The following is a 288,358-nucleotide window of genomic DNA, read 5'->3' as shown; positions in this document are numbered from 1 at the left end:
ATACGGTATTCAGAATCGCCGTTTTCAGCGATCTGAATACATTAAAGTATAAAGAGTACCTGTCACCACCTATTACTGTCACAAGGGATGTTTACATACATGTTTACATGTTTACATAAAAAAAACAATTTATTCATTTTCAAATAAATAAAAAAAAAAATAAATAAAAAATTTTAAAGCGCCCGCCGTCCCCGCGAGCTCGCAAAGCAAAGAGAGCGCATACGGAAGTCGCGCCCGCATATGTAAACGGTGTTCAAATCACACATGTGAGGTATCGCCGCGATCGGCAGAGCGAGAGCAATAATTCTAGCACTAGACCTCCTCTGTAACGCTAACCTGGTAACCGTAAAAAAAATTAAAGCGTCGCCTATTGAGATTTTTAGGTACTGTACTTTGTCGTCAATCCACAAGTGCGTGCAATTATAAAGTATGACATGTTTGGTATCTATTTACTTGGCGTAACATTATCTTTCACATTACGCAAAAAAATTCGGCTAATTTTACTGTTTTGTTTTTTTTAAATTCATGAAATTGTCCCTTTTCCCAAAAAGTTGCGTTTAAAACACCGCTGCGCAAATACCGTGTGACATTAAAAATATTGCAACAATCGCTGTTTTTTATTCTCTAGAGTCTCTGCTAAAAGAATATACATAATGTTTGGGGGTTCCAAGTAATTTTCTAGCAAAAAATATGGATTTTAACTTGTAAACACCAAATGCCAAAAATAGGCTTAGTCATGAAAGGGATAAAGTAGTTAAAGTGACAACTGTATTAAATAAAATCAAATTGTATTTACTTTCTTAATTTAAAAAAAAAAAAATAAAAAAATGTGGCAAAAGATTACAACTTCAAATAAACTCATCGTACTTCTTACTAAATAGCTTGGGGTGTCTACTTTCCAAAAAAATGTGTCATGGTGGAGGTGGTGGTTGTACTGTCCCAGAATTTTAGAACCTCAATAAACGAGACGGACGGTCAGAACATCAGGGTTGTTACTTTTTCGTAAATATTTTCACCATAATCTGTAGACTCTATAACTCTCACACAGAAGACATAATATACACTGATTTATTTATTTTTTAATAAATAAATGCAGCAGAATACATTTTGGCTACATTTATGAAGAAAGACTTATTTGTAAAGTTTATGAGCAGAAAAGAAAGAAAACAGAAATGTTCTGTATTTTTCCATTTATACCGTATAGTAAAGAAATAAAAAAATAAAAAAACACACAATGGCAAATAGATACCACCAAAAGAAAGCTCTGTATTCAGAAAGAAAATCATATAAAATTAATTTGTGAACAGTGTTACATGACATGAGTAATTGTCAATCAAAATCAGAAGACTGAAAATTTAAAGCCGGCCCAGACTTGCTGTCCGAGGAAATATGTTCATTTTTTTTAATGCTGTTAACCACTTTCAGCCCCCGGACCATTTTACTGGCTTAAGACCAGACCACTTTTTGCGATTCGGCGCTGCGTCGCTTTAACTGACAATTGCGCGGTCGTGCGACGTGGCCGGAGGCATCGGATTGCGAATCGGTGCTCCCGATCGAGCGGGAGCACCGGTAACAGCGGCGGGAGGCGGCGGGAGGGGGGACTTCCCCTCCCGCTCCTCCGGCATAACAGCTGAGCGGCTCCCAAACAAAATTGACGTCCTTTTTTTCCCACAAATAGAGCTTTCTTTTGGTGGTATTTGATCCCCCTCTGCGTTTTTTTTTTGCGCTATAAACAAAAATAGAGCAACAATTTTTAAAAAAACGCATTGTTTTTTATTTTTTGTTTTAATAAATATCCCCCAAACATATATAAAAAAACATTTTTTTCCCTCAGTTTAGGCCGATACGTATTCTTCTACATATTTTTGGTAAAAAAAATCACAATAAGCGATTACTGATTGGTTTGCACAAAAGTTATAGCGTTTACAAAATAGGGGATAGTTTTATGGCATTTTTATTAATAATTTTTTTTTTTTACTAGTAATGGCGGCGATCAGCGATTTTTATTGTGACTGCGACATTGCGGCGGACACATCGGATATTTTTGACACATTTTTGGGATCATTGTCATTTATACAGCAATCAGTGCTATATAAATGCAGTGATTCCTGTGTAAATGACACTGGCAGTGAAGGGGTTAACCAGTGGGTGGCAGTTTAGGGATTAAGTGTTCCTAGGGGCGTGTTACTAACTGTGGGGGGGCTTGGCTTTCTGTTAGTGAACACTGATCTCTGCTCCAATCAAGTGGAGCAGAGATCAGAGTCACTTGTTGCTAGGCAGAACAGGGGGAGATGCTGTTTACAACGGCATCTCTCCGTTCAGCCGCCCTGTGAGACGACCACGGGTATCCCCGCGGCGATCGAGTCCGCGGGACCCACGACCGGACTTACGGGGGGCCCACCGTCGGCGCGCACGCAATGGCAGGGGGCAGCATATAGAAATGGACGTACATGTATGCCAATATGCCTGCCTGTGCCATTCTGCCAACGTACATCGGGGTGCGCCGGTCGGGAAGTGAATACAATCAGCAATGTTTGCTAGAAAATGACTTAGAACCCCCAAACAGTAGACTTTTTCTGAAATCAGAGGCCCTGGATAATAAAATGGTGGCTGTTGCAATTTTTTTAAGCCACAAAATATTTGTGATGCTGTTCATCAAACGCAGATTTTCAGGAAACAAAAAAAAAATACAGTAAAATTTATGTTAGCGCATATAAACACAATACCATACTCACATGTTAAAAATAGAGGGAGATTAGATAAGAGATCTAGAGATTATGTTGCGGCTTTGAAATAAATAACTGGAAAATATATTTTTTTTCCCAATAAGAACCCAGGAAATAAAAATATATGTATCTAAATTTCCTATCATATGTACCAGTTGCCGACCACCTGAAGTCCATATACTGCGGGTGGGTGACAGCTACAAGCTAAGTGACCCTGTAAGCCCTTGTACACACGGTCGGACATTCCCGACGGAAAATGTCCGATCGGACCGCGTTGTCCGATAATCCGACGGTGTGTGGGGCTCCATCTGACTTTTTTTCCATCGGAATGTCCGACCGACAAAGTTTGAGAGCTGGATATAAAATTTTACGACAACGCGATCCGATCGGACTTTGTCTGATCGTTTGTAGAGAATTCCGTACACGCGGTCGGAAATTCTGATGGAAAAGGTCCGATCGGATTATATTGTCAGAAAAAACCGATCGTGTGTGGGCTCTATTGGACTTTTTCCATCGGAAACTCCGCCGGAAAAAATTTGAGAGCAGGATCTCAAATTTTCCGACAACAAAATCCGATCTGACCTTTTCCGATCATTTGTAGAGAATTTCCGATCGGACAAAGTGCCGCGCGTGCTCAGATCACATTACGAGACCAAAGCTATTGGCTACTAGCCCGAACGTAGTCCCGTCGTAGTGAACTAACGTCATCACGTCCCGAACGATTGTATTTGCCGACAACTTTGTCCGACCGTGTGTATATGCAACACCAGTTTCGGACAAATCCGACAGATTATGTGGTCAGAATGTCCGACCGTGTGTACGGGGGGCTATCACCTGCGTACTGGTGTGCCCCCCCCCCGCCCTGGGATGTGCATTGCACCACTACAGTGACCGCTGTGTCCGCAAGACGCAACCTATTTCAGCTGTCAGTAACCATTCACTTTATCATTGTGTCAGAAAAGCTGTAAGGAATTAATTCCATTCATAACAGCTGTGATTGTCCCACAGCTATCACATGGTACCTGGGCCAGTCACAGCACCCTGTACCAGGCGATAGCTGTGGGCCAATCACAGCACACAATAGTTACAAATGTAACACAGTCATGACAGTGCAAAACATTGGTGCTACATTGATCATCAAAAAAGTCGATCCCTGGTCAAACCTCCTCCCCCCAAGAGTAGTACGGCATCACGGAACCACTCTGATGCAATAATGTAAAAAAAAATGGTTTAAAATGTTAAAAAAAAATTGAATACGTGTTTTTAAAAAATAGTTTATTTTTAACATACTGTCACCAGTCAGTGTCCCTAATCATGGCCACATCGGTCATAAGATGAGGCCGTATTGTGCTGGTGACAGGAATTAAAAAAATAAAAAAAAATTGAAAAAAACAAACTATTCAATTTCTTAACCACTTGCCGACCAGCCGCCGCAGTGGAACTGTGACAGAATGGCACGGCTGGGCGAAGCGGCCTTACCTTATGTCGCTTTACCCTGTGGCCACTAGGGGCACGCGTGCACTGCTCCCCCTCAGATCCGATGCGAGTGCCCGGCGATCGCGATAACCGCCAGGCTCCCGCGGTCGCTTGTGACACGGCGAGAACCGGGATCTCTGTATGTAAAGACAGAGATCCCGGGTCTCTGAGGGGAGAGGAGACAGATTGTCTGTTCATACAAGGTATGAAGAGCGATCTGTCATCTCTCATCGACAGTCCCCTCCCCCTTTAGTAAGAGCACACACTAGGGAACACATTAACCCCTTAGTCGCCCCCTAGAGGTTAACCCCTTCACTGCCAGTGACATTTTTATAGTAATCAATTCATTTTTTATTGCACTGATCGCTGTTACTATCAGAATATTGGCATTAAAAAGGGATCAACTCCAGAGATAAAAGGATAATTCTCCCCTCTACAAGACTCTGGTCCGGCCGCACCTGGAGTATACTGTCCAGTTCTGGGCACCAGTCCTCAGGAAGGATGTACTGGAAATGGAGCGACTACAAAGAAGGGCAACAAAGCTAATAAAGGGTCTGGAGGATATTAGTTATGAGGAAAGGTTGTGAGCTCTGAACTTATTCTCTCTGGAGAAGAGACGCCTGAGAGGGGATATGATTTCATTATATAAATACAGGACTGGTGACCCCACAATATATAAATACCGGACTGGTGACCCCTCAATATATAAATACCAGACTGGTGACCCCACAATATACAAATACTGGGCTGGTGACCCCACAATATGTAAATACCGGACTGGTGACCCCACAATATACAAATACCGGACTGGTGACCCCACAATATATAAATACCGAACTGGTGACCCCACAATATACAAATACCGGACTGGTGACCCCACAATATATAAATACGGGACTGGTGACCCCACAATATATAAATACCGGACTGGTGAACCCACAATATATAAATACGGGACTGGTGACCCCACAATATATAAATACCGAACTGGTGACCCCACAATATACAAATACCATACTAGTGACCCCACAATATATAAATACCGGACTGGTGACCCCACAATATATAAATACTGGACTGGTGACCCCACAATATATAAATACTGGACTGGTGACCCCACAATATATAAATACTGGACTGGTGACCCCACAATATACAAATACCGGACTGGTGACCCTACAATATATAAATACTGGACTGGTGACCCCACAATATATAAATACTGGACTGGTGACCCCACAATATACAAATACTGGACTGGTGACCCCACAATATATAAATACTGGACTGGTGACCCCACAATATATAAATACTGGACTGGTGACCCAACAATATACAAATACCGGACTGGTGACCCTACAATATATAAATACTGGACTGGTGACCCCACAATATATATATACCGGACTGGTGACCCCACAATATACAAATACTGGGCTGGTGACCCCACAATATGTAAATACCGGACTGGTGACCCCACAATATACAAATACCGGACTGGTGACCCCACAATATATAAATACCGAACTGGTGACCCCACAATATACAAATACCATACTAGTGACCCCACAATATATAAATACCGGACTGGTGACCCCACAATATATAAATACTGGACTGGTGACCCCACAATATATAAATACCGAACTGGTGACCCCACAATATACAAATACCATACTAGTGACCCCACAATATATAAATACCGGACTGGTGACCCCACAATATATAAATACTGGACTGGTGACCCCACAATATATAAATACTGGACTGGTGACCCCACAATATATAAATACTGGACTGGTGACCCCACAATATATAAATACTGGACTGGTGACCCCACAATATATAAATACCGGACTGGTGACCCCACAATATATAAATACGGGACTGGTGACCCCACAATATATAAATACCGAACTGGTGACCCCACAATATACAAATACCATACTAGTGACCCCACAATATATAAATACCGGACTGGTGACCCCACAATATATAAATACTGGACTGGTGACCCCACAATATATAAATACTGGACTGGTGACCCCACAATATATAAATACTGGACTGGTGACCCCACAATATACAAATACCGGACTGGTGACCCTACAATATATAAATACCGGACTGGTGACCCTACAATATATAGATACCGAACTGGTGACCCCCCAATATATAAATACCGGACTGGTGACCCCACAATATACAAATACCATACTGGTGACCCCACAATATATAAATACCGGACTGGTGACCCCACAATATATAAATACTGGACTGGTGACCCCACAATATATAAATACTGGACTGGTGACCCCACAATATACAAATACCGGACTGGTGACCCTACAATATATAAATACTGGACTGGTGACCCCACAATATATAAATACTGGACTGGTGACCCCACAATATACAAATACTGGACTGGTGACCCCACAATATATAAATACTGGACTGGTGACCCCACAATATATAAATACTGGACTGGTGACCCAACAATATACAAATACCGGACTGGTGACCCTACAATATATAAATACTGGACTGGTGACCCCACAATATATAAATACCGGACTGGTGACCCCACAATATACAAATACCAGACTGGTGACCCCACAATATATAAATACCGGACTGGTGACCCCACAATATATAAATACCAGACTGGTGACCCCACAATATATAAATACCGGACTGGTGACTCCACAATATATAAATACCGGACTGGTGACCGCACAATATATAAATACTGGACTGGTGACTCCACAATATATAAATACCAGACTGGTGACTCCACAATATATAAATACTGGACTGGTGACCCCACAATATATAAATACTGGACTGGTGACCCCACAATATACAAATACCGGACTGGTGACCCTACAATATATAAATACTGGACTGGGGACCCCACAATATACAAATACAAGACGGGTGACCCCACAATATATAAATACCAGACTGGTGACCCCACAATATATAAATACCAGACTGGTGACCCCACAATATATAAATACCGGACTGGTGACTCCACAATATATAAATACCGGACTGGTGACCACACAATGTATAAATACTGGACTGGTGACCCCACAATATATAAATACCGGACTGGTGACTCCACAATATATAAATACCGGACTGGTGACCGCACAATGTATAAATACCGGACTGATGACCCCACAATATATAAATACTGGACTGGTGACCCCACAATATATAAATACTGGACTGGTGACTCCACAATATATAAATACTGGACTGGTGACCCCACAATATACAAATACCAGACTGGTGACCCCACAATATGGAGAAAACATTTTAGAGGAATAAAGTATAACAAGACTCGTGGTCACTCATTAAAATTTGAAGAAAAGAGGTTTAACCTTAAACTAAATAGAGGGTTCTTTACTGTAAGAGCGGCAAGGATGTGGAATTCCCTTCCACAGGCGGTGGTCTCAGCGGGGGGGCCTCGATAGTTTCAAGAAAGTATTAGATAATCACCTGAACAACCGCAACATACAGGATATACAATGTAACACTGACATACAATCACACAAATGGGTTGGACTTGATGGACTTGTGTCTTTTTTCAACCTCATCTATTATGTAACTAAAAAAGAGAAAATGTTGCCCGGGGGCTTTAGAGGAGGTCGGCACCACTAAGCCAATAAAAGTAACAAGAGTAAGTGCCGTATATATTTTTATTCAGTAAAAGTATTCCATGCATTATTGTCATCAGTGAAAGCCACTTAATACAAGGTACATATAACTGTGTATAATAAAATGAGTAGTAATAGTAGTAATGGTACATTTGTGTATGAACAATCACATAACATAACATACAAACATCAGGTGTACCCGACATGTTTCGGGGGTCCCAGCTCGCTCTTCAGGGGTAGATGTGTATGAATTGTACCTAAGGTGAAAGGATACAGTTTGGTATATGGCATGATACTGGTATTTTAAGGCAGAGGGCAAGAGGGGCCTAATAAGTGGAGGCCCCATAATCACCGCTACACATAGCCGAGCCAACGGGTGTGAAGCCTCCAGACAGCGGCAGCAGGTGTCCCACCAGGGAGCTGAGGAGGCGGAGCCAGAAGAAACCCCACACAGGGCAGATTGGAGGGAAAGCATCGCATGGATGGAAAATGTGTATCTCTATTGGTCTCATTGATTGTGGCTTGCATGTGGATTTTCTGAACATAAGTGGAGAGTTAATAACCAGGAGTTGAAAACAGGAGTTAAGACAGGAGTCTCTAACCTCTATCCTACCTCCATCCTCCCCTCCATTTTAAAGATCCCACTGCAAGGGGCAACCAGACAGCTTTCCAGAAATGTCAGGCTGACAGCAAGCCAGATTCACCGGATCAGAGTGTTTTAAGGGGACAACCGCAGCCAGGTAAGCTCGCACCTCCACTCCCCCCCCCCCCCCCCAGTGATTGTTCCAGGGACTCTGTCCGACCGCCTACGGGGATCAGGAAGGAATTTTTGCCCCACTGGTGCATTTGGCTGCTACTGTCAGGGTTTTTTTTGCCTTCCTCTGGAACAACCATAGGTTAGCATACCCCTACCTCCGGCCTCCTTTCCATTTTTTACGCTATCCTAGGACGACTATTCCAGATCACAGCCAGACTTCTTTTCTGAGCGGAGACCTTCACCTTAAGTAAAGGTAGCTGGAACAGCCAGCAACCGAATACAACAACTCCTTCCGCATCCATATAGGCATCCCCTGATCAACTTGCGCGCTAATAGCCTCAAGCACGGCGGCAAGTCTGATACCTAGCCCCACCTTAGGATCAATACCCTGATCAGGATCATCATCTTAGGCCCATAGTACCATCAACAGCATCCACAAACCATGTGCTACTTCAAATACTCAGCTGAAGTTCTGCACAGACTAAGGAACATCAACACCACATTGCCATCTTCCATACAAAAAATACTTCAAAGAGAACAACTATTAAAAACCGGACGACAAGCAGCTCCCAACCACAGGAAGACATCTACTCGACCACTACAATTAGATTGCGCCTTGATTAACGCCAGGTCTGCAGTCAAACATAGACTGGAAGTACACAACTTCATCATCGAGAACAATGTAGACTGCCTCTTCATCACCGAAAGCTGGTTAACCTCTGACTGCAACACCATCCTCACCAAATTGGTGCCGGAAAACTACAGGATCATAACCGAACACCGGATAGGGAAAAAAGGAGGAGGCCTAGCAGTGATCTTTAAAGCTCACCTGGATCTCACTAAACCATCATCTCAGAACCCAGTGCCTTTTATGGAAACCCTGACGCTACATTTTCAACCAACACCCCATGACACCACTCATATTCTACTGTGCTACAGACCACCGGGACCAAAGTCCAATCTTCTTTCACCCCTCACGGAATCCTTTGCAATGCACACCCTAAAATTCAAAAATTTCCTGGCACTCGGAGATTTCAACGTTTGGGCAAACGAGCCTAAAGACCCCATCGCGACTGCCTGCATCAATCAACTAGAAGAACTGGGTCTACAGCAACTGATAAAGACTCCCACACATGGGTCAGGACACACCCTGGACCTCATTTTCAAACAGAACATCGACGTCAACATACTCGACAACATAACTCTGCCATGGACGGATCACCACGCCATCAAATTCAAAATCGCTACCAACATCACCAACGCAAAACGGAAACCTGTAACAACGCACTGGACCAGATCGCATAAAAAAACTGTACTCTGAAGCCTTCAAAACCACTCTGTCCAAAAAATATCTACAATAACCTTAAACCACTCTACGGAGGAAACACTCAACTCCCTGAACAAGGCATTACTGCAATCAGCAGACTCGGTAGCACCAAAACGCAGGGCTCTCATCTGGAAGAAAAATGCTGGATGGTTTAATAGCTCCCTCTCCGTACTAAAGCAAGAACGCAGAAGAGCGGAAAGAACATGGAGAAGAAATCCCACCGAGGAAAACCTATTTAACTACAAAGGTCTGACAGAGAATTATCGGAAAGCAATCTTCAAAGCCAAAAAGGACCACTTCTCATATACAATCTCAATGGCCGCAAACCAACCACGGGAACTGTTTAAACTGGTTAATCAATCAATGAATCCGGTGTGCCTAGAACCCCCAGAAAGCGAATCCCAGGATTACTGTGACAAACTGTCGGATTTTTTCATCGATAAAGTCAAAACCATCAGGGAAACAATTTGTCAGAAGAAAACATCCAACCTCAGCCAGCAAATACATAAAGAGGATGTCCGCACCAACATACCGCAACCGCCAAAATTTTCACTATCCCCAATTACCGTAGACACAGCAAAAAACATCATTAATAAACTGCGTGACAGTACCTCACCTATTGATATCATCCCCACAAAACTACTGAAAGAATGCTCCGACATCGTGGCTCCAACCATAACCCACCTCATAAACCGATCATTCCACGAAGGGATTGTTCCCAGCATCCTCAAACAAGGCATCGTCAAACCTCTACTCAAGAAACCAAACCTGGACCCTCAGGATCCAAACAACCGTAGGCCAATTACAAGCCTCAACACCATTTCTAAGATCATGGAGAAAGCTGTAGTACATCAGCTACAACTTCACCTGGATACTCACAAACTCCTGGACCCGCTGCAATCAGGCTTCCGCCCGGGTCATGGAACAGAAACAGCTCTCCTCAAGATTTGGGATGACGCCCTCGAAGCGGCAGATGATGGAGAGCCGTGTCTCCTCGTACTGCTAGACCTAAGTGCAGCGTTTGATACAGTAGATCACAATACTCTACTCGTCCGCCTCACAGAAGTAGCCGGAGTCCAAGACATAGATCTCCAATGGTTCGCGTCCTTCCTAGGAAATCGGTCACAGACAGTGAAACTAGGAAAATTCCTCTCCGAAACTCGGGCAGTCACCTGCGGAGTCCCTCAAGGCTCTCCGTTGTCACCCGTTCTCTTCAACATTTACATTCGCCCACTCCTTCAAATCATCAGATGCTCAGATCTCTGCTTCCACTCTTACGCTGACGACACGCAACTTTATTTCCGGATCAATGGAAAAAAAGATCACCAACAACAACTTGAAAACTGCCTCAAATCAATAGAGGACTGGATGACCACCAACTCCCTCCAGCTGAACCAATCAAAGACAGAGCTTCTTATCTTACACCAAAATCATAAGCCCGCAACCAAAACCTCCTGGTCTCCACCAACCGTCTTTGGGCAGACTATCTCCCCAAAGACCAAAGCGAAAAGTCTCGGGGTTATTTTAGACGCACAAATGTCAATGGATGCGCAAATAGGAGCAGTAGTCAGTCGATCTCACCATCTGCTGCGCATGCTTCGCAGACTCATCCCTTTTATCCCAAAGAATGACAAAGCAGTGGTAGTTGGAACAATCATTAATCCATGACTGGACTACGCAAACTCGCTTTACATAGGATTACCACAATATCAACTTGCGCGATTACAACTGATCCAAAACACGGCGGCAAGGCTGATAACAGGAAAAAAACCCTGGGAATCCATTTCTCCTTCACTGAGGAGCTTACATTGGCTAACCGTAAAAAATCGGATCACGTTCAAGACCCTTTGCCTCACCCACAAATGCGTGCATAGAGAAGCTCCGCAATACCTAATGGAGAAAATAAATCATTACACACCAAACCGCAGCCTTCGATCAGCCAACAAAAACCTCCTCCTCGTGCCCAAAGCCCGGTATAAATCCAAGGGGGATCGGAGATTCGCTGTCCAAGGGCCTCGGCTATGGAATGCTCTACCAATCAACATCCGCCTGGAAGAAAATCACCTGGCTTTTAGGAAAAAACTCAAGACCTTCCTCTTTTAGCAGATGATCAAAGCTCGCCACAGCGCCTAGAGGCGATTCAGTTCGCATTGTGCGCTATACAAGTATTTCATTCATTCATTGTGTCCATGGTAAGTATTGACTGTAAACATAAAAGGTGTATGCCAGATAGTCTGGAGGAGTAGATCATTTAGAATGTAAGCTCTACGAGCCGGGCCCTCCTGTACCTTTTGTATTGTACTGTAATTGTGTTGTCCCCCCCTTATACATTGTAAAGCGCTGCGTAAACCTTTGGCGCTATATAAATCGTGTATAATAATGATAATAATAATAGTAGGTAAAATACAAGAGTAATAACATAGACAAATCTATGTGTAATATATAAGACTAGAGCCATGAATGGCATGGACAAAGGACTATAGAAAAAATGTGTATATATACCGCGCTAAACTAAAAACCTACAAAAAAAATAAAAAAATCTAAAAATAAAAAAGCAGCTGCTAGAGGTGCGATACATACAATAGGAACAGGAAAAACATATGTAGCAGCGCTAAAAAAAATAAGTGAATAAATATTGAGTGCTAATTGAAAAATTGACAATTGATCACTCCATATAGAAACTGATTATAGTGACATAATATCATAAAAATATAAAAGTCTATAGAGGTAAATCCATTAAAAAAAATAGTGATTATAAATAAATAAATAAATAAAAGTCTTGAATGTAAACTCAGAAGAGGAATTGATGACAAATCCTCCGTGTTTGCTGGAGTCTGGACCCTAATGCCGCGTACACACGAGTGGACTTTTCGAGGGACTAGGTCCGACGGTCTTCTCTGCGGAGTTCCGACGGACTTTCCGAATGAACGGACTTGGCCAAAAACAATCACACCAAAGTCCGACGGATTCGAATGTGATGATGTACGACCGGACATAGAATAAGGAAGTTCATAGCCAGTAGCCAATAGCTGCCCTAGCGTCGGTTTTTGTCCGTCGGACCAGCAACGGATTTCTCGGTCCGGTGGAGTTCCGGTGGAAACATTTAATACATGTTCTATTTCTAAAGTCTGCCATATTTTTGGCAAGCAAAGGTCCGATGGAGCCCCCACACACGATCGAATTGTCCGACGGACTCGTTCCATCGGACCTTTGCTGTCAAAAAGTCCGGTCGTGTGTACGCGGCATAAGAAGTACCTATCTGATTCCGAGACTGAGCTCCGTGGTTGGCATCCATTGGTTACCTTCCTTTGACATGCTTTTTGTGCTTGCGATTTGGTAAGACTCCAATTCTTAAGGTGGTCGCATGTGGTGGTGGATCTCATTTGGAATCACTGTGTGCCTTTTTGTGTGCATTTTTTTTTTTTTTTTGAAGGGAAGAATTTGTCATCAATTCCTCTTCTGAGTTTACATTCACCAAAGGCATTTATTTATTTATTTATTTATAATCACAATTTTTTGCATGGATTTACTTCTATAGACATATATATATATATATATATATATATATATATATATATATATATATAATTTTTTTTCTAAATATTCTGTTTTTTTTTTTTTCCATTAATGTAATAAAAAATAAGTAGCAGTGTGCCAAATGGCAAAAAGAAAATGGCCTTGTCATGAAGGGTGTAAAACCTTCCGGAGATAAGGTAAGTTAAGCCCTATCAGTCCCGAAAAAGTGATGATGTATGCATTTGGGTAGACTACAAATTCTAAACATATAATGTGCAGAACTGAGACATTGCCAAAAATATTAAAGGGGTTTAGGGAGAGAAAAGCTCCGGGACTAACATGGTTCATGACAGATTGGGCAAAATCAACAACGACATACATGGTGCAAGTTATACTTAACATCACACAATGTTTCCAGGGTCAAAAAATTGTTCTTCACTAGGGATGAGCTCGGTGTTCGACTCGAACATCGGCTGTTCACCCTTTGGCAAAGCCAGAACTCTTTGGGCCGTCCGCGCCAAATTCGTGTGGCGCTCACGACCCACAATGCACTGTGCCATCGCAGTGGATTGCTGGCTCATGATTGGCCAAGCATGCACTGTGACCCGCATGCTTGGCCAATCACAGCGCCAGCAGCGAGGAGAGCCATAATTGGCCACAGGCACAATTCTAGCTCAGTAGGTTCAGTACATGCACCACAGTATATAAGGGTGCCAGCACAGCGGCCTTGTGTAGTGTGTTCCGGCGTGCAGGGAGAGAAGGGTAGGCAGGGACAGTGTGTTCTTTTCTTGTGCATCTGCAGGAGTTAGTGGGTGTTGTGTGCCTCCAGCACAGCACAGTATACACCTGTATCTACCCTTTATTGCTATTGTTCTCTAATAGAGCCATCTGCAGGAGTTAGTGGGTGTTGTGTGCCTCCAGCACAGCACAGTATACACCTGTATCTACCCTTTATTGCTATTGTTCTCTAATAGAGCCATCTGCAGGAGTTAAAGTGGGTGTTGTGTGCCTCCAGCACAGTATACACCTGTATCTACCCTTTATTGCTGTTGTTCTCTAATAGAGCCATCTGCAGGAGTTAGTGGGTGTTGTGTGCCTCCAGCACAGCACAGTATACACCTGTATCTACCCTTTATTGCTATTGTTCTCTAATAGAGCCATCTGCAGGAGTTAAAGTGGGTGTTGTGTGCCTCCAGCACAGTATACACCTGTATCTACCCTTTATTGCTGGTGTTCTCTAATAGAGCCATCTGCAGGAGTTAGTGGGTGTTGTGTGCCTCCAGCACAGTATACACCTGAAGATACCCCTTATTTCTGGTGTTGTCTGTTGCATATATTGCATATTAGCCTTTAAAATTAGCACTTTTGATTTTGAACGCTCGAGTCCCATAGACTTTAATAGGGTTCTAAAGTTCGTACGAATTTTCAGTCCGTTCGAAGGTTCTGGTGCAAACCGAACCGGGAGGTGTTCGGCTCATCCCTATTCTTCACAAACAAAATCTACCAAAAAAAAAGAAGGTCTATTCAGTCAATAAAGAGAACCCCAATCAGATGAATTTCAGTCCCCTAGTAGAAGTTGTAGGAATATGACCACATACTCAGCCCTTTGTAAGTTCAGATCTCTTGTAGCTGCACTGTATGATCAGTCTATGCAGATGACCCAATAAATGGACAGACAAACTAGATAAGCAAATCCAATCTTTACCTGATGAAATCTCTTAGCCCTTGTACACACGGTCGGAGATTCCGACGGAATGTGTCCTATCGGACCGGTTTGTCGGATAATCAGACTGTGTGTGGTTTGCATCAGGATGTTTCCGTCGGACCCAATTTTCCAACTTGTTGGAAATATTTTCCGACAAACTGGTCCGATCGGACATACAGTGGTGTGAAAAAGTGTTTGCCCCCTTCCTCATTTCCTGTTCCTTTGCATGTTTGTCACACTTAAGTGTTTCGGAACATCAAACCAATTTAAACAATAGTCAAGGACAACACAAGTAAACACAAAATGCAATTTGTAAATGAAGGTGTTTATTGTTAAAGGTGAAAAAAAATCCAAACCATCATGGCCCTGTGTGAAAAAGTGATTGCCCCCTAAACCTAATAACTGGTTGGGCCACCCTTAGCAGCAACAACTGCAACCAAGCGTTTGCGATAATGTGCAATGAGGCTTTTATAGCATCCTGGAGGAATTTTGGCCCACTCATCTTTGCAGAATTGTCCTAATTCAGTTACATAAGAGGGTTTTCGAGCATGAACGGCCTTTTTAAGGTCATACCACAACATCTCAATAGGATTCAGGTCAGGACTTTGGCTAGGCCACTCCAAAGTCTTCATTTTGTTTTTCTTCAGCCATTCGGTGGTGGACTTGCTGGTGTGTTTAGGATCATTGTCCTGCTGCAGAACCCAAGTTCGTTTCAGCTTGAGTACACGAACAGATGGTCGGACATTCTCCTTCAGGATCTCTTGGTAGACAGCAGAATTCATAGTTCCTTTTATCACGGCAAGTCTTCCAGGTCCTGAAGCAGCAAAACAGCCCCAGACCATCACACTACCACCACCATATTTTACTGTTGGTATAATGTTCTTTTTATGAAATGCAGTGTTCCTTCTACGCCAGATATACTTGGACACACACCTTCCAAAGAGTTCCACTTTTGTCTCATCGGTCCACAGAATGTCGTCCCAAAAGTCTTGGGGATCATCAAGATGTGTTGTGGAGAAATTGAGACGAGCTTTGATGTTCTTTTTGCTCAGCAGTGGTTTTCTCCTTGGAACTCTGCCATGCAGGCCATTTTTGCCCAGTCTTTTCCTGATGGTGGAGGCATGAACGCTGACCTTAACTGAGGCAAGTGAGGCCTGCAGTTCCTTGGACGTTGCTGTGGGGTCTTTTGTGACCTCTTGGATGAGTCGTCGCTGCGCTCTTGGGGTAATTTTGGGCGGCCGGCCACTCCTGGGAAGGTTCACCACTGTTCCATGTCTTCGCCATTTGTGGATAATGGCTCTCACTGTGGTTCGCTGGATTCCCAAAGCTTTGGAAATGGCTTTATAACCCTTTCCAGACTGATAGATCTCAATTACTTTCTTTCTCAATTGTTCCTGAATTTCTTTGGGTCTTGGCATGATGTGTAGCTTTTAAGGATCTTCTGGTGGACCTTACTGTGTCAAGCAGCTCCTATTTAAGTGATGCCTTGATTGTGAACAGGTGTGGCAATAATCAGGCCTGGGTGTGGCTAGAGAAATTGAACTCAGGTGTGGACAACCACAGTTATAGTATGTTTTAACAAGGGGGGCAATCACTTTTTCACACAGGGCCATGATGGTTTGGATTTTTTTTCACCTTTAATAATAAACACCTTCATTTACAAATTGCATTTTGTGTTTACTTGTGTTGTCCTTGACTATTGTTTAAATTGGTTTGATGTTCCGAAACACTTTAGTGTGACAAACATGCAAAGGAACAGGAAATGAGGAAGGGGGCAAACACTTTTTCACACCACTGTACTCCGATCATGTGTAGAGAATTTTGATCGGACAAAGTGCCACGCATGCTCAGATCAAATTCCTACATCAAAGCTATTGGCTACTAGCCTGAACGTAGTCCCATCGTAACGAAATTACGTCATAACGTTCTGAAAGATCGGATTTTTCGACAACTTAGTCCGAACGTGTGTATGCAACAACAAGATCCGACAGACAAAATCAGACGGATTTGGTAGTCGAAATCTCCGACCGTGTGTACAGGGGCTTATACTTTCAGCAGAACTGAATAAAACGCAAGTAGCCAGTTGGGATAAGGTTGTCATGTTGAATGTCTCCCGTAAAACAGCATTCTCATGGAATGGAGACTTTCTCGTGGAATTGCTTTCTCATGGAATGGAGACTTCTGCATGCCTTGTGTCCCTGTCTGTATAGATGTCATCCATTAAGAGGAAGTGGAACACGGAATGGAGGCATTGATCATGGGAAGGGATGAGGGAAATGTACAAGATGGGCTTAGCTGGAGCCCCCATGATTGACTGATATAGCAATTGTCAGCAGAACCTGGGAAGGACTCTCCCACTGAGGCTTCAGAGGCTTGGCAAGATGCCGCTTGATTTTTTCCCAGTCCCCCTGTACTGAGGCAGTGTTGGTCATGTATTAGCTCAGGATCAGGTAATGAAGAAAAACACTTGGGAACACATCTCAGTTACTGAATCATGCAAATGCATTACATGTTCAGACAAAGACCCATAACAAGGGTACAGATAAGAATCATAAGGAAACAGTCCATTGTTGCCTGCCCAAAATATTGCCAAAATGTAGAATATTCAAGGACTTTCTAGAATGTGCCCAACTGACATAAATACTGAAGTGTCCATCCATAACATTCCTGTTTGCTCACTTATTTTATTTTATTTTTTCAAAATAGCAATGTACTTTTTCACTAGCGTATGAGATGACATGAGGGGTGCAACTGAGACACCCTGAAATCTTTCATTAAAGCTTAGCTCCTACCCCTATAATATCCCCCTTCTTCCAGACTTTCCTTACTGCAGCTGAAGCTTATGAATCCTCTGGTGATAGATTAGCCCGGAGTGACCTGTAAAAGCATTGCCACATTCAGAACACTGATATGGCTTCTCTCTGGTGTGGACCCTTGTGTGTTGGAAAAGGGCATCCCTCCCTATAAAAGCTTTATCACATTCAGAACACTGATATCGTTTCTCTCCAGTGTGAACCCTCTGGTGTGTGATAAGCTCTTTCTTTGTTGTAAAAGCTTTGTCACATTCAGAACACTGATATGGCTTCTCTCCGGTGTGACCTCTCTGGTGTATGATAAGCTCTCTCTTTGTTTTAAAAGCTTTGTCACATTCAGAACACTGGTATGGCTTCTCTTCAGTGTGAATCTTCTGGTGTCTGATAAGATTTGATTTCTGTGTAAAAGATTTGTTACATTCAGAACACTGATAGGGCTTCTCTCCAGTGTGAATCTTCTGGTGTCTGATAAGATTTGGCTTAGATGTAAAAGCTTTGTCACATTCAGAACACTGGTATGGCTTCTCTTCAGTGTGAATCTTCTGGTGTCTGATAAGATTTGATTTCTGTGTAAAAGATTTGTTACATTCAGAACACTGATATGGCTTCTCTCCAGTGTGACCTCTCTGGTGTATGATAAGCTCTCTCTTTGTTTTAAAAGCTTTGTCACATTCAGAACACTGGTATGGCTTCTCTCCAGTGTGAATCTTCTGGTGTGAGATAAGGTCATCTTTCTGTGTAAAAGCTTTGCCACATTCAGAACACCGATAGGGCTTCTCTCCAGTGTGAACCTTCTGGTGTGAGATAAGGTTATCTTTCTGTGTAAAAGCTTTGTCACATTCAGAACACTGATATGGCTTCTCTCCAGTGTGAATCTTCTGATGTTTGATAAGATTTGGCTTAGATGTAAAAGCCTTGTCACATTCAGAACACTGATATGGCTTCTCTCCGGTGTGACCGCTCTGGTGTATGATAAGCTCTCTCTTTGTTTTAAAAGCTTTGTCACATTCAGAACACTGGTATGGCTTCTCTCCAGTGTGAATCTTCTGGTGTGTGATAAGATTTGATTTCTGTGTAAAAGCTTTGCCACATTCAGAACACTGATAGGGCTTCAATCCAGTGTGAACATTCTGGTGTGAGATAAGGTTATCTTTCTGTTTAAAAGCTTTGCCACATTCAGAACACTGGTATGGCTTCTCTCCAGTGTGAATCTTCTGGTGTGCGATAAGATTTGACTTACATGCAAAAGCTTTGCCACATTCATAACACTGATAGGGCTTCTCTCCAGTGTGAATCATCTGGTGTGTGATAAGGATATATTTATGTATAAAAACTTTGTCACATTCTGAACATTGATACGGCCTCTTTCCAGTGTGAATCATCTTGTGTTTTTTAAGATTACTCTCCTGTGTAAAAGTTTTGCCACATTCAGAGCACTGGTATGGCTTCTCTCCAGTGTGGACCCTCTGGTGTGCGATGAGCTTGTCCTTGTTTGAAAAAGCTTTGTCACATTCAGAACACTCATATGACTTCTTTCCAGTGTGAATCTTCTGGTGTATGACAAGATTTGACTTAGATGTAAAAGCCTTGTCACATTGAGAACATTGATACGGCTTCTCTCCAGTGTGAACCTTCTGGTGTGTGATATGATTTGCCTCCATTGTAAAACCTTTATTATATTCCAAACAAGAAATATCTTCTGAAATGACTCCTCTTATGTATACACGGGTTGGACTTAATTGTAAAGTCATTGTCACTTCCAGAACACTGAAATTACGTCTTTCCTGTTGTCCTCGGAGGATGGATCAATCTTGATGAGGCTCCAAAACACCTACAACATTTAGAACACTGATATGGCTTGAATCCTACGTGAATCCTCCACTCAACGGCAAAACATACTTTCCGTCACTTAGGACACTCATATGGCTCGTTTCTCATCTGGCTTAGTCATATTTTTTAAGACAAGCATGTCCAAAAACTTGAGCCATCAATCCACCTAAACAGAAAAAAATAAAATAAAAAGTCAGAATTCTATACAAAGTGTTAAATAAAAAGTTACCTTCTTTTTTTACATTCATTATTAAATATATGTTATATATAGAAGGAATATGTACAATATTACACATGTTTAAATATTTGTACTCTATTTTATTGAGGACACTCTGTTATTCCCATTGGCTGGTAAAATTGACAATTTATTACAATTTCCTGCAGGAAATTCTCATTCTTTGTTCTCATTTAGAGCATTGTGCTGCATAGTGATTGGGGGAGGGGGGGGGGGATGTGCTTGGAAATGACTTGTGGGCACGTTTCACAAATCTGAAAACCCAAGCATTGCAGATGTAAATGGAAACCCCATTGAAGTCATTAATGCCCCGTACACATGACCAGACTTTTCAACATCAAATGTCTGACGAAATGATTCCGGCAGACTATTCGAACGTGTGTGGGCTGCAGCGGACTTTTGATTTGCAAAAGTCTGACAGACCTTAGAAATGGAACATGTTTCAAATTTTTCTGACAGAACTCTGCCGGACCCAGTTCCTACTGAGAAATCTGCTCGTGTGTGTGCTAGTCTGACGGACTAAAACCGACGCTAGGTCAGCTATTGGCTACTGGCTATGAACTTCCTTATTCTAGTCCAGTCGTACGTCATCACGTTCGAATCCGTCGGACTTTGGTGTGTTTGTGTGTGGCCAAGTCCATTCATTCGGAAAGTCTGTCAGAACTCTGTCAGAACTGAACTCTGTCAGACCTAAGTCCGGTCGTGTGTACGCGGCATAAGAGGAAAATTTAATACCCAAGTTACACTCACCAGTAACATCTTTCCAGAAGTCTTTCAAGACAACATCTGAGAGAGGAGACTCGTCCTCCAATTCTCAGGAAACACTGCATCTCCCAATCTTTTAAAAGGTCTGTCTCCATATAGCCCTTCAATTCGTTCAGAGTACCTTAGGCCCAGTGTTGGGACAAGCAGCCCCATCAGGAGGACCTGATTGGAAAGGTCCATGCAGCCCCATCAGGAGGACCTGATCGGAAAGGTCCATGCAGCCCCATCAGGAGGACCTGATCGGAAAGGTCCATGCAGCCCCGTCAGGAGGACCTGATCGGAAAGGTCCATGCAGCCCCATCAGGAGGACCTGATCGGAAGGTCCATGCAGCCCCATCAGGAGGACCTGATCGGAAGGTCCATGCAGCCCTATCAGGAGGACCTGATTGGAAGGTCCATGCAGCCCTATGGAAAGGCTGATGTAAAATGGACTGTTTACACCTGTCTGATACTTCAGGGCAAAGATCCTTACAGATGGGAAGAATACTCTTGCTTGGACCATGTTTAGGATCAGGCCTAAATACCTTAGACTTTGAGCTGGTCTCAAGGCTGACTTTTCGGTATTTATGATCCAACTTAAGCTTTTCAAATACCGCACTGTGTATCTTATGCTCCGTTCTAGAGCCAGTACTGAGTGATCTCTGAGCAGAAGGTCGTCCAGATTAGAGATGGCTTTGCGGTTCACCCGAATGTTGCACGTTCGTGGACTTCCTTCGCTGTTTGCGGCGGCCATATTTGTTTACATTGTGAAGAACTTTGACCCATGACACATCCATCATGGGGTACAGGACAGCCAATTGAGGCATTTCAGCATATGGACAATTAGACATTCCCCCTACCTTATAAATAGACCTGATCTGGCGGCCATTTTAAATTCTGTCTTTTGTCAGTGTAGGGAGAGGTTGTTGTGTGGAGCAGGGAGAGACTGTAGTGACACAAATCGCTAGCGATTAGGTCCACAAAAGTCCTTTTAAGGACTGGTATAGGTGTACAGTATATAAGGTTCTGGTGCACTGCTACTGACTGCTGTGCTGCTGATTGCTGAGTGCACTGCTGACTGATTCTACAGCTGTCTTTTGTTAGTGTAGGGGCAGGACGCTGTGTGGAGTAGGGACAGTCAGTTTAATCACTAGCTATTACTATTAGGTCCACAAAGGTCCTTTTAAGGACTGGTATAAGTGTACAGTATATAGGGTTGTACACGTATAATATACTTTCTTTCAAATATAGAAAGTATATTATGGTGCACTGCTGACTACTGTGCTGCTGAGTGCTGCCCGATTCTGCAGCTGTCTTTTATCAGTGTAGGGACTGAGGGACAGTTTGGTGTTCTGATCAGGGACAGTCTGCAAATCACTTGCTACTAGGTCCACAAGGGTCCTTTTATAGGTGTACAGTATATAGGCTTGCACATCTATAATATACTTTCTTTCAAATATAGAAATCATATTATAGTGCACTGCATGCAGTGCTGCTGACCGATTCTGCAGCTGCCGTTTCTCTCAGTGTAGAGAGGGACAGTGTGGTTTTTGGAGCAGGGACAGTCTGCAATTCACTAGCTACTATTAGGTCCACAAAGGTCCTTTTAAGGACTGGTATAGGTGTACTATCTGGTGTGCAGTATATAGGGGTGTAATACACGTATAAAATACTTGCACATATAGAAAGCATAGTATAGTGCATTTCCACTGTGCAGCATTGTGACTGCTGAGTGGTTCTGCAGCGATACTACAAAGAGTGACAAACGCAAAAAAAAAAAGGATTATAACTGGTGTGATAGACCAGTGGCCCCCAAAAACGACAGATTGAAGCGGGGTATTATATACCTTCTTCCACATACATACTGCACTTCTCTAGAGACTTTTGTCACAGGGTCATTTAAAAAATGACAGGCAGAGGAAGAGGCAAGCCCTTCCGCAGGGGTGGCAGGGGTAGGGCAGGAGCAACAGACTTGAGCCAAAGTGGATAATTCCAGAAGGTGCGTGCGATTACGTCAAATGACGCTCCAGACTTGGTTGAGTAGCTCATTCAGCCTTACTCTTCTGCACCCTCCTCATCCTCTCGATCTGCACCCTCTTCTTCACTTTCTGCTGTGTGCACCCCCAAAGACAATACCACCAACACCACCACCACCATATACCTTCCGCTTGAGTCACAGGAATTATTTTACGATCCATCACAAGACATGGCCGATGAGCAGCCACTCTTGGTATTGGAACAGGAAGAGGAGGTAGCAACAACCGCCACTCAGCAGTCTGACGACAGTACCCAGATCAGCCCAGGGAGGAAGTTGGTCCCCGGTGTTGCTGCCTACTCCGAGATCTCGAATTATAGCGGTGGGGAAGGTGATGTCGATGATGTGTCTAGTGATGTCACGTGGGTGCCCACAAGAGAGGAAGAGGAGGGGAGTTCAGAGGGAGATATGGACTAGCAGATAGAGAAGAGAAGCAGGCAGAACTTAGATTGCACAGGAGGGACAAAGCAGACTGCTAATGTATCAGTGTCAGGTCACCTTGAGGCCAGGTGACAGATGCACACCGTAGGGATCAGGAGTGCACCGCAAGGTTGTGGACCCTACGGCTGACTGCTGCGGACGAGGGTCATGGTGATAAGGAAGGCAGGGCTGCCAGAACACCAAGACGGATCCCACCGGGGTTAGAGCGTAAGATTCCCTGGGGTGCGGAGTCTAAGAGCCAGCAGGTGTTCACCAGCGCCTCTAGTGGTGAGGATGGACTTGGCTGCAACTGGCTCCAGGTCACGACCCCCAGGGTCCCCCAGCTCGCACCCACAGTAGGCAACAGGAGGATAGGGATAGTGAGGGACAAAGCCAAGGTCGGGCCACAAGCAGACAGGAATTGTCAGGGACACGCCAAAGTCGGTAACGGAACAACAGAAGAGCATACAGCAGGTAACAGGAAGCTGAACACACAAAGGTTGATCAGCAGGGTTGGCCTGCAGTGCACAGGTTAATATAGAGTTCTCTGATAGGAGCTAGGGTGGAGTCATACCAGAGGATGGATTACAAAAGCAGTCAGGTGAAGGTCAGCTGGTCTCTAGAGATGAACACATGGAAACAGGTAAGCAGACAAACTCTATTGCAAAACCATGACAATCAGGAGCGAGGCATCAACCATGTACGGTCACATCTGGCGGGCCCAGGACGCCGGCACATGGCTCTGCAGTGTGGGCTTTAATGTGCCCGCTGCTGACAATAGTGTTGCCATCTGCAGCCTTTGCAGTCAACGCATAAGTCGCGGTAAGCCCAACACTCACCTAGGGACGACCGCCTTAAGAAGGCACATGCTCCAGCAGAAACGTGCAGTTAACGATTACCTGTACGAACTCTGAACAGGTTCTGGGGGGCTTGTTTTTTTTTCACCGCGCCAGTGGCTGCTCATTCACGACGCATGCAGACTTCTGCAGCCATTTTATTAGATCACCAAACTGGTCAGTCAAAGCCATGGCGTCATCAGTGACATGGTACTTTATGCCTTCTTTATGGAGCGTGCATTGCGTTGTGTCATTAATCAAGCCATGGAGGAGCAGGAAGATGAGGAAGTCGCAATGCTGGATGAATTCCCAGGGGGGGCTACTCTCAGACAAATCAACAACATGAGTCAGAGGAGGATGGTGCCAGTGCGGATGAGGAGGAGCAAGAAGAGCATGCTTTAAACCAGGGATATGCAATTAGCGGACCTCCAGCTGTTGTAAAACTACAACTCCCATCATTCCTCTGCCTCCGGGTGTCATGCTTGTGGCTGTCAGTGTCTTGCTATGCCTCATGGGACTTGTAGTTCTGAAACAGCTGGAGGTCCACTAATTGCATATGCCTGCTTTAAACCTTTCTGGGATCCCTGTTGTTGTGCGTGGATGGGGAGAGGAGAACGAGGAGGACGACATTATCCTGGATGATGAGCAGGAGCCTGACCACCACACCGCTTCCAGTTTAGTGCAAATGGGGGCCTTCATGCTCCAGTGTTTTAACAGGGACCCCTTATAAAAAGCATAAAGGTCAAGTACCAGTTCTGGGTAGCAACGTACTTAAACCCCTGGTACAAACACAAAATGGCGGAAATGTTACCACCATCACAGAAGGCTGTCAGAATGGAGCACTTCCAGGCCTTGCTTCGAGAAATGCTGCATTCTGCTTTTGTGTGCGCTGGCAGAGGAATTCCCACTCCAAGAGAAAGAGTTGCGGGTACCAATCCAACAGCGCCTGCAAGAAGAGGGACGCTCTGAGGAGTGATGAACCGCTGGACTACTGGGTGGGCAGGCTTGACCTCTGGCCAGAGCTTGCCCAATTTTCAATGTAACTGTTGGCTTGCCCCTCATCCAGTGTCCTGTCCGAAAGGAAGTTCAGTGCAGCAGGGGGATCATGATTGATAAGCGTACTCGCCTAGCTCACAACAGTGTTGATTACCTGACATTTATAAATATGAATGAGGCATGGATCTCGGAGGAATTCAACACATGTGACCAGTAGACAATGTATATGCATAACTCTATAAACAATGTATTTAAATTGAGCACACTGACCTTTTTTCTACCTTTGGCTCACTTCCTTCTACAAAAAAAGCACACCGTACTATATGCGCGTACCCTCCTGTTTAAAGCGGTTGAGCGGTTTCATATTTTTGGGTTCCGCAGCGAGTTGCTGGTATCAATGCTGCTGTCAGTGCTCTCTATCTCGGTGCTGGTGTCAGTGCTCTTTATCACGGTGCTGGTGTGTTGTCAGTGCTCTATCTCAGTGCTGGTATGGTCTCAGTGCTCTCTATCTCAGTGCTAGTGTCAGTGCTCTCTATCACGGTGCTGGTGTGGTGTCAGTGCTCTATCTCAGTGCTAGTGTCAGTGCTCTCTATCACGGTACTGGTGTGCTGTCAGTGATCTCTATCTCGGTGCTGGTGTGGTGCCAGTGCTCTCTTTCTCTATCTCGGTGCTGGTGTGGTCTCGGTGCTCTCTATCTCGGTGCTGGTGTGGTCTCAGTGCCCTCTATCTTGGTGCTGGTGTGGTCTCAGTGCCCTCTATCTCGGTGCTGGTGTGGTCTCAGTGCCCTCTATCTCGGTGCTGGTGTGGTCTCAGTGCCCTCTATCTCGGTGCTGGTGTGGTCTCAGTGCCCTCTATCTCGGTGCTGGTGTAGTCTCAGTGCCCTCTATCTCGGTGCTGGTGTGGTCTCAGTGCCCTCTATCTCAGTGCTGGTGTGGTCTCAGTGCTTGCTATCTCGGTGCTAGTGTGGTCTCAGTGCTCGCTATCACAGTGCTGGTGTCAGTGCTCTCTATCACGGTACTGGTGTGGTGTCAGTGATCTCTATCTCGGTGCTGGTGTGGTCTCAGTGCTCTCTATCACAGTGCTGGTGTCAGTGCTCTCTATCACAGTGCTGGTGTCAGTGCTCTCTATCTCGATGCTGGTGTGGTATCAGTGCCCTCTATCTCGGTGCTGATGTGGTCTCGGTGCCCTCTCTCTCTGTGCTGGTGTGGTCTCAGTGCCCTCTATCTCGGTGCTGGTGTGGTCTCAGTGCTCTCTCTCTATCTCGATGCTGGTGTGGTCTCAGTGCCCTCTATCTCGGTGCTGGTGTGGTCTCAGTGCCCTCTATCTCGGTGCTGGTGTGGTCTCAGTGCTCTCTCTCTATCTCGATGCTGGTGTGGTCTCAGTGCCCTCTATCTCGGTGCTGGTGTGGTCTCGGTGCCCTCTCTCTCTGTGCTGGTGTGGTCTCAGTGCCCTCTATCTCGGTGCTGGTGTGGTCTCAGTGCTCTCCCTCTATCTCGATGCTGGTGTGTTCTCAGTGCCCTCTATCTCAGTGCTGGTGTGGTCTCAGTGCTCTCTATCACGGTGCTGGTGTCAGTGCTCTCTATCACGGTGCTGGTGTCAGTGCTCTCCATCACGGTGCTGGTGTCAGTGCTCTCCATCACGGTACTGGTGTCAGTGCTCTCCATCACGGTGCTGGTGTCAGTGCTCTCCATCATGGTGCTGGTGTCAGTGCTCTCCATCATGGTGCTGGTGTCAGTGCTCTCCATCACGGTGCTGGTGTCAGTGCTCTCCATCATGGTGCTGGTGTCAGTGCTCTCCATCACGGTGCTGGTGTCAGTGCTCTCCATCACGGTGCTGGTGTCAGTGCTCAGTCTCTATCGCGGTGCTGGTTTCAGACAGTGAGGGAGATAGCAGCGGAGAAGCCAATCAGCAGGCAGTGTCAGCACCATGGCTGAGGATCAGCACTGGACTTGCACCGCCGGACCACCGCAGTGGAGCCCTGCATAGGTGGGGGTAAGGGCCGGGCAGAGGGAGGGGCTCAAGCACAGGTTGGCACACTGGGACACTGGCACAGGACTGCGCTGCCCTGACTGTGGCACTGATCATCTCCTGCAACCCCCTTCATAGCCTGGCCTGACCTTGCCTCTCCTCCATGGCCTTCATGAGCTCCTGAATTGTCAAAATTTCACAGATAAAAAAGAATGCTTGTCGTTGTCGATCCCAGATTCACTTCATACTTTTGTTATGTCAGTGTCCATGTGGTGGGACTATGTGTGCACAGCTAGTAAGTATTTTGTGGCTGAAAATATGACCTGGAGGTTTTTAAGGTTCGTCTGCCATTAAAGTCAATGGGGTTCACCGCAAACTTTGCGGTTCGTGAACTTTTCGCCGCGTTCACGGTTCGCGTTTGCGAAACGTCCCATCGGAAGTTCGTCCATCACTAGCCCAGATACCCAAGCACCAGGATCCCTTGGGCCCTTAAAGACCCAGTACTGGTGCTAGGACCTTTGTGAACACCCAGGGAGCAGTAACAAGCCCGAAGGGTAGAGCCACAAACTGAACTGGTCCAAAATCGGCCTTGTGTCCCCCGTTTGGTTTCTGAACCATAAACAGGTTTGAGTAAAACCCGGTGCCCCTTTCAAATACAGGAACCTCTACAATCACTTCTTGATGCACTAGATAATGTAGTGCCTGAAGCAATAAGTTTCTTTTTGAAGGATCTTTGAAACCTCTGAGGGGGAAACCCCCCGCAACTCCATCTTGTAACTGCGAGATATAATTGAGGTGACCCACTCGTCTGGAAACATTTGGACAAAAAACAATTCCAAAGTGCAGCAGTTTTCCCTCCCATCCGATGGAGTGGGGGCGTCCCCTCATATGGAGGGCTTGGTGGTGGTTTTGGAAGAATTTTGGATCCAGGAATTTTTCGGGCCCTGGCCTTGTGGCTTGCCCCTGGCCCTAGTGCCCTGTTGGCGGCGGAACCACCCTGACACTGAGACATTTAAGGAAGCAGTCCCTGGGTTTTTAACCACTTGCTGCCCGCCCTATAGGCAATTGACGGCTGCAAAGTGGTTTCATAATCCTGACCGGACGTCATATGACATGATCAGGATTTTGAGCCGCTGCGTGCCCCCGGGGGCACGCATCGCGCTGATCATTGTTGCGGGGTGTCAGTCTGACACCCTGCAACTACGATCTCGGTAAAGAGTCTCCAACGGAGACTCTTTACCACGTGATCAGCCGTGTCCAATCACGGCTGATCACAGTGTAAATAGGAAAATCCGGTGATCAGCTTTTCCTCACTCGCGTCTGTCAGACATGAGTAGAGGAGAGCCGATTGGCTGCTCCTCTGACAGGGGGGATCTGTGCTGATTGATTATCAGCGCAGCCCCCCCCCCCCCCCCAGGATGCCCACACTGGACCGCCAGGGACGCCACCAGACCACCAGGGATGCCCAGCACAAGGTAATCCTCCCTAGACCACCAGGGAATGCAAGTCAGTGCCCACAATAGATGCCAATCAGTGCCCATAATGGATGCCAATCAGTGCCCACAATGGGCATCACTGATTGGCATGCATTATTGTTTGGGACTCATTGGCATCCATTAGTACAGTATAACATAATACAATGCCGCCTATCAGTGCCCACCTGTGCTGCCTATCAGTACCCATCCGTGCCACCTATCAGTGCCCATCCATGCCCATCTGTGCCGCCTATCCATGCCCATCTGTACCGCCCATCCATGCCAATCCGTGCCAGCTATAAGTGCCAATTTGTGCCACCTATCAGTGCCCATCCATGTCGCCCATCAGTGCCACCCATCAGTGCCGCCTATCAGTGCCACATATCAGTGTCCATCAATGCCACCTCATCAGTGCCACTTCATTGGTGCCCATCAGTGCCGCCTTATCAGTGCCCATCAGTGTAGCCCCATCGGTGCCCATCAGTGAAGGAGAAAACGTACTTATTTACAAAGTTTTGAAACTGAAACAAAAAAAAAACATATATTTTTTTCAAAATTTTCGGTATTTTTTTTATTTGTTTAGCAAAAAATAAAAACCGTAGAGGTGATCAAATACCACCAAAAAAAAGCTCTATTTGTGGGAAACAAATGATAAAAATTTCATTCGGGTACAGTGTAGCATGACCGCGCAATTGTCATTCAAAGTGCGACAGTGCAGAAAGCTCTAAATTGGTCTGGGCAGGAAGGTGTTTAAGTGCCCCCCGGTATTGAGGTGGTTAAACAAGGGACGTCTGGTGCTTTTCTTCACAGGAAGTAGAGAACTCTTCTCTCCGGAAATCCTTTGGATATATTTGTCCAAGTGATCACCGAATAAACATTCCCCATGAAACGGGAAACCTGCCAATAACTTGTTACAAGGAAGCTTGGCTGACCAGTTCTTAAGCCATAAAAGTCTGCAAATATGTGCAGACAAAAGAGCCAGACGAGAAACCTGCTGTATTGAATCCTTTAAAGCATCAACACCAAAACAAAGCACTGGAGGAATATCTGTCCTACTTTCAGACAGATCATCCTCCTGGTTGGGCCTATCAGGCCATTTGACCAGACCCTTTACGGCCCGGCAAATACCAATTGCTGCAACAGCTGGCCTAATATCTGAACTTGCCAAAGAAAAGAAAGTCTTTAATAATAACTCCAATTTCTTGTCAACGGGGTCTTTCAAGCCCTGTGCGTTATCTACCATACAAGTTAAGTTCTTGTTTAACCACTTGAGATCCGCGCTATAGTCAAATGACGGCTACAGCGCGGATCTCCTTTTCCGGGACTACGTCTATTGACGTCGTCCCGTGCACCAGCAGCCTGAGCGCCCCCTGAGGGGCGCGCGCGGCGCGCTCTGTGATCGGCGAGTCTACGAGACTCGCCTGATCACCGATCCGTGCAAGGGGTCGATCCCGACCCCCTTATCACGTGATCAGCTGTCAGCCAATGACAGTTGATCATGTGATATAACGGAGCCGCTAAGCGGCTATTATTCCTCCTCGCGCTGACAGCGCGAGGAGAAAAAAAAAGGCGATCACCGGCGGCCGTGATCGGGGCTGCCAGCCCTGCTAGTGCCCACCTGCCCCCTGCCAGTGCCCACCTGCCCCCTGCAAGTGCCACATTAAAAAAGTGCCACCCAGCAGTGCCCACAGTGCCACCCAGCAGTACCCACAATCTGCCTTAACAAAGGTGCTGCACCCCAGTGCCACATATCCGTGCCCATCAGTGTCACCTATCAGTGCCCAGCACTGCCACCTATCAGAGCCACCTATCAGTGCCCATCTGTCCCATCTATCAGTGCCCATCTGTGCCACCTATCCGTGCCACCCATCCGTGCCCTCTTATGTGCCCATCTTTGCCCATCAGTGCCGCCTTAACTATGCCCATCAGTGCCCACCAGTGCAGCCCATCAGTGCCCACCAGTGCAGCCCATCAGTGCCCACCAGTGCAGCCCATCAGTGCCCACCAGTGCAGCCCATCAGTGCAGCCCATCAGTGCCCACCAGTGCAGCCCATCAGTGCAGCCTATCAGTGCCGCCTCATCAGCGCACTTCAATGAAGGATAAAAATGACCCGTTTGCAAAATTTTATAACAAACTATTAAACATGATTTTTTTTTTTGCACCTTTTTTTTGTTTGTTTAGCAAAAATAAAACTCCCAGCTGTGATTAAATACCACCAAAAGAAAGCTCTATTTGTGGGAAGAAAATGATAAAAATGTCATTTGGGTACAGTGTTGTATGACCGCGCAATTGTCATTCAAAGTGCATCAGCGCTGAAAGCTGAAAATTGGTCTGGGACTGAGGGGGGTTTAAGTGCCCAGTAAGCAAGTGGTTAAGGAAGAGACTGCTGCATCTACGGCTGACATGCTCCATTTTTTAATGAACTTTTCATCCATGGGATATAAAAGGGAAAACCTCCAATCCAATCGGGGTACAGCACCTGTTCCAACAGGGGATGTAGAGGGGAAGTCTGTGTGACCTGAAGAGGCCTCAGAGATCCCAAAGAGGACCAGGGGGGCTCCGTCACCTCTGCAAGAGGCAACTTAAAGGCAGAATGAACCATTTTGGTCAGGGTCTGGATAAGAAGCCTCTGTGACTGAGAGGCAGACATCGACTGGATATCTTCTTGTCCAGATTGCTCGGAAGAAGACTCATCTGCCGGGCACTCCACCGAATCCTGAGCTTTAAGCTCTTCCATATCCTCAACCCATTCCTGCTCCAGACTAGGAAACTCCGGGGAGGGGGATCTGTCAAGCTTCCTGCCACCCTGTAGGATGGAGGCAATTATGCCGGAAATCCTGTGCTCTAACCTGGCTAGGGCTGAGGACAGTTTGTCCTTAGTGATAAAGGGTGAAGCAGCTGAGTTGACTGTATGCACAATACCAGATAGGCGCAGCGGCTCAGATTGCCTGGAAGCCTCTGGTCCTTCAGGGACTACAACACTAGGGATATGACTAGGTTCATGAGCAACTACTGATGATATAGGTGTGCCCTTCCCTGTGGTGTTAGTCCCACTCCTCTTTTTGGAAGACATTTAACAGCCACAAACAAAGAGTACTTGGGTGTAGTATTAAAACACCTCAGAAGGGAGACCCTTTTAATAGGGCTCACCAAGCCCCTGTGTAACAATCCTGCTAGGCACCTTTAGCCTGCCAAGCAATACCAGGTGACTCACATGACCCGGGTAAGGAAAAATGAACCACTGCAAGTGTCTATTCAGAGCCTGCTTTGTGTCCAACAGCTGCCTTCTGGAAGCACCACATGTGCTGGAACCTTCTGTGCATGCACGCGTACGCATGTGTGTGGTCCTAGCGAATGGGTGTGACTGTATTTGCCTACAACGCAAATCTTTGTGCACCCAGAAAAAGGCTACTGTGCATCATGGCCGCCAAACAACAAACAGCTGAGCACAGCGACACACTTACAAACGTGCACCATGGTGAACCAAGGCAAAATGGCTTGTGCATCATACAGGTAAGAAACAGCCAGACACAAGCAAAAAAGATACACTTTGCAAACACCCACAGCTAGCCCAGAATTCCCCCGTATGGACACCGCAATCACTGGGACACCCCACAATAATAAAATAAAGGGGTTTCACTTATCCGTCCAGGTGCAGGGCCACTTAGACACTAAGGGCCCAATCTTCACCCTTCACGGCAAGTTTCAACTGGGTTATATCTGTTTGAGTTGGTGTACAGGCGAAGACCATGGGGGTTGCTTGACCTGGTTAAAAAGACCTGGGAAAGTGAACTCTATATAAGACGGTGGTGGAGCATATCACCCAAGGGAGGGAAAGAATTGCTAAGGTGATGCCTCTGGTAAAGGAACATTTACAGAAGGCACAAGAGGTAGAGAGAAGGGCGTACAAACTTAGAGAGTTCCAGGTTTAGGACCAGGTAGCTGTGCTCATACCCACATTGAAAAGTAAGTTCCGGGCCATTCAAGGTGGTAGAAAAGGTCAGTGAATTCAATTATAAATTATACCAACCTGGGAAGAGAGAGCCATGCCAAATCTACCACACGAACCTATTGAATCCCTGGAAAGAATGAGAGTAGGTAGCTTTTTTCAGGGCCGTTAGGTCTTACCAGGGTGATCACACATGACATAGTCCCAGAGACAAATGTGAAGGTCCGAGTAAAACCCTATCACATTCTCGAGGCACACAGGAAAGCTGTATCCGTGTCCCTTCCAATGACATTGTTATCTTCACCACAGACCAGGAGTCCCATCTTCAATTCTGGCCCAGTCTCATCACAAACAAACAGGTCCCTTCATTCATGGACCATCAATTTGTCCGCCAACCTTGACACTATTGCTGCACCACTGACTGACTTGACAAAAGAGTAAGAAGTCAAGTTGTGGTCTAGTGGAAAGACAAGGCTGAATCCAGTGCTGGTCTCTCCAGACTTCTCTCCAGAGGAGGACCACCTGACAAAAAAATATTAAAAGTCAGCAGCTACAAATACTGCAGCCGCTGACTTTTAATAAATGGACACTCACCTGTTCCGGGGTCCAGCGATGCCGGCAGCAGATAACGAGCAATCGCTCATCTCTCGGCTGCCCCCGCCGCCATCCTCTGTCAGGGAATCGGGAAGTGAAGCGTTGCGGCTTCACTGCCCCGTTCCCTACTGCGCGAGTCACACTGAACGTCTTGTCTGGTCCCCATTGTGTCCTGGGGACTGTGTGTTTTCCAGAACACAACGGGGGGGGGAGGGATCATCTGCGGCTAGCTTCGGCTAGCTATTCCTGGAAGTGGGTGTAGATACCTGAATTATACAGGTATCTGCACCCCCCTCCCCCCGAAAGGTGCCAACTCTGGCACCGGAGGGGGGGAGAGTTCAGATGAGCGGAACTTCCACTTGAGGTTGGAGGTCCGCTTTAAGAAATTATTGTCCAAATGGATGCCTCCATTCCGACAACCAAATCCGACGGATTTTGTCCAAAAATGTTGCATACACACAGTCGGACAAAGTTGTCAGAAAATCCGATCGTACTTAACGTGATGACGTTATTTCGTTAGGACGGGACTACGTTCAGACTAGTAACCAATAGCGTTGGTCTAGGAATTTGATCTGAGCATGCATGGCACTTTGTCTGATCGGAATTCTCTACACACATTCGGACAAGGTCCGATCGGATCATGTTGTTGGAAAATTTTATAGCCCAGCTGGAAAACTTGGAGCCCACACACGGTCGGATTATCCGACAACCCGGATCGGACATTGTCCATCGGAATGTCTGACCGTGTGTACGCGGCCTTAGAAGCCGTTCTGTCTCAAGAGGTTAATAGGGAGGAACACCCCATAGTCTTCCTCAGTAGAAAGTTGCCACTGAGAGAAATGACACCATAGTGGAGTAGTAGTGCCTGGAAATGACGTGGGCTTTAGATTCCCTATGATAATTTCTCCTTGGCAGGAGGTTTCTTCTGGTTTCTTCTTCAGGTGTCGGACCATGTCCCACTGGCCTGAATGAGAAAGAATATGCTCGGTTAACCACTTAGAGACCGGCTTGCGCTGATATACGTCGGCAGAATGGCACGGCTGGGCAAAGTAACGTACCTGTACATCACTTTAAATTTCCCGCCATGCGCGCATGCCTGCTGCGAGCTCCGTGACCATGTCGGTGTTCTGGCAGATAGTGTCCTGCCATCATATAGTGTCCGCCCCGTACTGCGCATGCGCAGTACGGGGCAGAAGAAGCTTCGGAAAATCTCCGAAGCTGAACGGCGCCTGCGCCGTGAGTGGAGGTGGTAGCCCCACCATTCAAGCAGATATAAGGTTGTGAAAATGAGAGGGCCCCTCGCGGGCGAGCTTCGCTCACCACGCTTCGGGCTCGGCTCTTTTATATTCCTACTCTATGTCCACTTGGATGGTGCGGCTAGAACCTGGACTCACGGCGCAGGCGCCATTCATCCTCAGTTATTTTCGGAATCTGTGTTGCTGTGTACTGCGCATGCGCAGTACACAGCGGACACTATCGGATGGGGGACCTTATATGATAGGACACCGGCAGGACCCGCGGACTCGATGTCCGCCGGGTGCCTGCGATCATGTCACGGTGCTGAAAAACGGGGAAATGCCAGTGTAAACGCAGCATCGCCCCGTTCCGCCCAGTGACAGAACACGGATCGTCTGCTCCCTCTCATCGGGAAGTGGTTAACCCCCTCCCTGCCAGTGTCATTTTTACAGTAATCAATGCAAATGTATAGCATTGATCGCTGTATTAATGCCAATGGTCGCCAAAAATGTGTCAAAAATGTCCGATGTGTCCGCCATAATGTCGCAGTCGTGATAAAAATCGCAGATCGCGCCATTACTAGTAAAAAAAAAAAATGAGAAAAATGCCATAAAACTATCCCCTATATTGTAGGCGCTATAACATTTGCGCAAACCAATCAATAGAGGCTTATTGATTTTTTTTGCCAAAAATATGTAGAAAAATACGGATCATCCTAAACTGAGGGAAAAAATGTTTTTTTATATATTTTTTGGGATATTTATTATAGCAAAATTTAAAAATAAATTGCTTTTTTTCAAAATTGTCGCTCTTTTTTTGTTTATAGCCCAAAAATAAAAACCGCAGAGGCGATCCAATATCACCAAAAGAAAGCTCTATTTGTGGGAAAAAAAGGACGTCAATTTTGTTTGGGTACAACGTCGCACGACCGCGCAATTGTCAGTCAAAGCGACGCAGTACCGAATCGCAAAAAGTGGCACGGTCATTTGGCAGCCAAATGGTCCGGGGCTGAAGTGGATAAAGGGAGACAGAAGAGATGGTTTTTTTCTTGAAATAAATATTAAATTATATTATCTGAGCTATAATAGCCAGATATATTTTATAGTGGCTGGATGGTATGCAAGCAGCTTGTTTAACCACTTGCCAACCCCCCCCCCCGTTAACTGACGGCGGCACAATGCCACTCTTGCGCGAATCGCCATAGCTGTAGGGCACGGGCGTGCGCCCGCTGTGTGATGTAGGAGCCCGTTTGTGTGGCCGGCGGCCACGATTGTTCTGGAGAAGGACAGAACAGGGATCTGTCAATGTAAACAGACAGATCACCGCTCTGTCAAGGGTGAGGAGGGCGATCTGTTGTTCCTAATGCTTAGGAACAACAATCTAGCAGTCCCACCCCCCCCCCCACAGTTATAACCAATCCCTAGGACACACATTTAACCCCCTTGATCACCCCCTAGTGTTAAACCATTCCCTTCCAATGACATTTATACAGTAATCAATGGCTATTTATAGCACTGATCGCTGTATAAATGTCTATGGTCCCAAAATAGTGTCAAAAGTATCCGATTTGTTCGTATCAATGTCTCAGTCCTGATAAAAATTGCAGATCGCCGACACTACTAATAAAAAAATAAAAAAAATTATAATAAAAATGCCATAAATCTATCCCCTATTTTGTAGACGCTATAACTTTTGCACAAACCAATCAATATACCCTAATGCCCTGTTGTCAGGCCACCTTGAGGCGAGGTGACAGATGCACACTGTAGGGATCAGGAGTGCACCGCAAGGTTGTGGACCCTACGGCTGACTGCTGCGGGCGGGGGTCAAGGTGATAGGAAGGCAGGGCCGCCAGAACACCAAGATGGATCCCACCGGGGTTAGAGCGTAAGATTCCCTGGGGCGCGAAGTCTAAGAGCCAGCAGGTGTTCACCAGCGCCTCTAGTGGTGAGGATGGACTTGGCTGCAACTGGCTCCAGGTCGCGACCCCCAGGTTGCCCCAGCTCACACCCACAGTAGGCAACAGGAGGATAGGGAGGGTGAGGGACAAAGCCAAGGTCGGGGCCACAAGCAGACAGGAATAGTCAGGGACACGCCAAAAGGTCAGGATCACAGGCAAACAGGGATAGTCAAGGACAGGCCAAAGTCGGTAACGGAAAAACAGAAGAGCACACGGCAGGTAACAGGAAGCTAACACACAAAGGTTGATCAGCAGGGTTGGCTTGCAGTGCACAGGTTAATATAGAGTTCTCTGATAGGAGCTAGGGTGGAGCCATACCAGAGGATGGATTACAAAAGCAGTCAGGTGAGGGTCGGCTGGTCTCTAGAGATGAACACATGGAGACAGGTAAGCAGACCAACTCTATTGCATAAGCATGACACCTGTACACACGGTCGGACTTTCCGACGGAAAATATGCGATCGGATAGTGTTGCCGGAAAAAAATCCGATGGTGTGTGGGCTCCATCCTTTTCCGTTGGAATTTCCAACACACAAAGTTTGAGAGCTGGATGTAAAAATTTGCCAACAACAAAATCCGATTGTTTAAATTCCGATCGTGTGTCGACAATTCCGACGGAGAAAGTGCCACGCACGCGCAGAATAAAATGACGAGACGAAAGCGATTGGCTACTGGCCCATTTATAGTCCGGTCGTACGTGATTTACGTCACCGCGTTCAGAACGATCGGATTTTCCGACAACTCTGTGCGACCGTGTGTATGTAAGACAAGTTTAGACCAAAATCCAACAGAAAAAATCAGACGGATTTAGTCGTTGGAAAGTCCGACCCGTGTGTACAGGGCATTATTGCATTTTTTTTTTTACCAAAAATTTGTAAAAGAATACGCATCGGCCTAAACTGAGGAAAATAAAAAATGTATATATTTTTGGGGATATTTATTATAGCAAAAAGTTAAAAAATAATGTGTTTTTTGTCAAAATTGTCGCTATTTATTTGTTTATAGTGCAAAAAATAAAAACCGTAGAGGTGATCAAATACCACCAAAAGAAATCTCCAATTGTGGGGGGGGAGAAATGATGTAAATTTTGTTTGGGCGCAGCGTCACACGACCGCGCAATTGTCAGTTAAAGTGACACAGAGCTGTATCGCAAAAATTGGCCCTGTCGGGAAGGGGGGTAAATTCTTCCGGGGCTGAAGTGGTTAAACCACAAATAAAGAGGGAGAGATGAGGCCGGTTTTATCTGGAAATAAACATTGCAGTGAATTATCTGAAAGACAATAGGCAGAAATGTGTTATAGGCGGGATAAGGCTGGACAGTATTTAAGCTAGTTGTTTAGGTCACAACCTAAGAGGGAGAGATGAGGAAGTTTTATATTGGAATACAAGTGAGAATGTATTATCTAACAGACAATAGTCACAAATATTTATTAATGGCAGGATGTACAGGAGAGGAGTGTAGGGGGTATGAGAGTGGGCGGTATGTATAGAAGAGGAGTGCGGAGGGTATGACAGTGGACAGTATGTACAGGAAAAGAGTGTGGGGGGGGGTATGACAGTGGGCGGTATGTACAAAAGAGAAGTGTGGAGGTTATGAAAGTGGGCGGTATGTACAGGAGAGGAGGGTAGGGGGCATGACATTGGGCAGTATGTACAGAAGAGGAGTGTAGGGGGTATGACAGTGGGCAATATGTACAGGAGAGGAGTGTGAAGGGTATGATAGTGGGCGGTATGTACAGGAGAGGAGTGTAGGGGGTATGACAGTGGGCGGTATGTACAGGAAAGGAGTGTAGGGGGTATGACAGTGGGCGGTATGTACAGGAGAGCAGTGTGGAGGGTATGACAGTGGGCACTATGTACAGGAGAGGAGTGTGGGGGGTATGACAGTGGGCAGTATGTACAGGAGAGGAGTGTGGGGGGTATGACAGTGGGTGGTATGTACAGGAGAGGAGTGTGGAGGGTATGACAGTGGACAGTATGTACAGGAGAAGAGTGTGGGGGGTATGACAGTGGGCGGTATGTACAGGAGAGGAGTGTGGAGGGTATGACAGTGGGCAGTATGTACAGGGGAGGAGTGTGGGGGTATGACAGTGGACAATATGTACAGGAGAGGAGTGTGGGGGGTATGACAGTGGGCGGTATGTAAAGGAGAGGAGTGTAGGGGGTATGACAGGGGGCGGTATGTACATGAGAGGAGTGTGGATGGTATGACTGTGGGCAGTATGTACAGGGGAGGAATGTGGGGGTATGACAGTGGACAATATATACAGGAGAGGAGTGTGGGGGGTATGATAGTGGGTGGTATGTACATGAGAGGAGTGTGGAGGGTATGACAGTGGGCCGTATGTACAGGAGAGGAGTGTGGAGGGTATGACAGTGGACAGTATGTACAGAAGAGGAGTGTGGGGGGTATGACAGTGGGCAGTATGTACAGGAGAGGAGTGTGGGGGGTATGACAGTGGGCAGTATGTACAAAAGAGAAGTGTGGAGGGTACGACAGTGGGCAGTATGTACAGGAGAGGAGTGTGGAAGATAAGACAGTGGGTGGTATGTACAGGAGAGGAGTGTGGACTGTATGACAGTGGACAGTATGTACAGGAGGGGAGCATGGAGGGTATGACAGTGGGCGGTATGTAAAGGAGAGGAGTGTGGGGGGTATGACAGGGGGCAGTATGTACATGAGAGGAGTGTGGATGGTATGACTGTGGGCAGTATGTACAGGGGAGGAGTGTGGGGGTATGACAGTGGACAATATGTACAGGAGAGGAGTGTGGGGGGTATGATAGTGGGTGGTATGTACATGAGAGGAGTGTGGAGGGTATGACAGTGGGCCGTATGTACAGGAGAGGAGTGTGGAGGGTATGACAGTGGACAGTATGTACAGAAGAGGAGTGTGGGGGGTATGACAGTGGGCAGTATGTACAGGAGAGGAGTGTGGGGGGTATGACAGTGGGCGGTATGTACAAAAGAGAAGTGTGGAGGGTACGACAGTGGGCAGTATGTACAGGAGAGGAGTGTGGAGGGTATGACAGTGGGTGGTATGTACAGGAGAGGAGTGTGGAGGGTATGACAGTGGGTGGTATGTACAGGAGAGGAGTGTGGAGGGTATGACAGTGGGCAGTATGTACAGGAGAGGAGTGTGGAAGATAAGACAGTGGGTGGTATGTACAGGAGAGGAGTGTGGACTGTATGACAGTGGACAGTATGTACAGGAGAGGAGCATGGAGGGTATGACAGTGGGCAGTATGTACAGGAGAGGAGTGTGGAGGGTATGACAGTGGGCAGTATGTACAGGAGAGGAGTGTGGAGGGTATGACAGTGGGCAGTATGTACAGGGGAGGAGTGTGGGGGGTATGACAGTCGGCGGTATGTACAGCAGAGGAGCATGGAGGGTATGACAGTGGGCAGTATGTACAGGGGGAGGAGCGTGGGGGTATGACAGTGGGCAGTATGTACAGGTGAGGAGTGTGGAGGTGTCAGAAACCATGAATCACACTGAGGCAGAAGTGTTAGACTTGTTTAATAATAATGATAAAAAGGTAAACAGAGTAAACAGTCAAAACACAGCCAGAGTTCAGTAACCGGAAAGGATAGTCAGACAAGCTAAAACGTCAGGGAGCCAGAAATGAGAGTAATAGAACAGCAAGCAGGATCTGGAGCCAGAAGGAATGTCAGCCAAGCAAGTCTTTAACAGCCCTGACAGTACTCCCTCCTCAATGACCCCTCCCTCTCGGAGGGCCACCAGGCTTGAGGGGAATCTTTCTATGGAATTTACGGAGGAGGACAGGGGCATGTACATCCGAGGATGAGACCCAAGAGCGTTCCTCCGGACTGTACCCTTTGCAAAGCACCAGGTACTTTCTGCACCCACAGAACCTAATTGAGTCAACAGTGGACTGTACGTCATACTCCTCATAGTTCTCACCTGTACAGGGTGAGGACGAGGCACTGAGGTGGTAAAGCGGTTGCAGACCAAAGGTTTTAATAAGGAGACATGAAATACATTCAAGATATGCATATTAGAAGGAAGGTCTAATGCGTAATCCTCTGGGTTAATCCTGCGAAGAATACGGAAAGGCCCAATACTGAGTTGCGAACTTCAGAGAGGGAATGCGAAGTCGGAGGTTGCGAGATGACAGCCAGACCCTGTCCCCAACCTGGTGGGAAGGTGCAGGCAGGCGTCTGCGGTCAGCGTGGAGTCTGTTCCTATCATTAGCATGTCGCAAAGCCTCCTGGACTTGTGCCCAAGTGGAATGAAGACCATAGAGATGCTCTTCTAACGCAGGAGTCAGGCAACATTGAAGGTTGGAATCCATAGTTCGCCATAAATAGGGGCAATAGGGAGGCAGAATTCAAGGCACTGTTGTGAGCAAACTCTGCCCATGGTAAGAGGTCTGACCAGTTGTCATGATGGTCAGAAATATAGCAATGTAGGCATTGCTGCAAGGACTGATTGGCTCGTTCTGTGGCCCCATTAGACTGCGGGTGATACGCTGAGGAGAAAGCAAGCTGAATTCCCAACTTTGCACAAAAGGCTCGCCAGAACCATGACACAAACTGACTAACCCTGTCCAAGACAATCACCTTGGGTAGCCCATGTAAGCGAAAGAACTCCCAAGCAAAAATGGAAGCCAGATCCTTAGAAGTGGGCAACTTCTTAAGTGGAATACAACATTTTTGAGAACCGGTCAACCACCATAAGGAAAACTGTGTCGCCTTGGGAGTTGGGTAACTCCACAATGAAATCTATAGACAGATGGGTCCAGGGCCTCTATTCATTGGGTATGGGTTGTAGGAGGCCCACTGGAAGGTGTCGTGGAGTCTTACTATGAGCACACACACGGAACATGCAGCTACGAAGTTACGGTTACATCAGCACTTAGACTAGGCCACCAGAATTGTTGGCCCAAAAGAGTTAATTCTTTCCAGGATGGCCAGCAGCCTTGGGAGAATGGTAAGTCTGGAGCACGGCAGTACAGAGACTCTCTGGGACAAAGCAGCGGTCACAAGGTTTCTCAGGAGGAACATGGACCTGAGCAGCAAGCATTTTGTCACCCAAAGAAGAAGTGAGACTGGAGAGAACCGTAGCCAGAAAATGATCAGGAGGAAGCACAGGAACCGGAACCGACTGACTCCATCTTGGAAGTGGAGGAAAATTGTTGTGACAAGGAGTCAGCCCTTACATTGTTAGTACCTAGAAAGAATGAGACAATGTAATTGAAACTAGACAAGAAAAGAGCCCGGTATGCCCTTCTGGGAGAGAGGCGCTTAGCCTCAGACAAGAATGTGAGATTCTTATGGTCAGTAAGAATAAGAACGGGCACAGTGGTACCTTCCAGGAGATGTCTCCATTCTTTCAGGACTAAAATGATCGCTAACTGCTCTCTGTCACCAATCTCATAATTGCACTCCGCAGGTGACAATTTCTTGGAAAAGTAGCCATAAGGATGCATAGCGCTCTCAGAGGTAGGACGTTAAGACAGAAGAGCGCCAACTCCAGTCTCAGAAGCATCAACTTCTAGGATGAAGGGTAACGTAGGATCAGGATGTGCCAACACAGGAGCAGAAACAAAGGCAGCCTTGAGAGTCTCAAAGGCCTTAATAGACTCCGGAGACCAACTCCGTGGGTTACCGTCCTTTCTGGTCATATTAGTCAGGGGCTTGACAAGAGATGAGAAGTTACAAATAAACTTCCGATAATAGTTGGCAAAGCCAAGAAATCGCTGCAGAAGACATAAACCCACGGGTCAGGGCCACCGTAGGACTGCTGAAAGTTTCTCTGGGTCCATCGAAAAACCAGCAGTGGAAATGACGAAGCCCAGGAATGTAACCTGTTCACGATGGAACTTGCACTTCTCCAGTTTACAAAAGAGATTTTTCTCTCTTAGTTTCTGAAGCACACAACAGACATCTGTGTTTGTGGCTCTCCAGGGACTTGGAAAATATGAGGATATCGTTGAGATAAACCACCACACATAACTGCAACAAATCTTGGAGGACATCATTAATAAATTCCTGGAAAACTGCCAGGGCGTTACAAGGGCCAAAAGGCATTACCAGGTACTCATAATGGCCTGTTCTGGTATTAAATGCAGTTTTCCATTCGTCGCCCTCCTTAATCCTCACAAGATTGTATGCCCCTCTCAAATCAAGCTTGTGAAAACTATTGTTTTCTTGAGGCGGTCAAACAACTCTGTAATCAACAGAATCAGATAGTGAAAATTGATTGAGACCCCTATAATCAATACAAGGCCTCAGTTCATCACTCCTCTTCTTGACAAAGAAGAAACCAGCACCAGTAGGAGATGAGGATTTGCAGATGAAACCTCGAGAAAGTGCATCTGCAACATATTTGTCAGGTCACCTGAGACCAGGTGACAGACGCACTCCGTAGGAGTCGGAAGTGCACCGTTAGGTAGTGGACCTTAGGACTGACTGCTGCGGATTGCACCCAGGGAGATTCAGGACACAGGTCTACTGGTTCACTAACACAGATCCCAATGGGAGCTGGAGCATAGATTCCCCAGGGCGCGGAATCTAGGAGCCAGCGGGTGTTCGTCAGAGCCTCCAGTGTTGAGGATGGACTTTGCTGCAGTCTGGCTCCAGGTCGCGACCCCTAGGGTCTCACAGCTCATGCTCACAGTAGACTACAGGAGAAGGAAGTCTTTTTTCCAGGGCCCTCTCCTGAAAGCGAATATCGATCTGGTTACACAAGGTGATGACACTGTTCAGATCAGCAGGAAGGGATCTTCCTGCTAATTCATCCTTCACTCTATCAGAGAGGCCATGTAAAATGGTTGCAACTAGGGCCTCATTATTCCAGCTCAATTCAGCTGTGAGGATACGGAACTAAAGAGCATACTGTCCCACAGAAGCAGACTCTTGACGGAGATGTAAAAGAGTGCTAGCCGCTGAGGAGACATGACTCGGTTCCTCGAAGATATTCCGAAAAAGTTACAAGAAATCAGACAGGCTAAAAACCACTGGATCATTCAGTTCCCAGAGAGGAGCAGCCCAAGCTAGTGCCTCGCCGGACAGGAGGGATATAATATATGCTACTTTCGCCCGATCGGACAGGAAGTTTTGGGGCTGAAGTTCAAAATGAATTGTGCACTGGCTAAGGAACCCCTTGCAAGCCTTGGAGTCCCTAGAGAAATGGGCCGGAGCTGGTAGTTGTAATGAATGTGTGGCTGCGACTGATGCGATAGGTGCCGCAACAGATAGCGGTGGAGGTTGTTGAACCAGGGGTCCTAATGAGGCCTGAACCTGTTCAAAACGGGATGCCAAATTCTGAAGGAATCGCTTCATCTGAGTCTGATGTGATTCTTGGGTCTCAAGTCTGCGAACTAAGCCCTGCAATGGATCATCTGCGGATAGCGGCACATCAGCTGGGTCCATGGCTGAGACCAGGTGACAGATGCACTCGGTAGGAGTCGGAAGTGCACCGCTAGGTAGTAGACCCTAGGACTAACTGCTGCGGATTGTACCCAGGGTGATTCAGGACACAGGTCTACAGGATCACTAACATAGATCCCAATGGGAGCTGGAGCATAGATTCCCCAGGGCGCGAAGTCTAAGAGCCAGCGGGTGTTCGCCAGAGCCTCCAGTCGTGAGGATAGACTCCGCTGCAGTCTGGCTCCAGGTCACGACCCCTAGGGTCTCACAGCTCATGGACAACGGAACAGTCTCATGAGTCACATGGTCAGGCTGTAGAGGTCTCCCGTCAAGAGCCTCAATGGCAAGTGGAGTTTCACGCAGCTGCAGCGGAATCGTACTCTTCGATACAAAGGCAGCATCAATGAACAGGCCTGCAGCCCCAGAGTCGATTAGAGCCTGTATCTCAACAGACGACTCAGCCCAAGAAAGGGTAACCGAAACCAGGGGCTTATCTTTATCGATAACTGAGAATGAAACAACTCCACCTAAGGTCTGTCCATGACAGGACCTCAAGGTTCGGGCGACCCTTGGATTGGGTAAGACAAGACTTCAAAGAGTGACCTGCCTGGCTACATTAAAGGCACAATCTCTCCCTCCTCCTAAAGGCTCTCTCATCTGCAGAGAGACGCGTGAAGCCCAGGTGCATGGGTTCATCTTCACTGACCAACTCGGTACCGGGAGGCATGGGAGGTGAAGGAGGCATGGGTGGTGAGGGAGGCATGGGAGGTGAGGGAGGCATGGGTGGGACTGCAAAGTTTGCAGACAAATGTATAGGAGGCTTCCGCAAACTCAGACTCAGAGAAAAGTCTTTCTCTGAGTCTGGAGTCAATGAGGATGGCAAACGTGATCAACCTCTCCAGCTCAGTGGGTATATCTTGGGCTGCTATCTCATCCTTGATGGAATCCGAGAGACCATGAGAAAAAGCAGCCAGGAGGGCCTCATTGTTCCAAGCAACCTCTGCTGCCAACAGTTCTCGTTCTCTGATGGACATGAGGCACTTGGCAGCAGAAGCAGAGAGCGCGGGAACGTCAAATACCCTTTTAAAAGAAGCCACAAACTCTGGATAACTCAAGACAACAGGTTTTTGCGTCTCCCATAGAGGGTTTTCCCAGGCCAAGGCTCTCTCAAGCCCCATAGACACTATCAGATTATCTGCTGAGATTTTCCTTCAGATTTACCAAAACCATGTAGTAGAAGGGCCTGCCTGATTGCATACACATTGAAACTCCTAAGGGTTGTCCTCATATTATATGGTTTTGGTAAATCTGAAGGAAAAACTCAGCAGATAATCTGATAGTGTGTATGGGGCTTTAGAAAGCAAAGATATCACAAGACCTACTTTGCATATGTCCATGGGAAACGCCTGGGGCAGCATCTCAAAGTATATCTCAACCTGTTTGAGAAACCCTCTGCATTGGACTGGATCACCCCCAAATCGCTGGGGAAGCGGAACGGAACCAGGCATACCTCTAAGCCCTTGTACACACGGGTCGGACATTCTGACAACCAAATCCATTGGATTTTGTCCAACGGATTGTGTCGGAAACTGTTGCATACACACGGTCAGACAAAGTTGTCAGAAAATCCGATTGTACATAACATGATGACGTTATGTCATTAGGACGGGACTACGTTCAGGTTAGTAGCCAACAGCTTTGGTCTAGGAATTTGATCTGAGCATGCGTGGCACTTTGTCCGTCGGAGTAGGCTACACATGATCGGAGTATGTCCGATCGGAGCATTTTGTAGGAAAATTTTATGGACAAGTTGGAAAACTTGGTCCGTCGGATACTCCGACGGAAACAGTCTGATGGAGACCACACACAGTTGGATTATTCGACAAAACGGTCTCATAGGACACATTCCGTCGGAATCTCTGACAAGGGCTTATAGAGGTAACAGTCGAGGAGGGTGCCTGCACAGAGACTGGCACAACAGCAGGGATGGCCTGTGACTCAGGTTGTGTCAGGTGGCCAAAGTGGGAGATTCCAGGTGAGCTGTGCGACTCAGGAGCGTTTGTAACGCCATGACAGCATCTTCTGAATTCATGATCTTCGCCTACTGTCAGAAACCATGAATCAGACTGAGACAGAAGTACAGTTAAATCTCACTTGTTTAATAATAAGGATAAAAAGGTAAACAGAGTAAACAAAGATAAAACATAGCCAGAGTTCAGGAACCGGAATGGATAGTCAGACAAGCCAAAACATCAGGGAGCCAGAGGTGAGCGTAGTAGAACATCAAGCAGGATCTGGAGCCAGAAGGAATGTCAGCCAAGCAAGTCTTTAATAGGAACACAGGAGAGTGTCTCTAAAGATGTGACCAAGGTAAAGGCAGAGATAATCTGGGCTGGATGGCTTAAGTAGGCAGGACTGATGGGCAGAATATAATCAACAGGTGAGTCACTGGGGAGAGAAAGTAGCTGGCAATAAGCCGACAGCTGAGCGGCCAGCTCAGAGAAGGAAGGGCTGAGTCCAGCCCTGACATGAGGGTATGACAGTGGTATGTACAGGAGAGAAGTGTGGAGGATATGACAGTGGGAGGTATATACAGGAGAGGAGCGTGGAGGATATGACAGTGGGAGGTATGTACAGGAGAGGAGCGTGGAAGGTATAACATTGGGCAGTATGTACAGGAGAGGAGTGTGGAGGGTATGACAGTAAGTACAGGAGAGGAGCGTGGAGGGTATGACAGTGGGCAGTATGTACAGGAGAGGAATGTGAAAGTTATGACAGTGGGCAGTATGTACAGGAGAGAAGTGTGGAGGACATGACAGTGGGAAGTATGTAGAGGAGAGGAGTGTGGAGGGTATGACAGTGGGCGGTATGTACAGGAGAGGAGTGTGGGGGGTATGACAGTGGGCGGTATGTACAGGAGAGGAGTGTGGAGGTTATGAAAGTGGGCAGTATATACAGAAGAGGAATGTAAAGGGTATGACAGGGGGCAGTATGTACAACAGAGGAGTGTGGGGGGTATGACAGTGGGCAGTATGTACAGGAGAAGAGTGTGGGGGGTATGAAAGTAGGCAGTATGTACAGGAGAGAAGTGTGGAGGGTATGACAGTGGGCAGTATGTACAGGAGAGGAGTGTGGGGGGGTATGACAGTGGGCAGTATGTACAGGAGGGGAATGTGAAGGATATCACAGTGGGCAGTATGTACAGCAGAGGAGTGTGGAGGGTAGGACAGTGGGCAGTATGTACAGAAGGGGAATGTGAAGGATATCACAGTGGGCAGTATGTACAGCAGAGGAGTGTGGAGGGTAGGACAGTGGGCAGTATGTACAGGAGAGGAGTGTGGGGGGGTATGACAGTGGGCAGTATGTACATAAGGGGAATGTGAAGGGTATGACAGTGGGCAGTATGTACAGGAGAGGAGTGTGGGGGGTATGACAGTGGGCGGTATGTACAGGAGAGGAGTGTTGGGGGTATGAAAGTGGGCAGTATGTACAGCAGAGGAGTGTGGAGGTATGACAGTGGGCAGTATGTACAGGAGAGGTGTGTAGAGGGTATGACAGTGGGCAGTATGTACAGGAGAGGAGTGTGGAGGGTATGACAGTGGGCAGTATGTACAGAAGGGGAATGTGAAGGGTATGACAGTGGGCAGTATGCACAGGAGAGGAGTGTTGGGGGGGGTATGACAGTGGGCAGTATGTATAGGAGAAGAGTGTGGGGGGTATGAAAGTGGGCAGTATGTACAGAAGGGGAATGTGAAGGGTAGGACAGTGGACAGTATGTACAGGAGAGGAGTGTGTGGGGGGGGGGGTATGACAGTGGGCAGTATGTACAGGAGTAGAGTGTTGGGGGTATGAAAGTGGGCAGTATGTACAGGAGAGGAGTGTGGGGGGGGGGGTATGACAGTGGGCAGTATGTACAGGAGTAGAGTGTTGGGGGTAAGAAAGTGGGCAGTATGTACAGCAGAGGAGTGTGGAGGGTATGACAGTGGGCAGTATGTACAGGAGAGGTGTGTAGAGGGTATGACAGTGGGCAGTATGTACAGGAGAGGAGTGTGGAGGGTATGACAGTGGGCAGTATGTACAGAAGGGGAATGTGAAGGGTATGACAGTGGGCAGTATGTACAGGAGAGGAGTGTGGAGGGTATGACAGTGGGCAGTATGTACAGAAGAGGAATGTGAAGGGTATGACAGTGGGCAGTATGTACAGGAGAGGAGTGTGGGGGTTATGACAGTGGGCAGTATGTACAGGAGAGGAGTGTGGAGAGTATGACAGTGGGCGGTATGTACAGGAGAGGAGTGTGGAGGGTATGACAGTGGGCGGTATGTACAGGAGAGGAGTGTGGAGGGTATGACAGTGGGCAGTATGTACAGGAGAGGAGTGTGGAGGGTATGACAGTGGACAGTATGTACAGGAGAGGAGTATGGAGGGTATGACAGTAGGCAGTATGTACAGAAGAGGAATGTGAAGAGTATGACAGTGGGCAGTAAGTACAGAAGAAGAGTGTGGGGGGTATGAAAGTGGGCAGTATGTACAGCAGAGGAGTGTGGAGGGTATGACAGTGGGCAGTATGTACAGGAGAGGAGTGTGGGGGGGGTATGACAGTGGGCAGTATGTACAGAAGAGGAGTGTGGGGGGGGGGTATCACAGTGGGCAGTATGTACAGAAGAGGAATGTGAAGGGTATGACAGGGGGCAGTATGTACAGGAGAGGAGTGTGGGTGGGTATGTCAGTGGGCAGTATGTACAGGAGAAGAGTGTGGGGGGTATGAAAGAGGGCAGTATGTACAGGAGAGGAGTGTGGAGAGTATGACAGTGGGCAGTATGTAGAGGAGAGGAGTGTGGAGCGTATGCCAGTGGGCAGTATGTACAGGAGAGGAGTATGGAGGGTATGCCAGTGGGCAGTATGTACAGGAGAGGAGTATGGAGGGTATGACAGTGGGCAGTATGTACAGGAGAGGAGTGTGGGGGGTATGACAGTGGGCAGTATGTACAGAAGAGGAATGTGAAGGGTATGACAGGGGGCAGTATGGACAGGAGAGGAGTGTGGAGGGTATGACAGTGGGCGGTATGTAGAGGAGAGGAATGTGGGGGGTATGACAGCGGGTGGTATGTAGAGAAGAGGAGTGTGGAGGGTATGACAGTGAGCGGTATGTACAGGAGAGGAGTGTGGAGGGTATGACAGTGGGCAGTATGTACAGGAGAGGAGTGTGGAGGGTATGACAGTGGGCAGTATGTACAGAAGGGGAATTTGAAGGGTATGACAGGGGGCAGTATGGACAGGAGAGGAGTATGGATAGTATGACAGTGGGCAGTACGTACAGGAGAGGAGTATGGAGGGTATGACAGTGGGCAGTATGTATAGGAGAGGAGTGTGGGGGTATGACAGTGGGCAGTATATACAGAAGAGGAATGTGAAGGGTATGACAGGGGGCAGTATGTACAGGAGAGGAGTGTGGAGGGTATGACAGTGGGCGGTATGTAGAGGAGAGGAGTGTGGAGGGTATGACAGTGCGTGGTATGTACAGGAGAGGAGTGTGGAGGGTATGACAGTGGGCGGTATGTAGAGGAGAGGAGTGTGGAGGGTATGACAGTGGGCGGTATGTACAGGAGAGGAGTGTGGAGAGTATGACAGTGGGCAGTATGTAGAGGAGAGGAGTGTGGAGGGTATGCCAGTGGGCAGTATGTACAGGAGAGGAGTATGGAGGGTATGCCAGTGGGCAGTATGTACAGGAGAGGAGTATGGAGGGTATGACAGTGGGCAGTATGTACAGGAGAGGAGTGTGGGGGGTATGACAGTGGGCAGTATGTACAGAAGGGGAATTTGAAGGGTATGTCAGTGGGCAGTATGTACAGAAGGGGAATTTGAAGGGTATGACAGGGGGCAGTATGGACAGGAGAGGAGTATGGATAGTATGACAGTGGGCAGTACGTACAGGAGAGGAGTATGGAGGGTATGACAGTGGGCAGTATGTACAGGAGAGGAGTGTGGAGGGTATGACAGTGGGCAGTATGTAGAGGAGAGGAGTGTGGAGGGTATTTTGGTGGTCAGTATGTAGAGGAGAGGAGTGTGGGGGGTATTTTGGTGGTCAGTATGTAGAGGAGAGGAGTGTGGAGGGTATTTTGGTGGTCAGTATGTAGAGGAGAGGAGTGTGGAGGGTATTTTGGTGGTCAGTATGTAGAGGAGAGGAGTGTGGGGGGTATTTTGGTGGTCAGTATGTAGAGGAGAGGAGTGTGGAGGGTATTTTGGTGGTCAGTATGTAGAGGAGAGGAGTGTGGAGGGTAGTTTGGTGGTCAGTACGTATAGGAGAGGAAATCAACATTGAGATATAAAATCTGAAATCACAAATCAGCAAGAATAGCTCAATCAATATTTAGGCCTCTTTCACGCGATCGGACCCCCCCCCCTCCATTGTCCTCTATGGGGAAGAGAATGTCAGTGGATATGTATCTGGTGACACCCGCCTGACGTCCGATCCGACAAAATCCTCTGAATACAGACGGATGGCGCTACGCTCCCTATCCGTCCAGCGGGTCGGATGAGAATGAACAGTCTGTCTGTTGTCATTCGATCTCCCCATAGAGGAGAGAGGGACACTGACAGGTCTCTGCACAGGGATCGCAGACCAACCGGACATCCGACTGCTCAGCTGGGAACAAACGGAGCGATTTCCCCCGCTGAGCGACAAAGAGGACCTCCCCCCGTGTGAGGGGACCTGAGAGAGTGCGGTGACCCTCTTTACCAAGACAGAGGCCGAGTGTGGGAAAACAATCTATATATATATATACAGGGCTTTTTTCGGCTGGAATTTGGTGGATCTCAGCTCTACCACCTCTGGCTCGGGCCCTCTGCTCCATCCTCACCACTATCACTTGTAAACACACAAGTCCATCTTCTGAGAAGTGGGGGTGGGGGGGTATTGCATGCAGAGGTCGGAGCTGATAATGGGTGAATGTTAGATGTGGATGGGAGATGTAGAGATAGGCAAATGCGGAAGGAAAAACTCTGCGCTCTGTAGGCAGCATCCCCACCCCCCCTCCCCGAACACTGCGCTCTGTATGTAATGCACTCCTTTAAGATCCTCCCACTATTTAATGCACTTTGGAGGGTGTAGGGGTTGGTCTTTTGAGTGGTTTGTGTTAGAGTTCCTGTACCTATTTTCTGAGAAAAAAAGCTATATATATATATATACACACACACACAGTATCTCACAAAAGTAAGTACACCCCTCAGTGACATTTCTTCTCTCTTTTCATGTGACAACACTGAAGAAATGACACTTGTCTACAATGTAAAGTAGTGAGTGTACAGCTTGTATAACAGTGTAAATTTCCTGTCCCCTCAAAATAACTCAACACACAGCCATTAATGTCTAAACCGCTGGCAACAAAAGTCAGTACATCCCTAAGTAAAAATCTCCAAATTGGGACCAATTAGCCATTTTCCCTCCCCCGGAGTCATGTGACTCATTAGTGTTACAAGGTCTCAGGTGTGAATGGGGAGCAGGTGTGTTAAATTTGGCGTTATCGCTCTCACTCTCTCATACTGGTCACTGGAAGTACAACATGGCACCTCATGGCAAAGGCTATAAGAAGATTGCCGAGACCCTGAAACTGATCCGCAGCACGGTGGCCAAGACCATACAGCGGTATAACAGGACAGGTTCCCCTCAGAACAGGCCTCGCCATGGTCCAAAGAAGTTGAGGTCACATGCTCAGCGTCATATCCAGAGGTTGTCTTTGGGAAATAGACGTATGAGTGCTGCCAGCATTGCTGCAGAGGTTGTAGGGGTGGAGGGTCAGCCTGTCAGTGCTCAGACCATACGCCGCACACTGCATCAAATTGGTCTGCATGGCTGTCATCACAGAAGGAAGCCTCTTCTAAAGATGATGCACAAGAAAGACCACAAACAGTTTGCTGAAGACAAGCAGACTAAGGAGATGGATTACTGGAACCATGTCCTGTGCTCTGATGAGACCAAGATAAAGGTATTTGGTGTCAGATGGTGTCAGGCGTGTGTGGGGGCAACCAGGTGAGGAGGACAAAGACAAGTGTGTCTTGTCTATAGTCAGGCATGGTGGTGGGGGTGTCATGGTCTGGGGCTGCATGAGTGCTGCTGGCACTGGGGGGGCTACAGATCATTGAGGGGACCATGAATGCCAACATGTACTGTGACATACTGAAGCAGAGCATGATCCCCTCCCTTCAGAGACTGGGCCGCAGGGCAGTATTCCAACATGATAACCACCCCAAACACACCTCCAACACCACCACTGCCTTGCTAAAGAAGCTGAGGGTAAAGGTGATGGACTGGCCAAACATGTCTCCAGACCTAAACCCTATTGATCGTCTGTGGGGGATCCTCAGAGGGAAGGTGGAGGAGCGCAAAGATCTCCAACATCCACCAGCTCTGTGATGTCATCATGGGGGAGGGGAAGAGGACTCCAGTGGTGACCTGTGAAGCTCTGGTGACCTCCATGCCCAAGAAGGTGAAGGCAGTGCTGGAAAATAATGGCGGCCACACAAAATATTGACGCTTTGGGGCCCAATTTGGACAATTTTCACTCAGGGGTGTACTGACTTTTGTTGCCAGAGGTTTAGACATTAATGGCTGTGTGTTGAGTTATTTTGAGGGGACAGGAAATTTACACTGTTATACAAGCTGTACACTCACTACTTTACATTGTAGACAAGTGTCATTTCTTCAGTGTTGTCACATGAAAAGAGAGAACAAAAGATTTACACAGATTAGACTTGAGGGGTGTACTTACTTTTGTGAGATACACATATATATATATATATATATATATATATATATATATACATATACAGATGATTGGTATGTCTATAGCAGGGACAGGAGCCCTGTACTATGAATAGGACATCCACACGACTTACCTGTGTGGTCTGACGTGGAGAAAATCTGATGCTGGTGGCCGTGTGTTTAAGATGGAGACGGAGAAGCTGTTCAACCTTCTGGAATCAGATCTAAAATGTCCGAAAACAGGGAAAAAAAAATAAAACCAGGAAGTGATGATTGGTACATTCTTAGATTGGAATTTCCTGTTATTGCCTCATTGGGAGGATCACTAAAATAACGGAACAGATTAATACAGAGGGTGCAGTACGTAGAGCGGACACTGGGTGGTGCCGGCCCAAATAGCTGAAAAAGTATAAAACAACTCGGAGAAAAGTTGAAAAAAAAAAAAGCAGAAAAACAAAAAAGGCAAATGAAGAAAAGATCACAATAACAGGGCAAAGCACGTTCTCAGTTGGGAATCCATGCTGCCCGTATTTCGTTTTTGGGAAATGAACAAAACAGCAGAACAATATTGACAAAATAATAGAATGCAAATAATTGTATTTAATATAATTATTACTATTACTATTATTAGTACCATAAAAAATAAGAAAATTATCTGGACTGTGAGCCGAGGCAGCTGATGGGGGGGGGGGGGGGGGGGGAATAGCAAAGTTTGGCATTGATAAGCACTGCATGCGATCAGTACATGCCACTAGTGAAGTGAGACTACATAACACATAACTGAGATGACTGGAAGAGACTGGCTCCTTTCCATAGATCTGAAGGATACGTACTTCCACATACCTATAGCCCACATGGGTCTTCAAGCTATGGCCCTCCAGTTGTTCAGGAACTACAATTCCCATCATGCCGAGTCATGTCTGTGAATATCAGAGTTTTACAATGCCTCATGGGATGTGTAGTTTGGCAACAGCCGGAGGCCCGTAGTTTGGGGATCCCAACTATAGCCCAACACTTTTAAGAGTTTTTTGAAATTTGTGGTAGGACAACTCCATTATTAAAGAGTTTGCCTGCCTAGCTAATGTCCAGTGGTTGGCTGAGATGGAGTCGTCAGGAAAACTGAAAATTTTATATCAAATACTTACTGCAATTTTCCTTTCCCGACAAGCTCTGTGTCCCCACAAACTCTACCCGGGTGCGGGACTCTAGGTACATAACACTGGCCTGGAGGAGGGAGTCAAATTCATGAGTTAGGTCCTGATAGGTGGAGGTATGGGGCTGGGCATGTCCAGTGGTAGGCCGCCATGGAGCTCGTCAGGGAAGGAAAATTGTGGTAAGTATTTGATATTCAATTTTTGGTTTTCAGGTATTATTTATGCCAAAGCACTGTAACCCAACACAGATATCCTGGATCCTGGTCAAAAATTGTCAATTTTACACAATTGTCACACATCTGTGGAGAAATTGGGCCTTGGGTGTTGGTGATGCCCAAACACCGTAGCCCAACACAATTCTTCCTCCAGAGCACAGGGTGGACCCTTTCCAAAAAACAATTACAGCCTTTGCAACAGTTCCACAGCTGCAGAACAATTTGTAATGACATATTAAATTTTCTGTTGCAAATAACATCATCTATGACTCTATTTTTTAAGGTAATAGTAGCAGGCCTACAGCGGTGAGAGGTAGACCGGAGAGCTAGGAGTAAAGCTTTGTAAGCCAAAACACATTAGAGTTTTCCTGCATTCTGCACCATTTGACCCTAAAGATTTAGTAAGGACTTCAGCTTTGACTATTTCGAGTACCAAGTAAATGGGGCTGATAGGACCCCAGGTGGGAGACGTGATGAGAGTAGCCATGGGGGGGGGGTAGAGCTAAGCTCATTTGTTTGGAAGGAAACCCCCCTAAAAACAGGCAGGACTTTTAGGGCTCAAAAAGTGTACAGACACAGGCTGGACAAAATGTAAATTCAAAGTGTTTTTTGTTATCAAAAGTTAAAAAGTATTGATAAAAAAAATATGGTGCATTCAACAATGTTACATAGAATTAATGGTCAGTGGCCACAAAGCAGAAAGTAGCACCAATCAATCAATGTACAATGGTAAAATATGTGTATAAACCAAACACCAACATGTTTCGGAGTCCTATATGCTCCTTCTTCAGGGGAGGTTTAAACTGTCTTGGTAAATAATGTGCCTGAGAGTGGATATACAGCGTACAGCCAACCAGAATATAAAAACAATATTACAGGATCCAGTGAAGTGGGTAAAGGGTGCAGCAGTCGCGACCACAACTGGGCCCCTGTGATGCAGGTGGCCCATGCAGCCCCCTCTACGTATGGCCGGCAGCAGCATAGGCAGCTAGGGGTACCAGTGCACCATGCACACGGGTGGCTGGAGGTGGAGGGTGAATAGCAGAGCTCCATGCTCGACTATCGCACTGGCTGCTCTTTAGTTGTGCATTCCCCGCATGACCTGTGTCCTCGGCCGGCTCCTCAGAGTACCTCTCTCCTGCTCCATGCATTGCCGCTCAGTCCGATGTCTGTTCTCCCCATGAGGTCATTTTCTGGACGTTTCCATTGTCCTGGTGTTCCAGGGCCTTCAAAAGTGTAATAGGTGGTTGAGAAATGAAATGTGTAATTTATGCTCCTAGAATGCCTGAAGGTGCTCCTTCAATGTTGGGCCTCTGTATGTGGTCAGGCTGTGTAAAAGTCTCACAGATGTGGTATCGTTATACTCAGGAGTAGGAGAATGTATTTTGGGGTGTTATTTTTGCTATGTAAATGCTATGCGTTGGAAATATCTTATAAACGGACAACTTTGTGTAAAAAAAAAAACTGCGTTTTCATTTTTTTTCCACATTTTCTAAAAAATTCTGGAAAAAAATGAACCATTGAAAAGACTCATTATGCCTCATAGATTATACATAGGGGTGTTAGCTTTCCAAAATGGGGTGATTTTCTGGACGTTTCCATTGTCCTGGTGTTACAGGGCCTTCAAAACTGTAATAGGTGGTTGAGAAATGAGCTGTGTAGTTTATGCTCCTAGAACGCCTGAAGGTGCTCCTTCAATGTTGGTCCTCTGTATGTGGCCAGGCTGTGCGAAAGTCCCACACATGTGGTATCATTATACTCAGGAGGAGTAGCAGAATGTATTCTGGGGTGTTACTTGTGGTATGCACATTCCGTGTAAGAGAAATAAGCTATTACAATGACAATTTTGTGAAAAAATAAAAAAATAAAAAATAAAATCTTAATTTTGCAAAGAATTGTGGGAAAAAATGACAACTTCAAATAACTCCCCATGCCTCTTACTAAATACCTTGGAATGTCTACTTTCCAAAAAGGGGTCATTTGGGGGGTATTTGTACTTTCCTGGCTTGTTCGGGTCACAAGAAGTGAGATCGGCCACCAGTACATCATTTTTTTATGATTTGCAGCACAGCTTGTAGACTCTCTAACTTTCACACAGATCACATAATATGCAATCATTTGGGTTATTTTTAGCAAAGATATGTAGCAGTATAAATTGTGACCAAAATTTATGAAGAAAAATTAATAATTTGCAAAATTTTATCACAGAAACAAAGAAAAAGACATTTTTTTTTTCAAAATTTTCGGTCTTTTTTCATTTATAGCGCAGAAAATAAAATAAACCCAGAGGTGATCAAATATCACCAAATGAAAGCTCTATTTGTATGAAGAAAAGGACAAAAAAAATCATTTGGGTACAGTGTTACATGACTGAGTAATTGTCATTCAAAGTGTGAGAGCATCGAAAGCTGAAAATTGGTCTGGGCAGGAGGGGGGTTTAAGTGTCCAGTAAGCAAGTGGTTAAAGGATGAAGATCTTCATCAATGGACACTTTTCTTCTAAACAATGAGAAGTCATCGTGTCATTACAGGAAGATTGAGTCTCTGAGCTACAATAAAATGGAGGACAGACCCTCCCCCTCTCTGATCTACAAGAAAATGGAGGACACCCCCCTCCCCCTCCCCTCACGTGATGCTGCAGTCAGAGACAGATAAGAAGTTCAAGGAGAAAACGCCAGAGAGTTCGGGTAATATGAGGGACCGTGGAGGGGAGAACAGGGAGGGGGGCACTGAGATGAGGAAAAGGAACTGGGGGGGGGGGGCAATCTGGGGTCACTATGGGGGAGGGGCAGTACAGGAAATCAGATGTTGGCGACCTTTTCATACAGAACATCCCGAGAGAGAAACATTACACTCCATCCAATCACCCCTCCCCCATCCTATCACATCACCCTTCCCCTCCCCTCCCCCATCCCATCACCCCTCCCCTCCCCCATCCTATCACATCACCCCTCCCCTCCCCCATCCCCCCTCCCCTCCTCTCCCCCATCCCATCACCCCTCCCCCATCCTATCACATCACTCCTCTCTCTGGTACTGCAAATGTTCTATCCTAGAATATTAGAAAAGAAAGACTGTCTGCCCTCTGTTAGATCACCTACCTCTCCCCCTACTCACAGGTCACCTCCCCCCCACTCACAGGTCACCTACCTCTCCCCCCACTCACAGGTCACCCACCTTTCCCCCACTCACAGGTCACCCACCTCTCCCCCCACTCACAGGTCACCCACCTCTCCTCCACTCACAGGTCACCCACCTCTCCCCCCACTCACAGGTCACCCACCTCTCCCCCACCTCTCCTCCACTCACAGGTCACCCACCTCTCCCCCTACTCACAGGTCACCTACCTCTCCCCCTACTCACAGGTCACCCACCTCTCCCCCACTCACAGGTCACCCACCTCTCCCCCTACTCACAGGTCACCCACCTCTCCCCCACTCTCAGGTCACCTACCTCTCCCCCCACTCTCAGCTCACCTACCTCTCCCCCCACTATCAGCTCACCTACCTCTCTCCCACTCTCAGCTCACCTACCTCTCCCCCCACTCTCAGCTCACCTACCTCTCCCCCCAATCTCAGCTCACCTACCTCTCCCCCCACTCTCAGGTCACCTACCTCTCCCCCCACTCTCAGGTCACCTACCTCTCCCCCCACTCTCAGGTCACCTACCTCTCCCCCACTCTCAGCTCACCTACCTCCCCCCCACTCTCAGGTCACCCACCCCCGCCATGGTAAGCTCTCAGGTCAGCTGTACACAGAGGAGATGAAGGAACATCGGGTCTCTGATCTCCTCTGTGAGGAATAAAGTCGGAAGCGGGGGGATTTCCTCTCCTTCATGTTTCCACTATTAATTATTATTATTATTATTATTGTGTCCCCCAAAATCATGGTGATTTGTTTTTTTCTTTTTTTTTTTTCCCGTGACTTGAAGTCACGCCCGTGTATTCTTGGTCTATAGACCTCAAGTCACATGAAAGTTTGACCAAAGTAGTGCAGGGACTGCTTAGAAGTCACACAGATATGAACGGTTGTCATTGGAAATCACGGGGTACACGTGTCATGTGACTTTCCAGTCTCAGATCGCATGAAAAGTCGCACTGGTGGAACCCGAACCTCAGTGATGTCGGTACAGCCGGGGAACCATCTCATCAATCACTATCTGATCTTCATTATCTGCTGTGAGGGGGAGGGGAGACGTGAAGATGACCTGTCACTGCCCAAACCTTCCATGAGAAGTATTGTTCACCCCTTGTGAGGGCAATAAATATATTCCTAAATGTCTAACTCCCCCTCCCCCTTTGACAGATTTAATGTCCGTTCATTTTATTGGGTTTCAAATTTGGCATCCCAATTTCTTTAAAGTTCCAGAAGCTCAGTTCCACCCGAACCCGGGAAAGCTCCCCTCATCACTAAGAGCAACAACCCGATCAGTGTGTGGGGGGTAAATCATCCAATCCACAAATTCCTTTCCCGATCCCATAGAGGAGGAAGACAGAGAGAGATTTCTACTTCATCATCTCTCCTTCTGGATCCACACCTTCCATACGGGGGAACCGCGGGGGAGGGGCTTCATACCGATCTGCCACTATTAGGGAGGCCACCTCATCCCTTCCAACCTGAAGACACACCTATATATATATATATATATATATATATATATATATATAGTAGTCGGGTTCTGGGGGCTGATTGGGGTGGGAATTAAACTCACTCGGTGCCTTAAATGATCCTCAGAACCCGAGTGATTGATATGTGTTGGGATGAGGTGACCCCCCAAGTCACTCACTATGGAGCTTCTCTCCGGAACCTCATTTCCGCTTCTACCTTCATTGTTCCATTTCTTCATTCACACAACTACATTGAATGGTGTGTGTTCCTCTCCAGTCACCAATCACACCCCCCCACCAATCACACCTCCCCCACCAATCACACCCCCCCCACCAATCACACCTCCCCCACAAATCACACCCCCCCACCAATCGCACCAATCCCACAAATCACACCTCCCCCACCAATCACACCCCCCCACCAATCACACCTCCCCCATCAATCACACCCCCCCCACCAATCACTTTTCTTATTTATTTATCTTATTTATTTTATAACTTTGCTGTTTTGGTTGTTCCTCAACAGTTCTGTATGGAGAGCATGGATTCCCAGTTGGGAATGCAATTTTCCTTTTCGTCTTTTCACATTTCTTTTCGTGTCACTTCCTGTCCCGGAAATTCATTTCCTGATTTCAGCCATTTTAGAGCTGATTAAAACAGTTTCTCAGTCTCCATCCTGAACACACGGCCACCATAGAGACTGCATGGACCTTTCTCCATATCAGACCACACAGGTAAGTCATGTGGATGTCCTATTCATAGTACAGGGCTCCTGTCCCTGCTATAGACATACCAATCATCTGTGACCGGCTCCTCCTCCTTGTGATGAATGATACATGTGTATGCTCCTCTCCTATACATACTGCCCACTGTCATACCTTCCACACTCCTCTCCTGTACATACCTCCCACTGTCATACCCTCCACACTCCTCTCCTCTACATACCGCCCACTGTCATACCCTCCACACTCCACTCCTCTACATACCGCCCACTGTCATACCTCCCACACTCCTCACAAAGTTTTTTTTAGAGCTTGGCTATAAAATTTTCCGACCAACGTGATAAGGTCCGATCATGTGTAGAGAATTCCGATCGGACAAAGTGCCACGCATGCTCAGATCAAATTCCTAGACCAAAGCTATTGACTACTAAGCCTGGACTTAGTCCCGTCGTAACGAAATAACGTCATCACGTTCCGTACGTTCGGATTGTCTGACCTGTGTGTGTGCAACACAAGTTTCGGACAAAATCGGAGGGATTTTGTTGTGGGAATGTCCGGCCCGTGTGTACGGGGGCTTAGATGCCACACTAGTAGATGACCGGAGACCCGGGGCTTTCCACATCTCATTGTTCGGCATTCCTTCCTTTCACATACATCTGCTATATGAGTCCCAAGCATGCCGAGACCATCATGGCCTCCCTAATAATATCCCTTTGCATTACATAACAGAATATCTTCCTAAATGCTTGTAGCTCCTCAAATCCCGGGGCCCATAGTTGGTAGACAAGTCCCCTCCAAAGGTTCTGTCCCCAGTGAGTCTGTCACTAAACCTATTTACAACTATTAAGGGTCACATCTGCCCCTGTCTGTCCTTTCTTTCAACATTCTCTTGCTACTAATTACTATTATGTACTTTCATTGAAGGGGTATTGTATGCCCCTCCCCCTCCCCCCAACTCTATCAGCCCCACTCCAATTGTGGAAGCTAAAGTGGTTCTAAAGCGAAAACAATTTTTTTCAAATCGCCTTTCAGGACAACCCCGGAGAGAGTGTAGCTCCACCTTCTTATCAGGAAACACACGCCCACTTTAAAAACACCTCCTCTTCCTCCATGGCTTCAGTTATTGTGGCCTTCCGACACTGGAAAACAAAGCACAGAAAGCACAACACCATGGTAGAACTTAATACATTTACTAAGCATAACCTAGGGAGGGAAGTAACGGTTGTCCTGAAAGGCTCTTAGAAATACCGTCACCGGTAAGTCTAACTAAGGCCGCGTACACACGGGCGGACTGTCTGTCCAACTTAGTCCGCTGAACAGTGTTTCAGCGGACAGTCCGCTCGTGTGTGGGCTTCAGCGGACAATCTGATGAACAAAGTCTTGGTTTTGTCCGTCCAAACTTGGTTTCAGCAGACAGTCCGCTCGTGTGTAGGCAAGTTGGACGGACTAAGTATGGCGCATGCTCAGAAAGGATTTACAAAGCCGAAGGTTGCATTGCAGTGTATTGGACGTCGTTTTTCTAGTCCCGTCGTACGTGCTGTACACGTCATTGCGCACGCTTTTAGCGGACTGTCTGCTCATCGTGTGTGGTCAAGTCCGTTCATGCAAATTTTGAACGGACTGTCTGTCGGATTGTCTGACGAACTTAGTTGGGCAGACAATCCGCCCGTGTGTACGCGGCCTTAGTCTTTCTCAAATGGCCTTTCAGGACAACCCCGGAGAGGATAACCGAGAAACTTACCCTAGGGCGGGACTACTGCCTGCAGTACCTTCCTGCCGAAGGCCTGATCTGCTGCAGACAGTAGATCTAACCGGTAAGGCCGCGTACACACGGGCGGACTGTTCGCCCAACCCTGTCCGCTGAACAGTGTTTGGGCGGACAGTCCGCTCGTGTGTGGGCTTTCAGCGGACAGTTTCAGCGGACAGTTGGACGGACAAAGTCTTTCGAAATTCAGAAAAACTGTCCGCTGAAACTGTGTTTGAGCGAACAGTCCACCCGTGTGTGGGTCTGTCCGCTGTACTTTCGAAATGAGCGGACTGTTCCCGCTCGGAAAGTCCGCCCATTTCGAGCGCGTGTACAGGTAGGCGGGGCCCGCGAAGGAGACGTCGCGGGCTCCGCCGCCTGGAATGGGCTTAAAGGGGAACCCCAACGCCGAAAAAAATCGGCGTGGGGGTTCCCCCAAAGTCCACACCAGACCCTTGTCCGAGCACGCTACCCGGCCGGCCAGGAAAGGGGGGCGAGCGAGCGCGCCCCCCCTCCTGAGCCGTACCAGGCCGCGTGCCCTCAACATGGGGGGGTGCCTTGGGGAAGGGGGGGCCACGCGGCCCCCCCACCCCAAAGCACCTTGTCCCCATGTTGATGAGGACAAGGGCCTCTTCCCGACAACCCTGGCCGTTGGTTGTCGGGGTCTGCGGGCGGGGGGCTTATCGGAATCCGGGAGCCCCCTTTAAGAAGGGGGCCCCCGGATACCGGCCCCCCACCCTATGTGAATGAGTATGGGGTACAATGTACCCCTACCCATTCACCTGTGAAATAAAGTACAAAAAAAAAACACAACACATGGAAAAAGTATTTTATTGCACAGCTCCGGGGGTCTTCCGTCTTCGGGGGTCTTCTCGCCGGACTCCTCCGCTATGTGTGTGTAGCTCTTTTGCTAGCGGAGGAGTCCGGCTTTCTTCCTCCCCGCCGCCGGCCTCTTCTCCCGACTTCGGGGGTCTTGTCCCCCTCTTCGGTTCTTCTGCCGGGCCACCGCGCCTTCTTGTAGCTCTTTTACAGGCGGTGGCCCGGTCTTCTGTCGCCGCTGTCGTCTACCCAGCGTACTTTTAGAAGCTTTCTCCCCCTTGCGTGATCCAGAAAAAAATCACAAAAAGGGCGTTTGATTTTCTAAAATCTTTAGTCATTTTCAGAAACTGTAATAGACACCTTCTCACATCCAATGTGTGAAAAACTTCCTCTCCTGCATTTGCTGGGCTTGCAGAGAATGTAGGTAACACTATTTCCTGCGATCGATGGAAAGCTGAGGATACTTTCGGTAGGAATGCTGGATCCGTCCTCAGTACCACCCAGTCCTGATAAACTCTAAAGGCCCGTACACACGGTCGGACTTTTTGACAACAAACATGCAAATTAGCTGTTTTGGAGCAACATCCGACTGTGTGTACGCTCCATCGGACAAACTTTTTCTGTTTTCATCGGACTTTTGTTGGCTCTGCGAACGGACAAACTTTTTGACAACAGAAGTCCGATGGAGCAAAGTCCTACCGTGTGTACGCAAAAGCATCGGACTTTTGTACAAGGTACAAACACGCATGCTCAGAACCATTGCAAACGATCAGACTACAATACAGAAGTTGACCAAAGGTGGCGCTGGAGTCATTGAACGTCCTCTTTTGAAGCGGCGTCAGTACGTTGTGACGTCATTACGTTCGTGTTTGTTGTCAAAAAGTCCGACCGTGTGTATGCAATACAAACTTGTGGACAACACACTTTGTACAAAAGTCCACGGAAAAGTTTGTACAAGTCCGACCGTGTGTATGGGGCTTTAGGAAGGGTTCTGTAATAGCTAGAGCTTGGAGCTCGCTGACTCTCCTGGCCGAGGTGATGGCCACCAAAAAGATTGGTTTTTAAAACCACCTTCTGTAAAGAAGCTTCCTGTAAGGGTTCAAACGGTGCTCCCGAGAGACCCTGTAAAACTGTAGACAAATCCCAACTAGGAAAGTCTTTAAGGGCTATTGGTCTACTTCGAGCAAGAGCCCTAAAAAAATCTAGAAATTAAAGTTTCTTTAGATAAAGTATTTTCAAAGAAAACTGATAAGGCAGCCACCTGAGTCTTCAGGGTACTGGCTGCAAGACCCTTCTCCATTCCTTCATGGAGAAACTCCAAGATGGACACCGTGCTCTTGACCTTGAGCTCTCTAGAACTTTTTCCAGACTTTCATGTAAATTGCCTGTGTAACTGCCTTCCTGCTAGACAGCAGGGTCTTCACTACTTTATCTGAGAGACCTTTGGCTTTTAAGAGGTCCTCCTCAGAAACCAGGCGGTTAGCTGTAGAAGTTCCACCTCTGGATGATTTACTGTCCCCTGGGATAACAAATCTTTTCTGAGTGGTAACCTCCATGGGGGCTTCGAGGCTAGGTTTCGAAGACCCGCAAACCAAGGCCTTTTTGGCCAAAAAGGAGTGACTAGTATTAAGTCCGTCCCTTCTTCCCTGAATTTCCTCAGCACTAGTGGAATTAGAGGAAAGGGGGGAAAGGCGTAGCACAGCTGATAATGCCAGGGGTGGGCAAATGCATCCAACCCTATTGCTGCATCTCCTCGGTGAAGAGAAAAGAATCTGTCCACCTTTGAGTTCTGCTGGCTGGCAAAAAGGTCTACCTGTGGAACCCCCCAAGCCTCGGAGATCATCAGGAACACCTCCTGATTCAGGCTCCATTCTGCCTCTAGCAATTTGCGCCTGCTTAGGAGGTCCGCAAACAAATTCTGAGAGCCCTTCAGATGCACTGCCGATAGTGAGGCTGTGTTCTGCTCTGCCCAGGCTAACAACGGATTGGCCAACTCCATCAAGCTCCTGCTCCTGGTTCCCCCTTGCTTCATAATGTAGGTAACCGCTGTTGTGTTGTCTGACAACACCTGGACATGGTGACCTCTCAAATTCTGCTGAAAGGCCACCCAACCCAGAAAGATCGCTTTCAACTCCCTCCAGTTGGAGGATCTTTGAGCTTCCTGCTTTGACCAGACCCCCTGAGATGTCTGACCATCCAGGTGGGCCCCCCAGCCCCAGGCACTTGCGTCTGTGGTAAGACGCTTGTCCACAGGAAAGGTCCACACCAGGCCCCTTGAGAGATTTGCCTGGTCTCTCCACCACCAAAGAGCCCCTTTCGTCCTTGACAAAATTTTTATCTGCTTTTCCAAAGGATCCTGATAGGACCAGCTTGACAGAACCTCCCTCTGAAGGGGTCTGGAATAGAACCTGGCCCACTGAACAGCCAGGATTGCTGCCGTAAGCAGGCCCAGAACTGCCATAGCCGTCCTGACTGAGACTGCCTGGTTGCTCTGTATCCGCTGTACAGCTAGCTGCAACTTTTCCTGTTTTTCCAGCGGCAGGAAAACTTTCTGGAGAATCGAGTTTAACGTATACCCCAGAAATTTAATTTCCTGTGAGGGGGTCAGGTTCGACTTCTCTAGATTTAGAAGCCACCCCAGGCCCTCGAGGTGAGACTGGGCCCTCTGGAGATTGACTAGGACCTGCTCCCTGGAGTCCGCAAAAAAACAAAAGGTCGTCCAGATAAGGGATGACTGGCATCGCCTTCAACTTCAGGGGCTCCAAAGCCTCTGCCATAATCTTTGTAAAGACCCTGGGAGAGGACGAGAGTCCGAATGGCAGAGCCCTGAATTGGAGGTGCCATACCGAACTCCCCACCTTCAATGCCAGGAGCAGGAACTGCTGCGATGCCTGATGAATGAGTATATGAAGGTAGGCATTCCTTAGATCCAGGGATGCCATGAAGCATTCTGGGGTCAACAACTTTGTGATGGAGAAAATTGTATCCATCCTGAAATGTTTGTACTGAATGAACCTGTTCAGGACTTTCAGATTCAGGATTAAACGGTACTTCCCTGAGGGTTTTTTCACCAGAAAAATATGGGAGTAAAAACCCCTGCCCTGCTGGTTTACTGGGACTTGAATCAGAACCTCTTGCTGTATCAGCCCCTGTAATAAAAGCTTCATTGCAGAGGCCTTCTCCTGATCCCTTGGCAATGTTGTCACATAAAACCTGCTCGGGGGTGGTTCTGAAAATTCCAACCTGTACCCCTGATCGACAACACTCTTCACGAACAGATTTGGAGACAGCCTGTCCCATTGTTCGCGAAAAGCTGACAGTCTCCCCCCCACTGGGGAGATATTGTCACTTGCTCTTGGGGGACTGCTCTGGCGGAGATCTAAAGAGGACTCCACCCTTGCCTTTGCCCTTCTGCGAACCCCATCTGCTCTTGCGCTCCTGGTCTTTTTTATGGGACTGCTGAAAAGCACGAAAATTCTTTTTGGCAACCTGCTTTTTCTTAGCTGGAAAAGCCTTCTTTTTATCGGCTGTCCTATCCAGCACAGACTCTAAATCGGGTCCAAAGAGCAAGTCACCCGAGATGGGCAAACCACACAGTTTGACCTTAGAGGTCCCCAGACCATGTTTTCAGCCAAACTGCTCTCCTGGCTGAATTTACAAGAGCCGAAGACCTGGCGGCCAGTTTAACCGATTCTGCTGATGCATCCGCCATATATTTGACTGCATTCAGGATCAGTGGAAAGGACTCTAAGAGATCCTTGCGGGGTGTCCCCGCTTCAATATGGCTCTTCAGCTTCTCTACCCAACATTCCAGGTTCCTGGCCACTACCGTAGCTGCCATAGCTGGCTTTAGACTGACTGACGCAGCATCCCAAGCCTTCTTAACCACTACAATACCGGGCACTTTCACCCCCTTCCTTCCCAGCCCAATTTTCAGCTTTCAGCGCTCTAGCACTTTCAGTGACAATTGCGCGGTCGTGCTACACTGTACCCAAATGAAATTGTTATCATTTTGTTCGCACAAATAGAGCTTTATTTTGGTGTTATTTATTCCCGACTCCGTTTTTTTTTTTTTTTTGCGATATAAGTGCAAAAAAAGCGGAAATTTGGAAAAAAAAACAATATTTTCTTTTTTCTATTTGAAAAGAAATCCAATAAAATCAAATTTTGTCATAAATTTAAGCCAAAATGTATTCTGCTACATGTTTTTGGTAAAAAAAATTCCATTAAGTGTATAATAATTGGTTTGTGTGATCACGGACATATGTACGCAAATGATCATGTACATATGTGTGCAGGTGATCATGTACATATGTGTGCAGATAATCATTGGGACATGTGATTTTAGTGGGACATGTTTTTATTATTAGGGACATGTATGTTTTGGGGACATATGTGGGGACTGTGTTTGTACTGTGTGGTGTGTTGTGTGTTTACACTACACTGATGATCAGTGAGTAAAAAGCTGTAAAAAGCAGCCCATACTCACTGATCATCAGCCGGCTGCAGCGTTCTGCTCTCCTCTCCTCAGCGGTGACTTCCGTGTGAGGAGAGGAGAGCCGATTGCCTAGCAACTGGCTGTTTGTTTACATCACATGACGGCCGTGATTGGACACGGCCGTCATGTGATCAGGAGGGCCAATCACAGAGCCCTCCTGCCGATCTGAGATGTGCCGTGTCCGGGTGACACGAGCACATCGGGATCGCGTCGCTGCGCGGGCACGCGATCCCGCTACTCCTAAAGGACGTTCCTGAACGTCCTATCAGGAGTAGACGGCTCCCACCCAGCCGTATATATGCATTGGCCGGGTGGGAAGTGGTTAAGGATGGAGTCAGCTTTTTTGTCCATTGGGTCTTTAAGGATCCCCATATCCTCAAAGGCTAGATCCGATCGTCTGGATACCTGCGAGAAAGCTGCATCGACTCTGGGTTTTTTGTTCCAAACCTCTGAGTCTTTATCTTCGAAGGGAAACCTTCTCTTGAGAGCTTTAGAGAAGAAAGGAGCCTTTTCTGGGTCCTTCCACTCCTTTCTCACCGAATCTGAGAGGACCCTGTGGACTGGAAAAATTCTGTTTTGTTTCGTCCAACCCCTGGTACATTTTGTCATGAATTGACAGCTGTACTTTTTCTTCTTGAATTTCTAGAGTAGTGTAGATTGCTTTGAGAATGTCATCTACTTCCTCTAGTGATAGCTTGTATTTAGAGCCCCTGCTATCTTCTTCCTCTTCCTCCTCTTCAGAATCCCTGAAGGAGATGAGAGTACTACCCTCTTAGTCTCCAGAATCCTCGGTATCCACCTGTCTGGATGACGACGCCCTGGGGCTGGGCGGTAAGTTCTGAGGCTCGGTCTGTGCGGGAGGGTTTTGTATCAGGATGGACCTGACTGAACTCAAGGCGTTTGTCAGCTCTTTAACCGAAGAAAACAAATCCTTATATTGCTGGGATGTTTCCTCTTCCACCAACTCTCTGATACAATTTCTGCACATTGCCTTCTGCCACGAATCTCTGAGGGGGGTCTTGCAAGAAGGACATTTTCTCTGACCTGGTCTAGATTTTCCTAGTGATTTTTCCTGAAACGACATGCAGGTTTAACTCACTAAAAGCTCTCAACAACCAGTTGCTTAACACCAAGCCAGTGCAGAGACCCACCACCAAACAGACCACTAGTGAGACCCCAGAACTAGGCTGCAAAGGGTCAGAGCGAAGTCACCTCTGACCTGCAGCGACAGGCCCCCAAGAGGGGGGAACAGACAAAGACATAGCCCAACAGTGAAGCAGAGGGTGCCACTGCACCTTACATACCTGGGCTGGACCGGTGCTTAGGCCGCCTGTCTCCGCCATAGCTGGCTTACATTCCTCCATCACTGAGTAGCTATACACAAACAGCTCCGTCATTCTTTTAAATTTTCCCGGCCGCCGCATCATCAGGGCCGGCCGGAAGCGGAAGCACGCGGTCACCTGACCCGCCCCATGATCCCTGCGTTCCAGGCGCTTGAACCACGGCGCCACGTCCCCTCAGAGCGCCCGCGCATCACCGTAAACGACGCTGTCGCCGCCCGCCCGGGAAAATGTAGCCACGCTGCTGACCTGCAGCGACCTCCGCCAGCGACAGAGCCCTCCCTGCGCTAATCCAGCGGACACTGGGCATCCGACGCCAGCACTCCGAGGGTCCTTATTCCCGTGAGATGGCAAGACCAGGAGCTCCAGGAGTCCTCCCCCACTGGAGATGCTGCTGGGGGTCAAAAAGAAACAAACAACCAGTACATGAGGTAAGCCTTACTCCCCTACAGAGAGTGTAGCTCTCCCCTGGTTCAGGCACATGCTTCCTCCATGGAGGAAACACAATAACTGAAGCCATGGAGGAAGAGGAGGTGTTTTTAAAGTGGGCATGTGTTTCCTAATGACAAGGTGGAGCTACACTCTCTCCGGGGTTGTCCTGAAAGGCGATTTGAGAAAATTGTTTTAGCTTTAGAACCACTTTAGCTTCCAGAATTGGAGTGGGGCTGATAGAGTTGGGGGGAGGGGGGGCATACAATACCCCTTCAATGAAAGTACATAATAGTAATTAGTAGCAAGAGAATGTTGAAAGAAAGGACAGACAGGGGCAGATGTGACCCTTAATAGTTGTAAATAGGTTTAGTGACAGACTCACTGGGGACAGAACCTTTGGAGGGGACTTGTCTACCAACTATGGGCCCCGGAATTTGAGGAGCTACAAGCATTTAGGAAGATATTCTGTTATGTAATGCAAAGGGATATTATTAGGGAGGCCATGATGGTCTCGGCATGCTTGGGACTCATATAGCAGATGTATGTGAAAGGAAGGAATGCCGAACAATGAGATGTGGAAAGCCCCGGGTCTCCGGTCATCTACTAGTGTGGCATCTAAGCCCCCGTACACACGGGTCGGACATTCCCACAACAAAAGCCCTCTGATTTTGTCCGAAACTTGTGTTGCACACACACAGGTCGGACAATCCGAACGTACGGAACGTGATGACGTTATTTCGTTACGACGGGACCATGTCCAGGCTTAGTAGCCAATAGCTTTGGTCTAGGAATTTGATCTGAGCATGCGTGGCACTTTGTCCGATCGGAATTCTCTACACAAGATCGGACCCTATCACGTTGTCGGAAAATTTTATAGCCAAGCTCTAAAAAAACTTTGTGAAGAGTGTGGAGGGTATGACAGTGGGCGGTATGTAGAGGAGAGGAGTGTGGAGAGTATGACAGTGGGCGGCATGTAGAGGAGAGGAGTGTGGAGGGTATGACAGTGGGCGGCATGTAGAGGAGAGGAGTGTGGAGGGTATGACAGTGGGCGGCATGTACAGGAGAGGAGTGTGGGGGGGTATGACAGTGGGCGATATTTACAGGAGAGGAGTGTGGGGGGGTATGACAGTGGGCGGTATGTACAGGAGAGGAGTGTGGGAGGTATGACAGTGGGCGGTATGTAGAGGAGAGGAGTGTGGAGGGTATGAGAGTGGGCGGTATGTACAGGAGAGGAGTGTGGGGGGGTATGACAGTGGGCGGTATGTACAGGAGAGGAGTGTGGAGGGTATGACAGTGGGCGGTATGTACAGGAGAGGAGTGTGGGGGGGTATGACAGTGGGCGGTATGTACAGGAGAGGAGCATACACATGTATCATTCATCACAAGGAGGAGGAGCCGGTCACAGATGATTGATATGTCTATAGCAGGGACAGGAGCCCTGTACTATGAATAGGACATCCACATGACTTACCTGTGTGGTCTGACGTGGAAGAGATCCTGTGCTGTCTCTATGGTGACCGTGTGTTCAGGATGGAGACTGAGAAACTGTTTTAATCAGCTCTAAAATGGCTGAAATCAGGAAATGAATTTCTGGGACAGGAAGTGACACGGGACAGGAAGTGACACGGGACAGATGACCACAGAGGGTGCAGTATGGAGAGCAGACACTAGATGGTGTTGCTCCAAATAGCTAGAAAGCATAAACACAGAATAAGAAAAAGCAATAGGCTGAAAAATAAAAAAAGGAAAAAAGACAACAAGAAATGTGAGAAGACGAAAAGTAAAAAGGAAAAAGTGCATTCCCAACTGGGAATCCATGCTCTCCATACAGAACTGTTGAGGAACAACCAAAACAGCAAAGTTATAAAATAAATAAGATAAATAAATAAGAGAAGTGATTGGTGGGGGAGGTGTGATTGGTGTGATTGGTGGGGGGGGGGGGGTGATTGGTGTGATTGATGGGGGAGGTGTGATTGGTGGGGGGGTGTAATTGGTGTGATTGGTGGGGGAGGTGTGATTGGTGGGGGAGATGTGATTGGTGGGATTGGTGGGGGAGGTGTGATTGGTGGGGGAGGTGTGATTGGTGTGATTGATGGGGGAGGTGTGATTGGTGGGGGAGGTGTGATTGGTGGGGGGTGTGATTGGTGGGGGAGGTGTGATTGGTGGGGAGGTGTGATTGGTGGGGAGGTGTGATTGGTGGGGGGTGTGATTGGTGGGGGAGGTGTGATTTGTGAGATTGGTGTGATTGGTGGGGGGGTGTGATTGGTGGGGGAGGTGTGATTTGTGGGATTGGTGGGGGAGGTGTGATTTGTGGGGGAGGTGTGATTTGTGGGATTGGTGTGATTGGTGGGGGGTGTGATTGGTGGGGGGGTGTGATTGGTGACTGGAGAGGAACACACACCATACAATGTAGTTGTGTGAATGAAGAAATGGAACAATGAAGGTAGAAGCGGAAATGAGGTTCCGGAGAGAAGCTCCATAGTGAGTGACTTGGGGGGTCACCTCATCCCAACACATATCAATCACTCGGGTTCTGAGGATCATTTAAGGCACCGAGTGAGTTTAATTCCCACCCCAATCAGCCCCCAGAACCCGTCTACTATATATATATATATATATACTGTATATAGGTGTCTTCAGGTTGGAAGGGATGAGGTGGCCTCCCTAATAGTGGCAGATCGGTATAAAGCCCCTCCCCCGCGGTTCCCCCGTATGGAAGGTGTGGATCCAGAAGGAGAGATGATGAAGTAGAAATCTCTCTGTCTTCCTCCTCTATGGGATCAGGAAAGGAATTTGTGGATTGGATGATTTACCCCCCCACACATTGATCGGGTTGTTGCTCTTAGTGATGAGGGGAGCTTTCCCGGGTTCGGGTGGAACTGAGCTTTTGGAACTTTAAAGAAATCGGGATGCCAAATTTGAAACCCAATAAAATCAACGGACGTTAAATCTGTCAAAGGGGGAGGGGGAGTTAGACATTTAGGAATATATTTATTGCCCTCACAAGGGGTGAACAATACTTCTCATGGAAGGTTTGGGCAGTGACAGGTCATCTTCACGTCTCCCCTCCCCCTCACAGCAGATAATGAAGATCAGATAGTGATTGATGAGATGGTTCCCCCGGCTGTACCGACATCACTGAGGTTCGGGTTCCACCAGTGCGACTTTTCATGCGATCTGAGACTGGAAAGTCACATGACACGTGTACCCCGTGATTTCCAATGACAACCGTTCATATCTGTGCAACTTCTAAGCAGTCCCTGCACTACTTTGGTCCCACTTTCATGTGACTTGAGGTCTATAGACCAAGAATACACGGGCGTGGCTTCAAGTCGCGGTAAAAAAAACAAATCACCATGATTTTGGGGACGCAATAATAATAATAATAATAATAATAATAATAATAATAATAGTGGAAACATGAAGGAGAGGAAATCCGATCAGAGACCCGATGTTCCTTCATCTCCTCTGTGTACAGCTGACCTGAGAGCTTACCATGGCGGGGGTAGGTGACCTGAGAGTGGGGGAGAGGTAGGTGAGCTGAGAGTGGGGGGAGGTGTAGGTGAGCTGAGAGTGGGGGGAGAGGTAGGTGAGCTGAGAGTGGGGGGAGAGGTAGGTGAGCTGAGAGTGAGGGAGAGGTGGGTGACCTGTGAGTAAGGGGAGAGGTAGGTGACCTGTGAGTAAGGGGGAGAGGTAGGTGACCTGTGAGTGGGGGAGAGGTAGGTGACCTGTGAGTGGGGGAGAGGTAGGTGACCTGTGAGTAAGGGGGAGAGGTAGGTGACCTGTGAGTGGGGGAGAGGTAGGTGACCTGTGAGTGGGGGAGAGGTAGGTGACCTGTGAGTGGGGGAGAGGTGGGTGACCTGTGAGTAGGGGGAGAGGTAGGTGACCTGTGAGTAAGGGGGAGAGGTAGGTGACCTGTGAGTAAGGGGGAGAGGTAGGTGACCTGTGAGTAAGGGGGAGAGGTAGGTGACCTGTGAGTAAGGGGGAGAGGTAGGTGACCTGTGAGTGGGGGAGAGGTAGGTGACCTGTGAGTAAGGGGGAGAGGTGGGTGACCTGTGAGTGGGGGAGAGGTGGGTGACCTGTGAGTGGGGGAGAGGTGGGTGACCTGTGAGTGGGGGAGAGGTGGGTGACCTGTGAGTGGGGAAGAGGTGGGTGACCTGTGAGTGGGGGAGAGGTGGGTGACCTGTGAGTGGGGGAGAGGTGGGTGACCTGTGAGTAGGGGGAGAGGTGGGTGACCTGTGAGTGGGGGGAGAGGTGGGTGACCTGTGAGTAAGGGGAGAGGTGGGTGACCTGTGAGTAAGGGGGAGAGGTGGGTGACCTGTGAGTGGGGGAGAGGTGGGTGACCTGTGAGTAGGGGGAGAGGTGGGTGACCTGTGAGTGGGGGGAGAGGTGGGTGACCTGTGAGTGGGGGAGAGGTGGGTGACCTGTGAGTGGGGGAGAGGTGGGTGACCTGTGAGTGGGGGAGAGGTGGGTGACCTGTGAGTGGGGGAGAGGTGGGTGACCTGTGAGTAGGGGGAGAGGTGGGTGACCTGTGAGTAGGGGGAGAGGTGGGTGACCTGTGAGTGGGGGGAGAGGTGGGTGACCTGTGAGTAGGGGGAGAGGTGGGTGACCTGTGAGTGGGGGGGAGAGGTGGGTGACCTGTGAGTGGGGGAGAGGTGGGTGACCTGTGAGTGGGGGAGAGGTGGGTGACCTGTGAGTAGGGGGAGAGGTGGGTGACCTGTGAGTGGGGGAAGAGGTGGGTGACCTGTGAGTAGGGGGAGAGGTGGGTGACCTGTGAGTGGGGGGGAGAGGTGGGTGACCTGTGAGTGGGGGGGAGAGGTGGGTGACCTGTGAGTGGGGGGGAGAGGTGGGTGACCTGTGAGTGGGGGAGAGGTGGGTGACCTGTGAGTGGGGGAGAGGTGGGTGACCTGTGAGTGGGGGGGAGAGGTGGGTGACCTGTGAGTGGGGGAGAGGTGGGTGACCTGTGAGTAGGGGGAGAGGTGGGTGACCTGTGAGTGGGGGGGAGAGGTGGGTGACCTGTGAGTGGGGGAGAGGTGGGTGACCTGTGAGTGGGGGAGAGGTGACCTGTGAGTGGGGGAGAGGTGGGTGACCTGTGAGTGGGGGAGAGGTGGGTGACCTGTGAGTGGGGGAGAGGTGGGTGACCTGTGAGTAGGGGGAGAGGTGGGTGACCTGTGAGTGGGGGGGGAGAGGTGGGTGACCTGTGAGTGGGGGAGAGGTGGGTGACCTGTGAGTGGGGGAGAGGTGACCTGTGAGTGGGGGAGAGGTGGGTGACCTGTGAGTGGGGGAGAGGTGGGTGACCTGTGAGTGGGGGAGAGGTGGGTGACCTGTGAGTAGGGGGAGAGGTGGGTGACCTGTGAGTGGGGGGGAGGTGGGTGACCTGTGAGTGGGGGGGAGAGGTGGGTGACCTGTGAGTGGGGGAGAGGTGGGTGACCTGTGAGTGGGGGAGAGGTGACCTGTGAGTAGGGGGAGAGGTAGGTGACCTGTGAGTGGGGGAGAGGTGGGTGACCTGTGAGTGGGGGAGAGGTGACCTGTGAGTGGGGGAGAGGTGGGTGACCTGTGAGTGGGGGAGAGGTGGGTGACCTGTGAGTGGGGGAGAGGTGGGTGACCTGTGAGTAGGGGGAGAGGTGGGTGACCTGTGAGTGGGGGGGAGAGGTGGGTGACCTGTGAGTGGGGGAGAGGTGGGTGACCTGTGAGTGGGGGAGAGGTGACCTGTGAGTGGGGGAGAGGTGGGTGACCTGTGAGTGGGGGAGAGGTGGGTGACCTGTGAGTGGGGGAGAGGTGGGTGACCTGTGAGTAGGGGGAGAGGTGGGTGACCTGTGAGTGGGGGGGAGGTGGGTGACCTGTGAGTGGGGGGGAGAGGTGGGTGACCTGTGAGTGGGGGAGAGGTGGGTGACCTGTGAGTGGGGGGGAGAGGTGGGTGACCTGTGAGTGGGGGAGAGGTGGGTGACCTGTGAGTGGGGGGGAGGTGACCTGTGAGTGGGGGAGAGGTGGGTGACCTGTGAGTGGGGGGAGAGGTAGGTGATCTAACAGAGGGCAGACAGTCTTTCTTTTCTAATATTATAGGATAGAACATTTGCAGTACCAGAGAGAGGGGTGATGTGATAGGATGGGGGGGGGAGGGGTGATGTGATAGGATGGGGGAGGGGTGATGTGATAGGATGGGGGGGAGGGGTGATGTGATAGGATGGGGGGGAGGGGTGATGTGATAGGATGGGGGGGAGGGGTGATGTGATAGGATGGGGGGAGGGGTGATGTGATAGGATGGGGGAGGAGAGGGGTGACTGGATGTAGTGTAATGTTTCTCTCTCGGGATGTTCTGTATGAAAAGGACGCCAACATCTGATTTCCTGTACTGCCCCTCCCCCATAGTGACCCCAGATTGCCCCCCCCAGTTCCTTTTTCTCATCTCAGTGCCCCCATCCCCCCTGTTCTCCCCTCCACGGTCCCCCATATTACCCGATCTCTCTGGCGTTTTCTCCTTGAACTTCTTATCTGTCTCTGACTGCAGCATCACGTGAGGGGAGGGGGAGGGGGGTGTCCTCCATTTTCTTGTAGATCAGAGAGGGGGAGGGTCTGTCCTCCATTTTCTTATAGCTCAGAGAGGGGGAGGGGTGTCCTCCATTTTCTTGTAGATCAGAGAGGGGGAGGGTCTGTCCTCCATTTTCTTGTAGCTCAGAGACTCAATCTTCCTGTAATGACACGATGACTTCTCATTGTTTAGAAGAAAAGTGTCCATTGATGAAGATCTTCCTCCTTTAAGCACTTGCCTACTGGACACCTAAACCCCCCTCCTGCCCAGACCAATTTTCAGCTTTCGATGCTCTCACACTTTGAATGACAATTACTCAGTCATGTAACACTGTACCCAAATGAATTTTTTGTCCTTTTCTTCATACAAATAGAGCTTTCTTTTGGTGGTATTTGATCACCTCTGGGGTTTTTATTATTTTCTGCACTATAAATGAAAAAAGACCGAAAATTTAGAAAAAAAAAGGGAGTCCCGCAGCTAGCATCCACTAGGGGGAGGTAGGCGCAGGGACGGCATGACATGTGCTGGACTGCACAGTCGCCGTTTTTAGGGGAGGTGTGGCCGCTTTAAGAACATGGGGTGGGCGGAGCCGGGGGGCGGAGCCACGGCGGCCATCTCGTGCCAGCAAGGGGCAGTGATAGCAGTTGCAGAGCGGAGGAGGAAGGAATCCCCACCCACCCTCCCTGGTTTTTTGGTACGGGGTTTTGGTCTCGGGTGCTTGTTCTTTATTGGGCGGTTCAGGGGTCTTTAGATGAAGAAGTGAGGTACAGGTAAAAAGGCCTGTTGTACCCATCCATGGGATGGGAGTGGTTGTAGGTACTTCCAGGTTACGAGGGTTTAACCTGGAAGGGTTTAAAACGGGTAGGTCACTGCTACAGTTGGTTATTGCCTCAGAGACAGGGGTTGCCGTCTGGAGGTCAAAAGGTTACAGTTGAAGTTATAGGCAGTGACCAATTTGATGTTGGGATGCTACGTACCCATGACCCCTTGGAAAGGCTGGGAAAGTTATTTTCGTATTTAATGTTGGTATTTATTAAAGATTATATTTTGGTTAATAATAAAAAGTTTAGGCCTGATGGCCATTTACTCCAAAATCTGTCCAGTCATTTTTTAAGAGGGACAAGGTTGGGAGGGGGCGGGAAGCCGGGTTTAAGGTTACGAGGTATATAGATACAACACTGGGTTGAGTCCTACAAATGTCATGCCCTTTTCTTTGTTTCTGTGATAAAATTTAGCAAATTAGCAATTTTTCTTCATAAATTTTGGTCACAATTTATACTGCTACATATCTTTGCTAAAAATAACCCAAATTATTGCATATTATGTGATCTGCGTTAAATTTAGAGAGTCTGCAAGCTGTGGTGCAAATCCTAAAACAATTATCACATCTGATGAGACCCGAACAAGCCAGGAAAGTACAAATGACCCCTTTTTGGAAAGTAGACATTCCAAGGTATTTAGTAAGAGGCATGGGGAGTTATTTGAAGTTGTGATTTTTTCCCACAATTCTTTGCAAAATTAAGATTTTATTTTTATTTTTTTTTTATTTTTTCACAAAATTGTCATTGTAATAGCTTATTTCTCTTACGCGGAATGTGCATACCACAAGTAACACCCCAGAATGCATTCTCCTACTCCTCCTGAGTATAATGATACCACATGTGTGGGACTTTTACACAGCCTGACCACATACAGAGGACCAACATTGAAGGAGCACCTTCAGGCATTCTAGGAGCATAAATTACACATTTCATTTCTCAACCACCTATTACAGTTTTGAAGGCCCTGGAACACCAGGACAATGGAAATGTCCAGAAAATGACCCCATTTTGGGAAGCTAACACCCCTATGTATAATCTATGAGGCATAATGAGTCTTTTGAATGGTTTATTTTTTTCCATAAGTTTTTGTAAAATGTGGAAAAAAAATGAAAACGCATTTTTTTGTTACACAAAGTTGTCCGTTTATAAGATATTTCCAACACATAGCGTTTACATAGCAAAAATAACACCCCAAAATACATTCTACTACTCCTCCTGAGTATGGCAATACCACATGTGTGAGACTTTTACACAGCCTGGCCACATACAGAGGCCCAAAATGCAAGGAACACCGTCGGCATTCCAGGGACACATAGCCTGCACATACCAAGAATTACACCCCAAAATACATTATGCAGAGCAAAGGGTAAACAAAAGATTATTTGTGGTTTTAGAAGCGCAGTTGTCCACAGGAGGATATCACTGGTCCAGGCAGCAGGCAGGGACTTGGTCAGCAACAGCGAACACAGTTTTTCAGGCAGCAGGCAGGGATACTGTCCATATACAGTCCAGGGTCAGTGCAGAGATATTGTCAGCAGTGCCAAAAATATTGGTCCTGGTAGTAGGCAGGTCCTTGTGGTGTGGTCAGTGCGGCATGACGACAGTAAGTCCTACAGGCAGCAGACAGAAGTAAAGCCTCGTTCAGGACAGAATGGGGATAAGGGTAGAGGCTTCTCCCACCCAAATCTCTTTGAAGCCTCCGAGTCTCCAGACCCTAATCTAGGAATGAGAAAACAAAGAAAATTGTTTTCTTCATCCAGAAAAACTATACTGGAGCCCCTCACATATGTGAGACCCCTGTGTTGAATCCCACTAGTCCAGTTGCAGAATACAAGATCAGTCCAAGAAGGCAGGCAAATATCGTGGTCAAACAGTCCAAGGTCAATTCCAGATCAGGCAGAGGTATGTACAGATTCGTTAGGCAGAAGCGTGGTCGAATAACAGTCCAGGGTCAGTTCCAGAGCAGGCAGTGGCATCAGGGGTGTGAAGGGGTATAGAACATAGGGGACAATATGCACATATAGGAACAAGTATACCAAGTCAAACACAACTGTCTAGATCAGGGGTCTCAAACTGGTGGCACTCCAGCTGTTGTGAAACTACAAGTCCCATGAGGCATTGCAAGGCTGACAGTTACAAGCATTGCTCCCACAGGCAGAGGCATGATGGGACTTGTAGTTTCACAACAGCTGGAGGGCCGCCAATTTGAGACCCCTGGTCTAGACAAAGGAGCCCTCTATATGAATGACTATGCTAAGCCTCAGACTTCATTGCTGAGGTCCCCCTTTCTATGGGAAGCAAGTGAAGTCCTTGTAGAGCAGCTCTCTGAGTAGGGATGGCCGACCGGTTCGCCCGGCGGATGTTTTGCGGCGAATTTCGGCTGTTCGCAGTCCGCCCGATCGGCGGACTATTGCCGCCGTTCGCCCGGCGGACTTCCGTGTTTACTGTGTAAAAGAACTTTGACCTATGATGACACATCCATCATGGGGTACAGGACAGCCAATTGAGACATTACAGCACATGGACACTTGGACATTCCCCCTAACTTATAAATATACCCGATCCGGTGGCCATTTTACATTCTTTCTTCTGTCACTATAGGGAGAGGTTGCTGTGTGGAGCAGGGAGAGATTGCAGTGACCCAAATCACTAGCTATTTGGTCCACAAAAGTTCTTTTCAGGACTGGTATAGGTGTTAGGTGTAGTTCAGGATAGGCAGTGCTGTGCTAGTGATTGTTGCAGCAGCCTGAGTCTCTTTTGTCAGTGTAGAGAGAGGGACAGGACGGTGTGTGCTGCAGGGACAGTCAGTTTAATCATTAGCTGTTACTATTAGGTCCACAAAAGTGCTATTCAAGTTATTGTTGCAGCAGCCTGTGTTTTGTCAGTTTAAATAGGGACAGGCAGGAAGCAGTGTGTGAGGCAGTGAGGGACAGTCAGTTTAATCAGTAGCTGTTACTATTAGGTCCACAAAGGTTCTTTTCAGGACTGGTATCAGTGGTATGGTAATAGGCTTGTACACGTATAATATTCTTTCTTCCAAATATAGAAAAAATATTATACTTGACTGCTGCCCTTCTGCTGCAGTAGTCCTTTATCAGTATAGGGACTGAGGTACAGTCTGCTAATCATTCACAACCTACTAGTTCCACAAAGGTCCTTATAAGGACTGGAAAGGTATAGGGTACTACAGTACATAGGGTTGAGTGAGGTACAATCTGCTATTCCTTAAGGACTGGTATAGGTCCACAATATATAGGGTTGAGGTGCACTACTGCTGACTGCTGCCCTTCTGCTGCAGCAGTCCTTTATCAGTATAGGGACTGAGGTACAGTCTGCTAATCATTCACAACCTACTAGTTCCACAAAGGTCCTTATAAGGACTGGAAAGGTATAGGGTACTACAGTACATAGGGTTGAGTGAGGTACAATCTGCTATTCCTTAAGGACTGGTATAGGTCCACAATATATAGGGTTGAGGTGCACTACTGCTGACTACTGCCCTATACTGCAGCATTCCTTTATGAGTATAGGGATTGAGGTACAGTCTGCTAATCACAACCTACTAGTTCCACAAAGGTCCTTATAAGAACTGGTAAGGGTTAGTGTACTACAGTATATAGGGTTGAGTGAGGTACAGTCTGCTAATCACAACCTAAAAAGCATACCGTAGCCTGACCTGACTGGAAGATGGACGCTTAATTCCTGCGCTCCTGCTACCTCACGAAAAGCTATCTGAATACCGGAGGTTAACACCACTCTTCACTCCTTATCTGATGGGGACTGCCTCGAGAAACTCCTCGACATCGCGTTCCCGTTCTCCCCGAGGGAACTCGCGCTCCTTTACCAACACTATACCGGATATGTTTCGAGCGAACAGGGGGAACATGGCGACGCCTCACCAAGGCCTCAGGCGAGAGCACACATCTCCTCATCGCAACGCGCCAATGTCTCCCTTCTCTACGCCGAGAGGAGGAACAGATAATTCACAGCCCGCCGTACTGTCCTCACAACCACAGCTCAATATAAATGACCTGAGAACCATTGCTGCAGACATCAAGGACACCCTCTCGGCAGCCATTTCGGAGCTCCGCCTGGACATTCGCTCCTTGACTGATAGGGTGATGGTGGTGGAAGATGCTGTCTCTATACAAGCCGCCCAACTTAAGAAAACGACACATCATGTGGACACACATACTTTACAACTTCGATCGGTCCATATCCGCATGGAAGACCTTGACAACAGGGGGAGACGCCACAATTTAAGGGTGCGAGGTCTCCCGAAAACGATTGAAGGAGAGCACACTTTAACCGCTGTGACCAGCATCTTTAATAATTTACTGAGCAGACCGCCACATACCCCCATTGCGATGGATAGAATCCATCGCGCATTAAAACCCAAAGGTAGAGCCACAGACCCTCCGAGGGATATCGTATGCTGTCTACAGGATTTCAAACTGAAGGAAGACATCCTCAAACATGCCAGGGATACGCCACAAATTACTCATGGTGGTTCTACAATCCAAATATTCCAGGATCTATCCAGCATCACGCTGCAACACCGGAGGGATCTGAAACCTCTACTAGATGTGCTTCGCGCAAACAGTATTGTCTACAAATGGAAATTCCCATTCTGCCTTTCAGCCTCCGCTCAGGGGCGCACTGCAAATTTGAGAGTCCCAGAAGATTTACCTCACTTCTGCAATAGCCTTAACATCCCTTTGGTTGATGTTCCGAATTGGTTTGCAGATTTCAGACGTTCTGCAGTACAAAAGAATACTCCATCGGCCGAACCAATGGATACTCAATCTGGCACTTATCGGCGGCGCAGATCCCCGTCAGCCACGAGTGCTCGCAGCCCACCTAGAGGCCCTTACCGCGCTCATAGCCCGACTTCCACACCAAACGCTCGGAGAGCTTGAAGGGATCGCTGAATGCGATAACAGGTTCCTGTCAACTCCCTGCTCCGCCATGATTGACCCACGAAGTTCTTAAACAGTTCTTAAACAGTTTATTCATTGTTATTCATTGTTTTTCATGCTTAATTTTTGGCACGTTTTCTGTTACATACCCCCTTATTATGCTAGATATTTAGCATTTCTACCGTACCCATCTACATCGGCAAGACTATCATACGGAGTAATGGTGACTGTATGACTATCCATGCTACTTATTTCTCCCTCAGTGCTCCATCTCTACCCCTGTTATTCAGTTTCACTCTGCATGGTAGCGAACTTAGTATGACTGTTACTACAATCCCCATAATTCCCTGCAACGAGATGACCGGCTCATAATGGATGACAACAGCACCCGTACTTCCTGCTTTCTACCATCCTTGCTAGTCGAGTTCTGAGTCCGCTTAATCCCTCGTTTGTACCTTGGATTCACGTCCTCACTCCATCCCGCAATGTCTTCGGTGCATCTACTGACTTAAAAAGCCGATCCCAATGCCTCAAAACCGCAAGTACTGGTTTCTCTCCTATTCATTCCTCTTGTACACTATGATACTTGTCGTTCTCAAGGTTACTGGTTGATGACTGACTGGCACCCCGTATCCTTCAAGAAGATATTTACGATTGCTGGTCTCATTTAGACTTTGTGACCCTCTCACTTACAGTCAACTTCTACAGGTCTAGTCTGCAACTACTGGACATGGCTATAACGTGCTGCCTATGTTGTTTTCTTGGTTACTAAGATGGAACACCTGTTATGAGTTCTTTCAATATACCACATTCCGAGGTCATAGACTATTTCTCTACCCTGTATGTCTCAGTGGTAAATATGTATGGTAAATATGTATCGCTTATCATTATTGATACCTGTTAGATGCCTCTTTCTCTCTTAAGTTACCGTTAAGTTTGGCATGTTCCTAATTCCTAATGGGTGGCGTTAGTAAAACCCCTATTTAGGCCTTTTGTTTTTTTTTTAACCATAGATTTTTATTGAGTTTCATAGTACACGGTACAAAGTATGCAACAGGTAGTGCAACATGTCAGTTATACATAGTGAGAACAACAGCAGAACAGAAAGAAAGATGAAGGAAAGGGGGAAAAAAAAAAAAGAGAGGAGCTCAGGGTATACACAGTATCATACACATGCAGGCTTCATATGGCATAGTAGGAGACGTCTTCAGTGGGAGGTCGAACCCGTCACCCCATCTGGGAACTAACTGTGACGGGTTCTTGAGGGCGCCATAGGAAGGGGTCCAACTTTGGCCCCAGATGATGATGCCTAGTGCTCCATCTCACAAATGTATATGTCCAATAGCGTAGGCTAGCGAATGAAGGCGGGAAGACCTTCTGTTACAGGTGTAGCACAAGACATATAGCTTAACTCAGAGTTGTAATAGATAACTTTAACAAGAAACAACGTGTTAATTGGGAGAGCAACACAGGTACACAGGGTAAGAGCTTCAGGTACTGACGGGGTAAGGAGGTTAGGTAAGTAATAGGTCTGTCATAGGAGGTTTGCATTTAGGGTGTTGAAGCCAAAGGTCCCAGTTGCTTCTGAATTCAGGAATAAGGAGGTGGCCTTTGGCATGCATGAGTTCCATCAGGCAGTGGTTGTTTAAAAGTGCGATTATTTCCACACCGGAAGGGGCTAGAGGGGATTTCCAGTTTTTGGCGATGGCTAGACGCGTGGCGATAAGAACATGGGCGAGAATGTGTCGAGTGGGTTGAGGCCAGTCTTCCAATTCGAGACCAAATAGTACTAGTTGCGGTGTCAGTGGTACAGGAATTTTTAAAATGGACATAAGGAGTTTGGATAGCATGGACCATAGTGGGGTTAGGATTGGGCAGTCCCACCATATGTGGAGTGGAGTACCTAAGGATCCACAGTTTCTCCAGCACAGATTGCTCGCAGTTGGATATATATATGGGCCAGTTTGATTGGTGTGAGGTACCAATTATGGTATATTTTTTGGACTGTTTCCCAATGCAGTAGGCATTTGGAGAATTTCATGGGTGCTCGAAGCGAGCGGAACCATTGCTGGGGGGTGTAGGTGCGATGTAGTAAGTGTTCCCATTTTAACATTGTGGGGGATTTGAGAGGTGGAGAGAATTCAGTGAGGAGTTTGTAGCAAATCGAGATCCCTCGTTGGTGGGGTGAGGTGAGATTGAAGAAGGTCAGTATGTGCCAAGTAGTTAGGTTGTTTGACCATTGTACTTTAGAGAGAATTGATCGTATTCTTAGGTATTTGAAGAAGTCCTTATGGCTTATGTGAAAGTTGGCGTGAAGAGTGTGGAACGGTTTGAGTTTGGAATTCTGGTACAGGTGTCCGAGATTGAGGACCCCTAAGGTTGTCCATGCGGAGAGATCGATATCAGGAGTGAGGAAGGCCTTTTGTTTTTTTATTGTTTTACACTGGGTGTCACATCCCAGAAGGCCTCACATTGATGCGCCGCATTACCCTGAAGTTCCTTGCGGTAGATTTAGGCACCTTTGTAGTCTCTCTAACAGCGGCAAATCCTCATAATTCCCCTTCTAATTGTTATACAATGTTTTCTTCCTTTTTTCACAGGTACTGATGTGAGGTAGCATAGTAGCGTTACATCTCCCCTTTCTCTCTATCTTTTTCTCCTATCCATCTCTCTGGTTCAGCTGGTGCCGACCCCCACTCAGTGTGTGTTCACTGTAGGTCCTGCCGGTTTAGGGAGGATCTACGGTCCCCACACTGTACACCTACCGATCCTTATTTTTTCGAGACAGGGGACACCCCTAATCCTACTGTCTCATCGGTTTGGTACTCCCCTCCCCCCCCCTTTTTTTTTTTTTTTTTTTTTTTTTTAGAAGTACTTTCAGCTCAGCACTTCCACATTATCTCCCCCTCACCCTGATTAGGCTAACATGAATTCCAATTCGTCTCATTCACTGCACCCGGACACCTCTTCCCACCTTCAGCTCAAACTCTACTCCATTAACATTCAAGGTCTCAATACGCCCGAAAAGCGTACAAAATTCCTATCAGCAATACATCACCCCAAAGCTCAGATCGTTCTTGTTCAGGAAACTCATTTTAGGGCGGATAACATCCCAAAACTATACAGCAAACATTTTCCCACGGTTTTTCACGCACCTAACCATGATGCCAAATCCAAGGGAGTTTCTATTCTAATTTCCAGACACTGTCCAATTAAGGTTGATGACGTTCTGAAAGACAAACAGGGCAGGTTCCTGTTTCTAAAAGGTACGCTACACAACAAACCCATAACTCTGGCAAATATTTACGCACCTAATGCACATCAAGTCACTTTCATTCGCAACACCTTCCAACACCTAACCCTATTTACAGCTGGTGCCCTCATTGTAGGTGGAGACCTTAATGTTGCCCTTAACCCCTTTCTTGACTCCTCTTCTGGCACCACCTCTATAGCATATAAAACATTACGTGCGATAAAACTACAATTCCACGACCTCCTACTTCATGATACTTGGCGAACGCTACATTCCAACGTAAAAGATTTTACCTTTTTTTCTCCCCCCCACAACAAATATTCAAGATTGGACTATTTCTTTCTCTCCCAAAACGAATTATCATTTCTGACTAAAGCCACCATTGAACCAAAAATCATTTCAGATCATAACCCAATATCCATGACCCTGAATATCCCGAATATTACAGCGTATACATGTATTTGGCGTCTCGATAATTCCTTACTCACAGATTCTGATATAGTCCAATCTATCTCCAAAAATCTTTCCAATTACTTCCTAGAAAATTCCGGAGGAGAATCCACTCCAACTACAATATGGGCTGCCCACAAATGCGTCCTTAGAGGGGATTTCATGTCCTTGTCAACCTCACGAAACAAACTTAGAAAAGCTCACATCGAAGCTCTAACTAAACGCATTCACAATTTGGAAAAAAAACACAAAGCCTCTCTGGCTGCTACCGTACTAACAGAATTGACCAACGCACGAGAAGAACTTCTGACAGTGCTCCATAAAAAAATGAAACGGAATTTCACCCTCTCCCAGAGGATCTTCTATGAGCACAGTAATAAGTCAGGAAAGCTATTAGCTAGAGCCCTCCAGGCTAAAAAGGCAATACACACTATACACGAGCTCAGAAGTGATACGGGTGAAAAAATTTCCAAAACGGAGGACATAATGGACAAATTCGTCCATTATTTCTCAGAACTGTATCACCTCCCCTCCCCCCAACAACCTAACTCCTTGATAGATCGTGAGACTTCTATTCGCACATTCTTGCAACAATACGCTCCCACCCCTCTCACAAGTGAAGAGTCCGAAGCCTTGAACGCCCCAATCACTGTTGCTGAAACTATACATGCCCTGAAACAAATGAAGCCCGGAAAGAGCCCCGGACCCGACGGCTTCCCTCTAAGCTACTATAAGACTTTCCAAGATCTCTTACTCCCTCATTTGGTCAATACCTTCAACCACCTCTCTAAAACCGACGATTTACCAAAAGAATTTTTAGAAGCCCATATCACCCTTATCCCTAAACCTAATAAAGACCCCTTGTTAGTAACTAACTACCGCCCCATCTCCCTACTTAACGTGGATCTCAAAATATACGCCAACATTTTAGCCAATCGTATCCTGCCCCACCTCCCTCAATTAATTGACCTGGATCAAGTTGTTTTTTTTTTTTTTTTTAAATAAAATTTTATTGAAAAAAGGCATAGAACAAATAGTACAAAATACAAAGACGAAAATTTTTCTCATTGAAATAGAAAGATCGAGTGAAAACAGTCATTCAGCCTAGGGTTTGGTAGTAACTAGGCATTGTGTGCATAGCTTAAGGGAAGACTTACCATTCTCCCCAAAGAAGGGAGAATGGGAAGCTTCAACTGGATGGATCTGGAGGTCAGAAGGTAACCTGGTATGTTTACAAAGGCGAACTACAGGGTAAAATAAAGTATATAATGAATATGAAATAAAATAAATATGAAATAAAATAACCGTGGGGGGGGGGAGCGGGAAGGGGGGGGAGTGGTCAGTAGCAGGTGCAGTTCATTGCATAATGGGGGGGGGGGGGAGAGGTGCTGCACAGATCCCGGCTGTCCATAAAAGGTGATGAGTCCCCGTGTGGTGGGAGAGAGAGTCAGGAGCACAGAGACCCGCTTGGTACGGTTTCAGGTTGCAGCGATTATCGCCGTTGGCGCGTGTCCCTTATGGACGAAGGAGTGGTCCTCAAGGTGGGCTCGTTCCTGTGGGGTGAGTCTAGATGCCATATACAAGCCCCATCTGTTGTGAAAGCGTAGTTTGGCTTTGGCGTGAAGAAGGCTAGTATTCAATTTGTCCCGAAAGAGGAGGTGCATAAGTTCTCTGTCTACTTGTGGAACAGAGGGTTTAGTCGTGGTTGTCCAGTTGGCTAGGATGGTTCTCCTAGCGAGTAACAGGCAGAGCAAGGCCCACTCCTTGCCCAGAGGTGTGGGGGTAGCCGACCAGGGGAGTAGTTTGGGGTCCCAATACCCAAAGATAAGGAGTAGCGGGTCCTTGGGGAGTTTCAGGAGTGTTATCTTGAAGATAAAAGCCAAAATTCCATCCCAGAATGAGGAGATGACCAGGCAAGACCAATAGCGGTGGGTAAGGGAGGGTCTAGGATGCTGGCATAGAGGGCACAAAGAAGCAGCGGATTGACACGAAGGTGAGGAAGGTAGAAAAAGGTATGTGCGCTCGATGTGCAATTTTTAATTGGGTTTCCCTCCAAGTTTCATTCGGGACCAAATTGTAGACTGATTGGAGTCCGTGTAGGATCTTATCCACAATATCGGTACTTGGGAAATCTTTGGCCCAGTTAGAGACCGAGGATGATTCCAGAGAAGGTGTAGTATTCAGTAGTAGAGGTTTGTAAATATCAGAGATGCGATAAGAGTCTTTGTGGAGAAGTAATTAGATGAAAGAGGATTGGAATCTTGTATGTTCCGCTCTGCAAGTTTTCTGCAAGAAGCTGAGGCATTGGCCATGGTGGAAGGCGGATGAATCCGGCAAGGAGAACTTGACAGCTAGTCGGCGGAAGGGAAGTGCTCGACCAGAGTCCGGGTCACATAAGGAGAAGAAGGTGTCGAGGCCCTGTTGACGCCAAGTTTCATAGGGTTGGCGGTCCAGCCCCGAGGTAAAGTTCGGGTTACCTTGTATTGGGAGATGTCTAGAAAGGAAGGGAGACAGCTTAAGGCTCTTCCGTGTTTCTCTCCAGGCAATAGCCGTGTCTCTCAGTAAAAGGTTGTGTTGCAAAGACGGATCTAATTGTTTCCATTTGCAGTGGAGAAGAGCAGCTAGGGAGTAAGGATGGGTCATTGCAGCTTCCAGTGGGTAATTAGAGCAGCGGGATTTTTGGGATATCCAGTCTAGACCTACCCTCAAAAGACATGCTAGGTTATACTTTCTAAGATTGGGAAGGTTAATACCCCCTTCGCTCCTGGGAAGGTGAAGTTTAGAGAAGGCTATGCGGGGTCTCTTGCCTCGCCACAGGAATTTAGAGATTGCTGAGTTTAAAAGTTTTGTATCCTTATGTCTAAGGAGTAAAGGTATCGTCTGAAGGGGATACAGGAGGCGTGCAAAGCTGACCATTTTTACCAGGTGGCACCTTCCCAAGAGCGAAAGAGGCAGATCCATCCAGTTGTCTAATTCCTGTATAAGTTTGGCAAAGAGGGGGGGGTAGTTCAGGTGGTAGAGAGACGAGGGGAGCCTCCCTATCTTAATGCCCAAGTATGTGATATGAGTTCTAGCTACTTTGAAAATGGAGTGGTTTGCCCATGTCGGAGGTGGAAGGGATCCCAAGGGGAGTATTTCGCTCTTGGAGTAGTTAATACGCAGTCCCTAGCACTGTCTGAAACGGTCAAATAAGGATTTAATCGTGGGCATGTCTGTTGAAGGGTTGGCGGAGAATATCAAGACGTCGTCAGCAAAGAGGGAGGTTCTTAATTCGTGCGACCCGATTTCGATCCCGTGTAGCGGAGCTTTATATGTCAGGTATCTGGATAGCGGCTCCAAGGCCAGATTAAAGAGGAGTGGGGACAGGGGGCAGCCTTGTCTGGTTCCCTTATGTAGCCGGAACTCATCCGAGAGGAGGCCAGCGGCCACCAGTCTGGCTGCAGGGGAGGTGTACATGGAGCTGATCAGGTGTAGAAATGGTCCGGTGAAGCCCATATCCCCCAGTACCATGGAAAGCCATTCAAAATTGACATTGTCAAAAGCCTTTTCGGCATCTAGAGTAATAATAACTAGATCGCTGGTGGGGTTACATCTGGCATGTTCTAGTGCCATTATCACCTTCCTGATATTAATAGTTGCCGTTCTGCCCTTGACAAAACCTGACTGGGCAGAGTGGATCAGGGAGGGGATGATGTCAGCCAGCCTATTAGCTACTATTTTGGAAAGAATTTTGACGTCAAGATTTAGAAACGAGATAGGTCTATATGACCCAGGCTCTTGTGGGTCTTTCCCCTTTTTTTCTAACAACTTAATAATTGCTTGGTTACCGGACGGGAGATAGGGGCCACCAGACAATATATGTTGGTAGACATCGGCCAGGGTCGGAGTTAGAAGTGCGTTTAAGGATTTATAGAACTCGCCTGATAGGCCATCCGGGCCTGGGGCTTTGGAGGAAGCTAGCTTACGAATCGTATCGGATATCTCCGAGGGGGAAATGGGAGCGTTTAACGAATCAAGTTGAGAGGGAGATACTCGGGTCAATTGTACTTCGTCAAGGAAGTCGCGAGCAGTGGGTCGGTCAATAGGGTCCGCCGCATAGAGGGTGGAATAAAAGCGGAGCATCGCCGCATTGATGCCCTTCTGAGTGGTCGTGACTGTGCCATCGGGGTCGCGTAGCGACGATATGACCGTGGGGCGGTAGGTTCCCTTGCATAGTCTGGCAAGCAGCTTGCCAGCCTTATTGCCAAATTTGTGTAGAGTGGCGTCGAAGTGAGCTCGTTTAGTGGTTTCCAAGGTTTCGGCCCAAGTGTCAAAAGACTGCTTGGCTGTATGCCAGGCCTCACGATTTTCGGGGGAGTTTAAGGCATAGAGTGCTCGCTGGGCCTGATGTAGTCTGGAACTGGAGGCTTTGTATTGAGACAGGGCGTGTTTCTTGAACAAGGAGGCATAAGAGATAATGCGTCCCCTAAGGAACGCCTTACCTGCGTCCCAGAACAAGTGTGGGTTGTCAGCATGTACTGCGTTCGTCTGTGAATAGGATGCCCATTCTTTCGTCATATAAGCTTAAAAGTCTGCGTTGTGTTGCAAATAGGAGGGGAAACGCCATATTTTGGGATTAGGGTGTATGTGGGGGGTCTCTAGAGTCACTGAGATCGGAGCATGATCTGATATGGCTATGTCATGAATTTCCGCTGTCGGAAGGAAGGGGATTAAGTCATTAGAGCTAAAAAAATAGTCAATCCTAGAAAAGACATTGTGGGGATAAGAGTAAAAGGAAAATTTTCGGTCGGTCGGGTGGTGGAGTCGCCAAATGTCATGCAGGTGAAGGGATTCCATAGTCATTGCCAGGCTCGTGGGAATGGTAGCAGTCGAACAAAGTACGGGGCGCAATGATGAGGATTTGTCATCTACTGGGTGGGCAACAGAATTGAAGTCGCCCCCCACCAGATGCGGGAGGTGGGGGAAGCGCAGAAGCCAACTAGTCAATGCGCTGAAAAAAGGTTTTGTGGGGCTATTGGGGGCATAGACGTTTGTAATAGCAAGTTCCTTGGTCCTTATGAGGGCCCTAATCGTGAGGAGTCTGCCCTGTTGGTCTGTGTCCGTAGATAGGATCTTACAAGGAAGATTCTTATTGATAAGAATAAGAACCCCTGCTTTCCGGCCCACAGCCTCAGAACCTACCACCTCACCCACCCAGAGCTTCCTCATCCGAACAAAGTCCGATGAGGAGAGATGGGTTTCTTGTAGCAACGCTACGTCTGTTTTGAGTCTCTTGAGGTGTCGCAGTATCTTCAGACGTTTGTTGGGGGAACGAAGCCCTTTAACGTTCCACGAGATTACTTGTAGCATGGTGGAGCGTTAAGCGCAGTAACAGTGGGGATTAATAGTACCATGTGGTAGGGAGGACCCGGGACATGTAACAACAGGAGCTTTGCTCCAGATAGGGCCAGGGTGGCCCCTGGTAAGGTAGCAGCAAGGGAGAGTAAATTGGGGATAAGTGCAGCTGTGGGAATAAGTAGAAGGAAGAGGTGGGGAAGGGAGCGGTAAATGTGCCAGGCATAGTAACCCAGAAAGTAAAAACAACTCACTGTGAACTTCACTTTTTTCCGCATGGGGGTCACTGTGTAGACCAGCTCCCAGAACCAGGCCTCCGAGCTGACATAGAAATGGCTGCCCTAGAAAGAAGGAGCATGGCACGCCGTCAACCCAGGCAAGGATCAGAACGAAGTGAGATGGTCTGCACAGAAGAATCCACAGGGGGAACAAGTGGGTATAGCCTGAAAAAAAAAACTCAAACATTGAGGAAAATAGTTATAATAGAACAATAATAGAACAACCAGAAGCCGATGGCGTATGGGGCATGGTAAAAGACATAAGTTCAGTCAATGCAGCACACGGGGCCAGTCACGGCCCTGGTCAAATATTACCTGAGAAGCGCATGCATAGCGCAAGTGGCCCAGGAGGAGATTAATTCAAAACAGAAGCCACTTCTACCATGAGAAAGCGGGTGGTAGGCAAAGCTTCGTCCCTGGAAGGGAGGGAAGACAAAAAAGGTCACAAGGTCCTGGGGTTCATCAACGTGGGTTCAGAGCGTGAGGAGCTGGACCTGAGGCCCTAAAGCGCTTGGGGGAATCCTTCCGTGGGCTCCTCTGGTCAAGAGCCCTATTAACTGGGGCCGCTTTGGGAGCCGGGCTGAGTGGAGGGCCCGATCGTAGCGACTTCAGAAAACGCGATGCATCGTCTGGGTCTTGAAAAGAGAGCTGTTCTCCGTTGGGTGCTTTGATCCGTAGGATTGCCGGAAATGCCAGAGTAAATTTCATCTGCCGTTGGAATAGTTCCGTGCAGACATGTTGAAAGGCCTTCCGTTTCTTGGAAACATCCACTGAATAGTCAGCAAAGATCAGGATTTTGACCCCGTCAATCTGAAGTGATCTGGACTGGCGATACTGCTGCAAAATGGAGGCTTTGTCTGAATAATTCAGGTATTTGGCAATGATCGGGCGCGGGGATTTGCGATCCGAGTTGGGCGCCCCCACACGATGTGCTCGTTCCACGACGAAGGGTCCCCCCAGACCCAGAGCCTCCGGGATGCGGCTTGCACACAGGTCTGACAGAGCGGATTGATGAAGCGACTCGGGGATACCTACAAAACGCAGGTTGCTCCTCCTGGACCTATTCTCGAGGTCATCAAGCTTTTCCAAAATATATTTGTTAGTTCTGTCCTGAGCTTGTTCCAGGGACTGCGTTTGGTATAATTCTTCCTCTAGAGTAGAGATGCGATTTTCAGCCTCATTGAGTCTGGATGCATGTTCCCCGAGTTGGGCTTGAAATTTATGCATGCCTTGGGTGACAGCTTTCTCAACAGAGGCAGCTATCATAGGGGAGAGGAGAGCAGCAACAGCTTGTGCCAGAAGCTCTGTCTGTGGATCCTGCAGCGGTGGGGATGGCAGAGAATGCAGCATGGCCACAGGCGCCACAGGCCCAGGTACGTGTGTGGAGGTTGGAGATTGTAGGGAAGAGGGTGCCTTGGAGGTTGTTTGGCCTTGTGCTGGGTCTCCTACCTCCATGGCTGGTGCTGTCTCCTCCGGATAGGCCGCGCAGGCCGGAGCGGTGACCGGAGCAGTGTAGGCCGAAGCCGGGGCCTCAATTTGCGGTGCGTCCTGCTGCGCGGTGGCGGCCGCATACGAACGCGGCCCGGTTTTTTCCACGAACCGGTCCATCCTGGAGCTGGTAGCGTGGGGAAGTCAGCTGGCCGGTGGAGCGGGCGAAATCGCCGGATTTGAAGCCGATTTAGAGGCCGGTCTGCGGGAGCTGTGAGAGGGGACAGCTACTCCATGCGGCGCCAGAACCGGAAGTCCATCAAGTTGGTTTTGTCCCTGGTAGGGAGGCGAGGGACAATACCACAAAAGCGATAAATATCCATCACTGGCTCACCACCACGGCCACTCCTGGCTTTATGCCAGGCATGTCCAAAGTCCGGCCCGCGGGCCAATCGCGGCCCGTGGCCCGGTTTTGAACGGCCCGCCTGGTTATTTGGACATACATATCTTTTGTGGCCCCCGAAGATCTCCCAGCGCCGGGGCCACAAAAGATATATATGCTTCGGAAGGTACAGGGAGGACAGGACCGAGAGCCGTACACAGGAGAATTTCCTGTTTACAGACGGCCTCTGTAATAGGAAGTCCGTCTCCGGCACTGCCATTGGACGACTGTTCTGTCCATCAAAGGAGGGGGGACTTTCTATTAAAGAGGCCACCGTGTAAACAGGAGATTCTCCTTTGGCGCTCGTCACTACATTCCTGGCAATGGTGCTGCGTTCCTGGCAATGGTGCTGCGTTACTGGCAATGATGAGGCATTCCTGGCAATGATGCTGCGTTCCTGGCAATGGTGCTGCTTTACTGGCAATGGTGAAGCATTCCTGGCAATGGTGCTGCGTTCCTGGCAATGGTGAGGCATTCTTGGCAATGCTGCGTTCCTGGCAATGGTGAGGAATTCCTGGCAATGGTGCTGCGTTCCTGGCAATGGTGAGACATTCCTGGCAATGGTGCTGCGTTCCTGGCAATGGTGCTGCTTTACTGCCAATGATGAGGCATTCCTGGCAATGGTGCTGCATTCCTGGCAATGGTGAGGCATTCTTGGCAATGCTGCATTCCTGGCAATGGTGAGGCATTCCTGGCAATGGTGCTGCATTCCTGGCAATGGTGCTGCGTTCCTGGCAATGGTGAGGCTTTCCTGGCAATGGTGAGGCATTCCTGGCAATGGTGAGGCATTCCTGGCAATGGTGCTGCATTCCTGGCAATGGTGAGGCCACATTCATGGCAATGGTGGGTCTGCAGATATGCACTGATTAAGCTGCATTGGTGGGCACTGACCATTATTTTGCTTCACAGTTCTTTATTTATGTTATACGCCAATTAATACAGTATGTACAAATACGCCCGAGCTCATCTCTTCCCACACACAGCCACAAAGACAAGAGAATTCTTGTTGGGCCGTGTATTAGAGCTCGAACTAACACACTTAGGCCAAATTTTAACGGTTCAAAGAATGTCAGGCAAAATGGTCGGCCCTCGCGCATGTTCACTTCATCAAATCCGGCCCTCTTTGAAAAAAGTTTGGACACCCCTGCTTTATGCTATTCCTTGACGCGGAGAAGGCGTTTGACAGGGTGGCTTGGGACTACATGGAGGAAACCCTTCGGACAATAGGAATCTCACCACAATTACTGCGGATGATAATGGTCCTCTATTCGTCCCCCACGGCTAAAATCAAAATCAATGGTCGCCTGTCGAACGCCTTCTCCATCCTCAACGGTACTCGCCAGGGATGCCCCCTCTCACCTCTAATTTTTATACTCACGATGGAACCTTTACTCCGTAAACTCAGGGACAATCCGGACATAAAAGGAGTGCCAATTAAACATAAAACGTATAAAATAGCAGCATATGCTGATGACATCCTGCTCTTCCTGTCGGACCCCATCACCTCAATTCCCAACTTATTAAACGATTTTAATCTTTTCCAAACCCTCTCCAACTTGAAAATTAACTTCAATAAATCAAAGGCTCTCAACATTTCCCTACCGCCCTCATTAGTAAATCAATGTACTCTCAACTTCCCCTTTGGATGGGAAAGGGATTCCATTACCTACCTGGGCATACAAATTCCCTCCACCTTGCATTCCCTTTATACTAAAAATTTTCAGCCACTCCTTCATTCTATCCAAACTGATTTACAGAAATGGAAACTCGGTCCCTTCTCCTGGTTTGGTAGAATGGCCATTTTAAAAATGAACATTTTGCCAAGGATACTTTATATACTTCAGGCTATCCCTATTAATTTGCCGCCTTCCTTTTTTCGTTCATACAACAAATTGAGTAGACTTTTTATCTGGAAATCCGGGAACCCTAGAATCAGCTGGCAAAAACTTACGTTTCCCAAAAACTTTGGAGGCCTCGGAGTCCCAGATATACAAAAATATTATCTTGCTTGCCACTTAAACAGAATTCTAGACTGGCACTCCCATACACTTCACAAAGATTGGGTTGGATTGGAGCAAACTTTCTCTTGCCTCCCTTTAGAAAATCTACCTTGGATACATAAATCCCACATTCCACGCGAGCTTTCCACTCACCCCTTTATACAAGCTTCACTCCTGCGGTTTCACCAAGCATGCTCACATCTAAAGCTGGTTCCCACATATGGCCCATTGACCCCACTGAGTCAAAACCCTGAATTTCCACCTGGTCTTCCTCTTCGTCCACCACATACTACACCCTCTGGCCCTAAGCCAAGAGCCTCTAACTTCTTCCACAAGGGCGTACTCCTATCCCATCAACTTATGGTCTCCGCTTTCCCAGAATACCAAATCAGATTCTTCAAATATTTGCAGTTGAGACATTTCTTCCAGAATTCGAAACTTGGTGCTCAATGGCATAGAGATCTTACACCCTTTGAATCCTTATGTGCTAGTACTGAACCTCAAAGACATGTTATATCCACAGTCTATACGCTCCTTTTCTCATCCCATGAGATCAAAACGGACAAAATTGTCCAACAATGGGAATCCGACTTGCACCTAGATCTCTCACCGGCGGATTGGGAATTAATATTTCACAATATACACAAGGGTTCTGTAAACGTCTCAACTCAGGAAAACCAATACAAACTTTATACTAAATGGTATAGAACTCCTGACAAAATTCATAAATTCGCCTCAGCGGTTCCCCCGACATGCTGGAGATGCAATAATGCTTTGGGCACTTTGCTCCATATTTGGTGGGAATGCCCCCTACTGCAAATGTTTTGGATTGAAATACACAGATTGATCTCTCAAATTACCACCTATTCCCCTGACTTGACCCCCGCCCAATTCCTACTACATTACAGTCTTACTACAACCCGGAGCTACACCAAATCCCTGACCATTCACCTCATTAACGCAGCCAACTTATGCATCCCGGTGCTATGGAGATCTACGTCTCCCCCTACCATAACAGATTGGATAAAAAGGGTAGACAAAATTTCGGAAATGGAAGAACTTATTCATCAGGCCAAAGATACCCCGAACATTTACGGGCACACTTGGGCTGTTTGGAAACACTTCAGATCTTCTGGGCTACCTGGACAAACCCACTCTACCCCAACACACAACCCCCTTCCTGATAACCGCACTCTGTCTATCCCGTAACTCCAAGGATCATTTGACTTTTCTCCCCCCCCCCCTTCTTCTCTCCCCTCCAGAGAACAGCTGTTCTACATAATTATTGCCTCGAAAATAATGCTCTATCAACGGCAGTTAGGTGTTGACTATCACTCTTTTAGGAATCCCTACTCGGTCCCGTCACCGGTCACAGTCAGATCCCAGCAGGGGTGACCGGAGATGATGTTCTGCACAATAGACTTAACGCTGTTCAGCCTATAACTTTATTATTTTGTCTTTCTTTCTTGCTTGTTTTTTTTTTTTTTTTTTTTTTTAGTTTCTACTATATACTGGTGTGCTATTTTCTTTTTAAATCTAACAATGATACCTGACCCACTTTTATCTTCCCTCATATTTGGAGGGCATAACCGTTTGTCTATTTACTTGGCCTATGTAAAACTGCAACAGAATCTATTTTATTTTATTTTATTTTATTTTATTTTATTCTATTATATTTTGTCTTACTTTATTTACTTCTATATCTCTACATTATATTCAATCAGTTTTTCATATGCATTGTATGTATAACGGTCAATTATATTTCTGTACTACATGCAAGACTTGTCATATACCGTGTAACCAATGTTTGTAGACACTTGGTAAGACTTGAATAAATTTTTTTTGGAAAAAATAAATAAAAAAAATAAATAAATAAAAAAAATAAAAATAAAAATGAAAAGCACACCGTACTATATGCCCGTACCCTCCTGTGTGAAGAGGTTGAGCAGTGTCATATTTTTGGGGCCCAGTAGCAAGTTGCTAGTATCAGTGCTGCTGTTAGTGCACTCTATCACGGTGCAGGTGTCAGTGCTGTATATCACGGTGCTGGTGCTGGTGATCATCTCCTGCACCCTCTTCTTTACCTACCCTGACCTTCCCTCGCCTCCATTGTCCATTTGAGTCCTGAATTGTCAGAATTTCACATATAAAAAAAGAATGCTTGTAGTTGTCGATCCCAGATTCACCTCATACATGTGTTATGTCATTGGCCATGTGGTGGGACTATGTGTGCACAGCTAGTAATTATTTTGTGGCTGCAAATATGACCTGTAGGTTTGTAAAGTTCACCATCCCTGTGCTGTGCTGACTTCATCCTGGAGCTGTACCTCTGCTGTGCATATTATGAGGGGCTCCCACCATCCCTGTGCTATGCTCATTATGAGGGGCTCCCACCATCCCTGTGCTGTGCTGATTTCCTCCTGGGGCTGCTTATTATGAGGGGCTCCCACCATCCCTGTGCTGTGCTGACTTCCTCCTGGGGCTGTTTATTATGAGGGGCTCCCACCATCCCTGTGCTGTGCTGACTTCCTCTTGGGGCTGCTTATTATGAGGGGCTCACACCATCCCTGTGCTGTGCTGACTTCCTCCTGGGGCTGCTTATTATGAGGGGCTCCCACCATCCCTGTGCTGTGCTGACTTCCTCCTGGGGCTGTACCTCTGCTGTGCATATTATGAGGGGCTCCCACCATCCCTGTGCTGTGCTGACTTCCTCCTGGGGCTGCTTATTATGAGGGGCTCCCACCATCCCTGTGCTATGCTCATTGTGAGGGGCTCCCACCATCCCTGTGCTATGCTGACTTCCTCTTGGGGCTGCTTACGGTGCAGGTGTCAGTGCTGTATATCACGGTGCTGGTGTCAGTGCTGTGTATCACGGTGCTGGTGTCAGTGCTTTATGTCACGCTGCTGATGTCAGTGCTCTCTATCACGGTGCTGGTGTCAGATCACTCTATCACGGTGCAGGTGTCATTGCTGTATGTCATACTGCTGATGTCAGTGCTGTATATCACGGTGCTGGTGTCAGTGCTGTATATCACGGTGCTGGTGTCAGTGCTTTATGTCACGCTGCTGATGTCAGTGCTCTCTATCACGGTGCTGCTGTCAGATGACTCTATCACGGTTCCGGTGTCATTGCTGTATGTCACGCTGCTGGTGATCATCTCCTGCACCCTCTTCTTTGCCTACCCTGACCTTCCCTCTCCTCCATTGCCTTCATGCGCTCCTGAGTCCTGAATTGTCACAATTTCACATATAAAAAAAGAATGCTTGTAGTTGTCGATCCCAGATTCACCTCATACATGTGTTATGTCATTGGCCATGTGGTGGGACTATGTTTGCACAGCTAGTAATTATTTTGTGGCTGCAAATTTGACCTGTAGGTTTGCCAAGTTCGCCCCCCATTGAAGTCAATGGGGCCCGCCGCGAACGTTACGGTTCGCGAACTATCGGCCGCGTTCGTCGTCTGCGTTCGCGAAACGTCCCATCGGAAGTTCGTCCATCACTATCTCTGAGGAGGCAGTCTTCTATAGTGGTGCACATACTGTAAGTAGTCCCAATAAAGTCTGCATGCAGTGAATAAGGCTGCTAGTTACATCACCAGTCCTTATGTGCTAAGTCTCTGCTGGCAGCAATAGACCAATGGCAGCAATGCCCTCTCACCAGTCCCGGAAATACACTTCTGGATCAGCCTGGAGTGACTCGGGTCCTCAGCACACAGGAGAACAGCGCTCTGGGTTCTGTCTAAGGCTGCAGGCTTGTAGCAGGGTAGTGTGCTGAGGAACAGCGATGTTCATATACTCACACTGATTCTCCTCCCGGCCAAACAGGAAGCAGATCCGGAGACCTGTTTCCAGATTGCCCGAAAGGAGAAACTGAACAGTTTGGTTTGCTGCATGAAGGCCACACCAGGCAGGGAGGATTCTTTTGAGCAGAAACTTTTTGGAGTATAATATTTTCCATCTGACATCCGCTACCGCTCCGAACCCACTCCCTGGGAATGGACTTCCAACCTGTATCTGGCTATTAGAACCATCCAGGAGGGATTACCAAATACTCGTGGTTGCTCCAGAGGCTGGGGACTGTCTCATTGCTTGTGAGGTTATCTCTGTGTATATCCTGTGGGCAGTGGCGTAACTAGAACCTTCAGGGCCCCGATGCAAGAAACCATGAAGGGCCCCCCTGAACCCCAGCCAGGGCCCTTCCCTCCGAGTCCGGCGGTGGAACTCCAGGGCGTGGTCACAAGTATGACCTTTGTGAGCCCTGTAGTTCCACCACTGGCATCAGTAGTTTTTTTTATTATTTATCTTTTTTATTTTTAGGTGCCCCATTGGGGGAATGTCCCTAGGCAGGATGGGGTCCCCAGAAGAGATGAGGTCCCTTTTCTCCAGGGCAGATGAAGTTACTGCCCCCAGGTGAGAAGGGGTCCCTGTCCCCACATGAGAAGGGGCCCCTGTCCCCAGGGGGAGATGGAGGGGGTATGTAATGGTGTGTGGGGGGATGGGGTCCTCTCACTCACCATGACCAAGCTGCAGGCTGCGCACTCATCCATGTTGGCCTGGGCTCCATCCAGTGTGCTGGACGGGCGATCAGCATATCTCCCAGAAAGACCTTTCATCATCTGTGTATGACGGGGGAGGAGGGGGGCTGGCAGACAAGCCCGCAGTGTCCTCCGGGGGGCTCTCATAGGGCTGCACTGCATCTGTGTGCTTAAAGTTTGTTTACCCGGGAGAAGTATGCAGTGCAGTGTGGGCCGGACTCGGGGGGGGGGGGGGGGGTGCGGGACTCTGGCTGGGGAGAACAGACATCGGACTGAGCGGCAATGCATGGAGCAGGAGAGGGGTACTCTGAGGATCCGGCCGAAGACACAGGTCAGGCGGGGAATGCACAACTAAAGAGCAGCCAGTGTGATAGTCGAGCATGGAGCTCTGCTAGTCACCCTCCACCTCCAGCCACCCGTGTGCACGGTGCACTGGTACCCCTAGCTGCCTATGTTGCTGCAGGCCATATGTAGAGGGGGCTGCATCGGCCCCCTGCACCACAGGGCCCGGTTGCGGTCGCGACTGCTGCACCCCCTATAGTTACGCCCATGCCTGAGCTGGGGGGGGGATTTTTTGCACTCCCTTTACCCACTTCACTGGATCCTGTAATATTGTTTTTATATTCTGGTTGGCTGTACGCTGTATATCCACTCTCAGGCACATTATTTACCAAGACTGTTTAAACCTCCCCTGAAGAAGGAGCATATAGGACTCCGAAACATGTTGGTGTTTGGTTTATACACATATTTTACCATTGTACATTGATTGATTGGTGCTACTTTCTGCTTTGTGGCCACTGACCATTAATCCTATGTAACATTGTTGAATGCACCATATTTTTTTTATCAATACTTTTTAACTTTTGATAACAAAAAACACTTTGAATTTACATTTTGTCCAGCCTGCGTCTGTACACTTTTTGAGCCCTAAAAGTCCTGCCTGTTTCTAGGGGGGTTTCCTTCCAAACAAATGAGCTTAGCTCTACCCCCCCATGGCTACTCTTATCACATCTCCCACCTGGGGTCCTATCAGCCCCATTCACTTGGTATTCGAAATTTTTAAAGCTGAAGTCCTTACTAAATCTTTAGGGTCAAATGGTGCAGAATGCAGCAAAACTCTAATGTGTTTTGGCTTACAAAGCTTTACTCATAGCTCTCCGGTCTACCTCTCACCACTGTAGGCCTGCTACTATTACCTTAAAAAATAGAGTCATAGATGATGTTATTTGCAACAGCAAATGTAATATGGCATTACAAATTGTTCTGCAGCTGTGGAACTGTTGCAAAGGCTGTAATTGTTTTTTGGAAAGGGTCCACCCTGTGCTCTGGATGAAGAATTGTGTTGGGTTACGGTGTTTGGGCATCACCAACACCCAAGGCCCAATTTCTCCACAGATGTGTGACAATTGTGTAAAATTGACAATTTTTGACCAGGATCCAGGATATCTGTGTTGGGTTACAGTGCTTTGGCATTAATAATACCTGAAAACCAAAAATTGAATATCAAATACTTACCACAATTTTCCTTCCCTGACGAGCTCCATGGCGGCCTACCACTGGACATGCCCAGCCCCATACCTCCACCTATCAGGACCTAACTCATGAATTTGACTCCCTCCTCCAGGCCAGTGTTATGTACCTAGAGTCCCGCACCCGGGTAGAGTTTGTGGGGACACGGAGCTTGTCGGGAAAATGGAAAATTGCAGTAAGTATTTGATATAAAATTTTCAGTTTTCCTGACGACTCCATCTCAGCCTACCACTGGACATTAGCTAGGCAGGCAAACTCATTAATAATGGAGTTGTCCTACCACAAATTTCAAAAAACTTTTAAAAGTGTTGGGCTATAGTTGGGATCCTCAAACTACGGCCCTCAGGCTGTTGCCAAACTACACATCCCATGAGGCATTGTAAAACTCTGACATTCACAGACATGACTCGGCATGATGGGAATTGTAGTTCCTGAACAACTGGAGGGCCATAGCTTGAAGACCCATGTGGACTATAGGTATGTGGAAGTACGTATCCTTCAGATCTATGGAAAGGAGCCAGTTTCTTCCAGTCATCTCAGTTATGTGTTATGTAGTCTCACTTCCCTAGTGGCAATGTACTGATCGCATGCAGTGCTTATCAATGCCAAATTTTGCTATCCCCCCCCCCCATCAGCTGCCTCGGGAAAAACAGTCCACATATTTTTCTTATTTTTTATGGTACTAAATAATTATATTAAATACAATTATTTGCATTCTATTATTTTGTCAACATTGTTCTGCTGTTTTGTTCATTTCCCAACAGCAAAATATGGACAGCATGGATTCCCATCTGAGAACGTGCTTTGCCCTGTTATTGTGATCTTTTCTTCGTTTGCCTTTTTTGTTTTTCTGTTTTTTTTTTTTTTAGTTTTTTTCACCTTTTCTTCGCATTGTTTTATACTTTTTCAGCTATTTGGGCCGGCACCATCTAGTGTCCGCTCTCCGTACTGCACCCCTCTGTATTAATCTGTTCCGTTATTTTAGTGATCCTCCCAATGAGGCAATAACAGGAAATTCCAATCTAAGAATGTACAAATCATCACTTCCTGGATTTTTTTTTTTTCCCTGTTTTCGGATTTTAGAGACGATTCCAGAAGGTTGAACAGCTTCTCCGTCTCCATCTTAAACACACGGCCACCAGCATCGGATTTTCTCCACATCAGACCACACAGGTAAGTCATGTGGATGTCCTACTCATAGTACAGGGCTCCTGTCCCTGCTATAGACATACCAATCATCTGTATATGTGTATATATATATATATATATATATATATATATATATATAATCTCACAAAAGTAAGTACACCCCTCAAGTCACATCTGTGTAACATGATAACCACCACTGCCTTGCTAAAGAAGCTGAGGGTAAAGGTGATGGACTGGCCACGCATGTCTTCAGACCTAAACCCTATTGATCATCTGTGGGGGATCCTCAGACGGAAGGTGGAGGAGGGGAAGGTCTCCAACATCCACCAACTCCGTGATGTCATCATGGGGGAGGGGAAGAGGACTCCAGTGCCATCCTGTGGAGCTCTGGTGACCTCCATGCCCAAGAGGGTGAAGGCAGTGCTGGAAAATAATGGCAGCCGCACAAAATATTGACACTTTGGGCCCAATCTGGAGATTTTCAATTAGGGGTGTACTGACTTTTGTTGCCAGCGGTTTAGACATTAATGGCTGTGTGTTGAGTTATTTTGAGGGGACAGGAAATTTACACTGTTATACAAGCTGTACACTCACTACTTTACATTGTAGACAAGTGTCATTTCTTCAGTGTTGTCACATGAAAAGAGAGGAGAAAAGATTTACACAAATGTGACTTGAGGGGTGTACTTTTGTGAGATTGTGTGTGTGTGTGTGTGTGTGTGTGTGTGTGTGTGTACATATATATATGGCTTTTTTTCTCAGAAAATAGGTACAGGAACTCTAACACAAACCACTCAAAAGACCAACCCCTACACCCTCCAAAGTGCATTAAATAGTGGGAGGACTTGGATAGGAAGCAAAATTTTGAACTGACCTGGGAGCCTTGGGCTCACTATGTGGGGATCTCTCTGGTTCCTGGGATCCCCTCAGTACAAACACTAAATTAGAGTGACCACTGGGAATGCTTTGACTCCTTCCTCCTTTTTCTACTTTGCTCTTTCATCTTTCCTTTTCTTTACCTGTCTCTTCGGAGGGCTATCCTCCACTTCTCTCAGGGATACTGATTAACCATAACAACAATCCTCCTTGGTCGGGTGCAGTTATGACAAGGGGAGGGTTGGCACCCTCAGCCTTGATGGGAGGAGCCTGGTTCTCGTGCAGCGTGATCCCAATTGGGGCGCGGGGACAGGTTCTCCCCTGTTACCCATTCCAGGTTTAGTTCTTCCGGGGCATTCGAGCATCTCTAACCTCAGTTTAAGATGCCTTAACTGCAACTTTAGGTAGACCCCCTTGAGGTCCCCTCCACAACTTGGGGGTACGCTCGCCTGCCTAGACCTGATTATGCTTCATTATTTTTCCGATACTAGTCCTCCTCAACAGGTTTAGAAGATTGACTTTACTGGTATATGGCTCTTCGAATTCTCTTTGTTGTTACTCTAGCTTGATTTGCTTTATTTGATGTTTCAGTATCTCTGTATTTTTCCACTTTTGAACAAAATAAAATATTTTGAAAGTAAATAGTGGGAGGATCTTAAAGGAGTGCATTACATACAGAGCGCAGTGTTTGGGGAGGGGGGGTGGGGATGCTGCCTACAGAGCGCAGAGTTTTTCCTTCCGCATTTGCCTATCTCTACATCTCCCATCCACATCTAACATTCACCCATTATCAGCTCCGACCTCTGCATGCAATACCCCCCCCCCCACCCCCACTTCTCAGAAGACGGACTTGTGTGTTTACAAGTGATAGTGGTGAGGATGGAGCAGAGGGCCCGAGCCACAGGTGGTAGAGCTGAGATCCACCAAATTCCAGCCGAAAAAAGGCCTGTGTATATGTATATGTATATGTATAAGCCACAGGTGGTAGAGCTGAGATCCACCAAATTCCAGCCGAAAAAAGGCCTGTGTATATGTATATGTATATGTATAAGCCACAGGTGGTAGAGCTGAGATCCACCAAATTCCAGCCGAAAAAAGGCCTGTGTATATGTATATGTATATGTATATGTATATATATATATATATATATATAATATATTGTTTTCCAACACTCGGCCTCTGTCTGTCACCTTGGTAAAGAGTATGGATGAGCTTCGTGTTCGCCCGTTAGGCGAATACCGAATGTTATGGGCCGTTCGCGCCAAATTCGCGTGGCGCTCACGGCCCACAATGCACTGCGCCATCGCAGTGCATTGCTGGCTCATGATTGGCAAAGCATGCACTGCATGCACCCCGCATGCTTGGCCAATCACAGCGCCGGCAGCGAGGAGAGCCATGATTGGCCACAGGCAGGATGCCTGTGGCCAATCATAGCTCAGGCTGTGTAGTACACGCCCCACACTATATAAGGCCGCCAGCGCGGCGGCCTTGTGTAGTGTGTTGGCGTCTGTAGGAGTTAGTGGGTGTTCTGTGTACCTTCAACACAGTATACACCGATCGTTATCGGACGATTTTGCGTTCTTGCTCTTCTGTAGTGGTTGCAGTCTGTGTGCCCTGACCGCAGTATACACCATTATATCCACCTATATAGCTAGCTATATTGTTCTTTTTTAATAGAGCTTGCAGTCACTTGTAGGAGATTGTGCGTGCTGTCTGCATGCCCTGAACCCAGTATACACCGTTATATACACCTATATAGCTCTTGTCTAATTGAGCCATCTGCCATCTGCAGGAGTTAGTGGGTGTTGTGTGCCTCCAGCACAATATACACTACCCAATTGCTGGTTTTCCCATCTCCCTTCAGGCCATTACCATGTCTGGAAGGCCAACAAGGAGAGGCAGACAGACGCGAGCCGATAAAAGAGGGCAAGCAGGCTGTTCGTGGATGCGGTGCATAGTCATCATCAGCACGTGGCCATGGGACACGCTTGTCCTTCTTTTCGGCAGCTGGATATGTTGAGCCGCAACATACCGAAGACTTGGTAGAGTGGATGACCAAGCCCTCTTCATCCTCCTCATCCTCTCCCACCCAGGCTCAGGGTACTAGCAAAGCAGCTGCCAACGCATCGTCTTCCCTCCTCTCAAAGTCATCATCAGTGACTCCTTCCCTAAACCCACCACATCCTCCTCTTTGAGCACAGTGTTTGGTACAAGCTTCAGGAGGATGCCCAGTGTTTTGTAGGCTCTGATGATGATACTCAGCTAGAGGAAGGCAGTAGCGTGAGCGCAGAGAGAGGGGATGCTCAAGAAGGACAGCAATCTGGCAGTCATGTTCCACAAGCTGCAGCATACTGCCAGGTTTACTCCAGCGATGAAGAGGGAGGGGATGATGAGGGCACTGACTCCACGTGGGTGCCTGGTAGGAGAGAGGAGGAGGAGGAGGCACATGTCCAACGAGGCAGCATGCCCTCATTGGACAGCTTAGGGGCAGCACACTGACTGAATTACACGGCAGAGCTCCGCCTGTGCAGGGCGCTGCCTCTGCACATTATTCTAAAAGTTCTTTGGTGTGGGCCTTTTTTGAGACGAGTGCATCAGATCGCACTGCTGCTATTTGCAACATATGTCTCAAGCGTATCTTGCGTGGCCAAAACATCAGCCGCTTGGGTACCACATGCTTGACCAGACATATGTTGACCTGCCATGCAGCTCGTTGGCAAGCGTACCTCAAAGATCCACACCAAAGAACAAAGCGGACCTCTCCTTGCTCCTCATCAGCTGGCATCTCCAACCCCACTAGACCTTCAGTCCTCTCTGAAACCTGCTCTGAGAGGAATGAAGGTGTAGAATTAGGTGTGTCACAGCCAAGTGCTTGCAGACACTCTGCTAGCAGTACACCCACGTCCGATTATAGCAGACAAATGTCCCTGCCCCAGCCGCTGGACCATCGGAAGAAGTTCACTCCCAGCCATCCACATGCCCAGCGGTTGAATGCTAGCTTGGCTAAATTGCTAGCACTTCAACTGCTGCCTTTTCAGTTGGTAGACTCGGCCCCCTTCCGTGAGTTTGTACAATGTGCGGTTCCTCAGTGGCAGGTCCCCAAACGCCACTTTTTCTCACGGAAGGTGATTCCGGCTCTCTACCGGCATGTGGAAGGCAATGTCCTTGCCTCGCTGGACAGGGCGGTCAGCGGTAAGGTGCATATTACTGCTGACTCATGGTCCAGCAAGCATGAACAGGGATGTTACCTGTCTTTCACGGCCCATTGGGTCTCTCTTCTGGCAGCTGGGAAGGATGCAGGACAAGGTGCAGTAGTGTTGGAGGTTGTTCCGCCACCACGCCTCCAAAATGCTACTATTGGTTGTGACACACCTCTCTCCTCCACCCCCTCCTCTTCTTCTTCCTCCATGGCCTCTTCCAGTGCTCTGTCCTCAGAACCAGCAGTGCTCCGTAGGCGTTCCAGGGGCTACGCAAGTACGCAGGCAATACAATGCCATGCCGTGCTTGCACTGGTTTGTTTGGGGGACAGGAGCCACACTGGGGCGGATGTTTTGTCAGCTCTGCAGGGGCAGGCCGAGAGGTGGTTGACGCCACGCCAGCTTAAGCCAGGAATGGTGGTTTGCGACAATGGCACCAACCTCCTCTCCGCCCTCCGACAGGGACAACTGACCCATGTGCCCTGTGTGGCTCATGTCCTTAACCTGGTGATGCAGCGGTTCTTGGGCAGGTACCCGGGCTTACAGCATGTCCTGAAGCAGGCCAGGAAAGTCTGTGTGCATTTCCACAGATCATTTAATGCCTGTGCTCGGCTGGCTGAGCTCCAAAAGGAGTTGAACCTGCCCAAGAACCGCCTTATATGTGACATGCCCACCAGGTGGAACTCAAAGTTGGCCATGCTGCAGCGGCTGCACACGCAGCAGAGGGCCATCAATGAGTACCTGTGCGACTACGGCACTAGGACAGGTTCAGGGGAGCTCAGTTTTTTCTCACCACGCCAGTGGGGCATGATCAGGGATGCATGCACTGTCCTGTCACCGTTTGAGGAGGCCACAAGGATGGTGAGCAGTGACAGTGCATGCATCAGTGACACTGTACCTCTTGTCCACCTCTTGGAGCATACGCTGTGTGGAATAATGGACAGGGCACCTCAGGCAGAACAGAGGCAGGAAGAGGAGGACTTCCTTGCCTCTCAAGGCCCCCTTTATCCAGACAGTGTTCCTGCTGTGCCACCCATCACACGGGAAGAGGATGAGGAGGAGGAAGAGGAGGAGGAGGATGATTGTGTCAGCATGGAGGTTGAGGCTGGCACTCAGCATCATCAGCAGCATCAGCAGTCTTGTAGGAATGATTTACAGTCCCAAGAAACCCTGTGGACTTGTACGTGGCTGGGAGGAGGTGGCTGCGGATCATGTTGTCCTTAGTGACCCAGAGGACTCTGGACCGAATGCCTCAGCTAACCTACGCTGCATGGCCTCCCTGATCATGCAAAGCCTGCGGAAGGATCCTCGTATTATTTGGATCAAGGAGAGGCACCATTACTGGCTGGCCACTCTCCTTGATCCACGGTACAAGGGTAAGGTTGCCGACCTTATCTTGCCATCGCAGAGGGAGCAGAGGATGAGACATCTCCGGGAGGCCTTGCAGAAAGGTCTGTGCAACGCGTTCCCAGAGACTGGGAGGTTACAAACTTCTGGTCCTGGACAACGTGTTGCTGAGGTATTGGTCAGAAGGAGCGGTGGAGAAGGTGGCCGTCTGACCGATGCGTTCAGACATTTTTTTAGTCTGCAGCCCCAAGGTATGATCGGTTCCAGCAACCATCGCCAGCGTCTGATTTACATGGTGCAGGAATACCTAGGGGCAACGTCAGACTTGGACACCTTTCCCACCGAAAATCCTCTGGCTTACTGGGTCTTGAGGATGGATCACTGGCCAGAGCTTGCACAGTATGCAATTGAGCTACTGGCCTGTCCTGCATCCAGCGTTCTTTCGGAACGCACCTTCAGTGTTGCTGGTGGCTTTGTTACCGATCACAGGGTGCGCCTGTTCACCGACTCAGTTGATCGACTGACTTGGATCACCCACAGCTACCAAGCACCTGAAGCTGATGTAACCGAATAATATTTTTTTGAAATGTCACATCCCTTCAAGACTGCCTATGCTGATGCTGAGTGACTGTCCTGTTATGTTGATTGTCTATCCTCTTCCTCCTCCGCTGATATCTTGGAAGAACATTTTTGGTTCTGGGTGATGCCACCAGCCCAATTTTTCAGCCCCTGTTTAACAGGGGCGTTTAATTACAATTCTTGATATAATATTTCACAGCAGGGCCCGTTCCTGTGCCCACCCAGAGTAACTGTGAGGACTTATAGTGTTGTGGCACCAGCACCACAACCACCAAAGATACATTTTTCTACCACTGTTCAACAAAGGCATGTAATTACAATTCTTGATATAATCGTTCACAGCAGGGCGCTCCAGCGCCCACCAAGAGTCACTTTGAGGGCTTACAATGTTGTGGCTAGGGATGAGCTTCGTGTTCGAGTCGAACATACATTCGACTCGAACATCGGCTGTTCTCCCGTTCGGCGAATTCCGAACATTTTGGTCCGTTCACGCCAAATTCGTGTGGCGCTCACGGCCCACAATGCACTGCGATGGCGCAGTGCATTGCTGGCTCATGATTGGCCAAGCATGCACTGTGACCCCGCATGCTTGGCCAATCGCAGCGCCAGCAGCGAGGAGAGCCATGATTGGCCACAGGCAGGATGCCTGTGGCCAATCATAGCTCAGGCTGTGTAGTGCACGCCCCACACTAAATAAGGCCGCCAGCGCGGTGGCCTTGTGTAGTGTGTTGGCGTCTGAAGCAGTGGGTGTTCTGTGTACCTTCAACACAGTATACACCGATCGTTTGTGGCCGATTTTCGATCTTGCTTTTGTGTAGTGGTTGTTGTCTGCGTACCCTGACCGCAGTATACACCGCGATATTCACCTCACCTATATAGCTAGTGATCTATCTTTTATAATAGAGCTTGCAGACAGTAGTGTTAGGAGCTTGTGCGTGCTGTCTGCGTGCTCTGTACCCAGTACATACCGCTATATCCACCTACATAGCTCTTCTCTATTTGAGCCCACTTGCCATCTGCAGGAGTTATTGGAAGTTGTGTGTGCCTCCAGCACAGCACAGTATATATCTGTATATACCCCTTTATCTCTGGTGTTCTATAATAAAGGCATCTGCAGGAGTTAGTGGGTGTTGTGTGCCTCTAGCACAATATACACTACCCAACTGCTTTTTTACCCAACTCCCTTCAGGCCATTACCATGTCTGGAAGGCCAGCAAGGAGAGGCAGACAGGCGCGAGCCGATAAAAGAGGGCAAGCAGGCTCTGTGTCTAGAGACAACAGTGCTGGTCGTGGACGCGGTGCATCGTCATCAGCACGTGGCCATGGGACACGCTTGTCCTTCTTTTCGGCAGCTGGACATGTTGAGCCGCAACATGCCAACGACTTGGTAGAGTGGATGACCAAGCCCTCTTCATCCTCCTCATCCTCTCTCACCTAGTCTCAGGGTACTTCCCTCCTCTAAATGTCATCATCAGTGACTCCTTCCCTAGACCCACCACGTCCTCCTGAGGAGTCTCCTGAACTCTTTGAGCACAGTGTTGGGTACATGCTCCAGGAGGATGCCCAGTGTTTTGTAGCCTCTGATGATGACACTCAGCTAGAGGAAGGCAGTAGCGTGAATGCAGAGAGAGGGGATGCTCAAGAAGGACAGCAATCTGGCAGTCATGTTCCACAAGCTGCAGCATACTGCCAGGATTGCTACAGCGATGAAGAGGGAGGGGATGATGAGGGCACTGACTCCACATGGGTGCCTGGTAGGAGAGAGAAAAAGGAGGAGGAGGTACATGTCCAACGAGGCAGGATGCCCTCCGGGGGCCAGCTTAGGGGCAGCACACTGACTGAATCACACCGCAGAGCTCCGCCTGTGCAGGGCGCTGCCTCGGCACGTTATGCTAAAAGTTCTTTGGTGTGGGCCTTTTTTGAGACGAGTGCATCAGATCGCACCGCTGCTATTTGCAACATATGTCTCAAGCGTATCTTGCATGGCAAAAACATCAGCCGCTTGGGCACCACATGCTTGACCAGACATATGTTGACCTGCCATGCAGCTCGTTGGCAAGCGTACCTCAAAGACCCACACCAAAGAACAAAGCGGCCCTCTCCTTGCTCCTCATCAGCTGGCATCTCCAACCCCACTAGACCTTCAGTCCTCTCTGAAACCTGCTCTGAGAGGAATGAAGGTGTAGAATTAGGTGTGTCACAGCCAAGTGCTTGCAGACACTCTGCTAGCAGTACACCCACGTCCGATTATAGCAGGCAAATGTCCCTGCCCCAGCTGGTGGACCGGCGGAAGAAGTTCACTCCCAGCCATCCACATGCCCAGCGGTTGAATGCTAGCTTGGCTAAATTGCTAGCATTTCAACTGCTGCCTTTTCAGTTGGTAGACTCGGCCACCTTCCGTGAGTTTGTACAATGTGCGGTTCCTCAGTGGCAGGTCCCCAAATGCCACTTTTTCTCACGGAAGGCGATTCCGGCTCTCTACCGGCATGTGGAAGGCAATGTCCTTGCCTCGCTGGACAGGGCGGTCAGCGGTAAGGTGCATATTACCGCTGACTCATGGTCCAGCAGGCATGGACAGGGACGTTACCTGTCTTTCACGGCCCATTGGGTCACTCTTCTGGCAGCTGGGAAGGATGCAGGACAAGGTGCAGTAGTGTTGGAGGTTGTTCCGCCACCACGCCTCCAAAATGCTACTATTGGTTGTGACACACCTCTCTTCTCCACCCCCTCCTCTTCTTCTTCCTCCATGGGCTCTTCCAGTGCTCTGTCCTCAGAACTAGCGGTGCTCTGTAGGCGTTGCAGGGGCTACGCAAGTACGCAGGCAAAACTATGCCATGCCGTGTTTGCGCTGGTTTGTTTGGGGGACAGGAGCCACACTGGGGCGGATGTATTGTCAGCTCTGCAGGGGCAGGCCGAGAGGTGATTGACGCCATGCCAGCTTAAGCCAGGAATGGTGGTTTGCGACAATGGCACAACCTCCTCTCCGCCCTCCGACAGGGACAACTGACCCATGTGCCCTGTGTAGCTCACGTCCTTAACCTGGTGGTGCAGCGGTTCCTGGGCTTACAGGATGTCCTGAAGCAGGCCAGGAAAGTCTGTGTGCATTTCCGCCGATCATTTAATGCCTGTGCTCAGCTGACTGAGCTCCAAAAAGGAGTTGAACCTGCCCAAGAACCGCCTTATATGTGACATGCTCACCAGGTGGAACTCAACGTTGGCCATGCTGCAGCGGCTGCACACGCAGCAGAGGGCCATCAATGAGTACCTGTGCGACTACGGCACCAGGACAGGGTCAGGGGAGCTCGGATTTTTCTCACCACGCCAGTGGGGCATGATCAGGGATGCATGCACTGTCCTGTCACCGTTTGATGAGGCCACAAGGATGGTGAGCAGTGACAGTGCATGCATCAGTGACACTGTACCTCTTGTCCACCTCTTGGAGCATACACTGCGTGGAATAATGGACAGGGCACTTGAGGCAGAACAGAGGCAGGAAGAGGAGGACTTCCTTGCCTCTCAAGGCCCCCTTTATCCAGACAGTGTTCCTGCTGTGCCACCCATCACACAGGAAGAGGATAAGGAGGAGGAAGAGGAGGAGGAGGAGGAGGATGATTGTGTCAGCATGGAGGTGGAGGCTGGCACTCAGCATCAGCAGCAGCAGTCTTGTAGGGATGATTTACAGTCCCAAGAAACACGTGGACTTGTACGTGGCTGGGAGGAGGTAGCTGCGGATCATGTTGTCCTTAGTGACCCAAAGGACTCCGGACTAAATGCCTCAGCTAACCTATGCTGCATGGCCTCCCTGATCCTGCAAAGCCTGCGGAAGGATCCTCGTATTCTTCGGATCAAGGAGAGGGACCATTACTGGCTGGACACTCTCCTTGATCCACGGTACAAGGGTAAGGTTGCCGACCTTATCTTGCCATCGCAGAGGGAGCAGAGGATGAGACATCTCCGGGAGGCCTTGCAGAAAGGTCTGTGCAACGCGTTCCCAGAGACTGGGAGGTTACAAACTCCTGGTCCTGGACAACGTGTTGCTGAGGCATCGGTCAGAAGGAGCGGTGGAGAAGGTGGCCGTCTGACTGATGCTTTCAGATAATTTTTTAGTCCGCAGCCCCAAGGTATGATCGGTTCCAGCAACCATTGCCAGCGTCTAATTTACATGGTGCAGGAATACCTAGGGGCAAGGTCAGACTTGGACACCTTTCCCACTGAAAATCCTCTGGCTTACTGGGTCTTGAGGATGGATCACTGGCCAGAGCTTGCACAGTATGTAATTGAGCTACTGGCCTGTCCTGCATCCAGCGTTCTTTCGGAACGCACCTTGAGTGCTGCTGGTGGCTTTGTTACCGATCACAGGGTGCGCCTGTCCACCGACTCGGTTAATCGACTGACCTTCATAAAGATGAATCATTCTTGGATCACCCACAGCTACCAAGCACCTGAAGCTGATGTAACCGAATAATTTTTTTTGAAATATCACATCCCTTCAAGACTGCCTATGCTGATGCTGAGTGACTGTCCTGTTATGTTGATTGTCTATCCTCTTCCTCCTCCGATGATATGTTGGAAGAACATTTCTGTTTCTGGTTGATGCCATCAGCCCAATTTTTCTGCCCCTGTTTAACAGGGGCGTTTAATTACAATTTTTGATGCAATGCTTTGCAGCAGGGCTAATTCCTGCAATAAAACTAGAGTATATGGGAGAGGTTGCAGTGTCGTGGCACCAGCACCAGTGCCTAAGGCCGCGTACACACGGGCGGATTGTCTGTCCAACTTAGTCCGCTGAACAGTGTTTCAGCGGACAATCCGCTCGTGTGTGGGCTTCAGCGGACTTTTTCAGCGGACTGTCTGACGAACAAAGTCTTACGGAATTTCCGAAATTTTGTCCGTCCAAACTTGGTTTCAGCGGACAGTCCGCTCGTGTGTAGGCAAGTTGGACGGACTAAGTATGGTGCATGCTCAGAACGGATTTACACGGCCGAAGGTTGCATTGCAGTGTATAGGACGTCGTTTTTCTAGTCCCGTCGTACGTGCTGTACACGTCATCGCGCACGTTTTCAGCGGACTGTCTGCTCATCGTGAGTGGTCAAGTCCGTTCATGCAAATTTTGAATGGACTGTCTGTCGGATTGTCTGACGAACTTAGTTGGCCAGACAATCCGCCCGTGTGTACGCGGCCTAAGGCCCAATTTTTCTGCCCCTGTTTAACAGGGGCGTTTAAGTACAATTTTTGATGCAATGCTTTGCAGCAGGGCTAATTCCTGCAATAAAACTAGAGTATATGGGAGAGGTTGCAGTGTTGTGGCACCAGCACCAGTGCCTAAAGCCCAATTTTTCTGCCCCTGTTTAACAGGGGCGTTTAAGTACAATTTTTGATGCAATGCTTTTCAGCAGGGCTAATTCCTGCAATAAAACTAGAGTATATGGGAGAGGTTGCAGTGTGATGGCACCAGTGCCTAAGGCCCAATTTTTCTGCCCCTGTTTAACAGGGACATGTAATTACAATTCTTGATATAATATTTCACAGGAGAGCCCGTTCCTGTGCCCACCCAGAGTAACTGTGAGGACTTATAGTGTTGTAGCACCAGCACCACAACCACCAAAGGTCAATTTTTCTACCACTGTTCAACAATGACATGTAATTACAATTCTTGATATAATCGTTCACAGCAGGGCGCTCCAGCGCCCACTAAGAGTCACTTTGAGGGCTTACAATGTTGTGGCAAAACCAACACCTTGTTCCGCCATTTCTGCAGAGCATATAGGGCAGGCTCCTACTTTCAAACATCCAACTTACAAACATCTCCTACTTGCAAACGGAAGGAGACAACAGCAAGTGAGATGAAAAAAGATGGACGACAAAACAAATTATACAGGGGTGATAACCCTTCCCTATGTTTTCCAAAAAGCTTAAAAATAGTTTTTTTGACTGGAGCTACACTTTAAAAATGTACCAGTTGAAAATGACAAACAGATTCAACTTAACACAACAAACCTACACAGTCCCTGTCTTGTTTGCACCACCTGTATACTGCTGTTCTGAGTATATAGGGCCTGGGGGCCACACGCATTTCCTTTTTTTAATATGGTTACGGGCTTCCCCTTAATATGCGTACAAGACCCAAAGGGGCTGGTAATGGGCAGGGAGGGCTACCCATGCCATTTTTCTGAATGATTTTCAACCATATTGCAGGAACCAGATATAACATTAAAACCGCAAGCAGTTTTAAATGACGTTATTTCCGTTAAATGTCATTTTGTGCAGGGACTGTTCTAAACACGGGAAACACATGGCACTTCACAGGCATACCACAGACACCCCCCAGGCACCATATTTACAGGAATATTTCCCTTTTTTTTCACTTTAATCGTCATTAACCACTTAAGGACCACCGCATGTCAATGTACGTCGGCACAATGGCACCGACAGGCACAAGCACGTACATGTACGTGCTTGCCTTCCAGTGGGTGTGGGGGTCCGATCGGACCCCCTCCCGCTGGCTGTGGCGGTCCGTTGCGCTTCAGGAGTGATCCGGGATGAGGGGATGGCCATTGGTTTCTGTCCATCCCCTCTCGATCGCTCCTGGCGAATGAGAAGCTTCCCCAGCCTGTGTAGTGTAAACACAGGCAGGGAGGAAGTGATGTCATTCTCCTCGGGGCGGTCTTTTTGACCGGACTGCGAGGAGAACAGAGAAACTAAGTGCACCAACACTACACTGACATGTAGGTACACATAGGCACACAAATCACCCCCCCCCCGATTGCCCCCGGTCCCACCCACCCCCCCCTCCCAATCACAGTGTCGCTGATTGCAGTGGTCATTTATTTACTGATCACTGCATTTAGTGTCAGTTGTGACAGTAAAAACTGTCAGGGCAGTTAGTATTAGGTCCAGGGTAGCCCCCTACCCCCCAATAAAGGTTTAACCCCCTGGAGTTAACCCTTTCACCCCCTTTTGCCAGTGTCATTAAGCAATCATTTTTCTGATCGCTGCATTAGTGTCACTTGTGCCGCTAGGTAGCTATTTAATTTTTTAGGTTCACTGCCAGGTTCTTATAGCGTTAGGTACCCCCATATACTACCCAATAAAGATTTTAACCCCCTGATTGCCCCTAGAGTTAACCCTTTCACTAGCGATCACCATATAAGTGCCACTGGTGACGCTGGTTAGCCAGTTAGTTATTTAGGTTCCCCGTCAGGTTTTATATATAGCGCCAGGGACCCCCATATACTACCTAATAAAAATTTGAACCCCCTGATTGCCCCTAGTTAACCCTTTCACCAGTGATCACCGTATAAGTGTTACGGGTGACTCTGGTTAGTTTTTTTTTAACAAAGATTTTTATTTATGTTTCAAAACAAAAGAAAAATAGAAAACAGACATGCGTGAGCAGAGTACATACATATTTTGAGTAGACAGATAATCAAATTGCATCACATAAAGAGTACAGACAGTTCTTAACAGTGTGTAGAGTCACTAATCATTGCAGTATAGAATACAGAACCTCCCCAAGACCTCCCCCCGCATTACAAAAAACCACAGAAAATAACAAAAAAGGGATCCACCCCCCCACCCCCCACTCCCCCTAGCCTAAGCAATGGTCAAATGCTTCGCCTCAACCCATGCTGCCCAAATCTTTCCAAATTTCCCAGGGCAGTTCCTGCCCAGATACGTGAGTTTGTAAAGCGGCAAAGCCGCGTTCACCAGGGACTGCCACAATTGTTTAGTAGGAGGGAGAGGTTGATTCCATTGCAATAGTATTGCTTTCCTCGCGTAGAGTGTAGTGTAGAAAATAAACAGTTTCTTCCCCCAGCATATTTCCAAAAAATCACAGATACCCAGTAGGAGAGGTAGCGGGCTAAGTGGGATCATAAGCTCCCCCACAGCATTAATGTCGGCCAGGACTCCCTTCCAAAATCCCACTACCCCAGGGCAGGACCACACCATGTGAAAAAAATCAGCATCGTCTTCGTTGCATCTAGGGCAGGTAGTCAATCGGTCAGGGTAAATTCTTGCCAGGCGTGCCGGCGAAAAGTATACCCGGTGGAGGAACTTCAATTGTATAAACCTGTCCCTTGCAGAAATCGCCAGGGTCAGGTATTGCTGTATACCCTCCTCCCAGTCCTCCTCAGTAAGCTCACTGTGCCAGAGCTCAAACAAATGGGAGATCCTAGTCTCGTCCTGTACAGTCAGCGCGGTATATATTGTGGACAGTGTGCGCGTCCCTCCCCCCGCAGACCCAAGCGCCTCCTCCACTGCAGACACCCCCAGAGTCACTCTAGATGGGAATTGAGACCGGAAGGCGTGTCGCAACTGCAGAAATCTGAAAAACATATGATTCGGGAGGTCTCTGGCCTGTTTAATAGCATCAAAAGAAAGTAGCTGCCCCTGAGATACTATGTCCCCTAGTGTTGTAACTCCATGCCTGGCCCAAACAATCGGATCAGGGATGGACTGAAAATGGGGCAAGCGGGGGTTCCCCCAGAGGGGAGTCCCCGGGGCCCACACCCCTGCGCCCACCAACTTTCTGTTCACCAGTTCCCATATCTTAAGAGTCGTGCGCATCGGAAGAGTTATCCCGGGGTTGGATCGGGGTCCCCTATGGATCAGGTTCCTGAGTTCCGCATAAGAGCCCAACAACGCCGCCTCCAACGAGGATGCAGGGTTGACTGGGCCCTCGGAGAGCCACCACCTAATAGTCACCAGGACTGCCGCCCAGTAATACTTCAGGAAACAGGGCAGTGCCAAGCCGCCACGCACAAGGGGCCGCTGGAGGGTTGTTCTAGCTATTCTAGGGGGCCTACCATTCCAAACGAAGGACGAGATAATGCCATCCAGTTTCTTAAAGAATCTAAGTGGGATGTGGACCGGGGTCTGGCAGAAGAGGTAGGTAAACCTAGGAAGAACCGACATTTTAATTAAATTGACCCGAAAGCGGTAAGGACCTCCACACAGTACACCTCTGGGCCAGCTGGGTGACCACCGGACTTAGGTTAAGGGTAATAAATTGTTTCAAGTCTCTGTGTATTTCCACTCCCAGATATTTAAATTGAGAAACCCTCTGCAGTTGCCCATCCACCCGGGAAACACCCGCACCATCATGTAGTGGAAATAAAATCGATTTCGCCCAATTTATTCGTATACCCGAGAACTGTCCAAACCGGTCGATATGCGACAATGCCGCCTGTAGGGAGGCTCCGTCATCCCTGAGATACAACAAGGTATCATCAGCGTATAACGAAACCTTTTCCTGCAAAGGACCCCGGACAATACCCCGAACCTCAGGAGAGGAGCGGAGGAGAGCCGCCATAGGTTCAATTGCCAGTGCAAAAAGCCCCGGGGACAGGGGGCACCCCTGCCTGGTTCCCCTGTGGAGGGGAAAGAGCGGGGAGAGGACCGTGCCCGTGCGCACCCTAGCTGTGGGGGCCCTGTACATTGCCCTGACCCAGGAGATAAAGGCTGGACCGAATCCCAACCTACAGAGGACTGCCCACAAATAGTCCCACTCCACGGAGTCGAAAGCCTTCTCCGCGTCTAGGGAGGCCACAACCTCCTCCCCGCCTTCTGCATCCCCCGAGGCCAAGACAGTGAAAAGCCTGCGAATATTAATATCTGTCCCCTTCCCCGGCATAAAGCCAGACTGATCCTCATGGATCAAGGTAAGTATAACCTCATTCAGTCGCCTGGCAAGGATTTTGGTCAGCACTTTCGCGTCCGAGTTGAGCAGGGAGATAGGTCGGTATGACGAGCACAGCTGGGGGTCCTTCCCAGGCTTGGGGATCACCACTATAATGGCTTGTGCCATAGATGGAGGGAGATCTCCCTCCCGGAGGGATGCGGTAAGCATGTCGTGCATTCTAACTGTCACCTCCTCCAGGTAGTGTTTATAGTATTCCGGGGGTATCCCATCCTCCCCAGGGGTCTTCCCCGGCTGCATGGACCCCAATGCGAGTCGGACCTCCGCCAGAGTGATCGGGGAGTCTAGGCCATCTCTGGCCTCAGAGGTAAGGGTAGGGAGTGCCACCCCCTCTAAAAAAGCACTTAACTCCTGCGTTGAGTACCGCACCCTAGATGAGTAAAGGGTGGAGTAAAACTCTGCAAAGCAAGCGTTAATGGCAAGGGGATCCGTCACCAATGTCCCAGCACTATTCTGTATTCGAGGGATAGTGGAGATTGGGGCCTGCTCCCTAGAGATCCAGGCCAACAACCTCCCCGTCTTTTCGCCCTGTTCAAAAATCCTCTGCGTCTGAGCCAGGTGACGTTTGTTTGTCTTAGCCACCCTAAGCAGCACCACCTCTCGGTACGCTACTTTCATATCCTGAGCCGTGAGCGGGTTAGCCGTGAGGGTGAATCGGGTCTCCAGGTCTTGGGCCCTGGCTTCTGCCTCCTCTACCGTGATCCTATCATTCCTACGCTCCCGACCAATGGAAGAAAGGTAACACCCCCTCATATAGGCCTTGAAGGCATCCCAGACCATCCCCCCAGAAGCCGTGCCTACGTTTGAGGCCCAGAATCCCCAGATCTCACCGCCCATCTCAAAAGCAATAGTGGGATGTTCAATCCAGTACCTTGACAATCGCAAGAGTCTATCCCGCTGAGGGGTAGAGGTCTGCAATGTACACAGCAGTGAGGAGTGGTCAGAGATGCCCAGAGGAAGTAACTCTATTCCAAGAACCCTGGGAAGCATGGGGGCACCAGCGTAAACAAGGTCAATACGGGAGAGTGTGTTGTGGGAGGAGGAGTGGCACGTAAACCGGCGATCTGATGGGTGTTTCCACCTCCAGACATCCTCCAGCCCAAACACCTGTGCCCAGCGAGAAACTGGAGAGTCTGTGGCCCGGTCAGGCGTCAACCTATCCAGGGAAGGATTAGGAGGAATATTAAAGTCCCCTGCTATAACCACATTGTCAGTATGAAATTGGGCGATCAGGGCAGTCAATTTATGTAGTAAAGACAGATCCGCAGGAGGAGGCATATAGAGACCCACCAGCACCATCTCTATCATATCTATTGTGGCGTGCACCAGCACGTATCTCCCGTCCTTATCTGTAACAATATCAAGAGGCTCAAAATTCAGGGACTTATGGACCAAGACGCTAACCCCCCGGGCATAGCCGGAATATGTGGCATGATAGTGGTATCCCACCCAGGGCCTCTTCAAGCCCATAATCCTTCCCCCCACTAGATGTGTCTCCTGGAGAATACAAATATGCGGAGCATATTTTTTCATGTAGTCAAAAACAAGAGAGCGTTTAATCCTCTGGTTAAGCCCCCTAACGTTCCAGGAGAGGATCTTCAGCGGAGCCATAACCTGGAAGGGCAGGGGGGACCAACGGATATGACCGCCCGACCAGGGTCAAGGCACAAATATCTCATCTTAAGCAATGCAATGATATACACTGTACATTCGTTATAGTAGCGTTGTCCACAACAGAAAACATATAAGCATGTAACAAAAAAACAACAAAAAAACTGAAAAAAACAGAACTCCCCTCCCTTCCCACCCCACACCCCAGAAAAACAGCCCCAGGGTGTTTGAGAACCCAAACCAAACGTAATTAAACCCATTTAAAGGAGAGATCTCCCGTGGGGGCGGTGCGTATCAACCAGCACACCTAGGACAGAGTCTCCTGCGCAGAGTAAACAGACTCCAGCGCAGCCGCTTCCTGGAGGCAAAAACAAGTTAAAGGGGAACAAGCAATAGTATAGGTGACGCCTCAGATTGAAGTACAAAGTTCTCTTGGAGTGTTCCAAGGGCCCATTCTTAGTTGCAACTCGTCCAGCATGAAGGAGACAAAAACCAAATAAAAAAAAAATAAAAAATTTGGAAGAAAAAAGAAAAAGGTTAAGTGGATGAAACAAAATCGGGGGGAAGAACAAAAAAAAGGGGGGGGGGTACAGCTCCGAGATCCAGGGCCGTCGGAGTATCGGGGTCCAGCATCCCCGGTACAGTATGTCCACGTCCAGAGGTAATCATGCAAACCCCCTCAGGCATAAGCTAGGGGAGAAATAAGGCCATAAGGCCCGTAAAACAGTAATATAGACCCCCCCCAGGAAGCATCAGAACATCAGAACAGCTCCTCACCCCCTTCCCAAAACTACTAATGGGAAGGAGGGGGGCACTCCAACCGGAGCTCCAAGTTCAGAGACGGAGGGACAGAGTTGGGGGGGGGGAACTGATCCGCTTACCGCTGGGCAAAGCTGGTGATGCGTGTGGACCTCAGTCAGGTAATCTCCATCCAGGATTATCCTTGCCGGGGAAGGGAATCGATCCACTTGGAGGCCTCACTCGGGGAGGTAAAGAAACGAACGGATTCTCCATCAAGCACTCTGAGTTTCGCGGGGAACATCATGTTGTACTTGAGACCTTTGGTGCGCAGCTGGGCCTTGACTTGGTCGAATGTCCTGCGTTGCCTCTGCGTCTCCACGGAATAATCAGGAAAGAGCATTAATTTAGCATTTTCAAAGCGCAGGTCGCCCACCTTCCTCGCCTCCCGGAGAACCAGATCTCTATCTCGAAAGTTCAAAAGGCGGAAAATAAACGTGCGCGGCGGGGCTCCCGGCGGGCCACGAACCGACGGCATTCTATGCGCTCGTTCCACGACAAAGTGAGGAGAGAACACAGCGAGCGGGAGAAGTGTGCGTAGCAGACATTCGGTAAAGGCTTCGGTGTCACGGCCCTCCGACCCCTCCGGCAGGCCCACCAACCGCAGGTTGTTCCTCCTATTCCTGTTCTCCTGGTCCTCTGCCCTGGATTCCAGTGCCCTCACCCTCACCTGTAGGGTGCGGAGGGAGGCATCATGGTCGCGGGTAACATCTTCCACGTCTCCAACCCTCCGCTCCGCCTCGGTAAGCCGCTCCCGGTGCTTATCCATATCCCGCCGGATAAGCCCCATGTCGAGCTGTATCTGCTCTATCTTAGTGGTTAGTGTAGTCTGGCAGCCTGTAATTGCTTGCATAAGAGCCTGAAATTGTTCAGCACCCAGCGGTGGCATGTCCGCTTGGTCTGTCTGAGACGCCATGTTGGTGTAGGCCTGCCCGCGTGCCGCGCGGGTCTGTAGCGGGGTTCCCGGTGCTGTGTGCTTCTTCCTATGGGAACCGGAGCTGCCCCTGCGCATCCCCGAACCTCACCACAGCTTCGCCGGCCCAACAGGATAGGTATATGTCCCTAAATGCCGGATAAATAGCCTGCCAGGTGCGGAGCTCTCTTCCAACACGTCCTAGCTGGTTGCCATCTTGGCCACGCCCCGACTCTGGTTAGTTAGTTTGCTTTTCATAGCATCAGGGCACCCACCATTTATTACCCAATAAAGGTTTAACCCCCTGATCACCCGGCGGGTGATATCAATTAGGTTTTAGGGTCAGGGTCTGTGTCGCCCCAGGCAGCGCTAGGCTAGTGCCAGTACCGCTAACACCCACGCGCAAAGCATACACCTCCCGTAGTGGTATAGAATCTGAACAGATCAATATCTGATTAGATCAGATCTATACTAGCGTCCCCAGCAGTTTAGGGTTCCAAAAAAAACGCATTGTTAGTGGGATCAGCCCAGATACCTGCTAGCACCTGCGTTTTGCCCCTCCGCCCAGCCCACCCAAGTGCAGTATCGATCGATCACTGTCACTTACAAAACACTAAACACATAACTGCAGCGATCGCAGAGTCAGAGTCAGGCCTGATCTCTGCCATCGCTAACAGTTTTTTTTGGTAGCGTTTTATATTTAAATCCTGAAGGTGGTGCTTGGTTTTCGGGGTCCCGTACGCGGCTAGGCTCCCAAAAATTCCCCCACATGTGGTATCCCTGTACTCGGGATAAGCAGCAGAATTTATTTTGTGAAAAAAAAAAAAAAAATGTAATATTCCTGCAACTTGTGGCAAAATATAAAATATTTCATGGACTCAACATGCCTCTCAGTAAATAGCTTGGGGTGTCTACTTTCCAAAATGGGGTCATTTGGGGGGGTTTTGTGTTATTTTGCACCCTCAGAAACCCTGAAGGCAATGATTGGTTTTCGGGGTGCCGTACGCGGCTAGACTCCCAAAAAGTCCCACATATGTGGTATCCCCGTATTCAGGAGAAGCAGCAGAATATATTTTGGGGTGCAATTCCATATATAACTATTTCATGTGTGAGTAATATATCATTTAGTGACAACTTTTTGTAAACTTTTTTTTTTTTTGTCATTATTCAATCACTTGGGACAAAAAAAAATATTCAATGGGCTCAACATGCACCTCAACAATTTCCTTGGGGTGTCTACTTTCCAAAATGGGGTCATTTGGGGGGGGGTTGTGTTATTTTGGCATTTTATGGCCTTCAAAACTGTGATAGGTAGTGAGGAGTGAAATCAAAAATGTGCACCCTTATGCCGCGTACACACGATCAAACAATCGGGTGGAAAAGTCCGGCAAACTGAAGTCTGCCAGACAATCCCCCCGTGTGTAGCCTCCGGTGTACTTTTTTGACCCGAAAGTACGGCGGACTTAGAATGTAGTTTTACACTCCAATCTTCCCGCCGGACTCGCATTTCGGCAGACAATCCGGCCGTGTGTATGCCAGTCCCCCGTACTTTTGAAATGAGCGGACTTTTCCCGCCCGGAGAAAAGCCCGCGAAGGAGACGTTGCTGGCCCTGCCACCTGGTATGGACTTAGAGGGGAACCCCAACGCCGAAAAAAATTGGCGTGGGGGTCCCCCCAAAGTCCACAACAGACCCTTGTCCGAGCACGCTACCCGGCCGGCCAGGAAAGGAGGGGCGAGTGAGCGCCCCCCCTCCTAAAGCCGTACCAGGTCGCGTGCCCTTAACATGGGGGGTGCCTTGGGGAAGGGGGGACCGGGCGGCCCCCCACCCCAAAGCACCGTGTCCCCATGTTGATGAGGACAAGGGCCTCTTCCCAACAACCCTGGCCGTTGGTTGTCGGGGTCTGCGGGCGGGGGGCTTACCGGAATCTGGGAGCCCCCTTTAATAAGGGGGACCCCAGATACCGGCCCCCCATCCTATGTGAATGAGTATGGGGTACAATGTACCCCTACCCATTCACCTGTAAAATAAAAGTACAAAAAAAACACAACACACAAGATAAAATAATGTATTGCACAGCTCCGGGAGTCTTCCGTCTTCGGGGGGTCTTCTCGCCGGACTCCTCCGCTATCTTCTTGTAGCTCTTTTGCTAGCGGAGGAGCCCGGCTTTCTTCCTCGCCGCCGGCCTCTTCTTCCGACTTCGGGAGTCTTGTCCCCCTCTTCGGTTCTTCAGCCGGGCCAACGCCCCTTCTTCTAGCTCTTTTACAGGCGGTGGCCCGGTCTTCTGTCGCCACAAGAAGAAAGCGGAGGAGTGCGGCGAGAAGACCCCCGAAGACGGAAGACCCCCGGAGCTGTGCAATAAACTATTTTATCTCGTGTGTTGCGTTTTTTTTGTACTTTTATTTTACAGGTGAATGGGTAGGGGTACATTGTACCCCATACTCATTCACGAAGGGTGGGGGGCCGGTATCCGGGGCCCCCTTATTAAAGGGGGCTCCCAGATTCCAGTAAGCCCCCCGCCCGCAGACCCTGACAACCAACGGCCAGGGTTGTCGGGAAGAGGCCTTTGTCCTCATCAACATGGGGACAAGGTGCTTTGGGGTGGGGGGCCTGGTACGGCTCAGGAGGGGGGGGCGCTTGCTCGTCCCCCCCTTTCCTGGCCGGCCGGGTAGCGTGCTCGGACAAGGGTCTAATGTGGACCTAGGGGGACCCCACGCCAATTTTTTTCAGCGTTGGGGATCCCCTTTAAGTACATACCAGGTGGCGGGGCCAGCGATGTCTCCTTTGCGGGCCCCGCCTACCTGGAGACAAGCTCGAAATGAGCGGACTTTCCTCCGCGTGTGTGGGCGAGTCCGTTCATTTCAAAAGTAGGGCGGATAGTACGGCGGACTTAGTACGCCGTATTAGTCCTCTGAAAAAGTGCCGTGTGTGGGCAAGTAGCCCGTTCGGAAAGTCCAAAGCCGCGTACACACGCAGCCGTCTGTCCGATGTACTTAGTCTGGTGGACTTCCCGCCAGACTGTCCGTCGGACTTTCCGAACGGGCTACTTGCCCACACACGGCACTTTTTCAGCGGACTAATACGGCGTACTAAGTCCGCCGTACTATCCGCCATACTTTTGAAATGAACGGACTCGCCCACACGCGGAGGAAAGTCCGCTCATTTTGAGCGGGTCTCCAGGTAGGCGGGGCCTGCAAAGGAGACGTCGCTGGCCTCGCCGCCTGGTATGGACTTAAAGGGGAACCTCAACGCCGATAAAAAACGGCGTGGGGGTCCCCCCAAAGTCCACGACAGACCCTTGTCCGAGCACGCTAAACGGCTGGCCAGGAAAGGGGGGCGAGCGAGCGCCCCCCTCCTGAGCCGTACCAGGCCTCAACATGGGGGGTGCCTTGGGGAAGGGGGGTCCTTGATGAGGACAAGGGCCTCTTCCCGACAACCCTGGCCATTGGTTGTCGGGGTTTGCGGGCGGGGGGCTTATCGGACTCCAGGAGCCCCCTTTAATAAGGGGGCCCCCGGACACCGGCCCCCCAACCTATGTGAATGAGTATGGGGTACAATGTACCCCTACCCATTCACCTGTAAAATAAAGTACAAAAAAAACACAACACACAAGATAAAATAATTTATTGCACAGCTCCGGGGGTCTTCCGTCTTCGGGGGTCTTCTTGCCGGACTCCTCCGCTATCTTCTTGTAGCTCTTTTTTTTTTTTTTTTTACCACCTCAGCGAATCACCAAGAGAGACTTCAATCAACTTTACGTTCATCACTGTCTCTTATTATTAATCTTCACATCATTGTGGCAATATCTTTTATTTGCATCTTTTTTTTTTTCTTTTTCCTTTTCCCTTCATTAAAAAGTTTTAATTCAAATTTATTTTGTTTATTAATTAGGAATATTTTATGCCCCTGCCCCCTTATAATTATTTTCTCCCACACCCTACCCATCCCACCCGCCTACTCCCGTAGTGTGTCAGTAACTTTCCTCTTCCATATTTCTTCTATAAAAAGGTCTTTATGGTCTTAATTGTGCTTTGTAACTCCATTCTCTTTTGAATTCTGTCCAACCTCTCCATTTTTTAACAAATACTGCCCTTTCACCTTCGTCTCCAATCCTTAAACTTTCCATATTAAATGTTTCCTCCACGGCATCTACCCACTCCTATATCGTTGGGCAATCTGCGTCTTGCCATTTCTTGGGAATCATTTTTTTCGCCGCATTTAGGAGATGGGGGATGATTGTATCTTGATATTGTTTAACCCCTCCCTCTGTACCATGGAAAAGTACCATCCAGGGATCCACCTTCATCTTTGTTTTAGTTATTTCTTCTACCCTTTGTAAGATCTCCCCCCAGTATATCTTAATTTTGGGGCATTCCCACCACAAGTGTGTTAAGCCCCGTACACACGAGCGGACTTTTCAACATCCAAAGTCCGACGGACTGATTCCGTCAGACTATTCGATCGTGTGTGGGCTGCAATGGACTTTTGATTCGCAAAAGTCTGACGGACTTTAGAAAATGGAACATGCTTCAAATTTTTCCGACGGAACACCGCCGGACCCAGTTCCTACCGAAAAATTTGCTCGTGTGTATGCTATTCCGACTGACTAAAACCGACGCTAGGGCAGCTATTGGCTACTGGCTATGAACTTCCTTATTCGAGTCCAGTCGTACGTCATCACGTTCGAATCCGTCGGAGTTTGGTGTGATTGTGTGTGGCCAAGTCCGCTCAGTCGAAAAGTCCGTCAGAACTCTGTCGGAACTCCGGCAGAACTCCGGCAGAACTCCTTCGGAAGTCTGTCGGACATAAGTCCTCTCGTGTGTACGGGGCTTTATTGTTCCTAATGTTTTATATCCCCGCCAACACTCGGCCGATCTTCCCACTTGATATTTAACAGTTTTATCTGGGGTGTTATACCATCGACATAAAAGTTTGTAATTCATCTCGGCGGTTTTATTATCTATTGCCGAACTGTGTGTTAGTTTCAATATTTTATTTATAGTTCCTTTATCTTTTTGTGCTCCTAATTCTTTTTCCCATTTTTTTTATATATGGCGGCCCCTCCAGCTGACTGACAGATACCAATAGCTCATATATCTTTGAAATTGTACCTTTAGCCTTATCAGAAATACAGAGCTGCTCCACCCCAGTCAGCTCATCTTCGGATCTGACAGGCTGAGGCAGCCCCTCTATGAAGTGAGCCAGCTGGAGATAACGCCATCTATCAATCCACGTCAATCCCTTGTGCACTAAATCTTCTAGTGAGATAAGTTTCCCTTTATTCATAATATCTTTTATTTGTAATTTTTCCTTTTTTATCCGATTCCCACCAATTTCCCTTTTACCGGGGGGGGGGGGGGGGGAATACTCATTATCTTTCAACTCTGTCAAAGGTGAATTATAGTGTCCGTTTAATCTTTTATACACCTCATCCCATGTTTTAAGTACAATCAGTGTCAACACATTAGTGTCCGGGTCTAATACCCTAAATTTTGGGGGGTTCCAAACTATCTTACTAAGTTGTGCCTTACTATATGTGCATTCTAAACTTACCCACCTTTTCTCATCTTTTTTCTCCCTCACCCATTCGACAATTCTAGACAACACTACCGCCTTATAATAATATTGCAAATCTGGGACAGCCAGTCCTCCTCGGCTTTTCTCTTGTTTTAAAACCGTGTGGGAGATCCTTGGTTTTTTGTTGGTCCATATATATTTACTCATTAGAGATTTTATCTTAAGAAAATAACTAGGGGGTATTGCAATCGGCATCATCTGAAATTTATATAAAATTTTGGGTAGAATAAACATTTTAAACACATTTATCCGGCCCAGCCAAGATAGAGGTCTATTGACTACCCTCCTAATTTCAGTTCTAATTTCGTTTAATAATGGGATGTAGTTTAGCTGGTAGATCTTCCCTAAGGTGCGGGCCAGTTTTATTCCTAAGTATCTTAGTTTTTTCACCCACTTAAATTTACAATACTCTTGGATTAGTTGTGCTTCTTGTTTATTAACATTTATATTTAGAATTTCAGACTTCGTTTGATTAATTTTAAAATTTGATAATTTCCCATAGTCGTCAAGGGCCTCAATTATCTTAGGTATTGAGCTTGTAGGTTTACTAATATAAAACAATACGTCATCTGCATATGCTGCCAGTTTATGCTCCTCCTGCCCCGCCATAATTCCTGTTATCTCTGGATTGTTTCTGACTGTCGAGAGTAGAGGCTCTAGCGCAAGTACAAAGAGAAGGGGTGAAAGTGGACATCCCTGTCTAGTCCCATTTTCCACCTCAAAGGGAGGGGAGGGAACCCCCGTTTATATTTATGGTTGCTGTTGGGTGATGATACAGTAATTTAATCCATTTGGCCATCCTTGGCCCGAAGCCCATATTTTTCAAGTGTCAGAAACATGAATCTCCAATCGACCCTGTCGAAGGCCTTTTGTGCATCTGTCGACAATAATAAGGCCGGGGGTTCCGTCTCCTCCCTCTGAGATAGCATCAGTAGGGTTCTAACCCCGTTGTCTTTGCCCTCCCTTCCAGGGACAAACCCTAACTGGTCGGGGTGTACCAGTGAGTTCATTACTGTCTTCATCCTGGTTGCCAGTACTTTAGCAAATAGTTTAGTATCTGCGTTCAACAGTGATATTGGTCGATAACTAGAGCACTTGGTCTCATCTTTTTCTTCCTTCCGGATGACAATAATTGAGGCTATCAATGCCTCCTTACTCAGTTCGTATTCTGTCCCGATTCCATTCATATATTTACATAGTCTCGGTATCAGAATATCTTTGAACCTTTTATAGTACCCAATTGTAAATCCGTCAGGCCCAGGGCTTTTCCCCTGAGCTGAATCCATTAACGCCTTATTTATTTCTGTTTCCGTTATGGGGCTATCTAAGTTGTCTTTATCTCATTAATCTTGGGGAGTCTAGCTTTCTTAAGATATGCTTCTGTTTCTTTTATTTTCCCGTCTATCTTCTTCTCCTTGTTTTTTCACTGCGTACAATCTCTCGTAGTATGCTTTGAATGATTCTGCTATTTCTTTTGTGGTATATATAAGGATTATCAAGTCTCCATTTTGTTATACTGTATTCCATTTTGTTATACTGTATTTAAACTTTGCATGACCAAGTTAGAATTCTAAGTACTAAGACATAGCTGCTCTCTATCTGGGAAATATGCTGTTTTCTTAGAATGCCCTTGGCCGCGAGAGTTTGTGCAAAGAAAGCCAGACTTACGGTCATCTCACATTCCTTTAACTGCGTCTGTGACCTAGAACGTCTGGATCACAGGCTACCAGCACGATGTTGATGAATATTGTAGTCTCACTCTTATCTCGTGTGAAGGTTAATGATGTGCTTTGCCATGAAGACATGATTTCTGCTTATTCTGCTTTTTCTGTCAATAAACCTGTTACTGGGAAAAGTTTGGTGTATAACTAAACGGGGGATCCCTGATTGGCTCCTCCACAGGGTGCCGCCCCAACTGTCTCAGCATATAACCTGTTGTATTCAAAACATTAAAATGTAATCATTATTCACGTACATCTCGTGTATGTGCCTTGATTATCTCACCGGTGAATGGGACTCCCAGGTTCATCCAGACCACGGCCTAGGCAAGATAGGAAGAGGGAAATCGAGCACCCAACAGAGCAAGGACCTACCTTTACAGCATACACCATATCCCCACATTCCGTTTGAATTTTCTCAATATAATTAGTAGCTTTTTTCTTTTGAAGCACTTTGGCTAGGTATTTAGTGGGTTTATTGCAATCTTGATATCGGACTCTCTCTAGTTGATTAAAAACTTTTTTTGTTTCTTGTTCCATTAACCTCCGTAGTTCCTCCCTTTTAGATAATAATTTTTGGTATACTTTTTTATCCACAATACCTTGTTTTTGCTGTTGTTCTATGTTCAAAATTTCTTCCCTTAGTTTATCACTCTTTGATGCACGTTCTTTCTTTTTTCCGCGACCCCAAAGCCATCCAAATCCCGCGGATATACGCTTTATGGGCGTCCCATAGGACATGTCCCGATATCCCCTCAGTCTCATTCATTGAGAGGTATTTTTCTAATTCTCCCCTTATTACTTCACCTCCCTCTTTATCTAGAATTAAGTCTTCGTTTAGCCGCCACCTATTAACTTGTTTGTTATAGCCAGGGATCTGCATTTTCATTTTTACAGGAGCATGGTCTGACTGTGTTGTTATTTCAATACTCGTTTCTATCACAGTCTCTAATACTCTATGTTCCACAAAAATATAATCTATCCTAGAGTATGTCCCGTGCACAGGGGAGTAAAACGTATAGTCCCGTTGTTTTGGATGTTGTACCCTCCATACGTCGACTAATTGATTATTAGTCAGATTTTGATTTTTTTTTTTTAATTGTGCGTTACTCCTCCCCTGTGCACGGGACGTACTATCTAGTCGAGGATCCAGACAAAAATTCAGGTCTCCCATCATTACCACATATCCACTTTTAAATTCCTGAACCTTGGCCAGTATTCCCTTTAGAAATTTTATAGGATTATTATTCGGGGAATAGATGTTAATCAAAGTATATCTTATATTTCCTAGTTTCCCCTTTAAAAACAGATATCTACCCTCCGGGTCCGTTTCTCTTCCTTCTAGAACGAAACGAGTATTTTTCCCAAATCCTATTGCTACCCCTCTCCCCCTGTTTGTAATCGTGTCGCCATAATACCAATTCGGGTAATCTTTAGAGTAAAGCCTGATCTTTGATGTATATGAGATATGGGTCTCTTGTAAGAATACCACTTCTGCCTTACATTGTTTTAATTCTTCCAAAATGTTATACCTTTTTTTTGCTGTATTGAGGCCCTTGACGTTATAGGACAGAAAATTTATCTCCATTATTTTATTATCCATATAGACCTTGTTTTTTATTCTTTTTCCCGAGGGTTTTACTACTGACATTACCTCCCCGCACCCCCAAACCCTCCCCACTCCCCCATCCTCCCCCGAGAATTTTATTACTGACATTACCCCCCCTCACCCCCAATCCCTCCCTACCCCCCCCCCCCACACCCCAACTCACTTACCCCCACCCCCCCCCCCTTTTTGGCCATAATTCGGCCCTCGACTCATTAATGGACCCGAAATCTCTGTCCATTCCTAAGTCTTTGATGTTCCGAGGTGGAGTTCTTCGTTCTGCCTCACCACCCCCCCCCCCCCCCTTTAGGTGTACCTTCAAAAAGGAGGGGGGGTAGTGGGCCCGCCTCACCCCCGGCCAGACAAAACAAAAAAAAAACAACAACCTACAACCCCCTCCCCACCCCTACCCCCAACCAATCCCCATCCCCCCATCTTATAACCAGGAAACCAAGCTCTCATATTATTTCCCCGTGTATATCTGTCCAGCCGAGGAGAGTTGGAGCCTGAATTTCCAATTTGTCGCAGAAGTCTCCTAACTCTTCTGGGAAGCTCAGCCTGACCGATCTTCCATCTTTATATGCTAACAAACATGCCGGGAACCCCCAACTGTATCTTATATTTTTGGCTATCAACTGTTCCAGTAAAGGTTTTAAAAGACGTTTCCGGGTCAAAGTTTCAGGTGCAAGGTCTGGGAAGATTTGTATCTCAATTCCAGCATATTTTAGTGGGGGTATTCCCCTGAGTTTTCTCCAGTTCTCCATTTTGTCTTCATAATGTTCGAATCTAACTATAATGTCACGTGGTCTTCTGGTTTCCTCAAACTTTTTCTTCTCAACTCGGTGCACCCTTTCAATTCTGGGAAATTCCTCCTCTCCTCTCCCCAGTATTGGACGGAATATGTCTTCTATTATTTCCCTTAGCTCCTCTTTCTTATTTTCTGGGACTGCTCGTATTCTCAGATTTTGTCTTCTATTTCTATTTTCTTGATCTTCAAGTCGATAAAGAATGCTTCTCTGATTTCGATATACTGCTTTAGTTTGTTCCTGCACTTTGATTAAGTCTTGAGTTTGTGTATTAATTCTTTCCTCTGCTGCTTCTACTCGTATTAGCAGATGGCCTAGGTCACTTCTTAGCAAGCTTATGTCTGATCTTATAGCGTTTTCTAATTTTAGAAACATCTCCCTCATCATCCCTTTTGTTATCGTCTGGTCATCCGTTCTTTGATCCTCACTTTTACTTAATTCCAGTTCACTCTCAGTAGTCATTTCGTCTCGAGATTGATCCGAAACTTCCCTCACTTTTTTTCCCATCCCCCTATCTTTCCCCAGGCAAGGGGGTGGTTTTTCCTTCTCGCCCCCCCTCGGACTGGCTCCTTGAGTCATGAATTGTTTTATAGTACTTTCAGTAGATGTATTTTTAGGGGTCTTAGGGCCGCCTCCCTTGGCGGTTTGTTTTGAGGATCTACTCATACGACTTTTCTTTGTCTCACGTGCTAGTTTCCCCAGTTTGTTGGTTACAGCACTTCCCAGTTCCTCTGCTGGGAGTTTTCCTTTCTTTTTTTTTTCCTTTTCAGATATTCCGTTTTCGCTTTTTAAAATGGAAGACTACAATACTCCTCAGTCAGCGGTCGTTTTCCCTTCCCCCTTTTCTCCCTTTCCCCTCCTGATTCTGATATTCTTGTTGTTGACCAGTCGCCGGTATTTGGAGAGTGCTGTATTATTAACCACCTTACCACCTTGGCACCTTGGTTATTCCTTCCAGTATTTCCTATCTCACTCTCAGGCCAACATTTCAGGTACGTAAGACCCCAAGTTGTCCCTTCCCGGCTATAATCATATCTGTCTAAGGATATAAATTGCCGTTTAATTCTAAGCCACCTGTAACCACCCACTATAGTGCTCTACTTGTTGGCAGCTGAGGTTTTCTAACCTGAGACATCGTACATAATGTTTCCTGGCTGTTACTACAATGTTACTGAGCATTCAGATAGATATACTACGGTTCATCTCTCCAATAAGTAGGGAAAAGGGGAAGGGAAGGGAAAGAAAAAAAAAGAAAAAGGAAAATAGAAACAGACTGAAGAGCTAGAGGAAAAAATCTGCTGCAGCAGTTGTCTTTATCAATTCAAGATGTTGTTCCTCTGCGTTACGTAGTGCTGCCCAACCTGGTAGTCTTATTGTAAACTTCCAATGTAGTAATCTACCAGCTATTACCAGCCTGTTGCTTCTATCGAACCATTCAAAAAAACCATTCAAGAAAAAATAAACACGGGAAAATACTGAGCAGCAGATAAACTTATCAGTCCCATACGTTATTCCTCTGCATTTCCTGACATTGTCCCACCTGGTGACCTTAATGAACATCCGCAGGTTAATAGTCTACTTATGTTCAACTCAATAATTTCCAACTTTTATCCTTTATGGGATTTCTTGCTTATTACTGTTCACTTAACAGTTATTTCAATATAGGTCATATACAGATAGATGAAAAATACCAGGCTACTGCCCAACTTATCTGTTCCAAATGTTGTTCCTCAGTATATCCTGATGCTGTCCTCCTGAGTAAACGCATATAACGCATATAACGCATATGACCGTCCACATTGCCCTTGACTATCTGCTTTAAAAATAGGGAGTTTTACATACAATTTTATTATACATGCTGTTCCTACTTCTTGCTGCTGAATTGACCATCACTCAATTAAATGAGTTTTATGCAGCAGATGGAAAAAAAAAAACATGGAAAACTGCGTCTGGGTTATCTGTTACAGATGCTGTTTGCACAGTATATCATTAGTTCCCTATTTTTTGGCAGCCGGGAGATTTACCAGACAGTAGTAGTCTTCATACAGTTCCCCTCTGCTACCATACTGTTCATCATCATTCAGTTGTATATGTTATGTGCAGACAGACTCCTGAGAGAGAAAAAAGAAACCAAGTGTAGAAGGGAAGGAATATCCACAGCAATATCGATCAGCATTACAGCATTATAGTCAGCTGAGAGTTTCCAGATGGAATCTGATATTTCCTGCCATTTGCTGCTTATTTGATCAGTTACATACAGACATATGTTTCCTGTGCACACAGAATGTATCACACCGGGCTACAGCCATCAAACTTATCTGTTTGTTCAGGAGTTGCGCATCTCGTTTTCCGGTGTTTCTCTCCTTCCTTCCCTTCTTCACAGCTCTAAATTTAGACTCCGCGCTTCTCGGCGTTCCTCCAGGGGACCCGTGGGGGGGGGGGGAGCAGGGGACGGGAGTTTATCGTTTATCGTGTCCTGGCCGGCGGGCAGGTGCCGGAGCAGGCTCGTGCGTCGGCGGGCTCATTCTACGGTGTGTCGGAACTTCCCGGAGCCTCTCACCCTCCGACCATCTCCTGTCTCTTCCTCCACACGCCCTCTCCGGCCAGCCTCTTCAAACCCCTCCCTCCGCAGTGAACGTCCTACGTCATGACCAGCTCCTGCACTCTTGTAGCTCTTTTTACTAGCGGAGGAGGCCGGCATTCTTCTTTGTCGCCGTGGCCTCTTCTTCCGACTTCGGGGGTCTTGTCCCCCTCTTCGGTTCTTCTGTCGCCGCCGCCTTCCGTTCTTCTTCTTCTTCTTCTTCTCCTGGAGATGTTGACTCGACCAGACTAAGTACGTCGGACAGACGGCTACGTGTGTACGCGGCTTTAGAAATCCTGAAGGCAGTGATTGGATTTCGGGGTGCCGTACGTGGCTAGACTCCCAAAAAGTCCCACATATGTGGTGTTCCCGTACTCAGGAGAAGCAGCAGAATATATTTTGGGGTGCAATTCCACATATAACTATGGCATGTGTGAGCAATATATCATTTAGTGACAACTTTTTGTAAACTTTTTTTTTTTTTTTGTGTCATTATTCAATCACCTGTGACAAAAAAAAAATATTCAATGGGCTCAACATGCCCCTCAGCAATTTCCTTGGGGTGTCTACTTTCCAAAATGTGGTAATTTGGGGGGGGGGGGGGGTTGTACTGCCCTGCCATTTTAGCACCTCAAGAAATGAGATAGGCAGTCATAAATTAAAAGCTGTGTAAATTCCAGAAAATGTACTCTAGTTTGTAGACGCTATAACTTTTGCGCAAACCAATAAATATACGCTTATTGACATTTTTTTTACTAAAGACATGTTGCTGAATACATTTTGCCCTAAATGTATGACTAAAATTTAGTTTATTCGATTTTTCTTATAACAAAAAGTAGAAAATATATTTTTTTCTCAAAATTTTCGGTCTTTTTCCATTTATATCGCAAAAAATAAAAATCGCAGAGACAATCAAATACCATCAAAAGAAAGCTCTATTTGTGGGAAGAAAAGGATGAAAATTTTGTTTGGGTACAACATTGCATGACCGCGCAATTACCAGTTAAAGCAGTGCAGTGCAAAATTGTAAAAGGACCTCTGGTCCTTAGGCTGAAAATTGGTCCGGGGCTAAAGTGGTTAAAATCAGTGCTCCCGCCAAAACGGCCATTTTTAAAACTTTTTTTTTCATTGACCCATGTCCCCTGGGGCAGGAGCCAGGTCCCCAAACCCTTTTTAGGACAGTATCTTGCATATTAGCCGTTAAAATTAGCATTTTTAATTTCGAACGTTCGAGTCCCATAGACTTCAATGGGGTTCTAAAGTTCGTACGAATTTGGGGTCCGTTTGAAAGTTCTGGTGCGAACCGAACCGGGGGGGTGTTCGGCTCATCCCTAATGTGTATATATATATATATATATATATATATATATATATATATCTCCAGATCCAGAGTCTAATCTTGGGAGGGGCACTGCTATAAAATATGTTTTTTTGGGGGCAATTTATCAGGGAAATGGCTGGTATTGGCGCTTCAATCATTACGGCACCATGGCTGTTATGGTGTCAGGATGATTGAAGCGCATTATTTCTATTAATACATTGTAATATAAAATTAAATGGTTCATCTCACCATAATGCAGAATCAGTGGGACCCCTGAGGGTGCCATGTCGCCTGCCACCAAATGCGGATTGTCACTTGCCACGTCACTTGTCACCAAATGCGGATTGTTACTTGCCACATCACCTGCCACACATTGTGGATTGTCACTTGCCACGTCACCTGCCACACATTGTGGATTGTCACTTGCCACGTCACCTGCCACACATTGCAGATTGCCACGTAGCCTGCCACACATTGCGGATTGTCGCTTGCCACGTCACCTGCCAAACATTGTGGATTGACACTTGCCACGTCGCCTGCCACACATTGCGGATTGTCACTTGTCACATCGCCTGCCACCAGATGCGGATTGCCATGTAGCCTGCCACACATTGCGGATTGTCACTTGTCACATCGCCTGCCACCAGATGCGGATTGCCATGTAGCCTGCCACACATTGTGGATTGTCACTTGCCACGTCACCTGCCACACATTGCGGATTGTCACTTGCCACGTCGCCTTCCACACATTGCGGATTGCCACTTGCCACGTCACCTGCCACACATTGCGGATTGTCACTTGCCACATAGCCTGCCACACATTGCAGATTGTCACTTGCCACGTCGCCTTCCACACATTGCGGATTGCCATTTGCCATGTCACCTGCCACACATTGCGGATTGTCACTTGCCACGTAGCCTGCCACACATTGCAGATTGTCACTTGCCACGTCGCCTGCCACACATTGCAGATTACCACTTGCCACGTAGTCTGCCACACATTGCGGACTGTCACTTGCCACGTAGCCTGCCACCAGATGCGGATTGCCACGTAGCCTGCCACACTTTGCTGATTGTCACTTGCCACGTCACCTGCCACACATTGCTGATTGTCACTTGCCACGTAGCCTGCCACACATTGCAGATTGTCACTTGCCACGTCGCCTGCCACACATTGCAGATTACCACTTGCCACGTAGTCTGCCACACATTGCGGACTGTCACTTGCCACGTAGCCTGCCACCAGATGCGGATTGCCACGTAGCCTGCCACACATTGCTGATTGTCACTTGCCACGTCACCTGCCACACATTGCTGATTGTCACTTGCCACGTAGCCTGCCACACATTGCGGATTGTCACTTGCCACGTTGCCTTCCACACATTGCAGATTGCCACTTGCCACGTCACCTGCCACACATTGCGGGTTGTCACTTGCCACGTAGCCTGCCACCAGATGCGGATTGCCACGTAGCCTGCCACACATTGTGGATTGTCACTTGCCACATCACGTGCCACACATTGCTGATTGTCACTTGCCACGTAGCCTGCCACACATTGCGGATTGTCACTTGCCACGTCGCCTTCCACACATTGCGGATTGCCACTTGCCACATCACCTGCCACACATTGCAGATTGTCACTTGCCACGTAGCCTGCCACACATTGCGGATTGCCACTTGCCACGTCACCTGCCACACATTGCAGATTGTCACTTGCCACGTAGCCTGTCACACATTGCAGATTGTCACTTGCCACGTCGCCTGCCACACATTGCGGATTGCCACTTGCCACATAGTCTGCCACACATTGCGTATTGTCACTTGCCATGTAGCCTGCCACACATTGCGGATTGTCACTTGCCACGTAGCCTGCCACACATTGCGGATTGTCACTTGCCCAGTCCCCTTCCACACATTGCAGATTGCCACTTGCCATGTAGTCTGCCACACATTGCGGATTGTCACTTGCCACGTCACCTGCCACACATTGCAGATTGTCACTTGTCACGTCACCTGCCACACATTGCAGATTGCCACGTAGCCTGCCACACATTGCGCATTGTCACCTACTGTGTCACTTTTCTGCTAAGGTGTTCTTTTGTTGAGTCCAGAGTGAAGATAGGAAACAGAGAGATGATGTAATCTCTCTGCACACAGCTTCCTGCACAGTGAGGGCGGAACTGGAGGGATGCAGGGCAGTGAGAGATGATGTCATCTCCCTGCTCCCCTGCCTGCTGGCTTCCTGATTGGTCGGCAGCCCTCCTAAGGCACCCAGCTGGCCCCCCTCACCCGTCCACTCAGCACAATCACCCACGGAACCGGCCGTGGAACCGGCCATGCTGGCACCCGCAGAACCGGCCGCGCTGGTACCCGCGGAACCGGCCGCGATTGCACCCGTGGAACCGGCCGCGCTGTCATCAGCTGCCGGTATTCTCAGAGGGGGCAATTGCCCCGTTACCCCCCCTGGATCCGCGCCTGGTTGTACATGTATAATATACTTTCTTTCAAATATAGAAAGTATATTTGAAGTGCACTGGTCACTGCTGTGCTGCTGAGTGCTGACCGATTCTGCAGCTGTCTTTTATCAGTGTAGGGACAGCTTGGTGTTTGGAGCAGGGACAGTCTGCAAATCACTAGCTACTAGGTCCACAAAGGTCCTTTTAAGGACTGGTATAGGTGTACAGTATATAGGGTTGTACACGTACAATATACTTTCTTTCAAATATAGAAAGCATATTATAGTGCACTGCATGCAGTGCTGCTGACCAATTCTGCAGCTGTCGTTTCTCAGTGTAGGGAGGGACAGTTTGGTTTTTGGAGCAGGGACAGTCTGCAATTCACTAGCTACTAGCTAGCTACTTTTAGGTCCACAAATGTCCTTTTAAGGACTGGTATAGGTGTACTATTTGGTGTGCAGTATATAGGGGTGTAATACACATATAAAATACTTGTACATATAGAAAGCATAGTATAGTGCATTTCCACTGTGCAGCATTGTGACTGCTGAGCGGTTCTGCAGCGATACTACAAAGAGTGACAAACGCAATTGGAAAAAAGTATTATAACTGGTGTGATAGACCAGTGGCCCCCAAAATGACCGATTGAAGCGAAGTGTTATATACCTTCTTCCACATACATACTGCACTTCTTTAGAGACTTTGTCACAGGGTCATTTAAAAAAAAATGACAGGCAGAGGAAGAGGCAGGCCCTTCCGCAGGGGTGGTAGGGGTAGGGCAGGAGCAACAGACTTGAGCCAAAGTGGCAAATTGCAGAAGGTGCGTTTGATTATGTCAAAGGACGCACCAGACTTGGTTGAGTGGCTCACTCAGCCTTACTCTTCTGCACCCTCCTCATCCTCTCGATCTGCACCCTCTTCTTCACTCTCTGCTGTGTGCACCCCCAAAGACACTACCACCAACACCACATCCCCACCATATACCTTCCGCTTGAGTCACAGGAATTATTTTCCGATCCATCACAAGACATTGCCGATGCGCAGCCACTCTTGGCATTGGATCAGGAAGAGGAGGTAGCAACAACCACCACTCAGCAGTCTGACGACAGTACCCAGATCAGCCCAAGGAGGAGGTTGGTCCCCGGTGTTGCTGCCTACTCCGAGATCTCTACTTATAGCGGTGGGGAAGGTGACGTTGATGATGACGTGTCTAGTGATGTCACGTGGGTGCCCACAAGAGAGGAAGAGGAGGGGAGTTCAGAGGGAGATATGGACCAGCAGATAGGGAGGAGAAGCAGGCGGAACTTACATTGCACAGGAGGGACAAAGCAGACTGCTAATGTATCAGGAGCGAGGCATCAACCATTTACGGTCACATCTGGCACTCCCAGGACGCCAACACATGGCTCCGCAGTGTGGGCTTTTTTTAACGTGTCCGCTGCTGACAATAGTGTTGCCATCTGCAATCTTTGCAATCAACGCATTAGTCGCGGTAAGCCCAACACTCACCTAGGGATGACCGCCTTAAGAAGGCACATGAGCAGCCATCACCGAGCCCAGTGGGAGCAACAGAACACACAAAGCCACAATCCAGGCTCTCACCGTCCAGCCTCATCTTCTACTTCTCCTTCTCCTCTCTCTTCACAATTGTCCTCCACTCCACCTTCCATCATGCTGTCCTCCGTGGGCCAAATATTCGAGCGTTAAAAAATGATGACGCCGGATAACCCTCTTGCCCAATGGTTGACGGCTGGCTTGTCAGAACTGATAGCCCGCCAATTACTGCCTTATAAACTGGTGGACTTGGAGGCCTTTCAAAAATGTGTGGCCATTGGAACACCACAATAGAAGGTCCCAGGAAGGATGTATTTCTTACAGAAGGGCATCCCAGAGCTATATGGCCATGTTCAGCGGCAAGTGAATGTATCTCTGGCACACAGTGTCAGTGCCAAGATACCACAGACACGTGGTCTAGCAAACACGGGCAGGGAAGGTATATAACTTTTACTGCCCACTGGGTGAACCTTCTGACAGCCGCCAAGCATGTAACCCGGGGCACCCGTGTATATTTGGTTTTACCACCATGGATTGCATGCAGGCCTGGCTTTTCTTCTCCTCTTCCTACTCCATCCTCCTCCCTCTCCTCCTCGGCTGACTCCTCCTTTTCCGCTGTTAGCGCCTCTTCCGCTGCGCCGCCCAAGCTCCCCAGAACCTATTCGACATGCCAGGTGAGACGTTGACATGCTGTGCTGCGTCTTTTGTGCCTGGAAACCAAGAGCCACTTGGTTGTGCAGCAATTCGTTGTCAAATACCTGGGGTCCAGGACATCTTGCGGCAGGCAAGGCAAATCGTGGCCCATTTCAGAAGATCTTACACAGCCATGGCTCGCCTTGCTGACATTCAGCGGTGACACAATCTGCCGGTCAGACGTCTTATTTGCGATTGCCCGACGTGATGGAACTCAACCTTCTATATGCTTGATAGGCTGCTCCAGCAGAAATGTGCAGTTAACGACTACTTGTACGAAATCTGCAGCAGAACAGGTTCTGGGGAGCTGGGGTTTTTTTTCACCGCGCCAGTGGCTGCTCATGCGCGACACATGCAGACTTCTGCAGTCATTTGATGAGATCACCAAACTGGTCAATCGCAGCCATGGCACCATCAGTGACATTGTACCTTATGCCTTCTTTATGGAGCGTGCATTGCGTCGTGTCATTGATCAAGCTGTGGAGGAGCAGGAGCAGGAAGATGAGGAAGTCACAATGCTGGATGAATTCCCGGGGGCTACTCTATCTGAGACAAGTCAACAACAGGAGTCTGAAGAGGAGTCAGAGGAGGTTGGGCTCGGAGCAGATGAGGAGGAGCAAGAAGAGCATGCTTTAAACCTTTCTGGGACCCCTGTTGTTGTGCGTGGATGGGGAGAGGAGAATGGAGAGGGCGACATTATCCTGGATGATGAGCAGGAGCCAGGCCACCACACCGCTTCCAGTTTAGTGCAAATGGGGGCCTTCATGCTCCAGTGTTTTAACAGGGAACCCCGTATAAAAAGCATAAGGGTCAAGGACCAGTACTGGGTGTCAACGTACTTAGACCCCGGTACAAACACAAAATGGCGGAAATGTTACCACCGTCACAGAGGGCTGTCAGAATGGAGTACTTATAGGCCTTGCTTCGAGAAATGCTGTATTCTGCTTTTGCGTGAGCTGGCAGAGGAGCAATTCCCACTCCCATAGAAAGAGTTGCGGTTACCAATCCAACAGCGCCTGCAAGAAGAGGCCGGTTTGAAGATGTGTTGGTGACTTCTGATATGAGGTCATTCTTTCAGCCGACCCATCGACAGGTGTCATCCAGATTCAGCATCAGGGAACGCCTAGACTGACAGGTGTCCGACTACATCGGGTTAACGGCCGATGTGGACGCACTGAGAAGTGATGAACCCCTGGACTACTGCGTGGGCAGGCTTGACCTCTGGCCAGAGCTTGCCCAATTTGCAATGGAACTGTTGGCTTGCCCCTCGTCCAGTGTCCTGTCCGAAAGGACGTTCAGCGCAGCAGGGGGGATCGTGACCGATAAGCGCACTCGCCTAGCTCACGACAGTGTTGACTACCTCCCATTTATAAAAATGAATGAGGCATGGATCTCAGAGGAATTCAACATATGTGCCCAGTAGACCATGTATATGCATCACTCTATAAACAATTTATATAATCTAACACACAGACATTTTTTCTACCTTTGGCTCACTTCCTTGTACAAAAAAAGAACACCGTACTATATGCCCGTACCCTCCTGTTTGAAGAGGTTGAGCGGTGTCATATTTTTAGGTCCCGCAGTGAGTTGCTGGTATCAGTGCTGGTGTCTGTGCTCTCTATATTGGTGCTGGTGTCAGTGCTCTCTATCTCGGTGCTGGTGTAGGTGCTCTCTCTCGGTGCTGGTGTCAGTGCTCTCTATCTCGGTTCTGGTGTCAGTGATCTCTAACACGGTGCTGGTGTCAGTGCTCTCTCTCACAGTGCTGGTGTCAATGCTCTCTATCTCGGTGCTGGTGTGTTCTCAGTGCTCTCTATCATGGTGCTGGTGTCAGTTCTCTCACGGTGTTGGTGTCAGTGCTCTCACGGTGCTGGTGTCGGCGCTCTCTATCTCGGTGCTGGGGTCAGTGTTCGCTATCACGGTGCTGGTATCAGTGCTCTCTATCTCGGTGCTGGTGTCAGTGCTCTCTAGATCGGTGCTGGTGTGGTCTCAGTGCTCTGTATCACGGTGCTTGAGTCAGTGCTCTCTATCACGGTGCTGGTGTCAGTGCTCTCTATCACGGTGCTGGTGTCACTGCTCTCTATCTCGGTGCTGGTGTCAGTGCTCTCTATCTCGGTGCTGGTGTCAGTGCTCTCTATCTCGGTGCTGGTGTCACTGCTCTCTATCTCGGTGCTGGTGTCAGTGCTATCTATCTCGGTGCTGGTGTGGTCTCAGTGCTCTCTATCACGGTGCTGGTTTCAGACAGTGAGGGAGATAGCAGCGGAGAAGCCAATCAGCAGGCAGTGCCAGCACCATGGCTGAGGATCAGCACTGGACTGGCACCTCCGAACCACCACAGTGGATCCCTGCATAGGTGGGGGTAAGGGCCGGGCAGAGGGAGGGGCTCAAGCACAGGTTGGCACACTGGGAATGAATGAATGAATGAATGAATGAAATACTTATATAGCGCACAATGCGAACTGAATCGCCTCTAGGCGCTGTGGCGAGCTTTGATCATCTGCTAAAAGAGGAAGGTCTTGAGTTTTTTCCTAAAAGCCAGGTGATTTTCTTGCAGGCGGATATTGATTGGTAGAGCATTCCATAGCAGAGGCCCTTGGACAGCAAATCTCCGATCACCCTTGGATTTATACCGGGCTTTGGGCACGAGGAGGAGGTTTTTGTTGGCTGATGGAAGACTGCGGTTTGGTGTGTAATGATTTATTTTCTCCATTAGGTATTGCGGAGCTTCTCTATGCACGCATTTGTGGGTGAGGCAAAGGGTCTTGAACGTGATGCGATTTTTTACGGTTAGCCAATGTAAGCTCCTCAGTGAAGGAGAGATGGATTCCCAGGTTTTTTTCCTGTTATCAGCCTTGCCGCCGTGTTTTGGATCAGTTGTAATCGCGCAAGTTGATATTGTGGTAATCCTATGTAAAGCGAGTTTGCGTAGTCCAGTCCTGAATTAATGATTGTTCCAACTACCACTGCTTTGTCATTCTTTGGGATAAAAGGGATGAGTCTGCGAAGCATGCGCAGTAGATGGTGAAGATCGACTGACTACAGATCCTATTTGCGCATCCATTGACATTTGTGCGTCTAAAATAACCCCGAGACTCTTGGCTTTGGTCTTTGGGGAGATAGTCTGCCCAAAGACGGTTGGTGGAGACCAGGAGGTTTTGGTTGCGGGCTTATGATTTGGGTGTAAGATAAGAAGCTCTGTCTTTGATTGGTTCAGCTGGAGGGAGTTGGTGGTCATCCAGTCCTCTATTGATTTGAGGCAGTTTTCAAGTTGTTGTTGGTGATCTTTTTTTCCATTGATCCGGAAATAAAGTTGTGTGTCATCAGCGTAAGAGTGGAAGCAGAGATCTGAGCATCTGATGATTTGAAGGAGTGGGCGAATGTAAATGTTGAAGAGAACGGGTGACAACGGAGAGCCTTGAGGGACTCCGCAGGTGACTGCCCGAGTTTCGGAGAGGAAGTTTCCTAGTTTCACTGTCTGTGACCGATTTCCTAGGAAGGACGCGAACCATTGGAGATCTATGTCTTGGACTCCGGCTACTTCTGTGAGGCGGACGAGTAGAGTATTGTGATCTACTGTATCAAACGCTGCACTTAGGTCTAGCAGTACGAGGAGACACGGCTCTCCGTCATCTGCTGCTTCGAGGGAGTCATCCCAAATCTTGAGGAGAGCTGTTTCTGTTCCATGACCCGGGCGGAAGCCTGATTGCAGCGGGTCCAGGAGTTTGTGAGTATCCAGGTGAAGTTGTAGCCGATGTACTACAGCTTTCTCCATGATCTTAGAAATGGTGTTGAGGCTTGTAATCGGCCTACGGTTGTTTGGATCCTGAGGGTCCAGGTTTGGTTTCTTGAGTAGAGGTTTGACAATGCCTTGTTTGAGGATGCTGGGAACAATCCCTTCGTGGAATGATCGGTTTATGAGGTGGGTTATGGTTGGAGCCACGATGTCGGAGCATTCTTTCAGTAGTTTTGTGGGGATGATGTCAATAGGTGAGGTACTGTCACGCAGTTTATTAATGATGTTTTTTGCGGTGTCTACGGTAATTGGGGATAGTGAAAATTTTGGCGGTTGCGGTATATTGGTGCGGACATCCTCTTTATGTATTTGCTGGCTGAGGTTGGATGTTTTCCTCTGACAAATTGTTTCCCTGATGGTTTTGACTTTATCGATGAAAAAATCCGACAGTTTGTCACAGTAATCCTGGGATTCGCTTTCTAGGGGTTCTAGGCACACCGGATTCATTGATTGATTAACCAGTTTAAACAGTTCCCGTGGTTGGTTTGCGGCCGTTGAGATTGTATATGAGAAGTGGTCCTTTTTGGCTTTGAAGATTGCTTTCCGATAATTCTCTGTCAGACCTTTGTAGTTAAATAGGTTTTCCTCGGTGGGATTTCTTCTCCATGTTCTTTCCGCTCTTCTGCGTTCTTGCTTTAGTACGGAGAGGGAGCTATTAAACCATCCAGCATTTTTCTTCCTGATGAGAGCCCTGCGTTTTGGTGCTACCGAGTCTGCTGATTGCAGTAATGCCTTGTTCAGGGAGTTGAGTGTTTCCTCCGTAGAGTGGTTTAAGGTTATTGTAGATATTTTTTGGACAGAGTGGTTTTGAAGGCTTCAGAGTACAGTTTTTTATGCGATCTGGTCCAGTGCGTTGTTACAGGTTTCCGTTTTGCGTTGGTGATGTTGGTAGCGATTTTGAATTTGATGGCGTGGTGATCCGTCCATGGCAGAGTTATGTTGTCGAGTATGTTGACGTCGATGTTCTGTTTGAAAATGAGGTCCAGGGTGTGTCCTGACCCATGCGTGGGAGTCTTTATCAGTTGCTGTAGACCCAGTTCTTCTAGTTGATTGATGCAGGCAGTCGCGATGGGGTCTTTAGGCTCGTTTGCCCAAAGGTTGAAATCTCCGAGTGCCAGGAAATGTTTGAATTTTAGGGTGTGCATTGCAAAGGATTCCGTGAGGGGTGAAAGAAGATTGGACTTTGGTCCCGGTGGTCTGTAGCACAGTAGAATATGAGTGGTGTCATGGGGTGTTGGTTGAAAATGTAGCGTCAGGGTTTCCATAAAAGACACTGGGTTCTGAGATGATGGTTTAGTGAGATCAAGGTGACCTTTAAAGATCACTGCTAGGCCTCCTCCTTTTTTCCCTATCCGGTGTTTGGTTATGATCCTGTAGTTTTCCGGCACCAATTCGGTGAGGATGGTGTTGCAGTCAGAGGTTAACCAGCTTTCGGTGATGAAGAGGCAGTCTACATTGTTCTCGATGATGAAGTCGTGTACTTCCAGTCTATGTTTGACTGCAGACCTGGCGTTAATCAAGGCGCAATCTAATTGTAGTGGTCGAGTAGATGTCTTCCTGTGGTTGGGAGCTGCTTGTCGTCCGGTTTTTAATAGTTGTTCTCTTTGAAGTATTTTTTGTATGGAAGATGGCAATGTGGTGTTGATGTTCCTTAGTCTGTGCAGAACTTCAGCTGAGTATTTGAAGTAGCACATGGTTTGTGGATGCTGTTGATGGTACTATGGGCCTAAGATGATGATCCTGATCAGGGTATTGATCCTGAGGTGGGGCTAGGTATCAGACTTGCCGCCGTGCTTGAGGCTATTAGCGCGCAAGTTGATCAGGGGATGCCTATATGGATGCGGAAGGAGTTGTTGTATTCGGTTGCTGGCTGTTCCAGCTGCCTTTACTTAAGGTTGAGGTCTCCGCTTAGAAAAGAAGTCTGGCTGTGATCTGGAATAGTCGTCCTAGGATAGCGTAAAAAATGGAAAGGAGGTCGGAGGTAGGGGTATGCTAACCTATGGTTGTTCCAGAGGAAGGCGAAAAACCCCCTGACAGTAGCAGCCAAATGCACCAGTGGGGCAAAAATTCCTTCCTGACCCCCGTAGGCGGTCGGACGGAGTCCCTTGAACAATCACTGGGGGGGGGGGGGAGTGGAGGTGCGAGCTTACCTGGCTGCGGTTGTCCCCTTTAAACACTCTGGTTCCGGTGAATCTGGCTTGCTGTCAGCCTGACGTTTCTGTAAAGCTGTCTGGTTGCCCCTTGCAGTGGGATCTTTAAAATGGAGGGGAGGATGGAGGTTAGAGACTCCTGTCTTAACTCCTGTTTTCAACTCCTGGTTGTTAACTCTCCACTTTAGTTCAAAAAATCCACTTGTGTTCAGAAAATCCACATGCAAGCCACAATCAGGGAGCAAGCTCAAGGGGGAGTTTGTATAACTACCTTTATAGACCTGTGAACAATTAACCCCTCCCCTAATTTGGCACACTGGCACAGGACTGTGCTGCCCTGACTGTGGCACTGATCATCTCCTGCACCCCCTTCATAGCCTGCCCTGACCTTGCCTCTCCTCCATGGCCTTCATGCGCTCCTGAATTGGCAAAATTTCACAGATAAAAAAAGAATGCTTGTCGTTGTCGATCCCAGATTCACTTAATACTTCTGTTATGTCAGTGTCCATGTTGTGGGACTGTGTGTACAGCTAGTAAGTATTTTGTGGCTGAAAATATGACCTAGAGGTTTTTAAGGTTCGCCTGCCATTAAAGTCAATGGGGTCCTCCGCAAACTTTTGCCCGCGTTCGCGGTTCACGTTCCCAAAACATTCCATTGGAAGTTCGTCCATCACTATACTTAAACTCCTGAGGAAGCTCAGATGAGCAAAACATGTTCAGTTGTATACTCTGACTGGTATCTTTTGTCTCAATCAACTGTTTTGTCTTGTATAAATTTTGATGTGGATAATTTTAATATGTGTTTTCTACTTTGCAGCTCATTGTAATTAAATACAATTTTTTTTTTTATGGATATTTTTTTAAATATCTATCTACCTTGTTTCCAACAATTAAAACAAAAAAGTGTGGCGCTTAGGTGGCAACAAACCACATGAACCAGTAAGGCACTAATTCAAGCAAAGAAAATTACATACACTTCAAAAAAAAGAAAATATGTGTAAATTCCGTTGTATATTAAGAGATCTTACTCCCAGGTGGAAGAGTGCATGAACCTCATGCACACAAAAGATTAAGGTAAATAAAATTAATTTAACATATATAGTCCATCAAGTGAACGTCTAACAGTCCTTGAAATGTGTAATATCAATCACAATTCCAAACTTGAGGTGACGTGAAAAAAGGTGAAATTCAACTTCTGATGTGTAGAATAATACCACCACCACCGTGATAAAGAAGGGAAGAGGAGGCTTACCAAATGACGTGGACTCAGAGGAAGGCTTACGCCTCTCGAATCATATGGGCCTGTAGGTTAGCAAACCAGATAATCATACATCTAGTATGTAATCTCCCGCAAGTCTTCAGGTCATGAAATCATCCGTAGCGATCCTCCTATAGTGCTCATCCCACGAAAATAGGGGGCTCAGGTATCAAAGACCATGGAAGTAGAAAACTAGCATAGCGTGATACAGTTTTAACATCCAATTTATTAAAAAATAATAATAAAATTACACTCACATTTGGTTCAATCGTAATAACATAGTCAGAAAGTAGCGATGTCTGTAAGGGGGTCCACCCGACGCGTTTCAACTAAACAGCCGTCCTCTAGGGTGTGGACCCCCCCAAACAGCATCGCTTATAAATACAAAATGACCCCAAAATAACCAATGACCCCGGAAGCACTTGGCACTTCCGGTCACATGTTCCGGAAGTGTATATATTAAAAACTCCTCCATGTATATTTATTATCCTTACATATAGCATCATCCCCATCAGAGATGCCCGCCAAATATCCAAAATATAAGCGAGACTGTGAATATTTGGATATGAAAGATTTTCCACATCTTGGGCATAAATTAGCATCCGTCCTGTGTCATAACCAAGCCTCGTTCTGATCACGAGGCCTGGCCATCCAAACAGCAGCATGCAGCATAGTCAAGCCTCGCTCTGATTATGAGGCCAGGCCTCATATCAGCATCCATCCTGTGTCGTAACCAAGCCTCATTCTGATCACGAGGCCTGGCCATCCAAACAACAGTATGCAGCGTATTCAAGCCTCGTTCTGAAAACCAAGCCTCGCCCTGATTATGAGGCCAGGCCTCATATTAGCATCCATCCTGTGTCGTAACCAAGCCTCGTTCTGATCACGAGGCCTGGCCATCCAAACAACAGCATGCAGCATATTCAAGCCTCATTCTGAAAACCAAGCCCTGCTCTCAGAACGTTTAGCCAGCAAACACTTCCCAGGACCAAGCCTCGCTCTCAGAACGAGGCCCAACCCACAGACTGGCTGCAACAATCATTATCTAGCCGCATACTGACCGCTTGTGTGTATATGAACCCGCCCCACATAACCTCCCCATAGGGGGCGTCAAGCAATTCCATAGCAACAGGGCGATGCCATACATATCACATACAGCTTCTGCCGGAGTCATGGTCTTAAGGGGGGGCATCAATATAAACTTTACACATATTTAGTAGATATACAAAGTATATATATATATACAGATATTCACATGAACATATTCACCATAAGGGGAAAAAAAAAAAAAGGAGGAGAAAAGGGGAGATAAAACATTTACTCCACCTCAATAGGGGTCATTAATTTCTCCAAAAAACCACGCTACTAAAACAAATTAAAACAATTGGCCACCAATCAAATAGTATTCCCACCAATTACCATTTGTAGTGAGTACATCATGCAATCACTACAAATTAAATAGTTCGACTGAATAACAATCGATTTTAATGCAAATGTAGATCAATCAGGGGAGGGCCAATGAATAACTAAAAAGATATTATAAAAAAAATTAAAAAGTTGTTATTTTGTCCTTATGCTTGATTAATAAATGCATTTATGTCTAGCTCCACGTTCATTCCAAAAGGATGATAAGTCTGTAGCTCATAGATCCAGAATGTTTCAAGTCTTGAAACACCCCTGGTGTTAGCTCCGCCCCTCCATGGTGCAATATATATGTCTATGACCAGATACTGAGTTCCCATAGGATTTCGAGCATGGTGTTGTCGATAGTGACGCGGAACAGTATGTTTCAGGCTCCCAAGTTTTATTAAGTTAATGTGTTCAGACACACGAGTGGTGAATGATCTTATAGTTCTACCTACATACTGTTTGCCACAAGGACAAGTCAGTAGATACACTACGTTTATTGTGGCACAGGTGCAGAACTGTTTGATCTTATAAGTGCGGCCCGTTACGGTAGATTTAAATTCCTTAGTGCTGCCGCGTCCACTGCTATTATGATGACAAACCGTACACCTTTTGCATGGATAGTAACCTGTCCAATTGTGAAAGAACATGGGTTTTACAGGGGGGTTGATGATAGAGGGGGCAATCTTACTTTTCAATGCAGGTAAACCCCGGTAGACCACCTTGGGTCTTTCCGGTATAAGAGGTCCAAGGACTTTATCGTTCCTTAGGATGCTCCAATGTCTTTCAAAAATATTCTTAATTTGTTTGTGCTGTGTAGAGAACCGTGTTAGGAAGGACCATTTATAGTGGCCATCATCCTCCCTACGAGGCCTCTCCCCCAGCAAAGAAGTTCGATCAATATCCAAAACCTTCTGCAATTCTCTATCGATATCAACCCCACTATAGCCCCTATCCAAGAATCTAGACTTCAAGACATCAGCCTGTATTTTAAACGTGTTGATATCAGTACAATTCCTGCGAAGTCGCAGGAATTGACTCTTAGGAACAGAGTTCAGCCATGTTCTGTGGTGGCAACTATCCACAGGTATAAACCCGTTTCTATCTGTGGGTTTAAAATGTGTGCTCATCACGAACTGATGTCCTGAAATTTCTATTCCCAAGTCTAAAAAATTAATCCTAGACATACTAGATTCATAGGATAGGACTATCCCTCTATCATTCCCATTAAGGACAGAAAAAAATTCTTTTAATGCTTCAGATGTACCTGCCCATAGGAGGAGGACGTCATCAATGTATCTGGCCCACATAATTTCTTTTTTTTGAAGTGTATGTAATTTTCTTTGCTTGAATTAGTGCCTTACTGGTTCATATGGTTTGTTGCCACCTAAGCGCCACACTTTTTTGTTTTAATTTTTGTATGTTACTGTGTAGTCTTCAGTAGTGTTGGCAGCTTGGTAGAACACATCTTTTCACAGCGCAGTATTTTTTTACACCTTTATACCTTGTTTCCAACACCTTTAAAGTCCCGGGGTTTGTCCACCCCACTGTCCTTTTTTTTATTCTTTATATATTCAGGGATGTGGTTTTAAGTTTTTGTTTCTGCCCTCATTTGAAATCTTGACACGTTTTGTGGATTGTCTCCACTCATCAGGAGCAGCTATGCACTGGGAGTACCTATAATGGATAGTAGATTCATTATCAGTGGTAATTAATTAGAACAGGAAAGAGAGGGAGCAAAAAACCTATGTTCTGCGTCCGCTTCAAGCTTTTATATTTAGTACTTCATATTCCCATCGCACACGTTCCTGAATGCGCTCTCGGATTTTGGTGCTGTAGGAACAACCAGCTGGATACTGGTTCAAGTCACGGTGAAGATATTTTGAGCCTTATTGATTGATTCATCCTACCCTAGTGTTGTGTTTCATATAAAGTCCCATTACCCCTTCCTTTTCAAGGAATCATCTAGTCACACCGAGGGGAACTCGTCTCATTCAGTGCAAGAAGCCTATCTCATAAAAAAACAAACAGTAGCTTCACCAAATACCCACATTACCAATTCACAGGTCTGAAAAAAACATGACTCTGATGTATCATACATTTTACTCAACGCAGCAAAATTCTTCATAGGACCAAAAAATGAGATCCTCCTGCAGAAGATTGTAATAAGCGGTCCATTATACCAGACAACAGACATAGTAGAAGTTATATAATACCCTCTGAAAATATTTAAAAATGTACATTTCTTAAAAGATTAATGAATTTACAATTTAATATTTAATAATGAAAATGACCAAAGAGGAAAAAGCTTCAGTGTAGCCATATTTTATAGATTTCTGGCTTTTAATGTTATCTATTGTTTTCTATCTCCTTTTAGGTGGCGTGATTAACCAAGTTTTTGGTCAAGGTGGTCTTCATGAGCACAGCTGAGTCGCCTTGGTGATGAGCCATATCGGTGTTCTGACTAAAAGCTTTTACTAGAGATTACTGGAGGATTCACACAGGAGAAAAGCCAGATCAGTATTAGAAATGTCATAAATGTTTTGGCTCCTCTTCAACATTCATCCAGATTTTCAGTGTTCTTGAAGTGACAAAAGCCTTTAGAATAATGTCAGATCATATCAGATACAGGATGGTTGGCACTGTAAAGAGGCCATTTGCATGTTCTTATTGCAAAAAAACTTTTGCAGGAGAGAAAAATGTTAATCAACACGAGCAAATCCACAAAAGAGAGAAGTCATTTCAATGCTCTGAATGCAGCAAAGTTTTTCCATGGAAAGTAAAACTTATAAAACACCAGATGACTCACACCGAAGAGAAGCCACATCAATGTTCTGAGTGTGACAAAGCTTTTAGAGTGAAGGGGCTTCTTACCATACACCAGATGATTCACACTGGAGAGAAGCCATTTCAATGTTCTGAATGTGAAAAAGCATTTTCATTAAAGTCATACCTTATCACCCACCGGAGGACTCACACTGGAGAGAAGCCATTTCAATGTTCTGAATGTGAAAAAGCATTTTCATCTAAGTCATACCTTATCACCCACCAGAGGACTCACACTGGAGAGAAGCCATATCAGTGTTCTGAGTGTAGCAAAGCTTTTACATCAAAGTCATATCTTATCACACACCAGAGGATTCACACTGGAGAGAAGCCATATCAGTGTTCTAAATGTGACAAAGCTTTTACATCAAAGTCATATCTTATTATCCACCAGATGAATCACACTGGAGAGAAGCCATATCAGTGTTCTGAATGTGACAAAGCTTTTACATCAAAGTCATATCTTATTATCCACCAGATGAATCACACTGGAGAGAGGCCATATCAGTGTTCTGAATGTGGCAAAGCTTTTACAGTGAAGGCCAATCTTATCATCCACCAGATGACTCACACTGGAGAGAAGTCATATGAATGTTCTGAATGTGACAAAGCTTTTAAAACCAAAAGCGAGCTTGTTCTGCATCAGAGGTTTCACACTGGAGAGAAGCCATATCAGTGTTCTAAATGTGACACAACGTATGCATCAAAGTCACAGCTTATCAGCCACCGTATGATTCACACTGAAGAGAAGCCATATCAATGTTCTGAGTGTGACAAAACTTTTAAAACCAAAAGAAAGCGTGTTGTGCATCAGAGGGTTCACACTGGGGAGAAGCCGTATCAGTGTTCTGAATGTGACAAAGCATTTGCATCAAAGTCAAATCTTATTATCCACCAGATGACTCACACTGGAGAGAAGCCCTATCAATGTTCTGAATGTGACAAAGCATTTGCATCAAAGTCATATCTTATTATCCACCAGATGACTCACACTGGAGAGAAGCCGTATAAGTGTTCTGAATGTGATAAAACTTTTGCATCAAAGTCAGTTCTTATCAGCCACCAGATGATTCACACTGAAGAGAAGCCATATCAATGTTCTGAGTGTGACAAAACTTTTAAAACCAAAAGAAAGTGTGTTGTGCATCAGAGGGTTCACACTGGGGAGAAGCCGTATCAGTGTTCTGAATGTGACAAAGCATTTGCATCAAAGTCATATTTTATTATCCACCAGATGACTCACACTGGAGAGAAGCCGTATAAGTGTTCTGAATGTGATAAAACTTTTGCATCAAAGTCATATCTTATTATCCACCAGATGACTCACACTGGAGAGAAGCCGTATAAGTGTTCTGAATGTGACAAAGCATTTGCATCAAAGTCATATCTTATTATCCACCAGATGACTCACACTGGAGAGAAGCCGTATAAGTGTTCTGAATGTTATAAAACTTTTGCATCAAAGTCATATCTTATTATCCACCAGATGACTCACACTGGAGAGAAGCCGTATAAGTGTTCTGAATGTGATAAAACTTTTGCATCAAAGTCAGTTCTTATCAGCCACCAGATGATTCACACTGAAGAGAAGCCATATGAATGTTCTGAGTGTGACAAAGCCTTTAAAACCAAAAGAGATCTTGTTGTGCATCAGAGGACTCACACTGGAGAGAAGCCATATCAGTGTTCTGAATGTGACAAAGCTTTTACATGGAGGTCAAATCTTATTAGACACCAGAAGATTCATCACCAATAACTGAAATGTGTTTCTCATCTTTTGCTTGTTTATTGAGCTTTACCTGAACATACAGAAACAAACAGAAGGCACGTCTAAATTCAGAAACACCAATACTTTAATAACCAAATGATTAAAAACACTAGCTTGAAAGTATAAAAGGACTCATCAATATTTATAAGGAGTCCAATCTGCAGCAGGATCCAAAATGTCTCAACCGTCCAGCAGAAGGAGACTGCAGGAAGAGGAACCAGGAAGCGACAGCCACACTGGAGAACCAGCATGGAACGATGGACCTGGGTGTGACATCAGCAGAAGTGCGCTCACAACCAGCACTCTCTAACTGACATGGATTTCTAAATGTTTCCTTCATTTAAAGATCTAATAAAAATTCATATGGAGCTAATACAGTCACCAAACTGCTTCACTACCAGAGACTGGGTAGTGGCCAAACAGCATTCTGCCAAGCCTCTGCAACCTTGTTCAGAGAAACCCTTCCAGGTTCTGCATATATTGCTACATCAGCCAAAATTGAGGGCTCAAAGGTAGCCCACCTGGTCTATGCCTCCCATTACACGTCCCACCTCCCCTTTTATAATGCAACTTCCCTCACTGATGACAACGCTCCAGGAACATTTTTGGCTGCTATCCCAACCAATAAGGAGTCACTGTTTGGTGAGAAAGCCTCTCCCTACGCCGGTTTACTCCTTCCATGCTTGCTGTTTGCTGTTGTTTTTTGCGATATATTTGACAGAGCCACTTAGGCCCGGCTAACTACTTGTGTTCCATTTTGTTCATCCACATGTCTAGGCATGCCATCGGGGGTTGTCCTTATTGTCTTGTTTTCTCTGTCAAGCTATTTCTCCTCCCCATAGACTAATCATACAATACAACTGCAACATGTCTGGACTTAAAAAAGAAAATGCAAAGTGTGTGGCCATTTTCCTATGACTTATTGTGGGGGGTTGGAATTCCTCTAAAGGCCCATACACACGATCGGACTTTTTGACAACAAACATGCAAATTAGCTGTTTTAAGGCAACATCTTTTTCAGTTTTCACAAACTTTTTCGGTTTTCATCGGAAAAAAGTTTTCTCTGCAAACAGACAAACTTGGCGGCAACAAAAGTCCGATGGAGCAAAGTTCAATCGTGTGTGTACAGAAAACCATTGGACTTAAGTCCAAAGTACAAACACGCATGCTCAGAACCAATGCAAATGATCGGATAACAATATTATTATTATTATTATTTATATACAGGTTTTATATAGCGCTAACAGTTTAGAAGTATAACAATAGTATAGTAGAAGTATAGTATAGTATAGTAGAACAATATAGAAGTTGACCAAAGGGTGGCATTAACCACGTGATGGTATAGTAGAACAATATAAAAGTTGACCAAAGGGTGGCGTTAACCATGTGATTTGGTGCAAGTTGGCTGAAAAAGTCCTGCTGTGTGTATGCAGTACAAGTTCACGCCCAACGCCCTTTGAACAGAAATCCATGGGAAAGTTTGAAGTCTGATCGTGTGTATGAGGCTGTATTGTGGTTATTTTTAATGACTCTTGAGTGGACAGATCTCTTTTCCTGAAAAGAGTACACCTTGTCCCTGGAAAATAGCAGGACTTCCCAGTAGATCCCTTATTTTCCCACATCAATATGTATATACTGTATATAAGGCAAGCTGTTCAGCAAAACTGGTAGTTGGAGGGGTTGGGACATAGCATATAACACTGCTGAAAACTGTCACTTTTTATACATATGGTTTGAAAGAAAGTGAGTAGGTAGTAGAAACTCTACATACACTACACTTCCCAGTAAAATACATACTACTCTAGTATTCTACTATACTCACAGGGGCGTTTCTTAATGAATAGCAAAGTCTTTGTGCAATATGTGAATCAGTATCCCTTCTCCTAAAGGGTGTGTAGCGGAGATATGTACGTCTTCATCCAAGGCCGCATTTGCAACGTAGTTTCAGGAGTAGAAATTGAAGAATCCTTCGTTCGTTCAATACTTGAACAATAGATGTTTTATTGTTCAGGAAGATAAGCAAAGACAAGATTGACATCTGGTAACATATGGCATGGTGTTGGCTTCAAAGGTGGAACTTCTGGTGTTACTTTTTCCAAAGTGTAGAGTTCCTTCTCTTCCCACGATCTACCCTCTCTCTCATAATCCTACTCCATTCTTATACTGTTTCCTGATGTTATGTCAGCATATCCTAATAACACCCATATTTGCATATATACCTAATATGGTTCAGTCTAAAGATAAGTAGCATAACTCCACCCATTGTCCTGACATAGTAACTCAAAAATAGAAGTACCTACTAGAGCTGCCACGACGAGTCGACGTAATCGATTACGTCGACTACAAAAATTTGTTGACGTGCATGCAGTGCTCCGTATCTCCCGCTGTCCTCCGTGCTGCCGCCCCCCTCTCTTCTCCCCCTCCGTGCCGCCGTCCCCCTCTACATGCCGCCATCCCTAGGGGTGCAATGGATCGTCACCGATCCGTGATCCGAACGGGTCATCCCGCTCGGATCGGCACATGCCGCAATCTGCGGAGCGCTCCGCGGTCTCAGCCTTAGGAGAGACCGCGGCTTCGGCCTAGCTCCGAAGCGGCGGCCATCTTTCTACACCCAGGCGTTTACAATGTGATCGCTCCGATGGAGCGATTACTTGTAAACAAACCGGCGTCGTGACATGACGCTGGTTTCTCTCTCCCCTCTCTGTACTGATCTGTGCACTGGAGGGGAGAGGTCGGATGGAAGCAGCCATCCCTCCATACCCAGTCAATACTCTGCCAGCCAATACTCTGCCAGCCAATACAATACTCTGCAATACAATACAATACAATACTCTGCCAGCCAATACAATTCAATACTCTCCCAGCCAATACAATACAATACTCTGCAATACAATACTCTCAAGGTTATCCAAAGGATTAATTAGCTAATCAAAAAAAAAACACTAGATTTATAAAAAAACAATTAAAAAAATAATCGGATAGTCGTTGACTAATCGAAAAAATAATCGATAGATTAGTCGACAGACAAATTAATCGTTAGTTGCAGCTCTAGTACCTACTCAGCAAAACCACTCCTCTCTGTACTCTCTGTTGTTCTGTGACCTTCAGAGACCATCACTTATTACCGTACATATAACTTACATATATTTTCAGAAACTTTTATCACTTAAAATATTAATTAACTCAAAAACTTCTAACATGGTTTAAACCATTTTTCCTAAAAGAAAAACAAAACTGTTGCTGTAATTGCTTTAGGCCTCGCTCACCCCGTGGGGCAGAGTTGTCAGTCTTTCTGAACGCGTTCTGCAAGGTCTCAAAGAAAACAATGGTTCTCCATGTGCCCTCTTCACACCACAATGTGCAGATCTTTTCAGTGCAGGAATCTGCAACATGTACGCAGTTTTCTGCGTGGAAGAAAAACTGACGCAACATCAACATTGTGGTGTGAACAGGGCACATATAAAGACGCTCATGAAAATGGATGTCAACATGCATAAAAATTCACAGAAACACGCATGAAAACTGATGTCAACTTGTATCTGTGCAAGTGAAATCTGCTTGGATTTTCCATCAGTTTTTATGCATGTATGGTGTGAACAAGCCCTGAAAGTGTTATGCCGTGTACATACAATCAAACTATCCGGCGGACAATTCACCTGTGTGTGGGCTCCTGCTGACTTTTTATTCCCAAAAGTCCGGAGGACTTAGAAAGAAGCCTTGACTCAAAATTGTCTGCCGGACTCGGCAGTCCGGCAGACAATCCGTCCATCTGTGTGCTAGTCCGCCGGACTTTTGAAATGAACGGAGTTGCCCACACACGGAGAAAAGTCAGTTAATTTTGAACGTGACTCCAGGTAGATGGGACTAGCGAAGGAAGTCAATGTCGCCGCCTCCATTGGCGAGATTGACACCTCGCTGGCTCCGTCGCCTGGTATGGATTTAAAGGGGAACCCTATGCCAAAAAAACAGCGTGGGGGCCCCCCAAAGTCCATACCAGACCCTTATCCGAGCACGCAGCCTGGTCGGTCAGGAAAGGGGGTGGGGATGAGGGGGTGCCCCCCCACCCCAAAGCACCTTGTCACCAAGTTGATGAGGTAAGGGCCTCTTCCCAGCAAACCTGGCCATTGGTTGTCAGGGTCTGCTGGCGGGGTACTTATCGGAATCTGGGAGCCTCCTTTAATAAGGGGGCCCCCAGATCCCGGCCCCCCACCCTATGTGAATGAGTATGGGGTACGATGTACACCTACCCATTCATCTGGGGGGAAAAAAGTGTAAATAAAAAACACACAACACAGGTTTTTAAAGTATTTTATTAGTCAGCTCCGGGGGTCTTCTCGCCAGGCTCCTCCGCTATCTTCTGCTATTTTACTAGCGGAGGAGCCCGGCTTTCAACTTCATCGCCGCCACCGTCCAGGGGTCTTCTTCTCGACTTCGGGGGTCTTCTTCCGACTTCGGGGGGGTACCAAATCTACTGACAGGAGTGACAGGTAATGGGAGGAGTCAGAGTTACAAATTGAATTTGTTTTTAATTTGTTTTCTTTAACCACTTTAAGACTGGGCCTCTTTTTTTAGATGTGTTGTTTACAAGTTAAAAACATTTTTTTTGCTAGAAAATTACTTAGAACCCCAAACTTTATACATTTTTTTTTCTAACAGCCTAGAGAATAAAATGGTGGTCGTTGTAATATTTTCTGTCACACAGTATTTGCGCAGCGGTCTTACATGCGCACTTTTTTTTTTTTTTAAAAGCACTTTTTTTTAATAAAAAAATAAGACAACAGTAATGTTAGCCCAATTTTTTTTATATTGCGAAAGATAATGTTACACCAAGTAAATTGATACCCACCATGTCACACTTCAAAATTGCGCCCGCTCGTGGAATGGCGACAAACCTTTACCCTTAAAAATCTCCATAGGCGACATTAAAAAAATTCTACCGGTTGCATGTTTTGCATTAAAGAGGAAGTCTAGGGCTAGAATTATTGCTCTCGCTCTACCGAGTATGGCAATACCTCACATGTGTGGTTTGAACATATTTTCATATGCAGGCGCTACTCACGTATGCATTTGCTTCTGCACACAAGCTCGGCGGGGACATATTATTTATTTTACCTTTTTATTTTTACACTGTTTAAAAAATACATATATGTAGCGGGGTCTCTTTAAGGACTATAAAACTACTGTTCCCAGAACGCCGCTGGTTCCCAGGATGTTTGGAGTTATGCCCCAGAGACTCATGGGGGACGGCATATAAGGAGGGGGAGAGGCCTAGTTCGCTCTTTTTGGACACCCCCCCCCTCTCCTAGCAAGAGGAGGTCTGTGCTGAACTGCTGGAGGCACAAGACCTGAAGCCTGGGCCTTGTGCTCTTTTCCAAAGAGCCCTCTGCCAGCCTAGCTGCACCTGAGAGACATTTTCTCATCCTTGCTGCAGTACACCAGAAGGATTGAAGATTCGGAGGTCGGTGGATTCCTGTTCCTAGATGAATCGGCAGAGGAAACGGACTTGGACTTGTCCGGGTGGTGAGAGCTGTTTAAAGACAGATGCTTTATCTTTATTATTCGTTTGGATTACAAAGTTGTTCTTCAAGTGCACCACCGAAAGATTGCTAGCGAATATTGTTTCACTGGACTTCCTTCTAGATCAGTCAGGCCTGACTGCATAGGTAGACAGTGCTGGGTGTTAGTTTACCCATGCGGAGAAGTAGCTGAAAAAGGGCAGCGCTAGAGTTGCATAGCAATACTTTATTATGCTGATTACTCTGTTTATCTTTATTACTGGTTACTGAAGGGACCTGCTTATGTGTTGCAAACCAAATGTTCGATTCATGTTATTCCTTTTATAAAACAACAAGTAAAGTCAGTTATATACTTTCAAAGATTGTCTATGAGCTTGAGTTATCCACCCACGCACACACATATTTAGAGTATAAGCGATTTAAAGCAGGATTCCACTGCCGTTTTTTTTTTTTTTTTTTACCTGTGTCACTGTTGGGCGATTCCTACCGGGTCTTTGCAGCCACGATCGGCGTCTTTTTAACCCCCGGCGTGACGATTTCATTGCTAAGGAAAACTTTTAAAAAAGCAGTCCGGCGGTTTCCATTTTCACTGTGGGCGTTTGAAGCCCACAGGCATTTACTTCCTGGATGCGATGACACTGAGCTCCCAGCATCCACTGCTTCATCTCGCACATGCTCATTGAGTGTCCTCTTTGTTTTCCTTCCTTTTGTCTCCTGTGCTATAGTGGTAATGGCTGATAGAGCTGCCTGCCCACTTTCAAAATGGCAATTTCGGCTTGACTGTGTCCCCCATGGATTCCTGGGAAATAGCTAAAAAAGTTCCCAGGGACCATTGCGAAGCCGATAAACACGCCTACTCCCACGGGAGGAGAGCCCAGAAGTCGGCATAAACATTAAAAATAAAAGGTAAATACTGCATATTATTTTATTTCAATGGTCATAACTGCATCTATGTTCCAAAGCCATTTGAATAAGACGAACTTGCAATTTTCTGTACAAAACCACTTTAATGTGTATTGCTAGATACTAACTGTGCCAGAGTGGGTAGAGCAGATTGCCGGGGGGGTTGGCGGAGCTGTGCTCAGGGCCCAAACCAAACTTGCGGCCCTCTTAAGTGAGGGTATCGCTATACGTGGGGGCTCGTAAATCCGGGATTTCTGAGACAGCGGTGAACACGCCAGAGGTACCGGCATGGACCCACAGGGAGTCAGAGCGTGGTGTGAAGCGGCTAAGGCCGACCCAAGTCAGTCAGTGGTCATTAGCCTCCCAGGGGAGAAATGGTCGACTGAGACCGTAGAGGAGTTAATGAAGTCAGTGTCCCCAGACCATGAACCCTGGGTGATGGAGATAAAATCAGACCCAGACATCTCATATCAGTACGCGCTAGTGGAATACTGGGATGGGATGCCGGAGGCTTGCAAGCACAACTGTGTATGGACACAAGACAACAGATCCTATAGGTTGGCGCACGCAACAAAGGAGGTGCCATCGCCAACGGGATCACCGCAGGCTGCGGCCCATACCTCACCCGAGAGTCTCAGATCAGCACCGGCCACCCTTAGCGCAGAACTGTGTGCTGTCCTGTGGGAGATTGTGGCCCAGTGCAAGAAGGATCCCACAGACTACCCGATGTCGGGGTACAGAAAACTCCGGATGTTTTCAGGGAGGAAACCTGTACCTTCGGAAGAAGAGGGATTTGAAGAGTGGTTAGATAGCGCAACTCAGGCACTAGAGGAATGGGAAGTTCCAGAGCGCAGAAAGAAGCAGAGGATTGTGGAAAGTCTAAAGGGGCCTGCTCTAGAGGCCGTACGCAACCTGAAGATGAGCAGGACAGACTGTAATGCGCAGGAGTACCTAGATGTATTACAGAATGTGTTTGGTGGGACAGAGAAAATCTCTGAGCTCGCTTATCAGTTAGAGCATTGCTACCAGAAGAAAGGTGAAAAACTGTCAGACTACATGGGACGTTTAGATAAAATCCTGCATAGGATGATCCTAAGGAAGGGGATCAGCCCAGGGAAAGTAGATGAGGCCCGTGCTCAACAGGTACTGAGGGGAGCTCAACCCATGGATCCTATTGCATGGACACTGCGTGCCCGACAGGATGGGAAGAATCTGGAGTACACTGACCTCATCCGAATGATCAGAGAGGAAGAGGCCCTACTGGAAGAGAAAAGGGAAGAACATCTCATCGAGCCCGTCAAACAACCGGTAGCAACAGTTACACCGGCCATGACTCCCGCTAGAGATAAGGAGGTGGACACTTTGAAGTTACAGATGTCCCAGGTGATGGAGATGTTGACTGCTATGATGGCGAAAGGTCAAGGGGGAGCCAAGAAACCAAGTCCTAGGGAGGAGTTGTTTCCAGATACACCAACACCAAGCCCCACTCGAGACCGAGAAGAGATGCTATGCTACAACTGCCGGGGCAGTGGCCACTTCGCCAGTAGATGTTCCAGTCCCAAGAAGAAGAAGATAGATAATTGCCAGCCGGCGGGAAACTCCAGAGGGCCCCGGTGAGGGAGTCAACCGGGTGCCCATGCCTTTCAGTGAACTCCAAACTGAATAGAAGGAAGAGAAAGAGAGAAAACCAAACCCCTCAGAAGGAATGTTTACAAATAAGAAACAATAACATCCCTCAGCGGGTTTGTACTCCCATTACTGTGGGGAGGGTCAATGCATACCAGGCTCGAAAAAGAATAAAGTCAAAAACCAACTGGATGAAGACGGGTCCCCAGAAGAGGGTGGCCTCAACCCGGCCCTACCCAGAAGAATTGGTCGGCCCGTCCCCCACTGTCTCCATCCAGGTGGAAGGAGTCTACACGAAGGCCCTCCTGGACACTGGAGCTCAAGTGACTTTGTTGTACAGAGACTTCTATGATAGGCACTTGAGCCATTTGCCTATACAGAAGATAGAAGAACTGGAGATATGGGGCCTGGGAGCTCAGAGTTTCCCCTACGATGGTTACCTTCCCATAAAGCTGACCTTCGATCCATCTGTGGCGGGGAAAACAGAGGTGTTTGACACCCTGGCAGTTGTATGTCCTAGACCGCCCGGGGCCAGCAAGATGTCCCTCATCATAGGGACCAATACGGATCTGGTGCGAAGACTTCTGACCCCTCTAGTGAAGACGAGAAACCATCAAGATCCCAATATCCATCCCATGCTGAAGACAGCCTACCAACGGTTGGTCCTAGAGCAGAAGACCCCAGGAGAGGGGATAGGGAAGGTGTGGAGACTTGGGAGAGAAGGAGTGGTGCTGCAGCCCGGAGAGGTAGCCTGCCTCAGGGCCACAGTGAAGCTTACCTGGGAGCAGCCTGGCCCCTTTGTCATGCTGGAATCCGATCCAAGGGAGGACCACTCAGGCCTGGAAGTGATACCGGAAGTGATTCCAATTCAGGCCCTGAAGAAGGCTCGAGGAAGAGTCCCAGTGAGTGTGAGAAACCCTACGGAGAGACCCATAGAGATCCCTGCCAGGATGCTGTTGGGGCAGGTGAGTCCTGCGGCCCCAGTCAGCTGGTCAGAAGTAAAAGGAACGGGTGAAAGAGGAGATGTTTGGGAAAAACTTTCCATGGAGAACCCGGACCTACCTGGAGCCTGGAAGGAGAGAGCCAAGGCCCAGCTGACTAGATGGGAGAGGATTTTCTCAAAGGATGAGTTTGATGTGGGATGTGCCAGGAGTGCCACCCACCGTATCTGCCTCCAAGAAGACAAACTCTTCAGGGAAAGGGTTAGGCGGGTCCCTTTAGCTGATCTGGAGTATCTGAGGGAGCAGCTTGCGGAGTTGAAGAAGACTGGTGTGATTCGGGAGTCTAGAAGTCCCTATGCCTCCCCCATAGTGGTGGTCAGGAAAAAGAATGGGTCATTAAGGCTTTGTATCGACTACAGGACTCTCAACAGGAGGACCATCCCTGACCAGTATACCACACCGAGAATAGAGGATGCCCTACAGAGTTTGTCTGGTGCCAAGTGGTTCAGTGTAATGGACCTCAAGAGTGGGTACTACCAAATCCCCATGCACCAGGAAGACCGAGAGAAGACAGCTTTCATAACCCCAGTGGGATTCTTTGAATTCAACAGAATGCCTCAGGGCCTGTCTGGAGCCCCTGCTACCTTTCAACGCCTCATGGAGAAGACCGTTGGAGACATGAACCTCATAGAAGTCCTTGTGTACTTGGACGATGTCATTGTCTTCGGGAAGACTTTGGAAGAACATGAGGCCAGGTTGGAGAAGGTATTGAGAAGACTCAGCGAAGAGAGACTCAAGCTTTCTCCCGAGAAGTGCCGGTTTTACCAATCCTCTGTGAACTATCTGGGACACATAGTGTCTGAAAAGGGAGTGGCTACAGACCCTGAGAAGTTGGAGGCAGTTACCTCTTGGCCAAGACCGACAACAGTCACAGAGCTCAGATCTTTCCTGGGGTTCTGCTCCTATTATAGAAGATTTGTGGATGGGTTTGCCCGGATTGCCAAGCCACTAAACGAATTGCTCAAGACTGAAGGAGAAGAGGATGGCTTGGGACCTAGGAGGGCCGGTGAGTCGGTTCAAGATCAGTGGAACCCAAGGTGTGAAGAGGCTTTCCGAACCTTGAAGAGGAGCCTTACCACGGCCCCAGTCCTGGCCTATGCCGACCCCACCAGACCATATGATCTACATGTCGATGCCAGTCAGGAGGGCCTAGGCGGAGTGCTCTATCAAGAGTATGAAGAGCAGCTGCGACCAGTGGCCTATGTGAGCCAGAGCCTGACTCCTTCGGAGAAGAACTACCCCACTCATAAATTGGAGTTCTTGGCCCTCAAATGGGCAGTAGTAGACAAACTGAAGGACTATCTCTATGGGGCGGAGTTTACCGTAAAGACAGATAACAATCCTCTGACCTACCTCTTCACTGCTGCAAAGTTAGATGCAACCGGACACAGATGGTTGGCTGCATTATCCGGATTCAACTTCAGTCTAAAGTACAGACCAGGGGCTGGAAATAGGGATGCAGATGCCCTGTCCCAAAGATCTCATGTCATGGTCAATGACTGGGAAGACTGGACCCAGGTAGCACCGGAAGGAGTGCGAGCACTCTGTCAGAGTGCTGAGTTTCAAGCAAGAGGGGGCTCCAGAGCAGAGGAGATAGGAGTCACCGCAGTGGGAGTCCCTCAACCCTACTGTGGGGTAACTCAACTAGCAGAGGAACTCCTGCCAAAGCTGTCCAGAAAGGAGCTGAGCTATGACCAATTGGAAGACCCCATGGGGAGATTGGTCCTTGAAGCTTTGGAGAACGAGAATCCAGAGGGACTTCGACATCACCCTTCCAAGGAGGCTCGCCTGCTGAGGAAAGAGTTGGATAAGCTACAAGTACATCAGGGAGTGGTCTACCAAAGGGGCCCCTCTGATAACTCAGAAGATAAGTGACAGTTGTTTCTCCCAGAGAAGCACCGAGAGACGGTACTAATTGCCTTACATCACCAGCATGGCCATCTAGGGGCGGAGAGAACTTTCCAGCTTGTCAGAAGCCGGTTCTATTGGCCCTGTATGAGGGCAGAAGTGGAGGAATATTGCCATTCTTGTGCACGATGCATCCAGAGGAAGACTCTACCCCATCAAGCTGCCCCAATGGGCCACCTACAGAGTCAGGGTCCAATGGATCTGGTGTGCATTGACTTTCTCTGCCTTAAACCCGATTTGAGTGGATTGGGAAATGTTCTGGTGATAACCGATCATTTCACCCGTTATGCCCAGGCTTTCCCCACCAAAGACCAAAAGGCCTCCACTGTGGCCAAGGTGCTCATGGAAAAATACTTTGTCCACTATGGATTACCACAGAGAATCCAGTCAGACCAAGGTAGGGACTTTGAGAGTCGTCTGATCCGGAACCTACTGGACTCATTGGGAGTAGAGAAGACCAGGACTACACCTTATCATCCACAAGGAGATGCCCAACCTGAGAGGTTTAATCGGACCTTACTAAACATGCTTGGAACTCTAGAGACAGAGAAGAAGCAACACTGGAGCCAACACATATCAGCTTTGGTGCACGCTTACAACTGCACCACAAGTGATGTGACGGGTTACTCCCCCTACCGGCTCATGTTTGGGAGAGAAGCAAGATTGCCGGTGGATCTGGCCTTTGGCATTTCCCTAGACCATGCCTCTGCTACCTCCCACAAGGGATATGTGGACCGACTTAGACACAATTTGAAAGTGGCCCATGAACGAGCTCAGGCGGCCTCTGACCAAAGGGGAGCCCGCAACAAGAGGAACTTCAATCTGAAGGTTCGAGTGCAAGACCTGCAGCCTGGGGACCATGTACTGCTACGCAATCTGGGGATCCCTGGGAAGCACAAGCTTGCTGATAGATGGAGATCGGAGCCCTATGTCATTTGCAGAAAGCTACCTGGATTGCCTGTGTATAAGTTAAAACCAGAGGGGAAAGTGGGGCCCTTGAAGACTTGGCACAGGAATCATTTGCTCCCGCTTACTGAAGCAGTCAGAATACCTCCAGTGAGAAATTCACCTGAATCTGTTTCCATTCTGGATACCCCGGGACCTAGCACTCGGTCTCAGACCTCCCAGGTTAGAGATGGACAAGATTCCCAATGAGGTGAAGGTGGAAGAGGAGAGCTTGAGTGGCTGTGGCCTTCATCAACTCCAGAAAATTCTGCCATAGATCTCCCACCTACTGAGGATACACAGGATGGGACACTGAACCCAGAAGCTACAGAGTTCATTCCATCTAGTGGTGTGCCTGAAGGCTGGGAAGATATCCCTAGCATTTACTCAGAAGAGGAAAGGACCGATGTTCCAGTAGGCAAAGCAGTTTGGGACTTTAAATGAGGCACGGGTTAGCGCCTCCATCCCGGTATTTAGCACAATAAAGAGGGAAAAAGTGGGACTTTAAAATGAAGCGGCTGAAGTGTGAGGGTCAGAAAAAGGTAATTTAATTGAATTCATAATATGTGATACAAAGTAAATTCATATATATACATACATACATGTGCCATCGTAGGGCACAAAATGTGTTATATGAAGACATCAAGGTGTATGTAAAGACACATAAAGTCAAAAAACATATATAAGCAATAAATAGTATGTGGAGCAACAGCATAGCCTAAAAATGCCTCAGGGCGACATATCCGGTACCTATGTTTGTAATCACATAATGTAAACATAAATGTACTGAATTAATATTAAAAGTAACGTCGGGACGTAGTAAATATCACTGTAGCATCAAATGTAGCTCTACGCGTTTCGTGGATGTATTCTCCACTCATCAGGAGCAGATGCGACAGATACCTGTAAAATATATGGATATGGTAAACCACACTCTGTATAGAGGGGAATAGGTACAGTACATAGAATGCTTTCAAAAGAGATTAACTAAGCATATCTACCATCCCCGGCAGCGAACACAGCAAACAGTAACTGGTCCGTGGTGCGTCGGAGGCGCAGATCGCCCCCCCCCGGGAGCTGAGGCGGCATATTTGGGTGACGGATATAGTGAACAGGTGCCTGGGTATGAAGATGAGTTCCATGTGCTAGCAGTACTGGTATATAGATCATCAAATAGACATATCTAAAACAAAGTATGTACATGAACGTTAAGTGAGCATGTAAAAGAGATGTAATGAAATAAAAGAGATTGTAAATGTGTGGGGTGAAAAAATAAATCTACAAAAATTACATGATAATGAGAAATAGTGTATGGGAATAAGAGTGTATGGAAATGAAATGTAAGAAGAGTGTTGGAACAATACGGGTGAAAACTAGAGGATGAAATATAAACATATATGTTGGTTGTGATGTGCCTGCAGAGGTATGGAAAGGATGAACAGTGTGGTATTTTTACTCAGAAGAGGAAAGGACCGATGTTCCAGAACCAGTGATGCTGTCAGAGTGTGTTCCTGAAGTAGAGCCTGTGGCACCAGAGCCTGAAGTCCCAAGAGAACAGAGAGCTTGCCGAGTTGTGAGACCCCCCAAGAAGCTAACCTACTCTCAAATGGGGGAGAGCTCTGAGGACTCTGTTGTGACTGCTAGAAGAAGTGCTGAACGCTCTAATCCCTCCACTGACCATTTGGTGGAGGGCAACCCCAGCTCACTCTCTGGCACAGTTAGGCAGGCCACTTATGCCAGTGTGACCTGTGGGACAGGGAATCCCACCTCTGAGTTCTGGTGGAAATTCCCTGTACCAACATCATACCCAGCACTTTCAAAATTGGTACAGGATATGTGTTAAAAGTTTATCTTTGGGGACCAAAGAGTTTAAGTGGGGGGAGTGTGTAGCGGGGTCTCTTTAAGGACTATAAAACTACTGTTCCCAGAACCCCGCTGGTTCCCAGGATGTTTGGAGTTATGCCCCAGAGACTCATGGGGGAGGGCATATAAGGAGGGGGAGAGGCCTAGTTCGCTCTTTTTGGACACCCCCCCCCCTCTCCTAGCAAGAGGAGGTCTGTGCTGAACTGCTGGAGGCACAAGACCTGAAGCCTGGGCCTTGTGCTCTTTTCCAAAGAGCCCTCTGCCAGCCTAGCTGTACCTGAGAGACATCTGCAGTACACCAGAAGGATTGATGACTCGGAGGTCGGTGGATTCCTGTTCCTAGACGAAAAGGCAGAGAAAACGGACTTGGACTTGTCCGGGTGGTGAGAGCTGTTTAAAGACAGATGCTTTATCTTTATTATTCGTTTGGATTACAAAGTTGTTCTTCAAGTGCACCACCGAAAGATTGCTAGCGAATATTGTTTTACTGGACTTCCATCTAGACCAGTCAGGCCTGACTGCATAGGTAGAGAGTGCTGGGTGTTAGTTTACCCATGCGGGGAAGTAGCTGAAAAAGGGCAGCGTTAGAGTTGCATAGCAATACTTTATTGTGCTGATTACTCTGTTTATCTTTATTACTGGTTACTGCAGGGACCTGATTATGTGTTGCAAACCAAATGTTCGATTCATGTTATTCCTTTTATAAAACAACAAGTAAAGTCAGTTATATACTTTCAAAGATTGTCTATGAGCTTGAGTTATCCACCCACGCACACACACATATTTAGAGTATAAGCGATTTAACTGTGCCAGAGTGGGTAGAGCAGATTGCCGGGGGGTTGGCGGAGCTGTGCTCAGGGCCCAAGCCAAACTTGCAGCCCTCTTAAGTGAGGGTATCGCTATATATATATACACAGATGATTGATATGTCTATAGCAGGGACAGGAGCCCTGTACTATGAATAGGACATCCACACGACTTACCTGTGTGGTCTGATGCGGAGAAAATCCGATGCTGGTGGCCGTGTGTTTCAGATGGAGACGGAGAAGCTGTTCAACCTTCTGGAATCGTCTCTAAAATGTCAGAAAACAGGGAAAAAAAAATAAAACCAGGAAGTGATGATTGGTACATTCTTAGATTGGAATTTCCTGTCATTGCCTCATTGGGAGGATCACTAAAATAACGGAACTGATTAATACAGAGGGTGCAGTACGGAGAGCGGACACTGGGTGGTGCCGGTCCAAATAGCTGAAAAAGTATAAAACAACTCGGAGAAAAGTTGAAAAAAAAAAAATCTGAAAAACAAAAAAGGCAAATGAAGAAAAGATCACAATAACAGGGCAAAGCACGTTCTCAGATGGGAATCCATGCTGTCCATATTTCGTTTTTTGGGAAATGAACAAAACAGCAGAACAATGTTGACAAAATAATAAAATGCAAATAATTGTATTTAATATAATTATTTAGTACCATAAAAAAATAAGAAAAATATCTGGACTGTGAGCCGAGGCCTCTGATGGGGGGGGGGGGGGATAGCAAAGTTTGGCATTGATAAGCACTGCATGCGATCAGTACATTGCCACTAGGGAAGTGAGACTACATGACACATAACTGAGATGACTGAGATGACTGGAAGAGACTGGCTCCTTTCCATAGATCTGAAGGATACGTACTTCCACATACCTATAGCCCATGGGTCTTCAAACTATGGCCCTCCAGTTGTTCAGGAACTACAATTCCCATCATGCCGAGTCATGTCTGTGAATGTCAGAGTTTTACAATGCCTCATGGGATGTGTAGTTTGGCAACAGCCTGAGGGCCGTAGTTTGAGGATCCCAACTATAGCCCAACACTTTTAAAAGTTTTTTTGAAATTTGTGGTAGGTCAACTCCATTATTAATGAGTTTGCCTGCCTAGCTAATGTCCAGTGGTAGGCTGAGATGGAGTCGTCAGGAAAACTGAAAATTTAATATCAAATACTTACTGCAATTTTCCATTTTCCAGACAAGCTCCGTGTCCCCACAAACTCTACCCGGGTGCGGGACTCTAGGTACATAACACTGGCCTGGAGGAGGGAGTCAAATTCATGAGTTACCGTATTTATCGGTGTATAACACACACTTTTTCCCCCTTAAAAGCAGGGGAAAATCGTGGGTGCGTGTTATACGCTGATCCCCCGCAATTCTGAGCCTCTGGGAGGCTTTCAGCCGCCTTCAGCTCTTCTTGGCGGATTTCGGCCGATCTCGGCAGCCGAAAGCTACCGAGAACCACCAAAGGCAGCCGAAAGCTGCCGAGAACTACTACGCACCGCCGAGATACACAGGACATCCGGCTCTGTATCTCGGCAGTGGCATTTTTTTCCCTTAAATTTCCCTCCTAAAAGTTTTTTTCCTTAAAATTCCCTCCTAAACTTGGGGTGCGTGTTATACGCAGGACCGTTTTTAAGGCAGGGCAAAAGGGGCAGCTGCCCTGGGCCACATCATTATAGTGGGGCCCAAAGCAGCTGCCTCATACTTACCAACTATCCCAGTTTAAATTCCCTTATCCCTTGAAGTTTTAGTCCTGTGCTGTGTCCTGATACCTCAGTGTAAACTTCTGCTGCTGCTGCCCAGCTCTGCCCTATTGCCATATATTGATGACTCACTTGCAGACCCCGTGTTTACATGTAAATAACCTGCATTGATATGTAAATAGTGATGGCATTAATATGTAAATAGTCGTGGACCGGGGCATTGATATTTAAATAGAGGCAGCATTCATATGTATCCCCCTAAGGGCACATCCACCATCACTTCTGCTGAATGCTGCCCACTGGGGAGGTAAAGGAGCATGCTTGAAAGTCCTGCCTACAATTGTGGTCATTAACATCATATTCTGAAAAAGTAAGCAAATTGGAGGTGGAACCCTTCTTCAAAATAACATGGTGCCATAGCACCCTGAATTTTGGTAATAAATCAGTGAGCAGTAATGCTGTGCACTAACCTCTTGCAACCAATCAGTGAGCAGTAGTAATGGGCAGGAACCTTTAAAAACCAATTAGTGAGTGGTATACATGGTATACACCTCTAGCATTCAATCAGTGAGCAGTATTGACGTACAGTAATCTCTAGCAACCAATCAACAATCAGAAGTTATGTGCTGTAACCTCTAGCAGCCAGTCAGTGAGCGGTAATGATACACTGTAACCTCTGGAAACCAATCACAATCGCTGCCTGATCTGATTCAGTAAACTGATTTTGAGTCTAGCTGCTATTTATTGTATGTCTCAGAGCATGTGGAGAGCGAAATTGCATGGAGGAGGGAGGCCCAAGAAAATGTTTGCCCGGGGTCCAGTCAATATTAAAGGTGGCTCCGGTTATACGCCGATATATACGGTAGCTCCTGATAGGTGGAGGTATGGGGCTGGGCATGTCCAGTGGTAGGCTGCCATGGAGCTCGTCAGGGAAGGAAAATTGTGGTAAGTATTTGATATTCAATTTTTGGTTTTCAGGTATTATTAATGCCAAAGCACTGTAACCCAACACAGATATCCTGGATCCTGGTCAAAAACTGTAAATTTTACACAATTGTCACACATCTGTGGAGAAATTGGGCCTTGGGTGTTGGTGATGCCCAAACACCGTAACCCAACACAATTCTTCCTCCAGAGCACAGGGTGGACCCTTTCCAAAAAACAATTACAGCCTTTGCAACAGTTCCACAGCTGCAGAACAATTTGTAATGACATATTACATTTGCTGTTGCAAATAACATCATCTATGACTCTATTTTTTAAGGTAATAGTAGCAGGCCTACAGTGGTGAGAGGTAGACCGGAGAGCTATGAGTAAAGCTTTGTAAGCCAAAACACATTAGAGTTTTCCTGCATTCTGCACCATTTGACCCTGAAGATTTAGTAAGGACTTCAGCTTTGACTATTTTGAGTACCAAGTGAATGGGGCTGATAGGACCCCAGGTGAGAGACGTGATGAGAGTAGCCATGGGGGGGGGGTAGAGCTAAGCTCATTTGTTTGGAAGGAAACCCCCCTAGAAACAGGCAGGACTTTTAGGGCTCAAAAAGTGTACAGACACAGGCTGGACAAAATGTAAATTCAAAGTGTTTTTTTTTAATCAAAGTTAAAAAGTATTGATAAAAAATATGGTGCATTCAACAATGTTACATAGAATTAATGGTCAATGGCTGCAAAGCAGAAAGTAGCACCAATCAATCAATGTACAATGGTAAAATATGAGTATAAACCAAACACCAACATGTTTCGGAGTCCTATATGCTCCTTCTTCAGGGAAGGTTTAAACAGTCTTGGTAAATAATGTGCCTGAGAGTGGATATACAGCGTACAGCCAACCAGAATATAAAAACAATATTACAGGATCCAGTGAAGTGGGTAAAGGGAGTGCAAAAAATCCCCCCCAGCCCAGGCAGGGCCCACAGGCAAGGGCTGCAGCAGTCGCGACCGCAACTGGGCCCTGTGCTGCAGGGGGCCCATGCCGCCCCCCCTACATATGGCCTGCAGCAGCATAGGCAGCTAGGGGTACCAGTGCACCATGCACATGGGTGGCTGGAGGTGGAGGGTGACTAGCAGAGCTCCATGCTCGACTATCACACTGGCTGCTCTTTAGTTGTGCATTCCCCGCATGACCTGTGTCCTCAGCCGGCTCCTCAGAGTACCCCTCTCCTGCTCCATGCATTGCCGCTCAGTCCGATGTCTGTTCTCCCCAGCCAGAGTCCCGCCCCCCCCTGAGTCCGCAAGTCCGGCCCACACTGCACTGCATACTTCTCCCGGGTAAACAAACTTTAAGCACCCAGATGCAGTGCAGCCCTATGAGAGCCCCCCGGAGGACACTACAGGCTTGTCTGCCAGCCCCCCTCCTCCCCCATCATACACAGATGATGAAAGGTCTTTCTGGGAGATATGCTGATCGCCCGTCCAGCACACTGGATGGAGCCCAGGCCAACATGGATGAGTGCGCGGCCTGCAGCTTGGTCATGGTGAGTGAGAGGACCCCATTCCCCACACACCATTACTTACCCCCTCCATCTCCCCCTGGGGACAGGGGCCCCTTCTCACGTGGGGACAGGGACCCCCATCTCCCCTGGGGACAGGGACCCCTTCTCACCTGGGGGCAGTAACTTCATCTGCCCTGGAGAAAAGGACCTCATCTCTTCTGGGGACGGGGACCCCATCCTGCCTAGGGACAGTCCCCCAATGGGGCACCTAAAAATAAAAAAGATAAATAATTAAAAAAACCACTGATACCAGTGGTGGAACTACAGGGCTCACAAAGGTCATACCTGTGACCACGCCCTGGAGTTCCACCACCGGACTCAGAGGGAAGGGCCCTGGCTGGGGTTCAGGGGGGCCCTTCATGGTTTCTTGCATCGGGGCCCTGAAGGTTCTAGTTACGCCACTGCCCACAGGATATACACAGAGATAACCTCACAAGCAATGAGACAGTCCCCAGCCTCTGGAGCAACCACGAGTATTTGGTAATCCCTCCTGGATGGTTCTAATAGCCAGATACAGGTTGGAAGTCCATTCCCAGGGAGTGGGTTCGGAGCGGTAGCGGATGTCAGATGGAAAATATTATACTCCAAAAAGTTTCTGCTCAAAAGAATCCTCCCTGCCTGGTGTGGCCTTCATGCAGCAAACCAAACTGTTCATCGCTGTTCCTCAGCACACTACCCTGCTACAAGCCTGCAGCCTAAGACAGAACCCAGAGCGCTGTTCTCCTGTGTGCTGAGGACCTGAGTCACTCCAGGCAGATCCAGAAGTGTATTTCCGGGACTGGTGAGAGGGCATTGCTGCCATTGGTCTATTGCTGCCAGCAGAGACTTAGCACATAAGGACTGGTTATCTAACTAGCAGCCTTATTCACTGCATGCAGACTTTACTGGGACTACTTACAGTATGTGCACCATTATAGAGGACTGCCTCCTCAGAGAGCTGCTCTACAAGGACTTCACTTGCTGCCCATAGAAAGGGGGACCTCAGCAATGAAGTCTGAGGCTTAGCATAGTCATTCATATAGAGGGCTCCTTTGTCTAGACCAGGGGTCCCAAATTGGCGGCCCTCCAGCTGTTGTGAAACTACAAGTCCCATCATGCGTCTGCCTGTGGGAGCAATGCTTGTAATGCCACGTGCACACGTAGCCGACTATCCGACGGACTTAGTCTGGCGGACTTCCCGCCAGACTGTCCGCCAGACTTTCTGAACGGGCTACTTGCCCCCACACACGGCACTTTTTCACCGGACTAATACGTCGTACCAAGTCCGCCGTACTATCCGCCCTACTTTTGAAATGAACTGACTCGCCCACACACGCGGAGGAAAGTCCGCTCATTTTGAGCGCGTCTCCAGGTAGGCGGGGCCCGCAAAGGAGACGTTGCTGGCCCCGCCACTTGGTATGGACTTAAAGGGGAACCCCAACGCTGAAAAAAAATCGGTGTGGGGGTCCCCCCAGGTCCACATCAGACCCTTGTCCGAGCACGCTACCCAGCCGGCCAGGAAAGGGGGGCGAGCGAGCGCCCCCCCACCTCCTGAGCCATACCAGGCCGCGTGCCCTCAACATGGGGGTGCCTTGGGGAAGGGGGGGCCGCGCGGCCCCCCCACCCCAAAGCACCTTGTCCCCATGTTGATGAGGACAAGGGCCTCTTCCCGGCAACCCTGGCCGTTGATTTCGGGGTCTGCGGGCAGGGGGCTTATCGGAATCCGGGAGCCCCCTTTAGTAAGGGGGCCCCCAGATACCGGCCCCCCACCTTATGTGAATGAGTATGGGGTACAATGTACCCCTACCAATTCACCTGTAAAATAAAGTACAAAAAAAAAACACAACAAAAAAAAAATAGTTTATTGCACAGCTCCGGGGGTCTTCCGTCTTCGGGGGTCTCGCCGGACTCCTCCGATATCTTCTTCTAGCTCTTTTGCTAGCGGAGGAGCCCGGATTTCTTCCTCGCTGCCCCCTCTTCTTCCGACTTTGGGGGTCTTGTCCCCCTCTTTGGTTCTTCTGCCGGGCCACCGCGCCTTCTTATAGCTCTTTTACAGGCGGTGGCCCAGTCTTCTGTCGCCGCCGCCGCCTTCTGTTCTTCTTCTCCTTCTTCTCCTGGAGATGTTGACTCGACGCTCTCTCCGGCCGCAATGCCAAGGACGTGCTGTGCGGCGACTTATATAGGGACAAGGGGCGGGGTCATCGGTTGATGCCACATGGGTTCATGTCACATGGTGACCCCGCCCCCTTACGATGTCACAGTCCTGGAGGATGCTGGGACTGTCACCCCTTTAAGTCCATACCAGGTGGCAGGGCCAGTGACGTCTCCTTCGTGGGCCCCGCCTATCTGGAGACCCGCTCGAATGAGCGGACTTTTCTCCGGGCGGGAAAAGTCTGTTCATTTCAAAAGTACGGTGGACTGGCACACACACGGCTGGATTGTCCGCCGAAATGCGAGTCCGGCGGGAAGATTGGAGTGCAAAACTACTTTCTAAGTCCGCCGTACTTTCCGGTCAAAAAAGTATACCGGAGGCTACACACGGGGGGATTGTCTGGCGGACTTGAGTTTGCCAGACTTTTCCACCCGATTGTTTGATCGTGTGTACGCGGCATAATTGTCAGCCTTGCAATGCCTCATGGGACTTGTAGCTTCACGACAGCTGGAGGGCCACCAGTTTGAGACCCCTGGCCTAGACAGTTGTGTTTGACTTGGTCTACTTGTTCCTATATGTCCATATTGTCCCCTACGTTCTATACCCCTTCACACCCCTGATGCCACTGCCTGCTCTGGAACTGACCCTGGCTTGTTATTTGACCACGCTTCTGCCTAAAGATTCTGTACATACCTCTGCCTGATCTGGAACTGACCTTGGACTGTTTGACCACAATATTTGCCTGCCTCTTGGACTGATCTTGTATTCTGCAACTGGACTAGTGGGATTCAACACGGGGTCTCACATATGTGAGGGGCTCCAGAATAGTTTTTCTGGATGAAGAAAACAATTTTCTTTGTTTTCTCATTCCTAGATTAGGGTCTGGAGACTCGGGGGCTTCAAAGAGATTTGGGTGGGAGAAGCCTCTACCCTTATCCCCATTCTGTCCTGAACGAGGCCTTACTTCTGTCTGCTGCCTGTAGGACTTACTGCCATCATGCCGCACTGACCACACCACAAGGACCTGCCTACTACCAGGACCAATATTTTTGGCACTGCTGACAATATCTCTGCACTGACCCTGGACTGTATATGGACAGTATCCCTGCCTGCTGCCTGAAAAACTGTGTTCACTGTTGCTGACCAAGTCCCTGCCTGCTGCCTGCCTCTTTGGGGGGTATTTGTACTTTCCTGGCTTGTTCGGGTCTCAGGAATTGAGATCGGCCATCCAGTACATCAGATGTGATCATTTTTTATGATTCGCAGCACAGCTTGTAGACTCTCTAACTTTCACACAGATCACATAATATGCAATAATTTGGGGTATTTTTAGCAAAGATATGTAGCAGTATAAATTGTGGCCAAAATTTATGAAGAAAAATTGCTAATTTGCAAAATTTTATCACAGAAACAAAGAAAAAGGCATTTTGTTTTCAAAATTTTCGGTCTTTTTTCATTTATAGCGCAGAAAATAAAAACCCCAGAGGTGATCAAATACCACCAAAAGAAAGCTCTATTTGTATGAAGAAAAGGACAAAAAACTCATTTGGGTACAGTGTTACATGACTGAGTAATTGTCATTCAAAGTGTGAGAGCATCGAAAGCTGAAAATTGGTCTGGGCAGGAGGGGGGTTTAAGTGTCCAGTAGGCAAAGGGTTAAAGGTGGAAGATCTTCATCAATGGACACTTTTCTTCTAAACAATGAGAAGTCATCGTGTCATTACAGGAAGATTGAGTCTCTGATCTACAAGAAAATGGAGGACACCCCTCCCCCTCTCTGATCTACAAGAAAATGGAGGACACCCCTCCCCCTCTCTGAGCTATAAGAAAATGGAGGACAGACCCTCCCCCTCTCTGATCTACAAGAAAATGGAGGACAGACCCTCCCCCTCTCTGAGCTACAAGAAAATGGAGGACAGACCCTCCCCTCTCTGATCTACAAGAAAATGGAGGACACCCCCTCCCCCTCCCCTCACGTGATGCTGCAGTCAGAGACAGATAAGAAATTCAAGGAGAAAATTCCAGAGAGATCGGGTAATATGGGGGACCGTGGAGGGGAGAACAGGGGGGGGCACTGAGATGAGGAAAAGGAACTGGGGGGGGGCAATGTGGGGTCACTATGGGGGAGGGGCAGTACAGGAAATCAGATGTTGGCGACCTTTTCATACAGAACATCCCGAGAGAGAAACATTACACTCCATCCAATCACCCCCCCCCATCCTATCACATCACCCCTCCCCCATCCTATCACATCACCCCTCCCCCCCATCCTATCACATCACCCCTCCCATCCCCCATCCTATCACATCACCCCTCCCCTCCCCCCAATCCTATCACATCACCCCTCCCCTCCCCCCAATCCTATCACATCACCCCTCCCCTCCCCCATCCTATCACATCACCCCTCCCCTCCCCCCAATCCTATCACATCACCCCTCTCTCTGGTACTGCAAATGTTCTATCCTATAATATTAGAAAAGAAAGACTGTCTGCCCTCTGTTAGATCACCTACCTCTCCCCCTACTCACAGGTCACCTACCTCCCCCCCCACTCTCAGCTCACCTACCTCTCCCCCCCACTCTCAGCTCACCTACCTCTCCCCCCCACTCTCAGCTCACCTACCTCCCCCCCCACTCTCAGCTCACCTACCCCCGCCATGGTAAGCTCTCAGGTCAGCTGTACACAGAGGAGATGAAGGAATATCGGGTCTCTGATCTCCTCTGTGAGGAATAAAGTCGGAAGTTGGGGGATTTCCTCTCCTTCATGTTTCCGCTATTGTTATTATTATTATTATTATTGTGTCCCCCAAAATCATGGTGATTTGTTTTTTCTTTTTTCTTTTTCCCGCGACTTGAAGCCACGCCCGTGTATTCTTGGTCTATAGACCTCAAGTCACATGAAAGTGGGACCAAAGTAGTGCAGGGACTGCTTAGAAGTCACACAGATATGAACGGTTCTCATTGGAAATCACGGGGTACACGTGTCATGTGACTTTCCAGTCTCAGATCGCATGAAAAGTCGCACTGGTGGAACCCGAACCTCAGTGATGTCGGTACAGCCGGGGAACCATCTCATCAATCACTATCTGATCTTCATTATCTGCTGTGAGGGGGAGGGGAGACGTGAAGATGACCTGTCACTGCCCAAACCTTCCATGAGAAGTATTGTTCACCCCTTGTGAGGGCAATAAATATATTCCTAAATGTATAACTCCCCCTCCCCCTCCCCCTTTGACAGATTTAACTTCCATTCATTTTATTGGGTTTCAAATTTGGCATCCCGATTTCTTTAAAGTTCCAAAAGCTCAGTTCCACCCGAACCCGGGAAAGCTCCCCTCATCACTAAGAGCAACAACCCGATCATTGTGTGGGGGGTAAATCATCCAATCCACAAATTCCTTTCCTGATCCCATAGAGGAGGAAGACAGAGAGAGATTTCTACTTCATCATCTCTCCTTCTGGATCCGCACCTTCCATACGGGGGAACCGCGGGGGAGGGGCTTCATACCGATCTGTCACTATTAGGGAGGCCACCTCATCCCTTCCAACCTGAAGACACCTATATACAGTATATATATATATAGTAGGGGGTTCTGGGGGCTGATTGGGGTGGGAATTAAACTCACTCGGTGCCTTAAATGATCCTCAGAACCCGAGTGATTGATATGTGTTGGGAGGAGGTGACCCCCCAAGTCACTCACTATGGAGCTTCTCTCCGGAACCTCATTTCCTTCATTTCTGCTTCTACCTTCATTGTTCCATTTCTCCATTCACACAACTTCATTGTATAGTGTGTGTTCCTCTCCAGTCACCAATCCCACCAATCACACCTCCCCCCCCACCAATCGCACCTCCCCCACCAATCGCACCTCCCCCACCAATCGCACCTCCCCCACCAATCGCACCCCCCCACCAATCACACCTCCCCCACCAATCACACCCCCCCACCAATCACACCAATCACACCTCCCCATCAATCACACCAATCACACCCCCCCACCAATCACACCTCCCCCACCAACCACACCAATCACACCTCCCCCACCAATCACTTCTCTTATTTATTTATCTTATTTATTTTATAACTTTGCTGTTTTGGTTGTTCCTCAACAGTTCTGTATGGAGAGCATGGATTCCCAGTTGGGAATGCACTTTTTCCTTTTTACTTTTCGTCTTTTCACATTTCTTGTTGTCTTTTTTCCTTTTTTTATTTTTCAGCCTATTGCTTTTTCTTATTCTGTGTTTATGTTTTCTAGCTATTTGGAGCAGCACCATCTAGTGTCTGCTCTCCATACTGCACCCTCTGTGGTCATCTGTCCCGTGTCACTTCCTGTCCCGTGTCACTTCCTGTCCCGTGTCACTTCCTGTCCCGTGTCACTTCCTGTCCCGTGTCACTTCCTGTCCCGTGTCACTTCCGGTCCCGTGTCACTTCCTGTCCTGTGTCACTTCCTGTCCCGGGAATTCATTTCCTGATTTCAGCCATTTTAGAGCCGATTATAACAGTTTCTCAGTCTCCATCCTGAACACACGGCCACCATAGAGACTGCATGGACCTTTCTCCATATCAGACCACACAGGTAAGTCATGTGGATGTCCTATTCATAGTACAGGGCTCCTGTCCCTGCTATAGACATACCAATCATCTGTGACCGGCTCCTCCTCCTTGTGATGAATGATACATGTGTATGCTCCTCTCCTACACATACTGCCCACTGTCATACCCCCCACACTCCTCTCTTGTACATACCGCCCACTGTCATTCCCCCCACACTCCTCTCCTCTACATACCGCCCACTGTCATACCCTCCACACTCCTCTCCTGTACATACCGCCCACTGTCATTCCCCCCACACTCCTCTCCTCTACATACTGCCCACTGTCATACCCTCCACACTCCTCTCCTGTACATACCGCCCACTGTCATACCCTCCACACTCCTCTCCTCTACATACTGCCCACTGTCATTCCCCCCACACTCCTCTCCTCTACATACTGCCCACTGTCATACCCTCCACACTCCTCTCCTCTACATACTGCCCACTGTCATACCCTCCACACTCCTCTCCTGTACATACCGCCCACTGTCATACCCGTCACGCTCCTCTCTTGTACATACCGCCTGCTGTCATACCCCCCACACTCCTCTCCTGTACATACCGCCCGCTGTCATACCCCCCACGCTCCTCTCCTGTACATACCGCCCGCTGTCATACCCCCCACGCTCCTCTCCTGTACATACCGCCCGCTGTCATACCCCCCACGCTCCTCTCCTGTACATACCGCCCACTGTCATTCCCCCCACGCTCCTCTCCTCTACATACTGCCCACTGTCATACCCTCCACACTCCTCTCCTGTACATACCGCCCACTGTCATACCCTCCACACTCCTCTCCTGTACATACCGCCCACTGTCATACCCTCCACACTCCTCTCCTCTACATACTGCCCACTGTCATTCCCCCCACACTCCTCTCCTCTACATACTGCCCACTGTCATACCCTCCACACTCCTCTCCTCTACATACTGCCCACTGTCATACCCCCCACGCTCCTCTCCTGTACATACCGCCCGCTGTCATACCCCCCACGCTCCTCTCCTGTACATACCGCCCGCTGTCATACCCCCCACGCTCCTCTCCTGTACATACCGCCCGCTGTCATACCCCCCACGCTCCTCTCCTGTACATACCGCCCGCTGTCATACCCCCCCCACGCTCCTCTCCTGTACATACCGCCCGCTGTCATACCCCCCCCACGCTCCTCTCCTGTACATACCGCCCGCTGTCATACCCTCCACGCTCCTCTCCTGTACATACCGCCCGCTGTCATACCCTCCACGCTCCTCTCCTGTACATACCGCCCGCTGTCATACCCTCCACGCTCCTCTCCTGTACATACCGCCCGCTGTCATACCCTCCACGCTCCTCTCCTGTACATACCGCCCGCTGTCATACCCTCCACGCTCCTCTCCTGTACATACCGCCCGCTGTCATACCCTCCACGCTCCTCTCCTGTACATACCGCCCGCTGTCATACCCCCCACGCTCCTCTCCTGTACATACCGCCCGCTGTCATACCCCCCACGCTCCTCTCCTGTACATACCGCCCGCTGTCATACCCCCCACGCTCCTCTCCTGTACATACCGCCCGCTGTCATACCCCCCACGCTCCTCTCCTGTACATACCGCCCGCTGTCATACCCCCCACGCTCCTCTCCTGTACATACCGCCCGCTGTCATACCCCCCACGCTCCTCTCCTGTACATACCGCCCGCTGTCATACCCTCCACGCTCCTCTTGGGTGATCTATTGCACCATTGTCTATCCCAACCATGCTTAAAAAGGTTGTAAACCTCATAAAAAACTAAAAAAAACAAATGCATAATGAGCTACTATGCATTTCATACTAACTCATTATGAAATACTTACCTCCAGAACGTTGCTCTGAATTGGCATCAGTACTCGGAGTACACGGCGGACATCTTCCACCAGAGTTACTTCCGGGTTCGCAGCTCTGGCACCGTGATTGGCCGGAGTCCCAATGACGTCACTCATGAGCAGGTCACGGCACGAGTCCTGAAGAAACATCACCAGCAGTGCGCACGCGACAACGCATATACTGAATATCTCCTAAACTGCAAGTTTAGAAGATATTCGCGTACCTACGGGTAAGCCTTTTTATAGGCTTACCTGTAGGTAAAAGTCATGTGACCGGGTTTACAACCACTTTAAAGCTCCTAAATCTAATTCATGCAAGAGTTATCATTTATATGCATTAGTTGTGTTTTTTATTTTATTTTTTCTGATGTGATACTTTTTCGATGGGCCATATCATTTATTTCTGTTAGTTTGATGGTTGAAACCTGTGACGGCCCCCATACTCAAGATGAGTCTGTCTGCCTTAAATGCTTCCTCTGTCTGGTACCACACAATCCAAAACACCTTAGCTTTCCCATTCACTAGTCGTAGCTCAGTGTCGGGTAAAACTTCAGTTTATTAGAACAAAAATACAGTCTTATATTTAATTAAAGAGGAGGTTCCTCCCCTTCCTGCTCATATTACTCTAACAATACAATCTAACAATACAACTGTAACCAGAAACCTAATTAACAACATGAGCTAATTTACTAAATCGTTTACCCAGACTAGGTGACTCAGAGATATATGACCTTTTTAGGGTAGACTTCACGTCTCGTAGATCACCGACTGTACAATACACATCATCATAAATATCAACACAGAACTCCTTCATACAATAGCAAGGTTAATTGGCACAAACAACAATGTGTGAAATACTCTTTTTTTTTTTTTTGCCCTTGTACACACGGTCGGACATTTCGACGGAAAATGTCCGATCGGACCGCGTTGTCGGATAATCCGACCGTGTGTGGGCTCCATCAGACTGTTACCGTCGGAATATCCGACCGACAAAGTTTTAGAGCTTGGCTATAAAATTTTCCGAGGACATAAGGTCCGATCGTGTGTAGAGAATTCCCGATCGGACAAAGTGCCACGCATGCTCAGATCAAATTCCTAGACCAAAGCTATTGGCTACTAAGCCTAGACGTAGTCCCATCGTAACAAAATAACGTCATCACGTTCCGTACGTTCGGATTGTCCGACCTGTGTGTGTGCAACACAAGTTTCCGACAAAATCGGAGGGATTTTGTTGTGGGAATGTCCGGCCCGTGTGTACGGGGGCTTAGATGCCACACTAGTAGATGACCGGAGACCCGGGGCTTTCCACATCTCATTGTTCGGCATTCCTTCCTTTCACATACATCTGCTATATGAGTCCCAAGCATGCCGAGACCATCATGGCCTCCCTAATAATATCCATTTGCATTACATAACAGAATATTTTCCTAAATGCTTGTAGCTCCTCAAATTCCGGGGCCCATAGTTGGTAGACAAGTCCCCTCCAAAGGTTCTGTCCCCAGTGAGTCTGTCACTAAACCTATTTACAACTATTAAGGGTCACATCTGCCCCTGTCTGTCCTTTCTTTCAACATTCTCTTGCTACTAATTACTATTATGTACTTTCATTGAAGGGGTATTGTATGCCCTCCCCCTCCCCCCAACTCTATCAGCCCCACTCCAATTGTGGAAGCTAAAGTGGTTCTAAAGCTAAAACTATTTTTTTTACCTTAATGCATTACAGGTAAGTATACACCTGCTTGTTTAACCACTTGTCATCCACACTATGGCCGAATGACGGCCGACGGTGCAGACCTGAATTCCCAGGAGGCCGTCATGTAACGCCCCCCCCCTCCCTCTGTGCACGCTCCCTGCAGGGTGCGCCCGGAGCGCGCTGTGATCACCGAGTCGATGGAACTCGGGTGATCACAGATCTGAGGTAAGGGGCCCGATCCCAGCCCCTTACCATGTGATCAGCTGTCAGCCAATGACATCACATGATCAAAACAAAAGCTCGGTGATTGCTTTTTTTTTTTCCTCCTCACACTGACAGCGGAGGAGAAAAAAAAAAAAGCCGATCACCGGCTCATCTTAAAGGGACATCGGTCCCGAAGAGGAAGAGGCAATTGTACCTCATTTATGCCACCTATCATTGCCACCTAGAAGTGCTGCCTATCGGCGTAACCCATCGGTGCCCATCACTGCCACCTATCGGTGCCGCCTCATCAACGTACATCAATGATGGACAAAAATTACCCATGTTTAAAATGTTATAACAAAAAAATATATATATATAAGTTCAGAGCTCACAACCTTTCCTCATAACTAATATCCTCCAGACCCTTTATTAGCTTTGTTGCCCTTCTTTGTAGTCGCTCCATTTCCAGTACATCCTTCCTGAGGACTGGTTGGTTGTTCAAAATGTGACCGCGCTGAAAAAAATGGACTGGCCAGGAAAGGGGTGAAAGTGGCCAGTAGGTAAGTGGCCACTTCTTGGTCCACTAGGAAGCACTTCTTGAGCTTCATATCCCTCCTCAGCCTTTTGTGTCTCATAACTGTAATGTCCGGTCTTCTGTTGGAACTTTTCTTTTATGCTTTACAAGGTTGAAATATCGGCCAGATCGTCCATTTTGTTCACCCAAGCGTGAAACTTCTGCTGCAGCCAGAAATAATTTTCTCATATCGTCTTCCAGGACAGCCTTTGAGATATAGGGCTCCTCCCTCCGGGACAGGAAACACGTCAAGCCAATTAAATAAAAGGTGTGGTCCTCCAGGCCCTCCTCAGTTTTTGTGTTTCCTGCCGGACGGGAAGGAGCACGTCTTGGAACTGGTAAGGGGAGCTCCTTCTCAGGGGTTTTACCTGGGGAGAGCGCCTTGATGGACCTGACCCTTAGCACCCCTCGGTCCGAACGAAGGGAGGAGAGGGTAGCTTTCAGTCCCCGCTGCCATTTAAACGTTCGGAGAGAACGGGACCCCGATACGCGGCAATCTCCCCCTCGGAGCGCTAACCGCTCGTACCTGTCGGTCGGAGGCGGCGGGAGACGTTCGCTCTACCGACCGGCGTTCGGGTACTGTGAGCGGTGCGTTCGTAAGAACGCACGGCGTCGGGGCGGAGTTTTTGCGCTCTGGCGTACGGAAGTGGGAGAGACGCACTTCCGCCGGATTCGCGTCATCAGGGGGCGCCGCAGGACCCGTTCCAGTCCTTTGGGCGCAGCGGTGTGACTACAGGGTTGCCTGGAGCAGTGTGAAGGCTCAGAGAGACTGAGTGATACACAGGAACCATGGAGAGTGCGGTTGTGCAGGTGGACTCCGGTTCAACAGGCTCCAGTACCTCTCAGGTAAGCTTGGTGAGGGCAGACCAGGACTTACACTGGGGGGTGGGGGGTCACTCTGACCCGTAGCACCTTCCCGGGGTGGAGAACCTGCTGGTGAAGGGGGGCACTTCCTAAACAGACCCTAGAAGCACAGTGGTGTGGTCAGGGGTGGTATTTTAATGGGACCCTGTTTTTCTTTGTTTTTAGGTTAAACAGGACAGAGCCCAGATACCTTTACCCAGAAGGAAATGTGCCGTGTGTGGGGCTAAGTTAGGCACCGGTTGGGAGAAGCCGCTTTGCCCAGATTGTGTCAGTAGCCTGGTAAAAGAGGACTCGGTGGCAGCTTGTCACAATGTTTTAACATCCGTAAAGGATGAGATTGCATCCACCTTCCAATCTTTTAAAAACATGATGGATAGGATGCAGGGTCCTTCTGTCTCTTTACCCAGAGCCGTGAGTATGCCTTCCTTATCCGAACCAAGTCAGGAGGAGGAGGTGGATAGGGAGAGGTTATCCAGGTCATTAGCCTCCTCTAGGACAGAGTCTACTTCAGAATCTGAGGGAGAGGAAGAGGCCATTAGATCAGCCAGATACAAGCTGTCTTTGGATGATGTGGGTGACCTCCTCAAGGCTATATATGACACCTTGGAGATCAGAGAAGAACAGGTCCAGCTTTCAAAACACGACATGATGTATCAAGGGTCGAGTGTAATGAAAGACAGGGTATTCCCCGTCCATAAGTCGCTAGTGGAGGCGATTCTGCTGGAGTGGGAACAACCGGAAAAAAGGCCATTTTTTTCAGGTAGCCTTAGAAGGAGGTTCCCTTTTGAATCGGATGCGGTGCATCCCTGGAACAAGGTTCCCAAATTAGACGCTCCCTTGGCTAAGGTCTCTAAGAAGACAGATTTGGCCTTTGATGATATGGGTTCACTCAGGGACCCTATGGATAAGAGGGGAGATCTGCTGCTCAAGAGAGCCTGGGATGCCTCTTCCATTGGGCTTAAACCGGCCCTAGCAGCTACCTGTGTGGCCAGAAACTTGGAGTGTTGGCTTACACAGTTACAATCACATATTTCTACAGGTACTTCTAGGCAACAGCTGTTGAAGTCCTTTCCGCTACTGTTTAAAGCGGTGGGCTTTTTAGCGGATGCCTCTGCAGAATCAGTCAAACTGGCTGCTAGATCAGCAGCACTAGTGAACGCTGCCAGAAGGGCCGTTTGGCTTAAAACCTGGTCAGGAGACACAGCTTCAAAACTAAAGTTGTGTGGATTACCCTTTTCAGGGGACCATTTGTTTGGGCCCGGCCTGCAAGAGGCGTTAGAGCGCACGCAGGATAGGAAGAAAGCTTTCCCAGAAAGGAAAAAGAGACCTGAAGGGAAACGCCTTTTTCGAAGCCCCAGGCAGCAAAACCTGCAGGAAAGGGAGGTTCGCCCCAAAAAGCATTGGACGGGTCACAAGGGAAGAGGCAGAGGAGGTATCTTATTCAATCCTCCTCAACCCTCCCCTAAAACCCAGTGACTCCTGCGTCCCGGTGGGAGGAAGACTGGGGAAGTTCCTCCCACAGTGGGAAGCTTCAACCGAAAGTCCGTTCATTCGAGATCTTGTAAGGAACGACTACAGGTTGGAGTTTGGTTCAGTTCCCCTCCCGAACTTTCAAGTAACAAGGTTACCAAGGGACCAAGAGAAAGCAGAGGCTTTGGCTCTTCTTCTGGGGGATCTGGTGGACCAAGAAGTAATGGTGCAGGTACCTCAGGAGGAGCGAGGCTTGGGGGTTTACTCCCACGTATTCGTGGTAAAGAAACCTTCGGGGAAGTTCAGGTTAATACTGAATCTCCGTCCCCTGAACAGATTTATAAAATACAAGCGGTTCCGGATGGAGTCAATCTTCTCGGTAACCAAATTCCTGTTTCAGGGCTGTCACATGGCCACAGTGGATCTCAGGGATGCATATTTGCATATCCCGATTCATCCGGAATCTCAGAGATTTCTCAGGTTGGCGGTGAGGTTGAACACGGGTGTGTTACACCTCCAGTTTCGAGCTCTCCCCTTCGGGCTTTCAGCCTCACCAAGAGTCTTTACAAAAGTTCTGGCAGAGGCACTGGCTCCATTAAGGCTCAAGGCTATAACAGTGATCCCATATCTGGACGATCTACTGTTCATAGCCCAGTCGGCCCAACAGCTGCAGAGGGACATACAGGAGGCTTTGGGGTTTCTGCGCTCACTGGGGTGGCTGATAAACCAGGAAAAATCCCAGCTGACCCCCTCACAGGAGGTCCTGTATTTAGGATACAGGATTTCTTCAGTGGAAATGAGGGTATTTCTTCCGGAGGAGAAGATCGGCAAGCTAGAGCAGGCGGTAGCCCAGCTTCAATCTGGTCGGGAAGCCCAGATCAGGGAGGTGATGAGAGTCCTAGGGTTGATGACATCATGCTTTCCAGCGGTGGCCTGGGCAAGACATCATCAGCGTCCTTTACAAAGACTCATGCTCCGTTATTGGGATGGCAGGCAGGAGAGCCTGGATCAGGTTATGCCCCTATCCTCGGCAGTCAGGAGGTCTCTTTGGTGGTGGCGGGCCCAGGTCAACCTAGACAGGGGTCTTCCCTGGTCCCCACAAGCTACGGTGGTGGTCACGACCGATGCCAGTGCGCTGGGTTGGGGTGCCCACCTAGAGGAAACCTTAGCCCAGGGTTCCTGGTCGAACCTAGAGACAGGTCGTTCCTCAAACCAGAAGGAACTTCTGGCAGTCTGGAAAGCTATAGAAACCTTCCAGTCCCGGTTACATGGCAGGGATCTGCAAGTTCGCTCAGACAATGTGACAGCAGTAGCCTACCTGAACAAGCAAGGGGGAACCAGAAGCCCTGCACTACAGGTAATTGCGGACAAAATCTTCTGCTGGGCAGAGAAGAATTTGTCCTCAATATCAGCCATTCACCTAAAGGGAACCCAGAATTTCCTGGCCGACTTTCTCAGTCGCCAGAAGATAGGTCAGGACGAGTGGGCCCTCAACAAGGAAGTGTTCGAGGAGATCGTGTCATGCTGGGGAAGGCCAGAAATAGACCTATTTGCAACAGAAGGCAACAGGAAGGTGACACAATTTTTTTCGGTTCACCCACAGGATCGGGCCAGGGGGATAGACGCCCTTGCCAATCCATGGCGGTTTGGCCTGTGTTACGCCTTTCCTCCCGTAAGGATGGTGGCGGAGGTTCTGCAGAAGTTCCGTTCGGAAACTACGGACCTCATTTTAGTAGCTCCTTTTTGGCCAAGGAGACCCTGGTTTGCCAGCATAAAGAGATTGGCCGTACATCCTCCGCTGTTTCTACCAGTCAGGGAGGACTTACTTTCCAAGGGGCCGATCCTGTGCCCTCAGATAGAGAGGCTCAAGCTTGCGGCCTGGTATCTGAGGAACAAATCTTAAGGTCACAGGGTTTCTCAGAGAGAGTGATTAAGACCTTGTTAGAATGCCGTAAACCTGTTACTAGGGCAATTTACGCCAAGGTAGGAAAGAGGTTTAATTCCTGGTTGCGAGAACAGGGGATTGCAAGTCCCGGGGTCCCGGCAGTCCTAGATTTTCTACAAGCAGGGGTAGAACTGGGCCTATCTATCAGCACTCTAAAGGTACAGGTGGCGGCCTTAAGTGTTTTCCTTCAGTCCTCCCTTCAGCAGAATCCATTTGTCAGGAACTTCTTCAAGGCTCTATCTAGATCCAGGCCTGTGAGAATGAAGTCCTGTCCTACTTGGGATTTGGCCTTGGTTCTTAGAGCTCTGACCCAAGATCCATTTGAACCATTAGAGGGAGCTTCACTTAAGTGGATTGTACTAAAGACTGTTTTTTTGATAGCGATCACGTCAGCTAGAAGGGTCAGTGATCTACAAGCGCTCTCGGTCAGAGAGCCATTTCTGTTAATCTTAGAGGACAGGGTAGTACTTAAGACTGATCCTAGTTTTCTTCCTAAAGTGGTGTCCACTTTTCATAGGACACAGGATATTATTTTGCCAACTTTTTTCTCAACCTCAGACAAGGATGAGGCGAGATCTTTAAGTTTGTTAGACGTCAGGAGAAGTCTATTGATTTTTTTTAGAAGCCACTAAGGTCTTCAGGAAGTCAGACTCACTTTTTGTTAATTTTTCGGGCGCCCGCAAGGGCTGCAAGGCGTCCAAAGCGTCTATCGCCAGGTGGATACGAATGGCGATAGTTAAAGCCTATGAGTTAGAGGGGAAGCAGGCACCCTTAGTTAAGGCACACTCTACAAGGGCGGTTTCCGCATCATGGGCAGAGAGGGCTGGAGCCTCTCCGGAGGAGATCTGCAAAGCAGCAACGTGGTCCAGCTACTCAACGTTCGCAAGACATTACCGTCTGGATTTATGGTCTGATAAAGAGCAGACTTTTGGACGTAAGGTCCTCCAGGCAGTGGTCCCGCCCTGACAAGGTGAGCTCCTTGCTTATCATCTCAAAGGCTCTCCTGGAAGACGATATGAGAAAACCGGAGTTAGACTTACCGGTAACTCTTTTTCTAGGAGTCTTCCAGGACAGCCTGGCTTCCCACCCAAAGTTGTTTAAATTGGACTAAGTGGTGAGGATGTGTATTAACATGATTGTTAGTGTGTTATGTCTTTCAGAGCCTCCCGGCGGTTCTTGGAGTAAAACTGAGGAGGGCCTGGAGGACCACACCTTTTATTTAATTGGCTTGACGTGTTTCCTGTCCCGGAGGGAGGAGCCCTATATCTCAAAGGCTGTCCTGGAAGACTCCTAGAAAAAGAGTTACCGGTAAGTCTAACTCCGGTTTTATAGGTTACTGGCGCTACCTCCAACCAACTAATTCCAATACCACTCAAACTCAAACCAAAAGTGATTAAGCACCACTTTATATCTCCTCTGCTAGGTGAGCTGATACCACTTATTCTACATATAATTTCATTAGTACTTAAAATCAAAAAATGTAAGTATAAGTGAAAAAGTGATAAATGATTAATAAAATAATGATTAATAAAAAGAGTCTCCATTGGAGACTCTTTACCCAGATCGTAGTTACAGGGTGTCAGACTGACACACCGCAACAACGATCGCCGCGATGCGCGCCCCCGGGGGGTGCGCAGTGGCTTAATATCCTGATCACGTCATATGACGTCCGGTCAGGATATTACAACAGTCATTTTGGTATATGGCGGGCGGCAAGTGGTTAAATAACAGATATAATGCTCCAATCACAGAGGGTGGAGCAAAACGTAATACCAGACAACAGATGTCTTAACTGCATCTGGGTCTAGACGAGCAATAAAATATGGTGAGCTATGATTGTGGTAGTGGATAACAAGAAAGAGAGAGTATTTTAAGCTGGGTGGGAAGAGGGAGACAAAAAAAAAGGTGGGGGGGTAGAAAGATAGGAGAGTGAGAGATGGAGGGGCGAGGAGGAGAGCCTATGCTTAATCGTGACTATCGGATAAGTAAGGGTTGGGATTTATTGAACCACTCTATCCACGCTTCCCATGGTTTCGCAGTTCTGGGCAGATGTCCTTCTGCCGTGGCGTACATGCGTTCATACATTCCGTGTAGGTGTGTCACTTCTGCCGTGGCATACATGCGTTCATACATTCCGTGTAGGTGTGTCACTTCTGCCGTGGCGTACATGCGTTCATACATTCCGTGTAGGTGGGTCACTTCTGCCGTGGCGTACATGCGTTCATACATTCCGTGTAGGTGTGTCACTTCTGCCGTGGCGTACATGCGTTCATACATTCCGTGTAGGTGTGTCACTTCTGCCGTGGCGTACATGCGTTCATACATTCCGTGTAGGTGTGTCACTTCTGCCGTGGCGTACATGCGTTCATACATTCCGTGTAGGTGTGTCACTCTTTTATAACTTCAGCGCAGGAAATCAAGTTTGAGGATTTCCAATTTGGGGTCAGTGTTAATCTTGCCACTAGGCAGATATGCGTAACTATGCATCTAAGTCTGTGTGGGAAATGGTCGATTCCAATGTTGAGTAGGGCTAGATCAGGGTTTGGGCCGGGTGACGATGTGTGTTATCTCTGATATGAGGTTAAATTCCTCCTTCCAGAAAAGAGCCAGTTTTGGGACAGGACCAAAAGATGTGGTAAAGGGTCCCTGGGGGGCCACATTGTCTCCAGCAGGTAGAGTCTGGGGCTCTATAGTATGTGTGGAGTTGGGTTAGAGCAGGGGGTCTCAAACTGGTGGCCCTCCAGCTGTTGAAAAAACTACAAGTCCCATCATGCCTCTGCCTGTAGGAGTCATGCTTGTATCTGTCAGCCTTGCAATGCCTCATGGGACTTGTAGTTTGGCAACAGCTGGAGGGCCACCAGTGTGAGACCTCTGGGTTAGAGTAATGTACCACCTGAGATTTATCTTGTATGTGAGCTCCCAGAGATTAGCCGATTCGGTCGCTGAGTTGTTAGCTTTTATTGCATGTAGCCATTGGTGTAGTGAGTACGAGGTGCCCGTATCTTGTTCCCATTTTGTCATGGGGGGGGGGGGGGGGGGAGTTTGTCAAAGGATGTTTTGTCCTTAAGTGTGGCATAAAACATAGAGATACCTTTTGGTTAGTGTGTTGCTACCTGTGATGCGGTAAAGTATATGAAGATGAGGGTTCTGTAGTAGGCATTGGGTTATTTGGAAATATTTGAAGTAGTCGGGGGAGGGGAGTTTAAATTCGCGCTGCAAGGAGGTGAACGGTTTCAGGAAGCCTTCCACGTAGAGGTCTGCTATTTGTGTAATCCCCTCTTTTTCTTTCCAAGAACGTATATGCATGTTGGGAATCAGTAGGCCAATTATTTCAATTGGGAGGGGAGGCTTACAGGTGTTGGCGTGTTTTTGTTTTGCGTGTGTTTGAGCAAAATGGGCGAACACCATCACTGATGCTCTTGTGGGCGGAGAAAGATGGATATCTTTCGTCCGAAGCTTAGGTGCAGAGAGGAGCCACGTTTTGTAGGTTCTTACCGGGTATTTGGTGGGCTTCTATGGCACTCCAATGGTTGGTAGGGTCGGATTTAAACCATATGGCCGCATTGTAGCAGTCTCTAACATTAATATAACCCATACCGCCCACCCCTTTATGCTTTAGGAGGGTGTTTGTGTGCTATTCTAGCTTTCTTGTTATGCCACACAAATTTCCTGAGTACCACTTGAGTTTGCGTAAAGAAAGGCGTGGGTATAGGAATGGGTACTGCCCTCAACAGGTACAGCAGTTGGAGAAGTTTGAGCATCTTAAACGCTGCAAGTCTACCTGAGATTGTCCACATTAGTTTGGACATTTTTTCTCTAGCTCTGATGGGAGATTATTTAGGAAGGGGGTGAAATTGGCATTGAATAGGTCTTTAGTATGGGGGGTGATACCTAGGTAGGTCAGAGAGTCTGTGGCCCACGCATATTGGTAATTACCTTTTCAGGGATAGACATTGCTGTTCTGGCAATGTTAGGGGAAGTATATAAGATTTGGAAACATTCACTTTGTAACAGGAAACGAGACTGAATTCATCAAGTATGTGCTGTACCGAAGCCGGGGAGAATGAGGGGGTTGGTCAATGAGAAGATGACATCGTCGGCAAAAAAAAAAAGGCGGATCTTATGGTCTGTATTGCCAATGTTGATACCAAAAATGTTGGGATGGGATCTAATTTTAGCAGCCAGGGGTTCGATCATTAAAGTGGAAGTAAAACCATCGATTTTAAACAGTTTCAAAAAACGGCATGCCGGGAATGCTAACTGCACATTGGCTGTGCTCTCAACCAAACTGTCAAACCACCCAATGGCCGGGGTCATAACGGATCACATGTGCAGCACCGTGGCAGCTGAAGATTAAACAGAGGCAAAGACGGCGGCTTCCATGGATGGAAACGATAGGGGAGTTTACTTCCACTTTAAGTCAAAGATCAAGGGTGAGAGGGGACAACCTTGGCGTGTGCCGTTTGTGATATTAAATGACGTTGATGGCATGGACGAGCAGTAAACTTGGGCCGAGGGAGAAGAGTAGAGGGCTAGAATTGCTAAAAGAATACGATCTTGAAATCCAAATTTCTCCAATGTCAATTTTTAAATACTGCCAGTGAACCCTATCAAATGCCTTCTCCGCATCCAATGAAGGAAGAGGAGAAGGCACCCGATGGGTCACCGCATGATGGACAAGGTTAATCATCCGCCTTGTAGCAGCTGAGGTTTGGCGTCCTTTGACAAAACCCGATTGGTCAGGGTGGATCAACATTGGCAATACGTCATTCCATCTTCTTGCTATTACCTTTAGCATATAACTTCACATCGTGGTTTAGTAATGAGATGGGGCGAAAATTTTGAGTCAGATTAGGTTCTTTCCCTGGCTTCGGTATTGTTACAATTTAAAGCTTTTAACATCTCCTGGGGGGGAAAGAGGCCGAGGAGGCAGCAGAATTGAACAGAGGCGTCATGTACTCCGTGATTATTGGGCTGAATTGTTTATAGAACTCTCCCACAAAACCGTCCGGGCCAGGTGCCTTGTTATTAGGCATTGTTTGTATCGCGGATTGAATTTCTATTTGTGTGAACGGGGCATTAACCCCCCCTGACGGTATTCCCGAGTCTGGCTCGGGGTGGAATTTTTATACCAAAAGCGGTAACCCCGAGCCAGACTCGGGACCGCATCGCTGGATCCAGGAGGATGTTTACTTACCTTGTCCCCTGGATCCAGCGATGTCCCCGCGCTGTTCGAGCGAGCCGTGCCTCGCTCGATCTATCACGGAGCCGATCTCCGTTCCCTGTGAGCGTTGCGACGCGCGGGGACGGAGATCGGCGCCAAATTTAAAAAAGTGAAATGCTCACTATACATACAGTATAATGTAATCTTACAGATTACATCGCTGTATGTAATTATTTCACATCCCCTTTGTCCCTAGTGGTCTGTCCAGTGTCCTGCATGCAGTTTTATATAATAAAAACTGTTCTCTATGCCTGGAAACTGGAGATTGTCCATAGAAACCAAAACTGTCACTTTACATCAAAAATGATTGTAGACCAGCTAGAAAACAGCGATAATAATAAATTGTAATAAAAACCTAAAAAATACAGCGCTGATCCTATGTAAACTTAATGTGAAGTAATGAAACAAAAAAAAAAAAAAAAAAAAAAAGAATTATGAATTATAAACGCAGCAGCAGCTTTAACCGTGAGATACCCACAATTCAAATAATTATTCCCAAATAAGCTGCGATATACTGATCCGATAAATGCTATATGAAGCAAATGAGTGAATAAATAAAGCATGAAATCAAAAAATATTAACAAAGTGCAGACAGGGAAATGCATATACTAATGTTCAAATATTAGTCCATCATCCCATCAACAAAAAACGTTTTGCTTGTAATCTCCAACGTGTTTTAAACACACCACACCGATATAGGAAAAGTGTCATCAGAGTTTGCAGGAAAAGAGAGGACTTCCACCACCAACACTACTGCCGCTTACCAGCTACACTGATCCCATCTCAGAGACCAGATATCGCCAAATCAAAAACGCTTCCTCTGAGTCAGGACTGCATGGAGGGTGTATCCTCTTTAAGCGCTTGGTTCAAATGGTTAGAAGAATCCTACGGCCACACCGCTTATTCCAATGGTTAGAAAAATCCTACGGCCACACCGCTCATTGCCCAGCACATATAATAACGAAAGGAATCGCCATAGTGTGATATAGTCACGAAATTTAATATAATAAAAAAAGATTGCACTTACATCAAGTAGAAAAAACTTTGCTTTGTAAAACAAACAAATTCGCCGGCCGGCTTAGTAACGCTGCCCGTCGCTTCCGGGTCCAGCGTAGATCGCGGTGACGTCAGTACGTCGCTCCTCCCTACGCCGTTTCGTTATAGGTAACGTCTTCCAGGGGCACAGGCGGCGTACTGACTCACCGCATTAAATAGCACTGTGTATGTTAATGCGGTGAGTCAGTACGCCGCCTGTGCCCCTGGAAGACGTTACCTATAACGAAACGGCGTAGGGAGGAGCGACGTACTGACGTCACCGCGATCTACGCTGGACCCGGAAGCGGCGGGCAGCGTTACTAAGCCGGCCGGCGAATTTGTTTGTTTTACAAAGCAAAGTTTTTTTCTACTTGATGTAAGTGCAATCTTTTTTTATTATATTAAATTTCGTGACTATATCACACTATGGCGATTCCTTTCGTTATTATATGTGCTGGGCAATGAGCGGTGTGGCCGTAGGATTTTTCTAACCATTGGAATAAGCGGTGTGGCCGTAGGATTTTTCTAACCATTTGAACCAAGCGCTTAAAGAGGATACACCCTCCATGCAGTCCTGACTCAGAGGAAGCGTTTTTGATTTGGCGATATCTGGTCTCTGAGATGGGATCAGTGTAGCTGGTAAGCGGCAGTAGTGTTGGTGGTGGAAGTCCTCTTTTTTCCTGCAAACTCTGAGGCCGCGTACACACGCGCGGACTGTTCGCCCAACTTTGTCCGTCCAACAGTTTCGGCAAACAGTCCGCTCAAATTTAGCATGGACGGACATGGCCACACACGACGGACGAACAGTTTGCTGAAACCATGCGCGATGACGTGAACGGCACGTACGACGGGACGAAAAATACGACGTCCTATACACTGCAATGCAACCTTCCGACGTGGAAATCCTTTCTGAGCATGCGCGAGACTTAGTTGGCCGAACAAGCCTACACACGAGCGAACAGTCCGCTGAAACCTTGTTTCAGCGGACAGTTTTTCGGAATTTCCGTAAGACCTTGTTCGGCCAACTGTCCGCTGAAACTGTCCGCTGAAGCCCCACACACGAGCGGACTGTCCGCCCAAACACTGTTCAGCGGACAAGGTTGGGCGAACAGTCCGCGCGTGTGTACGCGGCCTGACACTTTTCCTATATCGGTGTGGTGTGTTTAAAACACGTTGGAGATTACAAGCAAAACGTTTTTTGTTGATGGGATGATGGACTAATATTTGAACATTAGTATATGCATTTCCCTGTCTGCACTTTGTTAATATTTTTTGATTTCATGCTTTATTTATTCACTCATTTGCTTCACATAGCATTTATCGGATCAGTATAGCGCAGCTTATTTGGGAATAATAAATTGTAATCACTTGCAGAATTGAGCGATAGCGATTTGTGGGGAGATCCATCATCAAATACTGAAGAGTAATGACAGCGACAATTCTGCAACTGAGCAAATTTCTGTGTTTTTGATTTGATTACATTATTGAATAATTTTTATTATTGTTATATTATTATTTGGTAAAATTATTTATCTATATTATAATTTATGATTTAATTTTTCTAACTTTATCATACCCGGGATGTCTGCTAGACTCTGGTTTGGACGGATTTAAAGCGGTTCTCCACCCAAAAGGGGAAGTTCCGCTAATCTGATCCCTCCCCCCCTCTGGTGCCACAATCGTCACCTTTCAGGGGGGAGGGGGGTGCAGTTACCTGGATAATCCAGGTAACTGCACCCACTTCTGGGACAGACCCCCGCAGATGCCCCGCCCCCCCCCATTGTGTTCTGGGAAACGCACGGTTCCCAGGACACAGCGGGGACCAGAAGAGACGCGCATGCGCAGTAGGGAACCAGGCAGTGAAGCCGCAATGCTTCACTTCCCGATTCCCTGACCGAGGATGGTGGCGGGGGCAGCAGAGAGACGAGCGATCGCTCGTCATCTGCCGCCGACATCGCTGGACCCCGGGACAGGTGAGTGTCCGTTTATTAAAAGTCAGCAGCTGCAATATTAGTAGCTGTTGGCTTTTAATATTTTTTTTTTTTTTTTTTAGGGGCAGAACCGCTTTAAGTGAGTTATTCCTAAGAATTGCAGGACTACAATATAAAACGCCAAATTTTCATGCAAAATAATGGTACCGCTTTTAGCACCTAAAATCCGAAATAATCGTACCGCCAGGGAGGTTAAGTTCCTCTAATTGCTGTGAGGTCAGGCGGGGAAGGTGTACCGAGTCTAAGAAGGCTTGTATCTGCGAATGAGTGGGCTGGGTTTAGGCTTGTGCAATTCGTTTCGTAACGAATCAATATTCGGCCAAATTTTGCATCTTTCGGACATTCGTATGCATCCGAATGTCTGAATAAAAAAAATAACAAATTACAACGAATACGAAAGAAATATAATGAATGAATTCGACATGATTCGACATTATTTCAATTGCATTCGAAAATATTTTGTGACCCGACTTTAGGGCCATGTATCTCTGGGTCACTTGGTGCTAGACACTTCAAATTTGGATATGTTGTAGTGCTAGTATTTGTGTTTGCATACCAAATTTGGGGTTTCTAGCTATAAGTGACCCCGAGATATGTGGCCCCAAATTCGTGTCGCAAAATGTTATTAGAGCAGAGAATGACATTTTGCGACCCGATTTTGGGGTCACTTATAGCTAGAAACCCCAATTTTGGTATGCAAACACAATAGTACTAGCACTACAACATATCTAAATTTGGAGTTTCTAGCACCAAGTGACCCCGAGATACATGGCGCTAAAGTCGGGTCACAAAATATTTTCGAATGTGGTTGAAATAATGTCGAATCATGTTGAAATCATTTCGAATCCGGTTGAAATATTTTCGAATGTGGCCGATTTTTCGAATTTGGTAAAAAACTAAACCAAATCCGAAAACGAATTTAAGGAAGTTAACGAATATAACTAAACTAAATTAATGAATTAACGAATTGAAATGAAACAAAACTAAACAAATTTTTTCCTTTTGCACATGTCTAGCTGGGTTTGGTTTTTTAAGTTTTTTTTTTTTTATTTATTTATTTATTTATTTTTTAGATTATACATTTTGTCATAGTACGCACTAAAGGCATTAGCAATGTCTTGCGGATTCATCAGTGTGGTATTTGTGTGAGGATGGTGGATATAAGGGATGGGAGATTTGGTGACATGGCCCTTGATTTGGTGGGAGAGTAGCTTGCCCGATTTATTACCTGCAGTGTAAAATTTTCATTCAGAGTCTCTTTATTTATTTATTTATTTATTTTTTTGGAGTTTGTCGTGGTTTTCTAGTAGAAGAGCCCTAAGTTCTAGCCTGAGTGATATTAATTCAGACCTAAGTGTTTTGGGTGGGTTGCTGCTCATTAAGTAAATCGACAGATTGGATGCGCGCCAAGAGGGTGCCCATTCGCTGCCTCCTCTGCCTATTATGCCTAGCCCCTAGCTGAATAAATAGCCCCCCGCATAAATGTTTAATGCAAGGCCCACAGGATATGCGGGTCTGCAACAGAGTCCTTGTTTCGGGTGAAAAATGCCACTAACTCATCTTTCAGTATTTGGGCATAAGGTTCGGATTGTAATATCCTGGTATTCGGTCTCCAGAGATACGCTGAAGTATGCTTGGCCTTGTCTTCCAGGATTCTACTCACAGGGGAGTAGTCTGACCATGTGGTTGGATCAGGGATATGCAATTAGAGGACTTCCAGCTGTTGCAGAACTACAATTCCCAGGCATAGCAAGACTCTTAGAGCCACAAGCATGACAGCCAGAGGCAGAGGCATGATGGGACTTGTAGTTTAGCAACAGCTGGAGGTCCGCTAATTGCATATCAATGGGTTAGGTGACTGGTTGAAGAGGATATATTTTGAAGAGTCCAGAAGTCCGTCAGAAAGTGGTCGATTCGAGAATAGGAGTTATGCCCTGGGGAAAAGTATGTGAAGTCTTTCTCGTCTGCATGCTGGCACCTCCAAACATCAAAGAGACGCAGATCGCTCAATAGAGGGTTCAGTGCTAGTCTACTTCTGTTGGCCTGGAAGGTGGAATCCAGGTCAGGATCAGGGGTGCTGTTAAAATCCCCACACCATATTGTAGCTCCTTGCTTTTGTGTGTTTACTTTTTTATGCAGCTTACGTAAAAAAAACGGGTTTGAGTATTAGGTGCATATACAGTCACAAATGTATATGGGGCACTGTTGATGCTACAAGATAGGATTATATAGCGACCATCAGGGTCTGCAGTGCACTGTACAAGTTGGAATACCAGGGTGTTTTTGAAGGCTATGAGCACCCCTTTCTTTTTTTTTTTTTTTTTTTTTTTTGCATTAGCAGTAAAGATGTTTTTGAAGTCCCTATTATTGCACGCGGGGGAATTACTTGCTAGAAAATGCGTTTCCTGAATGCATATAATGTCACATTTCGTATGTTTGGCTAGAGTCCACAGAGAGCATCTCTTCGCCGGGTGGTTAAGCCCTTTTGCGTTGATTGTAACAATCGTGATTGGCATGTTGAGTGCAGGAGTGTCAAAGAATGTGAAGCGTATTACCTGGTAAGACGCTAGTCCAGATGGGACCGAGTCTTCGGCGTACTTTGGGGAAGGCCTCCCATTTTAGGATGGGTATACCTTGTAGGACGACAGCGAGACGACATGCGAGTCGTACTGGAGGTAAGGTTGGATTGGAATCGGGCACATCCGAACAAGCAGGTTGTGGCTCCCGGGATCCTGTATAGGAGGGGGAGAGACAAGTGGGGAGGGGAAAAAAAACACAATCGTAGCTTGGTGATCCAGAAAGCGGAAAGATAGGCAAGTGTCCGTAGCTTGCGAAAATCTGAAGCGTAGAACAGTATCTTCAGCGTTGGGATGCTTCTAAAATGATGCACGGTTCAGTGGATTAGTATCTGGGATCAAAACAAAAGTGTTTCTTTCGAGTATCTTCCTCAGCACCACAGCACCTAGAAAACACTGAACAGAGGTAACGAGTCTTTAAAGACCTGGCGTGAGCAGGTGTCACTACCGGACGGTAAGTGTAATGCATGGGCCCAAGCCTTGTAGTTAAAAGGATATATTTTTCTGGCTCCTGGGAGGTAAAGGTTGGGCAGAGATCGAGCCTGTAGTGCTTTGGTCCATGGGTGCTGCATCAGGGGGAGCAGGAATAATGTTCCACCTCTGTAATAGCTCCAATCCCTGTTGTAGAGACGTCACTACGCGTTTCATTCCCTCACGGTGGATGGATAATTTGGCAGGTGTTATCCATTGGTACTGGAGCTGGTGGTTATGCAGGGCTTTGTTTATCGCGTTGAGCTGCCTCCGTCTGCTCAGAGTATGCCGTGATAAGTCAGTGTAAATTTGGAGGCGAGTGTACGGGTCTGGTAGATTTTCAATCCCTCTCACTTTGTGCATGAATTGCTCCTAAAGCCCCATACACACTATCAGTTTTTCTGCTGAGTTTTCCCCAATCGTCTTTCAGGACAGCCACCTTAGAGAGACACCGGCTCCTCCCCTCTGAGGAAACACCGCCTTCATTTTCATGATTTAAGCCTCCTCCTCCCTTCGTTCCTCAGTTATGGTGTTTCCTCCGGCGGGGAGACATCGCCAAGGAACCTGAAGGCTGAATTCGGTTGGTGAATCTGAAAGCTATCCGAGCGGAGCCCCGGCCTCGTTCGGCTATCCGACCATTTATCGGTCGGTCCGGGACAGTCCTATCAGCGGGGAGCTGAAGTGTTCGTACTGTCCATATACCCTAAACTTCGCTTGGGGAAGCAGGAAGTTTATGGGGTCGTCTGTTCGTTCACCCGTGGGTGTTTCAACGGAACAAACAGTCCAGTCGGCTGGGGAAGCTGAATACTCGACTGACCTTTACACGCACTCCAATCTTCGCTTGGGGAAAGCAGGAAGTCTTTGGAGAGGTTCATCCCTGCGTTTCGCCCAGTGGGGTACTGAACGAAGGCGTCCAGGGCCCCCCTGTGTATGCAGCCGGCTGGGAGCTGGAAGCCGGACCGGTAGGCGGGCGACGTCAGTTCCGGTTGGGGCGGACCCCTTCGTTCAATCCGCGTCTTCCGGTTCCGGACGCGGCACGTGAAGGGGAACCTAGCGTTCGGCTGGTGCAGCCTCTCTTTCTACAGTCTGCACAGGTAGCTGTTGGAGGCACGTTCGTACCACGCTTCCTCAACGGGAGAATGTCCGAAGCAGAGGCTTCAAGAACTCCTGGAGATAACAGCACCAGCCACTCAAAGGTAATAGCCCTGGAGAGGGGTTCCCTTACCTTATAACCAGTAGCTCCACTGGTGTGTTTTCCCCCTAGGTGGTCGGGGGGAAGGGCAGTGCATCTGGGATCCAGGTGGAGATTGATCCTAGGAGGGGGCACTCCCGGTGGTCCTCTTAAGTAGTGCTGGTGTTTCTTTTCTTTTCTTTTTAAAGTTTATGCTGCTCTCTCTCTTTTGCTTCAGGTATCTCAGAAAGACTTAAGCAGGTCCCCCCTTGGCTCTTGGAGGAAGTGTCCTTCATGTAGAGCCTCTTTGGGGAATTCCTGGTTCAAGGCACTTTGTAAGGAGTGTTTTAAAGGCCTGGATAGCTCAGTCCGTAGCTCTGTTTGGGTGCCATTAGAGAGCAGGCAGCAGAACAGGGTGCAGATCTGGCGGCTTCTGTAAAGGTTTCAATGCCCTCAGCTCCAGAGCACTCTTTTCACCAGCACAGCAGAGTGTTCCACCTAACCCAATGGTTGTTCCTCCCACAGGTTAGGGAGAATCCAGAGGGTTCCAGAGGGAAGTTGAGGAAGAAGTGGACAGTGCCGTCTCAGACTCCCAAAGGGAGACTGAGGGTGAGGACTTGGATGGGGAACCCAAAAGAACCTCACGGTATAAACTTCCCCTGGATGAGATGGAAAGGCTCTTGAGAGCTGTCCAAATCACTTAGGAGGCACTGTCACCCCACGATCAGATGTACTAGGGCCTAGGGGGAGCGGGTGTTCCCGGGTCATGACGTCTTGATTGATGCCATCAAGGATGGCAGGATCCCGAAGGAAAACTTTTCTTTTCTGGTGCATTAAAGCAAAGGTTTCCTTGGGCGGAAGAGGAGGCTCTCATCTGGAATAAAATCCCCCGGGTTAGATGCGGCCTTTTCTCAGATGTCCAGGCATACTGACCTGTCCTTGGGGACATGGGGGCACTTTTAGACCCTATGGTTTGAAGACGCCTGGGTTTTACCATAAGGAAATCTCTAAGCCTACCATAGCAGCCACAGTGGTGGCTCGTAGTACAAAGTATTGGCTTATCCAGATGAAGCAATGATGGCAGAGGAGTCTTTTCTATCCTCCTTTTCCCGTGCTGCTTTAGGCATTGGCATACTCTGCGGATGCTTCGGCTTAATTCATTCGATGGTATGCAAGGTCCTCGGCTCTGACCAACTCAGCCTGGAGGGCCTTAAGGCTGTAGACATGGCAGAGGGACAGGGCGTCCAAATCAAAGCTCGGTGGAATCCCTCTTTAGAGGAGACCTGCTGTTTGGGCCAGGTCTTGAAGCAGTGCTATCGCATGGCTTATAAGAAAGAGGCCTTTCCCCTTAAGAAAAAAAATAGGGGGAGCAGTTAAAAAGGGTCCTTCTTCCCCCAGTGGGAGATGATCACCTCCAATCAGTTTGTGTTAGGGATCATCAAAAGAGGTTACCGTGTGGAATTTTCAGAGCTTCCCCCTTTGAGACTCCTTGTCACTGAGCTGACAAAAGGTGCCTTTCTTTCCTCTGCAGGAGTTAGAGGAATAGGAAGTGGTAATAAAGGTCCCAGCAGATTAAATAGGCAAGGCTTCTATTCTCTCATTTGGGGTTCGCAAGCCTGTGGAAAAGTTCAGGCTCATCCTGAGCCTGAATCGTCTGGGTGTCTTGGTCACCTACAGAAGTTTTTGGTTGGTTTTAATCACGGGGTGAGGGCACCTCTTCCACCAAAACTGTTTCAGGGCATCGATAGTAAAGGATGCATACCTGCATATTTCCAACGCAGAAAGCCACCAGCGTTTCCTCATGCTGGCAGGGATAACCTCGGTAGGGGTGCTACACCTTCAGTTTAAAGCACTCCCCTTTGGGCTATCCCCTTCTCCCTAGTATCTTCACCAAAGGGGGTCACCTTCCTGCGATGGTAGAGGTCCTGTCCTTCCTGCGTCTCAGGGTAGTCTCTGTGATCGTGTATCTTAACGATCTTCTCCTGTTTGTCCCTTCTCTGGCGCAGTTGAACGGGGATCCACAGCTTATAAGGGACCTATTAGGGAGCCTGGGTTGGCCTCTGAACCTACGGAAACTCATCTTAAACTTCTTCCCAAGGGGGTCACCTTCCTGAGTAAAGAGGGTCAGGTTGAGCTTACTGACATCCACGCTCCTAGCTGTTCAGTGGACGGGGTTACGTTACTGTCGTCTGCAAGCTATTCATCTTGAAGGTTTGGGGCCACAGTAGAGGGCCTTAGGACTCTTTGTTTTCGGTTCTAACTCAGGTAAAGAAGCCAGGAGCGGTGGCGTGTGACAATGCGCGCCGTCTCCCAAAGGCGCAGTCTGCGGTTGGATTGCGTATGTCTGAGTTCTAGTCCACCCTGTGTCAAATCACGAGGGTCTCTGTTGCTAGCTTTAGCACGGTAGCTCATGACTGATCACCGAATGGCAAAGGTCACAGCTGACAGTCCCGTGCTGGCAAGGTAGCAGTGAGTAACCGACTTAGAGCATTGAGATAATACTACATAGCCTGTATTTTAAAGTCCCTTTGGTGGGATAGGGGAGCATGTTTGTCACAAGGCCTAGAGTGGATTTGGCCAATATCCAAGAAGGAGGGAGTCAAAGAGACCCTCAAAATTGGAGGGAGTTGAGAGCAGTAGATCTGGTTCTCAGGACCCCGTAGAGAGTGCTCTGGGGACATTAGGTAGCAGTCATGGAGACAATCCCTTGGCAGTGGCTTACGTCAATAAAACGGGGGCTTCTGGAGCAGAGCCTTAAGGGCCTTAGCGAAAAGCCACCCTCAGATGGGCCAAATGTTAAATTCCTGTCCTTCCAGTGATCCGGTGGAAAGGAGAGCAAATTCAGGTATTAGATGCCTCAGCAGGAGAACGCGGGGAGAGAGCAACCAGGTTCTCAAACAGGACGTTTTCGAAATGATCACCCGGGGGAGGGGGATGCCCTCGATAGACTTCTTTTGCCCCAAGGGAAAACGCGAAAGAAGCCATCTCCTGTTCTATGAGCAGGGGAGATGGGATGTCGGAAGCAGACGCACTAAGCACAGACTTAGGATTTCTCTAGGTGCTATGCTTTCCCCCTTCCCGTCCTGATTCCCGTCTTGATTCCTGCAGAGTTGAGGAAGTTCTGGTGACTCTTTCTAATCGCACCTCATTGGCCCAGGAGGCCGTGGGTCTCCATTCTTAAGGGCCTGTCGGTGGAACTCCCCTGGGTTTTTTCCCAGTGTCCAATCTGCTGCCCCCAGGTGGAACCTTGCAGCTTGGCTACTGAGGAAGTTCCGAATGGCAAAGGGGTCTCAGACTGTTAGTAGCCACTCTTTTGAATGGCAGGTAAATGGAAGCTCAGACCATTTTTTTGAGGGTATAGAGGCGGTTCAATAGCTGGTGCTCAGAGAACTCCTTCAAGGAGCACAGCTCGGGGGCCGTTCTAGAGGTCCGGCAGTCAGGGGCAGATAAAAGGTTAGCCCCGAAACATTGGAGAGTCAGGTATCCGTTTCAAGCGTGTTTCTGAATAGACTTCTAATGTCAGACCTTGGGATAGTAAGGTTCTTCAGAGCCTTAAGTAGGTGAAGACCAAGCCTTTGGTCGCCCCCTTCCCAGTCGGGATCTTGCTTTAGTTTTACAGGTTCTCACAAGGGAACCTTTTGAGCCGTTAGAACCTTGCTCGTTAAGATTGATCACTCCCAAAACTGTATTTTTGGTGGCAATCACTACAGCAGGGAGAGTAAGTGACTCGAAGCCCTTTCTATTAGGGCACCTTTTTTTACCTAAGGTAGCCTCTAGTTTCCATAAGAATACAGGAGATTGTGCTACCTACTTTCTGTTCGAATCCAGTAGGAGAACAGGAACACATGTTTCACAGATTAAGATGCTAAAAAGATGTGTTCTTCATTATTTGGATTGCACAAGGTCAGTTCAAGAAATCTGATTCATTTTTTGTGTTGTTTTCTGGGGCTAGGAAGGGTTCCAAAGCCTCTAAACGTACGATAGCTAGATGGTTAAGTTAGCCATTGGACAGGCGTACGTGACAGGGAGGTTAGGTCCTCCAGTTGGGGTTAGAGCACACTCAGCCGGGGCAGTGGCAACTTCTCAGGCAGAGTGGGCTGGGGCATCTCCTGCACAGATCTGTAGTGCTGCAACGTAGTCCAGTGTTTCTACGGTTGTGAAACATTATAGACTGGATCTTCTGTCAGCCAAAGAACAAGCCTTTGGCCGTATAGTACTGCAGGCAGTGGTCCCACCCTAAGGTAATGTACTCGCTTATCCTCTCTAAGGTGGCTGTCCTGAAAGACGATTGGGGAAAAATGGAATTACGTACCGGTAATGTCCTTTTCCAGGAGTCTTTCAGGACAGCACCGATTCCCACCCAAATTGTTTGCAGATCATCGGGAACTCATTACATGAGGCCGTCAGGTAAGACTTAAAAAGTTTATTTGTTTGACGTGTTCTTGTGTCTCCCCAGTTTGGCCGGAGGTACTCTGGAAGAACTGAGGAACGAAGGGAGGAGGAGGCTTAAATCATGAAAATGAAGGCGGTGTTTCCTCAGAGGGGAGGAGCCGGTGTCTCTCTAAGGTGGCTGTCCTGAAAGACTCCTGGAAAAGGACATTACCGGTACGTAATTCCATTTTTCCTTCAGATTTATGTATGGGGCTTTAGTGTGATAGAAGTGCACTCTGAGAATTACGTCTCTAGGCACTGCGTCTGGTAAAAAACGCGGGTTTCGGCAGCCTGTGTATGCGATCAATGACAAGATCAATATTTTTTTGCGTCAGGTAGCACCGTCTTAATGAGACCTTTCGCAAAGGCTGGTAGCTCATTATTCCTACAGATTCCGGGACCCCTCGGATTTTAAAGTTATTACGTCTGGCCCTGTCCTCTAAGTCTGCCATTTTGTCCCTTATCCAGGTGATGTCCTGGGTTTGTGCTTCCTGGGTATCAATAATGTCATTCACTGTGCCTGTGATATCACCCACATTGATTTCCATTAGTGTGAGCCTGTTGTCTATTGCTCCTATTTTGCTGCCAAAACTGTGCATGAGAGAGAGCATATCTGACTGCAGCGAGCTCCTGAGTGTGACATGAGCATTTCTTTTCAAGGTAGTGTCTTTAACAGTTTGCCCAATTGTGGGGAATGCTGCTATGGCATCAGGCGGCAGGTTTTGCTGAGGGAAGGCCTGAGGCACACCGCTGACGTGGTCTCTGTCCTGGGCCGTCCCTGTGCTATCTAGGAGCATTTTGGCCTTAGCCAGGCTCTGGGCTGTTGGTGTCCCCGGGGAGAAAGGGAAGGGTCCCCCTCTGCTTACCAGTGTGTCTGCCGATGGGCGGGAGTCTCCCCCTCCGTTAGTGCATGCCGCGCCCTCTGCCTGTGTCCTCCGCATGTCCGCTTGTGCCATTTTAGTTCCGCTACGCGGAAGGCTGATACATGAAGGCCGTCAGTTTTCAGGGGAAGTCGGCTGTCTTTCCGCTTGAGCGACATCACCCTGAGGTGGAGCGGGTGTTCCCCCAGGCTACCAGGAGCTCGGAAATCGGTTTGAGTTCGCTGGATGTCACTGTGTATGCCGCCGGCGTGAAGAGTGCTCTCCTCAAGCAGCCATCCTGGTCATGCGCCGGCCACGCCCCAGCCAGAACCAATTTAATTTGACAGTGTCCCTACTGCAATTAAGTGTCAACTTCCATTCTAGTACTGGTTGCTAGGACACGGGTGGCCACGCGGTGTCACTGGTTGCTAGGACACGGGTGGCCACGCGGTGTCACTGGTTGCTAGGACACGGGTGGCCACGCGGTGTCACTGGTTGCTAGGACACGGGTGGCCACGCGGTGTCACTGGTTGCTAGGACACGGGTGGCCACGCGGTGTCACTGGTTGCTAGGACACGGGTGAAATATAGTCAATAAGGTCACCTAGGAGCCCCTTATTTTACGTTCAGCTACCAGCTTGGGATATCTGAATTGTGATGAGAACCTGTTGGGAGTGGAAAGTTTCTATGGTCAGCGTGTTTTTCTTTGGCATGTTGGAGGGATCTACAACACTGGATTAATTTTATTTTTGTGTTTCTTGTTGTTTGGAGTTTATCGGTATTGTGTGCTTATTTGCTATTCTAATTTTTTTATTTTTTATTTTTTTTGTTCATGTAAATTAGTACCTTGGCATACTATGTACCTGTTACCCATTTATGTAATGGGGGGGGGGCTAAAGGGAGGTTTCAGATTCTGATAACACCACTAGACCAGAGTTATGTGGAAGGGGGGCCTTGTCCTCATCAACATGGGGGCCATGGTGCTTTGCTAGGGGGCTTCTAGCAGAGTACTCTTCCCACGTTGAGGGGGAAGAGTACTCTACATCCTGCATGTGGCCTGGTGTAGTTCAGGTGGAGAGGTGGAGGGCAAATGCTTACTAATCCCCCTTTTCTGTCCAGCCAGGATGCGGACAAAAGGATCTGCTATGGATTTGGTCTAGTATGAATGTTGAGGGGAATCCCAGCCATGCCCCCCCCCCCCCCCCCCCAATGTCACTTTCTCTACATCCTGCTCCATATGTCTTTTAGATATACTGTATCTAATAATGAAATTTTAGAAATATAAAGCAACTTCATTCATAAAATAATGACTTTTTTTATTTATTTTTTTACAGGTTAATTAAAACACCATGTTGGTTTTTCGAAATACTACTTTATAGTAAAGTCCAACGCAAGAGAAGTAATTCAAGAAGATTTTTCATTTTGGGATTGTGATAAAGGTTTTACAGTGAAGGGAAAGTTTATCGCACATCAGATTCACAATGGAGGAGAAGCCGTTTCCGTGTCCTGAATGTGGCAAAGCTTTTACTTGCAAGTCAAATCTTATCAACCACCAGAGGATTCACACCGGAGAGAAGCCATATGAGTGTCCCGAATGTGACAGAGCTTTTACACAGAAGTGTACTCTCAACTTACACATGAGCGTTCACACCGGAGTGAAGCTGTATCATTGTTCAGATTGTGGCAAAGATTTTAGACTGAAGGCAAATTTTATCACACACCAGAGGGTTCACACCGGAGAGAAGCCATATCAGTGTCCCGAATGTGACAAAGCTTTCAAATCAAGGACACAGCTTAGCAGACACCAGATGATTCACACCGGAGATAAGCCGTATCCGTGTTCTAAATGTGACAAAGCTTTTGTATCCAAGATGAGGCTTAACGCACACCAGTGGATTCACACTGGAGAGAAGCCATATCCATGTTCTGAATGTGGTAAAGCTTTTACAACTGCGAGTAAGCTTACCACACACCAGAGGATTCACACTGGAGAGAAGCTTTATCAGTGCTCTCAATGTGAAAAAGCTTTTACAAGAAAGGACCACTTTATCCTACACGAGAGGGTCCACACCAGAGAGAAGCCGTTTCAGTGCGTTGTGTGTAAAAAAGATTTTTCAGATAAGTCACACCTTCGCAAACACCAGAGAATCCACACCGGAGAAAGGCCGTATCCTTGCTCAGAATGTGAAAAAGCTTTTACAACGAAGCAAGACCTTAATAGACACCAGAGGATCCACACTGGAGAGAAGCCGTATCAGTGTTCAGAATGTGAGAAAGCTTTTACTGCGAGTGAACCCCTTAAAATACACCGGAGGACCCACACCGGGGAGAGGCCGTATCCGTGTTCTGAGTGTGATAAAGCTTTTACAAACAAGTCCGATCTTGGCTCACACCAGTGGGTTCATATTAAAGAGACCATATTGGTGATCAAAATATGAAAAAGATTTTACAAGCCAGAGAGGGCTCATTACACACCCAAATGTCCACACTGGAGACAATTTGACAATTGTTTTTGGAGAGTCGTCAATAACTTAACTATGGTTCCTTATGATTCTCAGAATTCTCCTTTTTTATGGGACCTTTATAGAACATGTAATGTATTTGCATCATTCACTAATTGAGCTGTGTTCCCAAGTGGTCTTTTATTTTCCTCATTGCCTGGTCCTGAGTTAGTACTTTTTTTTTTTTTTTTTTTTTTTTTTTTTTTTTTAAGCACTGCCTCAGTACCGGAGACCTTATAGTGGTCAAGTGGCATCTTGCCAAGCCTCCGAAGCGTCAATTGGAGATTCATTTTCAGGGTCTGCTGGCTTTTGCTACATCCGGTCAATCTTGAGGGCTCCGGCTAGGCCCATCCCCTCCCGTTATATGTTCCACCTCCAGTCATGTATGACAACCTGGCAGCCATATATGTAGCTGAGACACTAGGTAGAGGGAAGTCTCTGCTCAGCGGGAAAGCAACTTCTTAAACGGATTTAGGACTTCCGACACCCAAGTTGCTGTTGTTTTTATGGGATCAGCTGGAAAGTACCGCTTGAAGCGGCGTTCCACCCTAAAGTGGAACTTCCGCTGATCGGAACCCTCCTCTCCCCTCCGGTGTCACAATTGGCACCTTTCAGGGGGGAGGGGGGTGCAGATACCTGTCAAAGACAGGTATTTACACCCACTTCCGGGCATAGACTCCCACGGGAGTCCACGCTATTTCCTGTCCTGCCGCGCTGTCTGCTGGGACACACACGGGTCCCAGAGACAGCGCGGACAATTCCTATTGTGCTGCGCGACTCGCGCATGCACAGTAGGGAACCGGGAAGTGAAGCTGCTTTGCTTCACTTCCTGATTCCCTCACCCAGAATGGTGGCGGCAGCAGCCGAGCGATCGATCGGCCTCGGCTGCCGGCATCGCTGGACCCCGGGACAGGTAAGTGTCCATTTATTAAAAGTCAGCAGCTGCAGTATTTTAGCTGCTGATTTTTTTTAAATATTTTTTTCCGCAGTACAGTCCCGCTTTAAGACCAGCTGGCCACTTGCATTTCATCCAGTTTTGCCACAAGTCTAAGCCCTTGTACACACGGTCGGAGATTCCGTCGGAATGTGTCCGATCGGACCGTTTTGTCGGATATTCTGACTGTGTGTGGTCTCCATCGAACTCTTTCCGTCAGAATATCCGACGGACCGACTTTTCCAACTTGCCGGTAAAATTTTCCAACAAAATGCTCCGATGGGACATTCTCCGATCATGTGTAGCCTACTCCGACGGACAAAGTGCCACACATGCTCAGATCAAATTCCTAGACCAAAGCTATTGGCTACTAGCCTGAACCTAGTCCCGTCTTAACGAAATAACGTCATCACGTTATGTACAATCGGATTTTCCGACAACTTAGTCCGACCCGTGTGTATGCAACATCACTTCCGGACCTCTTCTGGAATTAATCCGTCGGAATTACTCGGACGGATTTGGTTGTCGGAATCTCCGGCCGTGTGTACAAGGGCTTAGGGATTCCATCAGGTGAAAACTGCATGGCCTCTTTATCTTATTTATATGTCTAGCCATTGTTCATCTCCGAAGACTAATCGGATCTCTTGCAGTTATATTGTGTGAACTTGCAAAGTGAGGAGTGTGTGGTCGTAATCCTACAACTTCTTCTAGGAGACTGAAATTTCCATGATTGGGGGGGGGGGTTTTCTTTAACCACTTTCAGCCCCGGACCATTTTGCTGGTCAAAGACCAGACCACTTTTTGCGATTCGGCACTGCGTTGCTTTAACTGACAATTACGCAGACAGGCTCCCAAACAAAATTGACGTCCTTTTTTTTTTTTTTTTTTTTTTTCCCACAAATAGAGATTTCTTTTGGTGGTATTTGATCACCTCTGCAGTTTTTATTTTTTGCGCTATAAACAAAAATAGAGCGACAATTTTGAAAAAAACACATTATTTTTTACTTTTTGTTATAATAAATATCCCCCAAAAATATATAAAAAACTTTTTTTTTTTTTTTCCCCTCAGTTCAGGCCGATACGTATTCTTCTACATATTTTTGGTAAAAAAAAAAACGCAATAAGCGATTATTGATTGGTTTGCACAAAAGTTATAGCGTTTACAAAATAGGGGATAGTTTTATGGCATTTTTATTAATAATTTTTTTAGTAGTAGGCGGCGATCAGCGATTTTTTTTTTTTTTATTTTTTTTTATTTTTTTTTTTTTGTGATTGCAAATATTATGGCGGACACATCGGACATTTTTGACACATTTTTGGGACCATTGTCATTTATACAGCAATCAGTGCTATATAAATGCAGTGATTCCTGTGCAAATGGCAGTGAAGGGGTTAACCAGGGGGTGGCAGTGTAGGGGTTAAGTGTTCCTAGGGGCGTGTTACTAACTGTGGGGGGGGGCTGGGCTTTCATTTAGTGAACCCTGATCTCTGCTCCAATCACTTGGAGCAGAGATCAGCGTCACTTGTTGCTAGGCAGAACGGGGAGATGCTGTTTACAATGGCATCTCTCCGTTCAGCCGCCCCGTGAGATGATTGCGGGTATGCCAGCGGCGATTGAGTCCGCGGGACCTGCGACCGGACTCACGGGGATTCCCGACTGCCACGCGATGGCAGGGCGGCATTGAAGATTGGACGTACCTGTACGCCAATATGCCTGCCCGTGCCATTCTGTCGACGTAAATCGGCGTGCGCTGGTCGGGAACTGGTTAATGACTAGGAGTAGGTAAAAAAAAAAAGTGTGTTGTGTGTGTGTTTTTTTTTTTTTTTTTTTGTTGTTGGGTTGTTTTTTTTTTTGGGGGGGGGGGGGGGGTGTAAGGTTTGTTTGTGAACACTTTTTTTGACCCTGTAAATATTACTATGTTTTGATTACGATGTTGGCCCTGAAGTGTAACTATTGGGGCAAAATGTAATAATGACATAAATGCTTCAATCTGACATTAACCACTTTAGTCCCCGGGCCTTATTCTCACTAAATTCCTCGAGTCCCAGATTCTTTTATTGTTAGCAATGCTTCGGTGTGTGGCCGGTCAGCACAATGAATTATGTAGAAAAATATAGACATCTGCTGTACAAACATTTGCATTATTTTTTAAGAGCATTTTTTGCCAGGTGCACCATGTTAGTGCACCCCCCCAACCAAACCTGGATGATGGGAAAATGGCGGAACACCCCTAACTATACTACACATAAAATATTTTGTACATAGAGTATGTAAAAATGCTATGTATACAAATGAACTGAGCACAACCTCTGCTGAGGCATGAAGATTTATAATTTGTCATCATTTAGCTTGTACGCAGTACTTACAGTACTCTCCTCACTTTACCAATCCATCACTGATCATCACATTGCAGAGATTGCAGATGTATTCAGCCCCCTAAGCGCAACTCTCGACTCATCGTCCTGTAGTGTTCCTGTAATGCATAAAACAGAACAACATCCTACTTTGACTAATTGGACACATTTCACATTTGAGAGCCATATGACTAGAAATAGACTCAGTCCTACTCAATTACCAGGATACTGACTCTTGCCTGTCCCAGTCAGACCCACAAGTTAGGAAGAAGAGGTGCAGAGTCCCCCCGACTGATGCCCGCAGTGTCCTTCCCTCTGCGACACCAAGGCAACACAACTTCTGACGGCCAGCTGTTATTTCTGGAGCCTGGGCAATAGCTGGCTGACCTGAGAGTCTTTGTAGGAACTCTTCAAGGAAGCCCTTTCTCTCTGGCACTCCCCTTCTCTGAAGAGACAATGAGACACTACCCCATTTTTTTTTAACAGGGTAACAACTCCCACAAAATACACTGGCCCAAAGGAATCTTCTCAAAGTGTCCTTGCTGAATGAATTATCTTTGCAAAGTGTCCTTTCTCTTTCTTTTTCTGAACACTTGAGCACACAATGGCCTTTGGCCCAAAGATCTTCGCAAAGTGTCTGGCAAAGTTTCCTTTGCAAACTCGGGGTTTATCCCCTCCAGGTAGCAACCAAGCCCTGGTTTTTGACAGGAGAAATCCCCAGCGGCAAAAGGATTTTTCTCCCTGATGGTAAAGCATTGACCGTTTCTGTAGTTTCCTCCTTCATTTTCAAGGATAGAAGGGAAGGGGAAACTTGGAGAAATAGGGCCTTCAACCCTGTGACTAATAGGCCAACTGTGGCAATTCTTCAGTCTCAACAGCCCTTTTACAATGTCAGTCCTTGACTTAGACTTGGCATACCTCAAAAGTAATGGTCTGGATGAGGGATCTGCACCATTTTGCCTTCAGTACTTACAATGCTGAGAGACCATGCCTGGCCTCTCCCATCTGGGCGATTGATTTCCACTCGGTCAATGCGTATCGACCGCTCCAGATTCAAATTCTCTTTGATGGAGAGGAAGGTGTCCCATAGTTGGTGATCTGGATGAGTTCCGGTGTGGCTTGGGGACATATAGGAAGTTCCAGACGGCTTCATCACACCAGGCATCCCTCTTGATCTCAATCTCCTCCATAATCTTCCTCGGGGCATGTGGATAATCGTATCCATGCTCCATGGCCACCTTTCTCTGTATAAGCCATTGGAAACCAGGGAGTTTCTGCCTACTGTTTCTCCTAGGTGGGGCATACGGGGGTCTCTACTTTGGTGATCAGTCTCTCATAGGTGTAAGTGCAGGGTGGGGATAGGTCGGGGACCCTTGTGACATAGGCCCCACAGAACCCCAGATTCCTCACACACCTCATACAAATGACTGCTGTCTCTGTCTCTTCACTGAGTGAACTGGGATTTGGGGAGCTTCTTCTACCCTTGGTCCCCCAATCCCACTCAGTTTCTGTGTCTGATCACTGATTCCCTCTTCCAGGGACCCAAATCGGTGCTCGAACCGGGCGACCCCACATCAGTGGTCCCTGCCTCCTCTTCACTGGATGAACTGGAAGACTTCTAGATCCATTGAAGCCCCTCTGTCTCTTTGAGAGCTGTACTTTGTTTACTGCGACTGTCACCGATGCACCCTGTGGCTGTGACTCGGCCTTCTTGACTTGCGGACATTGCACTTCTGATACATGGGTCTCCCTGGTCTGGGAGATGACGGTGCAGGTGTGCAGCACTGGTCCTGGACCCAGCGGTCTTCGTCTCACTCCCTGCCCTCTCCCAAATGGAATGGCCACTATGGGTGTCGGTATCTCTGAAGTGGTTCCTACTTCCCAGTTCACATATAGCCTTCTGGACTGACCATCACTCTGCTCTAGTTGCAGCAACATGTTGCCGCAGTGCCCACACTGACTCCATGCCCGCAGCCTCACAGATACTGTACATTCAGGCACTTGCTGCATACCAGCCCAAGATGCTCCATGTCTCCCTCATTGCACACCACTAATCCTTCTTTGGGCATTAATCGGACCCCTGTATCCCACAGGGTTGGATTCTGTGACTCAGTCCGCTCCGCAGGTTCCCCGCCAACACATGCAATAGCCAGGGTCACTGTTAGAAATCATGGGACCCATACATCCTAATGCATATAATACAGGGGGTCTCGAGTATGTAACATACAGAGTGCAGCAGTCAGGAGTGGATAATGTACATAGTTCAGGGGTCAGGAGTGAGCAATGCATAGTTCAGGGGTCAGGAGTGGATAACGTGCATAGTTCAGGGGTCAGGAGTGAGTAATGCATAGTTCAGGGGTCAGGAGTGGGTTAATGCATAGTTTGTGGGTCAGGAGTGGATAATCTGAGAAGTTCAGGGGTCAGGAGCGAGTAATGCATAGTTCAGGAGTGGGTAATGTGCATAGGTCAGGGGTGGGTCAATGCATAGTTCAGGGGTCAGGATTAGGTATTGTGCATAGTTCAGGGGTCAGGAGTGGGTATTGCCTAGAATACAGGGGGTCTCGAGTAGGTAACATACAGAATGCATCAGTCAGGAGTGGATACTGTGCACAGTTCAGGGGGTCAGGAGTGTATAATGCATGATTCAGGGGTCAGCAGTGGGTAATGTGCATAGCTCAGGGGTCAGGCATGAATAACGTACACAGTTCAGGGGTCAGAAGTGGATAACGTGCATATTTCAGGGGTCAGAAGTTGATAATGTGCATAGTTCAGGGGTCAGGAGTGGATAACGTGCATATTTCAGGGGTCAGAAGTGGGTTAATGCACAGTTTGTGGGTCAGGAGTGAAAAATCTGCACAGTTCAGGGGTCAGGAGTGGGTAATGTGCATAGTTCAGGGGTGGATTAATGCATAGTTCAGGAGTCAGGAGTGGGTTAATGCATAGCATAGTCCAGGGGTCAGGAGTGGGTATTGCATAGAATACAGGGGGTCTTGAGTAGGTAACCTAGAGAGTGTAGCAGTCAGGAGTGGATAACGTGCATAGTTCAGGGGTCAGAAGTGGGTAAAGTGTATAGTTAAGGGGTCAGGAGTGGAGAAAGTGCATGGATCATGAGTGGGTTAATGCATAGTCCAGGGGTCAGGTGGCTAATGTGCATAGGTCAGGATTGGGTATTGCATAGAATACAGGGGGTCTCAAGTATGTAACATACAGAGTGCAGCAGTCAGGAGTGGATAACGTACATAGTTCAGGGGTCAGGAGTGGAGACAGTGCAAAGTTCAGGGGTCAGGAGTTGGTAATGCATAGCATACAGGGGGTCTGGAGTATGTAGCATACAGAGTGCAGGGATCAGGAGGGGGTGACAGGAGAAGGTAGCTAATAGGGGTATACAAAAATGATCTCCCGTGTCACATTTGATGGCCAAAAATGACCCATACCATTGAAGGGGGCCACTTACAACCATGTACAATGAATGTAGTTTCAGCAAGGTACGGGTTTTTTTTTTTTTTTTTTTCCTCAAAAAGATTTTTTATTCGTACATAACACAAACAGGTACACAGCACATTACATGGATAAACAAAAGCAACGTCCTTGACTTTGTGGTATATTGATAAGGTCTATAAACAGTTATACATGGCTGATTAGGCAAGAACAAATAGAATACAGAATGTACTGAGCCTAAGAAATCAGGAAACAGAGAAAACTAACATATGAACTACCAGCAATTACATAAATTCAAGAGGCTTTGGGCTAATAGCAGTGTGTGGATAGGAAACAATGAACAGGGGGACCCCCCCCATCGGGCCCTTCCAAGGACCGACGAGGATCAGGGGACTTGCCTCTAGGAGTATTAAGAAGTAAAAACATAAAGAGCCTCCTAGTATCTTTGGTACACAGAGGTGGGGGACCTCAGTGTTGGGTAGTGTGCCAATGGGATAAGGTATGTTTATGAGGGGTGTAAGGAAGGAGTAAAGAAAGGATGAAATTAGAGGGGTGGGTACAGAAGGGAAGGAAGGGCCAGGAGGGGCCGAAGTAGGGCTAAGGGGGGATGGTGAAGGATCAGAGGGGGGATTGAAGGGATAGGGGGGGAGGTCGCTCCTCTCCCCAACCCCAGCCCACCACACAGCCAGTACCAGAATTCACCTTGGGTAATTAATGTGGAAAACAAGACTTGTATCTGTCTGTGGACTTAAAGTGCGTCCAGCATGCCCATGTGGCGGAAAATTTCTGCGTGCGGTCTTGAGAAATAGAGATTAGCTCTTCTATCTCTTCGATTTTAGCAACTCTTGTCAACCAATCTCTGATAGTAGGAATCTGGGAGGAGCGCCAAAGCGCAGGGATGCAAAGTCTTGCTGCATTGACCATATGCATGGCCAGGGACTTGTGATATGCTCATCTGGGAAGAGAGGTGTGGTGGAGGAGGTATTGACCAGCAGTGAAATCTAGTGTGTAGGTGGTGACATGCGATATTATGGAATGTACCTCTTTCCAAAATGGTTGGAGCTTAGCGCAATCCCACCATATGTGGAGCATAGAGCCTTCGCCATTGTTACATCTCCAACAGACATTTGGGACTGAGGGAGAGAATTTATGAAGTCGGGAGGGGGTCCTGTACCATTTTGTGATTATTTTGTAGCCATTTTCTTGAATGGCAACATTCATTGACCCTTTATGTGCATACGTGGAAATGGCACTCCAGTCTTCCTCTGTAAACTGTATATGTAAGTCTCTACCCCATGATGCTTTGGAGGATTCCGTCTGTGGGGATCGTGTTTTGTCTTGTAGGATAGAGTAAAGTAGGGATATGAGGTGTCTTTGTGGCATGGTCTGGGCGTGAAGGGATTTGAATGGAGTAAGTCGTCTTGTCCAGTCGTCTGTATGGGACTTGGAAGTGAAAAAATGCACCAATTGTCTGTAAGTCCAGAAAGGAAATTCCTCTGTGCGAGACATGGATTTAAGGGCGTCATAGGATTGAAGTCGTCCTCTGTGGAAAAAGTGCTGTGCTAAGACATCAGCATGTGGCCATTCCTTTGAAAGGAATGTTGCCGATTCACCGGGCAGAAAATCTGGGTTTCCCCTCAGAGGTGTCAATGGGCCTAGGTATGAGGAGATCTGGTGAGAGGTTACCGCTTTCTTGAAAGCTAGCAGGGATGTGTGGATGAGCGGATGCGTCTTGACGGAGACGGGCCAATGTGGCTGTATGAGCCAAGGGAGGGTGTGTAAGGGGTAAGTCGAAAAGGAGCCTTCCAAGTCCACCCATGTCTTAGCCATCCTATGGAATTTCCAATCCAACAGTCTTGTTAGATGGCACGCTAAATAATAATTATAGAGATCAGGAAGGGCTATGCCGCCATTGGTTTTAGGACAAGTCAGGCGAGAATATTTAATGCGTGGGGCACTCCCTTTCCAGATAAAAGCGGAGCATAGCTTCTTGTAAGTCAAGAAGAAGGATGGAGGGATATGGATTGGGATCGTCTGGAGGAGGTACAGAATGCGCGGGAGAATTATCATTTTAATTAGCGCAGAACGGCCAAACCAGGATACATTAAGGTTGGACCAATTTTTCAAGTCTGTTTGGATTTTTGCTAGGGTTGTCAGGAAGTTATGGGCATAGAGCTCAGTCAGGTCCTTGGTTATTTGAATGCCAAGATAAGTTATAGCATCTCTCTTCCAGTGAAAGGTGAAGGACGCTTGGCAATGGGAAACCTCCTGAGGGGGTAATGAAATGTTGAGGGCGTGGGATTTGGAGTAGTTGATTTTAAGATTGGATATAGAACCAAAATCCTTAATGTCCTTTAATAGGTTAGGTAAAGATGTCCGGGGCGATTGCAGAGACAACAGAATATCGTCCGAATATTTTGTATTCTGTGCGATTAATAACGACCCCTTGGACGTCTGTATTGGTTCGTAGTTTATTGAGAAAGGGTTCTAACGTAAGGACAAATATTAGGGGGGAGAGAGGGCAGCCCTGCCGGGTGCCGTTACGTATGGAGAAGGCGTTTGACAGGAGGCCGTTGGCCTTCACCCTTGCAGAGGGGTTGGTATATAGGGCGTTAATATAGGCAAGCATACGGGAGGGGAGGCCAATGGTCCTCAGAACCTCCCGCATATAATCCCAGGCCACCCTGTCAAACGCCTTCTCCGCGTCAAGTGAAAGAAAAAATCCCTCTGTCCTATTCGTGGAAAGCCAGTGTTGAATGTTTAGCGTTCGAATAGTGTTGTCCCTGGCCTCCCTCCCCGGGACAAACCCCACCTGGTCAGGGGAGACGAGGCCAGGGACAAGTGGTGAAAGTCTATTCGCGATCATCTTGGCATAGAGCTTAATATCTACGTTCAGTAGAGAGATAGGCCTGTAGTTAGAGACCTGGGATGGGTCCTTCCCCTCTTTAGGGATAACGGCTATGTGGGCTGCCAGCATATCCCCTGCAGAGGTGGATGGGTCTGTAAGGGAATTCAGGGTTGTCAGGAGCCGGGGGGAGAGAGTCTCGGCGAAGCTCTTGTAATAAGCAAGGGGAAAGCCATCAGGACCCGGGCTTTTGCCTGCTTTCATTTGCTTTATAGCGAGGGACAATTCCTCAGGGGAGAGTGGATGGTCCAAGGTCACGGCCTGCTGTGGGGTAATTGACTGGGGACTATATTGGGCCAGGAATTCCCTAATGCGCGTTAAACGGTCGGGTGCGTCAGGGGGCCCTACGTTAGGGTCCGGTAGATTATAGAGTGCAGAGTAGAAGTTCTCAAAGTGAGCCGCTATGTCTTCATTTTTGGAAAGGAGTGAGCCCTGGCCGTCTCGAAGTGTGTGAATCAAGGACGGAGCCTTGGTCGTTTGAATCGTACGGGCCAGTAGCCTCCCACTTTTATTACCGTGTTCATAGAACACTTTTTGTTGGAGGACATATCTACGTCTAGTGCGTTTACCCAATTCATCCAATAAGGAGGACCGTGCGGACAGGAGTTCTTGTAAGGTAGCTTGCGAGGACGAATGCTTATGTGTCGTTTCAAGTCTCTGGATTGTGCTAATAAGGGACGAGATCCTTTCTTGGTGTTGTCTTTTTGACTTCGCAGTCATAGAGATGAGCTCACCCCTCAAAACGCACTTATGCGCTTCCCAAATTGAGATAGGTGAGACATCAGGGGAAATGTTCTCCTGAAAGTACAGGCGAATCCTGGTCTCTAAGTTTTGAACGTTTGCCGGGTCTTTTAAAAGAGAGGGGTTCATCCGCCAGGTTTTGGTTACATGTCTAGATTCAGGGAAAGTAAGGGTCATGGTAATGGGATGGTGATCGGAGAGGAACATCGGCTCTATCGTGGCGCTGGAAAGGAAAGAAAGGTCAGATTGGGAGAGGTAGAGGAAGTCTATTCTTGAATATTTCTGGTGCGGGTGGGAATAAAAGGTGTAGTCTTTGTCAGTCGGGAACAGTGTGCGCCATGTGTCATGGAGAGTCAGATTTTGCAGTTGAATCTTAATCTGTCTCAAGGCGCGGTAGGGGAGTGCAGACGTGCCCGTAGAGGAGTCCAGGAGCGGGTTGAGAGGGACGTTAAAGTCACCTCCTAGAATCAGAATTCCCTCCTTGAATGAGGAAAGAAGGTCACATGTTTTTCTAAAGAAGGACACTTGGTGTTCATTCGGGCAATAAATGTTGGCCACTGTAACAGGTTTGGAAGCGTACACGCCCTTAATAAAGATATATCTACCTTCTTGGTCACACAAGGAGTCAGTCAGTTGAAAGTCAGCAAACTTAGAAATAAGGCTAGAGACCCCTTTCGTCTTGGAGGTTGGATTAGTGGAGTGAAGCGCTCGTTTATATATATGGTTCGTCAGCTTAGGGATTGCGTCGGAGCGGAAATGCGTTTCCTGTAGCATGAGGAAGTGAGCCTTATGTTTGGAGAGGGCTGAAAGGATTTGTGATCTCTTTTCTGGGAGGTTTAAGCCTTTCACATTGAGGGAGAGGCATTTTAATGAGAGGCGCTTCTGAGTGTTCGAATCCTTCTGCATTGTATTTAATTGAGAGATCCGAACAGCAGGGGCGCAAAAAGCAGTAATTATGTGATAAAAGTGTCGTATTTAGTAGGGGTCAGCTGCGCGACCCGCCGGTGGGGGGACAGGGAGAGGAGCGACCCTGGTAGAAGAGGGTAGGAGGGGGAACGGGAGACAGATAGGAGGGAAAGAAGGGAAGAGAGAAGGGGGGGACAAATCAGTAAGAGGGCAGAGAAGGGGGAGAGGTAACAGCAGAAGGGGGAGAGAAGTAGGTAGGAATCCAAGCAGATCCCTGATAGAGGTTACACCGGAGGCGGACGTAGGCGTGCCTATCCACCTAGTGGGGGAAAGCCGGACTGTCAGCTCAGGTCGTAGGACCAGCTGTGTGGGGTCAGTAAGCCTGGAAATGGACCAAGGGAGTAGCACCAAGGAGAACGAGGATAGTAAATTAACGTAACAGAGGAGTGTATGCGTCGTGCAGGGCGAAACCTAGGCACGAGCAGTGATCGGGGGCTTGCTCAGGAGGGCAGGGTGCGAGGCACCGCTTACGGCTATTGCCCAATATAGTGGCTTAAGCAGGGGTAAGCAACGAACAGGGATCGTAAGGACGGGGGAGCAAGGCCCACCGAGCATGAGGGAGTTGAGAAAAACTATTTTGTGTACGGGACATTAATGGGAACATAGGAATCCCAAAAGGGTTTCCAGGGGCAAGATACTAGATCAGAGTGGGAACAAACATAAAGAGGCCTCTATAACATGGTACACAGCCGTTGCAAATCCCCGAAAACATGAAGGGGGAGATGAAACGTGAACTAGACATAACAGTAACATTTATGAGCAACTGTACATTGGAGAACTAACACGGTCTCCAAACATAAAAGGAGGGGGGGGGGGGAGGGGGACGGGAGGGGGATAAGGAGGGGGATAGGGAGGGGAGGGGAGGGGGAGAGGGAGGGGGAGGGAAGGGGGTGGTAAGCAAATGAAGGGGGTCTCAGCATACCAACGCTAACATTAGGATAGTCCTGAAAGCAGAGCGGAATGCGGTAAAGTCTCAATGCACTGCAGGATCCTAAGGGAAAAAAAGAGGGGGGGAACAACAAAATCCCTGGCCCGCGACGGGTGGGAGCAGGAGCATGGACAGTACCTGGAGCCACGTAGAGTAGGACGGCTAGAGCGAAAGGCCTAGAAGAATCAGCTACGTCAGAGTTCCAGAGACAAGATACTGGATCCAGGTAGATAGGGAAGTCCAAAGTGAAAATCGCAGAAGATTCATCTCCGTATGTAGTTCTTGGAAGGCGTTGAAACCCCTCGGGTGTCCGTACCTGAAAGAGTCTGGAGAGAGGGAACAACAAAAACAAAAAAAAAAAAAAAAGGGGGAGGGAGGGGAAGGGGGAGAAAAATAGGGGGGGGAAAGGAATGGGAGGAAGGGGGCAGCTCCAACAACTGGCGTTCTGTTGGGATGGAGCTAATGAAGATTGTCGTCGTCTTTAGTTGGTGAGCGGAAGAACTAAAGAAGGTGGTAGGGTAGCTTTATGCATCTTGGCGGTCCCTTCTTGGGGTGTCAGCAAGGTGAGAGGTCTCTTCTGGACTGGCGGTCGCCAGGGGAGGTGGGATCTAGTCTGCGACGTCTGGAGCTTGGTCGTTGACTCTTAGGTGATGCATTAAGAACCACTGACTTCCACGGCTCAGTAGGGAAGTAAAAGGCACACCATTCCGGTATGTCTACCAGCGGTATGTCCAATTGTTCACAGAATGAGGGCATATCTTCCGGGGTCCTGAGCAATGCAGTGCGTCCTCTGGAGGTAGCAGATAGGCAGAATGGGAACTTCCATCTATACTGGATGTTGCGTGTGCGCAATATGTCCAACAGGGGGCGTAGAGTGCGCCTGTTCTGCAGAGTTATTTGTGAGAGGTCCTGAAAAAGTTTTACTTCTGACCCATTGAACATAATGCGACCCCGTTCTCTCGCCTTCCTAAGGATTTCCTCCTTAAGGGGAAAGTTGACAATACAACAGATAATGTCTCTAGGGGGTTCAGAGTCCCTGGGGGGGGGTCTGAGCGCGCGGTGGATACGTTCCATTTCTATAGGGGAATCAGCCGGCCGGTCCAGCAGATCATTAAAGATGGCGCATACTGTCTGTGGCATGGAGGCTGCATCAACTCCTTCAGGGACCCCTCTCAGTCTAAGGTTATGTCTGCGTCCCCTGTTGTCTAAGTCCTCCACTTGACGATGGAGCTCAAATATGTGGGGCAGCTGCATATCATAAGACCTCTGTACTTGCCTGATCGCTGCTGCTTGTAGCTGGGAGGTATCCTCTACTACCGCCAGGCGATGATTCATGGCGTGGATATCCGTTTTCAGCTCAGCGATGGCGGATGTCAGGGTGTGTTTGATATCCAGGGCCACATTCTGTAAATCTCGCTGGAGGTCTAAGAGGCTCAGGGCTGCGGGACGTTCCGGTGTCCGGTCCGCGGCGTATCTACGCGAGGCCGGGGATGCGGCCTGCGCGTCTTGGGAGGCCTGTGAGGCCTGCGTCTCCACGTGTTGGCCTGCCGGGCGGGAGCGGAACATCTCCGGGATATTGTTACAGAGATGCGCCCCGGGGTCCTTAACGGGTTCCTTCACATTGCGGGGGGTCGAGGTGCTTCTATTCGACCTTCCCATGGTTGCTGCTAGCTTATGTCCTCTGGGGAAGTCGCTTTTCTTCTCCTTGGTGCGGGAGCTCTCCTTTCAAGCAGCCATCTCGGGTCCCGTCCAAGCCACGCCCCCCAGGTACGGGTTTTTAATGGATTCAATTGGGAGAAATGTATTGCTTCCTCACCACCTAGCAAAATCCACTGTGAATCACTCTTCAGAGCCCAACGCAAGCATTCACTAATACACAGCAATAATGCCCCTTAGAAGTGTTGCTCCAACCATGTGGTTACTGTGGCAGCATTTAATGCTGTATATTAACAAAGTAGAAAGTACAGCAGGGAAAAGACTCTGGGCACAGGGGATGTGAGAGAGGAGTATTCAGTATGACCAACCTTATGCTCAGAGCCCGGGCCCAGCCTCCCCCAACATTCCCCAACTTCACAAGCACCTGGTCCTGCTGGCTTCTTTTATCTGGAGTCCTCATGCAGTGCTCCGCCGGGGGGGGGGGGGGCACTGAGTTGGACCGGGGGAACTGTGATAGACAGATGACCCATCCAGATTGGACGGGTGATTTGTCTATCACAGTTCCCCGGACAAGGGGGAGGGGCTGTGTGCGACGGGGGAACACAAAGCTATTGAAATTAAAGCTGTGATGTTCCCGGCGCTCTACTAAACCAGACGGGGGAGGCGGCTCTCCTCTCTCTTCGCTGCATCACTGACTGCACGGGGACAACACACTTATCTCTTTTATCATGTCGCCAGTCTCTGACCACCACTTGTACCATGTCGCCAGTCTCTGACCACCTCCTGTACCATGTCGCCAGTCTCCGACCACCTCCTGTACCATGTCGCCAGTCTCCGACCACCTCCTGTACCATGTCGCCAGTCTCCGACCACCTCCTGTACCATGTCGCCAGTCTCCGACCACCTCCTGTACCATGTCGCCAGTCTCCGACCACCTCCTGTACCATGTCGCCAGTCTCCGACCACCTCCTGTACCATGTCGCCAGTCTCCGACCACCTCCTGTACCATGTCGCCAGTCTCTGACCACCTCCTGTACCATGTCGCCAGTCTCTGACCACCTCCTGTACCATGTCGCCAGTCTCTGACCAACTCCTGTATAAAAATATTTTTTAAAAACCAGTCATTTTCGGTATCGGTATCGGTTTTCGGCCTAGTGTATTTTTCATTTTTTGGGTATCGGTTTCGGCACCAAAAAACCCATTCGGTGCATCCCTAGTTTAAACACTTTCGGGAGTAGTCTGCAGCCTCATGTCCAGACGATTACATTAAACAAGTCCCGGCCGGCGTATTGATATAGAAGAGACTGGGGCTTGTGTAATGTAATCATCTGGACACGCGGCTGCAGACTAATCCCGACAGTGTTTAAACCGTTTGCTTTCTGCTTCCCCACCCCCACTACATGGGACCCAAGCGTAGAATTAGTATAGTGCACATAATTTGGGAGTCCCCTCTCTGCCTCCAGGCCCCTTTAATGGGTTGGGGGTCTCCCCATGTCGGCGACCCTGGCGATAGCATCCGTGCTCCGGTACCCACCATCTTGCTACTCCTCACACGTGTCTCCTCCGCAGCTACACCCGAAGGTGGAAGTGACATTGTAGCTCTCTTCTCCTCTGATTGATGGCCTGTGGGCAGCCCCAGACAAGCTGACTCTCTGGCGGTGGCTCCTCCTGCTAGGCAGATATCTTTAGGATGCTCCCTCCCGCGTGGTACAGTAACCCCTTCACTGCTCAGCTGCTATGAATGGTACTGTAATGCGGATTGTGTTCCCTGCTATATACACATGCTCAACTGCCGATACTTTAGCACTGCCTGCATTCTCTTGCCCGGCTCTCTCACTGCTGCTGGCAACTGTCCTGCTGTTGCTAGCTGCATGGCAGACATTTCCTTTTCCGGCACATGTACAAACACAACCCCTGATGCATCGACGGTGAAGCGGACATCACTTTCCTCCACTTGAGAAGACATCGCGTTTCTTGGGTACATATTGGGCCATTGCCAGTAGCAAACACTGCTGTAACTCAGAAAGTCATCCCGGATGAGCCCCCAAATTATCCCCGTAGGGCTTGCTGAGTGTTGACTTCTTAGGCCTTTCTCTGGTTACCAGCAGCTGGGTACGAAGGGTTCCCACTTGGTTACTAAGGGATTCAACTCGTCCCACCCTTACTCCCGCTTGCTCGTTACTCAATGACCAGTCCAGGGTATTTGGAGTTTTGTATTTTATTTTGGAACTTGGATGGGAGAAGGGATTAGTAGTAGACATGGGCACCGTCAATAAATTAGTTTTGTTCTGTTACGATTCGTATTAGAATTAATTCGTACTTCGTATTTCGTGTCCGAAATTCAATTTCAATTCGTACGAAATACGAATTGTCGTTAGATTCGGTAACTTGTACGAACGTTCTTTATGATGAATTTAAAGGCAAAAATATATACCTCAATATGGCAGTCGATGCTGATGGAAGTTTGGTTTTTATCCGAAATACGAAATTCCGTTGAATTTCCTATCCGAAATACAAATTTTCGTTAGATGAAAAAGAGAGAAGCGGATTGTCTGCCATGCACCGCTGGTCCAGTTTTCGCCTGCTCCAGTTTCGATAGATCCCCCCCACACTGTTTGGGGTCACCGGGGATGTGCGGAGAGCACATGCTTGGTAACGCCAAACAATTTCCAGTGACCCCCGGTGACCCCGTATAGTGCGGGGGATCAAAACTGGAGCAGCTGTGCATGGCAGCCATGTGCTCATTATGAGGTGCTCCCACCATCCCTGTGCTGACTTCCTCCTGAGGCTGTACCTCTGCTGTGCTCATTATGAGGGGCTCCCACCATCCCTGTGCTGTGCTGACATACTGAGCACAGCAGGGGTACAGCCCCAGGAGGAAGTCAGCACAGCACAGGGATGGTGGGAGCCCCTCATAATGAGCACAGCAGAGGTACAGCCCCAGGAGGAAGTCAGCACAGCACAGGGATGGTGGGAGCCCCTCATAATAAGAATAATGATTGAGTAGTCGATGCGACGACCACTGATCCGAAATTCGTAAACAAAAGTTCGTATTGCATACAAAATTCGGACGCATGGCAATTCGTATTTCGGATCCTCCCGAACGTACGAATTTTGGGAAATTTGTACGAATTTGAGATTCGTACGAAACTAATCGCACATGTCTAATTGGTAGGATACTCCAACTGACTGGAACTGTTTACAATGGATGAGGACAACTCTCACTTGGCCTCACCGGATTCGTTGTGGACGCAGTCGCACTGATTTGACCATACAGCCACATGTATGGAGGGATTAAGTCTTCTTGCTCTCACTAGCAGCAGACTTGATGCACCACATTATCTTCAGGACACTCTCTAGCATTCCCTTTACTGACACCCGTCCACTGACTCTTCTACCTGAAGGGGGTCGGCCCTCACTTGACAGGCCCCAAAGACACAGATCTGTACTTACAGTAGGCAGAATCAGATCCTTCCTGGTGTCTCCCTTCCAGTCAGCTCTGCAGGGCAGCTTCTCTGTCTCTAGAACATTCTGGACTCTGGGGACAAAGACCACTGCAATATTGGTTGAGTTTTTCTGAGCCCAGGACATGATAGGCTTGACTTCTTGGAGCAGTGTGGAGCTCCGAGTGCCTCCTTGCCTCTACACATAAGAGGCCGCTGTGGTGTTGTCCATTTTCAGTAAAACTGGCTCCTCTTTCAGGAGATGAGTGAAAAATTGAAGGGCACACCAAGCTGCCCGTAGTTCCAGGATGTTTTAGCCCAGGTTGTGAAGAAGTGCATCCCACTTGCCTTCAGCAAGTTTTGACCCACAAAGGGCTCCTCAACCAGCACCGCTGGCATCAGTCATGACTGTGAGCCATGAAAAGGGGCAATGGAGTGACAGTTGAGCAGATTTCTGCATTAAAGCCACCAGAAGAGGTTGTTCCTCATCATTGAGGTTATGTGAATGGACTGATTGCCATCCCCTGATCTCCACTGATGGAGAAACCCTGTCTGGAAAGGGTGTAACCTCCACAGGGACAATTTGACCATGGGGGTCGTAGAGACCATTGTGACATTTTTTATTTTTTTTTAGACACTGTGAGCCTTTTGGAGTGAGGAGCTCAGAGCCCATGAGATTCTCCCTCGGATGACTGGAATCTTCTCCACTGGCAGAGAGGTGGTACTTTCCACCGTGTCAAACTGGGTCCCTAGGTATGTCGGGCATTGAACTGGTTCCAGATGGCTTTTCTCTAAGTTTAGGAGCCAACCAAGCTTGAGCAGTGTGGTGATAACCCGCTCTCTGTATCAATAGCTGCTTCTTGTCTTGGGACAGTAGCAGGAGGTCATCAAGATAATGGTACAAGCCTATCCCTTTTGTTCTGATAAGGGCCACTACAGCCAGAACTTTTGAGAAGACTTGGGATGAGGTTGTCAACCCAAAAGGAAGGCAAGTGAACTGTAGATGTTCTTGCCCGACCCTGAACCAGAGGTATTTGTGGAATTCTTCTGGCACAAGCACATGAAAAGAGGTATAATTTAAAGTGGAGGGCCACCCTGAAAACAAAAAAAATATTAAAAATTACAAAAACATATAAAAAAAAAATGAAAAAAATTTTTTTTTTTTACTTACCAGAAATGCCTGTTACTAGGCACTTTCTCCTAATCTTCCTCTTCCTCCTCCGTGGAGATCTTCTGTCTTCGTCGCGGCGTCTTCTGGGTAATGGGTCGCGCTGTGTTCTGGGAACTGTGTGTTCCAGAACACAGCGCGTCCCATTCAGAAAGCGCTGCGGGACTCGCGCATGCGCAGTAGCTGCGGGACTCGCGCATGCGCAGTAGGAAACGAGCAGTGAAGCCGTAAGACTCCACTGCCTGTTTCCCTTACAAGGAATGGCGGCGTCGGGACCCGAGAGCCGAGGGACGGGTCGGCCTCGGGCGGCCGACATCACGGGCGCCCTGGACAGGTAAGTGTGTTGATTAAGTCAGCAGCTGCAGTGTTTGCAGCTGCTGACTTTTTTTTTTTTTTTTTTTTCGTATAACCGGCCCTCCTCTTTAAGTCGATTGAGATTAGCCAATCGCCTGGCTGCACAGCTTGTTGTATGGTAGACAAAGCCTCCATTTTGAATATTGCATATTTTATAGACTTGTTTGTTTAGGTAAGTTAGGTCTATCACGGGACGCCATGGACTGTTTTTCTTCTGCACCAGTAAGAGAGGGGAGTATACCCTCTGAAACTCTTTGCCTTTCGTGACAAGCACAGCGGCTCATTGTACTATCAGTAAATCCATGTAGGACTGTAACACCTGCTTCTTTCCTTCTGACTATGGAAGCAGGGTGGAGATAAATCTGAGGGGAGGAGTACTGGTGAAGCACCATGTGTGGCCTATGTAGACCGTCTTGCAAGTCCAGTAGTCCGAGACCAAGGCCACACAGACGTTCCAGAGAGAAGCAGACACGCTCCCACCCAATCTGCCTGGGCGGGCCCAATCTCAAAATGACTTATCTGGTTCTCGTCCACTGGATGCCTGGCTTTTATCAGGCATCCAGTATGTCTGACCTCTGATCCAATTTCTTCTGAAATCTCAGCCGGGCCTGAAAGAACGTGCTCCCCTTGAATGCTCGGTACTGCGTCTTCTGTGCTGAGGCTTCTTTTGACCAGACGCCTATCCTGGGACAGGAAAACTGATTTCCCACACGTGGCTCGGATAATGGCGCTAGCCAGCCTGTTACCAAACAATGGAGGCCCTTCAAAAGGGGATCCTACATCAGGCCTGCTTACTTACTGGATCAGCGAGCCAAGGTCACAACCATAGGGCCGGCTTAGCCATGACCAAGGATAGCATAGTCCAGGACAACAGGCAGATCAGATAGATAGAAGCTTCCCCCAGGAAGGCCACGGCCGGTTTCAATCCCTGGACTGCCGAGCCCCTGGCTTCTGAAAAGCCCTTGAGCACGGAGTCTACATTTTCTGTCCAGCCTTATAGACTTGGATGTAGCCGCGAGGGCCAAGGCGGGTTTGCAAGCCATACCAGCTAGCCCGTAAATTCTGTTGAGGTCTTGGTCTATTCTCCTCTCAAGCCCGCCCTTGAAGAATACAGTGTCCTCTGAAGGAATAGGGATGTGTTTGGCCAGTCGCATCAATTCTGCATCTACAAGAGACACATTTTCCAGATATTCCACTTTCTCTGCCTTGCAGGGGTATAATCTGGAGGTTTTGCTTGACATGGAAGTCTTCGTGTCTCTTATTCCACGCCTCATCAATGATATCCTTCAACTCAGAACAGAGCGACAAGATGGAACGTTCCTTCCCCAGGTGCTTAAAGAACTTTCTTTGCTTAGCCAGAGGAGTGGAAAGAGCTTCCCACTTAAGGGCCTCTTTGACCACCTTAATTTAGTGGGGAAACGAGGGTAAAACCGAAGCCACCGACAAAATCATCTCCCTCCAATTCATCTGAAGAGCCGGGGGAGGCATTATAGGGCTGGAATGGCCCCGGTTCCTCCTGGGCATCGTCAGCCAGGGAGCCAGATAGAGTGGTGGACTGGCTCCTCGTGCGGGTTGAATCCCACTCCTTTAGGGACTGCTGCACCACCCGCTCAACAAGAGACTCCATTCATTGGTTTTTCGACTTTTTTTTTTTTTTTCCTCCGACCACCTGTGCATAACATGAATCGCAGAGTAACTTGCCCTCCATTACTCATGTCTCACATCCCCAGCAGGCTCTGTGATCAGAGCGGCTGTCATGGCGATGGGTGCAGTGTCTGGAGGAGGAATGGGGACATCTCCTCTGCTGGTGTGTCCTAGACGGATAATCATGTCCGGACTTGGATGAGGAAGGTTGACGTTGCGGCCTAGCAAGGTCCCTGACGTTTTGAACAGTAAACTGATGGTCTGACCTGGAAGGGCTAAAAGAGAAGCAACTAAAGCATGACTTTAGGGGATATGTCAATACCAGTGTGGACTTGGCCTCCCTTCTCACACCCCACCTACCTAGAGCGTGAGGGCTGGCCGCACAGAGGCGGTGACCTGTACATGGTAACCTGGCGGATGATTAGGTGATGATCCTGCCGCTTTGTAGGAACGCTCACTGGTCTTAGGAGAAAGGGATGCAAATTCAGTGTAGCTTCCCGTTTAAGAGCCATTTCAGACCCCCCCCCCCCCCCGCCCCTCACACTGCACCATAGCCACAGGCTGGAGCTTACCTTCACCTGGAAGCCTGGTGCATGGAGGAGCTGTAGCAAATTGCCCACAGGAATCCCCAATATGACAGAGGCTGACAGGGTTTTCAATTCCCCGCCATAATGATGCCCCCGTCGTGCCCCATTCCTGCCCGCGCAATGGCGACCTGTCGTAGAGTGCCTGCGCTACCACTGGGTCCCCGGCCGTACTTCACATGTGCGAAAACCAAGCCTCGGTTTCGCCTGAGGTTTGAGCATGTGCAAAAGCGCACTGGGCTGCAACCCGGAAGAGGGAGCTGTGTCCTGGAATGCACGTTCCAGGCTCCATAGAAGCAAAATAAACTTGGAGGAAAGAGGGGACGTGAGGGGGAGACAGACCATCACTGCCATGGAGGAAAGATAAATCTTCAGACCTGCCAGCCAATCCACCGCTTCCTCACCTGGGCATACGAAAGGCAGTCCCCTTCACCAGGCATAGGGGGCCTGGAGCCACACACCCGCCCAAGGCCGGGCCCTGGGCTATCTTCACACCGCTAAGACATATGCCCGGCAACAACCTCAATCGATTTGGACGTCCGAAAAAGTGCATTGTTTGTAGGTCCGAAGAGGAGGACAAAAAAAGGAAATGCGATCTCTAGCGGTGAGCTCAAATTTATGGGAGTGGGGTCCTATAGCATTGGAGAGGAGGCGGGGTTAACCCACACGTAGTCCGCCATGGAGTCCGTCAGGAAATGTTGTTTTTTTATCTTTTGCTTTTAAAGGTAGAAAGAAGAGTTTTGAGGTCTCTGGAGGCCAGATCTCCCCCTAAAGAGGACCTGTCATCCTTATTTATATTACAAGGGAGGTTTACATGCCTTGTAATATGAATAAAATGATACAAAATATAAATTAAAGGGACAGTGTAATAATAAAAAAGTAAAATTAATAATAATAATAATAATAAAAGATTTAAGGTTCCCCCATCCCTCCCTGCTTGCGTGCAAATGCTTAAAGTTACAGTGTTTAAAAAAATAAATAAAAATGAAATAAATATAAAAAATGTAAAGTAAGCCCCCCCCCCCCCCCCCCCCACCCGCGCTCACATGTAAATAGGAACACGCACGTAGGTCCCGCCCACATATGTAAACATCGATCGCACCACACATGTGAGATATCACCACGAATGTCAAAGCGAGAGCGATAATTCTACCACCAGATCTTCCCTGTAACTCCAAACTGGTAACCTGTAAAGGCGTTTAAAGCGTTGCCTATGGAGATTATTAAGTACCGAGGTTTGTCGCCATTCCAGGAGCGTGCACAATTATAAAGCGTGACGTGTTAGGTGTTTATTTGCTGGGCGTAACATCATCTTCCACAAAGAATTGGGGTAACTTTTTGTGTTTTTCTTTTTTTCACAAAAAATTGTGTTTGCAAAACCGCTGTGCAAATACTGTGTGACTTAAAATAGCGATTGTTGCAATTTTTTTTTTTTTTTTCTAGGGTCTCTGCTAAAACAATATATAATGTTTGGGGGTTCTAAGTCATTTTCCAGCAAAACGTACCGATTAAAACTTATCAACAAAAAGTGTCAGAAAAGCCTGATCTTCAAGCTGTTAAAAGGGGGGAGGGGTTCTCTTTAGGTTGTAGTGAATGAGAAGCACATGGCACTGAATGACTTCAAATGTGAGTCCCCCCTCCCCCTCTCTTTAGTCAGCATGGCCCCAGGGCGTCTATGGGGGAGGGGCCCCTCTGTGAGGAAGCTGGCTCACAATGTGATTTCCCACATCTCTAGTGCAGACACAGAACGTCCCTCACACCTCTCAGCCTCCATCTTCCATCGGGGACACGGAGGAGAGACAGAGAAGATCCTCACACAGGTCAGAGCAGAATCAGCTTCATGTCTACAGTCCGCACATTGCAGGCCTAGGACCCCCACAAGGTGGAAAGACACTTTAAGGAGAACTTTCCTCTGATTGTGGAGACTTGTGAGCAGGAGGAAGAGGAGCCGAGAGTTGGGAGAGATTTGCCCCCTTATCTCCAGTCAGAAGTCACCCGACCACAGAAGACTCATCAGAGGAACCAAGAGGGATCATCCGAGGGGACCCCAACCATAGAAGACTCATCAGAGGAACCAAGAGGGACCATCCGAGAGGACCCCAACCATAGAAGACTCATCAGAGGAACCAAGAGGGACCATCCGAGAGGACACCAACCATAGAAGACTCATCAGAGGAACCAAGAGGGACCATCCGAGAGGACCCCAACCATAGAAGACTCATCAGAGGAACCAAGAGGGACCATCCGAGAGGACCCCAACTATAGAAGACTCATCAGAGGAGCCAAGAGGAACCATCCGAGAGGACCCCAACCATAGAAGACTCATCAGAGGAACCAAGAGGGGACAATCCGAGAGGACCCCAACTATAGAAGACTCATCAGAGGAGCCAAGAGGAACCATCCGAGAGGACCCCAACCATAGAAGACTCATCAGAGGAACCAAGAGGAACCATCCGAGAGAACCCCAACCATAGAAGACTCGTCAGAGGAACCAAGCGGGACCATCCGAGAGGACCCCAACCATAGAAGACTCATCAGAGGAACCAAGAGGGACCATCCGAGAGGACCCCAACTATAGAAGACCCATCAGAAGAGTTCCACATCAACCTCCAGACCAGGACACCAAGAGCCAGGTATTCATCTCCCACTGACCACCACTATCTCCCTATCCACCTTCTGCCTTCCTGTCCAACTCACCACTCATCTGTCTCCTCAATGCCTCCTGTCCTCTTACTTTCCCCATCCCCTTACTGCCCCCCCCCCTTCTCACCTCACCCTGTCCCTTATCCACTCCATGTCCCCCCATTGCCACCCTTTCTACCCACTTCCCCCATGTCCACCCCGTGTCTCCTAATTGCCCTTTCCACTGTTGACCCTACTAGCCCTCTGTCCATCTGCATATTGCCCCATAGCACACTGTACATCCCCTTGTCCCCCACTCTGCCCTGTCTACCCCTCCGTCCACCACATTGCCTGTCCATCCACTGTCCCCAGTTATCTCCTCTACCCCCTCACCCCCCCACTTTCACCACTGTGCCCCAGTGCCTCCTGTTGATCCCCGGCACCTGAGTACCTCTTTCCCAAGTGCTCCTCTGAGTGCCTACAGTATGTTCCTTATTGTTCCTACTAATCTCTAATGCCAAACATTCCCCCTCTGTGATCACCATTTTTTTATTTTTTTTCCCCTCTGATCTCCCCCACATTGACTACAGATAGCGGACACTCCCCACCACTGTGACCACAGATAGCAGACATTCCTCTCCACCCACTGACAGATTTCCTCCCACATGCCACTCACTGCCCCTTCTCCACCATTTTCCCTCCTGTCTACTTCCTGTACCCTCACTGCCCCTCTACCCCCCTGTCCACCCTGCTCCTGCCTGCCCCCCACTGCTCTCCTTCACCCTACTTTCCACCTGAACCCCATGGCACATTGTTCATCCTTCCATTCCCCCCCCTGTCCAGCCCCTGTCTCCTCAATGCCTTACACCCACCGTTGTCCCCACCGCCCCATTCCCCACTGCCCATCCCATGTCCTCCCCACAACCCCTCATCCACCTCCTGTTCCCCCTCTACATACTGTCTATCTCATGTCCCCCCAACTGCCCCCCACCACTCCACTGATCACAGAAAGTACTTCTCCCCCCACTGATCAGATATAAGATAAATGTAAAGTGAGGTGATGAGATGATTGCAGAGATGTGAATTCTGCGCTATTCAGGATTCTCCTAATTCAGAGGTCAGAGGAGCAGATGATGGCCACAAATGAGGGTGTGAATAGTCAGCTCTTGGGTCTAGGATTTGAGGAACTGACACCTGGTTGGTAATGACCCCCCTGACAGGCTTGTGTATAGACAGGGGGTCACTATCTCCTCACTGGACCTCTCATCTGTGGAATCGGGGGAGGGGTGATCTGGGGGGGGGGGGGGGCAGAAGGCCGTCTACTGTGCCCAGTGTATAGAATCCCTGAGAGTCACAATACGGTTGAATGGAATCTCTGATCGGCAGATCTGTCAGACAGAGATCTGTGTGTGTGGGTGGTGTCCTTGTAGACCAGGCAGAGGAGAAATCTTTACAGCACGGAGGTCTTTATTGGGGTTTTGTTTATTTTTTGGTTACTGGTTTGCGTGGGTTTGGATCCTTTTGGTTCCCATATTTTCTTTCAGAGGAGAAATAACCATGTGGTGGAAATTGATTGTAAGTCCCGTGTCTGGTGTGGGGGGTGTACATGAGGAGTGGGAAGAGGGAGTAACACAAGGATTCTATCTTGTAGGGGATCCTGAGGAACCCCAGAAGTGTGTGCTGATTACTAGACTGATCCCCAACCCCCATAGTGCACCAGATTGTATGTAAGATTTGTATCTGCCTGTGTGTGGTTAGCCAGATAGATATGTGTTGAGTCTCCCTCTAGTGGTGGTCAGAGGTATTGCCGACTGTGCCCAGTGTATCATAGCTGGTTTTATTGGCTAATAAGGATGAGCCAAACACCACCCCAGGTTTGGTTTGCAGCAGAACTTGCGAATTCGGACAAACACTGTTAAAGTCTATGGGACATGAATGTGAAAAACCAAAAGTGCTAATTTTAAAGGCTTATATGGAAGTTATTGCCATAAAAAGTGTTTGGGGACCTGAGTCCTGCCCCAGGGGACTTGTATCAATCAGATTATTATTATTGTTATTGTTATTGTTAATAATAATATATATTTTTTAAAACACCAGTTTTTTTCGGGAACAGTGATTTTAATAATGCTTAGAGTTAAACAATAAAAGGTGTAATATTCCTTTAAATTTCGTTCCTGGGGGGTGTCTATAGTATGCCTGTAAAGGGGCGCATGTTTCCCGTGTTTAGAAAAGTCCCTGCACAAAATGACATTTCTAAAGGGGGAAAAAAAAGTCATTTAAAACCACTTAAATTGTCGGGTCTCGGCACTATAGATAAGTCATTGAAAAAAAAGAGCATGGGATCCCCCCCAGTCCATTATCAGGCCCTTTGGGTCCGGTATGAATACTAAGGGGAACCCCGAAACCAAAATTTAGAAAAAAAAATCTACACCAGGCCCTTCAGGTATGGATATTAAGGGGAACTCTGCTACAATATTTTTTTTTTTTTTTTATGGCTTGGGGGGTCCCTCTAAAATCCATACCAGACCTTTATCCAAGCACACAACCTGGCAGGCCGCAGCAAAAGAGGCGGGGGGGGGGGGGCGAGAGAGCACCGCTCCCCAAAGCACCTTGTCCCCATCCCCTTAAAGGGTCTCATCCCCACAACCCTTGCCCGGTGGTTCTGGGGGTCTGCGGGCAGGGGGCTTATTGGAATCTGGTAGACCCCCTTTAACCAGGGGACCCACAGATCTAGGCCTACACCCCCCCCCCCCCCCCCATGTGAATTGGTAACCAACCAATTCACAAAAGTGTAAATTTTTTTTTAAAAAAGACAGAAGTCACTTTGGGACACTTAGGCCGGGTTCACACTATAGCGATGCGGGAACGCCGCAAATCCGCGGCGTTTTCCCGCATCGCTCACCTCCCGCCGGCAGTTCACACTGCCCTATGCGGACGGCTGGGAGTGTCAATGTTATGTCAATGACACCCCCAGATCCGTCGGCATATCGCAGTGCGATCTGCCGACTCGCACAGGAATCGGATCGCATGGTGTGAACCCCCATGCGATCCGATTCTGTCGCGGACCCAAAAAAGGGTCCCGTGCGAGTTTGCTGCGGGAGCGCTGCGAGTTCAGCCATACTATCTGTATGGCTGAACTCGCAGCGCTACGGAGATCGGATGTGATTTGCTGTGCGAATCACATCCGGATCTCCCCCCGCAGCGGTGTGAACCGGGCCTTAAGGCCGGGTTCACACTATTGCGAACTGGATGTGGAATCCCCGCACACAATCCGCAATAGCCGGAGATTTTGACCGGCTGTCTGTGAGGCCGGTTCACACATCTCCGATGCGGCTCTGGTGTGAATTTGCACAGGAGTCCTGTGCTTCTATTGGTCCCTTTTCCAGGTCCGAATTCGGCCAAAAATTTGGGCTGAAATGGGGCCCGAAACGGGGGGGGGGGGGACACACACCGGACCTCCTGCTGTGAGCGGCATCGATATTAGGAGTGAACCTGAATGTGAGGAGAATTGTCACAATGAACGTTTTATACACCAATTTCTATAAGGTGGAGACAGATAAACACGTAAAGCATGTTTCCAATGAACATGACCACCTTGGCTTTGTTTATGTCCTTTATTATAAATCTTCCTATACTACAATAGATTATCAATATTCAATTTTAAACACATACCCCTCTCCCCAGTTAACCCCTTGTCCCCCAAAGTACATTTATAAACCGAGCAGTATATAAGGGGTTAATGTAAGCTCCCGGTTGAGCTTTCTGTTGATTTTTAGCTGTAAAAGTGACCGGGTGGCATTTGAGCACTTTTATGCGGCTCTTAACCCCTTCATGACGGAGGGTAAAACAAACCTCAAGACTGGACCTGATTTTGCAACTTTGACATGTGTTAGTAAAACCGAACATGTGATCCCAACTACTTAGTACATCCAGCTAAATTATACCGCGTGATTATTAGGACATTGGCCTTTATTTTGGTAAATGGATATCTACTGGGGTTTTGTTTATTTTTATTTATAATATTAATGGAAAATTGGCCCAAAATAGTCGATTGAATTTACTGTAGCTGTATATTTCTTGCTATTACCATAATTTACCACCAAAGAAGAACCCAAAATAGCTGGCTCCCCTGCGTGAAATCACGCTGCTGTACGTGATCTCGAGAGGTCCGTATAACAAGCGCATGCCCGCTGCACAGCGGGAGTGTTGATGTTCCACATAACCCTTGCTTTGTTTAATCGTTTGAAGATCATGTGGAACATCCAAAATGGTGAACCCTTCTAGGTGGATAAGATTGAACCCTTCTCATCCAAGGTGGTGAACCCTTCCCGTCCAAGGTGGTGAACCCTTCCCGTCCAAGCAGGTGAACCCTTCCCGTCCAAGCAGGTGAACCCTTCCCGTCCAAGCAGGTGAACCCTTCCCGTCCAAGCAGGTGAACCCTTCCCAGTCCAAGCAGGTGAACCCTTCCCAGTCCAAGCAGGTGAACCCTTCCCAGTCCAAGCAGGTGAACCCTTCCCAGTCCAAGCAGGTGAACCCTTCCCAGTCCAAGCAGGTGAACCCTTCCCGTCCAAGCAGGTGAACCCTTCCCGTCCAAGCAGGTGAACCCTTCCCGTCCAAGCAGGTGAACCCTTCCCGTCCAAGCAGGTGAACCCTTCCCGTCCAAGCAGGTGAACCCTTCCCGTCCAAGGTGGTGAACCCTTCCCATCCAAGGTGGTGAACCCTTCCCATCCAAGGTGGTGAACCCTTCTAGGTGGATAAGTTTTAATATTCCCATCCAAGGTGGTGAACCCTTTCCATCCAAGGTGGTGAACCCTTCTAGGTGGATAAGTTTTAATATTCCCATCCAAGGTGGTGAACCCTTCCCATCCAAGGTGGTGAACCCTTCTAGATGGATAGGATTGAACACTGTCTTTCCGGTTTGGTTGATGCCCATGAGGTCATTTGGAGATGCCATCGGAGATCCTGGGTTGCTTCAATCGTCTGGGAGAGTCACAGATCTGGATATCCAGGCTTTTATGATTCGGTGTCGCTGACATCCAGGTCCACCAGTTACGGTAAGAGTGTTCAATCTTATCCACCTAGAAGGGTTCACCATCTTGGATGTTCCACATAACACTTTTTTTTATTTAATTGTTTTGAAGATCATCACTTCATGATTATGGATTCCCATTAAATTTTTCTTTTTCAGGATCGGATTCGTGTTATGGGACTTATCCTCTTATTTTTATTTTATTCATTTCATTACATTGGACTTTATTATCCATTTTTCATTGAATGGTTATTTGTTCGTTGTTTGTGTATGCGCTTGTTGTATTTTGGTGCCTAAGTACTCGGCCTATGTTACGTGCCAATCGATATGCAATTGCACTGGGTGTTGGCAGATTGGATGCAGATTGTAGGCTAACAGATATGCCAGACGGAGATCTGTGTGTGTGTGGTGGCTCATCAGACCAGTCTGCGGAAAAACTGTTCGGTAGTGGCGGGCTTTTGATTATTTGTGTGGTTGAGAACAGTGGGAAGAGTGATTAACACTGGGGTTCAAGCTTGCAGGATAGCTGGAGCAACCCTAGAAGCGTGTGCTGACCACTAGACTGCTCCCCAACCCTCATAGTGCACCAGATTGTATGTAAGATTCGTATCTACCTGTGTGTGGTCAGCTAGCTGGATTGGAGTCTCCCTCTAGTGGTGGCCAAAGGTAGTGCGGGCTGCGACAGTACCACATGGAGCTTTTACATGCTTAGTAAAGGCTTCCCTTTATTCCTTTAATTTCGGACACGGAACGCAAGTCGCGTTTAGCTAGTCGCCGTGGGCGTGCGTAATCGTGACATATGTTAGTTGACGTTTGAACCCGTAGTACAGCCCAGAAATGATAAAGAGCATTTTGCTTTTTTTTCTTATCCTACCTGAAACCCACCGAGACATTGACACTATTTTTTTTTTGTCAATCGGATATTCCTCAGAACGGGCGTACTTAGAATTACAACCCAAAATGCATCCCGCTCCTCCTGAGTGTGGGGGACATCACATGTGTGATGTTTTCTGTGTCTGGACTGATTATATGCCAGACATTATCTTGTGTATCACAAATAGGGATGAGCTTCGTGTTCAATTCGAACATACGTTCGACTTGAACATCGGCTGTTCGCACGTTTGGCAAATACCGAACGTTATGGGCCGTTTGCGCCAAATTCGTGTGGCGCTCATGGCCCACAATGCACTGCGCCATCGCAGTGCATTGCTGGCTCATGATTGACAAGCATGCTCTGTGACCCCGCATGCTTGGGCAATCACAGCGCCGGCAGGGAGGAGAGCCATGATTGGCCACAGGCATCCTGCCTGTGGCCAATCATAGCTCAGGCTGTGTAGTACATGCCCCACACTATATAAGGCCGCCAGCGCGTTGGCCTTGTGTAGTGTGTTGGCATCTGTAGGAGTAATGCCCCGTACACACGAGCGGACTTTTCGACATCCAAACTCCGGCGGACTATCCGATCGTGTGTGGGCTGCAACGGACTTTAGCGAAGCTAAAGTCTGACGGACTTTAGAAATGAAGCATGCTTTAAATTTTCCCGACGGAACTCCGCCGGACCCGGTCCCCTTTGAAAAATCCGCTCGTGTGTGTGCTACTCCGACGGACTAAAACCGACGCTAGGGCAGCTATTGGCTACTGTCTAGGAACTTCCTACGTCGAATCCAGTCGTACGTCATCACGTTCGACTCCGTCGGAGTTTGGTGTGATGGTGTGTGGTCAAGTCCGTTCGGTCGAAAAGTCCGCCAGAACTCCGCCAGAACTCCGTCGGAACTCCGGCGGAACTCCTTTGGAGGTCTGTCAGACTTAATCCCTCTCGTGTGTACGGGGCATTAGTGGGTGTTCTGTGTACCTTCAACACAGTATACACCGTTCATTATTGCCCGATTTTGCGTTCTTGCTCTTCTGTAGTGGTTGTTGTCTGCGTGCCCTGACCGCAGTATACACCATTATATCCACCTATATAGCTAGCTATATTGCTCTTTAGTAATAGAGCTTGCAGTCAGCTGTAGGAGATTGTGCCTGTTGTCTGCGTGCCCTGACCGCACTATACACCGTTATATCCACCTCTATAGCTCTTCTTCTCTAATTGAGCCATCTGCAGGAGTTAGTGGGTGTTGTGTGCCTCCAGCACAATATACACTACCCAATTGCTGGTTTTCCCATCTCCCTTCAGGCCATTACCATGTCTGAAAGGCCAACCAGGAGAGGCAGACAGGCCCGAGCCGATAAAAGTGGGCAAGCAGGCTCTGTGTCTAGAGACAACAGTGCTGGTCGTGGACGCGGTGCGTTGTCATCATCAGCACGTGGCCATGGGACATGCTTGTCCTTCTTTTCGACAGCTGGACGTGTTGAGCCGCATCATGCCGAAGACTTGGTAGAGTGGATGACCAAGCCCTCTTCATCCTCCTCATCCTCTCTCACCCAGGCTCAGGGTACTAGCAAAGTAGCTGCCAACGCATCGTCTTCCCTCGTCTCAATGTCATCATCAGTGACTCCTTCCCTAGACCCACCACGTCCTCCTGAGGAGTCCCCTGAACTCTTTGAGCACAGTGTTGGGTACATGCTCCAGGAGGATGCCCAGTGTTTTGTGGGCTCTGATGATGACATTCAGCTAGAGGAAGGCAGTAGCGTGAATGCAGAGAGAGGGGATGCTCAAGAAGGACAGCAATCTGGCAGTCATGTTCCACAAGCTGCATCATACTGCCAGATTTGCTCCAGCGATGAAGGAGGGGATGATGAGGGAACTGACTCCACGTGGGTGCCTGGTAGGAGAGAGCAGGAGGAGGAGGAGGAGGCACATGTCCAATGAGGCAGGATGCCCTCCGGGGGCCAGCTTAGGGGCAGCACACCGATTGAATCACACCACAGAGCTCCGCCTGTGCAGGGCGCTGCCTCTGTATGTTATTCTAAAAGTTCTTTGGTGTAGGCCTTTTTTTGAGACTAGTGCATCAGATCGCACCGCTGCTATTTGCAACATATGTATCAAGTGTATCTCGCATGGCCAAAACATCGGCCGCTTGGGCACCACATGCTTGACCAGACATATGTTGACCTGCCATGTAGCTCGTTGGCAAGCGTACCTCAAAGAACCACACCAAAGAACAAAGCGGGCCTCTCCTTGCTCCTCATCAGCTGGGATCTCCAACCTCACTAGACCTTCAGTCCTCTCTGAAACCTGCTCTGATAGGAATGAAGGTGTAGAATTAGATGTGTCACAGCCAAGTGCTTCCGGGCACTCTGCTAGCAGTACACCCACGTCCGATTATAGCAGGCAAATGTCCCTGCCCCAGCTGCTGGACCGGCGAAAGAAGTTCACTCCCGCCATCCACATGCCCAGCGGTTGAACGCTAGCTTGGCTAAATTGCTAGCACTTCAACTGCTGCCTTTTCAGTTGGTAGACTCGACCCCCTTCCGTGAGTTTGTACAATGTGCGGTTCCTCAGTGGCAGGTCCCCAAACGCCACTTTTTCTCACGGAAGGTGATTCCGGCTCTCTACCGGCATGTAGAAGGCAATGTCCTTGCCTCGCTGGACAGGGCGGTCAGCGGTAAGGTGCACATTACCGCTGACTCATGGTCCAGCAGGCATGGACAGGGACGTTGCCTGTCTTTCACGGCCCATTGGGTCACTCTTCTGGCAGCTGGGAAGGATGCAGGACAAGGTGCAGTAGTGTTGGAGGTTGTTCCGCCACCACGCCTCCAAAATGCTACTACTGGTTGTTACACACCTCTCTCCTCCACCCCCTCCTCTTCTTCTTCCTCCATGGCCTCTTCCAGTGCTCTGTCCTCAGAACCACCGGTGCTCCGTAGGCTTTCCAGGGGCTACACAAGTACGCAGGCAAAACGATGCCATGCCGTGCTTGCACTGGTTTGTTTGGGGGACAGGAGCCACACTGGGGCAGATATTTTGTCAGCTCTGCAAGGGCAGGCCGAGAGGTGGTTGACGCCACACCAGCTTAAGCCAGCAATGGTGGTTTGCGACGGGGACAACTGACCCATGTGCCCTGTGTGGCTCACGATCTTAACCTGGTGGTGCAGTGGTTCTTGGGCAGGTACCCAGGCTTACTGGATGTCCTGAAGCAGGCCAGGAAAGTCTGTGTGCATTTCCGCCGATCATTTAATGCCTGTGCTCGGCTGGCTGAGCTCCAAAAGGAGTTGAACCTGCCCAAGAACCGCCTTATATGTGACATGCCCACCAGGTGGAACTCAACGTTGGCCATGCTGCAGCGGCTTCAAATGCAGCAGAGGGCCATCAATGAGTACCTGTGCGACTACGGCACCAGGACAGGGTCAGGGGAGCTCGTTTTTTTTCTCACCACGCCAGTGGGGCATGATCAGGGATGCATGCACTGTCCTGTCACCGTTTGAGGAGGCCACAAGGGTGGTGAGCAGTGACAGTGCATGCATCAGTGACACTGTACCTCTTGTCCACCTCTTGGAGCATACGCTGCGTGGAATAATGGACAGGGCACTTGAGGCAGAACAGAGACAGGAAGAGGAGGACTTCCTTGCCTCTCAAGGCCCCCTTTATCCAGTCAGTGTTCCTGCTGTGCCACCCATCACACAGGATGAGGAGGAGGAGGAGGAGGAGGATGATTGTGTCAGCATGGAGTTGGAGGCTGGCACTCGGCATCAGCAGCAGTCTTGTAGGGATGATTTACAGTCCCAAGAAACCCATGGACTTGTACGTGGCTGGGAGGAGGTAGCTGCGGATCATGTTGTCCTTGGTGACCCAGAGGACTCTGGACCGAATGCCTCCGCTATCCTACGCTGCATGGCCTCCCTGATCCTGCAAAGCCTGCGGAAGGATCCTTGTATTCTTCGGATCAAGGAGAGGGACCATTACTTGCTGGCCACTTTTCTTGATCTATGGTACAAGGGTAAATTGACGTCCTTTTTTTCCCACAAATAGAGCTTTCTTTTGGTGATATTGGATCACCCCTGCGTTTTTTTTTTTTTTTTTGGGCTATAAACAAAAAAAGAGCGACAATTTTGAAAAAAAAGCAAATTTTTTTTTACATTTTGCTATAATAAATATCCCCAAAAAATATATAAAAAAAACATTTTTTTCCCTCAGTTTAGGCCGATCCGTATTCTTCTACATATTTTTGGCAAAAAAAACTCAATAAGCCTCTATTGATTGGTTTGCGCAAATGTTATAGCGCCTACAATATAGGGGTTAGTTTTATGGTATTTTTATCATATTTTTTTTTTTACTAGTAATGGTGGCGATCTGCAATTTTTTTTTTTATTTTTATTTATTTATTTTATTTTTATTTTTTTTATTGTGACTGCGACATTATGGCGGACAGATCGGACATTTTTGACACATTTTTGGCGACCTTTGGCATTAATACAGCGATCAATGCTATAAATTTTGCATTGATTACTGTAAAAATGACACTGGCAGGGAGGGGGTTAACCACTTCCCGATAAGGAGCAGATGATCAGTGTCCTGTCACTGGGCGGAATGGGGAGATGCTGCGTTTACACTGGCATTTCCTCGTTTTTCAGCACCGTGACACGATCACAGGCACCCAGCGGACATCGAGTCCGCGGGTCCTGCCGGTGTCCTATCATATAAGGTCCCCCATCCGATAGTGTCCGCTGTGTACTGCCCATGCTCAGTACACAGCAACACAGATTCTGAAAATAGCCGAGGATGAACGGCGCCTGCGCCATGAGTCCAGGTTTTAGCCCCACCATCCAAGTGGACATAGAGTAGGAATATAAAAGAGCGGAGTGCAGCGAAGCCGAGCCCTAAGTGTGGCGAGCCAAGCTCGAGGGCCCCTTTCATTTTCACAACCTTATGTCTGCTTGGATAGTGGGGCTACCACCTCCACTCACGGCGCAGGCGCCGTTCAGCTTCGGAGATTTTCCGAAGCTTCTTCTGCCCCGTACTGCGAATGCGCAGTACGGGGTGGACACTATATGATGGCCGGACACTATCTGCCAGAACACCGGCATGGTCACGGAGCTCGCAGCAGGCACGCGCGCATGGCGGGAAATTCAAAGTGATGTACAGGTACGTTACTTTGCCCAGCCGTGCCATTCTGCCGACGTATATCAGCGCAAGCCGGTCTCTAAGTGGTTAACCGAGCATATTCTTTCTCATTCAGGCCAGTGGGACATGGTCCGACACCTGAAGAAGAAACCAGAAGAAACCTCCTGCCAAGGAGAAATTAGCATAGGGAATCTAAAGCCCACGTCATTTCCAGGCACTACTACTCCACTATGGTGTCATTTCTCTGTGGCAACTTTCTACTGAGGAAGACTATGGGGTGTTCCTCCCTATTAACCTCTTGAGACAGAATGGCTTCTAAGGCCGCGTACACACGGGCGGATTGTCCGCCCAACTAAGTTCGTCAGACAGTCTGACAGACAGTCCGTCGTACTTTTGAATGAACGGACTTGACCACACACGATGAACGAACAGTCCGCTGAAAACTTGCGCGATGACGTGTACAGCACGTACGACGGGACTAGAAATACGACGTCCAATACACTGCAATGCAACCTTCGGTCGTGTAAATCCTTTCTGAGCATGCGCCATACTTAGTCCGTCCAACTTGCCTACTCATGAGCGGACTGTCCGCTGAAACCAAGTTTGGACGGACTGTCTTACGGAAATTCCGAAAGACTTGGTTCGCCAGACTGTCCGCTGAAAAAGTCAGCTGAAGCCCACACACGAGCGGATTGTCCGTTGAACTGTGTTTCAGCGGACTAAGTTGGCCGGACAATCCGCCCGTGTGTACGCAGCCTAAGTCTTCAGTGGAGGCATCCATTTGGACAATAATTTCTTACAGCGGACCTCCAGAAGCAATAGTGTCGAGGTTGGCGGACAAATTGATGGTCCATGAATGAAGGGACCTGTTTGTTTGTGATGAGACTGGGCCAGAATTGAAGATGGGACTCCTAGTCTGTGGTGAAGATAACAATGTCATTGGAAGGGACACGGATACAGCTTTCCTGTGTGCCTCGAGAATGTGATAGGGTTTTACTCGGACCTTCACATTTGTCTCTGGGACTATGTCATGTGTGATCACCCTGGTAAGACCGAACGGCCCTGAAAAAAGCTACCTACTCTCATTCTTTTCAGGGATTCAATAGTTTTGTGTGGTAGATTTGGCATGGCTCTCTCTTCCCAGGTTGGTGTAATTTATTATTGAATTCACTGATCTTTTCTACCACCTTGAATGGCCTTTGTCACCTGGCCCGGAACTTACTTTTCAATGTGGGTATGAGTACAGCTACCTGGTCCTAAACCTGGAACTCTAAGTTTGTACACCCTTCTCTCTACCTCTTGTGCCTTCTGTAAATGTTCCTTTTACCAGAGGCATCACCTTAGCAATTCTTTCCCTCCCTTGGGTGATATGCTCCACCACCGTCTTGTATAGAGTTCACTTTCCCAGGTCTTTTTAACCAGGTCAAGCAACCCCCATGGCCTTCGCCTGTACACCAACTCAAACAGAGAAAACCCAGTTGAAACTTGCCGTGAAGGGTGAAGATTGGGCCCTTAGTGTCTAAGTGGCCCTGCACCTGGACGGATAAGTGAAACCCCTTTATTTTATTATTGTGGGGTGTCCCAGTGATTGCGGTGTCCATACGGGGGAATTCTGGGCTAGCTGTGGGTGTTTGAAAAGTGTACCTTTTTTGCTTGTGTCTGGCTGTTTCTTACCTGTATGATGCACAAGCCATTTTGCCTTGGTTCACCATGGTGCACGTTTGTTTGTAAGTGTGCCGCTGTGCTCAGCTGTTTGTTTGTTTGGCGGCCATGATGCACAGTAGCCTTTTTCTGGGTGCACAAAGATTTGCGTTGTAGGCAAATACAGTCACACCCATTCGCTAGGACCACACACATGCGTACGCGTGCATGCACAGAAGGTTCCAGCCCATGTGGTGCTTCCAGAAGGCAGCTGTTGGACACAAAGCAGGCTCTGAACAGACACTTGCAGTGGTTCATTTTTCCTTACCCGGGTCATGTGAGTCACCTGGTATTGCTTGGCAGGCTAAAGGTGCCTAGCAGGATTGTTACACAGGGGCTTGGTGAGCCCCATTAAAAGGGTCTCCCTTCTGAGGTGTTTTAATACTACAACCAAGTACTCTTTGTTTGTGGCTGTTAAATGTCTTCCAAAAAGAGGAGTGGGACTAACACCACAGGGAAGGGCACACCTATATCATCAGTAGTTCCTCGTGAACCTAGTCATATCCCTAGTGTTGTAGTCCCTGAAGGACCAGAGGCTTCCAGGAAATCTGAGCCGCTGAGTCAACTCAGCTGCTTCACCCTTTATGACTGAGGACAAACTGTCCTCAGCCCTAGCCAGGTTAGAGCACAGGATTTCCGGCATAATTGCCTCCATCCTACAGGGTGGCAGGAAGCTTGACAGATCCCCCTCCCCAGAGTTTCCTAGTCTGGAGCAGGAATGGGTTGAGGATGGGGAAGAGCTTAAAGCTCAGGATTCGGTGGAGTGCCCGGCAGATGAGTCTTCTTCCGAGCAATCTGGACAAGAAGATATCAAGTCGATGTCTGCCTCTCAGTCACAGAGGCTTCTTATCCAGACCCTGACCAAAATGGTTCATTCTGCCTTTAAGTTGTCTCTTGCAGAGTTGACGGAGCCCCCCTGGTCCTCTTTGGGATCTCTGAGGCCTCTTTAGGTCACACAGACTTCCCCTCTACATCCCCTGTTGGAACAGGTGGTGTACGCCGATTGGAGGCTTTCCTTTTTATATCCCATGGATAAAAAGTTCATTAAAAAAATGGAGCATGCCAGCCGTAGATGCAGCAGTCTCTTCCTTAAACAAGAACTTAACTTGTATGGTAGATAACACACAGGGCTTGAAAGACCCTGTTGACAAGAAATTGGAGTTATTATTAAAGACTTTTCTTTGGCAAGTTCAGATATTAGGCCAGCTGTCGCAGCAATTGGTATTTGCCGGGCCGTAAAGGGTCTGGTCAGATGGCCTGATAGGCCCAACCAGGAGGATGATCTGCCTGAAAGTAGGACAGATATTCCTCCAGTGCTTTGTTTTGGTGTTGATGCTTTAAAGGATTCAATACAGCAGGTTTCTCGTCTGGCTCTGTTGTCTGTACATATTTGCAGACTTTTATGGCTTAAGAACTGGTCAGCCGAGCTTCCTTGTAACAAGTTATTGGCAGGTTTCCCGTTTCATGGGGAACGTTTATTCGGTGATCACTTGGACAAATATATCCAAAGGATTTCCAGAGAAAAGAGTTCTCTACTTCCTGTGAAGAAAAGCACCAGACATCCCTTGTTCAAAAACCCAGGGACTGCTTCCTTAAATGTCTTAGCGTCAGGGCGGTTCCGCCGCCAACAGGGCACTAGGGCCAGGGGCAAGCCAAAAGGCCAGGGCCAGAAAAAATCCTGGGTCCAAAATTCTTCTAAAACCACCACCAAGCCCTCCATTTGAGGGGACGCCCCCACTCCATCGGATGGGGGGAAGACTGCTGCACTTTGGAAACATTTGGACAGAAAACAATTCCGGACGAGTGGGTCACCTCAATTATATCTCGCGGTTAGAAGATGGAGTTGCGGGGGGGTTCCCCCTCAGAGGTTTCTAAGATCCTTCAAAAAAAGAAACATATTGCTTCAGGCACTACATTATCTAGGGCATCAAGAAGGGATTGTAGAGGTTCCTGTATTTGAAAGGGGCACCGGGTTTTACTCAAACCTGTTTATGGTTCAGAAACCAAACGGGGGACACAAGGCCGATTTTGGACCAAAGGTCTTTGAACAAGTATCTATTGATACAGTTCTTTCAGATGGAGTCTGTCTGCTCAGTAGTAACCTCACTCCAGAGGGGAGACTTTCTAGTTTCCATCGATATAAAGAATGCGTAGTTACACGTACCTATCTTTCAGCCTCATCAGAGGTCCCTATGTTTTGCAGTAGAAGAACGTCATTTTCAGTTTGTGGCTCTACCCTTCGGGCTTGCTACAGCTCCCCGGGTGTTCACAAAGGTCCTAGCACCAGTACTGGGTCTTTAAGGGCCCAAGGGATCCTGGTGCTTGGGTATATGGGCTAGTGATGGACGAACTTCCGACAGGACGTTTCGCAAACGTGAACCACGAACGTGGCAAAAAGTTTGCGAACCGCAAAGTTTGCGGTGGGCCCCATTGACTTTAATGGCGAACCTTAAAAACCTCCAGGTCATATTTTCAGCCACAAAGTACTTACTAGCTGTGCACACATAGTCCCACAACATGGACACTGATATAACAAAAGTATTAAGTGAAACTGGGATCGACAACGACAAGCGTTCTTTTTTTTTTTTACCTGTGAAATTTTGACAATTCAGGAGCGCATGAAGGCCATGGAGGAGAGGCAAGGTCAGGGCAAGCTATGAAGGGGGTTGCAGGAGATGAGAAGTGCCACAGTCAGGGCAGCTCAGTCCTGTGCCAGTGTCCCACTGACACCAGCACCGTGATAGAGAGCACTGAGACCACACCAGCACCGTGATATATAGAGAGAGAGAGCGAGCACTGAGACCACACCAGCACCGTGATAGAGAGCACTGAGACCACACCAGCACCGTGATAGAGAGCACTGAGACCACACCAGCACCGTGATAGAGAGCACTGAGACCACACCAGCACCGTGATAGAGAGCACTGAGACAACACCAGCACCGAGAGAGAGCACTGACACCACACCAGTACCGTGATAGAGAGCACTGACACCAGCACCATGATAGAGCACTGAGACCACACCAGCACCGAGATAGAGAGCACTGAGACCACACCAGTACCGTGATAGAGAGCACTGACACCAGCACTGTGATGGAGAGCACTGAGACCACACTAGCACCGAGATAGACGGCACTAAGACCACACCAGCACCGAGATAGAGAGCACTGACACCAGCACCGAGATAGAGAGCACTGACACCAGCACCGAGATAGAGAGCACTGACACCAGCACCGTGATAGAGAGCACTGACACCAGCACCGAGATAGACGGCACTAAGATCACACCAGAACTGAGATAGAGAGCACTGAGACCAGCACTGTGATAGAGCACTGAGACCACACCAGCAATGAGATAGAGGGCACTGAGACCACACCAGCAATGAGATAGAGGGCAATGAGACCACACCAGCACTGAGATAGAGGGCAATGCGACTACACCAACACCGAGATAGAGATCACTGACACCACACCAGCACCGTGATAGAGAGCACTGACACCAGCACCGTGATAGAGAGCACTGACACCAGCACCGTGATAGAGAGCACTGACACCAGCACCATGATAGAGAGCACTGACACCAGCACCGTGATAGAGAGCACTGACACCAGCACCGTGATAGAGAGCACTGACACCAGCACCGTGATAGAGAGCACTGACACCAGCACCGTGATAGAGAGCACTGACACCAGCACCGTGATAGAGAGCACTGACACCAGCACCGTGATAGAGAGCACTGACACCAGCACCGTGATAGAGAGCACTGACACCAGCACCGTGATAGAGAGCACTGACACCAGCACAGTGATAGAGAGCACTGACACCAGCACCGTGATAGAGAGCACTGACACCAGCACCGTGATAGAGAGCACTGACACCAGCACCGTGATAGAGAGCACTGACACCAGCACCGTGATAGAGAGCACTGACACCAGCACCGTGATAGAGAGCACTGACACCACACTAGCACCGTGATAGAGCACTGAGATCACACTAGCACCCAGATAGAGGGCACTGAGACCACACCAGCACCGAGATAGAGGGCACTGAGACCACACCAGCACCGAGATAGAGGGCACTGAGACCACACCAGCACCGAGATAGAGGGCACTGAGACCACACCAGCACCGAGATAGAGGGCACTGAGACCACACCAGCACCGAGATAGAGGGCACTGAGACCACACCAGCACCGAGATAGAGGGCACTGAGACCACACCAGCACCGAGATAGAGAGCACTCACTCCAGTACCGTGATAGAGAGCACTCACTCCAGCACCGTGATAGAGAGCACTCACTCCAGCACCGTGATAGAGAGCACTCCCTCCAGCACCGTGATAGAGAGCACTCCCTCCAGCACCGTGATAGAGAGCACTCCCTCCAGCACCGTGATAGAGAGCACTCCCTCCAGCACCGTGATAGAGAGCACTCCCTCCAGCACCGTGATAGAGAGCACTCCCTCCAGCACCGTGATAGAGAGCACTCCCTCCAGCACCGTGATAGAGAGCACTGACAGCAGCATTGATACCAGCAACTCGCTGCGGGACCCAAAAAGATGAAACCGCTCAACCGCTTCAAACAGGAGTGTACGGGCATATCGTACGGTGTACTTTTTTTTGTAGAAGGAAGTGAGCCAAAGGTAGAAAAAAGGTCCATGTGCTCGATTAAATAAATCGTTTATAGAGTTATGCATATACATGGTCTACTGGTCACATGTGTTGAATTCCTCTGAGATCCATGCCTCATTCATTTTTATAAATGTCAGGTAGTCAACACTGTTGTAAGCTAGGCGAGTACGCTTATCAGTCACGATCCCCCCCCTGCTGCACTGAACATCCTTTCGGACAGGACACTGGATGAGGGGCAAGCCAACAGTTCCATTGCAAATTGGGCAAGCCCTGGCCAGAGGTCAAGCCTGCCCACCCAGTAGTCCAGGGGTTCATCACTCCTCAGAGCGTCCCTCTTCTTGCAGGCGCTGTTGGATTGGTACCCGCAACTCTTTCTCTGGGAGTGGGAATTCCTCCTCTGCCAGCGCACACAAAAGCAGAATGCAGCATTTCTCGAAGCAAGGCCTGGAAGTGCTCCATTCTGACAGCCCTCTGTGATGGTGGTAACATTTCCGCCATTTTGTGTTTTTACCGGGGGTCTAGTACGTTGCTACCCAGAACTGGTACTTGACCTTTATGCTTTTTATACGGGGTCCCTGTTAAAACACTGGAGCATGAAGGCCCCCATTTGCACTAAACTGGAAGCGGTGTGGTGGTCAGGCTCCTGCTCATCATCCAGGATAATGTCGTCCTCCTCGTTCTCCTCTCCCCATCCACGCATAACAGGGATCCCAGAAAGCTTTAAAGCAGGCATATGCAATTAGTGGGCCTCCAGCTGTTTCAGAACTACAAGTCCCATGAGGCATAGCAAGACACTGACAGCCACAAGCATGACACCCAGAGGCAGAGGCATGATGGGAGTTGTAGTTTTACAACAGCTGGAGGTCCATTAATTGCATATCCCTGGTTTAAAGCATGCTCTTCTTGCTCCTCCTCACCCGCACTGGCACCATCCTCCTCTGACTCCTCTTCAGACTCCTGTTGTTGATTTGTCTGAGAGTAGCCCCCCCTGGGAATTCATCCAGCATTGCGACTTCCTCCATCTTCCTGCTCCTCCACGACTTGATTAACCAGTTGCCGACCGCCGCACGCCGATGTACGTCGGCAGAATGGCACGGGCAGGCATAAGGGCTTACATGTACGTCCCTTGCCTCCCGCGGGTCGGGGGCCCGATCGGGCCCCCGCCCGGTGCCTGCGGCGGTCGGTTTTCGTCCGGGAGCGATCCGGAACGAGGGGGCAGCCATTCATTCATGGCCACCCCCTCGCGATCGCTCCCGACGAATAGAAATCCCCCGTGACATCACTTCCTCTCCTGTAATGTAAACACAGGAGAGGAAGTGATGTATTCTCTCCTCCGTGTCGGTATTTTTCGTTCCGACACGGAGGAGAGCGGATCGGTGAGTTGCACCAACACTCTACACACACAGTAGAACATGCCAGGCACACTCACACCCCCCCTTTACCCCCCGATCACCCCCCCCAATTACCCCTGCCCCCCAGTCACAGTGACACCAATGTCATTTTTTTTTTTTTTTTTTTTTTTTTGCATTGGTGTCATTTGTGAATGTAATAACTGTTAGGGCAGTTAGGGTTAGCCCCCTTTAGTTCTAATGTACCCCCCTAACCCCCCCAATAAAGGTTTAACCCCGTGATCACCCCCCGTCGCCAGTGTCACTAAGGCTGGGTTCACATTGCAGCGGTTTATGAGAACGAATGTGATTCGCACCGCACTGCAGTGCAAATCACATCCGATCTCTGTGCGATTCGAGTTCAGCCATTCGCCGCACCCGCCGCACCCGCCACACCCGCCGCAAATTCGCACGGGACCCTTTTTTTGGCCCGCAGCAGAATCGGATCGCATGGGTGTTCACACCATGCGATCCGAGTTTGCAGATCGCACTGCGATATGCGAACTGATCTGGGGGTGTCAGTAACATTTCACTGACACTCCCAGCAGTTCGCATAGGGCAGTGTGAACTGCCGCCGGGAGGCATGCGATGCGGGAACCCGCCGCGGATTCGCGGCGTTTCCGCATCGCTCCAGTGTGAACCCAGCCTAATAAGCGATCATTTTTCTGATCGCCGTATTAGTGTCACAGGTGACGCTAGTTGGGCAGGTAGGTATTTAGGTTCGCCGCAGCTTTTTATAGCGCCAGGGACCCCCATATACTACCGCATAAAGCCCCCTGATTGCCCCCTAGTTAACCCTTTCACCAGTGATCACCATATAACTGTTACAGGTGACGCTGGTTGGTTAGTTATTTTTTTATAGTTTCAGGGCACCCGCCATTTATTACCTAGTCTCACTAGTGTACCCCTAAATTTAGGGGTGTCTACTTTCCAAAATGGGGTCATTTGGGGGGGGTTGTGCCATCTTGGCATTTTATGGCCTTCAAAACTGTAACGCCCTTAGAAAGCCTGAAGGCGGTGCTTGGTTTTCGGGGCCCCGTACGCGGCTAGGCTCCCAAAAAGTCCCACATATGTGGTATCCCCGTACTCAGGAGAAGCAGCAGAATTTATTTTGGGGTGTCATTTCACATATGCCCATGGCATGCGTGAGCAATATATCATTTAGTGACAACTTTGTGAAAAAAAAAAAAAAAAAAAGTTTGTAATTTTCCCGCAACTTGTGGCAAAATATAAAATATTCCATGGACTCAACATGCCTCTCAGCAAATAGCTTGGGGTGTCTACTTTCTAAAATGGGGTCATTTGTGGGGGTTTTGTGCCATGTTGGCATTTTATGGCCTTCAAAACTGTAATAGGTAGTGAGGAGTGAAGTCAAATATTTACGCCCTTAGAAAACCTGAAGGCGGTTCTTGGCTTTCGGGGCCCCGTACGCGGCTAGGCTCCCAAAAAGTCCCACATATGTGGTATCCCCGTACTCAGGAGAAGCAGCAGAATTTATTTTGGGGTGTCATTTCACATATGCCCATAGCATGTGTGAGCAATATATCATTTAGTGACAACTTTGTGTAAAAAAAAAAAACATTTTTTTGTCATTATTCAATCGCTTGAGGCAAAAAAATAAAATATTCAATGGGCTCAACATGCCACTTATCAATTTCCTTAGGGTGTCTACTTTCCAAAATGGGGTCATTTGGGGGGGTTTACTGCCCTGCCATTTTAGCACCTCAAGAAATGAGATAGGCAGTCGTAAACTAAAAGCTGCGTAAATTCCAGAAAACGTACCTTAGTTTGTAGATGTGACAACTTTTGCGCAAACCAATAAATATACAATTATTGACTTTTTTTTTACCAAAGACATGTGGCTGAATACATTTTGGCCTAAATGTATGACTAAAATTGAGTTTATTGGATTTTTCTAATAACAAAAAGTAGAAAATATCATTTTTTTTCAAAATTTGCGGTCTTTTTACGTTTATATCGCAAAAAATAAAAATCGCAGAGGCAATCAAATACCATCAAAAGAAAGCTCTATTTGTGGGAAGAAAAGGACGCAAATTTTGTTTGGGTACAACATTGCATGACCGCGCAATTACCAGTTAAAGCAGCGCAGTGCCAAAGTGTAAAAAGACCTCTGGTCATTTACCAGCAAAATGGTCCGGTCTGAAAGTGGTTAATGACACAACGCAATGCACACTCCATAAAGAAGGCATAAAGTACCATGTCACTGATGGCGCCATGGCTGCGACTGACCAGTTTGGTGATCTAATAAAATGGCTGCAGAAGTCTGCATGCGTCGTGCATGAGCAGCCACTGGCGCGGTGAAAAAAAAAAGCCCCCCAGAACCTGTTCAGAGTTCGTACAGGTAATCGTTAACTGCACGTTTCTGCTGGAGCATGTGCCTTCTTAAGGCGGCCGTCCCTAGGTGAGTGTTGGGCTTACCGCGACTTATGCATTGACTGCAAAGGCTGCAGATGGCAACACTATTGTCAGCAGCGGGCACGTTAAAAAAGCCCACACTGCAGAGCCATGTGCCGGCGTCCTGGGAGCGCCAGATGTGACCATACATGGTTGATGCCTCGCTCCTTATTGTCATGGTTTTGCAATAGTGTTTGTCTGCTTACCTGTCTCCATGTGTTCATCTCTAGAGACCAGCCGACCCTCACCTGACTGCTTTTGTAATCCATCCTCTGGTATGACTCCACCCTAGCTCCTATCAGAGAACTCTATATTAACCTGTGCACTGCAGGCCAACCCTGCTGATCAACCTTTGTGTGTTCAGCTTCCTGTTACCTGCTGTGTGCTCTTCTGTTGTTTTGTTACCGACTTTGGCGTGTCCTTGACTATCCCTGTTTGCCTGTGATCCTGACCTTTTGGCATGTCCCTGACTATTCCTGTCTGCTTGTGGCCCCGACCTTGGCTTTGTCCCTCACCATCCCTATCCTCCTGTTACCTACTGTGGGTGCGAGCTGGGGGACCCTGGGGGTCGTGACCTGGAGCCAGTTGCAGCCAAGTCCTCACCACTAGAGGCTCTGGTGAACACCTGCTGGCTCTTAGACTCCGCGCCCCAGGGAATCTTACGCTCTAACCCTGGTGGGATGCGTCTTAGTGTTCTGGTGGCCCTGCCTTCCTTATCACCTTGACCCCTGTCCACAGCAGTCCGCCGTAGGTTCCACAACCTTGCGGTGCACTCCTGATCCCTATGGTGTGCATCTGTCACCTGGCCTCAAGGTGACCTGACACTGATACATTAGCAGTCTGCTTTGTCCCTCCTGTGCAATCTAAGTTCTGCCTGCTTCTCTTCTCTATCTGCTAGTCCATATTTCCCTCTGAACTCCCCTCCTCTTCCTCTCTTGTGGGCACCCACGTGACATCACTAGACACATCATCGACATCACCTTCCCCACCGCTATAATTAGAGATCTTGGAGTAGGCAGCAACACCGGGGACCAACCTCCTCCTTGGGCTGATCTGGGTACTGTCGTCAGACTGCTGAGTGGCGGTTGTTGCTACCTCCTCTTCCTGTTCCAATACCAAGAGTGGCTGCTCATCGGCAATGTCTTGTGATGGATCAGAAAATAATTCCTGTGACTCAAGCGGAAGGTATATGGTGGTGGTGGTGTTGGTGGTATTGTCTTTGGGGGTGCACACAGCAGAAAGTGAAGAAGAGGGTGCAGATCGAGATGATGAGGAGGGTGCAGAAGAGTATGGCTGAATGAGCTACTCCACCAAGTCTGGTGCGTCCTTTGATGTAATCGCACGCGCCTTCTGCAATTTGCGACTTTGGCTCAAGCCTGTTGCTCCTGCCCTACCCCTGCCACCCCTGCGGAAGGGCCTGCCTCTTCCTCTGCCTGTCATTTTTTAAATGACCCTGTGACTAAAGTCTCTAGAGAAGTGCAGTATGTATGTGGAAGAAGGTATATAATACCCCGCTTCAATCTGTCGTTTTTGGGGGCCACTGGTCTATCACACCAGTTATAATCCTTTTTTTTTTTTTTTGCGTTTGTCACTCTTTGTAGTATCGCTGCAGAACCGCCCAGCAGTCACAATGCTGCACAGTGGAAATGCACTATACTATGCTTTCTATATGTACAAGTATTTTATACGTGTATTACACCACTATATACTGCACACCAGATAGTACACCTATACCAGTCCTTAAAAGGACCCTTGTGGACCTAATAGTAGATAGCTAGTAGCTAGTGAATTGCAGACTGTCCCGGCTCCAAAAACCACACTGTCCCTCTCTACACTGAGAAACGACAGCTGCAGAATTGGTCAGCAGCACTGCAGTGCACTATAATATGACTTCTATATTTGAAAGAAAGTATATTATACATGTACAAGCATATATACTGTACACCTATAAAAGGACCTTTGTGGACCTAGTAGCAAGTGATTTGCAGACTGTCCCTGATCAGAACACCAAACTGTCCCTCAGTCCCTACACTGATAAAAGACAGCTGCAGAATCGGGCAGCACAGCAGTCAGCAGTACACCATAATATACTTTCTATATTTGAAAGAAAGTATATTATACGTGTACAACCCTATATACTGTACACCTATACCAGTCCTTAAAAGGACTTTTGTGGACCTAATCGATAGCGATTTGTGTCACTACAGTCTGTCCCTGCTCCACACAGCAACCTCTCCCTACACTGACAAAAGACAGAATTTAAAATGGCCGCCAGATCAGGTCTATTTATAAGGTAGGGGGAATGTCTAATTGTCCATATGCTGAAATGTCTCAATTGGCTGTCCTGTACCCCATGATGGATGTGTCATGGGTCAAAGTTCTTCACAATGTAAACAAATATGGCCGCAGCGAACAGCGCCGGAAGTCCACGAACGTGCAACATTCGGGTGAACCGCAAAGCCATCTCTAATCTGGACGACCTCCTGCTCAGAGATCACTCAGTACAGGCTCTAGAACGGAGCATAAGATACACAGTGCGGTATTTGAAAAGCTTAGGCTGGATCATAAATACCGAAAAGTCAGTCTTGAGACCAGCTCAAAGTCTAAGGTATTTAGGTCTGATCCTAAACATGGTCCAAGCAAGAGTATTCTTCCCATCTGTAAGGATCTTTGCCCTGAAGTATCAGACAGGTGCAAACAGTCCATTTTACATCAGCCTTTCCATAGGGCTGCATGGACCTTCCGATCAGGTCCTCCTGATGGGGCTGCACGGACCTTCCGATGGACCTTCCGATCAGGTGCTCCTGATGGGGCTGCATGGACCTTTCCGATCAGGTCCTCCTGATGGGGCTGCATGGACCTTTCCGATCAGGTCCTCCTGATGGGGCTGCATGGACCTTTCCGATCAGATCCTCCTGATGGGGCTGCATGGACCTTTCCGATCAGGTCCTCCTGATGGGGCTGCATGGACCTTTCCGATCAGATCCTCCTGATGGGGCTGCATGGACCTTTCCGATCAGGTCCTCCTGATGGGGCTGCATGGACCTTTCCGATCAGGTCCTCCTGATGGGGCTGCATGGACCTTTCCGATCAGGTCCTCCTGATGGGGCTGCATGGACCTTTCCGATCAGGTCCTCCTGATGGGGCTGCATGGACCTTTCCGATCAGGTCCTCCTGATGGGGCTGCATGGACCTTTCCGATCAGGTCCTCCTGATGGGGCTGCATGGACCTTTCCGATCAGGTCCTCCTGATGGGGCTGCATGGACCTTTCCGATCAGGTCCTCCTGATGGGGCTGCATGGACCTTTCCGATCAGGTCCTCCTGATGGGGCTGCATGGACCTTTCCGATCAGGTCCTCCTGATGGGGCTGCATGGACCTTTCCGATCAGGTCCTCCTGATGGGGCTGCATGGACCTTTCCGATCAGGTCCTCCTGATGGGGCTGCATGGACCTTTCCGATCAGGTCCTCCTGATGGGGCTGCATGGACCTTTCCGATCAGGTCCTCCTGATGGGGCTGCATGGACCTTTCCGATCAGGTCCTCCTGATGGGGCTGCATGGACCTTTCCGATCAGGTCCTCCTGATGGGGCTGCATGGACCTTTCCGATCAGGTCCTCCTGATAGGACTGCTTGTCCCAACACTGGGCCTAAGGTACTCAGACCGAATTGAAGGGCTATATGGAGACAGACCTTTTAAAAGATTGGGAGACGCAATGTTTCCTGGGAATGGGAGGACGAGTCTCCTCTCTCAGATGTTGTCTTGAAAGACTTCTGGAAAGATATTACTGGTGAGTATAACTTGGTTATTACATTTTCCTCTTAATGACTTCAATGGGGTTTCTATTTGCATCTGCAATGTTTGGGTTTTCAGATTTGTGAAACATGCCCACAAGTCATTTCCAAGCACATCCCCCTCCCCCAATCACTATGCAGCACAATGCTCTAAATGAGAACAAAGAATGAGATTCTCCTGCAGGAAATTGTAATAAATTGTCATCTTTACCAGCCAATGGGAATAACAGAGTGTCCTCAATAAAATAGAGTACAAATATTTAAACATGTGTAATATTGTACATATTCCTTCTATATATAACATATATTTAATAATGAATGTAAAAATAGAAGGTAACTTTTTATTTAACACTTTATATAGAATTCTGACTTTTTATTTATTTTTTCTGTTTAGGTGGATTGATGGCTCAAGTTTTTGGACATCCTTGTCTTAAAAAATATGACTAAGTCAGATGAGAAACGAGCCATATGATTGTCTTAAGTGACGGAAAGTATGTTTTGCCGTTGAGTGGAGGATTCACGTAGGATTCAAGCCATATCAGTGTTCTAAATGTTGTAGGTGTTTTGGAGCCTCTTCAAGATTGATCCATCCTCCGAGGACAACAGGAAAGACGTCATTTCAGTGTTCTGGAAGTGACAATGGCTTTACAATAAAGTCCAACCCGTGTATACATAAGAGGAGTCATTTCAGAAGATATTTCTTGTTTGGAATATAATAAAGGTTTTACAATGGAGGCAAATCATATCACACACCAGAAGGTTCACACTGGAGAGAAGCCGTATCAATGTTCTCAATGTGACAAGGCTTTTACATCTAAGTCAAATCTTGTCATACACCAGAAGATTCACACTGGAGAGAAGCCATATCAGTGCTCTGAATGTGGAAAAACTTTTACACAGAAGGGTAATCTTATCACACACAAGATGATTCACACTGGAAAGAGGCCCTATCAATGTTCAGAATGTGACAAAGCTTTTATACAGAAAGATAACCTTATCACACACCAGATGATTCACACTGGAGTGAAGCCCTATCAGTGTTCTGAATGTAGCAAAGCTTTTAAAGTAAAGAGAAATCTTATCACACACCAGAGGATTCACACTGGAGAGAAGCCATATCAGTGTTCTGAATGTGACAAAGCTTTTGCACAGAAGTCAAATCTTATCAGGCACCAGATGATTCACACTGGAGAGAAACAATATCAGTGTTCTGAATGTGATAAAGCTTTTATAGGGAGGGATGCCCTTTTCCAACACACAAGGGTCCACACCAGAGAGAAACCATATCAGTGTTCTGAATGTGGCAATGCTTTTACAGATAAGTCAAGTCTTAATACACACCAAAAGATTCACACTGGAGTGAAGCCATTTCAGTGTTCTGAATGTGACAAAGCTTTTATCAAGAAGTCATTTCTTATCGCACACCAGAGGAATCACACTGGAGAGAAGCCATTTCAGTGTTCTGAATGTGATAAAGCTTTCATAGGTCACTCCGGGCTAATCTATCACCAGAGGAGTCACACTGGAGAGAAGCCATTTCAGTGTTCTGAATGTGATAAAGCTTTTACAAGTCACTCCGGGCTAATCTATCACCAGAGGATTCATAAGCTTCAGCTGCAGTAAGGAAAGTCTGGAAGAAGGGGGATATTATAGGGGTAGGAGCTAAGCTGTAATGAAAGATTTCAGGGTGTCTCAGTTGCACCCCTCGTGTCATCTCACACGCTAGTAAAAAAGTACATTGCTATTTTGAAAAAATAAAATAAAATAAGTGAGCAAACAGGAATGTAATGGATGGACACTTCAGTATTTATGTCAGTTGGGCACAACCTAGAAAGTCCTTGAATATTCTACATTTTGGCAATATTTTGGGCAGGCAACAATGGACTGTTTCCTTATGATTCTTATCTGTACCCTTGTCATGGGTCTTTGTCTGAACATGTAATGCATTTGCATGATTCACTAACTGAGATGTGTTCCCAAGTATTTTTCTTCATTACCTGATCCTGAGCTAATACATGACCAACACTGCCTCAGTACAGGGGGACAGGGAAAAAATCAAGCGGCATCTTGCCAAGCCTCTGAAGCCTCAGTGGGGGAGTCCTTCCCAGGTTCTACTGACAATTGCTATATCAGTCAATCATGAGGGCTCCAGCTAAGCCCATCTTGTACATTTCCCTCATCCCTTCCCATGATCAATGCCTCCATTCCGTGTTCCACTTCCTCTTAATGGATGACATCTATACAGACAGGGACACAAGGCATGCAGAAGTCTCCATTCCATGAGAAAGCAATTCCATGAGAAAGTCTCCATTCCATGAGAATGCTGTTTTACAGGAGACATTCAACATGACAACCTTATCCCAACTGGCTACTTGCGTTTTATTCAGTTCTGCTGAAAGTGTAAGCCCCAGTACACACGGTCGGAGATTTCGACTACCAAATCCGTCTGATTTTGTCCGTCGGATCTTGTCCGAAACTGTTGTATACACACGGTCGGACTAAGTTGTCGAAAAATCCGATCTTTCAGAACGTGATAACGTTATTTCGTTACGATGGGACTACATTCAGGCTAGTAGCCAATAGCTTTGATGTAGGAATTTGATCTGAGCATGCGTGGCACTTCGTTCGATCAAAATTCTCTACACATGATCGGAGTATGTCCGATCGGACCAGTTTGTCGGAAAATATTTCCAACAAGTTGGAAAATTGGGTCAGACAGAAACATTCCGATGCAAACCACACACAGTCGGATTATCCGACAAACCGGTCCGATAGGACACATTCCGTCGGAATCTCCGACCGTGTGTACAAGGGCTAAGAGATTTCATCAGGTGAAGATTGGATTTGCTTATCTAGTTTGTCTGTCCATTTATTGGGTCATCTGCATAGACAGTGCATCATACAGTACAGCTACAAGAGATCTGAACTTACAAAGGGCTGAGTATGTGGTCATATTCCTACAACTTCTACTAGGGGACTGAAATTCATCTGATTGGGGTTCTCTTTATTGGCTGAATAGACCTTTTTTTTTTTGGTAGATTTTGTTTGTGAAGAATAGGGATGAGCCGAACACCTCCCGGTTCAGTTCTCACCAGAGCCTTCGAACGGACTGAAAATTCGTACGAACTTTAAAACCCTATTAAAGTCTACGGGACTCGAGCGTTTCAAATCAAAAGTGCTAATTTTAAAGGCTAATATGCAAGATATGCAACAGACAACACCAGAAATAAGGGGTATCTTCAGGTGTATACTGTGCTGGAGGCACACAACACCCACTAACTCCTGCAGATGGCTCTATTAGAGAACAACAGCAATAAAGGGTAGATACAGGTGTATACTGTGCTGGAGGCACACAACACCCACTAACTCCTGCAGATGGCTCTATTAGAGAACAACAGCAATAAAGGGTAGATACAGGTGTATACTGTGCTGGAGGCACACAACACCCACTAACTCCTGCAGATGGCTCTATTAGAGAACAACAGCAATAAAGGGTAGATACAGGTGTATACTGTGCTGTGCTGGAGGCACACAACACCCACTAACTCCTGCAGATGCACAAGAAAAGAACACACTGTCCCTGCACGCCGGAACACACTACACAAGGCCGCTGTGCTGGTGCCCTTATATACTGTGGGGCATGTACTGAACCTACTGAGCTAGAATTGGCCACAGGCATCATGCCTGTGGCCAATTATGGCTCTCCTCGCTGCCGGCGCTGTGATTGGCCAAGCATGCGGGTCACAGTGCATGCTTGGCCAATCATGAGCCAGCAATCCAATGCAATGGCGCAGTGCATTGTGGGTCGTGAGTGCCACACGAATTTGGCGCGGACGGCCCACAGAGTTCTGGCCTCGCCAAAGGGCAAACAGCCGATGTTCGAGTCGAACACCGAGCTCATCCCTAGTGAAGAACACTTTTTGACCCTGGAAACATTGTGTGATGTTAAGTATAACTTGCACCATGTATGTCGTCGTTGATTTTGCCCAATCTGTCATGAATCATGTTAGTCCCGGAGCTTTTCTCTCCCTAAACCCCTTTCATTTTTTTTGGCAATGTCTCAGTTCTGTACATTATATGTTTAGAATTTGTAGTCTACCCAAATGCATACATCATCACATTTTCGGGACTGATAGGGCTTAACTTACCTTAGCTCCGGAAGGTTTTACACCCTTCATGACAAGGCCATTTTCTTTTTGCCATTTGGCACAGTGCTACTTATTTTTTATTACATTAATGAAAAAATAAAAATAAATAAAAAAGAATATTTTTAGGGAAAAAAAAAAAAACTTATATATATAAAAGTCTATAGAAGTAAATCCATGCAAAAAATTGTGATTATAAATAAATATATAAATAAATATATAAATAAATTAATAAATGCCTTTGGTGAATGTAAACTCAGAAGAGGAATTGATGACAAATTCTTCCCTTCAAAAAAAAAAAAAAACGCACACAAATAGGCACACAGTGATTCCAAATGAGATCCACCACCACATGCGACTACCTTAAGAATTGGAGGCTTACCAAATCACAAGCACAAAAAGCATGTCAAAGGAAGGTAACCAATGGATGCCAACCACGGAGCTCAGTCCTGGAATCAGATAGGTACTTCTTATGCCGCGTACACATGACCGGACTTTTTGACAGCAAAGGCCTGAAGGAACGAGTCCGTCTGACAATTCGATCGTGTGTGGGCTCCATCGGACCTTTGCTTGCCAAAAATATGGCAGACTTTAGAAATAGAACATGTATTACATTTTTCCACCCAACAGAGAAATCCCTTGCTAGTCTGATGGACAAAAACCGACGCTAGGGCAGCTATTGGCTACTGGCTATGAACTTCCTTATTCTATGTCCGGTCGTACGTCATCCCGTTCGAATCCGTCGGACTTTGGTGTGATTGTGTGTGGCCAAGTCCGCTCATTCGGGAAAGTCCATCTGAACTCCGTCGAGAAGACCGTCGGACCTAGTCCCTCGAAAAGTCCACTCGTGTCTACGCGGCACAAGGGTCCAGACTCCAGCAAACACGGAGGATTTGTCATCAATTCCTCTTCTGAGTTTACATTCACCAAAGACTTTTATTTATTTATTTATAATCACTATTTTTTTTTTTTTTATGGATTTACCTCTATAGACTTTTATATTTTTATGATATTATGTCACTATAATCAGTTTCTATATGGAGTGATCAATTGTCAATTTTTCAATTAGCACTCAATATTTATTCACTGTAGCGCTGCTACATATGTTTTTCCTGTTCCTATTGTATGTATCGCACCTCTAGCAGCTGCTTTTTTATTTCTAGATTTTTTTTTTGTAGGTTTTTAGTTTAGCGCGGTATATATACACATTTTTTCTATAGTCCTTTGTCCATGCCATTCATGGCTCTAGTCTTATATATTACACATAGATTTGTCTGTGTTATTACTCTTGTATTTTACCTACTATTATTATTATTATTATTGTTATTATACACGATTTATATAGCGCCAAAGGTTTACGTAGCGCTTTACAATGTATAAGGGGGGGGGGACAACACAATTACAGTACAATACAAAAGGTACAGGAGGGCCCGGCTCGTAGAGCTTACATTCTAAATGATCTACTCCTCCAGACTATCTGACATACACCTTTTATGTTTACAGTCAATACTTACCATGGACACAATGAGACCAATAGAGATACACATTTTCCATCCATGCGATGCTTTCCCTCCAATCTGCCCTGTGTGGGGTTTCTTCTGGCTCCGCCTCCTCAGCTCCCTGGCGGGACACCTGCTGCCGCTGTCTGGAGGCGTCACACCCGTTGGCTCGGCTATGTGTAGCGGTGATTATGGGGCCTCCACTTATTAGGCCCCTCTTGCCCTCTGCCTTAAAATACCAAACTGTATCCTTTCACCTTAGGTACAATTCATACACATCTACCCCTGAAGAGTGAGCTGGGACCCCCGAAACATGTCGGGTACACCTGATGTTTGTATGTTATGTTATGTGATTGTTCATACACAAATGTACCATTACTACTATTACTACTCATTTTATTATACACAGTTATATGTACCTTGTATTAAGTGGCTTTCACTGATGACAATAATGCATGGAATACTTTTACTGAATAAAAATATATACGGCACTTACTCTTGTTACTTTTATTGGCTTAGTGGTGCCGACCTCATCTAAAGCCCCCGGGGCAACATTTTCTCTTTTTTAGTTACATAATAGATGAGGTTGAAAAAAGACACAAGTCCATCAAGTCCAACCCATGTCGGAATTCCTCTCAAACTGTCTTGCCTACACACGGTCACACCAAATTCCGACCGCCAAGAACGCGGTGACGTACGACGGGACTAGAAAACAGAAGTTCAATACCTAGTAGCCAGTAGCTTCCAGGGCGAAGCGACATAAGGTAACGCTGTTTCGCCCAGCCGTGCCATTCTGTCGCAGTTCAACTGCGGCGGCTGGTGGGCAAGTAGTCAAGAAATTAAATAGTTAGTTTTTTTCAATATTTTTTTTTTTTTTCATTCCTGTCACCAGCACAATACGGCCTCATCTTATGACCGATGTGGCCGTGATTAGGGACACTGACTGGTGACAGTATGTTAAAAAATAAATAATTTTTTTAAAAACATCTATTCATTTTTTTTTTTTTACATTTTAAACCATTTTCTTTTTTACTGTTTTTTATAGAGTAAGGGGAGCGAGCGGTCACCTAGGCTAAGGTGGTCTAATAGATGAGTAAATGGATCATCTACGTCAGATTAGGAGACAATGTGGTAGTACGAAGGTTGAGTAAGCCAGTGAGTGAGTCGTGGGGGGAGGGAAAGAGGAGGGGAGGGAAAGAAGGGAAGTAAGGGAAAGGGGGGACAAGGGGATCACCTCTCAGGACCCCACCGCGCACTAGAAACTAACCGAGCCAAGCCCAGGTGGCCTCGTCTAGTACCAAATCCACCCGGGGTCAACTTTAAGATTATCGGGGTATATTACCTGTTAGGGATGGCCGAACAGTTTGCCTGGCGGTCATTTCGCGGCGAATTTCGGTTGTTCGCAGTCAGCCCGTTCGGCGAACTATTGGCGCCGTTCGCCCGGCGGACTTCCGTGTTTTTACTGTGTAAAAGAACTTTGACCTGATGACACATCCATCACAGGGTACAGGACAGCCAATTGAGACGTGACAGCACATGGACACTTGGACATTCCCCCTAACTTATAAATACACCCGATCCGGCGGCCATTTTACATTCTTTCTTCTGTCACTATAGGGAGAGGTTGCTGTGTGGAGCAGGGAGAGATTACAGTGACCCAAATCGCTAGCTATTTGGTACACAAAAGTTCTTTTCAGGACTGGTATAGGTGTTAGGTGTATATAGGTTTGCTGTGCTACTGATTGTTGCAGCAGCCTGAGTGTCTTTTGTCAGTTTAGAGAAAGGGACAGGACGGTGTGTGCTGTAGGGACAGCCAGATTAGTCATCATCATTAGCTGTTACTATCAGGTCCACAAAAGTGCTATTCGAGTAACCAGTTATTGTTCCAGCAGCCTCTGTTTTGCCAGTTTATATAGGGACAGGAAGGAAGCAGTGTGTCAGGCAGTGAGGGTCAGTTTAATCAGTAGCTGTTACTATTAGTTCCACAAAGGTTCTTTTCAGGACTGGTATCAGTGGTATGGTAATAGGCTTGTACACGTATAATATTCTTTCTTCCAAATATAGAAAGAATATTATACTTGACTGCTGCCCTTCTGCTGCAGTCTGCTAATCATTCACAACTCACTTGTTCCACAAAGCTCCTTATAAGGACTGGTAACTTGGTCTGTCTAGGGTGCTACAGTACATAGGGTTGAGTGAGGTACAGTCTGCTATTCTATAAGGACTGGTATCGGTCCACAATACATAGGGTTAAGGTGCACTACTGCTGACTGCTGCCCTATACTGCAGCAGTCCTTCATCGGTATAGGGACTGACGTACATTCTGCTAATCACTCACACACAACCTACTTGGTCCACAAAAGTCCTTATAAGGACTGGTAACTTGGTCTAGGGTGCTACTGTACATATGGTTGAGTGAGGTACAGTCTGCTATTCTATAAGGACTGGTATCGGTCCACAATACAAAGGGTTGAGGTGCACTACTGCTGACCGCTGCCCTATACTGCAGCAGTCCTTCATCGGTATAGGGACTGACGTACAGTCTGCTAATCACTCACACACAGCCTACTTGGTCCACAAAAGTTCTTATAAGGACTGGTAACTTGGTCTAGGGTGCTACAGTACATAGGGTTGAGTGAGGTACAGTGCTATTCTATAAGGACTGGTATTGGTCCACAATAGATAGGGTTGAGGTGCACTACTGCTGACCGCTGCCCTATACTGCAGCAGTCCTTCATTGGTATAGGGACTGAGAGCTTTGTCACAGGGTCATTTAAAAAATGACAGGCAGAGGAAGAGGCATGTCCTTCCGCAGGGGTGGTAGGCGTAGGGCAGGAGCAACAGGCTTGAGCCAAAGTGGGAAGTTGCAGAGGTGCGTTCAATTACTTTAAAGGACGCACCAGACTTGGTTGAATGGCTCACTCAGCCTTACTCTTCTGCAGCCTCCTCATCCTCTTGATCTGCACCCTCTTCTTCACTCTCTGCTATGTGCACCCCCAAAGACACTACCACCAACAACACCACCACCACCACATACCTTCCGCTTGAGTCACAGGAATTATTTTCCGATCCATATCAAGACATTTCTGATGCGCAGCCACTCTTGGTATTGGATCAGGAAGAGGAGGTAGCAACAACCGCTACTCTGACGACAGTAACCAGATCAGCCCAAGGAGGAGGTTAGTCCCCGATGTTGCTGCCTACTCCGAGATCTCTACTTATAGCGGTGGGGAAGGTGACGTTGATGATGACGTGTCTAGTGATGTCACGTGGGTGCCCACAAAGAGAGGAAGAGGAGGGGAGTTCAGAGGGAGATATGGACCAGCAGATAGGGAGGAGAAGCAGGAATAACTTACATTGCACAGGAGGGACAAAGCAGACTGCAAATGTATCCGTAGCGAGTCATCGACCATGTACGGTCACAACTGGCGCTCCCAGGACACCGGCACATGGCTCCGCAGTGTGGGCTTTTTTTAACGTGTCCGCTGCTTACAATAGCGTTGCCATCTGCAATCTTTGCAGTCAACGCATTAGTCGCGGTAAGCCCAACACTCACCTAGGGACAACCGTCTTAAGAAGGCATATGGGCAGCCATCACCGAGCCGAGTGGGAGCAACAGAACACACAAAGCCACACTGCAGGCTCTCACTGTCCAGCCTCGTCTTCTACTTCTCCTTCTCCTCTCTCCTCACAATTGTCCTCCACTCCACCTTCCATCACACCAAGCTCACGTTTTTCTGAAAAAAGGCAGGCTTCCGTGGGCCTAATGTTCGAGCGTAAAAAAATGATGACGCCGGATAACCCTCTTAGCCAACGGTTGACGGCTGGCTTGTCAGAACTCATAGCCTGCCAACTACTGCCATATAAACTAGTGGACTCGGAGGCCTTTCGCAAATTTGTGGCCATTGGAACACCACAATGGAAGGTCCCAGGAAGGAAGTATTTCTCAGAGAAGGGCATCCCAGAGCTATATGGCCATGTTCAGCGGCAAGTGAATGTATCTCTGGCACACAGTGTCGGTGCCAAGATACATCTGACCACAGACACGTGGTCTAGCAAACACGGGCAGGGAAGGTATATCACTTTTACTGCCCACTGGGTGAACCTTCTGACGGCCGTCAAGCATGTAACCCGTGGCACCCGTGTAGATTTGGTTTTACCACCATGGATTGCATGCAGGCCTGACTCTTCTTCTCCTCCTCCTCCTACTCCATCCTCCTCCCTCTCCTCCTCAGCTGACTCCTCCTTTTCCGCTGCTAGCGTCTCTTCCGCTGCACCGCCCAAGCTCCCCAGAACCTATTCCACATGCCAGGTGAGACGTTGCCATGCCGTGCTGCGTCTGTTGTGCCTGAAAGCCAAGAGCCACACTGGCCCGGAACTCCTTTCAGCTTTGCGTTCACAGGCAGATCAGTGGCTAACACCGCTCAATTTGACAGTTGGTAAAGTGGTGTGTGACAACGGTGCCAATCTGCTTAGCACATTGAAACAGGGCAAAATCAAGCACGTGCCATGCATGGCACACGTCTTAAACTTGTTCGTGCAGCGATTCGTTGTCAAATACCCTGGGGTCCAGGACACCTTGCGGCAGGCAAGGAAAATCTCGGCCCATTTCAGAAGATCTTACACGGCCATGGCTCGTCTTGCTGACATTCAGCGGTGACACAATCTGCCGGTCAGACGTCTTATTTGCGATTGCCCGACGCGATGGAACTCAACCTTCTATATGCTTGATAGGCTGCTCCAGCAGAAACGTGCAGTTAACGTCTACCTGTATGAACTCTGCGGCAGAACCGGTTCTGGGGAGCTGGGGTTTTTTTCACCGCGCCAGTGGCTGCTCATGCACAATGCATGCAGACTTCTGCGGCCATTTAAGGAGATCACCAAACTGGTCAGTCGCAGCCATGGTGCCATCAGTGACATGGTACCTTATGCCTTCTTTATGGAGCCTGCATTGCGTCGTGTCATCGATCAGGCTGTGGAGGAGCAGGAGCGGGAAGATGAGGAAGTCTCAATGCTGGATGAATTCCCAGGGGGGGCTACTCTATCTGAGACAAGTCAACAACAGGAGTCCGAAGAGGAGTCAGAGGAGGATGGTGCCCGGGCGGATGAGGAGGAGCAAGAAGAGCATGCTTTAAACCTTTCTGGGATCCCTGTTGTGCATGGATGGGGAGAAGAGAATGAAGAGGACGACATTATCCTGGATGATGAGCAGGAGCCAGGCCACCACACCGCTTCCACTTTAGTGAAAATGGGGGCCTTCATGCTCCAGTGTTTTAATAGGGACCCCCGTATAAAAAGCATAAGGGTCAAGGACCAGTACTGGGTGGCAACGTACTTAGACCCCCGGTACAAACACAAAATGGCGGAAATGTTAACGCCGTCGCAGAGGGCTGTCAGAATGCAACACTTCCAGGCCTTGCTTCAAGAAATGCTGCATTCTGCTTTTGCGTGCGCTGGCAGAGGAGCAATTCCCACTCCCAGAGAAGGAGTTGCGGGTACCAATCCAACAGCGCCTGCAAGAAGAGGCCGGTTTGAAGATGTGTTGGTGACTTCTGATATGAGGTCATTCTTTCAGCCGACCCATCGACAGGTGTCATCCGGATCCAGCATCAGGGAACGCCTAGACCGCCAGGAGTCCGACTACATCGGGTTAACGGCCGATGTGGACGCTCTGAGGAGTGATGAACCCCTGGACTACTGGGTGGGCAGGCTTGACCTCTGGCCAGAGCTTGCCCAATTTGCAATCGAACTGTTGGCTTGCACCTCATCCAGTGTCCTGTCCGAAAGGACGTTCAGCACAGCAGGGGGGATCGTGACCGATAAGCGGACTCATCTAGCTCACGACAGTGTTAACTACCTCACATTTCTAAAAATGAATGAGGCATGGATCTCGGAAGAATTCAACACATGTGACCAGTAGACCATGTATATGTCTATAAACATTTTTTTTTATCAAGCACACAGACCTTCTTTCTTCATTTGGCTCACTTCCTTGTCCAAAAAAAGCACACTGTACTATATGCCCGTACCCTCCTCCTTGAAGAGGTTGAGCGGTGTCATATTTCTACTGGGGCTGCTTATTATGAGGGGCTCCCACCATCCCTGTGCTGTGCTGACATCCTCCTGGGGCTGTACCTCTGCTGTGCATATTATGAGGGGCTCCCACCATCCCTGTGCTGTGCTGACTTCCTCCTGGGGCTGTACCTCTGCTGTGCATTTTGAGGTGCTCCCACCATCCCTGTGCTATGCTCATTATGAGGGGCTCCCACCATCCCTGTGCTGTGCTGACTTCCTCCTGGGGCTGCTTACGATGCAGGTGTCAGTGCTGTATATCACGGTGCTGATTTCAGTGCTCTCTGTCACGGTGCTGCTGTCAGTGCTGTATATCACGGTGCTGATGTCAGTGCTTTATGTCACGCTGCTGATGTCAGTGCTCTCTATCACGGTGCTGTTGTCAGATGACTCTATCACAGTGCAGGTGTCATTGCTGTATGTCACGCTGCTGGTGATCATCTCCTGCACCCTCTTCTTTGCTTACCCTGGTCCCTGACCTTCCTTCTCCTCCATTGCCTTCATGCACTCCACAGTCCTGAATTGTCACAACAATTTCCCATATAAAAAAAGAATGCTTGTAGTTGTCGATCCCAGATTCACCTCATACATGTGTTATGTCATTGGCCATGTGGTGGGACTATGTTTGCACAGCTAATAATTATTTTGTGGCTGCAAATTTGACCTATAGGTTTGCGAAGTTCGCCTCCCATTGAAGTCAATGGGGCCCGCCGCGAACGTTCCGGTTCGCGAACTATCGGCCGCGTTCGCGAAACGTCCCGTCAGAAGTTCGTCCATCACTATTCCCCGTGTTTCTCCAGTATGATGTTTTGCTATGTGGAAATTAATTGGGGATTCTCAGTCATCTGTTTGGCCCCGTATTGGATCTATATCTCTCCGTGGTGCAGAAATGAGTCCAACAGTATTGTGATTTTGATTGACAATTACTCAGTCATGTAACACTGTTCACAACTTAATTTTACATGATTTTTTCAGAATATAGAGCTTTCTTTTGGTGGTATCTATTTGCCATTTTGTTTCTTATTTCTTTATTATACAGTATAAATGGAAAAATACATGTAGTGACGGCTCCTGAAGAGCACTCGCTATGCTTTTTCAAAGTTAAAGTTATGCCTGAACTGCAATTTGGTTTGGGTACAATTGTCTAAATTAAAACTTCAGCATCAGTCTGACTGGACTGTGAGATGTTCAGCCTGGCCACAGGGGGCACTGTCTCTTCTGGCAGGCATGGAACTATGGTCTAGTTGGCTGCTAAAGTTACTCTCTCTCGGAGCCCGCCCAGTGGGATTGGCACTCTCGCTGTGCTTTCTTGGAGAGGGTATTTAAGATGCAGACGTCACATGGTTCGGGGTTCCGGTCCAGAATGATGTACTGACTTCATGGTCCTGTGGCCCTGGTCCTCCTGACCAGCCCCCAGGAAGGCTATGGCCTGGGGCGCGGATCCACCGGATTTTGATGTCTCGGGGCTGGCTAGCCAGAGGCAAGGAAAATAAAGGAAGATTCTGAGGTGGTTGGGTTCCGTCTCCAGTTCGGGAGAGACCCAGTGACTTCAAGCATTCCAGGGGGGGACTCTTCAGAAGAAGACCACATATGGGTTCGTTTCTTAGTAAGAGCCTGGAAGGGCTGAAGTACCCAAGAGAATCCGGTCTTGTGGATATCGCCAAGCTGACTGAAAGATCCAGGTATCCTACGAGTGTTTTTCAAGTTTAGTTTCCCTTCATGTTCTACAACAACGTCTGTGGCAGAGGCTTGTTCCTGAGTAAGCACCTTGTTGGCTGCTAGGCCTTGTGAGAGAGGGACTGTCCAACCTGAGTGATCATCCAGTTGGGAATGGCTATTCTCTGGATGCAGTCAAAGTAATCAAGTTCTTCAACATTTTGACTTTGGAACTAAGAGTAACTTCCTTTCCAACCCTCTGATCCCAATTTAAGAGACTGTTCATTGTCTACGTTTTGCAAATAAAATCCATTCAAGTGGATCTGTTGTCAGTCTCTCAAGTTACTGGGCCATTTACCACGGGACACCCCTAGATATGGAACAAGGAGAACAGAAGGTAACGGTAAGCCCAAATCTAACAAGCAGCTCCTTCGGGGGTAGTGCTACATACAGAAAAAAATGGTTTTCTTTCTTTTTTGCTAATAAACTTTACAAATAAGTCTTTCTTCATAAATATATCCAAAATGTATTCTGCTGCATTTATTTGCTCAAAAATAAATCAGTGTATATTATGTTTTCTGTGTGAGAGTTATAGAGTCTACAGATTATGGTGAATATAATTTACGAAAAGTAACATCCCTGATGTTCTGACTGTCCATCTTGTTTATTGAGGTTCTAAAATTCCGGGACAGTACAACCACCACCACCATGACACATTTTTTGGAAAGTAGACACCCCAAGCTATTTAGTAAGAAGTATGATGAGTTTATTTGAAGTTGTAATCTTTTGCCACATTTTTAAAAAAAAATTAACAAAGTAAATACAATTTGATTTTATTTAACAAAGTTGTCACAAGTTATTTCTCTCACACGGCACAGGAATATTTACAATTAAACCCCAGAACACAATCTTCTACTCCCCCTGAGTATGGAGATACCAAATGTGTGAAATGCTTTTGCCTTCTAGATGAATAAAAGGGCCCAAAATCCAAGGAGCACCTTTAGGATTTCAAAGTGCTTACATTTTGCATCAAATTTGCTGACTAGTAGTACCTATCACATTTCATGAGGTCCTGAAGTGCCAGGATAGAAGAAGCCTCTGAGGTATGGTGAGATCACATTTTTTGCCACAAGTTTTTTTTTGGGGAAAATGAAAAAACAAGGTTTGTAGAGTATTTTGTTTACTCACAGCGGTCATATAATAATATATTTCTCATACATAGTATAGGAATGAATAGAATTACACCTCAAAATATTCTCTGATGTTCCTCCTGAGTATGGGGATACCATATATTTCAGAAGCCTAGCTGCATAGAGGGTCCCAAAATCCAAAGAGAACCTTCAGGCTTGCAAAGGGCATACATTATCTATCTATTACTATCACATGTCTGGGGTTCATGGAGTGTCAGAAAAGTTGGAACTCCCATGAAAAAAAACTGGCACTATTGTGGCAGTGATAAGAAACACTGTTGCTGGCTTACACTGGTCTGGTGACAGTGGGACTTGTGTGGTGGTGATCAGGAATCTTGTTGCTTGCTCCACTGGTCTTGTGGCACTGGGACTTTGGTGGCCATGGAAAGAGCTGGGACTGATGTTGAGCAGGAATGTAATAAGTACAATGTGCAGAAGATAAATGCTTGCAGGTCCCCGCTCAGGCTGTCAAAGTCCAGTTAGTTGGGTGACGCTGACCAGTGAGGGTGCAGGCTGAGGAATGGTCCATCCAGACCCAAAGCAAACTGCAAAACAGGCCACTTTCACACTGAGGAGCAGTCTGCGGTAGCGCTAAAGCGCCACTAGTTTTAGCGGTGCTTTACCGGCATTTTAGCAATGCTTTTCAGCTGCTAGCGGGGACTGTCTGGTGACAGTGGGACTTGTGTGGTGGTGATCAGGAATCTTGTTGCTTGCTCCACTGGTCTTGTGGCACTGGGACTTTGGTGGCCATGGGAAGAGCTGGGACTGATGTTGAGCAGGAATGTAATAAGTACAATGTGCAGAAGATAAATGCTTGCAGGTCCCCGCTCAGGCTGTCAAAGTCCAGTTAGTTGGGTGACGCTGACCAGTGAGGGTGCAGGCTGAGGAATGGTCCATCCAGACCCAAAGCAAACTGCAAAACAGGCCACTTTCACACTGAGGAGCAGTCTGCGGTAGCGCTAAAGCGCCACTAGTTTTAGCGGTGCTTTACCAGCATTTTAGCAATGCTTTTCAGCTGCTAGCGGGGCATTTTTAACCCCCTCTAGTGCCCGAAAAAGGGGTAAAAGTGCCTGAAAAGCGCAGCTGCCTAAGCGCTTAGAAGGCACTTTGGCAGCACTAACAGGGGCATTTTGGGAGCGTTGTATACAGTGCTCCTAAACCGTCCCAAAAATGCTGCTTGCCAGACTTTTTTCCTGTCCTGCAAGCGCACCGACCCAGTTTGAAAGCACTGGGGCTGCAGAAGAGGCAGTTTACAGGCACTTTTCAGGTGCTATTTTTAGAGCAAAAAATGTCTGTGAAGCGCCTCAGTGTGAAAGTGGCCTAAAAGATAGCCCGACCACCGCACACCTCACTCGGCCCCAGAGGTAAGCAAGTAAGTAAAAGCAGCCTCAGCTCGATTCACCCAGAGCACAACTCCAACATTTTTTACCCCACCACTAGAGCTTAATTATGGAGATCTTTTCATGACCCCTTTGGGTCTGGTATGGATTTTAAGGGGAACCCAATGCCAAAATTAAAGAAATACAGCTTGGGGTCCCCCCAAAAGTCCATACCAGACCCTTATCTGAGCATGCAGCCTGACAGGTCAGGAAGGGGGGACAAGCAGAACCAGGCCACATGCCCTCAACATGGGGGTGCTTTGGGGCACTCCAAAGATCCTTGTCCCCATCTTGATGGGGTCAAGGTATTTTTCCCTGGGCTAAGGCTGCGGGGGTCTGTGGGAGGGGAGCTTAGCAGAATCTGGAAGCCCTCTTTAACAAGGGGGCTCCAGATCCCACCCCCCATGTGAATGAGTATGAGGTACTATATACCCCTATCCATTCACCAAAAAAATTCAAAAAGTAAAAAACAGAGACAGTTTTTGACAAGTTACATAGTAGGTATGGTTGAATAAAGACAATAGTCCATCCAGATTAACCTGTGTAGGTGCACATGTGTCAGTATATATAATTATTTCCCATATGCCTGTATGTTGTGTTATTTAAGATGCACATCCTAGAGTCTCTAAAGCCGTGTACACACGTACCTGTCTGTCCGACGTACTTAGTCTGGCGGACTTCGAGTGCGTCTCCAGATAGGCGGGGCCCGCGAAGGAGACGTCGCTGGCTCCGCCGCCTGGTATGGACTTAAAGGGGAACCCCAACGCCGAAAAAAAATGGCGTGGGGTCCCCCCCAAGTCCACAACATACCCTTGTCCGAACACGCTACCCGGCCGGCCAGGAAAGGAGGGGCGAGCGAGCGCCCCCCCCCCCCTGAGCCGTACCAGGCCACGTGCCCTCCACATGGGGGGTGCCTTGGGGAAGGGGGGGGCGTGCGGCCCCCCACCCCAAAGCACCTTGTCCCCATGTTGATGAGGACAAGGGCCTCTTCCCGACAACCCTGGCCGTTGGTTGTCGGGGTCTGCGGGCGGGGGGCTTATCGGAATCCGGGAGCCCCTTTAATAAGGGGGCCCCCGGATACCGGCCCCCCACCCTATGTGAATGAGTATGGGGTACAATGTACCCATACCCATTCACCTGTAAAATAAAGTACAAAAAAAACACAACACACAAGATAAAATAATTTATTGCACAGCTCCGAGGGTCTTCCGTCTTCGGGGGTCTTCTCGCCGGACTCCTCCGCTATCTTCTTGTAGCTCTTTTACTAGCGGAGGAGCCCGGCCTTCTTCTTCGTCGCCGCGTCCTCTTCTTCCGACTTCGGACGTCTTCTTCGACGTCTCCTTCGCGGGCCCCGCCTACCTGGAGACCCGCTCGAAATGATTTCAAAAGTACGGGAAGATTGGAGTGCAACACGGCATTCTAAGTCCAAGGTCAAAAAAGTATGCCGGAGGCTACACACGGGGGGATTGTCCGGCAGACTTCAGTTTGCCGGACTTTTCCACCCGCTTGTTTGATCGTGCGTACGCAGCATTAAAAACATTCATACTCTCTGCAGCCACCACCAATTGTGGAAGAGAGTTCCGCATCCTTATTGCCCTGACAGTGAAAAACTCCCTACACAGTTTAAGGTTAAACCACTTCTCCTCCAATCTCAATGTGTCCCCGTGTCCTCTTACACTCCTTGAGAGCGAATAGTTTTGTTTCTATGACGGGATTGCTGCCATTGAGGTATTTGTAAATCGCTATCATATCTCCTCTCAAGCGTTGTATCCCCAGCTAGAATAGATTTAGGCCCCTTTCACACATACAGACCTTTTTTAGGCAGACCTGAACGGATGCTCCATTCAGTTCTATAGAGTGATGGATGTCAGCGGTGACATAATTACATAGTTAGTAAGGTTGAATAAAGACACCAGTCCATCTAGCTCAACCTGAGTGAGTGGGGGTGCATGTCCACAATTATCCCTATTTAATTAAGGTACCCATATACCGCCGTTAGTTTATGCAGCGATCCACACATGGTGACTCCGCCCCCTTATGATGTCACAGTCCCAGCATCCTCTGGGACTGTGACATCATAAGGAGGTGGAGTCACCATGTGACATCACCCAGTGACCCCGCCGCTTGTCCCTATATAAGTCGCCACACAACGCGGCCCTGCCATTGCGGCCAGAGAGAGCGTTGTGTCAACATCGCAAGGGAGAAGAAGAGAAGAAGGCGGCGACAGAAGACTGGGCCACCGCTAGTAAAAGAGCTATAAGAAGATAGCAGAGGCCCGGCAAGAAGAATCAAAGAGGGGGACAAGACCCCAGACGTCGGTGGCGACGACGAAGAAGAAAGCTGGGCTCCCCCGCTAGTAAAAGAGCTAGCAAAAGAGCAGAAGACCCCCAAGATGGGAGAAAAGAAGACCACCGGAACTGTCCAATAAATTATTTTAAAAACATGTGTTGTGTTTTTTTATTTACACATTTTTCACCAGGTGAATGGGTAGGGGTACATGGTACCTCAATATTCATTCACATAGGGTGGGGGGCCGGTATCTGGGGCCCCTCATTAAAGGGGGCTCCCGGATTCCGATAAGCCCCCCGCCCGCAGACCCCGACAACCAACGGCCAGGGTTGTCGGGAAGAGGCCCTTGTCCTCATCAACATGGGGACAAGGTGCTTTGGGGTGGGGGGGCGCGCGGCAAAAAAAAATTGTGTCAATGTCTCGTGGGTTTCAGGTAGGATAAGAAAAAAAAGTAAAATGCTCTTTATCGTTTCTGGGCTGTACTACGGGTTCAAACGTCAACTAACATATGTCACGATTACGCACGCCCACGGCGACTAGCTAAAAGCGACTTGCGTTCCGTGTCCGAAATTAAAGGAATAAAGGGAAGCCTGTACTAAGCATGTAAAAGCTCCCTGTGGTACTGTCGCAGACCGCACTACCTTTGGCCACCACTAGAGGGAGACTCCACTCCAATCCAGCTAGCTGACCACACACAGGCAGATACGAATCCTACATACAATCTGGTGCACTATGAGGGTTGGGGAGCAGTCTAGTAGTCAGCACACACTTCTAGGGTTCCTCCAGCTATCCTGCAAGCTTGAACCCCAGTGTTAATCACTCTTCCCACTGTTCTTAACCACACAAATAATCAAAATCCGGCCACCACCCAACAGTTTTTCAGCAGACTGGTCTGCTGAGCCACCACACACACACAGATCTCCGTCTGGCAGATCTGTTAGCCTACAATCTGCATGCAATCTGCCAACACCCAGTGCAATTGCATATCGATTGGCACGTAACGTAGACCGAGTACTTAGGCACCAAAATACAACAAACGATGAACAATCTAATAACCATTCAATGAAAAATGGATAATAAAGTCCAATGTAGCGAAATGAATAAAATAAAAATAAGAGGATAAGTCTCATAACACGAATCCGATCCTGAAAAAGGAAAACTAAATGGGAATCCATAATCATGAAGTGATGATCTTCAAAACAATAAATTAAAAAAAGTGTTATGTGGAACATCCAAGATGGTGAACCCTTCTAGGTGGATAAGATTGAACACTCTTACCGGAACTGGTGGACCCGGATGTCAGCGACATTGAATCATAAAAGCCTGGATATACAGATCGGTGACTCTCCCAGACGATTGAAGCAACCCAGGATCTCCGATGGTATCTCCAAATGACCTCATGGGTATCAACCAAACTGGAAGGACAGTGTTCAATCTTATCCACCTAGAAGGTTTCACCATCTTGGATGGGAAGGGTTCAATCTTATCCACCTAGAAGGGTTCACCATCTTGGATGGAAAGGGTTCACCATCTTGGATGGAAAGGGTTCACCATCTTGGATGGGAAGGGTTCACCATCTTGGATGGGAAGGGTTCACCATCTTGGATGGGAAGGGTTAAATCTTATCCATCTAGTTGGGTTCACCATCTTGGATGGAAAGGGTTCACCGTCTTGGATGGGAAGGGTTCACCATCTTGGATGGAAAGAGTTCACCATCTTGGATAGGAAGGGTTCACCATCTTGGATGGGAAGGGTTAAATCTTATCCACCTAGAAGGGTTCACCACCTTGGATGGAAAGGGTTCACCACCTTGGATGGGAAGGGTTCACCTCCTTGGATGGGAAGGGTTCACCACCTTGGATGGGAAGGGTTCACCTCCTTGGATGGGAAGGGTTCACCACCTTGGATGGGAAGGGTTCACCACCTTGGATGGGAAGGGTTCACCATGTTGGATGGGAAGGGTTCACCACCTTGGATGGGAAGGGTTCACCTCCTTGGATGGGAAGGGTTCACCACCTTGGATGGGAAGGGTTCACCACCTTGGATGGGAAGGGTTCACCACCTTGGATGGGAAGGGTTCACCTCCTTGGATGGGAAGGGTTCACCACCTTGGATGGGAAGGGTTCACCACCTTGGATGGGAAGGGTTCACCGCCTTGGATGGGAAGGGTTCACCTCCTTGGATGGGAAGGGTTCACCACCTTGGATGGGAAGGGTTCACCACCTTGGATGGGAAGGGTTAAATCTTATCCACCTAGAAGAGTTCACCATCTTGGATGTTCCACATGATCTTCAAACGATTAAACAAAGCAAGTGTTATGTGGAACATCAACACTCCCGCTGTGCAGCGAGCGCGCGCCTGCTATCCGGACCTCTCGAGATCACATACAGCAGCGTGATTTCACGCAGGGGAGCCAGCTATTTTGGGTTCTTCTTTGGTGGTAAATTATGGTAATAGCAAGAAATATACAGCTACAGTAAATTCAATCGACTATTTTGGGCCAATTTTCCATTAATATTATAAATTAAAAATAAAAATAAATAAAACCCCAGTAGATATCCATTTACCAAACTAAAGGCCAATGTCCTAAAAATCACGCGGTATAATTTAGCTGGATGTACTAAGTAGTTGGGATCACATGTTCGGTTTTACTAACACATGTCAAAGTTGCAAAATTGGGTCTAGTCTTGAGGTTTGTTTTACCCTCCGTCATGAAGGGGTTAAGAGCCGCATAAAAGTGCTCAAATGCCACCCGGTCACTTTTACAGCTAAAAATCAACAGAAAGCTCAACCGGGAGCTTACATTAACCCCTTATATACTGCTCGGTTTATAAATGTACTTTGGGGGACAAGGGGTTAATTGGGGAGAGGGGTATGTGTTTAAAATTGAATATTGATCATCTATTGTAGTATAGGAAGATTTATAATAAAGGACATAAACAAAGCCAAGGTGGTCATGTTCATTGGAAACATGCTTTACGTGTTTATCTGTCTCCACCTTATAGAAATCGCTGTATAAAACGTTCATTGTGACAATTCTCCTCACATTCAGGTTCACTCCTAATATCGATGCCGCTCTCAGCAGGGGGTCCGGTGTGTCCCCCCCATTTCAGGCCCCATTTCAGCCCAAATATTTGACCGAATTCGGACCTGAAAAAGGGACCAATAGACGCACAGGACTCCTGTGTAAATTCAAACCAGAGCCGCATCGGAGATGTGTGAACCGGCCTCACAGACAGCCGGTCAAAATCTCCGGCTATTGCGAATTGGGTGCGGGGATTCCACATCCACATCCAGTTCACAATAGTGTGAACCCGGCCTTAAAGAGGAAGTAAACCCTGATGAGTTTACTTCCTATTTCATTCTCTGCAAAGGTAAAGCATAATGGACTACTATGCATCGCATCGCATCGCATCGCATAGTAGCCCATTATGTGTCACTTACCTGACACAGGAGCCAGCGAAGTCACCGCTGTCCCCTGTAGTCCGCCGCATCCATCTTCTTGGTGGGGTCTCGCAGCTCCGCAGCTGTCATTCGGCGAAGCCGCGATGACGTCACTCCCGCGCATGTGCACGGGAGCCGACACGTGTGGCAGCTCCGTCATTGAGAATGCCAAGCTCAGTGCGCCTGCGCGCCGCTGTCTACGGCGCATGCGCCGTAGACAGCGGTGCCTGTCTTCAGGCAAATATCTCCTAAACCGTGTAGGTTTAGGAGATATTTCTCTGACCTACATGTAAGCCTTAATCTAGGCCTACCTGTAGGTCAAAGTGGTTTGTAAGGGTTTACAACCACTTTAAGTGTCCCAAAGTGCCTCCTGTCTTTTTTTTTTACCATTTTTTACACTTTTTGTTGTGAATTGGTTGGTTACCAATTCACATGGGGGGGGGGGGGTAGGCCTGGATCTGTGGGTCCCCTGGTTAAAGAGGGGTTTCCAGATTCTGATTAGCCCCCCGCCCGCAGACCCCCCAGAACCACCAGGCAAGGGTTGTGGGGATGAGTCCCTTGTCCCCATCAACATGGGGACAAGGTTCTTTGGGGAGGGGTGCTCTCTCTGAAGTAGACAGGAGGGAAAATGGTGGAGAAGGGGCAGTGAGTGGTATGTGGGAGGAAATCTGTCAGTGGGTGGAGAGGAATGTCTGCTATCTGTGGTCACGGTGGAGGGGGGGGTGTCCGTTATCTGTAGTCAATGTGGGGGAGATCAGTGGGGAAAAAAATAATTGGTGATCACGGAGGGGTAATGTTTGGCATTAGAGAGAGATTAGTAGGAACAATAAGGAACATACTGTAGGCACTCATAGAGGAGCACTGGGGGAAGAGGTGCTCAGGTGCTGGGGAGCAACAGGAGGCACTGGGGCACAGTGGTGAAAGTGGGGGTTGAGGCAGTAGAGGAGATAAATGGGGGCAGTGGGTGGACAGGCAACAATGTGGTGGACGGAGGGGTAGACAGGGCAGAGTGGGGGACAAGGGATGTACAGTGTGCTATGGGGCAATATGCAGGTGCAACAGTGCATAGGGCAATTAGGAGACAGGGGGTGGACATGGGGGAAGTGGGTAGAAAGGGTGGCAATGGGGGAGACATGGAGTTGATAAAGGACAGGGGGATAATGAGGTGAGAAGGGGGGCAATAAGGGGATGGGGAAAGTAAGAGGACAGGAGGCATTGAGGAGACAGATGAATGGTGAGTTGGACAGGAAGGCAGAAGGTGGAAGGTGGATGGGGGAGATAGTGATGCTCAGTGGGAGATGAATACCTGGCTCATGGTGTCCTGGTCTGGAGGTTGATGTGAATCTCCTCTGATGAGTCTTCTATGGTTGGGGTCCTCTCGGATGGTCCCGCTTGGTTCCTCTGATGAGTCTTCTATGGTTGGGGTCCTCTCGGATGGTCCCTCTTGGCTCTAGTCTATTTTCTATTTTATTATAATCTTTTCTATCCAAGTTTAAAATTAATTCATTTAAAAATTTGAATTCATACTATTCGAAATTCTAATGTATTCTATTCAAATTTGAATTTCAGAAGATGGTTGTATATTCTTTCTATTTTATTCTATTAAATTATTTTTTTTTTCTGCTCTGTTCTAATCTTTTCTATTTGAATTAGAAATTTTGGAAGATGGTTAGTTACTTATATACATCTGTCACATCAACTTCTCATACTTGCAGTGTACAGTGCAAAAACACACACATCTTATTTCATTATATTTATCACATCAATGAAGTTGTCAGCATGCCTGATTGAAGAAGTCACGGATGTCGATCGCAAGGCAAATGCATATGCTGTATGTCATTGTCCACTTGCCAAAAGTTGTGTATTGTATTTGTCCACTTGCCACATCACCTGCCACAAGTTGTGTATTGTCCATTTGCCACGACACCTGACACGAGTGCCACGTGACTTAACACGAGTGCCATGTGACCGGCCACGAGTGCCACATGACCTGACACGAGTGCCACGTGACCGGCCACGAGTGCCACTTGACCAAGTTGTGTATTGTTCACTTGCCACATCACCTGCCACCAAGCGACCCCAGATATGGGCAATATGAAAGTACTTTTCTGCAGCAGAGAATGACATTTTGCGACCCCAATTTGGGGCCACATATCTCGGGGTCACTTATAGCTAGAAATACCAAATTTGGTATGCAAACACAATAGTACTAGCACTACAACATCTCCAAATTTGTTTTTTTTAGCACCAAGTGACCCCGAGATACATGACCCTAAATTCGGGTCGCAAAATATTTTCGAATCCAGTTGAAATAATTTTGAATCATGTTGAAATCATTTCAAATTCAGTAGAAATATTTTCGAATTTGGTTGAAATATTTTTGAATGCGACCGATTTTTCGAATTCGGTAGAAAACTAAACAAAATACGAAAACGAATTTAAAGAATTTAACGAATATAACTAAACGAAATTAATTAATTAACGAATTAAAACGAAACTAAACTAAACAATTTTTTTCCTTTTGTACATGTCTACTTCACATGTTGCCCCCCTTTTCTGCCTCACTCCATTTTTGTGGTAATTAAAGTGATTTATTGTGTTTCAAAGACCAACTTATTGAACCTATTTAGGACATTTTCTTTTAGTTGTTGTTATCTCATTTAGAGCCGCACAATTAATCGTCAAGAATCGTTATCGCGATCTTGACTAAAGTCTTTCACGATTCTTTCTATGCAGAGAATTCTCTCGGCTCTTCTGAAGCCATCAAAAGAAAGGAAGAGAAAAACCGGGCAGTCTGCCGAGAATCAAAACATTCTTTATCAGTGAAACTTAACTATAAACATTGTAACAATTTGTCAATGGAATAGACTTCCTGTGTAAGTAAAAAAAAGTTTAACCGCTTAAATACTAAACCTTTTTCAGACATTTGTTGGTTTCAAGTTAAAATCATTTTTTTTTTTGCTAGAAAATTACTTAGAACCCCCAAACATTATATATATATATATTAATAGACACCCTAGAGAATAAAATGGTGGTTGTTGCAATATTTTATGTCACACTGTATTTGCGCAGTGGTCTTTCAAATGCAATTTTTTTTTGGAAAGAAATACTATAAGGAATTAAAAAAAAAAAAAAAAAAAAAACTATCCAGTAAAGTTAGCCCATTTTTTTTATTTTTTTTTTTTTGTATAATGTGAATGACTTTATGTTGCGAGAATTGTGATCTTTTTATTTTAAGCAAAAAAATTGTGATTCTCATTTTGCCCAGAATTGGGCAGCTCTAATATCATAAGGTGACCTTGCTTGCTTTGACTAAAATGTCACAAGGTTGTTTTGAGACCAAGATCTCCTTTTTACTAAAACGAGTCTCTGCTTTTCCCATTTAAAAGAGACATACAGCCAAAGCTTGTTTGCAATTTGTTCTGCACTCCTGTGATCGCAACTGCCCAGCGTGCCCACGCGAAAAGATGGCCTTGGGGGGAGCGGATGTAGTGAGTGCAGGCTCCTGGAGGGGGAGCGGATGTAGTGAGTGCAGGCTCCTGGAGGGGGAGCGGATGTAGTGAGTGCAGGCTCCTGGAGGGGGAGCGGATGTAGTGAGTGCAGGCTCCTGGGGGGGGAGCGGATGTAGCGAGTGCAGGCTCCTGGAGGGGGAGCGGATGTAGTGAGTGCAGGCTCCTGGAGGGGGAGCGGATGTAGTGAGTGCAGGCTCCTGGAGGGGGAGCGGATGTAGTGAGTGCAGGCTCCTGGAGGGGGAGCGGATGTAGTGAGTGCAGGCTCCTGGGGGGGGGAGCGGATGTAGCGAGTGCAGGCTCCTGGAGGGGGAGCGGATGTAGTGAGTGCAGGCTCCTGGAGGGGGAGCGGATGTAGTGAGTGCAGGCTCCTGGAGGGGGAGCGGATGTAGTGAGTGCAGGCTCCTGGGGGGGAGCGGATGTAGTGAGTGCAGGCTCCTGGGGGGGAGTGGATGTAGCGAGTGCAGGCTCCTGGGGGGGAGCGGATGTAGCGAGTGCAGGCTCCTGGGGGGAGCGGATGTAGCGAGTGCAGGCTCCTGGGGGGGAGCGGATGTAGCGAGTGCAGGCTCCTGGGGGGAGCGGATGTAGCGAGTGCAGGCTCCTGGGGGGGAACGGATGTAGCGAGTGCAGGCTCCTGGGGGGAGCGGATGTAGCGAGTGCAGGCTCCTGGGGGGGAACAGATGTAGCGAGTGCAGGCTCCTGGAGGGGGAGCGGATGTAGTGAGTGCAGGCTCCTGGGGGGGAGTGGATGTAGCGAGTGCAGGCTCCTGGGGGGGAGCGGATGTAGCGAGTGCAGGCTCCTGGGGGGGAGCGGATGTAGCGAGTGCAGGCTCCTGGGGGGAGCGGATGTAGTGAGTGCAGGCTCCTGGGGGGGAGTTGATGTAGCGAGTGCAGGCTCCTGGGGGGAGCGGATGTAGCGAGTGCAGGCTCCTGGGGGGGAACGGATGTAGCGAGTGCAGGCTCCTGGGGGGAGCGGATGTAGCGAGTGCAGGCTCCTGGGGGGGAACGGATGTAGCGAGTGCAGGCTCCTGGAGGGGGAGCGGATGTAGTGAGTGCAGGCTCCTGGGGGGGAGTGGATGTAGCGAGTGCAGGCTCCTGGGGGGGAGCGGATGTAGCGAGTGCAGGCTCCTGGGGGGGGAGCGGATGTAGCGAGTGCAGGCTCCTGGGGGGAGCGGATGTAGCGAGTGCAGGCTCCTGGGGGGAGCGGATGTAGCGAGTGCAGGCTCCTGGGGGGAGCGGATGTAGCGAGTGCAGGCTCCTGGGGGGAGCGGATGTAGCGAGTGCAGGCTCCTGGGGGGGAGCGGATGTAGCGAGTGCAGGCTCCTGGGGGGAGCGGATGTAGCGAGTGCAGGCTCCTGGGGGGGAACGGATGTAGCGAGTGCAGGCTCCTGGAAGGGGAGCGGATGTAGTGACCGCAGGCTCCTGGAGAGGGAGCAGATGTAGTGACTGCAGGCTCCTGGAGGGAACGGATATAGTGACCGCAGGCTTCTGGGGGGAGTGGATGTAGTGACCGCAGGCTCCTGGAGGGAACGGATGTAGTGACCACAGGCTTCTGGGGGGGGAGCGGATGTAGCGAGTGCAGGCTCCTGGAGGGAGCGGATGTAGTGACCACAGGCTTCTGGGGGGAGCGGATGTAGTGAGTGCAGGCTCCTGGGGGGGAGTGGATGTAGCGAGTGCAGGCTCCTGGGGGGGAGCGGATGTAGCGAGTGCAGGCTCCTGGGGGGAGCGGATGTAGCGAGTGCAGGCTCCTGGGGGGGGAGCGGATGTAGCGAGTGCAGGCTCCTGGGGGGAGCGGATGTAGCGAGTGCAGGCTCCTGGGGGGGAACGGATGTAGCGATTGCAGGCTCCTGGAAGGGGAGCAGATGTAGTGACCGCAGGCTCCTGGAGAGGGAGCAGATGTAGTGACTGCAGGCTCCTGGAGGGAACGGATATAGTGACCGCAGGCTTCTGGGGGGAGTGGATGTAGTGACCGCAGGCTCCTGGAGGGAACGGATGTAGTGACCACAGGCTTCTGGGGGGGGGGAGCGGATGTAGCGAGTGCAGGCTCCTGGAGGGAACGGATGTAGTGACCACAGGCTTCTGGGGGGAGCGGATGTAGTGACTGCAGGCTCCTGGAGGGAGCGGATGTAGTGACTGCAGGCTCCTGGAGGGAGCGGATGTAGTGACTGCAGGCTCCTGGAGGGAGCGGATGTAGTGACCACAGGCTTCTGGGGGGAGCGGATGTAGTGACTGCAGGCTCCTGGAGGGAGCGGATGTAGTGACTGCAGGCTCCTGGAGGGAGCGGATGTAGTGACCACAGGCTTCTGGGGGGAGCGGATGTAGTGACTGCAGGCTCCTGGAGGGAGCGGATGTAGTGACTGCAGGCTTCTGGGGGAGCAGATGTAGTGACCGCATATGCGTTCGCTTCTGTGCGCGAGCTTGGCGGGATGGAGAGCTTTACTTTTTTTTTTCTTATTTATTGATTTTACTTTTTATTTTTACACTGTCCCTTCTTTAAAAAAAAATAAAATAAAAAATCACTTTTGTTCCTATTACAAGGGATGTTTACATTGATATAAAAAAAAAAAAAGCATGACAGGACCTCTTTTTTAATGTGAGATCTGGGGGGTCAAAAAGATCTCACATCTCATATTTGCACTTAAAAGCAATAAAGTCTTCTTTTCTCTCTTTTCTTTTTTTTAACAGGAAAAAAAAATTGTCCCTTTTTTTATAAGGCTGGAGGGCGGAAGTGACGTCTCACGTAGGTCCGGTCTTCCAAGGACATAAAGTCAAGTGGAAGTCGACTTCCTGCCCACCAGGCCACCGTACCAGATTGTTTCCACCGACTCCATTAAGCTGTGTGTGTGTGTGGGGGGGGGGTCACCTCTCCCGCCACCCATATAGGTGTTCTTGTGGCGAATCCGCCACTGAGGCCACTTTTTATGTGAAAGAGGATCGCCGGCCATGGATAGAAATCCTGGGGTCATGGCAGCTATCTACCAACGGTATTTAACCTCCAGAGTAATGCCGTGTATATCCACGGTGGACGGTTTCGGAAGTGGTTACATTGCAACTAAAGGCAATTAGGCAAAAAGGCAAAAGACTGTTTTCCGTTGTAGACAGAGTGTAGATGGATTAGAACCCCTGTCAGTTTTTTTTTATTTTTTTATTGCAGTCTGTGCCTCCATTAGGGAGATTCGCCCTCTCTATTTGTCCTGGTTACCATTATCATTGAACGCGAAAGTAAAAGACAATCGCAAATGTTGAGTTGTCCCCAGAAAATGAATAAAGGGGAACTCTTCCACTAGTTCTGGTGACCTGGGGTTCCCCCCCCCCAAGGAATTCCCTTAATTTGCGGGGGATTTCCTCTCGCTTCTTGTTTTGGCTATGGGACAGGAAGTGAAGGGGAATCTCCCCAATGCGACACAGATGGTAAAACAAAATCTGACAGGGGTTATAACCCTCCCATACTCTATCCAAAATGGCGGGGGGGGGGGGGGGGGGAAACAAAGTTTTGGCTATAGTTCTGCTTTAAGACCAGGTGCCATTGTTTGACGGCGGCACAATGGCTCTCGTGCGTGAAGCACCGTAGCTGTATAGCGCCTGGCGCAGGCTCAGTTGTGGATGGCACGCTGCGGGAGCGTGTCCGCGGGTCGGAACTCTATGTCCTCTGGCAGCCCACAATTGACTTGCACACAGGCAGAACGGGGGGAATTCCGATGTAAACGAGGCATTTCCTCATTCCAGCAGGTGACTTGACAGGGGTCGGGAGCACTGATCGCTGTCATGTCCCAGTAATCCCACCCCCTCCCCTACAGTTAGAACCACACACAGGGAACACATTTAACCCCTTGATCGTCCCCTAGTGTTAACCCATTACCTGCCAGTGACATTTATACAGAGATCAGAGCTAAAAATAGCCACTGATTACTGTATAAATGTTACTATTTTTTTTTTTTTAGCTCTGATCTCTGTATAAATGTCACTAGCAGGGAAATTAAAACCGCAATAAGCATATATTATTTGTCGGAAAATCTGATCGTGTGTGTGTGTGTGGGCTCTATTGGACTTTTTCCGTAATTCTGATGGGAAAAAAAAAAAAAAAATTGAGAGCAGGATCTCAAATTTTTCCGACAACAAAATCTGATTGGACTTTTTCCGATCGTTTTGTAGAGAATTTCCGATCGGACAAAGTGCCACGCATGCTCGGATCTCAAAAGTACGAGAGCAAAGCTATTGGCTACTAGGCTGAACGTTAGTCCCGTCGGAACGAACGAACATCATCACGTTCCGAACGATCTGATTTTTCCGACAACTTTGTCCGACCGTGTGTATGCAACACCAGTTTCGGACAAAATCCGTCGGGAAAAAAAAAAAAAAATCAGACGGATTTTGCGGTCGGAATTTCCGATCGCGTGTATGGGGGCTAACAGTAATTGACCGGTGCCTGCGATCAGCTATCAATAAATCACTATTAACAGTGATCAATTGCTGTAGGAAGGGGAAGGACAGAGCTAGAATAGACCTATCCTGGCCCCTGTACTGAGTGGGAGTGGCCTGACATCACCTGTGACATCACTACACTCCGAAGGTAAATAGAATGCTAAAAAAAATCCCGTTTTAGCTCTCAACGCTGTCACACTTGACGCCCGTACACACGGTCGGACTTTTTGACAACAAACATGCAAATTTAGCCGTTTTGAGGCAACATCCGACCGTGTGTACGCTCCATCGGACAAACTTTTTTTTCGGTTTTCATCTGACTTTTGTTGGCTGTGTGCGAACGGACAAACTTTCCGCCCAACAAAAGTCCGACGGAGCAAAGTCCGATCGTGTGTACAGAAAACCATCGGACTTTTGCATAAAAGTACAAACAGGCATGCCATGCTCAGAACCAAGGCAAAAGATCAGACAACAATACAGAAGTTGACCAAAGGTGGCGGTAAAGAGCAGAAAAAAACATGCGATTTGGTGAAAGTTGACTGAAAAATCGTGTGTATGCAATACAAGTTCACGGCCAACGCCCTTTGTACAAAAATCCAACGGGAAAGTTTGTGCAAAGTCCGATCGTGTGTATGAGGCTTTAGAATGACAATTACTCAGTCATGCAACACTGTACCTAAACTAAAAAGTAAATGGGCCATGTTTGGTGGGGGACCGTGGCCCAAATCTGACATGGAGTTTAATCATTACCAAATCACCCCCCCCCCCCCCCTCATGGTGTGTACAGCCCTGAACAGCTGAGTGCCCTTCTTTAGGTGGGGAGGGGGTCGGGGGTAATATGCATCTCAACTTCCTATTTTTACTGCCCCTCGGAAGAGCCATTTGTAATGGATTTTTTTTTTCAGAGGGTCTTAACAGACAGCTGGAAGGTGTTATATCATCTCTTCACCGCCTATTTTGCTCCTGTAAAGCCCACAAATCTGTGGAGCACCTGTGTGTGAATTACATGTGGTTGTGGCACGTCTCATTCATTTGAATGTAAGAGAGGAGATCATTTTTTGTCACAAAGCATCACGGTCACATCATGTTTACAACCCACCTTGCCTACTGCGTTCAAATAACGGGTGTCGGTCAGTAAAACTACATGTCAAGCATGACTTTTCACCATCTCCCAACCACAACTGTCAGGACCTGTTCATCTGCTGGTGGCTCTGTGCTTCCCTGGGCTGATAGCTGTAGTTCCAGTGACCACCAGTGGGTGTCTCCCATCAGCCAGTAGGTTCCTGCAATCAACCCCACCTGTCCCCAGCTGGGAGGGTATTAAGTCCCTCCTCTACCAGCTCACCTTGTGTCCATGTTTTGGTTGCTCCTGCCCTGTATGCTCTTTGCCTTCCTGCTGCCAGATCATCTTCCTGCCCTGTATGATGTTCTCTGGACTCCTCTACCTTCTACCCGCTCTCCCTTCTTCCTGATCCCACATTATGTTCCCTCTTCCCATCCGCTCCCTTCTCCTCCAGTCTTCCCATGCCTTGTATGGATCTTATAGAAAAAAAAAATAATAATAATAAAAAAAAAAAATAATAATATATATATACACACACACACACACACACACACACACACACACACACACATACATATATATATATAAATAAAATATATTTGGTCCCAGTTTCTTTATGTAGCTCCACATATCTGGTCATATCTGCTGACTCCTGACATGACTCCGATACCCACTAACCAGATCAAAGGGAAGAGAGAGGGAGGGGAAAGATAGTGGAAGACAAGGGAGAGCAAGGGGAGATGAAGAGAAAAGGAGGGGAGAGAGGGAGAGGGGAGATAACGGGAGATGGGGGAGAGAGGAAGGAGAGAGAGGGGGAGGGGAGAGATAGAGAAGGAAGCAGAGGGTGGGAGGGGAGAGACAGAGGAAAAAGAGGGAGAGGAGGTGAGAGAGACCAGAGAGGAGGAGGGGAAAGATAGAGGCAGACAAAAGAGAGGGAGGGTAATAGGGATGAAGGAGAGGAGGGAGGGGAGAGAGGAGGCAGGCAAGAAAGAGGGAGGGAGGGAGAGAGAGAGGGATGGAGTCAATAGAGGGAGGGACAGAAAAGAGAGGAAAGGGAAATAGAGAGGAAAGAGAGGGAGTGGAGAGAGAGAGAAAAGGAGAGGAAGGTGTGAGAGAGAGAAAAGGTGGGAGGAGGGAGATGGCGGGGGGGGAGCGGAAAGGAGAGAGAGAAAGGGAGAGGGGGAGGTGAGAGAGAGAAAAGGAGAGGGGGGATGACAGAGAGAAAAGGAGAGGGGGAGGTGAGAGAGAGAAAAGGAGAGGGGGGATGAGAGAGAGAAAAGGAGAGGGGGAGATGAGAGAAAGAAAAGGAGAGGGGAGATGAGAGAGAGAAAAGGAGAGGTGGAGGTGAGAGAGAGAAAAGGAGAGGGGGAGGTGAGAGAGAGAAAAGGAGAGGTGGAGGTGAGAGAGAGAAAAGGAGAGGTGGAGGTGAGAGAGAGAAAAGGAGAGGGGGAGGTGAGAGAGAGAAAAGGAGAGGGGAAGGTGAGAGAGAAAAAAGGAGAGGGGGAGGTGAGAGAGAGAAAAGGAGAGGGGGAGATGAGAGAAAGAAAGGGAGAGGGGGGATGAGAGAGAGAAAAGGAGAGGGGGAGATGAGAGAAAGAAAAGGAGAGGGGAGATGAGAGAGAGAAAAGGAGAGGGAGGATGAGAGAGAGAGAAAAGGAGAGGGGGAGGTGAGAGAGAGAGAAAAGGAGAGGGGGAGGTGAGAGAGAGAAAAGGAGAGGGGGGATGAGAGAGAGAGAAAAGGAGAAGGGGAGGTGAGAGAGAGAAAAGGAGAAGGGGTGGTGAGAGAGAGAAAAGGAGAGGGGGAGATGAGAAAAAGAAAAGGAGAGGGAGGATGAGAGAGAGAGAAAAGGAGAGGGGGAGGGGGAGGTGAGAGAGAGAAAAGGAGAAGGGGTGGTGAGAGAGAGAAAAGGAAAGGGGGAGATGAGAAAAAGAAAAGGAGAGGGAGGATGAGAGAGAGAGAAAAGGAGAGGGGGAGGTGAGAGAGAGAAAAGGAGAGGGGGGATGAGAGAGAGAAAAGGAGAGGGGGGATGAGAGAGAGAGAAAAGGAGAGGGGGGTGAGAGAGAGAGAAAAGGAGAGAGGGGATGAGAGAGAGAAAAGGAGAGGGGGAGATGAGAGAAAGAAAAAGGAGAGGGGGGATGAGAGAGAGAGAAAAGGAGAGGGGGGATGAGAGAGAGAGAAAACGAGAGGGGGGATGAGAGAGAGAGAAAACGAGAGGGGGGATGAGAGAGAGAGAAACGGAGAGGGGGGATGAGAGAGAGAGAAAAGGAGAGGGGGGATGAGAGAGAGAGAAAACGAGAGGGGGGATGAGAGAGAGAGAAAAGGAGAGGGGGGATGAGAGAGAGAAAAGGAGAGGGGGGATGAGAGAGAGAAAAGGAGAGGGGGGGTGAGAGAGAGAGAAAAGGAGAGAGGGGATGAGAGAGAGAAAAGGAGAGGGGGAGATGAGAGAAAGAAAAAGGAGAGGGGGGATGAGAGAGAGAGAAAAGGAGAGGGGGGATGAGAGAGAGAGAAAAGGAGAGGGGGGGTGAGAGAGAGAGAAAACGAGAGGGGGGATGAGAGAGAGAGAAAAGGAGAGGGGGGATGAGAGAGAGAGAAAAGGAGAGGGGGGATGAGAGAGAGAAAAGGAGAGGGGGAGATGAGAGAAAGAAAAAGGAGAGGGGGGATGAGAGAGAGAGAAAAGGGGGAAAGAGAGATAAAAAAGGGAAAGGAAGAGGAGAGCGATCACGGGGGAAAGGAGAGAGGGAGACTTAGTATATTAAAGTCCTGAGTATCGTAAATAATTTCTATTTTTTGATTTAGGAAATCCCTTTTCTGCTGATCTCTTGCTGCCTGTCTGCAGCCACTTCTGTGTCTCCAGCAATGGGGGTCACATGACATTTCTCTGGGTGGATTCCTTGATGGTGACAACAGAGGACAATGTCTGTGTACTGGGACAGGAAGAGAGGGGCGGTACTTTCATTTTTTATGTTAAAACGTTGGTGCAAATTTTAGTTTTGTTTTCATTTATTTGTTTATAAACATTGATTGAAGGTTTCGATACATTTTTGCATGTTGAAGCATCAGGAAACGTGGTGAGGCTGTGTAGTCCTAGGCACTGATGATCAGTCATTGGAGGAGCAGCAATTCCCGTCTTCCATTACTATCCTGGCTGTTGGGTGGTTTGTAATGGAACTGTTGTCTCTGTATTATTTCTTAATGATATCAGATAGAACATAATCATATTTGTGGCAGAATTACTTCTGAACAGATCCCTTTTCCTCCTCCGGTTCGGGGTATAGGTGCTGCCTTGAGTACCACTGCTCCCCTCTTCTGTGGGACCTCAATGTAAGTGTATTTTTATATAAAGCCATTAATAGTACAGTGGCATAGTCCTTAATATGGAGATATTTTTTTTTTTTACTTTATATCTTTATTCATTTCTTTTTCATTACAAACAAACTTTCCATAAAAAAAAAGGGTAAGGACACAATACTATTTTTACATATCCCCATCCCACCCTTCCCT

At 47.9% G+C, this 288,358-nt stretch overlaps 3 protein-coding genes across 4 annotated transcripts; 2 read left to right on the top strand and 1 right to left on the bottom strand.

The window, feature by feature from the left end:
* Positions 1-16,618: 16,618 nt before the first annotated feature.
* Positions 16,619-52,775, bottom strand: LOC143956801 (uncharacterized). Its single transcript, XM_077466974.1, has 2 exons — positions 52,556-52,775; positions 16,619-19,984 (listed from the first exon to the last, which is right to left on the bottom strand). Exon 2 carries the CDS (start codon positions 19,737-19,739, stop codon positions 18,000-18,002), a length of 1,740 nt encoding a protein of 579 aa, XP_077323100.1. The 5' UTR covers positions 19,740-19,984; positions 52,556-52,775; the 3' UTR covers positions 16,619-17,999.
* Positions 52,776-100,532: 47,757 nt separating this feature from the next.
* On the top strand, positions 100,533-256,050 carry LOC143956815 (uncharacterized). Of its 2 annotated transcripts, none has more exons than XM_077466991.1 (2): positions 100,533-100,640; positions 254,584-256,050. In XM_077466991.1, exon 2 carries the CDS (start codon positions 254,919-254,921, stop codon positions 255,810-255,812), a length of 894 nt encoding a protein of 297 aa, XP_077323117.1. In that variant the 5' UTR covers positions 100,533-100,640; positions 254,584-254,918; the 3' UTR covers positions 255,813-256,050. The 2 variants fall into 2 exon arrangements, with proteins under 2 accessions (XP_077323117.1, XP_077323116.1); XM_077466990.1 differs by lacking the exon at positions 100,533-100,640 and adding an exon at positions 228,248-229,245.
* LOC143956819 (uncharacterized) lies at positions 100,540-206,358 on the top strand. The gene is made up of 3 exons (XM_077466994.1): positions 100,540-100,640; positions 148,934-151,098; positions 204,782-206,358. The coding sequence occupies exons 2-3, from the start codon at positions 149,165-149,167 to the stop codon at positions 205,431-205,433; spliced, it is 2,586 nt and encodes an 861-aa protein (XP_077323120.1). The 5' UTR covers positions 100,540-100,640; positions 148,934-149,164; the 3' UTR covers positions 205,434-206,358.
* Positions 256,051-288,358: the final 32,308 nt, after the last annotated feature.

This window comes from Lithobates pipiens, unplaced genomic scaffold (genome assembly GCF_037356315.1).
Source record: "Lithobates pipiens isolate NorthernLeopardFrog02 unplaced genomic scaffold, aLitPip1_a1.2 Scaffold_41, whole genome shotgun sequence".
In the NCBI taxonomy this organism is placed as follows: Eukaryota; Metazoa; Chordata; class Amphibia; order Anura; family Ranidae; genus Lithobates; species Lithobates pipiens.
Note: the sequence above shows the minus strand (reverse complement) of the source record. Positions and strands in the feature narration are given on the sequence as shown.

Coding starts and splice junctions, on each gene's coding strand:
- LOC143956801 (XM_077466974.1), bottom strand. CDS start 19,739: ATGACTTTACAATTAAGTCCAACCCGTGTATACATAAGAGGAGTCATT.
- LOC143956815 (XM_077466991.1), top strand. CDS start 254,919: ATGGAGGCAAATCATATCACACACCAGAAGGTTCACACTGGAGAGAAG.
- LOC143956819 (XM_077466994.1), top strand. CDS start 149,165: ATGTCAGATCATATCAGATACAGGATGGTTGGCACTGTAAAGAGGCCA. Junction 151,099..204,781: donor GACAAAGCTTTTACATGGAG/GTCAAATCTTAT, acceptor TTTCAAATCAAG/GACACAGCTTAGCAGACACC.